The sequence below is a fragment of the Sarcophilus harrisii genome, chromosome 4 (assembly GCF_902635505.1).
Source record: "Sarcophilus harrisii chromosome 4, mSarHar1.11, whole genome shotgun sequence".
NCBI lineage: Eukaryota > Metazoa > Chordata > Mammalia > Dasyuromorphia > Dasyuridae > Sarcophilus > Sarcophilus harrisii.
This window is the reverse complement of record NC_045429.1, coordinates 363,284,862-363,535,875: the sequence shown is the minus strand read 5'-3', so window position 1 is coordinate 363,535,875 and position 251,014 is coordinate 363,284,862. Positions and strand designations below refer to the sequence as shown.

The 251,014-nt window shown below is 39.4% G+C and overlaps 7 protein-coding genes across 15 annotated transcripts; 3 read left to right on the top strand and 4 right to left on the bottom strand.

The window, feature by feature from the left end:
- Positions 1 to 30,994: 30,994 nt before the first annotated feature.
- Positions 30,995 to 81,797, bottom strand: VANGL2 (VANGL planar cell polarity protein 2). 2 transcript variants are annotated; one of them, XM_031966877.1, is made up of 8 exons: positions 81,661 to 81,797; positions 46,337 to 46,597; positions 45,860 to 45,980; positions 40,768 to 41,375; positions 39,278 to 39,414; positions 38,662 to 38,797; positions 36,465 to 36,696; positions 30,995 to 32,018 (listed from the first exon to the last, which is right to left on the bottom strand). In XM_031966877.1, exons 1-8 carry the CDS (start codon positions 81,666 to 81,668, stop codon positions 31,758 to 31,760), a joined length of 1,764 nt encoding a protein of 587 aa, XP_031822737.1. In that variant the 5' UTR covers positions 81,669 to 81,797; the 3' UTR covers positions 30,995 to 31,757. The 2 variants fall into 2 exon arrangements, with proteins under 2 accessions (XP_031822737.1, XP_031822738.1); XM_031966878.1 differs by lacking the exon at positions 81,661 to 81,797 and adding an exon at positions 67,615 to 67,888.
- Positions 81,798 to 100,894: 19,097 nt separating this feature from the next.
- On the bottom strand, positions 100,895 to 105,799 carry NHLH1 (nescient helix-loop-helix 1). The gene is made up of 3 exons (XM_012548011.3): positions 105,449 to 105,799; positions 104,143 to 104,311; positions 100,895 to 101,769 (listed from the first exon to the last, which is right to left on the bottom strand). Exon 3 carries the CDS (start codon positions 101,618 to 101,620, stop codon positions 101,219 to 101,221), a length of 402 nt encoding a protein of 133 aa, XP_012403465.1. The 5' UTR covers positions 101,621 to 101,769; positions 104,143 to 104,311; positions 105,449 to 105,799; the 3' UTR covers positions 100,895 to 101,218.
- A 6,086-nt stretch (positions 105,800 to 111,885) lies between these two features.
- Positions 111,886 to 128,169, bottom strand: NCSTN (nicastrin). 2 transcript variants are annotated; one of them, XM_031966874.1, is made up of 17 exons: positions 127,967 to 128,114; positions 126,398 to 126,502; positions 122,884 to 123,007; positions 122,366 to 122,484; positions 121,837 to 121,982; positions 120,212 to 120,362; positions 119,763 to 119,869; positions 119,307 to 119,459; positions 118,399 to 118,503; positions 118,097 to 118,174; positions 116,714 to 116,886; positions 115,385 to 115,487; positions 115,019 to 115,111; positions 114,545 to 114,632; positions 114,141 to 114,295; positions 113,657 to 113,869; positions 111,886 to 112,648 (listed from the first exon to the last, which is right to left on the bottom strand). In XM_031966874.1, the coding sequence occupies exons 1-17, from the start codon at positions 128,049 to 128,051 to the stop codon at positions 112,526 to 112,528; spliced, it is 2,121 nt and encodes a 706-aa protein (XP_031822734.1). In that variant the 5' UTR covers positions 128,052 to 128,114; the 3' UTR covers positions 111,886 to 112,525. The 2 variants fall into 2 exon arrangements, with proteins under 2 accessions (XP_031822734.1, XP_031822735.1); XM_031966875.1 differs by having other exon boundaries at positions 111,893 to 112,648; positions 119,763 to 119,872; positions 127,967 to 128,169.
- Positions 128,160 to 172,100, top strand: COPA (COPI coat complex subunit alpha). 3 transcript variants are annotated; one of them, XM_031966872.1, is made up of 34 exons: positions 128,160 to 128,322; positions 131,360 to 131,473; positions 132,523 to 132,596; positions 135,095 to 135,175; positions 136,746 to 136,822; positions 137,468 to 137,577; positions 142,394 to 142,503; positions 143,386 to 143,485; positions 143,869 to 144,004; positions 144,682 to 144,764; positions 148,304 to 148,454; positions 149,424 to 149,490; positions 150,535 to 150,610; positions 152,773 to 152,855; positions 153,520 to 153,659; positions 153,767 to 153,852; positions 153,949 to 154,087; positions 154,669 to 154,831; positions 154,946 to 155,092; positions 156,536 to 156,725; positions 156,825 to 156,920; positions 157,663 to 157,751; positions 157,925 to 158,048; positions 159,292 to 159,381; positions 159,552 to 159,661; positions 160,013 to 160,090; positions 161,792 to 161,860; positions 162,177 to 162,313; positions 162,547 to 162,733; positions 162,817 to 162,927; positions 163,323 to 163,484; positions 164,348 to 164,542; positions 164,777 to 164,847; positions 171,616 to 172,100. In XM_031966872.1, exons 1-33 carry the CDS (start codon positions 128,283 to 128,285, stop codon positions 164,834 to 164,836), a joined length of 3,675 nt encoding a protein of 1,224 aa, XP_031822732.1. In that variant the 5' UTR covers positions 128,160 to 128,282; the 3' UTR covers positions 164,837 to 164,847; positions 171,616 to 172,100. The 3 variants fall into 3 exon arrangements, with proteins under 3 accessions (XP_031822732.1, XP_031822731.1, XP_031822733.1); XM_031966871.1 differs by lacking the exon at positions 171,616 to 172,100 and having other exon boundaries at positions 164,777 to 165,523; XM_031966873.1 differs by lacking the exons at positions 128,160 to 128,322; positions 171,616 to 172,100 and adding an exon at positions 128,629 to 128,924 and having other exon boundaries at positions 164,777 to 165,523.
- Positions 172,101 to 176,459: 4,359 nt separating this feature from the next.
- PEX19 (peroxisomal biogenesis factor 19) lies at positions 176,460 to 183,052 on the top strand. The gene is made up of 8 exons (XM_003767855.4): positions 176,460 to 176,571; positions 177,966 to 178,075; positions 178,476 to 178,638; positions 179,091 to 179,176; positions 179,411 to 179,572; positions 180,072 to 180,248; positions 180,615 to 180,659; positions 180,904 to 183,052. The coding sequence occupies exons 1-8, from the start codon at positions 176,508 to 176,510 to the stop codon at positions 180,985 to 180,987; spliced, it is 891 nt and encodes a 296-aa protein (XP_003767903.1). The 5' UTR covers positions 176,460 to 176,507; the 3' UTR covers positions 180,988 to 183,052.
- A 3,089-nt stretch (positions 183,053 to 186,141) lies between these two features.
- Positions 186,142 to 247,745, top strand: DCAF8 (DDB1 and CUL4 associated factor 8). Of its 5 annotated transcripts, none has more exons than XM_031966864.1 (14): positions 186,142 to 186,302; positions 187,162 to 187,233; positions 201,348 to 201,422; positions 203,643 to 204,325; positions 205,148 to 205,288; positions 208,496 to 208,590; positions 213,574 to 213,684; positions 221,981 to 222,053; positions 222,525 to 222,582; positions 223,029 to 223,136; positions 224,841 to 224,971; positions 231,772 to 231,891; positions 232,291 to 232,407; positions 246,430 to 247,745. In XM_031966864.1, exons 3-14 carry the CDS (start codon positions 201,374 to 201,376, stop codon positions 247,213 to 247,215), a joined length of 2,472 nt encoding a protein of 823 aa, XP_031822724.1. In that variant the 5' UTR covers positions 186,142 to 186,302; positions 187,162 to 187,233; positions 201,348 to 201,373; the 3' UTR covers positions 247,216 to 247,745. The 5 variants fall into 5 exon arrangements, with proteins under 5 accessions (XP_031822724.1, XP_031822726.1, XP_031822728.1 ...); XM_031966866.1 differs by having other exon boundaries at positions 201,343 to 201,422; XM_031966868.1 differs by lacking the exon at positions 246,430 to 247,745 and adding an exon at positions 234,267 to 236,891.
- PEA15 (proliferation and apoptosis adaptor protein 15) lies at positions 236,137 to 246,795 on the bottom strand. The gene is made up of 4 exons (XM_031966870.1): positions 246,670 to 246,795; positions 238,952 to 239,142; positions 237,940 to 238,095; positions 236,137 to 237,627 (listed from the first exon to the last, which is right to left on the bottom strand). The coding sequence occupies exons 2-4, from the start codon at positions 239,121 to 239,123 to the stop codon at positions 237,563 to 237,565; spliced, it is 393 nt and encodes a 130-aa protein (XP_031822730.1). The 5' UTR covers positions 239,124 to 239,142; positions 246,670 to 246,795; the 3' UTR covers positions 236,137 to 237,562.
- Positions 247,746 to 251,014: the final 3,269 nt, after the last annotated feature.

Here is a 251,014-nt window from a genome sequence, read left to right as displayed (position 1 = left end):
ATTACATATAAATTGAGTTTAAGTGAGGTAGAGTTGCATAAAGTCAACAGCTTCACTTTCCTTTTTATAGACATCAAAATCCAGTGGGAAGACTGTATAGTCAAGAAAATTGGCAATAGCCTGGGATTCAGTGGATGACATTGACATCATTGATGTCTGACCAAACTCTAAGTGCTCCACAGAACTTGCTTCAAATATCTTCATGGTCACTGGAACAGCTTGTTCTCATTTGCCCATTCTGCTGAAGAGGAAGTCTGCATATATTTGGGGTAGACAACTCCCTAAATCACTAATGAGTTTGAAGCCTGTCAATGAAACTATGTACTCCATGAAAATAAGGACTATGTCTTATCCAAATTTTGTATCTTTATAACTTAGTTATAGGAAGATGAATTTTAGGAAAATTCAGAGTCTGGAGTCCTCTAGGAAACCAATTAGTATTATTAATGCAAACATGATATGATGAAGATGGTCCACATTTAAATGAATAGGAAATTTTAAGAAAATCTGGGAGCTCAGTGACTTAGAACCAAGAACTAGGAAAATCATCAATTATTTAAAGTTTCAAGCTAAGATGATTAGGAAATTAATGGTGAAAATTAGGAAATGGTTAAGAGGAGACGGTGGATGGTGACAAAGATGATTAAGTTCTCTTTCAGACTTCCTAAAATCATAGCTGAAGTCAGATGGAAATGTTCATGAATGCAGGGAACCAAATTTAGAATGCAAGCTACTGCTTCTTTATCCAAAGTACAAAATAATAAAAAAATAACTGAAACTTACCCTTTCAGAGAGCTAAACATTTTCTTCTTCATTAAAAATAATTTATAAAATTTTAGAAATTAGAATTGGAAGAAATCTTAGAGATCATTTATATGTACCCATTCCTTCCTTCCAGGGATTTTTTAAAAATCATACTCCTCCCTACCTATCAGGCTATCACAGGTCACAATATCACTTTTGAGGCCTGCATCATTCTGATTTTCTTCTAATTGGTTTCTATTGATGTGTTATGATTTGATAAATCAAAAAACTAGGGTTGTCAAAATTACATGTAAATTAGAATTGTAAATGTTACATGTCAGCTGAAGAAGTAAATGTAAGAGTTTTAGTAAAAAGATTTTGTAACTATCCTTTCTTTAGCTCAACTATTTTTTTTTTACTTGTTTCCTCATTCTTTGCTGACTGAGGCTAATAATATATCTGACTTAAGGATGTCTGGGTGTGTACCAAGTTCCCCTCAATTTCTGGAAATTCCCCCAGAATGGACAGCTGAAAAGGCAAAGAAAAAATAGTCAGAGTAGAGAAGAGAAAGCTAGGAAAGAAGGTCTACTCCCTTCCCCGGTGTAGGATCATGGAAGGAAAAAAATAAGCTCTATTCACAAAAGGGAGACTATGACATATTAGAGAGAACTTGAAATGTAAAGGATGATCAGGGTGGAAAATAGCCCCTTAGAAAAGGAGGAAAGGGGAAGAAGCTCCTTGCTTCCTTTTGTGAGTCATTATTATCTCCCTCCCTCTGTTTTCCCCTCCATTCTCATAGTCATTCATTCCAGTTTTTAGTCTATGAGAAAGGAACATCTTGGCCAACCACCACCACTACTTCATGTCACAATCTCCACTGCACAGAAGCCTCGGTGGTTTTCACTGGGGACTCTCAAATGCTTTGAAGTGAAAAGCAATGGTGGAGGAAGGGGAGAAGTGGAAATACCTCCATATATGGTGCACATTTTCACTTCCCAGCAATGACCCATCTGCTCAAGCATTATTTATCTCTAACCTGTTGTTCAACACACAAACTAATCATGATCTCAATGCCAATTCTCACCCAGGATGCTCAAATTGGAAATTTCTTTTTTTCATTTGTTTACTCTCCTGTGAAGTTTAGGTATAACCAGTTTAAATTACCTTGCAGGAGGAAAAGGTAGGAAGAAAAGAAGAAAGAAAACTCTGGTCTTGAGTGATTGCCTGAAGATATCTATATCAAAGCTATGAGCATCAGCAGGCCCTCAGATTAAAAGGTAGAGAATCCTATGAGCTAGTATTTTCCGAGATCAACAAAACATACCATTCTCTTGAAAGGGAATTTTTAAAAAGCTAGTAACAATAACAAACATTTATTGTGCCAAGTGCCAGGGATTCAAAGTATAGTTTGGGTTTGTTTGTTTTTAATGTCACAGTTACAAGGTTTACAATCCATTGGACAAGAAAAAAAAGCCACCCAGAAAATTGTTTACCAAATTTCAGAAACTGAAACCAAATAACACTGTAAGTAAGACCTATTACAATAATAACACTTTACTTTTATGTGGTCTCTTTCTTTTGAAGAGCTCAAACTACCTTCTTCCTCCCTCTATTATCTCATAATCTTCACAGCTCTGTGAAGATGGTAGTAAAATGGAAATAGGACATTCTTAGTACTCCCCAGTTTGTAAAAGGGAAAAACTGAGGCACAGGAAATTTAACAAGATCACCCAGAACTACAAATGTGAGTCAGTCTTATCTCCATATCTGAAACAAGGCTCTCCTAATTCCCTATCATACATAAAAAATGATATTTATAATTTATAGAGTATTTCCCTTACAACAAGCTTGTGAGATAAGTAGTATAAGTTTTTGTAACCCCATCCTAAAAACTCAAGGAGGCCCAGAAAGGACCTCAGAATCATGGAATTTGAGAATTGAAAGTATCCTTCGCAGTCATCTAGTCCAAATCCACATACAAAAGACATTCTCCCACCTCCTCCATAGCATATGCTGCATGTGATCATGAGCTCTAAAGGCAGCCCATTCTATTGTTGGGCAGCCCTGATTATTAGAAAGGATTGTTTTCCCTGATAACACTTAATTGATCCCATCTGAAACTTCCACTCACACTTCCTCATTCTACCCTAAATAGCAACATGTCTAATCAGTCTTCAGCATGATACCCCTGAAAATACTTGAAAATAAATATCACTTCCCCACTCTGTACTCTTTTCTCCTCCTGGCTAAACCCTCCCTTTTCCTTCACCGGCTCCTCACATAGAACAGACTCAAGGCCAGTTTCATTCACCCTCCTAGTTATCCTCCTCTCCATGCTCTCCAGATTATCAGTATCCTTAAACTGTAACTCACAGAATTGAATAAAATATTCTAGATGGTGTCTGACAAGGGTAGAGTATGGTGGAACCATCACTTCCTACATCTTAGAAGTTGTGCCTCCGAATGTTTGTGGCAGCCCTCTTTGTAGTGGCTAGAAACTGGAAACTGAATGGATGCCCATCAGTTGGAGAATGGCTGAATAAATTGTGATATATGAATATTATGGAATATTATTGTTCTGTAAGAAATGACCAACAGGATGATTTCAGAAAGGCCTGGAGAGACTTACACGAACTGATGCTGAGTGAAATGAGCAGGACCAGGAGATCATTATATACTTCAACAACAATACTATATGATGACCAGTTCTGATGGACCTGGCCATCCTCAGCAATGAGATCCACCAAATCATTTCCAATGGAGCAGTAATGAACTGAACCAGCTACGCCCAGAGAAAGAACTCTGGGTGATGACTAAAAACCATTACATTGAATTCCCAATCCCTATATTTATGCCCACCTGCATTTTTGATTTCCTTCACAAGCTAAATGTACAATAACGGTTTGGTCATGTATACTTATTGTTATCTAATTTATATTCTAATATATTTAACATCTACTGGTCATCCTGCCATCTGGGGGAGGGAATGGGGGGTAAGAGGTGAAAAATTGGAACAAGAGGTTTGGCAATTGTTAATGCTGTAAAGTTACCCATACATATAACCTGTAAATAAAAGGCTATTAAATAAAAAAAGTTGTGCCTCTTTTAATGTCATGTAATATATCATATTCATTGTAATACAAGGTGGATTGAGAGTTAGGAGGGATAATGCTAAACACTTTCATTTTACAGAAGAAAAAATTGAGGCCCAGAGAGAGTAAGTCAATAGACATTTATTAAAAGCCTGCTGTGTGCCAGGTGCCATACTAAGCACTGGGGATACAATTGTAAATGGCCCTAGAGTCCTTTGTCTATCTTCCTCACTATTAACAAATAAGTAAACAAGACTAGAAAGACTAAGTGACTTGCCTAAGATCACATAATTAGTAAATAGCTTCATTGGTATTTAATTTGAATCTTTTTTTTTCAAAAGGAAATACTTCTTCATTTTACTAATATTATTCTAATTTTCATTGATTTGCAGTCTTTCTTTCCCCCACCCCCTGAACATTTCTAAACAATTATCCTGTATGACTTCAAGGAAATGCAGTAGTCAAGAATTTCTTCTTCACAGTTTTGGAGAAGACAAATAATCCATAAACTTTCTTTCATTTCTCTTGTCATCTAGATTCATCATTTCTATATTTAAAATATAGAATTTTTCTTCTTTAGTTTCCAAAGTTTATTTTTCTCCTTTTTCTGTTGTCCTTCTTCCATGTTGTCCTTCACTAAAATCACTCTTTCTATAACTCTTTTGATAGTTTCTATGGATCTTTCCAAATTATTGAGTTTCATCATCATGATGTCCTGAAATGTTTTAGTTGCACTCAACTCCCACTTTTCTTCATTTTGGGATGGTTTTGCTATTTTCAATTCTGTCTTTGATTTCTTCAATGTGTTTATTTTCCATTATATTGTGTCTTGGGGGATTTTGTTGTTGGCGTGGCCTAAATATATTTCTCTCATAGAATTTCTAGCTTCCCTTAATGCTCTGGGTCTTTCTTTTATTGTAGATGATGCCTCCTTTGTTCACTCATTTCTTTCAATGTTTCTATAAAATGATTTTATTTGAAATTTTTGCTTCTTTGAGGACATTTAAGTTGTTATTTGAGGTAATTGAGGATATCTCTCCTGAATTTTCTCACTCCTCCATCTCCCTGGAAGATATCTTTAACATCCAGGTCTTCTCACTCTAAAGTTAACATTATTCCCAGTACTTATTTTATCTCTCAGGGGAAAAAAGAGCCCCATATAGGTAAACTTTAGAATAAAGGTAAAGCAACAGTCATGGATCTCTGTGATGTCCCCTAATTACCAGGGGGCAACTTATAAAAGAATTTTCAAAACTGTTCCTAAGCATTATTATACAGGGATCAATTTCAATTAATCTAGTGAAAATGTGGGGTATCGAAAGATAGGAAATACAAGTCCTAATCCTTGTTCTGACACTGAAGTGTTATGTAACACCAGTTATGCACTTTACCTCTCTCATCTTTATTTAATAAATATTTACTAAGTACCTAATATTTGCAAGGGACTCTGATAGGCACAGGAATACAAGAATGAAAAAGGATACTAAATTAAAGGATAATGTGTCCCTACCCTCAAAGGTTTCAAAACTATTTAAGGAATAGAGTATATATAAATATCCATCTGATGTAAAGTGATGTAATGTATAGAGTGCACAACTTAGAATTACAAAGATCTGGCTTTAAATTCTATTTTAGACACTTACTAGCTATGCCACCCTAAGTGATTCATTGAAGCTGTCTGTCTTAATTTCTTCAACTGTAAAATAGAGATAATGATAGCACTTACCTCCTAGGGTTGTTGTAAGAATCCAATGAGATCATGTTTGTAAAGCACTTTGGATTTCTTGTTAGTGTTGTATTTTTCCCAAATTACATGCAAAAACAGTTGTCAACATTTGTTTTTAAAATTGAGTTCCAAATTTTCTCCCTCTCTCATCATCCCCCTCATTGAGAATGATATACATGTGTAGTCATGGAAAACATTTCCATATTAGTCATGTTGTAAAAGGAAACACAGACCAATATACAAACGCAAGAAAAATAAAGTTTTTTTTTAAGTTTCTAAGCTTTGTCTGCATTCAGATTCCATCAGTTATTCTACTGAGGATATATTTTCACCTTAAAATCCTTCAGAGTTGTCTTGGATCATTGTATGGATGAGAATAACTAAGTCATTTACAATTAATCATCTGTAAAGCACTTTGCAAATCTTAAAGTATTTTAGAAGTGTTCGTTGTTGTTGATATTATTATTGCTGTTATAATACTATGCTTTATGGTATAAGCTAGAAAATTCATAAGTACAACCTTTTGAACAGAAAATCTTGAAAGAACAGACTACTAAAAACTAGGTAGGGTCTCATGGGAAAAAATGGCATAACATCCAAGATGCCCAGGAGGTCATTAGAAATGCAGGTAAAGGTTAGGACTACAAAGATAAAGCTCAATATTAGTGGGTTCAAAATCTAGCTTACCATTTGTTCATTGGGTAATTTTAGACAAATTGTTAAATCTCTCTGACATAATGAGTATTTAAATCAGAAACCCAGGCAGAAAAAGTAAGTGAGGACAAACAACCAATCTATCCCTGAAAAGAGAAAATAAGAAGGTAGTGAAGAACTGGCATGAAGAACAGCACAAAGATACTGGGATAAGAGATGAAATTTTCTGTGTGAAGCAAGAAGATTAGTTTAATTAGACTGTAGAACTCCCACAGATTTTGGTGGGAAAAACTGAAAAAAAAAGATAAGTTGCACACACACTGAGAACTTTAAAAGTCAATGAGAATAGTGGCTAATTTATCCTAAAGGCAAGAGGGAGCCACTAGAGTTTATTGAGTAAGCAAATGAAATGGCTAAGCCATGCTTAAGAAAAACAACTTCAATAATCATGCAGAAGAATTAGAGTGAAGAGATTAGAAGCAAAGAGACCAATTAGAAATATAATGCAATAATCCATGTAAGAGATAATAAGGGACTGAAATAAATCAGTAGCATATGATAAGGGACTGAAATAAATCAGTAGCATGTGAATAAAGAGAAAGGAATAAATGCCAGAAATGTTGCACAAGCAAGATTTGGCACATAATTAAATATGTAAGATGAGAGAAAATGAAGAGACAAGGATAATATCAAGTTTGTGGATGTGGGAGACTGAAAGGATAGTTGTGCCCCTGGTAGAAATGGCGAATTTTTTAAAAAGAAATGGATTTAAGAGGAAAGAACATAAGTTCTGATTTGGATAAATTGTATGGTGAGATGAGAAACCTATTAAAAATGTCTATTTCCCCAATCCTTAAAAAAAAAAATCACAATTTCACTAGATTCTACTATCCTCTCAAGCTATCATCTAACACTTCTCTTCTTTTTCTCAGCAGAATTTTTTTTTTTAAAGAATTTTGCTAAATGTTTGTGGCAGCCCTTTTGGTAGTGGCAAGAAACTGGAAACTGAGTGGATGCCCATCAACTGAAGAATGGCTGAATAAATTGTGGTATATGAATGTTATGGAATATTATTGTTCTGTAAGAAACAGGTAGCAGGATGATTTCAGAGAGGCCTGGGGAGACTTATGTGAACTGATGCTAAGTGAAATGAGCAGAACCAGGAGATCATTATACACAGCAACAACAAGATTATATGATGATCAATTCTGACGGATGTGGTTCTCTTCAAAAATGAGATGATTCAGACCAGTTCCAATGATCTTGTGATGAAGAGAGCTATCTACATACAGATGGATGTAGAGGACTATGAGACCTGAGTGTGGTTGACAACATAGCATTTTCACTCTTTCTGTTGTTGTTTGCTTGCATTTTATTTTGTTTCTCTTTTTTGATACTGGTTTGATTTGATTTTTCTTGTGTGGCACAATAATTGTATGAATATGTATGCACATATTGATTTAACATATATTTCTACCATGTTAAATATATTTTGGACTACTTGAAATATAGGGGAAGGCATGATGGAAGGAGGGGGAATTGGAACACAAGGTTTTGCAAGGGCTAATTAAAGAATTGTCCATGTATATGTTTTGAAAGATAAAAACGCTTTAATAAAGGGGAAAAAATTGCTTACATTGCTTGGATTGCAAAAGAATTTTTGCTTACATTTGTTGCCTCACTTCTCTTCTCATCACTTCTTACCTCTTTGAATTTTTGTAGGCAGCAGCAAAGGAACTATTAGAACTAGAGGCTGAATATTAAAAGGGAAGAAAGACTGAATTTGAATGGGTCAACATGTTGTTGAAGACAAGAGACAATAAGAGCAAGGGTATATGAAGAGGGATTGCTTTGGCAAGAAGAAAAACCATCTCATTCAAAATGGAAATAAAAGAGGAGAGACTGTCAACAATAGCAAGAGGATTTGAAATGAAGAGAAGTTCATGGTAAATGATCTCTATTTTCTCAGTAAAACATGAGAAAAGATCCTCAGTTAGGGCGGTGGTGGGAGAAGATATGATAAACCTGAGGAGAAGTTCCCTCTATGCTTCCCAAGTATACAGTCACTGACACATTGAATTGTTATCATGCAGCTGAAATGTTGTTTTAAATATTTTACTGGGGACAGCTAGATTACACAGTGGATAGAGCACCAATTCTGGCCTCAGACACTTAACACTTCCTAACTGTGTGACCCTGTGCAAGTCACTTAACCCCAATTGCCTCAGCAAAAAAAGAAAGAAAAAGAAAAATATCACTGGCACTATGTCACTGTTTACATATTTTTTGTGCTTTCCTTCCCCCCCCCAAAGAGAAATGCATATTTTAAATGATTTACAAACTGCTATTGGGCACAGTTAGGTCATGTGATCATATCTGGCCAGTAGACATCAAATAGGTAACCTTTTTATTTTCAAGTTGATGGGAAAGCTTTGATTGACTGGAACAATTACTTTATTGGAATCCTCTAGAGGCAGAAATCTGAAGTTATGTATTATATATGAAGTTATATAAGAAGGTGTTATAACTATCATGAAAAAGGAAAAAGAAACACATGAATGATATAATATGAATTAATGATATGAACATTCTAATAAAGAATTATAGTAAAGCTTACTATAGTGTTTACTCAATAAATAAATAAAATCAAAAGTATATAGAATTTTAATTTTCATTGGAAATATTTGTATCATGTATATTATTTTTAAAACACTTTAAAAGTGCTGCATATTTGTCAAGTCATATAAAAATTTTCTGCTTAGAGCATTAGCAGATCTATGCAGTTGTAAGGGGAAAAAATAGAGGTAAAATTGTTGAGGAGTGGTTTGTAATGTGATTCAGAGAGTGGGAGAGAAAACCATTTATAAAGGAGTAAAAGGATTGTTTCAAAGTCCCAAGTGCCCAATTAAAATTAGATTACACTAACATATATAATGGACTCATTTGGTTCAGAAGAATGATTTTTCAACTCTTTTAGTTATTAAGAGAGAGCTGTGTGACTCTGAGCAAGTCATTTAACTTTGTTTGCCTCAGTTTCCTCATATGGAAAATGAGTTGGAGAAGGAAATGGTAAACAACCCAGTTTCTTTGCCAAGAAAAGCTCAAAAGGGGTCACAAAGAGTCAGACACAGCTGAAACAACAAAATAACTACAACAATAAAGGAATAATGGAACCATATGTTGGGAATAATCAGAGTTAGCTTAATAACTCAAATATACATGACTGTGAGTAGTATGAGGTTGAGAGGTTGAAGATATTCAAAAGTAGAGGACAATATACTCTTTTCCCCTTTTTTTAGCCTTCATCTTCCCCTCCCAGGTATATGGAGGATACCTGCTTCCACAAGTATGAGAACAACCTATGCAGAATGAAGAAATTTATAAGCAGGAATAAACAGCTATCTGTTTGCAAGGTGGAAGATGAAGATGATGCAGGAGATTCCTTGAACAAAGAAATCAGTGAAATTCAGACATTCATAGAACTGAGATTAAAACAATTCTACTCAGTGGAAAATGGAGGAAATGGTGTGCTCCTCATTAGAATGTTTGGCATGGCACCTAAAAAACTGATACATCTTTCCTTAAAGGATTCAGGCACACAACTAAGAAGAAAATTCAAGTTACTCTATTTGTGTTGTCACTGTTTGGCACCTGCAAAACTTCCTTAAAGGATATGAAAAAATATACTGAAACTTTGGTTTGAAGACTCAAATAAGGGGCATTCCAGATTATTTACAAAGCATGAAAAAAATAGTCTTATGAGTACAGTAGATATTAAAGAACTGGCAGTGGGCTGCCTCAATCCTGAAAATGCCATACTAATCCCCAGTAGATTATTGTAATAGAAATCATTAAAGCTATCTACTACCTAAGTGTTATGAATGAATACGCATTGTTCAGAAAATATAACTTTCAGGAAAATATTTAGGAGTAGTAAAAGATATCTCAGAAAAACTCTGCTCAGATATCATAAGTAAGAAATGGAAAGGGGACAAAACTGGAATTTAGAAATAGAGATAAGAAACTTACATTAATGTGACACAGAAGAAGAAAAATAATAATCCAAGGGAGGAAGTAGAGTGTAGTCAAGAGAAGGGGGTGAAAAGACCACTTTCTGAGATGCAAGTGGAAAATGAAAAAGAAAAAAATCCATCTGAAATTAGAACCCAATTTATGAAAGGATCTAAATCAAATGAAGAAGGTGACTTGGTGTTAGAGAAAAATTAATCAGTTGAGGCAGGAAGGGATTAAAGGAAAAGTATAAGACAGATACAAACTAACCTGTCCAATTTGAGAATGTTATTGAATAATGAAACTCACTTTGAAGATGAATTTAATCTGAAGTTTTTCAAAGTTATAGAAGCATTAGAAATATGCCATATCTTGCTAACACTATTTGCTGAATCGATAGCAAACAAATTATTGAGTTCATATTCCCACAGAAAGTGATTAATTGGTTAAATCAGATTCTCTAAAAGTATTTTTCATCATCTAAATGCAAAATAGTTTGAGAGCATTATCCTAAAATTCCTAAAATAGTATAGGGTTGGTAGCCAAGATAGCAGTGTAAGGGCTACCCAACCTCTCTCCCAAACTGTTCCAATTTTTTAAAAATAATGACTCTAAACAAATTTTAGAGTTTCAGAATACCCCAAAAAGACAGATTTTGTCTCAGACCATGGAAGAGCTCAAAGGAGATTTTGAAAATCAAGTAAGATAGGCAGAAAAAAATTTGGAATAGAATTGAAAGTGATTGAAATTGAAATTGAAATTGAAAGGAAATACAAAAAGCTAATGAGAAGAATGCCTTAAAAAGCAAAGTTGGCCAAATAGGAAAGGATGTACAAAAGGTCACTGAGGAAAATAATTCTTTAAAAGTTAGAATTGTGCAAACAGAAGCTAATGATTTTATGAGAAATCAAGATACAATAAAGCAAAATCCAAAAAATGGGAAGAGGGAAAGCAAAATATTTCATTGGAAAAGCAACTGTCTTGGGAAATGGTTTCAAGACACATAATTTTATAATTATCAATCTACCTGAAAGTCATGATCAAAAAAAGAACCTGAACATCATCTTTCAAGAAGTTATCAAGGAAAACTGCTTTGATATTCTAGAACCAGAGTGTAAAATAGAAATTGAACGAATCTACCAATCACCTCCTGAGATTCCAAAATGAAAACTCCCAGGAATATTATAGCCAAACTCCAGAACTTCCAAGTCAAAAAGGAAATATTGCAAGCATACAGAAAGACACAATTCAAGTACAGTGGAACCACAGTTGGGATAACACAAGATTTAGCAGCTTCTATATTAAAAGACTTAAAGGCTTAGAATATGGCATTCCAAAAAGTAGTAGAATTGGGATTTTGACCAAGAATCACCTACCCGGCAAAACTACACATAATTCTTCAGGGGGAAAAGTGGATATTCAATGAATAAAGGATTTTCAAGCATTTATGATAAAAAGGCCAGAGCTGAATAGGAATTTTTATTTTCAAATACAAAATTCAGGAGAAATCAGGAAAGTGATATCATAAGAGATTTAATAAGATTTATCTGTTTACATTCCCACATGGAATGATACTTATAGCTCATTGAAACTTTCTCATTATTATGGTAGCTAAAAGAAATATATCTAGATTGAGGGCACAGGTGTGAGTTGAATATGAAGGGCTAATATCTTTTTAAAAAATGAAATTGAGAGGAATGTACTGGGAGAAAGGAAAAGGAAAAAGTGAAATATTGTAAATTACCTGCCATAAAAAGAAGTAAGAAAAAGTTTTCATGGTAGAGGAGGAAAGAGAGAAGAGAGGCAGAGTTAATTAACCTTACTTACTCTCATTAGAATTGGCTCAAAGAGAAAATAATATACACATTTAATATGGGTATAGAAATCTGTCTTACCCTGAAGAAAAGTAAGAGGGCAATGAGATACAAGAAGGGGGGAGGGTGACAAATGAGAGGGCATACTCGGGGAGGGAGTGGTCAGTAGCAAAACACTTTTGACAGTGGACAAGGTGAAAGGAAAAAGAGAATAGAATAAACGGAGGGGATACAATTAGCAGTAGTAATTGTAAAAAGAATTTTGAAACAAGTTTCTCTGATAAAACCTCGTTTCTCAAATATAGAAGGAACTGAGTCAAATTTGTAAAATAATAATAAGAGCCATGATCCAGCTGATAAGTGATTACAAGATATGATCCATGCCCAAAGGGCTATAAATTCATGCATATCCTTTGATCTAACAATACCACTACCAGAAACGCATGAATCCCAAAAAAGATTTTTAAAAAGGAAAAAGGCCTATATGTACAAAAATATTTATAGTAGCCCTCTTCTCAGGGCAAAGAATTGGAAATTTAGGAGATGCCTATCAATTAGGAAATGGCTGAATAAATGGTAATCTGTGATTATGAAGGAATATTACTTTCTATAAGAAATGATGAGTAAGATGCTATCAGAAAAACCTGGAAAGTCCTCCATGACTCAAGCAAAGTAAAATGTAGCATGGCTCAAAACCACGCCACTTGGAAATACATATGAAAGAACTAGAGATATTTAGCCAGGAGGAAAGAAACTGAAAGGAGCATAATAGCTGTCTTCCTGCCTGACACTGGCAAGTCACTTGATGTCTTTCTTCTCAATTTGCCTTCTCCATAAAATGAAGGGCTTTGGCTAGATAACCTCTAAGGTCTCTTCCAGGTCTAAATCAAGGATCCTAAGAATTTACACTCTTATCACATGGAAAAAGAATTAAACTTGTTCTCTTTAGCCTGAGAGGCCCAGACTAGGAACAATGGTTAGAGGTTACAAGGGGAAAAATTAAGGTATAAGAAAAGTCTGTCCAAGAATAAGATAATATCAAAAAATAAATGAAGAAAATTTGGAAATGGAATTAACAAAGACACCCTAAAACTCTTTGAAAACTCCTTCAAGAAGAAATTCTCCTTGAACCCACCCCAAGGAACCAAGATAAAGTGGTTTATCTTGATGGGACTAGTTGAAGTATTCAACTCCAAGATTTTCTACCCTATTGTTGGCTCAAAACCACTCCCAGTAAGTGGTCACATCTAGGCCTGGAGGCAGTGACAGTAATGAGGGAATCTCATTAAATTGAAACTTCTGTCTCAGATTTCCTTGTAAAAATTGGGATTTTAAACTCACTCCTTGCAGAGGACCTGACATGCCATGCTATGCCAAGGAAACCTCTGCCCACTGGAATGATATTCTTTTTCAGCTTTACCCTCTCTTTATCCTCACCTATTTCCCTAATGAGATTTTATCTCTCTGTTGGGACCTTGCTACTAAGGAATTCAGCCTTTCTATTCATGCATAGCAAAGGCTGACTTCCCAATGCCTATAATAAACTTCTTTTTATCAGTCTAGCTTTTTGGGTTCATAAATTCCTTTACAAAGGACCCCTGCACCATCAGAAAAAGGATTCCAACAACTCCCTATCTTGCACCAATCCTAAAGGGGATTTAGGGGAGCCAAACATTTTCATTTGGTTCCCTGAACCCCAAACCTGCCACTAACCTTATCATTTAACTCCCTGACCACCAGAAACCCTAATTTCATTGTTTGCTTCCCTGAATCTAATCTCATATGTTCCACCTGACATTTGCAAAATGCTTTACCATTTTTGACACACTTTTTGTTTTCATTTTAGCCTCAAAACAATCCTATGAGTTGGACAAAGAACTTCTTCAGATAAGCCCAAGGTCACCTACCATACTAAAAACAGAACAAAGAACCCAGGCTTTGTCCCTTTTAGGATGCTTTCTCATAAACCATCCTTCTTTTTGGGTACTTTCCTCCAACACCAACTATTCTCTGCTCTCAGAGTTCTCTAAAATAGATACTGACAAGTTTGGGAAGGGACTTCCCTGCAGTGTGGAGACTAACAAAAGTGACAAAGGATTCTCTCACACTAAAGTAAGCAATAGCTAAGGAGTGAAAGGATGGGGCTTGCTGGTTCTTGGCCCTCTGACTGGAGCTGCCTTAAAGATAGACTGGATACAGTCTTGAGCAGTATCTGAGTCATAGAACAATGACTTAACTGCAATTATCACAATGTACATTCTTCCTTCCTCCTTCCTTTCTTATTCTTCAAGCCTCATGATCTATGCTAGTGGTATGCATGCATTCATTGATCTGAATAGCTGAAAAATATTGGCCTGGAGAATCTGTATAGGAGATATACCGGGTCTGCAGGCAGGAAGCCCCAAGTTCAAATCAAGCCTCAAATATTTTTGAGCTATGGGACCCTGGGCAACATGTTTCAGTTTCTTCCACCTCAATTATAAGAATAATAATAGGGTTGTTAATAGGAGTAAATGAAACAACATTTGTAAGACAGTATCTGGTACATAATAAATACTTAGTAAATGTGTCTCCTTCCTTGTAGTAGAAAGAATGTTTCAACTGCACTCAAATGAGCTGAGGACATTTTCTGCTTTTGCTACTTACTTTCAGTGTTGGACTAGTGAACTTAAGGGTCCTTTCCTACTCTACCTATGATCCTATGATGATCAGTCTGAACTAGTTCAGAAATACCCATTATCAGAAAATTAACCACCTTAATTACTTGACCAGAGCAATTTATGGAACAGTCTATTAAGGGGAAGTGGGATTTAAAATAAGTGGCTGAAATCAATGAAATAGGGAGGCAGTTCGGTCAGGATGAGTGTTTTTTAGTGGCTACGGGAAACAATGACTTATTCCTGGAAATTGAGAAGTTCATACCTGAGACCTTGCCTCAACAAACTACTTTGAAATCCCAGCATTATTTGGCTCTTTTCAATAATGAGATGATTCAAAACAATTCCAATAAACTTATGATGGAAAATGCTATCCATATCCAGGGGGAGAATTATGGAGACTGGATACGGATCAAAGCATAGTATTTTCATCTTTTTTTTTTTTGGTGGTGGTTATGTTTGCTTGTTTTTTTTTTCTTTTTCAAGTTATTTTTTCCTTTTTTGTCTGATTTTTCTTGCACAGAATGAAGAATATGGAAATGGTTTAGAAGAATTATACATATGTAATCTATATCAGATTGCTTGTTATTTTTGGGGGGGGGAGGAGGAAAGAAGAAAGAGGGAGAAAAATTGGAAATACAAGGTTTTACAAAGGTGAATGTTGATATACTTTAACATATTTAACATGTATTGGTCTACCTGCCATCTGGGGAAGGGGATGAGAGGAAAGAGGTGAAAAATTGGAACAAAAAGATGTGCAACTGTCAATGCTGAAAAATTACCCAGGCATATATCTTGTAAATGAAAAGCTATAATAATACTACTAATAAAAGGTGAATGTTGAAAACTATCTTTGCATGTATTTGGAAAAATAAAATACTATTTAAAAATCCTACCATTAAAAATTTAGTTGGGCCTTGAGGTTTCTAAAAGCATATCCACATTTCTAAACACACAAATCTATGACTCGGAACAAATCATTTTTTCTTCCCAGTTTCCTCATGTTGAAAACAAGAGGGTGGGCTTGGCCAGCAGCTAACTGTTAAATTCTCAGTATGAACATTTTCATTGTTATCATGTCCAACTCTGCATGACCCCATTTGAGGGTTTCTTTGCAAAGAAACAAGGGTGGTTTGCCATTTCTTTCGCCAGTTCATTTTATAGATGAGGAAACAGAAGTAAGCATAGTTAAGTCACTTAACCAGAATCACACAGCTAGGAAGTACGCAGGGTCATATTTTAACTCAGTTCTTCCTGACTCCAGACCCCATATTCTCTCTATTACATCACCTAGCTGCCCTTATGAGCATTTACTCCTAGGGAATTGACAAGCATTACAAATCAGGACTAGATTTATTGTTTTACTGATTATTTAGAGCTAAGAAAATGACTGAGGAAATGTTAATCATGCAGATCAGACTTAAAGTGTGTTAGACATAAGTTGTTTTTTTTTTTTTCAGAAAGTTTATTGTTAAAGATCTCCTAGCATATGTCTGAACAAAACTAAATTAGGAGTGTCAAACATACTAGCCTGCTACCCCAAAACACTCCTAGATATGGCAAAAACCAGATTAAAATTTAGTTGAGAAGGGATACAGCAGATAGAGAGCATCAGTTCTGGAATCAGGAGGACTTGAAGTCATTTAACCCCATTGCCTCCCAAAAAAATTTTCTTGGGAAATAATTAACAAAATAAAAATACAATAAAATATAGATAACATTTTATTTTTAAACTAAGCCAACACATGGTTTATGAGAATATATAGATTAGTGACCCCATTTCTATTTAAATCCTACACCAGTATTTTAGACATACCTGCACACTCTTAGATAGTCTTTTCCAAAATCCCCACCAGGTCCAACATTCTAGGACTTCCAAGTCTGCTACAGGAGCTAACGGTGACCCAGATGAACAATCTGAAAACCTGCTACTACTTCAGACTCACCATTACCCTCACTCCAAAAGGAAGGTTCTTTTTAGTTCCACAAATAAATCCAGCCAGAGATTCTTACCAAATTAAATAAATGTCTCTGTCTATGTCTGTGTCTCTCTGTGTGTTTCTAATTATGTGTCTTTATTGTCTCTTTTTCTCTTTTGTCTCTCTCTTTCTCTTCTGTGTCTGTCTCCTTCCCTCTCTCCTTCCTTCTCTTCCTCCTCCTCTTCCTTTCTCTTCCTCCCTCCTCTCCCCCCACCCCCATAACTGCTCTGCTTCAAGTCAGTCAGTGACCTTCATTGAGGTATAAGGCACTGGAATAGAAGCTTGGACTGTCAATGCAAAATACAGATGAAAAGGAAACATGGTCCCTTGCCCTGACAAATCTCGAGGGAAATTCATAATTGACAGAAAGAGTACAGCATGAATATAGTATTTATTTTTATTTCTTGATGTAAGATAGAATTCCCCAGAGAAATATAGGAAATAATTTTCTTTCTTTTTTTTTTGGGGGGGGTCTGGACCTGTGATATCACTGATATGTGAAACTCCTAGTGGAAAAAAAGCCTTCTACCAATACAGATGAACTCTTGCTCTACAAATTATAATTTTAAGAGAGTTTCCTAGGTCAGTGAGGAGTCTGATCATTTGCCCAGTGTCTGAGACTGTTCTTGAACCCAGATTATCCTGACTCCCAGGCAGATTTCCAATTTATTGTGCTACCCTGCCAGTCGATTACCCCTAATTATCTGTCAATGTTTTCATAAATCCATTCAACAGCCAGTCATGTGTATACACTAATGAATATATCCATTGTCTTAGGAGATTTGAATGAAACAACTAGTGATATACAGCTTGGAGAAGACAGAGAGGGGATTTAATCTATGTCCACAGGTAACTGAAGGGCTGTCATGTGAAAGATCTAAGATTGTCCTGCTTAGCCCTTGAGGGCAGAATTAAAAGAATTCGGTAAAAGATGAAGAGAGGCAGAATTCAACTTAGATCGAGGAAAAATTTTCCACCACTTAGCATTGTTTAAAAGTGAAATGAACACCTCTAAAGATGTTCAAGAGGAAGACAGGAGCAACCTTTGTCAGAGATGCCTCAGAGAGAATTCCTGATCAATTTTGAGGTAGACGAGATGGGAATCCAAATTTCCTTCCAATGCTGAGATTCTGTGTTTCCAGGAGAGGCAGAAGAAGGTTTTACAGAGACATTTAAAAGATATCAATTCTCAGATGTGGATACAGTATACAATAATAACAATAAGTAACAATTATACAGCATGGAGGTAACATACATTTTAAATCCAGTTAATAATAATAATACATAAAGATGAAAATGAAATAATAAAAAACATGATTTTAAATTTGACAAATAATCTGATTTCATCTTTAAAATAATCTCAAGATAGAGACTAAAGATATTCTTTTCCCCATTTTACAAACGAGGAAACTGAAGTTCAGAAAGGTGTGGCATAATTAATTACAGTGTCATGGGTGGAATTTGAAAAAGCAAAAGTAGGGAATCAGGAAATCAAGGTTTTGTACAGTAAATGTTTAACAATCAGCTCTTCAACTTTTAAAAAAATGACACATTTTTTTTAAGTTCAATATGAATTAACATTTTTTTATCACTTTCTTAAATGTAGATCAACAACATAACAATAAATCAGACTCTAAGTTGTAGCTTTTCCAGGTATAAATGCTTATCCTGAAAATTTAACAATCACTCTCATGAGCTAGTTGGAGTTGACCCTAGCATAACTCTAGACTATACAACTCTATAAATTGCTTCACTATTCTGTGCTATACTTGTCCTTTCAAACCTTATGGAATTTCAAGTTGAACAAATGAAATAATACCTATGAAAGCATGTTTTGATAAATCAAAAAATGCCATACAAATATAAGATGTTATTACTATTATTATCCTTTCAAGCTATCAACTAACAGTCTAACTCACAAAAAGAAATCTGACATTAGATATGACTTCAAGGTAGATTGCCCAAGTCATCCCCTTTGAATAAGAGTCCAATTGTGGTTGAAGCTTCTGAGGTTCACAAAGGATTTTGATGTCAAGATTTTTCCTCACTCATCTCTCCCAGGGAAGAACTGAGATTCTAGAGCTTCTGAGTACAAGAAAGGAACATGTAGCTATTGGACCTATTATCTAGATTTAGCTTTGCTAAAATTTATTTTAATTCAATACCTCTAGTATTTCTTGATTCTGTCAATCAAAGTAGACAATTACAGTTGCCTGTAGTAGCATCCAATATAAGCAGAACTCTGTACTAAGGGCTAGAGACACAAAGGCAAAAAAAAGAAACAATAATCCTGTTAAAAAAAAAAAAAAAAAGCTTACATTCCATTAGGAAAGAAATGAAATAAGCATTTATTAAGCACCTACCATGTGGTTTGCAAATATTATCTCATTTCTACCCTCAGAATGTTTCAATGTAGGTCTTTTATTATCTTCATTTTACAGTTGAAGGAACTGAGGCAAATACAGTTTAAGTGATTTGTATGGAGTCACACCGCTAAGAAGTATCTGAGAGTGGATTTAAACTCAAGTCTTGTCGACTCCAAGCCCAGCATTCTATTCACTTTGCCATTTAGTAACCTCAAAGTGGACTGCAATATTTACACAGATAAGTAAATACAAAATAATTTTCCAGAAGGAGAGTGGAGAAGGCAATTCAACTAACTGGATCTCAAAGAGGAGAATGATTTCATAAAGGAGTTGGTGCCTATATTGAATTTATACAAAAGAAAGGGATTTGGGGAGAGAAGGATGAGAAAGATGTCCATTCCAAGTCTTTACTGTGAGGTTTGGGGATTTGTATCTCTCTTGAGTCTTACTTTTGTTACCTTATTTTTGTAATGAAGGTGTTAGACTAAGCAACTTCCAAGGTCCGTCATCTGACTCTCATATTCTACAACTCTAGAACTACAGTTTAAAATGAGTCAGGTTTGTGATTAGTAAAAAACAATCCTCCAGAGATGGAGATCCAGGTAGCAGCTCTCACTAAGTGGAAGGACCAGAGCCTGACTGTATCCCTTCCTTCCTTAGTCTGCTCAGAAAAGGCAGATAGGTCCAGGATTATAGGATCTCAGTGTTGGAAGAGAACTGGATAGTCATGTAAATGGGCTCCTTTTCCAAAAGTAAATCTCCAATGTGGTCATACAGCTTCAACTTGAAAATAATTCGATGGTTTCTTGAGACAACCCATTCTTGGCTAGGAAGCTTTTTCTGGTCAAACCTAATTCTGCCTTTTTGCAGTTTCTACCCATTGTTCTTAATTCTGCCAAAATGACTTTGAAGTGTAAGCATTTTTTTTCTGTTTGAGGTTAACTCATTTAAAAATATATGTTCAATAAAATGAACAGGAAATAGGAGGGGTCAGATAGGGAGACTTGCCAGAAAACCCAATAGTAATTTGTGAGAGGCAGGGTGGAGAAACCCAAAGACATCAATGCACCAAATGTTCATTTTATGTCTGATTCTGGAGCTCTAGAGTTGAGAATGCACTAGTGGATAGCCTCATCAGCAGTGGCCTATGCTGTGTCAAAACAGCACCATCCCTACCTCCACTAACTCATTCTCTTGTTGGTAAGAAAGTGCTACCAGAGTCACAAAGTGATTAGATCTAGCAAGTTCAGAGAAGGCAGTAGGATTTCCAAAAATAATATAAGAAAAAGAAATCACACACTTGTTTGGTCCCTTCTAAAAAACAAACAAAACAACTCCAAGACTGGCAGTTTTCAAAAGAAGAAATCAAAGGTATTTATGAAAAAATACTCTAAATCATCATTTGGTCAAAAGAAATGAAAATGTAAGGTTACCATCTTACATCTATCAGAAATGATAAATCTTGAAGGAGATGAAGAAAAATAGTTACACTAATAAACTGCTTAGAGAGTAGGCCCTGGAGTCAGGGGGACCTGAATTCAAATCTAGCCTCAACTGTTGGTGGAGTTGTGAATTGGTTCTCCATTGTGGAGAATAAATTGGAATTCTACCCAATGAGATATAATCTGTACATATCCTTTGACCTACCAATACCACTACTAGGTCTGTATCCCCAAGAGATCAAAGGAAAAGGACCTATATATATATTCAAAAATATTTATAATGCTCTTTTGTGGTGGCAAAGAATTGGAAAATGAAATGATAGTCATCAATTGAGGAATGGCTGAACAACTTGTGGTATATAATTGTGATGGAATACTACTGTGCTATAAGAAATGATGAGCATGATGCTTTCAAAAAAACCTGGGAAGATTTATGTAAACTGAAGCAAGATTTTAGAATGTTAATATAACTGATTTTGGAGATTATTGGCAATGTTTACTTTGCAAAGTGCCTGTGAATCTAATTAATAGGATTTGAGCACAATAAGTGCCCTTATGTGTACACTCCTTTTCAGTTTTTTTTTTTTTTGCTTTGTTTTGCTTTTACATTTTAAACATTTAGAGATTACATTCTTTGTAAGAAAACTCTGTAAGTAAATAAAGCTAATGATACAGTGAACTCAAAAAAAAATAAATTGATGCAAAGTGAAGTAAACAGAAGCAGAGGAACATTGTATACAGTAATAGTAATACTATTCAGTGATCAGCAGTGAAAGATATAGCTGTTCTGAGCAATACAATGATACAGGATCTGACGATGAAAAATGTTCTCCATCTTGAGAGAAAGAACTGATGAAACCTGAATACAATTTAAAACATATTTTATTTTATTTTTCTTGAGGGGGGTTGGGGAGCAGGGAGGAAGAGTCTGTGTTTACTTTTGCAACACTGCTCAAGTAAACATATATTTTACATGACTTTTCATATATAATCTATAACCCATTGCTTACCTTCTTGTGGGAGGGGGGAAGGGAGAGAGGAGGGAGAAAGAGGGAGAGGGAGAGGGAGAGGGAAAGTGAAAGGGAGAGGGACAGAGAAAAAGAGAGAGAGAGAAAGAGAGAAAGGAAAGGAGGAAGGGAGTGAAGGAGAGAAGGAATAAGGGGAAAAGAGAGGGAGGGAAGAAAGCAGAGACAGAAAGAATTTGAAGCTCAAAACTTTTAAAACTTATTTTTAAACAAATTTACATGTAATTAAGAAAAATAAAGGAAAAAATAAATTTAATTTATTTTTTAAAAAAAGTTTTGAAATATTTGGCTACTCTGACCACTACAATGATCCAAGTCAATTCCAAAGGACCCATGATAAAACAAACAAACAAACAAACAACAAAAAAACCTCTACCCATCTTCAGAGAAATAACTGGTGGACTCTGAGTACTAATTGAAGTATAACTTTCTGACTTTTTTTTTTTGCTTTGTGATAGGATTGATTTATGAATGGATTTTGCATGGTATCACATATGTAATTAAATAGATATTGTTTTGCTTGCCTTCTCAGTGAGTGGGAGAAGGGCAAGGAAGGTAATCAATTTGGAACTCAAAATTTAAAAAGAAAATAATGTTTAAATGAATAAATTTTAACAATATTAAAAAGAAAATAAAAGAATCAATTTTTAAAAAAGTCTCTTGCTACCTATGTCCAATCTTCTTGGCTCATATTCTGAGTCAATCATAAAGCCCTGAGAGTAACACCCCCAATGGACCTGGGGAATGGAAACTTCAAGGTGTGTTGAAGGGGCAGCAAGATTCCTTCTCAGAATATAGAAATATCCAAACAGTCAGGGATGGAGTTAGAACCCTTCTCTTCTTGAGTGCTTTGAGCTGAATCAATTTTGCTGGTGCCAAAACAACCTGCACAGTGAGAATCTAATAGTTATTTATGGACAGAGACATCAAGCCAGTTAAAAAGACCTCCTGGAAAGTCCAAACACTTAATTACATTCCCAGTTGATAAAGGTAATAAGGGTGAATCAGTTGGGGGGAAGGAATAGGAGCTGGTAACAGGTATGTCTGCAAGCAACAGAGGGGAATGGGAGCACTAAAGGATGAACTCAGAATTCTTCCTCCCTTAGCCAAAATTTCCCTTCTTGTAAAAGAAAAGCAGAGACATACGACCTTTTTTGAATGAAATTCACACCAAAACCACAGAATCTCAAAATTAAAATGGATCTCATGGCCCTTTAGTTCAACCCACATAGAAACAATCATCCCCTTTTCCAGCATACAAGATCATAGACCATTGGTTTAAAAATCTAGCCTTGTATAATAAGTTTTTTTTTTCCTTATACATCTGCCTCTGCAATTTCTGCCCATTGCTTCTATTTCTACCCCATGGGGCTACATTAAATAAATCCGATACCTATTCCATTTAGCAGATATCCACATGCATCCACATCCACTTTCCCTAAGGCTTCTCCAGACTAAGCATCCCATTGCTGAACAGTGATAATCCTTATGGGGTATAATCTCAAGGTCTTTTCCATCAACCTGGTCACCCTCCTTTGGATGCACTATTTCCTAGAAATGTCCTTCATAATATAGTAGAGAGAGTTAGATTTGGAAAGAGATCTAGGTTTAAATATGACCAGACAAATCATCTAAGCTCTATAAACTTTATTGAGTCTCCTCATTTAAGGAAATATAGATAATAACTGACGTTATCTACCTTTCAGGATTCATGAAATATTATTAGGAGAAAATAGGCCTTTAATGAAATAGTGGGCTCCCACTTGCTGAAAAGTTGAGAAGTGCATTGAAATTTTGCCACAGAAACACAGGTGTACAAAACAAAAACAAAAACATAAAAAGGCAAACACAAGCAAACAAATGATGGACTAAGCAAGGATATATGGTTTACATTCTACTATGGAAAGATACATATTTCCCATAAAACTGTATCATCATACTTAATGTTTCTTGAAATGAAATTATGGCAGAGTTGGGACTAAAATCCTGGTATCCTGACTTCCAGACTATTTCTTCATCTACTGCATGACAAAGCACATCAGTTATCTCTGCCAAGAAAATTCCAAATGGGGTCATGAAGAGTCAGATACAACCACATCATGGAATCATGGAACACCACAATATACTGAGATTCAACATTGCTAGTGGCCCAAGGGACCCAAGAAACATATGGTGGATAATAAATAGGCTATAACGTATTATTAATGTCATACCTTGCATGCAAGAAATGGTATAAAAGATCATTACCCGGGGAATAAAGAGTTAGAAAAGGTGTCAGCCCATACATGTTAATTAGAGTTAAGATTTAGACAGTATTTATGCTCACAGAATATTGGAAGCCCTCCAGTATATTGAATTGTTTTATCAAACAATTTATCAAAAGGCATAGCAAATGCCATCTAGGGGGTGGAGAGTGGGAGGGAAAAATCGGAACATGAGTGAGTGCAAGGGATAATGTTGTAAAAAAAAATTACCCTGGCATGGGTTATGTCAATAAAAAGTTATTATAATTAAAAAAAAAAAGCATAGCAAAAATCACACAGAAAAAAAGTGTAGATGGAGAGGTTTCAATTTATCTGCACCACTGTTTGCGTGTCATTTTCTTCCCACCATAATACAAGCGCCTTAAAGGAAGAGATTTTTTTTTTCCATTTTGTTTTTGTATTCCCAGCAGTTAGATAGCAGCAAGACATTGAATATAATAGTCTCTCAAGAATTAAAAATGAGTTGTTATAATATGTAAGTGAGTAGGCTATAATCTGTAATCAATGAGGAACTTTGAGGAATAGGAATAAAAGATGTCACCAAGAAATCATTGATCAGAAAAGAAGATGTGTTGTTCACATGGCAAAGATAACGGGTGGACAGTTTGAGCAGTCTTGATCCATCAAGACAAATGTCCAAGGGAGAAATTATAGAAAAACATGGGTAGGCATACAGGGTAGGTAAACAATCTATATCACTAGAAGAAAATTCAAAATTGGTAAGATCACTGTTTTGTTAGACTAGGGGTTATTATCCTTTAAAAAAAAATAGACAGGTGGTACAGATGATAGAATGCTGGATCTGGAATCAGGAATTCAAATCTTATCTCAGACTCTTCCTAGTTATGTTAAGGAAAAGGAAATGAACATCCGAGATAGATGCTATTAATATTCCCACTTTACTTTTGAGGAAACTGAAGCAGAGATTAAGTAACTTACCCAAGATCATACAGCTAGTGCATTTGAACTGAGGTCTTTCTGACTCCAGGACCAGAGTTCTATTCTATAGAATCTTGAGTCATTTAAATCCTATCTACCTTAGTTTCATCTATAAAATGAGAGTAATAATAATAGCATCTACCTCTCAGGTTGTTGTGGTGATCAAGTGAGATAATATTTGTAATGCACTTTGCAAGCTTAAAAGTGCTTATATAAATGCTAACTATTTGTGTCACAGATCCTTTTTAGCAATCTGATAGAACCTATAGACCTCCACTCAAAATAACATTTGTTTGTTACAGTCATAACTGAAGAAAATATTAAATTTCAGTGAGAAGTTAAAAGGAAATAAAAATGTCATTTTCCCCATCCATGTTCATGGACCTGGAATCTATCCAAAGGCTAAACAAGGGCCCATCGATACTTGATTAAGAACCCCAGCACTTAAGTAGTTGAATATCCTTAATATTTAGCAGAGTATCTTGCATATAATTAAGTATTTAATAAATACTTGCTGGATTAGATTGCTAATTGATGTCATAATGGTACAAACTGAGCACAGCTATACCTAGGTGAATGTCAACTGCAACAATGGAGCTGAAAATGATCTTTGACATCTAGTCAAATCCCATCATTTTTATAGATGAAAAAAAACAAGGAGTAAAAAGGTTAAATGATTTGCCAATTCCACAAGTTAATTGCAGACCTGTGACTAAAATACATTTTTTTTGATTCCCCAGTGCTCTTTTGTTAAAAATTCCCAAGGTCACAAAATGGGTTAGTGGCTAAACTAAGCTGAGAACCCACATCTCCAAGCCTACCAGGTTCTTTTTTGGACCTCTTCTCTTTTCACTTTTTACCAAAGTTAAATGCCTTTTTGTATCATGGACACCCCTCCTCAAAACAATCGTTTGTTATCTACACTCAAAATTGTAAGTAATATTAAATTTCAATTAGATGTTAGGGAAAATAAAAACATATCTCCATGCAAGTTCAAGGATTTCCCAAAAATCTATCAGTGTACCACTAAGAAGGTCTAGTCTGCCCCTACCCTCAGGCTAGGAATCATATTTTCTAGTGGCTGGTATAGATGTGTTTATTTCCTGTAAATCATTGACAAATCACTTTTTTGTGAGCTTCCAAGTTTCCATTGGCAAACTGTCAGATTAGACTATTCCAGACATAATAGTATTAATGGGGGTTGATGATATATGAATAAAATTATTTTGGATGTTGTAATTAAGGGGGGAAGAGAATAAGTATTTTTATAACACCAGGCGCTGTGCTAAGCATTTTTAGACATATTTTCTTATTTGATGCTCACAATGACCTTAAGAGGAAAGTGTTATTACTTCTTCTATTTTATAGTTGAGGAAACAGATGAACAGAGATTAAATGACTGGCCGTGAATTACACACAGCTAGTACCTAAAGTTGGATTTGAACTCAGAATCTCCTGATTTCAAACCAGTAATTCATCTACAGCACCACCAGCTACCTCTGTAAAGTATGTTTACTAAATAAAAATAGAAAGGGACAAAAAGTCAATAGTTTCGATAACATGACTTTAAGGAATTAAAAAGTGGGTCCCTGACTCCCAGCTTCCTCTCTCTGAGCAGAGGTAGGAGACTATTAGGACAGAATATTGTTTACATTGTTAGTCTCAGAATCAAATCAGTATCAGATATTTTTGCTTAACACAAGAAAGGGTTGAATCGAGATGTTGGGAAATTAATACTGTAAAAATAAGAGGCATCAATGAAATTTTTTAAAGTACAGTTATGTCTTCCACATCACAGGGATTAGGTTGGACTAAGTAGCCTCTAAAGTGCATCCTTACCTTGAGAGACTAAGATTCTGAAATCACACGCTGAGAAACATCGACAAAGAGAAAGCATAGATATTTTTGTTTTGTTTTGCTTGTTTATAAAGCGTAGATGTTGAAAGACAAGCTGGGTCAAAGGGACAAAAGGAAAAGCCAGGGATGCTAAAATGGAGTAACAAAGGCAACACCAAGAATCAAGAAAACAAATCGGGTATACATAAAACTTGAGCAGCCATAAGGAAAGAAAGACAGGTTTCAGTGTAAGGACACATATCTCCATGCAGGTTTTTGATTGGTTGGGGATTTCCAAGCATGATCTTAAAAAACGTATGTTTCTGGGATTCAGGAAGCAAGAAAATATGAAGTTGAATAGCCACACAGATAAGAATTGGGAATGTTCTGTAGTGTCTATTTTCAATAAAAGACCTCCTTTTATGTACTTAGATAAATTTAGTGCAAATTGATAATAAAGGGATAAAGGAATAAATTTAAGGAAATTGGTTTTCTTGGATCTATTTGTAAATTATAGTTTTCATTATATTCGTAATTTAAGGTTTTTTCAGTAAGTCTGATGAATCCAGAATTTCAAGATTCTGAAATAAATAGGAAGGAAGGAAAGAAGGAAGGAAGGAAGCAAGGGAGAGAGGGAGGGAGGGAGGGAGGAAGGAAGGGAAGAAGGAAGGGAAGGAGGAAGGGAAGGAGGGAGGGAGGGAGAAAGGAAGGAAGGGAGGGAGGGAGAGAGGAAGGAAGGAAGGAAGGAAGGAAGGAAGGAAGGAAGGAAGGAAGGAAGGAAGGAAGGAAGGAAGGAAGGAAGGAAGGAAGAAAAGGAGGGAGGGAGAGAGAGAGAGAGAGAGAGAGAGAGAGAGAGAGAGAAAGAGAGAGAGAGAGAGAGAAAGAAAGAAAGAAAGAAAGGAGGGAAAAAAGAAAAGATCCCTTTGTCATTACCCAAAAGCAATGAATCAAAGGATTTGGGTTCCAATCCTACTGATCACCTTATTATCTATGTTATATTGGGCAAATAATTTAACCTCTCTGAGCCTCCATTTCTTCATCTGTAAAAATGAAGGGCTTGGATCAGTTGGTTTTTAAGGTCCCTTGCAGTCTACAACTACAGTGTGAGGACCCTCACAAGTAACATAGCCCATGACATATTTTCCTTATAAATCCTTCTGCCCAACACCAGATTTCCTTTCCATCTCACCCTCAGGGACTTGGAGCTTAAACAAGCTTACATTGCCCTCTGCTGATTATTTTTATAATCTGATCAACCGCTTAGGTCTCTGTGGCTGCAGAACTGTGAGAAATCCAGACCTTCCAGGGCTGACTTCCTGGAATCTTTTCTTACTGCAGTAATAAAGCAATCAGATACCACCCCAAAAAAGTCAAATGTGTTTATTTTATATAAAAAAAATTTGTACAGTTTTAGTTCCTATATTTTAAGAAAAAAAATCCCTAAATTTGCCATAATGCTTAGATCCACTGCAAACTGTAAAAACAAGCTTTTTATATATTAAAAAAACAATTTTACATTTTACAATTTTCTACATGCATGCACAAAGGTCTCAGCTCTGTAAAAAAAAATTCTAGAATTGAATGGAAAATTCTACATTTACAATCTCACTTGGAAGGGACCTAGTTAGTCCCCCTGCCTCCCCCCTCCTTTTGCGCATAGGAGAACACAATAGAACAGTCCTACACCAGGACTGAATCCATCAGCAGGTACTGCCCTAGGGGATGGGCACAGGAAAGAGAAGAAAGACAAACTGACAGACAAGACACCATACAGAGACAGGGGAGCCTATGTGGGTCCGACAAAGGAAAGCACAAGCCCACAAAAATGGCCCAGTTGAGGGTTTCTAAAGGTCCATTTGTTTCACCTCATCTCTTCTAACAAAAAAGGAACAGCCCAGGAGTTCCATGGGGGATGTCAGGAAAGAATTTAAGGGCAGGATGAAGGATGAACAAGGAGAAGATGATAGTTCAAGAAAAAAAATAGAGAAAAATGAAGGCAGAAGACACAGAAGTGAGCTTAGGGAAAAGCAATCAATGATGACAGATGCAGAATGGTGAGGTAGGTGAAGGATTGAGGCACAGTGACCCGAGGGTGGGAAGGGTGGGTTAGGTATGTCAAAAAAAACCTAAATGAATGGTCAATGGGAAGGATAAAGTCAAATGGAAACAATGGAAGAAGGGCATACCCTGTACCTCCCTCAAAAGGACTACAAGAAGCTTCTAAAAGAAGGAAGAGAAAAAGAATTACAGAAAGGGGAGGAGAGAGACAGAATGGGAGGGAGAGAGAGAACGCTCTTAGGAAGAGTGTTAATTTTACATCCCACTACTGGTCACAGCCTTAAGACTACTTCCCACAGAGGAGAGATAAAACACAAAACATACATACATACATACATACACATCACAATTCATCCTGATTTTTTTTTAAAGAAAATGAAAACAAAAAGATACCACAGTTGTGACACAGAGGGTCTAAAACATTGCTATTCTCAATCACAGCCCTTAGTGCTTAAGAAATAGGGGGGGAAATTAGGGTAGCTTTTTTTGTTAGTTTTTTTTTTTTTAAAGAAAAGGAATGAAAAAAAATCACAGTGATTAAAAACATGGCAGGTCCTTTAAAAGAATCATCCACTGCCCATAATCAAGGAAAGCAATAAGGTTCCCAAATACCTTCTCCTTTACAATCTCTAAGAATCCCATCCTGCTCTCAATACTCTTTCCACCAAGGCAGTGACTATGAATCCAAGACCCCTTTCTAGAAAAGTTATTTAGACACATGACCAGGAGAGACCCCTCCCACATTAAATTTTGCAGGCAGAAATAAGTCCAGAAGAAAGTCCAGAAAAGTGTCTGCACCCCAACCCTCTAGCAGTATCTCAAAACTACCTGGGCTTAATCCAGGGACTTGCAATTCTGGAAAAATCAGTCTTGTAATCACCAGGTACAACATCTGCCTAGATAGAGGGAGCCTTCCCATACGTCCCTGAGCATTTCCAAAGGGTAAGAGAAGGGTTCAAGGTACAAGTCCAAGGATGGCACTATTCAGAAAGACTCTGTTGGATCAGCGTGGCTAAGGCTCTGCCTCCTCTCTCACAAGGTTAGCAGCAGTCTTTGAAGCCCAGAATCACCTTCAGGGTTTCTACTTTAAAGGTAAAAGGTTTCCAAGAGAATGAAGCTGAGGGTGATGTATCTCTGAATTCCCCAGGCATTTGCACACAAAGGGGGAGCAATAAATGATGCAGGGAAGATGGACCAAAATGGGAGCAAAGCACAAGCACACCAAGCAGGGTATGGACCCATCCCAGCTACTGGAGCTATACTGATAACAATTAACTATGATGCTTCAAATTTCCATTCCCATTGCTAAAATTCCAGTTATTTGGAATAACCCAGACTCAAGCTGATAACCCAAATTCAGAAAATAGGATGAAGGACAATTTTGCCCACATTTGCTTTAAGTAATGAAGCCTGCTAGAAACATTTGGAAGCTGAGGTGGGGCAAGGGACTATGTGATCTCAAAATAGCAGGGACTCGGCTCCTGATTCCAGTGCAGAGATCAGCCAAACAAAATGGAATCCCTGGAGCATTGAAGTGATGAGATCTCTCAGGTAAAGGCTTTATTTAAAGGGAGAAGAGAAAAAGCAATGGGGGCCCTTCCCAATATAGAAAAGTAGCATTTCTGCCCAGAGAAGAAAAGCTTAAGGGGGATATCATAGAGGGAGAAAGGAGATGCTTAGCAGCTCACTCCTTTCAGGTACATCACCTTCTTGACAATGGAAAAAACCTATCCAGGATAAAAAGAAAAGAAGTACCGAGTTCACTGACTTCCATAGGGGTCTCATCCAAATTCCATGTATTACAGGATCATAGAGAGTTACAAGACACGTTCTGGTCCAACTCTTGTCATTTTATAGAAGAAAAAACTGAGACCTAGAGAGGTGAAAGTCACTTATCCAAGGCCACACAGATAGTAAGTGACAAAGCTAGGATTTAAACTCAGGTCCTCTGGCTCCAAATTCACCTCTCTTCCCATGGGTCCATAGTGCATCTTGTGGGTCTTCCTGTCCCCTCCAGGCCAACTAGTAACTAAGACTGAGTTGGGAAAAAAAAAATCCATCCCATAGCAAAGAGTTAGGGTAGGGAATTAGGAAAGGAAAGGCAAAGGAGAGATAAAGAGTAGAAGAGTGTTTCCCATGTCCTAGGGAAGAGTCCAAAGGGACCACATTCCTCTGGGTTCTTGCAATCCCATATGAGTGAAGACATCAGAATAAGAGAAAGAAAAAGAAGAATTCTCCCTGACAAGGCTAAGAGAAGATGAGTTTCCCTTCTGAGGGAGAAAGAGAAAGAGAGAGAGAGAGAGAGAGAGAGAGAGAGAGAGAGAGAGATTTTGTGTGTGTGTGTGTGTGTGTGTGTGTATGTTTGGGACCAGGAGATCAAGAAGAGAAGGAATATAAAAGGAAAATAACCAGGAGACAGAAAAGAGGCTATAGTTGCAGCAAGAAAAAAAAAATTTCTGATGGAGACTCCTGACCCTCATGACTTGTGCAGGAATTAAAAAGGCCACAGATCCAGGAGTCCTGTTTTCCCCAAAACTCAGAGTTCCTGAGATAATCCTAATGAGACAGGCAGGAAAAACAGCCTCATCTCACTTTGGATGCCAGAGGACTAGCCCTGACCTGGAATAATTTGGCACCATGGTTTGCTGTGATCTTGATTTCACCCCTTGGGAGAAGCACTTCCAAGGAGGCTGCTGAAGAGAACTGCTACAATAACCTAGATGGAAAAAGAGGAAGAAGAGTGGAGAAGAAAGAGAAGGGGACAGAAGGGTCATGTCTCTGGTTAGCAGAGACTATCTTGGAGAGGAGAGAACAGGAGAGAAGAAGAAAAAAGGAGAGGAGAGGAATCTATTCCCACAGGGCTTGAAGTGGAAAGGAATGGGAAAACCAGGATGGGTATCACTCTACTTGCTGCCCCCACCTCAGGGTGGTCTTTCCCCATTCCCATGGGACAGGGAAGGGAAGAGAGGGAGAGGATAGAGTGGGAGTGGAGAGTAAGTTAGGAATTCAAGTAAAAAACAGAGTTGGAGGCAGAAGGGACGGAAGCAGAACTGGCTGAGGCTACGCTTCAAGCCCCCTCCCATTGCCCCCAGGAGTCTCCCGCAGCCCTCCACCCCACCCCACCCCACCTCGCCCCATTCTGTTGCACAGTTACACAGAGGTCTCAGACTGCAACCTCATGACAAACTTGTGCGATTTTGGGTCCACAAACTCCTCGGACAGCTTGAAGAACGGGACCTTCTTGGTGCTGACCACCAGGCTGAAGTCCTGGCGTTTGAGGAGAAAGACAATGCCATCTTTGAGCCCATTGGTCACTGGCTCTTCGCTCACCAGTGTCCACTGTTTAGCCAGCCAGCGCTCCTTGTGGTACTGGATAGTGGGGCCAGCTGCCAGGTACCGCTCCAGAAAGGCCTAGGAAGAGAGAATGGCACAATATAGCACTTGGTTACCCCGATCTCACTGCAGACCCTCCTTCACTCTCTGCAGAAAGGGCTCCCCAAAAGGATCTCCATCCCACAATGTTACTCCTCTCTTTTTTTTTTCACTCCTCCTCCTTTCTAATTGCAGTAGTCAAGACCAGACCCAGGTCTGAGGAGAGACTCAGCAAAGGAGACAAAAAAACTAAACTGGGAATCAAAGGACCCATATGTGAATCTCAGTCCTGACATTTACTAGTAATATATTCTTGGTCAAGTTACCCTCTTTGAGCCTCAATTTCTCACAATGTTATAGTGAGGAAAATATTTTATAAACCTTATGGCATATCTACATATCAATGCAAATATACATATATGTGTGTATATATATATGCAAATATGTGTGTGTATGTATATGTGCATACGTGTATAGGGAGAAGGAGAAAAGTATTTATGAAGCACTTATTATATCCCAGGCACTCTGCTAAGCCCTTTACAAAGATTTCATTTGAAAGTCACCCTAACCCTGTGGGTGGACACTATTATGAGCCCCATTATATATGCACAATATGTATGCTACAGCTTCACACCAGATGTTCTAGTCTCCCAAAAAGGAAGGTCCTTGCCTGGATCAGTCATTTCATCAGTCGCCCTTTTAGGTTGATTACAGCCCCACATTTGTTGCCTGGCCCTTTGTGGGCAATGATGATCTGCCTGAGTTTTCTCTTCAGTGATTAGCATATACGCACCTGATCATACCCTCCCTCTTCTAGTGATTTTGAATCCCCAGTTGTCATTGTATAACCCCCATTCCCTGCTACCCACTACCCATTGTCTTGTTCCCATTCCCCTTAAAAACCTTGCCCCAGTGCCACTCAAGACCTACTCAATCCTTTGTGTTCTAATGATACCTTTTCCACATGTAATAAATTTCCCTTCTTAAAACATTTCCTCTCTCATTCCTTCCATCTAATTGTACTCACTGACTCTGTCCTGATGACAAAGCTTCCCTGGCCACCCTTTCCAACACAGGTTGCTCTTTCATTCATAACCCAGATTCATTGGGTCATTTTGGGTAAGTCATAATTCCCTTTGATTCCCACTGCCACTTCCACCAGGACCATCACTCAGAAACTTCTACTCTACAATTCACTCAATCTGTATTAACCACCTAATCAAAATTTCGAGAGCTATTGCTTAACCTCTCCTTCTTTCCTAAGAGTTCCACAATGCCTAGCTCACAGTCTTTCTCTCTTCCTTAACTTCTGCCCTCATACCTACATATTGATATTCCTTCAAACACCTTAACTTCTAGTTCCTTGACTTAGTTCATTTCCTGTCTCCCACTCCACCACCATAACTCAGCTACACACGAGATGGTCATACCTCTAATGCCATCATGGACAAGTATTCTATTTCCATGTTCATAAACTTTGAAATTACTTTATCTCATCATCAATTTTTTTCATTCCTTACCTACATCTATCATACAATCCCTGTTCTTCATCCTTATCACAACCTCAGATTCTTCCACTGTTCAGTTCTTTCTCAGGCTATCACCTCTTTGCTGACTATACTCTCTTCCCTTCCCCATCTTGACACCCTTAATAATCCAATTCAATTTAACACCATCCTCTTTTCTTCAATCATTTGTCCTGTTTATACCAGAGTTGATCTTGCCTTGCTGAGACCTAGCTTTAGATTTTTTCTGCCATCTGATGCCTTCGATCTTATTCATCAAAGGCCAAAAAAAAATAAAAATAAAAATAAAAAACCCTGAAAAAAATCACATTAGTATGATGACTGGATACACTGCAAATTTATGTTAAATAATCTCAACTGGATCTTCACTGTAGCAAAGAATCCTTTTATATCTCCCTAGTCAATCACTATCTTATTCAATACAACAGCTTTTCCAAACCTTTCCATCCCTTCTCAAACATCTCATGACTATACCCAAGCTAAGACTGCTGCTCTTATTTCACTGAAAAAAAAAAAATGGAACCGATTTCACTATAAACTTCCTCTTTTTACCTATCTTTACTTACTACCATCAGAATCCTTCTTCCATATTCTCTTCCTTCACCCATATGCCATGCCTTTCTTCTTAGAAAGACAAATCCCTCTACATACCACCTTATTCTACTCCATCTTTACCAGCATATAGCCCCTTCTATTAGCTTCACTCTCTTGCTAATCTTCAATTATTATTTCTATGCAAGCAATTTTCAGGTTTATTTCATAACAAGTAGTCTTGCATGTCCAACAGCCTTTAGGATATCTCAAAGTGAATGTCTCATAGACATCTCAAGTTCAACTCATTACTTTTCCCAAAAACCCAGCCTTCTCCCTAACTTCCCTATCGCTGTTGAGAGTACCAATCATCTTCCCAGTTACCCAAACTCACAATCTAGGAGGCAGATCAACTCCTCATTTTCTTTCACTCCTCTTCTCCCCCATCTATGTCCAATCCCTTGCCAAGTCCTGTTGATTCTACCTTTGTAACCCCCCTTTCTCTGATATTGCTACCACCTTGTTGCAAGCCCTCATCTCACAACTGAACTAATGCAAGTCTGCTGGTCAGTCACCGTAGCTCAAATCTGCCCTCTTCAGTTCATACTCAAAATCACAGCTTTTAAACTGGTCTTAAAGCACAAGTCTGATCACATCACACACATCCTCCCCATTCAATAAACTTCAGTGGCTCCCTAATATCTCCAGAATCAAATATAAAATTCTCTGTTTGGCTTTTAAAGCACTTAATAACCTTTACCTTTCCAGTTTTTTTATTCCTTAAATATTTCTTATTATATATTTTTTATTCCCTTCCATGTACTCTATAATTCAGTGACACTGGCCTCCTTGCTATTCCTCCCCCATGACACTCACCAACTGTGACCTTTCACTGACCATTTTCCATGCCTGGAATGCTAAGCCTCCTGGTCTTTGCCTCCTGGCTCCCTTTGAGTCTCAGCTGAAACCCCACCTTCTTCAAGAAGCCTTTCCTAATCCCCTTAATGCCTTCCCTCTTAGGTTAGCTCCAATTTATCTGGCACAGATATAGATAGATGTATAGATAGATAAGTATAGATACAAACACACACACGTGTGACATATATGTATATGCCATATATATAAATATGCTATTATTATGAAAGTTCAAATAGAATATTGGTGATATATAGTATAATAATGTAATATAACCTGAGACTCTGGACAAGTCACTTCTCTTTGGACCTCAGTTACCATATATGTTATAGTGAGGGTGTTGAGCTAGAGGACATCTAATAGACCTTCCAATTCTAAATCTATAATGCAATAATATTGTCATCCAGAATAGCTGTACTACTCTCCTAAGTATTTGGAGTTGGAAAGAAGAGCAATTCCCACAACTAGCAGCAGAGGGCAAAAACAGATCACATTCCCGCAAACACTAACGGGTCAAAGTGAAAAATTGCCCTTGGTTGGAAGACCAAAGATCTACAGCTGAAGCAGCTGCTGAGGTCATACCCATGCTCTCTGTCTCTCTGTCTTTCTGTCTCTCTCTGTCTCTGTCTCTGTCTCTTTCTGTCTCTCTCTGTCTCTCTTTGTCTGTCTGTCTGTCTGTCTGTCTCTCTCTCTCTCTCTCTCTCTCTCTCTCACACACACACACACACACACACACACACACACACACACACACACTTTGACAGTGCTTGTAGTCCAAAGAACTTAAATAACTTTCTTTAGAACACACAGGTAATAAATATTAGGGGTGAGGAAGGAAAAGGGTAAAATAGGAAATGAGGGCTAGATGGAGAAAAGAAAAAAAGAGAAAGGGATAGGAAGAGGAAATTAAGATAGAAAAGAGAAAGGAAGAGAATGGAGTGGAGAGGGATAGGGAGGGAAAAGGGTAGAGATATAGAGAAGAGTAGCCGAAGGAAAAAAGAAAGGAGGAAGAGAGGAAGAGAGAATGTGAGGGGAGGAAGGAGGGACAAAGAAGGGAAAGGAGAAAGAGAGAGAGAGAGTGAGAGAGGGAAAGAATTAGACCAAACTTCCCCAAATCCTGTGCCCAAAGAAGTGCCTAGAAACTCTATTTCACTCAGGAGAAAGGTAAAGGAATATGAACCACAGGGAGTGACAGAAAAAAGCAGAGAGAAAGACGAGGGATGAAAGGTTAGAAAATAAAAGAATAACCAGGAAAAGGAAGAAGTCAAGGGAGAGAGGGAGAAAGGGCATATGACTACAGTATCCTAGATCAAGAACTAGAAGAGATCTTAAAGGCCATTGAGTATGACCTGCTTATTTTAAATGAGGACAATGAAACCCCCAGAGTGATCATTTCAAATGGCTTGTCCAGAGTCATATAGCTATTAAGTGCCTAAGGCAAGATTTGAAAGCAGAACTTCCTAACTCCAAGGCTAGCACTCTCTACTAAGATGGGAGGCAAAACAGAGCCTACCTTGGGTGTCATGTCATGAGTGATACAGAACTCTAGATGCTGCAGGATGCTCTCCATGGTGTGGTAGGGCTGCTGCTTGGTAGTGCGTAGATACTTCTGCATGGCTCGTGCCATGGAGGCAAAAATGGCTTGGGCAGCCTCTCTTGGATCCATCACCTCCCTTGGGTTCTTTTGTTCCTCTTCCTGTAGCCTCTTGATGTGTGTGAAGGCCTCTTCCACTGCTACCACCAGTCTGTTTGAGAGCAAGACACAGTTCACACTCACCTCTTAAAACCTCTTCAACCTTCTCTCATCTGAGAAGCCTAAGCCTTGTCTAACTTCTGCAACAAGAGGCGATTGTTGTCTCACAGCCTCCTAACAGAAAGAGGTAGTATCCTTTTCAGGGAGAACTCTCTAAATAAGGGGACCTCGAACTTCCTTTTAGAACTCAGAAAATTCTTTCTGACATTTCCTGTAAAATCTTACCATTACAACCAGTAGTAGCTTCCACCCATATATACTTGGCTCTTTCTGGTTCACAAAGAATTTTGATCACAAAACCTAAGTGTGACAGCACAAGAATTTTTAATTTCTATTTTACAGTAGAGGAAGTTGAGGTTGAGGTTAAGTGACTTACATATGGTAATAAAACTAAGTGGCAGAGCCAGGACTAAGCCTCCAGATCTTCAAGTCTTCTAGTCTTATATCTACACCACTCTGTCTACACATAAACTTCTTAAAACTCCCAATAAGCACCAGTTCTTTAAGTGAGCTCTTACTCCACTTTCTTCAGGATAAAATTACTCCTGAAACTGATTTTGCATTATTCTTATCCTCCATCATCTTCCAAATTATTCTCCTAGTCATTTTCCTTTCAAATCTCAAATTTTGTTTTATTTTGGTTTTTTAGTTAAGATGAAGTAAAAAAAATTTTGAGACTATGAGATCATGACCAGAAAGACAAAAAACATATTGGATGCATATAAAACAAGAAATTGATATGGACTCCACAACAAGGGGACAGCTACTCTTTCATTTACCCAAAGCATTGGATATAGAAGAGATTGAAAATTAAGTCTCTGAGAAAAAACATGGTATACTCTGTTTTGCCTCCCATCCTAATGAATAGAACGTGCTGGTCTTGGAGTCAGGTAAATCTGTTCAACTCAATTTCTTCAGCTTCAGTAATTGAATTACATGATCTCTAAGGTCTCATTCAATGTCACCATTTTATGACCCTACAAGCAAAGAATGGGATACTGATGAAGGCTGTGTTCTTTTCTAATGGAAATGCTAGAAAACCCAGGAGAGTGAGGGTATAGTGGAGAAATGTCCATAGCAGAGGCAACTGGAATCAGCTCAAAGCTCTACTAGGCAGCTAGGTGGTTCAGTGGATAGAGTCAAGGCCAGAAGATCTCAACTCAAGTCCAGCCTCAGATACTTACTAGCTGTATGATTCTAGGCAAGTCATTCAATCTCTGTCTGCTTTAATTTCATCAACTATAAAATAGGGGATAATAACAGTATCTACTTCCCAGGTTTTTATGAGGTCAAAATGAGATATTTATAAAGTTTTTAGCACACTGCCTAGCAAGGAAGAGTAGTTAAAACTTTGAGGACAACCATTAGTACCAAAACATGATTCTGGACCCTGATACTTGTCCCTAGATCAAATCTAGCTTCTACTCCTAAAGCCACAGATTTTTACCTATTTCTTCTTCCTGGGAATCAACTCTATTTTTCTTCCCCATAAATATGAGCAACTTGTTCCACAAATCTATTCTTTTCAGAGACCATGAAGACTCATTCACAACCTTTATCCCCCAGATGGACACAAAATACCTCCTAGTTGAATTCAAAGAATCATCAAAACATTGAGAGAAAATCACCTAATTCAACCTATACATTTTACAAATAAAAAAATAGGCCAAAAGCAGCTAGGTGACACAGTGAGTAGAGCACCATCCCTGAAGTCAGGAGGACCTGAGTTCAAATCTGACCTGACACTTAATACTTCCTGGCTGTGTGCCCTGGGCAAGTCACTTAACCTCAATTGCCTCAGCCAAAAATAAATAAATAAATAAAAAGAAAAAAAGAAAACTGAGACCAAACAAGAATTTCTCTCAAGTCATAAAGGTAGTCTCCATGCAATCTTAGTCCAAACTATTTCATTCACCTTTTTTTCACACATCCCCCTCTTCTTTCCCAGAGCACATACCTGGCTCTACGTTTGCGCACCCTCCGTTCATGCTCTGCCTCTTCATAATAATACTCATTGTGGCTGTTGTCCCGCCTCCGAGCTGCTGCTGCAATCACTGCCCGAGACTGCCCAGTGGAATTGTTGGTGCTGTTCTCTGCAAGAGGGCAGGGAGGCAAAGGAGGGGATCAGAAGGGGGAACTGGCTTCCAGAAAGACCTGGAGCTGAAGGCAGCAGCCAGACTATGCAGTCTTCAGAGGCACTGTCCCCAACCACCTTTAGAAAAGGGCACCCGGGGAAAAGCAGTGAAGAAGGGCCAGGACTTTCAAGGAGATCCACAGGATTCAGGACTTAAATGGCTGAAGGGCTGAGAGTGCCAGGGCTGAAGAGGAGCAGCCAAAGGAGATGAAATCTGAGAGGGCAGAACTGAGGAAAGTAGAGGGAAAGAGAAGACAATAGGGGAAAGGATCCAAAAGCTGAGACCCTCCACCTGGAGCCAAGGGGAAGGACAGTACAAAAGGGACTAAAGAAAGGAGTGAGAAGTGGAGGGAAAAGGTAAAATAGAGAGAAAAAAAAAAGAGGAGCAAAGAAGCCCTGATAGGGAAGAGCAGAAAAGTGGAAGATCCTGGCAGCTCACCCTCTCCGAGGGAGTACACCTTGAAGCCGGACACTTTCTTGGCCAGGACGGACTTGGGCAGGTTGAGGAGAGCAGGGTTGTAGACGGGGAAATCATGGTAATACTTCTCCAGGATCCACACTGCCACACGCTGGATGCTGTGGGGGAGATGGGAAGGGAAGGGAAGGAAAGGAGGGAAGAGAAGGAAGGGAAGGGAGGGAGGGGAAGGAAGAGGAAAGGGGGGAAGGGAGAGCATAGGGGAGAGGGAGGGGGAAGGAGGTAAGGGAACATTCATGGTCACCTCCACTGCCAGACATAAACAAAGGTGTCCAGAGGGAGGGACACATCAGGGCAGGATGTTAAAACAAGAAGAACAAAGGATGGGGAGAAGTTGCTTCTGACAAGCCCAGCTTGAGGAAGCCACCCTGAGGTCTCTCCCCCTTGGTCTCCTTCCAGCCTCCAGATCAGAGCCTTTCTCCTGGCCAGGCTAACAGTCATCTAGTTCCACACTTAAAGTCTATATAAGTGGGACCTTCTATGAGCTGCCACCAATAGCCTCTACTCATCAATACTTTTGGAATCTTGCTGGGCTGAGAAAATTTCCCAAATGAGGGTTGAAAACCAACCAGACTTTCATATTTGATCCTAAGGGACAATAAAATGGGAACTCCCAAGAGCATTAGGGTCCAGGACCAGACTCAAGACTCAAATTGCCAAGTTGCCTGATCTTTCCGGCAATGAAGTATCTTTCTCATACATCCTGTCAAAAATGCACACATACAGACAAGGACACATACACACACACAAGTGGACCCAAACAAATATACACACCCTTTCCCAAGTTAACTCATAAGCAGTGCATGACCACTGAACCACAGCCCTCTATTTTGGCGTCTCCTAATATAACCTTTTCAAAGTAACTTCCCTCTGCCTTACCCAGCTTCATTCATTTCACACTCACTGAGTCACCAGAAAGAATATATTCTTGTGGCAGTCACAACCAAGGGAAATGTAAAAAGAATCCAAAGAAGCCATTGGCCCATATCCTTCTCCTACACAGAACTCCTCCCATCCCTTCTTCAGTACTCCATCTCCTCTATAAATTCTGCACTAATTCTCTTACCAAAGTGCCTCAGTCTCACCATACACATGCCCCCCTCAGTTCCAACACATTGTCCCTCAGCACTTCCAGCTATCCCCTGTGGAATATCACTATCAACTGCTACCGGATGTAGCATTACGCCCCAGGTCCCCCAGATAAATCTCATGCCCTTAGTCCCCCAGCATTCTTCCTACTCCTTTACCCACCCTGCCCAAACCCCAACCACATATCTGTCGTATGCTCTAAAATTCTTTCCTATGCTAGTATTCTCTCCCTGTCTTTTTATAATCCTGGTTCTAACCTAGTATATCTCCTATTCTCTCTCCCAGCCCATCTCAAAGCCCTTAACCACCCTCATGCTCACACACACACACACACACACACACACGTGCACGCGTGCCTGCTGTACCTGAGGTGGCCAACATTGTAGAAGCGACTGGCCCCGTCGGTGGAGCGCACAACTTTCAGAGTGAACTGGGGCTGCAGCTGGCGCAACTCCAACAGGACCACGGCGAGGTAGTGCACAAAAAGCAGGGCATCCACTAGGGAAACGGCAAACTGCACCACACCCTGATAGCTGCGCTCCCTCGCCTCCAAGATTCTAACCCCGTAGAAGAGCCAGTAGGAGACCACGAGCAGAAAGACAAGCACCATGAGTAAGGCGCGCAGCACAAAGACACGGGGCAGCGAAGCCTTGGGCCGGCGGAAAAACAAGGCCCAGCTGCCCAGCAGCAGGATGAGCAGCTTGAAGGCCACTGAGATGAAGAGTCCCTCGCACGCCGCCCCACATGGCTCCAGCTCTTCCCGCCACAGGAGCGGGGGCAGCAGGAGGAAGGCCAGCGGGGTGAGGAAGGAGAGCAGCGCAAGGGTAGCCCCAGCCACAACCCCCAGGTGACGGGAGCAGTCCAGGGGGACGCTGTCCTCCATGTCCTTGGCAATGCGTGTGAGGTCATCGTGGGAGATGCTGTGTTCCGAGGTGCCTGTCACTACCGTAGTTGTCTCACCCCAGTTATCATCCTTTGAGAGAAAGAGGAGAGGAACAAAGGGGGAAATGTTGGGGAGGGTATGGACAACAGGAAAGGAGAAGAGAGGGAAAAGGGGGAGGAAGGATAAGGGAAAATGAGAAAGCAGAAAGAGGGGAGGAAGTTAATCAGCAAACATTCTGTTACTAAGTATTTATCAAGCATCTACTGGTATTCAACTGTATCAAGCTCCATAGTCAGAGAAATACAAAATAGCTTCTGTCCTTAAAGAACTTACAACGAAGAGAAAACAAAAATCACAAGCTCATGCATTGAGGAAATGGCTAAAAAACATAATGAAATATAATTGAGCCATACAAAATAATAAATATGATGCACTTAGTATTGCCACATAGAAGGTATTTAATAAATGCTGATTTACTGACTGACTGGATTCAAAGAACTTGGATAGATGTACATTAAGTCATTAAAGTCTAACCTGAAAAACCTACATAATGGCGATGATAATATAAAGAAAAGCAACTCCAAAAGACTACAGATGACTGATGATGAAACATGCTTCTTGCTCTTTAAGAAAGAGGTACAGAATGAGACATGCATTTTTTAGGCATGACCCAAGGTACTGAATTATTTTCCATGATTGTGCTAATTTGTTATAAGTGAGCAATTTTATTGTGGGAAGGGATAACAGGCTGTTTTTTTTTTTTTTTAAATCAATGAAATGTTTTAAAAGTACATAGAGGAAGATTTTTTTTAATTTAAAAGAAGACACAAATGGAATAATTTTGTTTTACTGTGTTAAATTTAATACATATTATTAAAAAACGATATATTACAGAAGCTTAAGGTTTCAATTCCAACCTCTTTTGGTCCTTTTCCCCTGAATTATTGAATTGTTCATTAAACTAATAATAATATTGTTTTTAATATAGCAACATATTTGGGAGCAGCTAGTGGCACAGTGGATAAAGCACCAACCCTGAAGTCAGGAGGACCCAAGTTCAAATCTAGCCTCAGACACTTAACACTTTCTCGCTGTGTGACCCTAGGCAAGTCATTTAATCCCAACTGCTTCAGCAAAAAAGATAGTAACATATTTCAAAAGATCTATTGAGCCCTTTCCCTGCCACAATCCTGCATGGTCAGCAACATAAATATCATAATCCCTATTTTGCAGATGAGGAAACTAAACCTCAGAGAAGCAAAGTTACTTTCTCATGATCACAGAACTAGCAGGTGGCAGTAGATACCAAATACCAGATATCAAATGATACCTATTTTAGGTCAAAGTTGCTTTGTGATCTTTCCAACTCTGAAATCTTATGATTCTATCAAAAAGGAAAAAAAATATAATTCCCCTCCTGCAAAGCATCAGGGCGTTAATATGTACTGGGGGAGTGAGGGATTTGGTATAGAGTAGTATTGTGGGAAGATCCCTGGATATGGAGCATGAAGACCTGGATTCAAATCTCATTCTTGACATTTCCTATCTCTGTGACCTCAGAAAAAATCCTTTAACCTCCCTGAACATCATTTGGAAACATAAGATCCCCTGTAGGAATATAAGGGACAGATGTAGCACTTTCCTAACTACCTTCTCGATTCTCAGAATGCAGATCCTTAGCTATATGCAAGTCCTCACACACTCTACTCCATGAGGCCAGCAGGCCAAAAGGCTATACAGTCATTATTAAGCAAGTTCCCAAGAAAATAAGTCTTGACCTTCCAGCCTCATCCACTGAGTTTCTGACCTTCCCCTCTTCTTATTTTCTTCATCTATTCTTAGTATCATACAATTCGAGAACCCCCTGTCAAAATGTCATTTGATAAAATGCCACCAGAGGGCTACCCTTCTACTCACAGGATCTTCTTAGCCTCAGAATTTCAACTCTGCCATAAACATGACTATTAGCAGTATGGAAAGGGGGGGAGGGAGGGGAGGCAGGTCCCCACTGCAATGCCTATCCAGAACCCACTTTTTTGAAGCCCCCAATGACAAAAGGACATAGTACAGGGTAGAGGTAAACCTCAAAAGCTCTAGTTGGAAATCTGGGTTTGAATCCTTGCTCTCCTACTGATTATCTGTTTAACAATGAGTAAAACTCAAGACTTGCGAGTCTCAGGTTCCTCATCTATAAAATAAATAGACTGAATCAGATTACTCTTAAGGACCCTTACAGTTCTAAATACTAAATTGGTAACTTTTATTGCTCCAGAAATTTCTTCTACTTGGCATGGAACTCTGAAAGAGAACACTGATATTGCCACCTTAAGACTTCCAGAGCATTTTCTTTATAACATTTCCATAAGGTAGAGTTAACCCCAAATGCAAGTATCACCATTTTACAAATAAGGATTAGAGTCAGAGAGATTGTGGCTTACCCCAAGGCCATCCAGAAAGAAACAGTAGATTCCAGTAGGGTCTCTCTCCTTAGGCTACCTACCTACTGAATCTAAACTACCTGAACCTCAAGAGACTTAGATCCCAGTTCTTACTCTACTACCAATTATGAATGCCTTGGGACAAATCTATCCACTGAGATGGATGGACAAGGACTCTTCAGGTCATGGAGAAATAATAAAGACAAAATGACAAAATGAAATAAGATGAGAGGATAAAAGTCTCAAAAAAGATATTGAAGGCAGAATCTTAGGGACAGAAATCCAGATGAAATATAGTAATGAGGGGAAACACTGAGAGGAAGAAAACTGGAAACAATCAAGAGTCAAAAGAGTCAGAGAGGAGAGTAAAAGAAGTAGGGAAGACACAGAGAGATAGGGAGACAGACAGAGATGGGGAGAGAGATGACTACCCCACATTACTTAAGGAGCATATGTATAACTGAATTTAATTTGAAAATGTATGCCTGGAAGTTTATATATGTATCACAGGAATTTTTTGTTGACAAACTGGAGTATCCAGAAGGTCATGAGTGGTGTTTGTGCCCGAGTAGATTATGTCACTATGTCTATGAGTAGAGACTAAAGTGCCACCTCCTACATAAGACCTATCACAATCCCCCCAATTACTAGTGTCCTACCCATCAAAATTACTTTATAATTATTATGTATGACTTCATAGAGCTATAGACTTATAGCTAGAAGGCCATCCTCCCCCTCATTTTATAAATGTAGAAACCGAGGCTCAGAGAGTGCCCACGTTCACATGGCTACAGGCACCTGAGGCAAGATTTAAATGCAAGGTGTCCTGATTCCCAGGCCAGGATTCTATCCACTCTATGAGAGCCATCAACTCCCAAGAGTGGGCTAGAACCAGATGGAAATATAATTGGAAAATATGTAAAAATAATAATAAAAATATAATAGAACACAGATAATGTTAATGTGTGGTTTTCTAAATCAATATTAAGCTGGTATACATCTTTATGTGCATATTAGTGGCTCCCATTTTGTGGTTGTGATTCAGTTCATGTCCGATGCTTTGTGACCCTATTTGGAGTTTTCTTGGCAAAGGTACTGTAATGGCTTGCATTTCCTTCTCCAATTCATTTTACAAATAAGGAAACTGAGCAAATAGGGTTAAGTAATGTCCAGCTACTAAGTGTCTGAAGTCATATCTGAACTCAGACTTTCCAGACTCCAGGCCCAAAACCCTATTCACTGAGCTATCTAGCTGACCTTTTTTTGCGATTAGGAGAAGTTTCAGAAGTATTTTTCCCCCTGTAATCTTGCATACACAAAGGTATATCTGACATTGTTGGTATTTATATAGAATTTTAAAGTTTATAGAGCACTTTTTAAAAATTATCTCATATTTTATCCTCATATTGGGAAGTATGTATGTATTATTATATTTCATTTTATAGAAGAAGAGACTGAGCAGTTAAGTAACTTGCCCACATAGCTAGTAAGTATCTGAAACTGGATCTTCCTGACTCCAAGTACTTTACTGCAGCGTCTATTTAATAAATGCTTAGTGAATGAACAAAGTTCCATGAAGGCAGGGTCATTGTCATCCCTATACTCCAGCACAGAGAATCATGCCTTGAACATAGTACATTCACTTAATAAATGTTTGTTAAGTTTGTTAGATCAAGAAGGAAAAAGTGGGAGATGGAGACAAAATGGAGAAACAAGAGGATTGTCACTGGCTGACAGTCAAGAGACCTATTTAAGTCTTGCCTCAGACACTTCCTATGCAATAACAGGCTAACCATTTTTAAGATCTCTAGGCCAGAGTTACATAGGATCATAGATTTAGAGAAAGATGGGATCTTAGAGATTAAGTAATCCAAGCCCCTCATTCCTACAGATAAGGTAAAACAAGGCTTGTCTCAAGCCTGAGGCTTGAGATAAGCCAACAACCATCCTGAGAGAAAGAGACTGGAGTTAGTCTCAGAAAAGAGCAATAAGTGATAAGAGATGGGATTCTAAAACAGTTGCACCAACTGCACTTTCCTCACTTTTAAAATGAGGAGGCTGAATCAGATGATGTCTAAGGATAATTCTAACTACAAAATTCTGCAATTAGAGAATCTCCTTCTCATGGCTTCTTACCCGTTCATCCCCTCTGGTTGATTCATTGTCCAGCAGGGGCTCCCCTGGTGCTTGTATTGTAACTGATTTGTCTCCTCGGCTTCCATCCCTGCTCTTGGAACGGTGTCTGTCCCGCCGGTCTCTGTGGTAAGAAGGGAAGGGAGCAGGCATGAAAAGTCAAAGAGGACAAAATCACTGTCACATTTGGGCCCACCCACACTTTACCTGCCCTCTCATTCTGACCAGCTGCCTTATCTGACTCCTCTCCCCACTCCCACTTCTACTTCAGAAAGATGCTTCCCCCTCCCTCCCTCCTTCTTCTTTTTCTTCTCCTTCTCTCTCTTTCCCTTTTTCCTTCCTTCCCTTTCCCCCTCCTTCCTCCCTGTCAGTCTGTCTCTCTCTATGTCTCTGTCTCTCTGTTTCTCTCTCTGTGTCTCTCTCTGTGTCTGTCTATCTTTTCAGGTTCCCTACTTCCCCCTCAGTGTCCATTACACTCACCTATGCTTCCGGGAGCTTCGGGAGTGGCCAGACTTGTAGGAGTAGCCGGAGTACTGGGACTCGGTGTCCATGGCCTCAGAGCGCCTAGCCTTGTAGCGCTCCAGGGCCGTGGGCTGGGGCCTCCTTGGGGGCCCCAAGGCCACTTCCTTCAGCTCTGGCTTCTTCAGGCCAAGAGGCACCTTCAAGAAGTCAACTGTCACCCTGAGGGACTCTATTTTGCTGGGAGGGTGGGCTCGTCTCAGAGAAAACCAAGCGGCAGTCCTGACAGAAAGAAAGTAAAGTTAGACATGGCAGGGAGACACTATCCAGGAGCTCAGGGTAAAGGATGGAGAATGGGAAACAGGCAACCAGGTCTCAAAGCTTCTGTCCTAACTCCTCAGCTTGTGTTCTTTTCCTCAGAGAACTAAGAGAAGTTAGACACCACTCAAATATGTAGACAGGTATAAAAATACCCAGAGAGATATAGGGAAATAAGAATGATCCTAGATAGGATAGACCTGGTATCCTATCTGGTATTCAAAGCTTCAAGAAGGCTTTCTGAGTCCTTCCCACTGTTAGCATCTTTTTTCTCAGATTGCTTCCTATTTATTCTTATTAACAGACTCACTGATTCTCCCACTGAAATAGAGCAGCACAACAAATTATGTGCAGAATGGAGCCCCTCCACTTTCAATGTCCCATCAAAGGATTAAGGTTCTCCCTTGAATCTGGAGAACCTCCAGACCTAGGTGTGGACAAAATCCAGCTCCAAAATCACACCATCAAATGCCCACTGGTTATTACCACTAGATGTCCCACAAGCATCTCAAACTCAACAAGTCCAAAACAAAAGTTGTACTCTTTCTGACTAAACCCTTCTTCCTAACTTCCTCCCCCATTCTTGTTGAGGCACCACCATGCTTTCAGTCTCTTGCGTTCATTATGCCAGTGTTCTCTCCTACTCTTCACTCTTCTTCACTCTGTCCCCCCCAATACATCCAATTCAGTGGTCTAGTCAATTCTACTTTACATCTCTTTCAGAAAGCTCTGAAGAACCATTTTGGCATGATATTGAGCAAATCACAACTCAGCCTCCAGTTTTCTTCCCCAATATAAAATGAAGGGGTTATACTAAATCATTGTAAAGGTCCCTTCCAACTCTAAATCTGTGATACTATGATTTCTTCTATCAGTGACTCCACTCCTCTTTTACACTCTCACTCACCATACCCCTCAAGGAAAAAGCTATAATAACTTTCTGACAAGGTTATTAAACTTTAGGTATGCTAGATAGGAAAAGTTCTTAAGGCACTAAGATTTGGATGAAGCAGAAGTGCCAGGATATTCTTCCCTGGGGAATCAAGCCTTATCTGGAAGATCCCAGAAATGGGTGTCAAGTCAGTGTTGTCCATTTACAGATAATCCAGAAAACAATGGGTTCCAAAGATAAAATGGCTCATGCTAATGATCGTACTATTCCTGTGAAGATCTGAGAAGATTGTAGAATTAATAGAAACTCAGCAATCATCTAGTTCAATCCATACAAGAAATCAAGAATACCCTCAATAACATCTCTATCGACTATTCAGCCAGCCATCATTTCAAAAACTGATGAAACCACCAACTCCCCATTTCACTTTCTGAACATTTATTAGGAGGCCTTTTCTTATAACTAGCCAAAATCTGCCTTAGCAGCTTCTACTCTTTGTTCATAATACTCTGAAGAAAGGAAGGAGAAGGCGGAGAAAAAGGCAAAGAGGAAGAGGAAGAGGATGAGAAAGAGGAAGAAGAGAAGGAAGAAAAAAGGAAGAAGTAGAGGAGGAGGAAAAGGAAGAGGAAGAAAAAGAGAAAAAGGAGGAAGAGGAGGAGGAGGAGGAGAAGGAAGAAGAGCAGGAAGAGAAGAAATCTAATCTTGTTTCCATGTGGAAGTATTTCAAACAAATAAAAATAGTCACTGTAACCCACCTCAGCCTTCCCCAAGTCTTCTCGCCAAACTAACCATCCCTAAGTTCTTTCTACCACAGATTCTCATGCTGCATGAACTCAAGGGCCTTACCAATTCTTAGACATACTCTCCTTTGTCAAATGTGTTGACTAAAATGCTATGTAAATACAGACTTACAAAAATGATCTGATCATGGTAGAGTATAGTATAATGACCACTCCCTTCATTTGTTCTGAATGAAAATGAACCAGATACTGTGCTAACTGGAGACAGAAAGTAAAAATTGAATAGTACTTGCCTCCCAGAAGCTTACATTTCACATGAAAGATATAACATGGACAGAAAAGTAAACACAAAATCAGTTCAAGTTGGATAGTGAGCAATATGTTGGTAAATATTTAACAACCAGCTTTCCATTAAAAAAAAGTAGGGTAGACATACTTTTAAGATTAACTGCATTAAGTCTTTCCCCATGACTTTAAATTTTTAAAGTCTAGGAAATCAACAAAAGAATTAATGAAGAATTGATTGGAAGTTTTTTCAAGGTGTAAATGCTCACATTGAAAGTTTAATAATCTGTTTCCCAGGTAGGAACTGGCTCTAGCACACTTCTGTTGAATACTCTTTAGTCATCAGATAGTATCTGTCCTCTAGCTGTCTTCATTCTCTCCCTTCTTCCGATATACTTACTTATCCCCTATACAAAGGATTATATCCAAAGTCATTTCCCTAGATCTCATTTCTTCAATGTCTCTACTTAGCACACCTAAAAACCAGTGTCCTGGAAAGGGTTTGATTTTTGGTTTGTTGGAGGGAGTAGGGAGAGAGGAAAAGAGGAATAGAGTCACTGCTGAAGGGAATTATAGGTGCAAAGCTAAAAGAGACCTTTAGAGACAGATATTTTGATCTAACCTCTTCTCTTTAAACCAAGGAGCAAAACTGAGAAGGTTCATAGAGATAAAGTGATTTATGAAAGGCCACCCTGATATAGTGACAGAGACTGGATTTGGATCCACATTCTTTGATTCCAAATCCATTATTTCTTCCACTGCAAAACACTGCCTCCTGTAGGTGGATCAGGAAGAGGCTGAAGGATTTAAAGCCCTGAGATGGTCAAGACCAAACTTTTCCCATTGTGAGATAAGTTAAGTAGTACAGTAAATAGATAGCTGGTCTTGTGGAGTCCAAAGACTTTAGTTCAAGCCTTGCCTGTGATAAATGTCATTTAACTTCTCTGTGTCCCCAGGCAACTCTTTAAGACATTAAGTGGAAGAGAAGCATTGGTTGGATAAGTGATTTCATCACTGGAAATTTCTTACACCCATGAAATTATAGGTCTGATCAAAAAAAAAAAAAAAAAAAGAAAAAGAGACCCAGTGAAGGACCAGTGTAATGGTAGACCAGAAAATATCTGGATTTGGGGTTTTTTTCTGTTTGTTTTTTTATGGCAGCTCTTTGAAAATTGTGTAAGATTCATATACACAGCCTGCTCCTACTCTGGACATACTCCCTTCCCCCTGGCAGGGTGCCCAACACATCCTCATTCCAGTCCTTTTTTTTAGGGAAAGGGAGGGATTTGGGGGTGTGTGTTTTTTATGGCAGCCCTTTGGAAATTACATAAGATTCATATACACAGCCTGCTCCTACTCTAGACATACTTTGCCTCCCCGTGCTAAGGTACCCAAGACATCTCCATTTCAATCCTTTTTCAGGATCCCTCTCCTCCCCTACATCCCCAATCCTTCCTTTCCCTCTCACTCTTCCACTCTCAAAATCATGAATCCTCTGCTGAAAACTTTGTTAATTAGCCAATCCCTCGTGGCTCCCCATCCTTTGATATCAGAGCCTGGGGAAACAATCAAATCACGTTGCCCCCCATTAAAAACAAAAACCTTTGTGTTTGCCTGGGCTAACTTGTGTAAGAGATTTAGGAGGGGAATATTCACATATGGAATAAGGAATAAATAAAGCTGGTCCTGAACCTATATATGTCAAGTCCAAAGAATGGCCTCCTACAGAATTGCAATCTCCCTGTCAATATATCCTTAAATGATCCTGCCCAAACACAGGTATCTCATTTTGGGCCTACTGACCTTCCTTATTTTAGTCAAAACACATCAAGAAATAAGGACCAACAGATCTAGCATCAATGACTACTTATCTCTTCTGGGAAGGTCTGAGCAACTGCCATAGACTAGGACTGTGGCCAGCCCTGTAGCCTTAACCTGGTCTGTTTCCCTTCTCACACAATAATTGGCCTATTTCTTGAAATCCCTTTGCTCCCTCCTCTCAACTGATCCCTATCATATCCATTCTTTAAGGCTGTGCTCAAGCATCACCTATTCTAGAAAGCCTTTTCTTACCATCCTAGCCTGCACTGAGTTCTCCACTTGCTGAATTCATATCGAGTCCTACCCTTTTTCCTTACCTGCAAACTCACATCTCCAACTACCTTCAAATGACATTTCAAACTGAATACCCCAGAAATCTTAAACTCAACATATCTAAAACTGGAAATAACACAGGGAAGGCACTAGAATTAAGAGGGACAGAGAAAGGCTTCCTGTAGCAAGGTGGGATTTTAGAGGAGACTTGAAGACAGGAAGTAATATGTAGAAAGACCAGAAAGGGAATAAGGAACCAGGTTGTGAAGAGATTGAAATGCCAAACAAAGGAGTTTAAATTTGATCCTAAAGGTAATAAAGAGCCACTGGAATTTATTCAGTAGGGAGATGATATGATCATACTGCACTTTAGGAAAATCACTTTGGTAGCTATGAGAGGATGTAGTGAAGAGGGGAGTGATTTTGAATCAGGGAGACCAAGCAGGCTTTTGCAATTGAGAAGTATTAAGAGCTAGATTGAAATGGTTCATGTGTAAGTGAAAGGAGGGGGTGGATGAATGCAAGAGATGCTGTGGAGATGAATGATTTGGGAACCCTGTTGGCTTAAAAATAGAACAATATCAAGAATTTTGTTTGATGGCCTGATTTTGTTATCAGGTGAGTCATAAAAGAGATAGTGTTTGCAACTGTCATGGAGAATGTCCAGCATAGAGGCCAAATGGGGGATAGATTCCCTAGAAATATTTTCCAAGGGCTCCTATTTTGGGATGAGACATCTTATAAGGAACTGATTGCTTTCCTACTAGGACATTAGGTTATCTTGTCCATTCTCCTTTTAACCAAATCAGAGACAAGGAGAGAAAGAGATTGTGTTTTCAAAAATCTCTGAAGGAAAAGGCAGTGTGGTGTGATGGTATGAATAATGTCTCTGAATCAGAGAAAATGGATTCGAATTATACAAATGACAGTTATGACCTGAGTAGCTTTAGGAAAATCACTTAACTTTGCTGAGACTCAGTTTCCTCGTTTACAAAATGAGGGGGCTGGACAAGAATATCGTATGGCTTCTTCCAGTTTTTTATCCTATGATCCTCCTCTCAGAAACCCATTCTAGAGTGTTACACACTTGCCTAACCCCCATGTCAGGAAACTCATCTACTAAGGTAAGTAAGGTTAATCTGTTCTTTTGATCTTACTTCCTCACTTTGAAAGACTAAAACTCCATTTCACAAAAATGGGGATCTATTGAGGGTGAGCAATTCACAAAGGAAAATAGCATACGATAGAAAAAAAAAAGGTTCAAAAGATGACGGATGGATGGATTAAATCTAAGAAAGCTCTCTGTCTCTTACTTCAGTTCAAGTAAGGTTATCAGTCTGCCCATTAACCAAAAACATATTGTATTTTCCATATGGGCTCAAAGTAATTTTCTAGATAGAACCCAGGATTTCTGGATTATGTTAAAAATTTTCAGAATTATGATTCAGTACTCTCTACTCCAGGCCCTATAGACATGGGTTTCCAGGAAAAATTCATTATCTCCCAATCAATAACTTGTCCTAAATTCCTTGAGGGCAAGGACTTTTATTCACTAAGTCACTGATTCATCATTCACCAAATATATACTAAACATCAAATGTTTTCAGAACATTCTTTTAGTCCTCAAAAATTCTCAGTATTAGCATCTACACTCTCTTCAGGTCATAGAATCAGTAGTATTCCTAACTAAGCCTCACTAATACTTACCCCTTACTCATCTTTTCTATCTTCTCTAGAACCTAGCTCTAGAAGATATCCTTTCTCTACTGAACCTTCACTCTTTCCCTCTCCCTTGTCTCTTTCTTATCTGCTTCCAAATATGCTCAGATTCCCACACTCAGGGAAAAAAAATCCTCACATAATATTATCCCATCTCTCTTCTCCCTTTCCATACTAAACTTTTGGAGAAATTGTCTACATCTGAATCATCTGTCCCCTCACTCCATATTTTCTCCTCATCCCTTATTACCTAGCTTACATGCTAAAACTGCTCTTGCAAAGGTTAACATGGGCAGGGGTCCTCAAACTACGAGATCACGGGCCAGATGCAGCAGCTGAGGACATTTATCCTCCTCACTCAGGGCTATGAAGTTTCTTTATTTAAAGGCACACAAAACAAAGTTTTTGTTTTTACTATAGTCCGGCCCTCCAACAGTCTGAGGGACAGTGAACTGGCCCTCTATTTAAAAAGTTTGAGGACCCCTGGTAGAGCCCCTACTCTCCAGAACAAAAGGTCTTTTTTTTGTGCTAATTCTTTTGACTGTTCTGTAGTTCTGGAGAGTTTTATTCCTTCTACTGGGAACTCTCTCGTCTCATGGCTTGAAATATGTCACATACTCGACAGTTCTCCTAAATATAATTAGTCCTTTTCTGTGCCCTTTATTCATCCTCTTCCTTATCTCCTTAATGTGAGTATTCCCACAGATCTGCCATGTCCCAACCTTTCCTCCCATGACAATCTTACTCACTCCCAGCATATTACTTTCCACCTCTAAATGGATCACACTCTTCATATGCCTTGTGCTGAATTTGTTCCTGAATGAGAGAATTCAAGGAGCTATAAGCAAAAGTTTCAGAAAAAAAGTCAGAATCTAAACTAAACTAAAGGTATATCTTAATGTTCCACAGAATAAATCCCAAAGAGGCCAAGAATATGCTTGTTTCTATGGCCGTAGGTGCCAGCAAGTGGCCTCCAAGGAAGCCTAGTAATTCAGATGATGAACTTTATCAAAAAGACATCTGACTGGTCTCAGGAAGGGGGAGGGAAGGGAAGAAAAAAAACATTAAAAAAAAAAAAACAAAAACCTTTTTTTTAGCATGTATTGGGGGAAAGTTAAAATATTATTTAAAAAGAAAAAAAGACCTCTGGTTGAACATTTTCAGGGCACAACTCTCCTTCTAGTCCCTTAGATGAACTCAATTCATATGAGCATATCACAGTTGGGTCCATAATGTGAGGCATCCCTAGTATCGAGATAAATTTTAAACATGCCCCATGCCTTAGCCTTCATTCTGATCACAGCCCCCACCCATCAAAGAGAGAACCTAACAAGGGGTTGAACTTTATCTCTTCATGTTATTCTCCTAATACAGAAAAAAATCTTCAGTGGCTCCCTATCATCACCAAGTAAAGTTCAATGCCTTTGTCTAGCACTCAAGGACTCCAATATCTGGAACTTTTTATATTTAAGTATTATCTCATTTTATTCACCTCCATAGGAGGAAACCATGTTTCCTGAAATACTGCCCACCTGCACTATCCCCTCTGTTTCTCTATCTTGGCTCACATGGTACTCAGTGCCTAGAAAATTCACCCTCCCACCCTTTTTGGCTTTACCCATTCTTTAAAGCTCAAATGGTTCCTCCTCATCACAACTTTCTAATATGGAAGAAAACCTATAGGTTTCAAGATAGAGAACTTGAGATAAGGAGAAATGTAAGGAATCTGGGATCTATAGGACTTGGTAACTGACAGGGTATGAAATGCAGACATGAGTCACTAAAGGTTTTCCAATAGACAAATATTCTATACAAAGCTCCATACATAAAAAAATGGTTTGATTCAATTCATTCCAACAAGTATTTATTATTCCTCTCCTGAACAAGGGAAGATACAAAGCTTAAAAAAGCCACTGTCTTCCCTCTCATAGAATTTGCTATGAACACAAATAAAACTAACACAAAATATTACAAGATAAATACCACTTTGTTAGGAGTAAGAAACAAAGTAATGAAGGGATGTTACTTATGGAGGGGAAGACTCCAGGTTTCTAGATGGTATTAAAGAAAGAAAAGTTAAAATAAAGAAAATTTTAAAATTTCAAAAATGTAAAGGCAATATTTGATTTGAGACTAAAAATAAATAGGAATTCAACAGACAAGGAAGGGACTACTTCAAACATAGGCAAAGATTGTAAACAAAGGCACGAAGCTGCGAAATTGCAACACATTTAGGGGGCCGAGAATAAACCAGTTTGACTAGAGCAAATAGCCTGAAGCACCTCCCCATCCCTTCTAACCCACTACCACCCCCCAGCCAATGCCAGTGCATTGCACATAACAAACACTTAATAAATTTGTGTTATCGATCAATCCAGATCTTCTAAAAAGTGAGACGAGATGAGCCACAGCTCCAGGAGCAGACACGTTCCAGTTCCTCAGAGACTACAGATCCCCAAGATTTGGTGGAACTTACTCAAATACACAGAAGTACACCCTAGCCCAGATGCCTAACTACTCTGACAGATACACACTCACTGGCTAGAAAAGTCACTTCAAACACATGCAGAAGAGAGGACAATGGGGTGGTGTTATCCCCACGGATAAATTTTAAAAACAGACATAGGGCCAGCCACCAGTACCCCCCTCCTCCTAGTCCTTTGTTCTTGCCTGTTCAGCCCACAGGCCCCTTCCCAGCCACCCACCTCTACCCCCTGCCTGGGGAACAGGCTCAGGCATCCACCTCCTTCCCCAAGTTACTCTTAAAGAGACAGCAAGATCCATTTTCTTCTACCATCCCCACCACCCTCTGTACTAACTAACCTCCCTCCCTAAAATAAGACAGGGTACCTTGAAAAACCCAAATACCACCCACCAAAGGTCACTGAGAGATCTAGGATAGAATCCAAAAGTCTGGGGCACAGGTTTGCTGCTCCCCCCAACACCCAACTAACTACCAACCCAGCCACAACAGAAAGGAAAAGGGAGGAGTCCTTCCCTGTTTTAGTTAGTCCCAGGGATTGGGCATTGGTGTCTCCAGGGTAGGCAGGATTCTCAGGAAAGGGGGTGGGGACAGGAGAGAGCAACAAGTGGGAATGTTGAAAGGGAGACGGGGAGGGAATTTTGGGCTTGGGGCGGAGCAGGGAGCTCAGAGGGATAAGAGGGGGCCTCTAAATTGGGAGTCCAATCCCTCCCCCAACCTATTTTCCTCTCCAAAAAAACCTAATTCTCTTCAACAGTCCATATGGGGTTAAAAGAAGGCCAGAAGGAGGGAAAAGATCCTTCACAAAAAGAGGGGTGCCCCCTCCCCCAAAGGTCTTTCACAAATAAAATTAATGGAATGTCTTAGCCTCATCCCGAGGGAGTTGGGGAGGGGGGAGGGTCTTTTGTCCCTGCTGCCCAGCTTCTCCCACATTGATCACCATAGCAACCAAAGCCCCCTGTTGCCTAGGTGATGGCAGCCAGGTCCTGGAACCCATACCCATCATCCAAAGCGAGAGGCTATAAGGATGAGATAGGGGAGAGGTTAGGGACAAGGGGAAAGAATGGGGTTTCTCCTTCTTCAACCCCAGCTTTTGTCTAGGCTCTGGGATCCGATTTCTCCAGGAAACAATCGGAGTAAAAGGCCCCAGAAAAAAATAAGCCCGGTGCTGTAGCTTCCCCCCACCCCGGACACATACACTTGGAAAGGAGTGCAGCCTTTGAAGCTGGAGGTATACAGGCAGAATTGGCCAAAACCCAAACCAACAACAGCTCCTGCCCCATTCATCAGGTCATTCAGACCGGATGGGGCTTGGCCACCTGATTTCCAAGACAACACATACAGGGCACATGTGCAAGTACCCTCACTGCCCACACAAGAGTATAAACAACACCACAGGGGGCCGGCAAACAGAAGTGTAATGAATCAGGATTAGGACCATGATACCTCTTCTCTCAATGATATCCAATCCTGTTCCAATTTATAGCCCAGCTGAAGAGTACACAACAACAGAAGATCATGGATGGAAGAATCCAGGACTAAGATACATTGCTCAAGGGGCCAAGATTATTCCATAAGAGATGGCTGAACCTGGAAACTAGAACTTGGGACACTAAGTTCCAGCTCACTATCCATGTGCTATGTTACAAGCCAATTCGTCTTAATGATCTCGTTTTCTTATAAATAAAATAAGAGGGTTAAAACTAAACGATCTCAAAAATCCATACTAGCTCTCCTATGTCCTATGGCATCCTTCATAAATTATCACAAAAAAAGGGGACCCCATGACTTCTAATCTCCACTAAGGATAGGAATAGAAGAACTGAGATAATATTGCAACAGGAAGAAGGCAGGACTTTCTGGAAACAAAAGCTATGATGCATAAGGGTCTGAAGCAGAATCTTCTGGGACACGAAATAGAGGTGTGAGGTAGTTTTTAAATAGAAATTAATTCAAACATTGGAGATTAGGAGAGTTTAGTTCCTCCTGTAGGAAGCTCTGACATGGGCAAAATAATTTCATCAGGCTCCCTCCTACAGAACTATCTAGGAAGCACATTCCAACAAGCAGTCAGAGCTTGGACCTGACTCCCTACTCTGCCCACCACAAACATGTGTATACATGTAAACACTTATTTGTGTAAGCGTGTGTATGTGTATGTGTGTGTGTGTTGTGCACAGTATGTGCCCAAAACCTTCCCTAATAACTAGTTTTTTACCTGGCTCTAGTCTAACCCACCTGCCCACCACAGGACCCAGGATTACTCCCCTCTTCTATTATTCCTCTTCATATACTTTACATTCCAGTCAAACTGATTCCCTTGCCTTCCCTCATCCTACATCTCACAATGTTCAAACCCTTTGGGGCCCACCCCACCCCCATTCCATTCCAAAACACTCCCTATTCTCCCTTCTACCTCTTCTTTAAATCTCTGGCTCAACTACTGCCACCTATTTACAAAGCCTTTCTCTCTAGTTTGTGCTTCTCTAATATCATTAAAATTCCACTTTGTATTTACTTATCTTTGTACATATTGTTTCCCCTCAGCAGTATAAAAGCCACTTGGGGACAGGAATTATTTTCATTTTCATAGTGCCTGGCACAGAATAGGCATTTAATAAATGCTTGCTGAATTTGATCATTGATAATAAGTCACTCACTTATTAAATGATAAAGTCAAGGTTTGGATCTTTGTGTTCTAACTCCAAATTCATCATTCTTTCAACTACATTCTGCTATCTAATAGTCCAAAATCCTCATTTTTATAAATGACGGATCTGCACTCTGCTTTGACTCCCCAGTAAGACTTGAGAAGGAGTAGAATGTAGAATGTAGAAGCTCCATCTCTGCTTTCACTAGACCAAAACTTCTAGACTTTAACCTCTAGAGCTCATAATTAACTCTTAAAAATCATAGAGCCTAGGACAACCAGTCAGAGAATTATTAATCTGCATGTCCTAAATATGCAAAATGACCTGGCTCTGCTCTGGCTATTTTTTGGTGAAGTATGGTGGTCATTGGTGGTTGTCTTTATATCAGTGGAGAAGTGACATACTCCTTGACTATGGACATGTCACAATTCCTCTGAGCTTTTCTCTCAAAGTCAAGCTAACAATGAGGAGAGTTCTAGATCTGCGACATTATGAGAAGAAAGTAGGGGTTTCATTTTTTGCCTAAGATTCTAGTCTAACTATAATTAGTTCTCAGTAGGTTCATAGATATTATGAGCCAAGAGAAACTAGTAGAATGGGGCAATTGAGTTAAACTCACACTTCCACATCATTAATCAGGGCTATAGTAATCCAAGGGTAATTTGAATTAATCTAGGAAAATTCATATGATATAATTAAAAATAATAATAGCCAGAATTTACATAACACCTACTATTTTACAGGCATTGTGCTAAATGTTTACCTCATTTGATGCCCATAACAGTACTGGGAAATACCTGTTATCTCTCTCTGTCTCTCTCTCTCTCTCTCTCTGTCTCTGTCTCTCTTCTTTCTCTCTCTCTCTCTCTCTCTCTCTCTCTCTCTCTCTCTCTCTCACACACACACACACACACACACACACACACACACACACACACACACACACACATTTTACAGTTAAGGTAACAGAAGCAAGCAGAAGTTAAATGACTTTAGAAGGTCACTCTGCTGGTAAGTTCTGAGACCACATCAGTCTTCCTAATTCAAAGCTCAGCTCTTTATTGCACCAGGCATATAGTTGCCTCTGAACAACTTTTGAATACTATGGATAATAATTTTTAATAACTCGAAAAAAATTTCTTTAACTTTGTCCCAGATAAATGGATCTGGGGTCCAAATATGGCCTTGGGAATAGAGAAAACACTTTCAGGATTTTGGCAGGGAAGAAGACCCCAGGGAGTTCCTTGAGACTGCTTTTGAGCTCCTAGCTGTTGTTACCTGCTTTTACATTCCTGGATTGCTTTTACCCTAAGGGTTGTTAGATATGTTTTTATCAAAGGAATTATGAGGTTTAAATTCTCAGGCTCTGAGTGATCCATTGAATCAAATATGTAAACATAAGAAAGGTAACAGAATAGAATGTTAAGAGTTAAAAAGGACTTAAGAAATTATTCAGACCAATATTTTTACTATACAAAGAAAGAAAAATAGTGGTCCAAGGTCACAAAGTTGTAGGATATTGCAAAAAGAGCCTTGAATTGGAATAAGACAACTTAGGTTCCAGCCCTAGCAATGCCAGAGATCAATAGTTAAGAGTGAGTCTTAAAGACCTTGAGACTTCACAGGAAGGGATTTTGGAAAAGATAAGCCTGGTCAGGGAAGGATTAGACCAAGGATCCCTTCCAGCTCTGAGATTCTCTGATCTGGGACCAGAAACTTCATTCCGTTTTCTTATCCCTCGAATGGGGAATATAAAACATGCACTATCCACCTCCAAGGTTGTCATGAGGAAAACATTTTGTATAGTACAAATGTGAGCTATTATTATTGGCAGACCTTTACTGAAGTTATTTTCTAAATAGCCCATCTTAACATGGAGGCTGAAGCTTAGATTCGTGAAGGTCCTTCTCATCAGAAAAAACTTGGAGCATCAATCAAGAGGAGATTCTGTCATCTGAAAGCCAGCTTAGCCAAATGTAGATTGGCTTCCCACCAGAAACTTGGCCACATGTTGGTCAGTTCAATTCAAAAGATTTATTGTGATTTTTTTTTTTTTTTTTTTTTTTTTGGTCCACAATAAACCAAAAAGCCACCTTCTAAGGCATGGAAGGGTTCCAATCAGTAGGGAGCACATATACAATGAGGAATTCTTTAGAAGCTAAATTTTGATGTATTGGTGAGAGAGAACAGGGAACTCACTCTCTAGACTCCTATTCCCATTTCTTTCACTGTACACAATGATTCCCCTTCCAAATAGTGCCATTTGAAAGTAAAATACACAAAGAAATCCCTCAGAAAAAGGGTCAGTATAGATTACACACACACACACACACACACACACACACACACACACAGGAGTCCTACAACCTGTACTTGGGGGAATGGGATCCCAGAACTCTGCATTTTGAAGGGCCCAAGGGGATCCACATGGCCAAGGTAGAGAATGAGCCAACTGACCTAATGTTCAGCCCTATCTTTTCCCTCAAGCCACAAACTTACATAGTTACCAGGTCTAAACCACAGATAGGAAAACATTTCCAACATACCCAAAGCCTGAAACAAACAAGAAGGACTCCATGGACCTCATCTAATTCCCTACTGACTCAAGCATTTCCCCAACCATTATTCCAGAATGAAGGATCTTAAAGCCTTTAGGTGATGGATCTTATTGTCTTCTCCCCCTGACAAGAACATGACATGGAATCTTTAGACAATGGTACAAATCTATTCCTCTAGAGAGACATCTCCCATTCAGACTATGCACTATAACTCTGTACTATAACTCTCTACCCAAGGAAAACTAAGGAACAGAGAAAGGACAACAGTCCTAGGAGTTGCAACTTTTCATCCCTATTCCCTGAGAAAATAAGCATTGCCCCTTGGGTGGTACATCTGACTGGGAGGTCAGGGAAAAAAAAAAAAAAAGGTGGAGCTACTGTGAGATGAAGAAATTCCAGAGAGGGGGTGGACGGGGGCTGGGCTCAGAGAACCACAGGTTGTCCATTAGAGGTTGGCATTGGGTATCCTTGCCCCCACCCTGTTTACCTGACACTCTCCCAGGGCAGCTCCCAGCAGCTTCAGACGTGAGCTCACCATTCTCACTGGCCTGAGGGGATGAAGGGATGACAGGCAGAGATCAAGGATCCCTCTCCATTGGATTTCATAGAAGGGGAAGGGCTATTCAGAGGTTAAAGGGTTTGTGCTTGGGCTCATGAAAGGAGCTAGGCTATCAGTGCATGGAAGGAAGAAGGGCAGAGAAGCAGAAGGGTCCTTTGGACCTATATATACTATCCCTCCTTGAAAACCTGGAAAGGCTCCTGCTGGCTCCACCCAACTCCACTCTACCCCACCCAGCCCAGCGGGCTCTGCAGAGACCTGCTTTGCTCTCTCTTCACCCTCACCCCCACCCCCACCTTAGCTCTCAGGATCACATACACATGCCCCCACACACACTCCCCAGCCTCTCCCAGGCCCATTCCTACTGTTCCCACAACCAGTCACAGACCCAGCAGACTTGGGGAGGTGGGGGGGGGGGGAGCAGAAAAGGGAAGGATAGGGTGAGTAATCTCATTGGCATCTGTCCCAGGCAGGAACTAGGAGGAGGGGGCAAGAGTCAGCAGGGCTGGTAGGGAGAATCTGGATGCCTGGGTTCCCCTCCAAAGGCAAGATTTAGTATCCCCAACAAATCACAAGCTTTAGCTAGCTTCCTGAAAACTCCAGAATGGCAAAGGATTCCCCACACACACCTGAGAGGAGGAGCAAGAATAGACATGTGGATAACAGGAAGTGTGTGCCCTGGATTCCAATCGACAATCTTCCCTTGTGCTCTCCCCCTCTTAAAAAAAATCTGTCCTTTTCTAAATAGCCCCATCTCTCTCCCCTTACCTCCACAATCCAACCCCATGGATGTCCTCAACCAGATTCAGGTCTGGCTCCTCAAGCCCCAAGTCCAGAAATCCATCCCCTACCTGGCCCTACCAGCTAGGAGGCCAAAGGATAGAGCTTTATGTGTATATGGGGGCTGTGGGGAAGAAAACACAAAGGAGAATGAGTGTGGAATAGATTTAGAATGGGAGGGTCTTAAATGAAGGACAGAAAGGAATAGGATGGAGCTGATATGTCTAAGAAGTGAGAGTTATTAACCTGGGATGGACCTATATGGAAAAGGCAGCGAGATAAGCTAGGAGCACATGTGTATATGAGGCAACTGGGTGGTGCAGTGGATAGAGTTCTGGGACTGAAATCAGGAAAAGTTCAAATCCGGGCATAAAGTCAGAGTCCCTGTGCAAAGACTTTTGGAGGGGAGGAGAGAAACAACAGAATATGTCTATTTGTGCTTTAGGAGGGTATAATTGGAAGGGAGAAATAGAAGCCAGTCTAGAGTGAATTCAGTTTTATGTAGAATAATACAAAGAAAAGGAAGGAGAAGTGTACAGGCAGTGTGTGCATAAGGACAGAGAGGGAGTAATGGAATAGCTCTAGATGGATGAGGTGCATACAGATACAATGACATAGGAGAGTCTAATACATATATATTAGGGAGCCAGAAGCATCCCTGGATTTCTTTTGAGCTTTTTCTCCACAATTCAGACTCTTCCTCCTTCTAAGCAGACCAGCATACATAACTAGGTATAACACCCCCTCCAACTGAAAAAGGACCCCAGAGTGAAGCAACCCCCCCCCATTCTCTCAATTATCTCCCCCCATCCAAGCTTTTAACTCTAATAAAAGATTTTTAGCATCACTCCTCTTCCCTCAGAGCCATTCTTGGAGTTAAGCAGGTGAGAAAATGAGTGTCTCCATTCACACTCAGTTGTTTTTAAAGTTCACACCTTAGTCTCTGCACTTGTCCCTCTCCACCCCAACTTCCCCTTTTAAGACAAATAAATAATAAATAAATAACAGAGAGGAGAGAGTCTAGGATAAGCACAAACAAAATGCAAGTTCTTTTGGTGGGGGAGGATCTAACTAGAGGAGGGAGAAGATATCAAAGTGATTTTTTTTCATATCCCCACTAATAGAATACCACCATTCCAGTCAAACATTTCCACACATCCTTATAATATACAATGGCCCATTGGAGAGAGAAATCAGACAAAATTCCAGTATTATAGTGGCAGAACTGTTCTGGTGACAATAATAATAAAAATATTTATCTTGCACAAAGAAGTTCTATGTATACCACAGAAAGCAACAATGCTAGATAAAAGATGATTTCCCCACTCACACCTACACTAATATCCCACAGAGAAATCTGTCTCAAATAACTCTTCCATCAGACTGGAAATTGGGAAGAACTGTATGCAGTGCCTTCTTCTAGATGTCCCAACACGAGCAATCAGAATAGAGGAGTGAAAGTTATTCTGTTGGAGAATTGAAAATAATTAACATAATGGCGGGGAGAGTATAGGGGTTAATATTCCCATGCTACACTCTTCACTGTTAGAACCAGTCACCTTATTCTTGCTCCCCTATAGTAGGAACTTTTGGAAGCCAATACAATTTATTCAAAACTATGGTTCTTTCTCCTGTGTTCCCATGGGTCCAAGATTCCACTATCTCCCTAACATGTCCATGTCCAACATGCTCTTCAAAAAGAAAAAACTCTACTGAAATCTTCCTACTCACTGCTCCTTCCTCTAGGGTTCCCAGGGACCTCACCACTCTTTACCCTCCTTGAGAAAATTAAGGCAAAGGTTAGACAGCTAAATTGAGTACTATTCCCAGAGTCTATAAAATTTCATACTGATAATTTCAGAAAGGATACTGTTCAAAAAGCACACTGAACCTGTAATCACAGAATCTGAATTTGAATTCTAACTCTGACTCATATGACCTGTGTAATTTATCTGGACAAATCACTTCATCTCTCTGGGCCTCAGTTTTCTCATCTGCAAAATGAGGCTACATTAAATGACTTCCAAGATTCCTTATAGCCACAGATCTATGAATCTGTAGTTCCATGATTCTCTCTGTCTTCAGTTCTAGGAAGAGTAGATACATACATACATAGGGCCACTGAATACCACAGAGATTTACCCTAGTGCTCCTCTCCAGAAGCTAAGGCAAGAGGGCCTGAATCACTTACATATCCCTCACCCTGAGTTGCAGAGGCCCCATAGGACAAAGGGGGCCCCAAGATGCCTGCCCCACCCCTGCTCCCAGCTCCTTCCCACTCTCCCTCTCCTCACCCCACCCTGATAACTAAGAGATTCTGAGCCTAGCCACTTCTTCCAAACCTTTTCCCAGGTGTTCAGTCTGTAATTAAGAGCCTTGCCAGGGGCATTGGGTAGTATTGACTTCATTTTCATGGGGCCCAAAAGAAAGGGTGTCTATGTCCCAGATTAGCACAGAGCTGGGCAGAGGATATAGCAACTCAGGCAAACCCCAGTTAGAAATTTACCCTGAGCTTTCCCAGTTCCAGACAGAAAAAAAAAAAAAAAAAAAAAAAAAAAGGAAAACAAGTGTTTCATAAGAGCAAGACAAAACTGCTAGTCGGGAATAGAAGCACTCTCTTCAGCCCTGACCCTAATCTGGTAAGGAGACCTCATCTTAAAAGGGGTAACTTGACCAATAGTCAGGCAACTAGTAAGACCATTCTTACAAAATCATCACTGGTGGACAAAAATGGGGTTAGGAGAGGGGAATTAAAAAGAAAGCAGGAAGGAATCTGATCAGGAAAAGTCAAGAGATGAAGCAAGACAAAATATGTTCCCAACCTTAGTCTCTGGAAGTGGAGAAAATGTTTCCAAACAATATGAAAGTAATCAGGAATCCAGATCATAAAAAAGAAATCAGGTACTAGGTTTAACAGATACCAAGCAATAAGGAGAGATTAAATGGACTTCCTTGAAAATACAGAGAGATTAAGCATCTCTCTTTCTTTTTTCACCATGATCCCCTTCCTACTCCCAGGAATAAGGAGAGACAGGTACCATTAGTCCCATTTTATGGAAAAGGAAATAAAGACCCAGAGAGGTAAAGAAATTTGGCTAGTATCACATGATACATCAAAGACTAAGCCAAAACAAGAACCAGGTACCTCACTTCCTTACACAGAGCTTTCTCCATGCAATCTTACAACTGGGGGACAAGTTAAGGGTGGAATGACAAAAGAAACAAAAGCAAGGGAAGTTGTTAGGGTTGTCTGAGTTACAGAAACCCATTGGGGGAGGAAGGGAACAAGAGAATCCTAAATCTTTCCTACTTGCTGATTAGCTGCTCTTCTAAACAGTTAGTTAAGTTTCCTATCCATGAGAGTCAAGATAGAATACATAATACTGGTGTGGGGATGGGAACAAAACCAGAGATGGCAGAAGGTACTCTTCAACCAAACTCTTCTATCTCTGAAAGTGATTACGGATGTCTATTTGACTAAGATCCCTTTGACTACCAAGCAAATCCTAATGGGATTGGGGCACAGCCCATGGGCAGTAATATCTTGGAGTAGGATCTGGGAAGGTCAGAGCTCAGTAAGTTAAGTAAGACTGTCTCTATTTCTAGAAGAGTCTCACTTATTAATTTAGACCAAAGTCCTAACATCTTGACCTAAAGGTGGTTAGGTTATTAATCTGTGAATTGAAAAGTGAAGTCCTATCCTAAATCTGAGCCCTTCCCTTTCCAGACTTGCTATTAAAGTGTACCTCTTAGAGTCCTAGCCCAGTCACTTCCTCCCTAGTCCCAAATAAGGGAAAAGCCAGTTCTGCTCTCTAAAGAGAAATATTTCCATTTGGATGTAGGGCAACTGAGTCCCCACATCTCATTTATTATCACAGTAATAGATGAGAGCAAATTTGTAAACAGTATGCTTCCTTTTTCCTTCCTCTCCAAACTACTCATAATAAAGCCCCAGACCACATCCTTCAGCCCTTAGCCTAACCCTTGGTTCCCATGCTATCCTTTAGCTCACACATTCATTTCATACACTTAACCCTAATTCCACGTTCTTATCTTCTATACTCTCAGAGTAACCTCAACTCTCAGCCCAAATCCATATACTCAGCTTTTATCCCTATCCCATATGCTCACTCCTATCTTAAATCCTCAACCTCATCTCACACCCTTAACCCTCAGGCTTCAGTATCCATCACAGATCTTTAACCTTATCCCATACTCTATCCTCATTTCAAATCTTTACTCCACACCCTCATTTCCTATTCTCTTTCTTCAGTACTAACCCATATCCTCAGCTCACATCCCATACTTTCAGATGGATCCATCTCACATATTCTCAGCTTCCATATTATACCTATATACCCAGCTTTCACTCTCCTTCCACAGGCTTGCCTTCAGCCTACACAGGCTCTTCTCAGAGCAGAAGAGTGGCCCTGAATTGTACTTCACAAACTAATAGTGAGTCCATTCCTCAAAAACATCCTGTTCTCTTTTCCCAAATCTCTCATCTTAATCTCAAAAGCTTGGCTTCCTAGTGGATTAAGATCATAACTACCCTATTTTCTTAACTTTCTTCTCTCTCTTTTCTTCTTCCTGTATCAGAATCCCAAAACTCCACAAAGGCCTTAGAGTTCCAAGAGCAGAACTGGATGGTGAAATACTATTCCTGGAGAAAGGTAGTATGGGCAAAGCAGAGGGGAAAAAAGGTTAAGTGCTTGGAGGAAAGCCAAAAGCTATAGCAGACAAGACATGAAACTTGGGAGAAGAACCCAAGAATCTGGTCTCCCCTAACCCTCCTTGCAAGAATTGAAAAAATACTCAACCAAACCCAGACTTTACACATGACCCCTTCTTCTTCCTTTCCCCCCACCCCAGTCCTATAAAGGTCTACACTTTCCACCAACTTCGCCTTGGGCGTGGATGTAGAAAAGTTTTGATGTCAACATGTCACAACATACACACACCAGCCACAAGCATGTCCTGCCTGACCCACAAGAGGCTGCCCACCCATTCTCACCCCATCCTAATTTCCAACAATAAACCTACTGTTACTGTTCTCAAACCCTCCAACCACGCTATGGAACAGAGAGACCCTTCCTCCAAAGGTTTCAAATCCACCTCATCTACCTGGCTGAGGAGGACCAGTACCCACCATCACCAGGGACAGCCACTCACTTAAAGGCATACCCATCTGATATACATACGAAATATCTCAAAACACAGTAGAACACACAGAAACAACTATTTCAATACACACCTCTAGTCTCATCATATACACCCTTCCCTAAGACTAGCACGCCCCCATCCAGCTCAATATTTGGGCCTGCATACACACCCCTTACAAAGATATATATACACCTTTACCAATATACATACACCCATGTAGACAAACATTCTCATTTCCCCACTATACACATCTTCCATCCTCATTATACAAGGACACATACAGATCCCCTAATACTAGAGACACTCCAGACACTCCTTGCCCCCAAATAGACGCTGGTAGCTAGAGAGAAACCCCCTACACACCCCAAAACCCCAAACAAGAAGGCACACACCTGCAGGGACAGGCGTGCACGAATACAAAGACAGGCTAGGACACACATGCCGCCGCCCCCCCCCCCCCAAACAGTTCTCACAGTGGCAGGTCCCTTTGCCCTCCAAAAAGAGGGTATACAAGAAAAGGGAAGAGCGGTGGTTGCTAGGGTTTGACCTCTGGGATCCCAAGAAAGCCCAGCCAGTCCCTTCTTCAGGGTCCACACCCGCTCCCCTCCAGTCCTCCAGCGCCCTCCTGGGACTCCATACAACCCCCCACCCCCCAGACGCGACACGCCCGAAAACCGATTCCCTCCTCAAGCTTCAAAGATTCCCTTCTACCCCCAACCGCTCTGGACTCCAGGTCCCCGGTTGAAACCCGCTCCCTCAGGGACCTCTCAGGCCCCCGCCCCGGCCCCAGGCCCAGGAAAGTCCCCGGCTTGCCAGGCCCGAGCCCCGCCCCCCCCCCCATGCGCCCCTTCCCCTCCCCGACCAGGGGGGCCCTGCAGGGTGGAGAGGCGGGCCAGAGGCGGGGAAGCCCAAGGCCCCCCCCGAAACCCAAGCCCCCCTTCCCCAACTCGGGATACCCCTCCCTCGGTCCGGCGCGGCGCCTTGTTCTTTTTCTTTTCTTTCTTTCTTTCTTTTTTTTTGCAAACTTTGCCCGCGCCCCCCGCGGCCTCAGCACTCACCCGCCGCTCCCGAGCTGCCCCGGTCCGTTCAGTTCCGCCCCGGCCCAGCCGGAGCCTTTGTATGGCAGCGCAGCGCTCCAGGTCGCTCGGAGCGAACTCCGCGCTCCCGGGCAGCGCTGGCGAGGGGGCGGGCGAGGGAGGGGGGTCGCGGGGGGCTCTTGGTCCTGGTCACCCCCGTGCTCTATCCCAGACCGCAACCTCTTCCCCCTCTGGGCCCCGGGGGACGGGGGTCGAGGGGGAAGGAGGGGTTCTTCAGGCTCCCATGGCGGGATCAGGGATCAAGGAATCAGGGATCAAGAATCAGATCAGGAGCCGGCTGAACACAGGGGGGAGGGGGGAAGGAGAGGAGGGAGGGGAGAGGGGAGGGGAGCGGGGGGAGAGCTCACTCGCCAGCACCTCCTCCCGGGCTGTTCCGGCTGCCACCGCCCCTCCCGCCGCCTCGTCCATTGTCTGCGGAGCCGCAGTTCCCAGACCAACCGAGCTACTCACCCCTCCCCTCCCCCTGCCCCTTTTCCTCCTAGCTCTCCCAGGCCCCTCGGGTTCTTGGAAACTAGTCGTAAAGGGTGCGCGACCCCAGTCCTGGAACTGTGAGAGGAAGACCGAGAATTCCCGGGCCCCCGCCCAGCCTAGCCGGCAGCCTCTCCAGGGGCTGGGGATGGAGATGTCTTCCCGCCTTGTCCGAGGCGCAGCTCCCAAACCTTGATGATGCTAAGGACTCTTTCCTCTCTTTGCCTTGGAGCTCTTTTAAAAAGCTAAGGTTTAAGGCTCTAGGAGTCCTCTCACACCAGCACAACACCTCCCAGTGGCTTGGGGAAGAGAGGGCAGTCTATGGCTGGGATCAGTAGAGAGAGCTTCCACACACACACACCACTTTCCTGTACGTTCCGGGATTTCCCTCTCCCCTAAAAAATTAATTACTCGGCATTCATGCTGAGCCCGCCCGGGGAATAAGGGGATGCTCCCTCATTAGCACTTTTTTCTCTCCTTAGGTTTGAGCTTCGGGATTAATTACAAAGGGAAACCCGCCCTGGGGAAGCAGGGGAGGGGAAGGAATTGGGACATATCTGGTGGAGTTTAGGTGGGGGAGGGGAAGGATGACTGGGGTAGAGGAAAGGAGTTTTCATTTTCTTAGTTTATTTTTGTTATCTCCCCTGAAGCCTGATGTAGTGGATAGAGATCTTTCTGGTTTCTAGCCTGGCCTTTGACCGTATGACCCTGGACAAGTCATTTAATCTCCTAATTCTCAAGGCAGCTCTCAGAGAAGATTGTAAATCGAGCTATTAGAAGAAATTCTATAGCTAAGAAACCACAGATTCTCCCTCCTCCATGACAGGATACGCTGCCCTCCACTCAGTAACTTCTCACAAATGATCTATTGAATGAATTAATTCAACAAACATACTGTGGAGCTGCTATGCATTAGACACTTCTCTAGACGTAGATATACAAAGACAAATGAAAACAACGTCTCCCCTCAAGGAGCTTATTGAGGGAAAACTGATGGGTACATAGAAAATTAAATACAAAACATATACAAAGAAATTTCTGGGAAGAGGATGCTACCAACTCTTAAGATTCCTGTAGGAAATAGCAGGAGAGCTGAGATTTAAAGGAAGCTGGAGATTCTGTCAGGTTAGGTATGGGAGATAATGAATTAAAAAGCATTTATGAAACTCCTACTGTGTGCCAGGCGAACAAATTAAAAATGGAAAACAGTTCTTGAATTCAAGGAGCTTATAGTCTAGTCAGAGGAAATAACATTATTTTATCCGAGTGTGTGTATACCCAGTATACATATAAATGCATATATACACATATATTTCTATATGTGTGTATTATGCACAAGATAGGTTCTAAAAGTGATGAAAGAGACTATTGGTTTTGGGAAATCAGGTAGGGTTCAAAAAGTTGGACACGAACTGAGTCTTGGAGGCCATTAGGAAAACTAAGATGGGAAGTGAGTCTAAAGAGTATTTTAAGCATGAGGATCAGCCAGTACAATAGAAAAGAAGTAGAGGACTAAACATCTTACGATACAGGAAGAAAACAATTTTGACTAGGAAATAAAAAGCAATAAGTAGATTAAAACCAATTACCCAACAATCAACAAGTGTACGCAATCCCACACATATATGCATATATATACACACACAAAATTACATATGTATGTATATATGCACATGTGTTTACACAGAAACATGTACATACCTATATATAACAAAATTAAGTATATAGAATGAAGTGCAAATAAATATTTATTTATAATATTATATTAAGAAATAAATATTAAGAAAATAAATCCAAGGGAATTAACTAAATACAAGAACTACAAGGCAGTTCTAAAAGGAGGATTCCAACAGAATCCTGAGAAATCAGAAAATTTTTCAGGTAGAAGAAGATGCTTGCACTGTAGCTTGAAGAACCATGAGGTGGAAGTGTGGAGAAAGGACTTTCCTTGCATGGGGGGAGACAAGTACAAAGGTATTCTTTAGGAAATGGAATTCTCTGGGTTAGAAATCATGAGGGTTACTGGTGCTTCACAAAAGTCCAGAGAAGGAGATGAAATAAAAGAAATCAATGGCCTATCTATTCCAAACTCCTGGAAGGGAGAATTGGAGAGGTCCACAATACACAGCTAGAAAGGTCACCAAAATTAAGGGTCATTACCATACCCAGGCAATTCCTGAAGAGTTTGGAAAATCTTTAGCATCAGAGATCCAAGGAATGGCCTTAGTTCTATTTTCCAGTAGGTCATTAGCTATAATAGGAGTCAAATCTCTGGTCTTTATACCTATAAAATTATTTCTTACTGACTCTCCCCTTTCTAGAAGTCTTTTGACAGAAAGCAACTGATAATTGTGGGGCAAGAAAACTAGATAGATAGACAGACAGACAAAGCATCTATTAAGAACTCACTGTGGGCTAGGCATTGTGCTAGGTACTAGGGAACAGATAAAAGCAAGATAATTATTGCTATTTAGGAATTAGCATTCTGAGGAAATATAATATATAAAAGAGTGCTGAAAGGGGAGGGAAATGAAGGAAGAAGAATAACTATGATTACTTTGTTATCCCACAAAAACTAAGTAAAGATAAGATGTAAAATTTGAACTCGGGTCCTCTAAATCCAAGACTAATGCTCTTCCTTCTATAAAAAATATAATCTCTTTCCTACCTTTAACACACAGTAGGGCTGTCATATCATCAAGCTTATAGCACTAAAATGCAAATGACTGTTTTCCCTAAAAGGTTTGCTTGTTGTCACTTCTAATTGCTACTCCTAACACCTACAGCTTTTCCCCTTTCTTCTTAGGCTAATAGGATGAGAACTGAGAAAAAGCTGTCATTTCTATCATCCTCTTCTTGATATTCTTCTATCTTGAAGTTTCAATAGCATTGCTGGATCTCTACCTAATCATGATTGGTGCTCCCCTCCTCCCCAGAGATTCACTTCTGGTCACTCTTTTTTTTTTGTCCTTCTGTACTATCTTACATAATGATCTTTTATCAACTTCCATGGATTCAGTTATCATCTGCACATATAAAAACAATCAGATCTTATTTATCCAGTCCTAACCTCTCTCCTGGCCTCCAGTATTTGATCACCAACTGTCTCTTATACATTTGGATATCATTTATATATCTCTATATATGTATGTACACATAATGTATAAACATATAAGTATACATATTAAGTATATATGCATTGTGCACATATATGTATATATATATATATATATATATATATATATATATGGATGAATGGATGGATACATGTATACATATATTCATTCTCGTTTGCACTGGCTCTTCCCCAGCTATGAAATGGCCTCCCTTCTCATTTTTATTTCCTGGCTTCCTTCAGGTCTCACCTAAAAATCACACTTTCTACAAGAAGCTGTTTCCCAACCCCCACTTCCTCCCATGGCCTCCTTAATATTTGTTTTTACATTATAAACATTTACTGTTTAATCCTATTTCATGGGATCTCTCTTGTAATAAAGCAAAACAACTGAGTAAAACTAATAATATATAGTTACTCTGACAACATATGCAACATTTCACATTATTAGCATGTTCCTCCTCTCTGTTAATAGAAATTTATTTTCTATCCATCCCACTTCCATCTTATTTTTTAAAGAAAAAAATTTTCTTGTAGCAAATATATATAGTTAAGCAAAACAAATTTTATCATTGGCTATGTATGTGTGAGCACACACACAAATAATTTTTTTTTATTTTTTATGTATTTTATGCTTGTTATATATTTTATACATGTTATATATTATGTACATGCTTATTAACTTAATATTAAACAAAAAATTAAATATATTTTTTATATTTGTATATGAATTTCATTCTGCTCCCTAACTCTATCATTTCTATCTCATTTTTCATTATTAGCCCTTTGGAATCATGAATAGTTATTTCATTGATCATAATTCTTAGGATTTTCAAAGTTCTTTGTTTTTACAATGTTATTGTACAAATTGTCATACTGGTTCTGCTCATTTCATTCTTTATCAGTTTATAAAAGTTCTCAAAATATTATATTACAAAAAAGAAAATTTTTGAAGATTGTAATATGTCTGGTTTGTACATAGCTATTTTTATGTTGCTCCCCCTCTCTACTCCCCTGTTAAACTGCAAATTCCTTGAGAGCAGGACTGGGTTTTATCTTTCTTTGTATTCCCAGTGCAAAACAAAATGCTTGAAATATAATAAGCACTTAATAAATGTTTGTTAGTTGATTGACTGGCTATCAGATAATACTACAGATGTGAACACGGAAGCGCAAGTGAATGGTGGAGTTATAAATAAAAATATTTAAATCAGACAAAAGAATAATTTCCAGGGGGGGGGGGGGAACAATGGCTAAGAATAAGAAAAGGTCTTCTGTTTTGTTTTTAGCTATACTGGATGAAAAGGAATATCAAAGGAAAAAATAGAACTACTGCTGCTTGGGATAGTTAGGATAATGAGAAAAGGTAACAGAAGGAAGGGTGACTCAACTTTTATATTGTCTTTGTTTTCTCTTTCAAGAAGGCAATCAAGATTGCCTGATCTTTGGATTGGGGGAAAAAAGAGAACAAAAACAAATAATATGTTATCGATACCTAATATTAGTAGAGAGATAGTGGGAAGTGCCTACTGGCCCTTCCTCACCCAAAACATACTATCTTCTTCAGTGGGTTCAGGGCTTTCTTTCCTCTACAACTCCTTCTCCCAGACTTCAATTTGCATATCGATGCTCCCTCACACACTCTAACTCATTTCCTTAATCTAATCAGTCCTCATTACCTACTCCTCCACTCTACCTCAATCACACAAGGAGATTACCATATCTTTAATTTTGCCTTCACACACATGTTCCATTTCCAGGTCCAAAAGTCCTTTATCTGATAATAAGCTTTTATCATTCCATCTTTCCCTATCCTTTACAAATCCCTAACATCACTCTGTATCTTCACTGTGATCTCCAATCCCTTCACTTCTTAGTTCTTTCCCAAGCTATCATCTTTGCACTACCTATACTTTCTTCCTTTGCCTATCTTTGTGAATCTGCTCAACTCTACATTATTCCTCTGCTCTTGAATTCCTTGCCTATTACCAATTGCCAAACCCAAACCCTAAATTATTCCCACCATTTACCTCCTTTCTTCCTGCTGAATGGAAATGAAATTATGAAAACATATTGACTAAATCCACTATAAATTTATGTTATCTAATATCAAATGAGCCCTTACTGTAGCAAGATTCTACTCCTTCCTAATTCCGGTCTCCATACAAGCTGACCTAGTTCTCCTCAAACTTCTCTCAGCACACTCCTTCCACTTTCTAATCTGAGATTGCTTCAACTCTCTGTCTCTCTCTGTCTCTCTGTCTCTGTCTCTCTCTGTGTCTGTCTGTCTCTTTGTCTTTCTGTGTGTGTGTGTGTGTGCCTATCTCTGTCTCTGTCTCACACACACACACACACACACACACACATCATACACACCCACATACATCCACATATCCATTCATCTCAAAAGGTTAATGATGAAGCAGAATGATAGCTGGATAAGATTAAAAAGTCAAAATAAAACTTTTTTTAAAAATAAATTAAAGTTGAGTGTGTAGGGACCTAAGATATAGCCATATAGCATTTATCTGAGATCTAAGGCGAAAAGTGATTATGGAACAAATAGAAGTAGAAGGGCTTCATGAAAAAGATAACATTTCAGCTAACCTTTAAAAAAAAAGGATAGAAATTCAAATATAGAGAAGTTAAGGTTTAGGTATAGCAAACAATGTGGGCAAAGAATTATAGAATCATAATTTGGAGGCTAGAAAGGATCTTACCAGGCATCTTCTCCAACCCTTTCATTTTATAAGGGACTGGCCTAAAGACATAGAAGTAGGAAAGCTGAGGTTCAAACTCAGATCCTTTAAATCCATATCCAGCACTTTTCCATAATACAACACAAAGTCAGAGTGCTTACAGCATTATGGTGTATTAGGGAATAGACAATACTCTGGTTTGAAATGAAGCTGAAAAGGTAGAATAGTATCATAATGTAGAAGAACTTGCATGCCAGATTAGTGAAACTGAATTTTACTGGAACCACGATAGGAGGACACTGTTTTAGGCAGAGTAGTTTTATGTGGAAAAAGTAATTCTAGCACTGTTTGGAAATAGGGATTGTAGTAGAGAGAGCAAAACAGGAAAATGTATCCTGCTAAGTAATAACAAAGAACTCTATCAAAGCAGTAACAGGGAGAAGAAAGAGTACAAAAGGATTCCAGAGATATGATATGGGGAAAAAGAGATACCATGGAGGCAAAATCAACAAGATTTGGTAACTTGATTGAATATGAGAAGTAAAGAAAAGGAATGAGAAGAGTCAAAGAGTAGTAGGTACACAGTTTGCAAAGCCCTGTGCCAAGTACTAAGCGTATAAAAACAAAAATAAAAAAGGAAGATCCCTTCGTTCAAGGAACTTACATTCTGGTAGAAAGATAATTTCAAGGTAGAGTTGTTACAGAAGTGGAGTCATGCATGCTTTGCCTCCTGGTACTAAAATTTAGAGGGCATTCAGAACACTTATAGGATCATTTCCCCAAATTCTCCCAATAGTAGAGATGAAAAAGTGAAGCCCAAAAAGTTGAGTGGTTTACTCACTGTCACATAGGTAATGTGTAGAGTTCATTCAATCAGTTAATAAGCATTTATTAAGCATCTACTATATGCCTGACTCCAAATAAAGCATTCTTTCCACTATAATACTGCCTCCCTGTGATAGGATCCAAATACTGTATTTTTTTTTTTTAATTGTGAAACTACCTCTGCTATAAGGGCCACTCTGTTTTTTGAGATTGGTAAATTCCTTAGCCTCTAAAGTTATGCTTGTTTACCTCCAAGCTAGTTTTGGCAGCCTCAAAACTGTGAAGCAGAAAATTAATAGAAAAGGAAAAAAATTCCTTAATCTTAACACGGGAATACTTTACAAATGACATTGAATAAAGTTATTAGAAGGCCACTCATTGAGGACTCTTGGAAGCAGCATAGTTGTGACAGGATCGAGGAAAAATGCAAATGAATGTGTAGATTATTTCAACCGCAAAGAAAACAAGCTACAGAAATGGCCCCAAAAGTAATGTGGGATCCTACTCTTCCTACAGAGAAATTAAGGCCCAGGTTCTTGCTTTGGTCTAGCTATACCCTCCTCAGGCTCCATGACACCTAAGGCAGGCCCTTATTCAATATTTATCTAGTTTAACCATCCCTGTTTCAATAATTACTTTCTACCTTTTAAAATGACACGTTTCCACCAGATGCATCTATCAGTATCCTTTCCTCTCCTTAAAGGGTGATGCTAGATATAGCTAACATTTTTATGATGTTTTAAAACTTGCAAAGCACTTTACCAGTATTATCTCATTTGGTGCTTACATCAGTCTTGGAATGTAAGTGCTCTTTTTATCTCCATTTTATAGATGAGGAAACTGAGGCAGAGAAAGTTTAATCACACCACTAATAAGTGTATTGAGGCATAATTTTAGCTCAGATCTTACTGACTCCATGTCCACTAGCTGTCATAATATTGTTAAAATTGCCACATGGTAACATTATGTTTAAGTGATATAATTATTTGAAATACCACTTGACTAATGGCATTACTAAAAAAAAAATTGAGTGGGAGTAAAGGAAAAAGTTTAAAAACAGTTTGCTCATGGCAGGGAAGAGGGGATTCTATTTCATCTTACAAGAGAGACAAAATTTATTCATCCAACCATATGTGTGTATCCATATATAAATATAATATAAAAAGTTTAAAATTAATTGCACTGCATCTAATTAAAGAACATTAAGGCATAGATGTTTTTCTCTTGTAAAGATAAATACAAAAAATTAATGGCATTCAAGTTACATTATTATAATTGTATCAAATTGTATCATGATATAACATGTTATACCATGTTATATTCTTAAAGGCACTAGGTGCAATGAATTATAAATTGGATCAGGAAAACAGAAGTCAAGGAGATGAATTCAAATCCAATGTAAGATACTTTTTGCACACGAGTCACCTAATTTCTGTCCATTTCAGCTTCTTCATATGTAAAATGAAAATAATAATAGCAACTACCTCCCAGGTCTACTATGAAGCTAAAATGAAATAATATATGTAAAGTTCTTTGCAAACCTTAAAGTGTTACATAATTGCTAGCTATCCATTCTTATTTTTTAATATTTATTTTATTATTATTTTTTTTTTGCTACATTGAGTTCTGAGTTGTCTCCTCCCTTCCTCCCAAATCCACATAAGAGAAGGTCAAAATTTGATATAGATATATGTTTGGAATCATGTAATACATACTTCTATATGTCAGTTTTGTTTTGTTTTTTTACTGAAGGTAGATAGCATTTTCCTTTATAAATCCTTTGTAGTTGATTTGAATATTTATACTACTCAGAAAAACATAGTAATTCTTTGAACAATATTGCTATTATTACATACAATCATTCTCCTGGTCCTGCTTGTTTCACTCTGAATTATTTCATACAAGTCTTTGTGTGGTGGTAGTTTTTTTTTTTCTTTCCTAAAATAGCCCAGTAGTATTCTATCACAATCACATACCACAATTTATTCAGCCATCCCCCAGTTGAGGGGCATCCCTCTAATTTCCAGTTTTTTGCTACCACAAAGAAAGTTGCTATAAATAATTTGGAAAATAGAGAGTTTATTTTCTCTTTTTTCCCTGACCACCTTGGGAAACAGACCTAAAAAATGGTATTTCTAGGTCAAAGGGTATACATAGTTTTATAACTCTTTGGGCATGATTCCAGATGCTCTCCAAAATGGATAAATCAGTTCAGTTCCACTAACAGTGCATTGTTTCCCAGTTTTTCTACATTCCCTGCAACAAATTCTTTTTTTCCTTCTGTCATTTTAAGCAATCTAAGGCATGTGAGATAGTACATCAAAGTTATTTTAATTTGCATTTCTCTAATCAATAATAATTTTTTCATATGACTACATATAGCTTTGATTTCTTCTTCCAAAAACTACTTGTTTATGTCCTTTGACTATTTACCATTCAGGGAATAACTCTTATTCTTATATATTTGACTCCATTCTCTATAAAATTGAAATGTGAGACTATTATTCAAAAAAGTATCTATAAATTTTTTTCCAATTTTCTGCTTTCCTTCTAATTTTGGTTAAATTGGTTTTATATATACAAAATCCTTTTTTTAATTTAATGTAATCAAAATTACCCATTTTATATCCCACAATGCTTTCTATCATTTTTATTCATAAACTCTTCTCCCTTCCATAAGTCTTATAATATGTGCCATACTCTTCTAATTAACTTAAAATAATCTCCCTTAAACCACAAATCCTTTATGTTAAGTTTATGTATTCATTTTAACCTTATCTTGGTAAATGATATTACTCTATTATACTATTACACTATAATATACTATTATACTCTATACTTAGTTTCTGTCAGACAGCTTTCCAATTTTCCCAGAAATTTTTATCAAATAGAGAGTTCTTATCCCAAAAGCTGAAATCCTTATATTTATCAGACTCAAGGTTATAATAGTCATTTATATTATATGTTGTATACCTGCTCTATTCCACTTATCCACTATTCTATTTCTTAGCTAGTACCAGATAGTTTTAATATTACCACCTAAAAATATAATTCAAGAGCACTTTTATATGACTAAAGATGTCTTTAATTTCTTCTTCTGAAAACTCTCTGTAAATATCTTTTGACCATTTGTAAATTGGGGAATTCTTTTTATCATTTCTTACAGCACAATATACCATTATATGCACACATCATAATTTGTCTAAATAGTTTTCAACTGATGAACACCCTTGCCATTAAATCTTTGCCACTACAAAAGAATTACTGTAAATATGTTTGTACATAATAGATCCTTTCCTTCTTTCTTTTTTCTCTTTGGAGTTTAAACCATACAGTAGTATCACTAAGTCAAAGAATATACACAATTTAGTGACTTTAGGGGTATAGTTCCAAACTGTCATTCAGAATAGTTTGACCTAGCTTTTCTTCTTCACTTGCATTAATGGACCTATTTTCCCACAGCCCCTCCAACATTTGTAATTTTTTTTTTCATTTTAACCAAACTGATTACTATTAGGGAGAACCTAAGAATTGTTTCAATTTACATTTCTCTCATTATTAGAGATTTGGAGAATTGTTACATATAGCTTTGATGACTTACCTTCCTTCCTTTAAAATTCTGCCTGTTCATGTACCTGTTCATGTATGTTCATAATTATTTTTGTTCTTATAAATTTGAATCAATTCCTGATATTTTGTAAATGAGAGCACATGAATTTCCCAGTGTCATCCCAAACTCAGCATGTCAAAAGAGCTCATTATCTTTTTCCCTAATTGTTTTTCTTTTCAAATTTCCCTGTTATTCTTGAAAGCACCACCATCCTTCACTGCCTCAGCTTCTGAACTTTGGACTAATCCTTTAATCTTCCTTCACCCTCATCTCAAATCTCATTAATTTCTAAATTCAAATCTCATTAATTTCTAAATTTTATCTAGTCTACCATCACTACATTTCTCATTTTTGCTTCCTTTTACATTGAGAAAGATCAATTATTTCTCACTTCTCATCTACAGTACTGCAATAGCCTCCTTGCTTACAGCCTTTCCCTTTTCTGATCTATCATTCACACAGCTGCCAAATTAATATTCCTAAAGAACAAGTCTGACTATGTGATTCCCCTGCTCAAAAATTTTTCATTGGTTCTGTAATGCTTCTAGGGCAAAACATGTACTCCTAGCGTTTAAACCTCTCCACCATCTAGCTAGACATTTCAATTTATATTTCTTCATATATTTTACTTCCAAACATATTAGCTTATTATGTGGAAACAACATTCTCTCTTCTCTCTCCATATCTTTCTTCACACTATCTGTCACATGCCTGGAATACATGCCAACCATACCACAATTATTATCATCCTTAGCTTCTTTCAAGTCTCAGTTCAGAAGCAACTACCTACTCAATGTTTTTCTTGATCCCTCCAGCTATTGGAGTTTTCTCTATTATGAAATTACTTTGCATTTATGAATCTATGTGCATATTGTATCCATAAATAGAATATAAGTTTTTAAAAGCAAAAACTTTGTATTCCCAGTGCTTAGCACAGTGTCTGGTATTTAAATTGATTTCAGTTTTTATTGTCTGGCTCAAACCTATTTAAATAGACAATACCGGTTTAAATAAATTAAATTGAATTTCATTTTGTGGGTAGTTGGAGATGTAAGTCTAGAATAAGATGACAGAAGGCTCCTAGTAGCAATCCCTATTATAATGAATCCTCATATGGAGTCTAGGATTCCTTTCTCTATCTTCAGAAATAGGGGTACACGTTGGCTTCTACAATTCATAGTTCACACTGTTTGCTGAGATAAAGAAGAAACTGAAGCCTAGAAATATGACTTAGATTTCCCTAGAAAGGAGGAAGAAAAAAAGCACCTACTGTGTGTCAATAAAAATTTACAGTGCCCAGGGGTAAAAGTTCCTCTTTCCTACTATGTGGCAGGCACTGTGCTGCTTACTTTATAAAGCTTTTCTCATTCGATCTTCACAGCAGTCTGGGACAGAGATGCTATTATTTATCCCCATTTTACAGTTGAGGAAGCTGAACCAGAAAGAAGTTAAATGACTTGGCCTGAAGTGAAATGAGGGATCTCAAAGATTATCTAATCCAATCTTTCATTAAACCAGAATCCATTCCATAAAAATAAAAATAAAAAAATAAAAAAAAGGCAAGTGATTAAATAACTTTCTCTTAAAGACCTCTAGTAAGGGGGAAATCAATATCTTCCAGAGAGCATGTCTAACTCTAACTTGGTTAACTCTAATTGTTAAGAAGTTTTGCTTTATATGAACTAAAACCAGCTTCTCTGCAATGCCTAATCTTTTCTCCTATTTCTGTGTACTGGATCCAGGCAGAAAAAAATCTAATGCCTCTTCCACATGACAGCTCTTCAGATATTTGAAGGCAGAATTTATACCCCATTTCTACCCTATTTCCCAAATATTTCTCTTCTCTAAGCTAAATATCCCTAATTCCTTTGATGATCATCATATGTTATAATCTCAAGGGACTTCACTCTCTTGGTTGCCCACTTGTGGTCAATGTCATCAGTAAAAATTATTAGTATTCTTTCAGATACAATCCCTTACAAGCTGCAAGTGCCCAGTGTTTTTCTTTTTACCTTCCATTAAGTGCCAAAGAAAGCCAGAAAAGAGGCTGAGGAAAATGTTTAAATATCAAAACAACAACAACAACAACAACAACAAAACTGTTAGGCTTACACTAGATCACAATCTTAATAGGAAATTAAAATGGAAAAGGAAAACAGGGTTTGCATCTCTCTATGTCTACTCATGAAATCTCTGACTTCCAGGCATTCATGGGTTGGAACTGTCAATGCATAAGCTTCCAGTATGACCTCTTTGGAAGCCCAGATAAAATACAAGCCACATGATACAGAATCATACTGTAAACCTTTGAGCTGATAGTCCTAGACAGTACCTAACTGAGGGTTACTCTGTGAGGCTTTCCTAGGTCTCAGATACCTGTTCTGAAAAATGAGAAGGCTGTATTAGATTGCCTCTGAGATCAACAACCTCTCGATCTGTGATCTTGTGCCTTTATATTATGTGTAAGGTAAAAGGCCGCTAGGTGGTGCCATAGTGCACAGACCACTGGAGCTGGAATCTGGAAGATTAATTTTCCTGAGTTCAAATCCTACCGCAGACACTTACTAGCTGTGTGACCCTGGGCAAGTTACTTAACCCTGTTTGCTTTAATTCCTTATCTATAAAATAAGCAGGAGAAGGAAATGCCAAGCATTTTTCTCAAGAAAATTTCAAATGCGGTCAAGAAGAGTAAGACACAACTGAATAGCAATAATAAATATAAAATAAATACCAGTTATAGATGTTGGTAGACAAGAGTCATCAGTAGCCTATAATTATCTTATCCCATTGATACTGAGGAAAGGGATGCAAGTGAAAGAGGAAGAATCAAGAAAAATATCTCTAAAGGATTGTTCTTGGGAGTAAGTTTCCCTGTTTTCTCTCTATACCCTCTTTAAGCTATTAATCATTTTCCCCGTTTTTTTTTTTTTTTTTTATTTTTATGGCTTATCACCTCAGACTGGTTAAGGAAAACCCAGGCTTGTATTGTTTCAGAGAAAAAGTCATTACTCAAACCTCCCCAATCTCCTCCCTGCTAGAAGAAAATAAATGTGTCTATGTCTTTATCCAGGCTACTTTTTCCTCAAATTTATATCATCACAAACATGATTAAACATAAAACAAGCATTAGTAAGTTGCTAATTTCTATTATTTAGAGACAAATAGGCAACACAATAACAAGAGCAGAGGGTATAAAAGGGGGACTATACCTGGTATAGTCACTGTAATTAACAGCAGCCAATGTAAAATTTTCTAAGAACAGGCTCTGCTTCCCCTGTCTTAGCTCTTACCTCTTCATAGGGAGAAGGGCAAGGAATCTCAGAAAGATTCTTCAGAGTTGTTCAGTTACTGGAGTTCTGTTCTTCCCAACTCAGAGGCAGAAAGAGAGTTATAGCAAGGAGTCTTACTAACCATAGCTCAGTCAGCTACAGATTGCCAGTATGACCCCAAGTGTGCCACTATTCCAACAAATAACTCAAACAAAAAAAGAAAGCTTTGTAGAAAGGAAAAGGAATTTAAAGATGAAATAACCCTGCTTCTTACCTTCTCGACTTGCTTCCTCTTTCTTCTTCTTTCCCAAATCTCCTGTGAACAAACACTCCCAGAAAACCCTTCAGTTCAATGACCTCATTGGCTGGTGAATCCTGGGAAGCATCTCTATTTCCATAATCATTTTGATACAATGTAGCAATCTTATGTACAAGGCCATTGTCTGATTACCCACTAGGACATGGGAGAATTCATGAAAAAAAAAATGAAAGGATTTTTAAAGCAGGTCCAGTTAAGCAATTGGAGGCAAATGTAGTATACACATATAAATATAGTATCTTTACCTTTGAGATAATATACATCTGTACTCATCAATAAAAGTTTTGAGCAGTCCTTTCTAGGAGCAAGATACCAAGTAGGAGAAGTAAAAATTTCAGATGTCACTCTTGAGCACTATTCAAGTACTTGAGGAGGTTTGAAGCTATTGTTACTACTTAATTTTCCTATAGTAAAGGGTCTGTTTAATCTATATGTGAGTACTGGTTTATGAGAAGAGCACAATCTCATTGGGTTGGGAGAAAACATAAGCCACTCAGTCAATAAACATTTACTAAATGCCTACTAAGTACCAGGCATTATGCTAAGGAATGTAGTTACCAAAAAAAGACCAAAATATAGTCCCTAACCCCAAAGAAACTTACAATCTAATAGGGAAGACAATAAGTAAACAAATATGCATAAACAAGCTACATTTAGGATAAAAAGGAAATAATCACCAGGGGGAAAACGCTAAAATTAAGAGGGATCAGGAAAGGCTTCCTGTCCAGAAATGGGTTTTTAACTAGGACTTAAAGGAATCTAGGGAAGTCAATAGGCAGAGATGATGAGAAGGAAAATTCCAGGCATGAGAAATAGCCAGAAAAAATATCCAGAAATTTAATGTCTTGATCATCATGGAAACCATTGTCACTAGATTGAAGAGTATTTAGTAGGGAATACAAAAAGACTGGACAACTAAAAGGAGGCTGGTTTATAAAGGTATTTGAATAACAAACAGAAGAGTTTGGATTTGATCCTGCAGGCAAAAGGGTTTACCATACAAGTTTATTGAGTAGAGGGTGGAATGACTTATCTTATGTCTTCATGTCTTCATGCTGTCTGTCCCTAATGGCTAGAATACTTTCCCTCCTACTGACTCTTAGAACTACTAACTTAAGAATCTCTGGCTTCATTTAAGACTCGGTTCTATATTTTGAAAGATTTTATTCCATGTAGTTTGGAGATTGTGAGTCTTCAGTTTAATACAGCTATTTAGAGTCTTTTTCTTAAATTTAAATAAAGCTGGGGCAGCTAGGTGGTACAGTGGATAGAGCACCAGCCCTGAAGTCAGGAGGACCTGAGTTCAAATGTGATTTCAGACACTTAACACTTCCTAGCTGTGTGATCCTGGGCAATTCACTTAATCCCAATTGCCTCAGCCAAAAAAAAAAAAAAAAAAAGAAAGAAAGAAAGAAAGAAAAAGAAAAAAGAAAAGAAAGAAAAAAAGAAAAGAAAATTTTAAAAAATAAAAATTAAATAAAGCTAACCAGATAAGTTAGGGTAAGATTGTAAAGGACTTTAAAGACCAAACAAAGGAGTTTAATTCCTTGTGGAATCAGGAGCCACTGTAGTTTATTTTATCTGGACTAAGATGATGGTCTTATGAGGACAGAGAAAGTGATAGATATGAGTGATGCTATGGAGAAACAACAGATTCAAGCAATAAATGCTTGGATAATCAGGGCAAGTGAGTGAGAATATGAAGATGACTTATGAGTTGGAGAATCTGGGTACTGGAAGGATAATGGTGATAGTAATAGGATAGATTTGGGGAGAAAGATAATAAAAGGAGATATTATATAGATGGCAAACCATCCATTCCTACCTGTCCTGTGTAATTAACTCTATCCCACAAAAATAAAAGGGAGCAGAGAGAATTGTGTCTTGCTTACTGGTCGCCACTCAAGTGCAGAGCCCATTCTCAAGAGACATCTGTTAAACCCACAAGACAATCTGGGAGGGAGAAAGTGACATTGGTGATAGGGATGGATATTTTCTTTAATGTTACCTGCACAGATATAAAGCTAAGTGGACAGTCAAAATTAGGTTATAATCACCCTTAGGAGTTAAATGTCTAGTGCATAATAAATTGAAAAATTGGGGTTTTTTTCCTTTTCTTTTCTTTTTTGGTGGAGGGGGAAGAAATAGATTGAGAAGTTCAGGAGAAATGGGTGAAAGTGGGTGAAGGATGGGTGAGATTGTATTAGAAGCAAGCACCATGATTGACTATCATGAAGAAGGTGGAATCTGTCTTTCCATTCTCTAGTTAATGGATCACATATCTCATGAAGTCATTTCCTTACCTCTCAGGGGGAAGGAGTCTCCACCTTGGAAACCACTGCTCTAGTATTCTTATCTTTGTATTTAATTTATCAATTTGTATTTTATGACTATGATGTAAATGTAAAAGCGAGTCAAAGGCTTTGCAATAATCAGTATCAGTGATTTAAATCTTATGATTATTTTAAATGGCTTGTTTAATAATCACTGAATCAGTAATGAGTTGTTCTTTGTATCTCCTGGAACTTTTTAGCACATCTTTTTTGCGTCTCTTCAAATATATGGGTGGAAGAATGTACATTGGTCAGTATTTATAGATGTTTTTAACCATACAAGTTGTGAAGTCTTTATATAAAATTAGTAAATGTTTAATTCTCCATATTTGGATGTTCACATTATTCTTTTTATTATCCATGTAGCTATATATACATGTAACATAATATATTCTTTCTATTTAGCTTATATATATTGCTTCTCATTCCATGTAACCTATGTATGTTAGGCCTGCCATGTGTTTTCTTGCTGTATTATGTCTCTTTACTAATATGCAAATATACTTATTTATACACACACACACACATATATATATATATATATATATATATATATATATATATACTTATATACTTATTCTTTGGGGCAGTTAGGTGGGGTAGTGGATATAGTGCTGGACCCAGAATGAGGAAAATTCATGAACATGAGTTCAAATCTAGTCTCAGATATTTACTAGCTGTAGGACTTTGGTCATATAGCTGTTTCCCTCAGTTCTTCATCTGTTGTTGTTTGTTTTTCATTTTCAAAGAGGACCAATGACATAATGGGATAATATTGATGTTGACCGGATTTAAGTGAGGATGAGTTGTACAAAGTTGTCAGCTCATTCTCCCTTCAAGTCAATGAAATCCAGTGATGACAAGTCAGGACAACTGGCAATGGCCTGGGATCCAGAGGATGACTGTGACATCTTCCAAGCCTGACCAAACTCTAAGCACTTCACAGGGCCTGCTTCAGCCATCTTCATGGCCACTGAAATAAATTATTCACATCTTGCCCATTCCTCCATGCCTAAAATAGACATTCTCCTAACTCACTGACAGATTTGAGGCTTGTAGGTTACCTCAACCTATTTTAGCCTATCTGTCAAAACAGTTTATTGGCATGTGGCCACTGAGCATGCTACAGTTTTCTTGCAGCCACAGGTGAGAGTTGAGTGCCAGGTAGACACCAAAATGGATGAGCAGCCCTGAAAAAGCTAATATATCTCACTAAATGTGTTCTCCTTGTTCTCCTAAGTAGTTCTCCTTGAACACCCCATATTCCCCACAAAGTAATATTTATTAGTTATATCGAATAGTAGCTTGAAGGACAATTGCCTAATGTATAGACTGATTTTTTTCAACTAAATATTCTGGCATGTAATAGGAAACCTGGAATTTAATGAACATGCCAAGGGACTGCTAGAAAATTCTTAACAATTATTCCTAACTACAAAGCTTGCACTAAAGTTGCAAAATAAGAACAAAGTGTTTCTCTAATAGAAAGAAAAAGCAAGACAAAGTCCATTTTGTAATGGTTACAACCTCATCACATATAATTTCAAGGACTCCAACTTGAAACAAAAGTATTACAAATTGCGAAGAATCATGCAAGAGAAAATTGTGAAAATAAGTCCTATTGTATCTGGTCACAAAATAAAAATTGTCAGCATTTTCTGTGTATACATTAGACTATTTAGTTTCAATCTGCAATGAGTAGTGTTTGTTTAAAAAAAAAATTAAGCCTTAGTAAGCTAAATAAAACATTAGACCTTTCTTAAATTTTGATTTGCCTATAAACTGGGACCCCAACTCTACAATGTTTTCCAGAAGTCTTAGCTTTAATAGCTTAAAAATAAAGTAAGACTTTGGGAATATTCTGTATTTCTATCATGCTGTCCCACCAGAGTGCCTTGTAACTAAAAGAACTCAAATCCAATATGTAAAGGGTGTCTAAGTACTACAAAAATGTTCTGAAGGATAAGACCACCAGAGGATCCTTTTCCTCAGACTTTGGTTTTCCAGTGTTTGAACTGAGAGTCACTGCTGCCAAGATTTTGGTACCTTCTCCTTTCTTTCTTTCCTTTTTTTTTTTTTTTTTTTTTTGAGGGCATGGGAGGAGGTGGATATATATTGCAGACAAAATGCAAATAAATGAGAAAGTCAGTATTACAAGGATTAGTGTCACTTGGAAAGTTGGAAGCAGTTCAGCAATCTGAAGTGAGATATATGGAATTGTAGACGATATCAGAACTAAAAGGAAATTCAGAGAGAGTGGAAAGAGAGCTGGATTTATAATCAATGGACCTAGGTTTGAATCTTAACTCTTTAATTACCTGCTATTTGATACTGGAGAAGTAATTTTGTATTTCTAAGCTTCAATTTCCTTGTGTATAAAATGACAAGGATAGACCAGACGAACTCTAAAGTCATTTCTAGCTCAAAGATGTCAGTGAGAAGAAAAAGTGGAATTTGTCTGAAAAGACCAATGTGATGGGTGGGAAGATAAGGCAGCCATAGTGCTTGTTACCTCTTTCTTCGCTCAGTGGCGTTTAGCAGTTCTTGCCTTATTCTCTACCAGAAAAGAGAGTTCTATTTTATTTGTTCAAACCCCTTGTATGCTCACTCAGGTCCAGCACAGTGATCAAATAAAAGGATTTTTATCACCATTCAGTAAACATACAAGAAAGTCAGAGAATATATGCATGTGCTCTGAAGCTGGGAGAAAAGTCTCCTTGTGCTATTCCTCTAAAATTTACTTCTGGGAGCAAGCTTACCAATTATCCATATGGATTTGAAACAAGCAAATATTTCCTATCCTGTGAGATTTGGGCTCCTATTAACTAGTTCCCAACTCCCACACCTATTACATCTAGAAAGGAACATGGTGATTAGAAAGGGTCAGCATGGCTTCATCAAGAACAGGTCAAGCCAGACTAACCTGATTTCCTTTTTTGATAGGATGACTAAACTATCAGTTAAATGAGAAAAAAGAAAAGCCTCATAACAAATATGCATGATCCAGTAACACTAATTCTCACATTGGTCATATTCAAAAATATATGTCTCATTCTACATTTTAACTCCTTCACCTCTCTAGCAAAAGGTGGGTATAATATTTTAATCTTCTGTATTCATATTTTATCATTGTATTTAGCAGATTTGTAAAGTTTTTCTAAGTTGTTTTTCTCTATAATGTCATATAAATTGTTCTGCTAATATTCCATTACAATCAAATATCAGATTTTATTTAATTATTCTCCATTAGTTAGATACACATCAGTTTACAATTTTAAGCTACTATGAAGAGAGTTGCTATAAATATTTTACATATGGGGTCTTTTTTTCCCCTTTGGATTATAGACCTAGAAATGGAATCCCTGAATCAAAGTGGTAGTATCTTTCTAATGCTACACAGCTCACAAGTCTCCATCAGTATACTCTCCATCTCCACTGATTATTAGTTGTTATTAGTTAACTAGAAAATTAACTTTTACAAGTAGATATTAACTAAGAACAGTTGGTACAAAACATCCTTCTTCAAAGCAGAAGCACACTCAAGAACATATAGAATCCAGGCAAAATTAAGTTCAGACTTAACAAGCACATTTGGCCAAAAGGGAAGTCCTTTTACTTTTTTTAGGTTTTTCTTATTTTTTCTTTTTCTCATTCTTTAAATTAAAGCTTTTTGTTTTCAAAACATATGCATAGACAATTTTCAACATTCACCTTTGCAAAACCTTGTATTCCAATTTTTTCCCTCCCTTCCCCCATCCCATCCCCTAGACAGCAAGCAATCCAATATATGTTAACCATGTGCAATTTTTCTATACATATTTCAAAAAAGGAAAAAAATGAGAAAGAAAGCAAAATGCAAGCAAATGACAACAAAAAGAATGAGAATACTATCTGTGATCCACACTCCACAGTCCTCTCTGGATGCAGATGGCTCTCTTCAAGACCATTGGAACTGACCTGAATCATCTCATTGTTGAAAAGAGCCACATCCATCAGAATTGATCATTGTAAAATCTTGCTGTTGCCATGTACAATGATCTCCTGGTTCTACTCACTTCACCAGCTCATATAAGTCTCTCCAGGCCTCTTTGAAATCATCCTGCTGATTGCTTCTTATAGAACAATAAGTATTCCATAACATACATATACCATAACTTATACAGCCATTCTCCAACTCATGGGCATATGATAGTTTTTAAAATGACTTTTTCCACTTAATAATATTTTATTTTTTCCAATTATATGTAAAGATAGTTTTCACCATTTGCTTTTGTAAGGTTTTTAATCCAAATTTTTCTTTCTCCCTTCTTTCTCTCCCCCCTCTTTCCTAAGACATAATCTGATGTAGGCTATCTGATGTAAGATACACATCATAAAATTGTGTTAAATATATTTCCATATTAGTCATGTTGTGAACAAACAATCAGAACAATAGGGGAAAAATCACAAGAAGGGAAGAAAGTGAAAATAGTATGCTTGTTTTTACATTCAATCTCCATGGTTCTTTCTCTGGATGTAGATGGCATTGTCCATATGATAGAGCTTCTGACAGGGCTCCTTGTAGACATCTTAAACTACCTTTCTTTAATATGCCTAGTTTGTCCTGAACTCCCAAAGCAGATATTATTACTAGTAGTTGTTCTTCCTGGAAAATTGTTAGGATACCACTTTGAAGTCCAAATCCTCCAACCCTCTGAAGTTCACAAGATCCTCCTCTGGTTAAGTTTTAGGGAGGCAGGAAGAGACTCTACTTTTCTCTTCTCAAATGATTTTCTTTGATGAACACGGTTAGAACTGCTATTTCTTCTATTCTAGCAGATGCTTAAATATTGAGCTCCAAACTGGGTTACTATCTAATAGAAGACTCACAGGATATATATATGCATTAATTCCTTTGATTGATATATGGAATCAATAAAGATATCTAAGCCTTGTTCATTTCTACTTCCTACCTCTAATTGATTAATTTACTATCGGTAAATTTCCACCTGATAAAAATCTTAGCAATTTGTTACTTTAAGTGGAACAGGGATTGATTGACTTAATTGACTCTCACCTGTACACTATTATTGTACAATTCTCTGATTCCCAGAAAGGTAAAGTAACTTGCCAAACATTCAATAGCTAGTAATTAACAGAACAACAAAAAAGCAAACAACAAAGGAGTAAGTGATATTGCTGTGTCTCCTTACTTCTCAACACAGGAAAGGTCTTGCTCTGTTGTCAGTGCTTAAACAAGAGAATGTGAAGACCTATAGAGTAGAGATGGGAAAGTACAGAGAAGAAAAGATAGGAGACTAAGCCAGTAGGGATAGAAGAAATGGTGTTGTTCTTCAATTGCTTCAGTCATGTCTGACTTTTCATGACTCAATATGGGATTTTCTTGACAGATATTGGAGTGATTTGTAATTTTTTTCCTTCATGTCATTTTACAAATGAGAAGCTGATACAAACAGGGTTTAGTAAGTTTCTGAAGTCAGATTTAAACTCAGGAAGACGAATCTTCCTAATTTTAGGCCTAACACTCTATTCATTTCCACTTAGCTATCTCAAGAAGAGACGACTAATCAATAAATTATATTTGCAATCCAGTGATTGATAAATTAGAAAAAAAATATATATATATATATAAATTACTTAGGAAAGAACCCTCTATTTGATTTTTTCAAACTGCTAGGAAAACTGAAGAGCAGTCTGGCAGAAATTAGGCTGACAGCAACACCTAACACATATTCTATAACATATTCTAAATCAACATGTGACTTTACTATTAATTTAGAAAAATACCATAAAAATTAGAACTATACAATAAAAAATTATAAGAGTTAAATATCATATGCCTCACACAGTTTGGATAAGAGGTAAATAACAAAGAGAAAGAAGAAATTACAAAAGATAAAACAGATAACTTTGAGTACATTAAACTAAAAAACTTCTACACAAAGTAAAGTAATACACCTAGGATAAGAAGAGAAATGTTCAAAAAATCTTTGTTTCCTTTTTCTCCGATAAGTGAAATAATTAACATGCATATACAATTAACAGATAATCTTGTTGGAATTATGCAAATAAAGTGAGTAAAATGTTAATCTAGATATTTCATTATTAGGCTTATACCCTAAAGAAGACATTGATAAGAAGAAAATTGTCATATACAACAAAATATTGGTAGCAGCAATTTTTATGAGAGTAGAGAATTGGAAAAAAGTAGATATCCATTGAGTTAAACAAACTGTAACGTGAATGAATATAATATTATTACTATGCTATAAGAAATTGTGAATGAAGAATAAAGAGAAAAATGGAAAAATCTACTTGAATTGATACAGAATAAAAGAGCCCCCCCCTCCAAAAAAGTATACACAATGACAATTACATAAATAGGAAAGACACACACATACAAATCAAAAGTGAATATTGCAAAATTATAAAGAACAAGGATGACACAAAAAAGAACTATGAGAAGATGCTCCTGTACCAGACCTTTCTATAGATGGAAAGTCCACAAGTGTTTCACATTGCATATATTTTCAAACTTTTTTTTAATGTATTGATAGTTATTACTGATTTTTTTTCCTTTTTTTTGCCTTAAAAATACTATTTGTTATAAGAGATGGTAAGGGGGAGGAAGAGATAATAGGAGAAACTAGGGTGATGTTAAAAAAAAAAGACATTTTAAAAACTTATTTTTATATAACATATATATATAATATAACTTATAAAACATTATATTTACATATATATTAGAATGTTGGGCTACTATAAACTCAACATTTATCAGCAATGAGACATGAAAATCATAAAAACTAGAAATCTTAGGCTGCATTTTTTAAAGTTACAAAACTCAGAAGAAAGGAGACAATAGTTACATCTGGGTATGTATTCAATTGTTATTGCCACATTTTAATCTAGCACTCCCACATAGATGCTTTCAGTCAGGCTAACTCCAGTTGAGATAGAGGAAAAGAGAAACAGAGACAGAGATACAGAGAGTTTATTATGTGCCAAGCTGTGATAAGTACTAAAGAGAGAAATACAAGCAATCAAAATAATGTTGGCCTTTAAAGACCTAACATCCTATTGAATGAAGGCAACACATTAAAAAAGGAGTTAAAATGAAAGATAGTATATTCAGGTGGAGACAAGACAGTTGGCAAAAAAGTATAGAGGTCTGGAGAATGTGTGAAGCTAGGAAAAAATTGATCACAGTGAAAGTACCACCTGAAATGATGGTTCTGATAAGGAGTTAACCAATGAGAAAAATGAGGTGTCACAGTAAAGTTTTCACCTAGCTAAGCAGATGACTGGTGAGGTAGAGAACTATAGAGAATGAATTAACCCAAAAATAAAATGATACTCTGTTGGTTCATATATACTCCAAAATCCATAACTTACCAGTTCTCTATAAATGATTTTATTTTTATTAGTCAACCAAAGCCCACAAAAAATATTTAATGAAATAATATAGCATAAAGAATATCAATAGCCCATTTACCCTATAAACCTGAAGCATGCTTTTTCACAAATACACATTCATTAAGAATATACCTTGGAGATATATGTAGAAAAGCCCACACAGGAATCATGTGTTGCCATAGTGCTTGGGTACAAGGGCAACTCATGTCTATGGGACTGAAGAACAGATGATATCATTGTATTGTCCCCATTAGATTTGCCTAACTAACTTGCCTAAGGTCACACAGTTAGTAAGTATCTAAGGCCAGATTTTAATTCAGGTTTTCTTGACTCTAGGTCCCGCATTCTATCCATTGTGCCATATAGCTGTCCCTAGATCATAGTCTTTTTTTTTTTTTTTAAATTGGGCCACATTCCAACCTTTATTATTTATATATGGCTAGTATGGAACCTAAGTTATAGACATCCTAGTTTTGAATAATCCTATATTATCTCCCTCCAAAAAGTTTAAAAAAATTTGCAGTCTTTGAAAAATATATGTGTGAACATGCAACACAATGAACTGAAATTCATATATAACCTAGTTAAAATCAAGAAGTAGGATGACAAAAGTAGTTATAAACCTTGGAATCAGGAAGACCTGAATTGAAATTCTGTCTCTAATACTTATTGCCTTTTGTGACCCTGAAGAAGTCATGGACTTTTTAGTACCACAAGAATTCTCTAAGACTATAAGTTACAGATCTAGTATTAATCTGCATTAGAAGAGGGAATTTCTTTACTATATTGAAATCATAGATTGAAATAATATCTTCCCCTCAAAAAAATAGTTAAGATGGCTATCTGTAACCAGAGTAAAATGTACATAAATTATCTAGTACATAATTTCACAACGGAATTACATACAGCTAATCAGGACAGATGCAACAAACTTAAAATTACACATATCAGAGTATATATGACAAAACTGCATCTATATGACCAAGTGTATATCTCTTGAAATACAAGCTAAATAACACATATTTAGCTACCAGTGGCCCTAATGGCCCTCATCCTGAGCTTGCTTAGCAAAAAGGACTATATTCGTGCTAGCTATTATTATTATTCCTGACCTATTTCCATTTCCTTCTTGAAGTTTTAGGGTAGATGGAGTATATAGGTAGAGTAAGAAAGGAGAGAGAGAGACAGAGTATATATGAATGCAGTAACCCAAAATATAATTCACATGCAGGACCATAGCACATGTACTTTACAGCAATAGTATATGTAGGACATATTAATAGCACAAACACATATACATATATATGAAGCATATACTTTTGTGTCATATATAATGAAACAAAACAGGAATAGCATATTGAAAAGAGAAATACATCTAACTCTTAACAAATATTACAACTACATATAAAATATTCCATGTACTCCAATAATAGACTTCAACTCCCTTTTTCCTAAAGTATCAGAAATAAGTTTGGTCACTGGAATCTTAAATGGCTCTCCCTGAGCTTGTGGATGATCCAAGCAGGCTATTATAGTCCCTAGGATATATAATGATAATATAAGTATATAATAATAAGTATTCAATATAATTACATTGATAATAATATATAACAGTAAGAACATTAATCTAAAAGGGTGCTGACTCTTCTGTTTCAACTGAGGTTTTCCTGGAGCTGAGATAGATTCATTCAAATTTCCTAACACTCGACTGGATATCAACCCCAAGTTTCTTCCTCCTATGAATCATTATCTTTTGAAGTATAATTGAACTATAATAGCCTCTCTGCAAGTAAGTTCTTCAGATCTATTAAGTGACTGTACGTGCTCATTTTCTTTGATTAACTCTCCGGCAGGTAAGAGGTGATTGCTAACCATAGTCTTTATAGAACCCTGAACACTCTCTGGGATCATATTACATACTTGGAAATTGTCCACCCTTTCAATTACTTTGTTTGAGATAGCTCATTATCTGTCCAGTACTTTGTGTGCTCCCTGAAAACCAAGGTTTCTTAGGACAATTGTATTCTTTTGCTGAAGGTCTGGACAACAAATTCAAATGTAATAGTTTCTAATGTCTATCAGTGCTTTTCTGAATTAAGGTCATATCTTAATCTTAAGTCTCCTTCAACTGATTTCTTAGTCGACAAACATAGTCTATATTGTCTCCATCTTCTGAAGCTTTGAAGCATATCAATAGAGAAGTATGACATGAAACCCATCCTTAAATAATTAACAACAAATGACATTTTTAATGTATGCTTTTTATTCAGGCCTTCAGATCCCTAGGATGTTTAGCAGTGTGCAGTTGAAACACTAAGGATGTGTAAAGATCTCTCTAAAGATCATATGGTGTTATTCTAGACCTTGATTCCTACCAAAGCCAATACTTTCTTAAGCAGTTTATTCTCAAAGTCTTCATGAATTGAGAGGAGTGGGCAATGAGTATGTAATACTTAGATAATCCTTAGATTTGCTCTTCCTGGTAGGCTATACAGAACATGAAAAATATCCTGTCCTTTGTCTCAACCCAATATGTAAAGGCTTGGTGAGCCTATTTGCAGCCAGGAATGACTGAGTACTATGTAGTTATGAGCAGTTTTCTCATTAGCTGAAAACTCAGGAAAATGAATGGTGATTCAAAAGACACACAACTAAGACTTAATTCAAATACAAAAGGATATTAAAAAGGTAATAGGTGCAAGATTTGGTAACTGATTGCTATGTGAAGTAAGAGACAGTGAAAAATCAAGGATAATCCCAAAGTTGTGGACCTGGGATACTGGAAAGATGGTTATGTCTTTGATAGAAACAGGAGAGTTTGAAAGAAGAAAGGACTTGGAGAAAAAAGATAATGAATTTAGTTTTGAAATGTCAAGTTTAAGATGTCTCTGGGACATTGTTTGAAATGTTCAGTAGGAAATTGGTGATGAGGAACCAAAACTCAGGGGAGATATACAATGTGTTCCAAAGATTTTAGGACAGTTTTAAATTACTAAAAACCAGTGTTTCTGTAACATTATGTATAGATTGGAAAGTCATTTACACATAAGTGATAGTTAAACCCAGAAGAGCCATTGAAGTTACTGAGGATATGTGGAAAATAGCCTAAGAGAAAAACTTGGGGAAATACTGAAGTTTGGTATTGGGTTTGGTATGAATGATGATCCAGGAGAGGAGAATAAGAAAGAACAGTGAGAAGAAGGAGAACCAGGAGCAGTGAATATTACAAAGAAAAGTATTACAAAGATAATATTACAAAAACTCAGAGAAGCAAGGATCAACAGTATCAGATGTAGCACTTAGGTTGAGAAGAATGGGGACTGAGAAAAGTTTATCAGATTTGGCAACTAAGAGATTCTTGATAATTTTGAAGAGAGAACTCAGTTATGTGATAACATCAGAAAGAAGCTTGAAAAATATTGAGGAATAAAAGAAGACTAAATGATGAAGTGGATGTAGTCGGTTTATTTTTTGTGGGTTTTTTTTCTTTTCTTTTTTCTTTCTTTTTTTTTTAAAGTAGAACTTCAGCCATCTCTTCCTCAGACAGCCCTTCCTTCCTGCTTTCCAGCTTCTGACTAGAACCTAAGAAAGACAATCTGCTCAGAATTGATTGGAATGAAAACTGCCAGTGGACACCAGGGGGCAGCAGCCAACCATCAATTATAAGGATTTAGCTGTGAGTTGAAGGGAGGTGAAGGTATAAGGGGGAGACAGGAAGTCTTTGGATCAAACTCCTTCACCTTTCCAGGCTCCACCCAAAGAAGCCTAGACTTTAGATTGATTAATTCCTTCCCCAATGAGGAAGCATCAAAGGTTCTGGCTGCTCTAGAGAAACCAAAAAAATCTTACTTCTAGTGGCCCTGATCCTCCTAACCCCATTTAATGCTTTGAAGAAGAACTTCGAAGTCTATTTTCCTTCCTTCAGAAAGTGGGTGACCTTCACCTCCCTCCCTCAGTTATCCAGATTCTCAGTCTATTTTTCCTTTTCTCCATCTCCATTCCCCATCATCCAAAACCATCCCTACTTCACTATCTCTCACTGACATTGCCTAAACCCAGAAGTCTTTATCTGTATCCAGCACAAGAATAGCAAACCAAGTTCAACCTAGGAGAAAGAGCAAAGTGAGAGAAAGACAAGCGAGATGGAGAAAAAGAGTTCATGTAAAAGGCCAACAAAGAAGTCACAGAGGAAAGAAAAAGTAAAGGAGGAGTTGGAACAGGGATGGGGGAGCAAGGAGAGATGGGTGGAATGAGGGAGGGGAGCCCCATGTGCCCAAACTGGAGAAGGGGGGAGAGTAGGCAGGGCCTCCATTGTACAGGCACAAAGGAGCCATATGCTGGGCAGCATAAGACAATGTGTGTGTGGTGAGGGGGGGGGGGAGAAGCTAAGTGGTTGAGAGCAGCCCCCTCCACACTCTACCCTGAAACCCCTGGGGCCCTGCCGTCTGCTTTGCCACTGGAAAAAGGAGGGGGCAAGAAAGGAAAGTACCTAATGGCTGGCATTAGGAGCCTGTGTATGATTTAGGGAGGGAGAAAGGCCTGAGATATGAAGTGGAAGTGGTCTGTGTAAAGACTTGAGACTGCGGAAGAACGAGGAAGGACAAGGCTTGAAAGTTTTTCTCTTTTGCTGCTCCTGCTTACCTCTTGCCTACCTACCAACTAAAAACCTAGATTAGGAGGTAAAGTGCAGGCAAGGAACCTGTATCCTGCTTCTCCTATTTACAGGCCCTCTTCTCACCACAGGCTCCTAACGCTGACCCCCTCATCTCCTCCCTCCCCACAATTTTTCCTACTGCTACATCACTCAGTACTTCTTTCCTAACTCTTGTATCTTCCTTCTTTCCCCACTTCCTCCATCTCCATAATCTCTAAATCCTGGCTTCCTCTTTCTCTAGCCTTGGGGTTTCCCATTTTCGTAATCCCTGATCTCCTTCTACCCACCACACTTTGTTCCTTGTTTCTTCCCCTGTTCCTGCTCCTGTTCCTGCTCCTGCCCCTGCTAGTGCTCCTCCTCCTCCTCCTCTCATCCTGCTGAGCAGAGCGGCAGCCGAAGCCAATTGATTATCCAAAGAAATTTGGAGCGAAAGGGAGAACAGCTGCAGCTCAGCCCCCCTTCCCACTGCCCCTGGTCCTGGGGGAGCCCCAAGGGGAGGAGCCCAGTAACCCCTTCAACACCCCAGCCTGGGGTGGAAAGAGGTAAGAGAGTGGAGAAACATCATTGAATAAATAGCTGCATGATTTAGTGGAAAGACCATTGGACTTACCAGCACTAAGACCTGGGTTTGTGTTAAAGCTTCACTTTTTATTAGCAGTATTACTTTAAACAATTCCTATACCTCAGTTTCCTCATCTATGAACTGGAATGACAGTGTCTCTATTTGAGGAAAAACACTACTGTATTTTAAATGGGAGCAGTTATTACTCCTAAACTGCCAGAGCATAGAGTAGTGAAAAGAACATTGTACTTGAGTCAGAAAAATTGGGTTGTAGTCCTTGTGTGACCTCAATGATCTCTTCATTTCTCTTAACCTATTTACTTATCTGTTCAATAGGGAGCTGGGTTAGATTAGTAAGGGGTAAGTATTTAACTACCAACTTTTGGGGATGGGAGGTAGGGGCAGGAGGAGGGGGCAATGTACAAATGATATGCTTTTAATTTTAATCTATATTATTTACACTTTCTTAAACCTAGACAATCAACAAAATAATAAATTAGGCCCTGATTTGTATGGTTTGCTAACTTCGGAAGTATAAATGTTCACACTGAAAATTTAATAATTGGATAGACTCTGGATTGGAGATAGCTCCAGCATATTCCCAGTTAAGATGATCAGTAAGGTTTCTTCTAGCATTAACATTCAATGACCTTCTGTTTCAGTTCATCCTTAACTCTGTGATACCCAGTCCAAACTAGTCAAATGTTATCTTTTTAAGAGGTGACTCTTCATCTATTTCATTTTCTTCTGTCCCAGTATTTCAAATTCTTCCCCATCTAGAAGTTCTTTCTTACATCCAATCCAAGTATCTCCTGTCAAAGTTTTCTGAGCTTTGTGAGATAGAGAGCAGAACCTTCCTGGGGCCTAACGATAGCATGTTCTGTATAACCTATATCAGATTGCCTGCTTTCTTGGAGAATGAGAAGGTAAAAGAGGGAGGGAGAAAAAGTTTGGAACACAAAATCTTACAAAAAATGAATGTTGAAAATGATCTTTACATGTATTTGGAAAAATCAAATAATATTAAAAAGAAAAAAAAGATTTTTATGTCCACCCACCACCTCTCAGCAATCACCACCATCACCAATTCTCTCCAACTTGACTTCAGCTTTGTCTTGGACTACTAAAACAAATAAACAAAAAAACTTAGTTTCCAACCAACCACCCAATGTAGGAACCCTGCTCTATGGATGTTCATTAAAACTTCTTCCACTTTTCAAGTGTAAAAGGCTTCCAAGGCAGCCTACTCCATTATTAGGCAATTCTAATGATCAGAAAGTTATTTCTTCAATTGAATGTATAAGCTCATAGAGGCAGAACTAGAGGGAACTCTAGCAATCATCTAGTTCAACCTCTAGTTTTATAGATAAGGAAACTGAAGCACAGAGAATGACATTTTTATGTCATTAATACAGTATTATTTATACAATAATTTTAAAATGCAAATTATTATAATTTCTACTTGTTTGTCGTAACTCTGTCCATGGAGCACCACAGAATAAGGGTAATTTCTATTCCATGTATTAGCCTTTAAAAAAAAATAAAGACAGTGATTTTCTAGCTCCTAAGCTTTCTCTTCTTCAAACTAAAAATTCTTAGATCCATCAACTGTTCTTTATGTCATTTGGTTTCCAATTTCCTCACTATTGCTTGGACTTTCATGTCCTTTTTCAAAGAGAGGTACCCAGAAATGAATAATAATGATGCTATTAGATAAATTGTTCCAAATTTCTCAGATTTTTGTCCCACCCCTATTCCTATCTTATCCTCAGTCCTTTGCCATGATCCTTCTAGTTGGACTTGGGGAATCTAAGGATAAGCCTAGGACTTTGAGGATCTAACTCAAGCTGGGAACAATGTAAGTGGCTCTATTATCCCTTTTCCAGAGAAATGGCTGCCCAGAGTATTGACTAACCACTGAGTCATATTCAGTTAGGGCTCCTTTTCTATCCCATAGCAGGACAGGCAACAAAACTCCAAATGTTAAAAAGTAAACCAAAAAGCCCCCCTCTATTCTGTGAGTACCATATTTAGGGACCAGAAATTTGTGAGGAGATTGAACTTTTGTTAAAAGAGCAGACACATCAAATTTCTGTGGACTTCTTTAATCTTTGTCTAACCTTTTTTTTACTTTTTCCAGATTCCCATACTCCTTGTATGCTCCTTTCACCCTAAAAGAGATCCCATCCTATGGGGCATACTCTCTTCACCCACACCAGGAACAAACTGGCATCCTAACCTCTCAGATCCACATAGAAATGAAGCACAAACATTATGGAAACTGGAAAGAGGTCACTTTAATTTTCCTTTGTGTGTGAAAATCATAACTGCAATTAAGGGAATCAAATAGGATACAAGGCAATGGGACAGGGACTGTTTGGGATTATGGGAGTTTTTAAATAGAAGACCCAAGCTTGCAGGTTGATTCTGGATGGGGTTTGGGAGGGAGAAATATGAAAAAGAGTCCAAAATCCTTGGGAGGACAGTAGAGAGAGTTTTGAGAAGTTCTTTTTTGGAGAGAGGGAAAAGCAAGAAAATTTTACAGAGGGTAGTGGAAGGAGTGATATGTTGAGAGGAAAAACAAGGGCTGGAGAAAGGAAGAAGAGAGGGATGGGAGGAGGGAAGGAGAGAGCGATGTCCAGCAAGAGTTGCTTCAGACCCTCACTCTAAACCAAAGTGCACAACACGGCAATAAATAGTAACATTTATAAATAAATTAAATAAATAACATAAATAAATAAATATCCTTGCAGCAGTGAAAGTTTGAGGGAAGGAAAATAAGAAAGACGCAGTGATAGGGGAAGAGAAGAGAGGAGGCAGCATTGTCACAATACCAGCCTATGGTCCCTTCAGTTCATGTCCCTCTTACACATTGTATTTATGCATATTTACATGCCTCAAACACACACATACACACACACTTTTGATGAACAGGGCAGGATTCAGCCCTCACCCTTCTACAGAAGAGAAATAGGAGACCCTCTTCCTTAGTGGCACTTCTGGGCCCAGAAGCTCTGCCAGGAAGGAAAGTTACAAGGGGGATAAAGAGAAAAAATGCTACATCTGAAGTCATAGAACCTGCAAATACCCAAGAGGAATGAGATTCACACACACACACACACACACATACATACACACACATACATACACACACACACACACCCCATGGGGGTGATGGGACATTTGCAGGTAGTTATCTAAAGTTTGCCCATTGACTTGTTCTCCTCTGGATGTATTAGATATGCTTTGGACCTTTTACTCTGCCCTTTGGACCCAGATAATACTTTCCCTGGGCCACAAAAAATTGGAGAGGAAGGAGGCAGCAGGGTAGCAATAATCAAATAATCCAGAAAAGCAAAGCATACTAGAAAAAGATAAGTATCAAGGGCCAGCTAGATAACAAAAATGATACAATTTCTTATCTGAGGGAATCTCCAGAGAATATACCCCTTACTCTGCTTCTAGCCATCTTTACTTTCCTGATCTAATTTATTCCCTCCAGCTCTAGGCAGGATTTGCTGAAAAGGAATGGTAGATGTGGAGTAGTAGATGTGTAGGTGAGACAGTGGTCAAAATTGAAGTCAGAGATCTCTAATAATCTAGATGTGAATTAAAAACTATAGCAGCTTGACCAAAAACTAGACAGAAACAAAAAAACAAGCTTGAGCAGCCTAAAAAATAGGGTACAGGTCACACATTGGCTGACCCAGAAAACATTTCTGATCAACTCAACTTTTTCTCTATCTCTCTTTGTATGTGTCTCTCTCTTTCTCTGTTTCTATTTCTCTCTCTGTTTTTCTCTCTGTCTCTCTTTCTCTTTCTTTGTCTCTGTCTCTTTCTCCCCTTTTCCCCTCTCTGTGTGTGTGTGTCTCTGTCTCTCTTTCTCTTTCTCTCTCTGTGTTTCTCTCTGTTTCTCTCTGTGTTTCTCTCCTCTCTCTCTCTCTCTCTCTCTCTCTCTCTCTCTCTCTCTCTCTCACACACACACACACACACACACACACACACACACATCCATACACAATCTACTGCCACCAGTTAACCTGTAAAAATAGCCTCTCTGCCCCTGGTCTCGGCTAAGTCATTTTTTTCTCTGGATAAGTGACCATTTATGAGTCCAGGGGTGTAAGGGGAAGGGAAAACACAGGGGTGGTACAGAAACTGAGCAATCCATAGTTCGGGGAGGATGTAACATTGAGAGAGAGAAAAAGAGAAAGGGAGCTGGGCAGCAAAGTGTACTCAGCTGGGAGAGAAAGGAATCCCAAGGGTAAGATTCCCCCAGACAAAGGACCAAAAGTTCAGACATCCAGGACATGGTTCAGGTAGGAAATATAGCAGATGGCCAGGCGTAAGATCTCAATCTTGGAGAGCTTCTTGTCCGGAGGTAAGGTAGGCAGCAGCTTGCGAAGCTCAGCAAAAGCTAGGTTGAAGGCCTCCACTCGGATCCGTTCCCTCGTGGCATGGGCAGTACGATATTTGGCTGTGGCCCGCCGCCTCCGACGCCGTTCCTCACGGCTGAGATGCTGTAGGTCCTTCCGACCAGACTCCCCCATCTCAGGACCCCTGGCCTGGCCTCCCCCAGGACCTCCAGGTCCTGTTCTGTCCGAACCCACGCCTCCCCCACAGTCACTAAAACCTGACTCTGTCTCTGAATGGGTGGGGGGTAGGTCCAGCTCCATGGGGTCTGAGTTAAGCATCATGATGCAGGGGGCCCCCACCCCAGAGGAGTTTTCCAGCTGGATGGTGGTTGGAGGGAGAGGAGCTCAAGGAGGGGCCTGGAAGGTTAGCTCCTTGGAGCTCTGTTAAGCACAGATACCTCAGAGTTGCATGGCCCAGCACAGCCAAGATCCTGGAAGGAAAAAAAGAAAAAGTACTGAATGGGGCAAGTGGGAAGAGAGAAAATAAGTCCTAAAAGCATTCAGATAATAAATAAAAGTGAACATTTATAGTGCTTTTAGGTTCGCAGAATGTTATCTCATATTATTTCATTTGATGTCTTAATCCTGTGAAGTAGATAATGATGAATAACTACTACTAATAATAAATAACTAGCATTTATATAACACTTACTGTATACCAGACACTGTGTTGTGCTTTACAATTTTATTATTATTTTACAGAATTACTACCACCATTTTATAGATGAAGAAACTGAGGCTGAGAAGTTGAGTAATTTTTCCAAGGGCATACAGTTAGTGTCTGAGGCAGAATTTGAATTCAATTTTTTTTAATCCTCAGTCTATCCTACCCTGCATAGCTATTTCAGTGGGATGGGGAAGAAGGAAAAGGAAAGCATGATGTGTGTGTGTGTGTGTGTGTGTGTGTGTGTGTGTGTGTGTGTGTGTGTGGAGAGAGACAGAGACAGACAGAGAGATGAGAAACAGAGACAAGCAAATAGATCGAGAAAGAAGAATTTTTAGAAAGACCTAAAAAAAAAAAAAAAGAAATAAGAAATTGAAAAATTGATTTATCATCAAGAAATCTAAAAATAAGAAAGCAAAACAACTCCAGGGACCAAGAAGAGAAAGCAGAGGAGAGGAGGTAAAACAGCAAGACAGAGAAAAATAGCACTGAAAGTAGGAAAAGGATGTAGGGGATTGGAGGAGAAATACAGATGATTCTGCTCTCCCCCGCCAAAGGGGAATTAGGGGATTAGGGAAAAATTTACTACAAGGGTGCTACTTCCCCAGACCCCATATATTAACTTTGTGACTTGTAAAGGTGAGGACAGATGAGGTTGGGAAAAAGTGAATGGACATATAAGTTTTTTGTTGTGGAATATATGAAGTAGATTTATTCAGATGCTCTGAACCTGAGCATCCCTACAAGGAACCTCTACAAAGTCCCTTCCAGAGCATTGGGAGCTGCCTACCTCAACAGTCACATCCACCCAAATACATACCTCCCTTCCTTCTCTCTTCCCCCCCACCCCCACTTCCATCCAATCTCATTGCTTCACAGCTATTTCAGAAGTCCCTATTTCTTTCTAGGAAAATCACCCTCACCCTTCTCCAGAACCAATCTTTCCCCAAACTCCTCCCCTCTCCTTTTTTTCCTAATTTACCTGTTACTGAGGGTGACTCCCCAAGGTCAAGTGGCCAAGAGGCTGATGGAAAGCTCCATATTTAGCCCTAGGTGAGTTCAGACTTGGGCTAGGGAAGGGAGATACTTGATAAATACTTAGAACTTCCTTAAGTTATTCCAATTGTTAAAGTCCTTCTAAGAGACAGTCTTCTTTCCATCCCTTCCTTCTCTATCCCTACTTCTCTTTATTCCTAAGGGTAGGAGTCCTAAAGGCAAGAAACCCAATGCAATTTGGATGGGTGGAGCAGGTGGGAATTCACACTCCAAAACCAAAACAATTTATTGTAGTAGGCAAGAAGGAACAGAGCCAAGGGGAAGATACATAGACATTCTCTATCATCAGCACCAACCATCAGGCACTCACCATCAGCTCCCAACCCTGACACCCATAAGTTGATAATCAGCCTCACAGGGGCCAGGGTCTCCTATTCCATCTCTGTCACCTCTTCTTGAAGCGGGAAAGGTTGGGGAAGCACCTAGACTTAACCTTTCTTTTTCTCTCTCTTCCAGACCCGATGGAAATTTCCTATTAGTCCTTCACTTGCTCCTTTCTAACTGAAGAGATGAAGAGGTGTGGGTGTGCTGTCTCTAGGCAGAAGGAATCACAGACCATGATCTCCGAACTGACCTGTTAACAAAGCTCTTTCCCAATCCACTCCACCCCAACCTATTTCCCCTCTCCGTCATGTCCCTATCTTGCACCCCTGCCATTCTCAAATGCTTTCTTCTCCTTTCTTTCCATTTCCATGTGCTCCATCCCTCTCCTCATCTCATCCCTGTTCCATGCAAGTAGTCTCTCCTCAGAGCCAGTCCCTGGTCTCAGTTCCAGCTTGGGTCTTGGCAGCAGTAGTTCCCAAGCAAGTGCTCACCCTTAGCTCAGCTCCTGCTTCTTTAGCTCCAAGCTCTGAACATTGAAGAGGAAGAGGAATGGTGAATGGAGGGAATGCAGCCCCTACTCCACTGATCTCAACTCCCAAGCTTCCCAAGGGAACAAGGACAAAGACAGAGGGATGGAGAAACACATAAAGATGAAAAACAAGAGTTGTGTCTTCTTAAGGAAGAGATAGAGACGCATCAAAAGGAGTGAGACAAAGTGGGAGTCATGGTCCCTCCACCCCCAACACCTTATCCCCTTTACCTAAAGAGGCCCCAGCGAAAGGGGATGTGCTGGTCAGTCAGGCAGGGGGCCCCTGAGGGGCAGCGCCGACCTGGCCCCGGGCTCCTCTGGCAGATCCGTGCTCATCCGTCTGCGCCCAGTAAAGTTTGCATCCAGCTCCTAGGGAGTTTGGGGAGGGTGTGGGAATGCCCTGTGGGGACCAAGGCAGGCAAGAGTGGCAGACATATCGGGGTGGGAGGGGAGGGGGGCAAAAGTCAGGGGAGAGGAGAGGAGAGGAACTCAGTGCAGTCTGGGAACCACACACCGGCTCACACACCCACTCCTACACAAACGGACCCATGCACATACACACACTCACATACATACACACCTGGGCTGCCCGATCTGTGTATATATATGGAGATGCTCAGAACACCCCTTCCCTTCCATTGGCCAGTCCGGGACCCGGATTATCAATATTAACTAGCGAGACTAGGCTGCCATTGGTGCAGAGTCCACCGAGCAGCCCCCTCTCTTCCCGCCCACCCCCCCGGGAACTGAAGGAGGGGGCTGGCCCTGAGGGGGGTGGGGCGGGAGTAGGGAGCGGGGGACATCTGTTCTCCATGCATATTTCATAAGGAAGAAATGGAGAGATAGGAAAAGGGTGATGGGGGGGGGGGGGGGGGGGGGGGGAAGCGGAGGAGTCAGTGAGGGCTAAAAGAAGGGCTAGGTACGGGATGGCAGAGGGCAGAACCCCAGGAACCAGGGCGCGGGCACGCAATCAGGGTCCCGTTCCGAGTTAGGATGTTGACTTGGGCATTTTTCAGACTTAGGGCATTCTTTGGGCACTGCTCCTGCTCTTTCTCTCTGAAGGAGGAGGTACCTCAATGGTACAGTTGCGGGAACAGATCCTTGAGCATGGGAGATTTGATCCATAACAAACCTTGGAAGGGGACCCAGGAGTTCCCACTCTCCATTCTCCTCTTCCCATGCCCAGAATCCTGATCCCTTGCCAATCCGTGACCAGTATTCAGCCCACCCTTCTCCCTCTCCCCGTGAGTGGTTGTTGCTTCCTGTATACTGCAACACCCTGAGGAAAGGGCAGGAGCGGGAGCCCCCTCCCTGCCCAGATCCTAGTCAGGGTGTCTAAGCTGGAAAGTCCAACACCCATGAAGGGTAGAAGGCCATTCTAAGAGAAAGGTACGAGGGCAGGAAGGACAAAGATTGGGGGACACATTTAGAAGAGGGCCAGGTCCTGGGGGGACCCGAGACTGGCAGAGCTGGGGCAGGGAGGAGGGGCTAATGTTTTGGGACTTTCAAGTAATATGAAAACAAGATGCAAAATTACATGCAAATACATGATGTCCATGTGAATGAGATGCTTCATTCCCATGCTTAGTCCTTGGGTAGAGAGTCATGGGATATCCCAGTAGAGCATCAAAGCTGGCAAGGGGGTCTGGGTTTTCCCCCTCAGCTCGGTTTTCAAATGTCTTTCTCCATGAACATTTCTTGAACATTCCTAGCAAACTAAGGGAAGGGAAAACAGAGACCTTCACCCTGGCAACCTTACTTCTTTTTCACTCTTTACTCACTAAGCAACCATAATTGCCTGCTCACACTGTGGCTGGTCTTTGAACAGTGGCCCCCAAATAACATTCAATAGGTTTCTGGGAGTTGGGGAGAGAAGGGATTGGGGAGCAGGCAGTGGTATATGTGGGAGCAGTACAGTTCAGCCAATCTAGGAGCTAAGATTCTTAGCCAGTTTTGTATGTTGGGATGGGAAGTTAGGTGGTCTCTAGTTGGGAGAAGAAGATAAGCTCAGAAAAACTGAGCCTCAATTTCTTCACTGGCTTATTTAGGGAAAGTGTGGAAGGACACAACGAGGGTGGGGGGCAACATCCAGCCCCTGATACCCTTCTTCCTAAACTAAACTCGAGGATCGGCTTCAAACTCCCTAGTCAGTCTTTCTGGATTCCCTCCAGGTTGAGGGTAGAGACAGACTGTATATGAGTTCAGTTTACTAGAGGTGTTCCCTGGTTTTTCTAGCACAGAGTTCCTCCCTCTCCACCCCTGTTGGGCAGTGCCAGCTCCCACCTGGGCAGGCCCAGACAGGTGCCCAGGCCCCAGCAGATGGGCTGAGCTGGAGGGGAGAAGAGGCTCAGAGAAGGGAGAGAAGGGGGGGGGGCAGGGGATCAGGTGGCAGCTCAGTTCTTGCATCATCATTGCCATGGCGCTGATTAAAAACCAATCTCCACCTAATGAGCCCCCAGCAATAACAGCACTCCCCCCCAACCCAACATGTTCCCAAGATACAAGGAGACACAGAGACTTGAGAGACATACAGAGAAAAATGGGGAGACAGATGCAGGAGAAACAAGGGAAGTGGGACTCAGTGACGTGGGAGAGTCACCAAGAAATGAGGCACACAGTTTTAAGGAAGGTGTGCATTTGAGTGAGGCACGGAAAGGGTGGTAAGACACTGCAACACACAGGGATGGGGAGATCAAGAATTAGGACCAGACCTGGTTCTGGAACAGAGGAGACATATTGAAGAGACAGAATCACACACATACAAAATCTGAGGAGTCATAAGGACTATCAACAAAATAGAGAAATGAAGAGCTATAAGAGGGTGAGAAAACAGGGAGTTCAAATTACAATTGGAAAAGGACCTTGGAGATCATTTATTACAATCCCTTTAAAAAAAAAAAAAAGAAGAAATCCTGGTTCAGAGATGCCAGTGACCTGCCCAACACCACACAGATAATAAGTATCAGAACTAGAATTCAAAGCCAGACCCTTCTGATTCCATGTCCTGTGTTCTTTTGACAATCAGGAGGATCAATGACTAAACCTTAGTCTTTTTTCTTGGGAATATTTACTTCTTTGGACTTCAGTTTCTTCAATGGCAAAGTCATATGATCTTATAAAGGAAATGGGATGTGATGCATTGGATAGTTAGAGAGTTTAAATACTGACTCTACCTTATGGACTGACCCTTGACAAGCCTCTTCTCTAGGCCTTAGTTTATTCATCTTTAAAATGAAGGACCTGGATTACCTGACCTCCAAAGCTCCTTCCTTTCAATTCTATCAGTCTATGACTCCAGATCAAATTGTGTCTAAATAAGCCTGAAGGAAAATGGCAGCTGAAGGGATACATGTGAGACCTGGAGTTTCTTTTGCCTTTCAGCTATTTCCCCATTTCTGGACAAGGACCCCGAGATCTGGCCCCACCCAACAGTGAATGATTCAATTCCCATCACTCGAATTTTTAATATACTTCAACTGCCTCCCTCCCTCCCCACCCAGTGACATCTCAGGGCCACCAGGCAGTAGCCACCATCACCCTGGACAGCTCAGACTCCGGTGGCTCCTAGGAGTTGAGTCCAATCCTGGGTTCCTAATCCTATCTGGGGAGAAGAGGGGAGAGGAGGAGGAGGATAGAGTTCAGAGCCCTGGCGAAATCTGAGGTCAATATTCAATCTCCACCTCCCTCCACCCCCATTGCGTATAGGAGAGAACTCTTAGAGGTAATTGGTAGGACACTCCCAGGAGCTAAAAGGGTGGGCATAGTGGGTGTGAGCTGTAGGAGTAGGGGCTGAGGCCAGGCGGGGAAATGGTTACTGATATTACAGTGATAGATTACTGTTATTTTTCTTTTGCATTTATATATTTCTTTAATTTTCCAATGCATTTTTATACTCATTACCTCATTTTAATCTCACACCCACCCTGAAAGTTACTGGGTGCAGAAGTGGGGGAAAAGGGTAAGGGTGGGGAAGGGAGGGGAGGGTGGAATAGGAGCCCAGGCCTCTGGGCTGGGTGGGGGAGGGGGTGGCCTGAAGGAGCTGGGAAGCATTGGGTTTGGCAGGAGAGGGTGTGACATATGTGGGGAGCCCTGGGGACCCAGCCGGGCCTGCGGCTGGCAGGGAGAGCAGACGGAGTTAACCCTTGATATTCCACACTGCTTGACCCTGCCCGGGAGCTGTCTGGCTAGACTGTTGTAAGACCGGGAAGGAGGGAGAAGGGGCCTGGGCATTGGGGTAGAAGGCAAGAGGAGCCATGGGCAGTTGTGTCTCTGGAAGGTGACAGTACACCTCTCTCTGTTTCTCTCTGTTCTGGCCCATCTTGCTGTCTCTCTCCCCGTTTCTCTCTCTGCATGTCTCTCTATCTCCATGTCTCTGAGAGGTGACAGCGGGTCTCCACTCACACTAACCACACAATCTGTCACTCCCTCTGCCGCCAGCCGGGCCTGGAGATTCCCCCCCCCACCCCAGCCCTTTTCATTGCTCAGCCCCCAAGCCCTCCCTAACCCATGGCCCTGCCTCCCCACCACCACCACCTTGCTGCCTTTGTCTCTCCAGGCAACCCTCCACTCACCTCCCTCCCCCTAATTCGGAGCCCAGCTCCAATCTCATTATGGACTCCAACCTTCCCCCCACCCCACCCCCATCTTCTTCCCTCCCCCATCCATCTGTCTTCCCTACAGTCCTCGTCTTTGTGTCCATCCATCTGTCACCAGCAGCTCTGTGCCTGCTCCCCTCATGGCCACGCCTGCCCCCCTCTCCCCTCCAGGCCCTTCTCTCCTAGCACTTATGGACTCTCTTCTCCCGTCTAACCCCACTCTTCAATTTCTTATTTTCATTTTCTCCTTTCTCTTTGAATCTGACTCCTTTTAGTTCCTTCCTCAGTTTCCCCTATCCAATTCTCCTCTCCTCTTCCTCAGTTTCTCCCTTAGTGCTTTCCCTTCTGGTAGCTTCCTCTTATCCCTACAACCACTTAATTACATACCATAAATAAAACCACTTGCAGAATCCAGAACCTAAAATATGTTCTGGGATCCAATGGATTTCATGGGAGAGTGGGCAGGGGGGCATAGATTGGCAGAGCTGGCCAAATGAGAGAACAAGACAGGGCAAAGTGGGGTGAGGGGGTGGACTGAAGAACCCTTGAGTCTACAGCCCCTAATCCCTGAGCTCTTGTTTACCTCCCAGTCTGAGCCAGGGGGTAGGGTAACACTCACTTACAGTTGCATCATCCCAATGAAACGGCTTCTCTCAGAGCCTCTTGGGGGTCTTCCTCAAACCATTGTCCTCTAGCTCCTGGTCCTGACTGGTTAGAACACACATGATGGGTAGGGGAGTCCTATCACTACTAAACTTGGGAATTAAGGAAGTTCCGATCCTGGAACCAAGCAAGGCATCATTTGAGCAGGGATCGTAGGACCCAAGTACAAGATGTAGGTACTATTATGGTTGGTCCTACTTTTAACCCTGGCTGGAAAGCTGGGGCAATGGACAGCTTCTCAAGAACCCCACCTCCCTGATCTCACCTGCCATGGCTAATTACAACAAAATTCTTTACCAGAGATTCGTATATCCCTTCTGCTTTCCTTCTCTTCCCTCTCCCCATTTGATGCTGGGTCAGAGAACAATGGTAGTCCTAGCAGAAATCTAAGCCCCAATTAACCTTTGCCATGAGACACTCTCCTTCTTGTCCAGAAAAAATTGAGTTAAAAGGATAAAAGGCGTAAACTACACATACAACTGCACATTTACTAAACCTAGTTCAATGAACTTTCCCTTTTGTATCCTCTGAAGCAGGCAGAGTGCTGAAACTGAAGTTAGGAGATCTGAATTCTAATCCCGCAGTAGATACTTGGCCAGCTGAGCAACAATGAGGAATTCACAATTTTTCAGGGCCCTAATTTCCTTATGTGTAAAATGCCAATAGTAATGCTACAATTACCCATCTCCCTGGGCTGCTGTAAGTACTCTGCAAAGTTTAAAGTGCTGCAGAATTGTGAGTTATGATTGGGAAACCTTTCCTGACCAGATTTGCAGGGACAGAATAGTGATCTGACACTTAGCATAAGCTAACTAGGAGATGCAACTCAGACACTGTGGAAAGAACATTTAATCTGAATCCCCAGTCATAGGTTTTAAATGTGACTTTTACAAATCACTTCATTTCTCAAGTCCTGTTCCCTCATTTGTAAATAATAAAACTGGATTAAAATCTAAGATTTATCTTCCATTCCAATTAGTCTAAAACACCAGATCAATGGAGAAATGGAATAGGATAGAAGCAATTTGGGAGCTAACAAAATAAAGCTTCTCCAACTGAAAATACCTTCCCTTAAGAGTTTGGGGAACTAAGAGAATGAAGATAAATCAATACATGCTTTGTTCACTTTTTTGGTTTTTTTAATCTCTCCCACAGTTTTCCCCTTTTGCTCAGATTTTTCTCTCCCAACAGAATTCATAAAACAATATGTATTAAAAATTAAACTAAAAAGAAAAAGTTTTGAGGACAGCATAGTTATGTTTCTTTAGGTTCAAAAATGCATATTAGCCACATGTGAGAGAGATGTGAAAAATTAGAAACTAGATGGGTAAACTGGAGTGAGAGAAAGAGGAATGGATGGAAGCAAATTTGTATGGGGGTTCAGATTCCTAATGCAATTATCCAACCCATTTCTCTGGTGATGAAAGGAGCTGTCTTCGGATCAGGAAAGGTAAAGGCTAGAAAGGAAATGGTAACAGAAGGGAGAGAGATTAGACATTAAAAGGCTGTTTAGCAAGCTCTGAAATAGAGAGCTGAAGGAAGCTGAATGATCTCCCTTCCTGGGAAGTCTATCTACCCATCTCTTTCCTAATCTGTCCCATATTTTACTCATCCAAGGAGCTGGACAAGATGACAGTTGTATTCCCACATATCAATGGTTTTTTTTAAATTTTTTTTGAGAGGAGAGAATGGTTTGAAGGATGAAAAACATTCACTTTTCTCTTTTAATCTGAGGTAGGATTGGGAAGGCTGAAGGGGAGGGGGAGATTAGGGGATCATTTTAGTGTCTGTGCCCCCTCCCACCAAGGTGTGAATGAAACTCATCCTCCTCTCCATCAAGGACCCAACCCCCTTTGCTGGCACCCAACCACTCCCCTGTTCCCTGAGGCTGCCAGCAGGATGAGGGAGCTTATTGCTCCATCCACTGGGAGACCTGTTGGCCAAGGGAGGCGCAGAACTGGCCCAGATGATGGAGGCAGCTGTGTGCATCTCCCGCCAGCACACAGCTTTCTCAGCACAAAGCTGGGGAGGGGGTGGGGGAGAATCAGCAAGATAGCCGATGTCTTCCATCCCCCGGAATGTGCTCCCCCACTCTCTCACCTCCAAGGCACAAGAGGTGGTGGTGATGAGTTTTCTCATTGGAGTTAAATAGTTTTGGGCACAGCCATTGAGTAGCTCCTAGGTTTGTGGTGAGCACATAATCTCTCTCTCTCACTGCACCTTTAGCTTCAGGGCAGGGATGTTATTCGCTTGTGTCCAGCTCTGTGATCCTGCGAACCACAGCAGGCCAGCGCTGCCCAGGGGTTTTCTTAGCAAAGCTATTATAGAGGTTCACCACGGGCTTCTCCGGTGGACTGGGGCACCCAGACTCTGGGCTGGGCGCTCTGTGCACAATGGCGCCACCTAGCTTCCTCCCTGAGCCAGCCCCAGCTCTAAGAAGTTTGCCCTCCCATCAGGCCAATCGACCATATGACTAGAAATGAGGTAACCAAGGAAAAAGGATTTCACAAGCCTCCAAGGCAACAGGGCTTAGGTTCCTCCCTCTTCCCAAACCTCCATCCTTTTCATCTGTCCTTTGCTCAAAAGCATTTTCCTGGGGACTCTTCAGAAACCCAAAGAACAATAAGCAGTGGAGTCACCAATAGTCAGGAAAAGTCTCAGGTTCCTTAAATCATTACCTCAACCTCACTGAAGAAGGAGGCCTGAAAGGATAAGGTACAGGCTACATGGGATAATCTGTTTTAATGAAATCGACTATTTATATATGTACAAAACCAACAACAAAAGATATTACAATTTAAGAAAAAAAATACAATTGACCATCACTGGTCAAAGAGGGAACCCCCACCCTGTGGTGGTCCAACCCCGGATTTTCCATCTAGGGGCTAGAAAGAAGCACACTGGGAAAGAGGCATCAAGCTCGGCCCACAAAGGCTTCCTTCCATCCCAGCTTAGGAGAACCACATAATTCAGGGGCCAAAACCCCCTGCCTTCACCTCCTCCCCGCCCTCCTCTTTATTCCTTGTAGAGGGGTGGTGGGTAAGGGAGAAGGCTGAGGACAGGAGAGGAAAGAAGGCAGGGAGCAGAGAGGAAAGTTACAGGAGGTGATAATCTCCTTTTGTAATTCCAGAATGGGGGAGTAAGGAAGGAGGAAAGGAAGAGGAAGAAAAGGGAGGTAATATTTGTCTGCTTGTCTGTCTCTCATGTAGGACAGTTCCGCTCCTGCCCATTAGACTCAGTCTGACCTGGGCCAGGGAAGTTTCCAGTGTCGACCTAGTGGTTTGTATCCTGGAAGGAGACTAGCCATCCAGGAAAGGATCTGGAGAACCGGCCGGGAGGGACACGGTCTCCCCTCCTCAGTAAGACACAGCTCCGGGCTCTCGAGGGGTGGTGAACAGGATATCAGCTTTGGCATTGATGAAGTAGGTGACGATGAGCGAGACGAAGAGGATGCTGAGACCCACAATCAGGGTGACAAACTACATGGGGGAAGGTCAAGAAGACAGAAGAGAGCGTCAGGATTGAGTGCAGCATGAGGAGGTGTGCTCTGGGATGGGAGCTAGGACCCTGAGGCCTGATCTTGGATAACAGCTCGGTACTCTGTCACCAATCATCTGTGACCTCCTCAGTCCAGAACTTATGAAACGGGTGGATTCATTCTTGTATTGTATTCATTCTTGTGGATTCATTCATTTTACCCTAATCTCAACTAGATTATTAACTGCTGGAGCAGAGACAAACTTTATACCACTTTAGAAATAAGGACCAGAGATGAGACATCACAGGACCACAGACTTAGAGCTAGAAAGAAGCTCAGTTTAGAGCAAGGGTTCTTAACCTGGGATCTATGAATTGCTTTCTAAAAATATTGTAATAACTATATTTCAACAAAATTGGTTTCCTTTGTTATCCTATGTATTTTATACATTTAAAAACATTATTCTGAGGTAGGATCTCTGGGCTTCACCAAACTGTCAAAGTGGATTACAATGCCAAAAAAAAAAAAAAAAAAAAAAAGTTAAGAACTCCTGCCTTAGAAACTTCCTAGTCCAATTCCCTCACTTTTCCAGAGGAGAAAACCGAGGCCCAGAGCTATACCACAGGGCCCACACAGATCACACTGATAAGGGACAAATCAGAGACGTAAGCCCAAGCCCTCTAGGGACAAAGACTCCAAGGTTCACCAGCATTTTCTCTAAAGAGTCTCACTATGGAGGCAAACTGGGGTATATATGAAAATTAAATTTCATCTGGGACTAGCCACAAAAATGCTTTCACAATTGGTTAATATGGCCATGGAGAGAAACACAAAAGGAGCTGTTAGGAAGAAGAAACAGTGTTCCTAACTACGGTTAAAGGGGGAGGTGATACATTTTCCTCCACACTGACACTCTGTCTCCCAAAAGAAGAGGACTCATCTCTCTCCTCTTGCCTGCCCTGACCCTTTTGCATTCCTCCACCTGCAGCCCAAGTCTTCAGGTTCTCACCTCAAGTTCCTTGCTGGCTACAAGAAAAATTCGGGCACGGATGTCTTTCCAGCGGCTTTCTGTCCAGGTGGAATATTCAGAGGAACCCCACTGCTGCAGCTCAAAGGCAGGAGACACAGCCTTGGCCAGTCGAACTGTGGAGCGCACACACTGGGAAAGCCTACTTGTCCCACTGGGGTCCTCGGGACCTTGGACCCATGCATACTCATACAGCTATACAAGGAACAAGATTCCACCTGAATCTGCCATGCCCTTTGACCTTTGCACCAGACATTCCCCTCTGAGCAGTCAGTACCCTAGATATCCCCACTCTTCCCCACATCCCATCACTCCAAGCCCATCTGTGAGTTGTTCAATAGCAACGTCTATATCATTCCTTCTGACAATCCAATTCAACTTCCTTAGTCCCATACTGGAAGTAGAGGCCCATCTCTGACAACAAAAAGGACTTCACAGCATCCCTCTTCCCCCATTTTCCACTCACATCCTTGTTTGCATCTTGGGCCTTCTTTGGGTCTTGGCACTGCTCCCGGGTAAGGTTGACCACAGTGCCAGTCAAGTTTGCCAGAACATACTGCACCACATAGGTGGTGTTGATGGGGCTGGAGACAGCAATGTAATGCTGGAGGGGCCCATCTCCTGATTGGGAGGGTAAGAACCAGGGAAAAGAAAGTTTGGTGGGATATAAGAAAATAATAAGAATGGAGATAGGCCAGAAAAAATTCAAATGAACATACAGGAGAAAGGAAGGATTGGGGAGGAGCAAGAAGGAAAACAGTAGTAGAAAGGGAGAAAAACTGAATCAAGACTAAAGTAATAATAATAACCCCACCTCCCTCACCTCTGATTTCTTTGCTCAAAAATCTCATCCTTGCTTCCATTGCTTACCCAGGAAGACCTTCAGGTCCTGCCTGATAACTGATTGGAACCATGAGTTGTTGGCTTTCACCAGGAACCCATAGAGCAAGCGAGAGACCTGGGAATTAAGGAAGAGAGAGGATTTTGTCAGCTAAATTCCAGGCATGACTATGGGCAAGGAAGAGGGAAATGAAAAAATCTATCATTGAATCCATAGAAATGAGGACAGGGAGAAGCCTAGTCAGATGGATTCTAGAACTAAGAAGGCTGTATCTGGCTGGCACATAAGAAATGGGAGTGAGGTCTTTATGGATGCTCCCTAAGGAAATGTGTCATGAGTCCTCACTGGCAGAAGCCAGACCATCTGAATCCTGAGACTCTGGGGGAACATGCAGGGGGTGGTGAGGGACAGGGGGCAGCCTGCTGTGTAAACATACAGAGAAAGAAGGGAGGGGTGGGGAAGCCCTGGGACCTTGCCAGGACTAGAGTCCCATCTGCTCTTACCGTTATTGGATCAGCCTCAATAGTGGTGTAGTTGGTTCCCCCTGCTAGCTGGTATAGTGCACGTCCCAGCACTGTAGCCACAGCTGCCAAGGACTGGACAAAGTTGAGAGGAGAAATGAGGTGATCCATCTCAGGCAAAACTTATCTTTCCTCTCCTCCCTTCCCTTACTCATACAATAAGCTTGAAATCTTAACCTACCTTTAACCCAAATCTGTGTTCTCTCCCTTCTATGACCAACAGCCTTATTCCAACAGTGGTACCCTCCCCTTCCCTTATCTACAAACATACCAGTTTATTAAGGTTCACCAAAACATTACTTCACATACCCATTTGCTGTCCATACCCCATTCCCAGAGTTGAGTTACCTTGGCTGTATCAGTCACAAAGTCCATAGCCTCATCAGGCGTCAGGGTTGCAGGATACTTCAGACCAATGTTTTCTGGAGTATCATAGATACTCTGGTAATACCTGTCAGGAGAGGGCAGTGTGAGAATGTGGGTGGCCTTTGGACAAAATTAAGCCTTTATCCCTAAACTTTCTCTTGACTCCATAGCTATGTATTTCACTTTTCATTCCCCTGGAAGGAGATATATTGGCAAACAAGGACAGCCTGCTGAAGATATAGGGAGGAGAGATAATCACCTAATAATACAGAAAAAGGAATTTTTGTGAAACAGAGAGAATTTCCAGTCACAGTGAAAGATTTGGGAATGGGCAAACAGGGGCAGTTTGAAAAATGGACAAAACCCCTGCCATTCTGAGGAATCTAGAATTATTGCAATACATAGATATAATCAAGTTAATTTCTGGTTTCTGAGGGGCCTCTAGCCCTCACCTTTAGCAAAAGTCCACAGAACTAAATGTGCCTAATAAACACTCTCAAAATATGTGCCAATCCACAGATGAGCTTCCAATCTATAGAGTGAATGGGGGAGGGGGGGGGGTCATACAAATGATGAAGAAATTTCATTCTTCACCAGCCCTGATCCTGAGTAAGTGAACAGAAGACTCCTGACTAGGCTGGTCTTCCCATTTGACAGCATTCTGGGCCCAACTTGCTTCTTGAAACTCAATCTGACCCCATTATAGGAAGGGAGTTTGAGGAGAGATTCAAAGTTTAGAAAAAAAAGCCAATCTCTACAGACTTTATACCCAGCAAGTGGTAACCCCATTTGCAGCTAGGTGTTGTAGATAGCAGGTTGTTGTTTTTATTAATGGGGAGCAGGGAGTGGAGTGTGGCAAGCCAAATAAAACTCTTGGTCATGGCCATATAACTCACTGATTTCCACCTGGCTGTGAGGGATTCTTTCCCAACTGCAGACAGCCCCTATTACTATCCCTCATCCCCCAAATCCCTCCACCGTGCTCCTGCTTGGGCTACTGCCCTCTCCTGGTAAGCCTAGGAAACAGACATTTAGAGAACCTGAAATACTGCTTTAAGGAGCAGGAATGTACAGCTAAAGATGGCAAGGAGGGGATTACTAGAGGAAAGTGCCTCTAAAGGCACTGAAAGGAGAGTTTGCTCATCTATTAAGCTAGAGGTCTTGAGTTAAACTAAGCAGGGGGTTTAGCGGACCATGTGAAAGACCACCAAGGGATTTCTTCCAAGCATGAAGAGGGCCAAATCCTCTGCCTGCTTTCTTGGTCCCTTGAGCACAGTATTACTTCTCTGAGGCAAGTGGAGAAAAGGTTACCTGTTATAAAAGGAGCCAGGGTGATCAGTGAGCACAACCCCAGAAATGTTTTGGCTACGGAGAAACCTCTGAAGGGAAGACGGTGGAAGAGAGTTTTGTGGGTTCACCTCCCGCATCGTCACATTAGGGACACTAGTGCTGCTATTCTTCAGTATAGTCAGGAGATTGTGGACCTGGAGAGCGGGAAGTGAGAGGCAGGAAAGAAACACAGGCAAGTAGGAATCATGGAGTCTGAGCAATGGAAAAGACCCTATCTAGTCTACAGGAAGAGAGAGAAAGGAAAAGCAGGACCTCCTGAAAATGTCCTTCCCTATCCACATGGCATAGGCTTGGACAACTCCAACCTTGCTGCAATGTGCAATCTTCCAGACCTGATGGCAGCTGCAAGAAGGGACATTCTAGGGCTGACCTTCTCTGGCCTCCTGAGCACTCTGAGTATCTTTCCCTTTCATAGGGAAGGAAACCGAGGCACACAAAGAACAGAACTGGGCTAGAGACAGAGAGCCAAGAATGCAACCCATTTGCTTCTAATCTAGAGGTTCTGATGGTGATGATGATGATGATGACTATCATCATCATCACCACCACCACCATCATCATCATCAAACATATGTGTTAAGTATTATACTAATTCCTAGGGACCAAAGATTCTGTTCTTACACTTGAAAGGATAATTATTAGTCTGGAAAGTAGAATACAAACATAAAAATATAAACAAAAGGGAGTTATATTTGGCTAAATGCCAAGTGAGAGGCAAGAACAATAAGTAGGAATTCAAAGGAAAGTCTGACCCACAACTGGGCCAGTCATGAAAAGCCCCAAGGCAATAGGGATTTGAAGGAAAGCTAAGACTTGTGTAACCTGAGAGGAATAGGAGGCAATTATAAGCAGCATAAATAGCCCACACCCAATCTTCCTAGCAGTTTAAGAAAAAAGGAGTTTTCAGGGTTAGACACTTGGGGAAACAATAAGAGAGGGAAATAAAGAACTCATCAGAAAGGAAATTGGGGAGATCTATCCTCCTCTCCTAGCACCCTATTCTCCCTAATGATTGACATGAGCAGGCAATCAATCAAGAAATGTTTAGTAAGCCCTGACTATGTGCCTGACAGAAATACAATGAATGAAATAAACTCTAGTAACTCTAATAAGGAGGTTAAATGGTAATGGAAAGATAATCATAAATCACAAATCATAAATCACAAAAAAAAAAAAAATGCAAATGTATACAAAGTAATTAAAGTCAAGTTGGAAGAGAAGGGACCTGAACAAGGCTTCAAGCAGAAAATGGCATTTAATCTTTATCCTCTCAACCTACAGCTCTGGGGGTAGGTGATCATCATATCTTAAGCTGTGTTAGCATGGAACGGAAGATGAGGTTACCTCGATAGAGATGGATTCATCTCTCTGAGACATGGGGTCTGTATGCATCCACAAGTCTGAAGAATTCCTTAAGGCAACCTATGAGCAAAGAATAGGAGTCAGAAGCACAACCATGTCCTCCTAGCCCAGGACCCCTATCCAGGGGAGAAGAAATGGGGACCAGGTTAGGAGAACTGAAGAATTCAAGAGACAAAGGCTCACAAGGAAGAGACAATAACTGAGGGAGACAGCAACTGGGAAGGGGCAAGGGAAAGCATGTCAAGCAAAGAGAAGAATCGGAATGAATGAGAAAAACAACATACCTGTCCAAGTTCCAAAAATGAGTGTATGTTCTCCAGCTGGACAGGAAACTTGCCCCTTTCCATGTCATACACCATCCGTGAGCTACCAATGTAATCAAAGGTCTCCTGTGGACAGAGGTGGAAGGGGATGCACTGAGACAGGACAGCCACAGGCAGTACAAATGGTCACAGCCCCATCTTGTTTCTCGAGCTGTGGGACTGGTATCAGCCCAAACCAGGATCAGCTCACATAGCAATGAGGCTGTGCAGCTGCCCCCACATCAGCTCTGTGGGGGAAGCATGACCCTTACTAGAATGGGTCCCAGGACAAGACCTACAGCCAGAGGAAGCCCAGTCAAGAAGCGGCCACAAAACTGACACAGGGGAGCCCTTAGGGGAACATCAGCTGCAAAGTGCCTGCTTCTTCTTCCCACTCTTTCTCACTGTCTCTGCCCCAGCTGCCACCACCACCACGATCTAGAGTCAGGTTAAAGTACCAGCATCGAGAGCAACCTCAGGGCCACTGAGGAAGAGGAGCCAGCAAAGAAACAGGGTCCAGAAAGATTAAGAAAAATACCCAATCTCAGACTTTTCGAAATTCAACAACTCCCAATGAAAAGAGGAAATCACTTAATACTAGGGCTTGAAGGATTGAGGAGAGGGGCCAGGAAAAAAAAGCAGAGGCAGGGGAAGGAAGAGATGAAGCTATTCAAACACAGGAAGAACACACCAAGTTCCCCAGGGGCTCCCAAACTGACCTGCCCCCTGGGTGGGCACACAGCCACTCTAGGAAGAACTGACACAGAGTCACAGAACTGCTTGAGGCCCCGAGGCTGATTGTCAACTGACATCAAACACAGGGCCAGGGTCAGCCCAGCCTAAGCCCAAGTGCCTGAGACACCAACCACTCTCCCAAGCAGGGTCCTCACCCCTTGGAAGAAGACAAACATCACGTTGCGGGGCAGAGCCGCCACATCCGGTGCCTTCTGCAGAGCTTCAGCCACAGCCAGCTGGGTAATGAAAGATCCAACAGCACTCTCGGCCCCAGGAGCCACATTCCAGAAGAATGAGCGACTATCCAACTGGGTATAGCAAAAAGAGAGGGAGAAGCTGCAGGCAGCATGCCTTCCCCAACTCTGAAAATGCCCCCATTCGGGGCCCAGGAACCCTGTCCCCCACTCAAGAGGACCCGCATCCTTTGTGCTAAGAGTAAAGCCAGCAGGTCTCAGCAGTGGCTCCATCCCGCCTCCCTGGATGGAAGGTCCTGTCTCACCTAAATCCAACCATCCTGTGGTAGGAAGCCTGCACTATGCCAACTAACTCCTTCCTACACTCTGACACAGCTGCCCTTCCCCACCCTCCATGACATCCAGCCCAGCACCTACCCTGGTAGCAGCAATGATCACTTTGTCCCCAGGCTCTAACTTCCCAGATGCATTCAAAGGATTCAATGTGTTCCACACGTTGAAGTCAGCCAGGGGGTCACAGACAACTTCTGGAGGGGACAGAGATTATCTGGGATGGGGAGGTGGGACACAAAGGAAACAGGGAAGGCTCCTTTGACCAAATCCTCCATCTCTTCCAAGTCTTTTTCTCTGCTACACTCCACCCCCTACTTTCTTAACACCATCATAAGTATAAACATGTAAAATGGTTTTAGAATTATTGATGTTGAAACATTATCTGACGTTGATACCTTTATTGGCTAAAGCTGCTGGGCTGTCTCATTTTGCTACCTGAATAAAGTCTTCTTTACCAGCTAGGAACCACTCCTGTATCCCCAGCGCCATCTGCTCTGAAGAGCCCCTGCCCTGCCCTTGGGCCCCAGACCCACCTGGGTTGATGCTGAATGTGCTCTGGATAGCGCTACGTCGCATGCAAGTGACTGTGCTGGTAACAGCGTGCATGTGTGAGAAAAGCTGCATTGCGCATAGTGGGTAGGCTGGGGCAGATCCATTCACCCCCCGGTTGTGGTCCCAATAGCACTAGAGGAAAGAAAACCATTGAAATAATGGATCAGAACTTGACAAGTCACTTAATCCTCATTGCTTCATTTAAAAATGAGAAGATAAAAGAAAGAAAATAAAGAACAAACAGTGCAGGAAAGAGTACTTTTCATGACTTACCCAGGGTCACATAGCTAGTATAAAGTGTCTGAGGCTAGATATGAACTCAGGTTCTCCTTACTCTAGGGACAATGCTCTAACATTTAGTCTGTCCCTGTCCTTCATTTTCAAAAAAGACCAATGAATCACAGGGAAATGTTTTGACTTGCACATAAACTATATGTAAGTGAGGTAGATTTGCATCAAGTCATCAGTCTCCTTCTCCCTTCCAGAGTCATAAAAGTCTAGTGGCAGGACAAAAGTCCAGATGATTGGTGATGGCCCAAGATACAGCAGATGACCTTGGTGCAATCTGACCAAACTCTAATCACCCCAAAGCTTTACTTGACTTCAAGGCCACTGGAACAAACTGTTCTCATCTGTCCATTCAGCCAGGGAACATTTTCATATACTTGGGATAGCTATCCCCTAACTCACTGACAGGCCACTGGATTTGAGGATATTGGTTATCTTCAACCTGGTTTAGCCATCTATCAGAGCAACATCATCTGCCCAGGGTCATCCAGGTCCTAAGGGTCTTCCTAACTCTGGGCCTGCTGTCTCCTTCAGCCATCAGCTTGATTTCATACTACATACTACAAAGTAGTCATTATTAACATAATTTGGTACTGGTGAGAAAATAAGCTGGTCAGTGAAACAGACTAGATTTGGGGTCTGTTTTGGAGTCTGTTTCTGAAACAAAAATATTCAAAAGCAAAGAACAATATCCCAATGTCTACTAAATCCAAAGATCTAAACAAAAAAATTGCCTCTTAGATCTATGGATAGAGTTAACAACCAGAGGAGATAGAGAAGCTCACACAAGCTGTAGCATGCACAATGGCCATGCTCTAAGAGGCTAACCTAAACCAGGAAGCCTTGTCATTACCACTGCCAGGTGCCAGAGGCTATTGGTTCAATTTGGCTGGACTCACATGACAGAAATTTTCTCACTTCAATTTTCCTAGCTTAGCTCAGAGACTCCTGCTTTACTATCTCCCACTGAACTTTTTATACACAGGAATATGCCCTTAACTTTAATCAATGTTAAAAAAGCAAGACAGAAGAATCATCTAAAGTGGAAGATGTCAGAAATTATAAGCACATACTTTGAGGGCCTTTCTTGGGGCATTTAATAACACCGAAGATTTAAAATTTAACACACATTTACTAAGCATCCACAATATGCAAAAAAATATGGTAGGCACTATGGGAAATACCAAGTTTATATAAGACACAGTCCCTCACAAATTGAAGAACATTTTTGTTCTCTGTATACTCTATTCTTAAATAAACCCGAAATGCAAGAAAGAAAGGAGGAAGACAGAAGAAAAGAAATAGGACACACTGTTACCTGCTTGATAACCTGTGTTTCATTCTCATCTTCTAATAGAAAGATGGGAAAGTCAAAATCCTCATAGGCTAACCCATTGCCTAGTGGGTTCCATTTTAGTTGTTTGCAGTGGGCATATTCTGATCCATAGGAGTTAGAGTAGATACCTGGAAGAAAGAAGAACCCATTACTGGGGGTGTATGACATAGGATAAAACATGAATGGACCTTGAAAGCCTAGTGTTCATGGAAATAGGCACAATTCCCAGAGAGGAACCGTGGTACCAGGAGAACCCAAACTATCCAGTTGAGTGTCTTGGGAATGGGATGGATAGTAAACATGAAGTAACATTAAACTGGGTCATTCAGGTAAATACACACACACAGATCTAGCACACCACATTTTAATCTAGCACACATAATAAGCCACAATCAAATCTAATACGTGTGTGTGTGTGTGTGTGTGTGTGTGATATGCTACAAATGTCCCAGTCAATAGCATTCAAACAATCAGCCATGAGTAATGATTTCTGGCATGTTAGGGCTCTTACCGAACCCATCATTAGGGCATTCAACACTGGGAGAGAAACCATCCAGGGGGCTGGGCTTGGCAAGAGCCACAGCAAGACCAGAGATTCGTTGGGTTCCCTTTAGCTTCTCCATCAATTTCCTAAAACAAGAAGAGATATTGGTTTAAGGGAGGAGGGAAGAAGAAAGTGACAGGCAATCCAGCACCCTTGCTTTTCTTCTTATGGGGAGGTGAAAATATGTGACTTGAGACTAAAATAATTTCTTTCCTCACTTAGCCTTATTGTAGGATTCCAGACTCTAACCCTAATCCCAGCATCTACAGTCTCTAGATAATGCTGGTTGCTATCCCTCTACCCAAATAGAATCTAGCCAGATGATAGATCTAGTTTCAGGATCGTTGAAAATGTTCTCTTTAAATCTACATCATTTTCCAAAAGCAGCCAATACCAAGGAAGTCCATCTTTTGAAGCTGGAAGGAGGAGGCTCCTATTTTCCTCTAGTTGCTTAACTTTTCCAGGTATGCATACCCAGACCTCACCTGGTAAAAAGGTTGCCTTCCAGCAGTACCATGTAGGGTGGGTTAGGGCCATCAGTTAGGACCCACTTCAGGTCTTCCTCCTCTTCCACTACATGAATCACTCCTGTATCTCCACTAATGGAAGCTGCAGGAACCAAATAGAACAAAGTAAAGATCCTAGGATTTATTCTACTGATCCTATTTCACTGCCAGCATATTTTGAAACTCCCACAACAATTATAAGGAAACCGAATCATACAGGAAAAAACAGCTTTATACACTACTAGCTTCTCTTTCCTAGAACCTAGGTTGGGGAGCCTCAAAGAAGAGCTAATAATCACAGATGACATGCACTTGGAAAAAGCTCTGAGTTTGATACAACTTTAATAAAGATTCAAAGAACATTGTAGACAAGAGGAGTTAAAGTCAGGCCCTATTTGATCTGCAAAACCAGGTAGTGCTGTGGAACAGGTTTAAATATAATTGGAACATGTTTAACAAAACAAATAAAAATATAACAGAGACAATGTGAACTTGTGATTTTCTATATTAATATATAAGCTATGGTCCATTTCTAGTAGAGTTTCACCTCTAGACCACTCTAGTTGTATTGGATGTAATCTGGGGAAAGAGAAAGGGGTGTTGGCTATGGAAAATTAATAACTCCTGTTTTAATGAGGGCTAGGGGAAAGAAAAACAATGAGAAACCTCAATTCTAGTCTGAGCAGCCTTCTGGATTCATTGTGTGTCTATAAAACAAGTTGCTTAACCTCTCTGGGCAATCAATGACAATCGGATGAACTGTTCCCTAATTATTTCCCCATGTAGAAACAGAATATATGAAAAAAAAAACCTGTACAACAATTCTTGGAACTCCCTAGGGAAAGGAGTCTAATAAACACAGGATATTGTTATCAGTAAACCAATACCAGGCTTCATTCTGTCCCCAGAGGATTATCATGTTAGCAACCCCAATTAAAGAGGGCGTAGCTCCATTCAGAGGTGGATGAACTTGAAGAGGGAGACTTAGACCTAGCCAGATTGAAAAGGAAACAAGTTTCTAATGAGGAACTAGCCTTAAATCTTGGTCCTCCCCTTTCCAATATTGATATTTAGCTTTGCTTATTAAACTATGCTCTCTATAGAGTTGTGATAAGCATAAGCAGCTTGAAGGATGAGTCACTGCTAAAATGGGTTTAACAGGCAAGCACTATCAGAGCCTGGCTTCAGGGCAGTGTAGTTCAAGATCCTATACTTAGGGCTGGAACTAAAACTTGTGGTTAGAGACCATACCAGATCCACCATTCCTCACTCCATGCTGGATATATTTCCAGCAATGATTTTATAATTTAAGGATCTGTCTGGGACTAACCAACCTGTCCAGGAACTAGATACTGTCAGACAAGAAAACATCAACAAATTGACCAAAGACAGGACAGTCTGATAACAGTAAGACAACATACCAGCAATTTAAGGCTTATAGAATAGTTCTGCCCATTTGAACAGATCTCTTCCTGGTATCCTAACTGTCCTAGGTGCTTTAATCCACGGCAGAAAACTATGGAGACCAAATCATTCACTATAATATATAATCTATTCACTATAATCTACAAACATCAAATCTATCTTTATGATTTGAAATGATGTTCCTACTTAATGTCAAATTCTTCATTGAAAGAAAAAGAAGAGGGATAATTTTAATGGAAAAAATAGAACCCAAGTCTGAGAGAAGTAAAAAAATTTATTCAAAGTTACATATCAAGAGTTTCACAGTGGACAATCTCTGCTGGAACCCATCATTAAAAGTCTAGTTTCTTATTTCAAGAGGAAATGTAACATGCAGAAGTGAGTACTGTTGATGGAATGAAAATCAAATCATGGGCCCACAGGAGTCAATTACCCCATCCTCTGTGATGTTTTGGAGTTGTTTGTTTGTTTTATGTGGTGCTTCTTAACACCACTTCATAGTTCATCTCTTTTTCTGAAAAGAAGAGTTCCATGATTCACAGATTCCCATGAATGTCAACTAATTAGCATTCTCAAATTTCTTCTTTAACAAACAATTCTCTGCTTCTCAGAAGTCCACCACAGAATTAAAGAATATCACTGTACAATAGACAAGCAATCAAAAGAACCCAGATCTAAACCTGAAGAAAATTCAGAGACTATCTAGATAGAGAGCATTTATTAAGTGTTAACTATGTGTCAGAAACCTCACAAACACTTGAATTATAAACACAAGTAAGCAAAATTGTTAATGTCATGAAGAAGATTCCATTCTAGTCTAAACTCAGTTTACAGATGAGGAAACTGAGGCTCAGGCAGATTAAGTGACTTATTCAAAATCAAAAATGGAACAAGCATCAGAGATGGAATTTGAGTTCAGGTCTTTAATTTCCAAGTCAGTACTCTTTCTTAGGGATAGTACTTGTACACAACAGACAAGAACTGTTTTCAAAAAGAAGAACTATAAGATACTCATAACCACTTAGAAATGTACAAGGTTATTAGTAATCAGGGGGAGGAAGGGGAAATTAAGATAATTCTTAAGTACTACCTCAAAACCACCAAAGATGTTAAAAATGGAGAAAACCTACTCTTAGAAGGATTATAAGAAGATAGGCATGATAATTCACTGACAGTAGAGTTAGGGACTGCTTCAACCATTCTAGAAAAGTATGGAATTACATTAGTAGTTACTAAGTTGTTTACTCCCTTTGATTCAGAGATTTAGTTGGGCCTATATCCCAAGGAGTTTACTGACAGCAAGACCTATATATTTATTTTAAGTTTACAACAAAATTATTTGTGATAACAAAGAGCTAGGAAAAAAATATGCCCAATAATCACAAAATAGGTGAATAAATTATAGATGAATTTAATATTACTGAGTCTTAAAGAATGATAAATGTGAAAAATCCAGAGAAATGTGAACATATATGAAATAAGTCAGAAGTTAAAAAAATGGTAGGTATCAATATATAGCTACAGAAGGATAAAAAAGATAGATATCAACATATATAGATTACATACAATGACAGTAACATCATTAATATCACTATGAATAGGTTACTAAGGGATGGTTTAAAAAAAAAAGATCATTAATGCTACATAAAGTGAAGATAGCTCTCTCCCTTTAAAAAAAATAATAATTTTTTTTTTTTTGGAGGGGGATGTACTTTGTAAAGGGATCTTTTAGCTATCTGCTGGGAATGATTTGCTCTGTCAAAACAAAATTTATGGAATCAGGAGGACCTGAATTCAAATCCAAGGCTCAGATATTTATTAGCTGCGTAACCCCCATCTGATCCCATTTAAGTCATTTAATCTTATAAACTCCCCAAAAGCAAATCCCCCCCTAAAATTGTGTCAACAAATTTACTTTTTACAAACATCGATATGTAGTCAGAGTTCTAATGATTTACTAATGATTTCCCTTCTTGCCTGTTCTTAATGCTTCCTGCCCGTCTAATTAACATGCACTGAACCTAATACAGGCACTGGAATACTAGGAAGGTTAAAAACACTAACTTACACTGGCAGCCAATCTGGTGAGTGGCATTAAGCAGGCGGACACAGGGAGCTGTTCTGTTCAAAGGGATGTAGATCTTCCTCTCTACCGAATTTGCTTGGCATAGACCTGAAGGGAAAGCAACAGGTAAAACAGACGTTTTTAAAAAAGAGGCCCAGTTCCTTCAATCGTTTCAGCAAGGAGATGGCAAGAGATTTAGGGGAGGGGGTGGGGGGGTAAGAGGTGAAAAATTGGAACAAGAGGTTTGGCAATTGTTAATGCTGTAAAGTTACCCATGTATATATCCTGTAAATAAAAGGCTATTAAATAAAAAAAAAAAAAAAAAAAAAAAAAAAAAAAAAAAAAAAAAAAAGGAGGTGGCAAGAGACCAGGGGAGAACATGCCCGGCCGGGAAACCGGTGCTAGTTTTAGCGGTGTCCCTAATTCAGCTACCTTGTTACACTGAGCAAATCGCTTAGGCTCTCTGCCCTCGGTTTTACCCTCCGTAAAATGAGCATGATGTATGTCACACTCGCTTCCGCGGAGGCACAGGGAGGGACAGGCTCTGTCCCTCCCTCTTCTCTCCCCTTCCCCAAACCATTAGAGAAATTCCAAAGGGTTATACAAACCATCGTAGGGCAGTCATAAGGTCAATGTGGTCTAAGGAAGCCCTGGATGTGGCTTTCACAGAAAGCACGAGTTTTAAGAGAACTGCCCGGATTCAAACTCCTCCTTTGCACTGCCGGGCGGGGGTGGGTTTGCAAGAAAGCCGGTTTGCGCACAAGATGCAACTCTCACAACTGCAGCTACACCACCAGTCAGTCACGGCTGGGGAGGGAGGGGGGGTGAGGGGTTTCTCCTCCCCTGGAGGTCCAGAAGGGGTCCTCAAACTACGGCCCGCGGGCCATTATCCCCCAGGGCTGTGAAGCGTCTTTATTTAAAGGCCCACAGAACACAGTTTTTGTTTTTGCTACGTCCGGCCCCCCCACAGTCTGAGGGAGAGCGGACTGGCCCCCTATTTAAAAAGCGTGAGGACCCCTGGGCTAGAGCCTCCAACATGTGACCGATGAAGGAAGGTGGTGGCTAAAGAGAGCGGGGAGCGGGCCAGCGGCCCCGCACGGAAAGCAAACACCTGCTGCGCTCCCCCCCCCCCACACGCCCACACTCCCCAAATCTTCTGGCCCCCGAGCCCGCGGTTACCCCGTAGTCAGAACAGCCCCCGGGGGCCCAAGTCTCTATTATTCCGCTTGGTAGAAAGGAGAAACTGAGGCACCGGGATGGGAGTGAGCTCTCTCCCGGAATCAATGCCGGCCAGACTCCAGCAGCCCCCGAGAAGCCCCTGGAGAGGTGGCGGCTCTCCTTCGCAGCCCCTCCAGCCCGGGGCGGGACACTGGGAGGTCTCCTTCGGGGCGGCCTGGGGGCTTTAAATCCTCGAGAAGGGCGGAACTTGTGTTCGGGGAACACAGAGTAGGGGGGTTTAGGAGTCGGCGGGACCGAGGACCCAAGAGCAGACGCGGGCGCCTGGGCGGCTTCGGAGCGAAGGAAGTTCTCGCAAAGAGGGCCTCGGGGCTCCGGGGAACGGGAAGGGCTCACCTGCCAGCAGAGGAACGAAGCAGAAGAGGAGGCAGGTTCTGCGGCCCCCGGAGGCGGCTCCGCCGCCACCCCCAGCAGCGGCCATCTTGCCTCTCCGGGCCGCTTCCGCCTCCTGCCCCCTCCAGCCTGACAGAGGCCTCTCTAGGCCGCTTCGCCGCCAGTCTCTGCGGCCTTCGGGCGGAAGTACGTTAGGCGTAGGGCGCTTCCGGCCGCGGTGGTGGGGCGGTGCTGACGTGGAGGGGACCGGGCTGAGACGGGCTGCGCTTTGGGCCGCCGCCGGAGCCGAAGCCGGAGGCCTGGACTAGAGCGTACAAAGATGCTGACCAAATTCGAGACCAAGAGCGCGCGAGTCAAAGGTGGGGGAGATAAAGGTCTCGGGACCGGGGTGGGGGTGGGGGTGGGGGGCGGAGGGGGAAAGGGCTGAAGAGCGAGTGAGATCTGGGGCCCGAGGAGAGCGGGTCGGGTCCGCCCGAAAGGAGACGGATCTTGGCGATTCCTGGGTTTTCCCCCACCCCCTCTTTCAGCTCTGACCCCTTTTATTACGTTTCCCTCTCTCCCCTCCCCCATCCCCGAATACCTCCGCTTTCCCGAGCGCCGCCTCCCAGGAGAGTTTGTTGGGGGGGGGGGGGGGAGGGGGATTCATAGTCCTTGCTTACTTATCTGTGGTCCCATCTCACTCTATCAGAATGTAAGCCCTGCGAGAGCACTGCCTGCCTTATGGCTCGCTTCTTTGTACACCCCAGCACCTACCATTAAGTCACCTGGTAGTGCTTAGTGCGACCTAAGCAGGCTGGCTAGTTACTGGAACTCTCCCCCGGACTCACTCCGCCCCCTTCCCGTCGCGAGCTGTGAATGAGGATTCTCGGCCTCCGTGATAGCTGCGAGAAGGGGAAATGATGGAGAGGGTGATATTGCTAGCGAGCTCCCACCTATTCCTCCGTGTCTTGAAGAGATAACGGTATCTTTCTGTCAGTCCTTTTTTTTTATGCATCCAAAGTAAGTAGCGTGGGTATAGTTCTTGGGCTCTGATGCTGAGCCTGTTCCCACCTACTCCCCTTTTAGATGGCTAGGATTTAGGTGACTTTTGGAGGCCGTCTTTCCATCCCGTTTTCTTCATCATGATCTCCCCTGTCCCCAAGCCATTTTGTGGGTCTGCCTTTTAGAGGCGGCTGGTGATGAAATGGACAGAACCCCGAGACTGACACCTGGAAAGACCCGAGTTCAAATGTGACCTCAGACACTAGCTAGCTGTGTTACTCTGAGCAAGTCATTCAGCCTCTGATTGGCTTAGGTTTTATTATCCCCATTAGGCAGATGAGAAAACTATCTCAAAGTGTTGTTGTAAGAATCAAATGAGATAATATTTGTAAAAAAAAAAAAAAAAGAAAAAAGTGGCAGACACATAGGTGGCACTACATAAATGCTTATTCCCTTTCCTCACCTCCTTAATCCTGAAACCTGAAGACTTTTTGTTAAGTGTGGAGACAGGAAGAAAAAGGTTTGCTTCTTGGAACTCTGTTGAGGATTCCACAACAAAACTTGAAGAGAAAGGAAAAGGTAGAGGAGTAAATTCTACAAGGACCTTGAAAATCACATCCTATCTTTGAAGTTATCTAAGGGGGAGCTGGAATTGTAAAGGATCACTCCTAGTTTCTTGACTTCTTTGGAAGATCTTGATTGTCATAAAGTACATTTAAGGTTTTTCTGTGACCTTGGGTAGCAAGGAGTTAAGTGGGATAGAGTGGAAAACATTTTAAGCAAATAGCTGTTTAAAAAAAATGTGGGTGGTATTGGAAAGTATATACACCCTTAGTGTATAGTCACAACTTCTAGAAAAGAAATTGTAGGTAGACATCCCCTATCCAGTGTTCAGTTCTTATATATATGACTATAAGCAAATTATCTGTTCCCCAAAGGTCTTAAGTTTCTAAATAAATTAGAATTAAAATATAACTTCTTACTTCTCTGTAAAAGATGGAATGAAGACAGGTAGATTGCTACTAGCTTATCTCTCCATCTATTATAGCACATTCTGGGCCCTATCTAAACTTGCTGTTCTTAGTATATAGTGTATCTCTTACCTCTGTGCCTTTATATTGGCTCCCCCCTGACTAGAATGTTCCATTAATGAAACCCCTGATTCTCATCAAGACTTAGCTCAAATAATACTTCTTTCAATAGATCTTTCCTGATTCCTCTGTTTTAAGCACCTGTTCTGTCCCCTCCATCACATTGTATATATGCTTTCTTTTCTGTCAATATATTGCTTCCCCCATTAAAATGAAAGTTTCTCAAGGATGAGAGTTATCTTCTTTTATATTTATATCAACAGCATGTAGGATAGTACAAACATTTGATGAATGCTTATTGGTGTATTGATTACAGGATGTGTCACACAAGAAACATTGGTCTATTGGTAACTTTAAAATCTATTTATAATGCAGCTACATTATAAAAGATATACCCTATATTTTCTTATAAGCTTATCATAAATATGTCAAATGAGTTCAAATTGAAATCAGAATTCCCTCCCCCCCCAATCAATAATATAAGGTCCATTACTTAAACTTTAAAAATTATCCTTATAAGTTGAAGATAGAAGAAAGTTATTTGACAGTTTTTCTTAATCAAGATCTTGGGTCTTTAATGAATTGCAAACTCATTGTGAGTTAATGATGTGTATTTTAAGAACTATTGGGATTTGAGATTATATTGAGTGGTATAATATAAAGAATGAAAATGATGAGCCTGCTATATTGTGACATGCTCAGATCACATTTACCACATTATAAGAAGACCATTTATAAGCTGTAAGGCATCCAGAAGAGTTGAAGGTTTATGTGATGACCAATTGAAGGAACTGAGGATATTTAGTCTGGAGAAGAGAAAATTTAGGGAAGACAAAATAGTTACTCCAAATATTTAAGGTTTGGCCTCACTGGGCAAAACTAGGAGCAACAGGTGAATGTTTTAGAGAGCAAAATTGACTTGACATAAGGAAATGTTTCAAAACATTAAAAACTGACAAAAAGTAAAATGAGTTGCCTTAGGATCTCCCTCTAGAGGTATTCAAGCTTGAATGATTACTTGAGGCTATTGTAAACATGATTCTGGGTGAGGTATTTGTTGGCTTAAATTGACCTCTGAGGTACATTCCAAATTTGAAATTCTGGGATTCTGAGATGCATTGAGTTATACTGGGATAGTTTCAAATTCCATAAGGAATTTAAAGGTTTTATTTTCTGGGAGTGAGAAGCGATACTCTTTATCTGATTAGTAATAGTAAGTTGACATAAAATTTGAGAACCAAATGTTCTTCTTTCATGCCTGAATTGTTAGGAGCTGGAGGCATTAAATCTGTTTCATCGTAGTTCACTATGTCATTCTTCCCAGGACTCAGCTTTCACCCCAAACGACCCTGGATCTTGACTAGTCTTCACAATGGAGTCATCCAGCTCTGGGATTACCGGATGTGTACCCTCATTGACAAATTTGATGAGCACGATGGTAAGAGAATGTGTTCCAGACGAGGAGTTTCTAACTTGGGGTCTTAGACACTTTTTAAAGAAAATATTTCGATGGTACAGTGGGATAAAGCCCTGGCCCTGGAGTCAGGAGGACTTAGTTCAAATCCCACCTGAGATATTTACCACTTCCTAGTGACCCTGGGCAAGTCATTTAACCCCAATTGCATCGCCAAAAAGAAAAGAATAGAAAAGACAAAAAAGAAAATATTTCAATGTGTGTATTTTAACACAATTGGTTTCCTTTGTAATCATGTGCATTTTATTTCACTACTTTAAAAATGATACTCTGAGAAGGATTGATAGACTCCTTCTGCAAAAGGAGTCTAGAACCCAAAAAAAGATCAAGTCTAAGGATGATTGTAGCTCCAACTTCAAAGTTTCATTGGATCTATGATTTATTACTATGGGTAATTTTAGAGGCAAAATTGTAGAATGAAAAGAAGGATGGACTTGGAGTTAGGTGAGACCTGTCTTCAGATACTGCCTCTGTCTCTATTTGCGTGTTGGTAGGCAAGTCATTTATACTATCTGAACCTTAATTTTCCCATCTATAAAATGGGAATAAAATATCCATATAATCTGCCTTACAAAAGTGTTGTGATCAAATAAGATAATATAAGATGCTTTAAAGTCTTGAAAGTATTATTTAAATGTTAGTTCTCATTATTATTACTCTTGCCAACATAGAGCTAACCCCTCTTAACCTTTACAATTTTTGATCATATTTTTTGGTAAAGTCTATAGAGGATTTTTCCAATGCACTAGAAACCGTCTTATGCTTTTTTTTTTTTTTTTTTTTTTTTTTTTTTTTTTTTTTTTTTTTGTAGTATTTGTGACTGTTCATCTGTTGTCACTTATTCCTAATCAGAAAGTCACTTGAATTTAAATTTTTTGGAATTAAATATTATTGAAAAAAGGTAATGGTTTGGAGGAGTCTATGTACAGGGATTTCCCTGGACAGCATACATTTATAACTCTAACATATTTTCTCTGGTTTCTTCATGTTCCACTACCACCTCATTTTATTAGGTCCTGTACGAGGGATTGACTTCCACAAACAGCAGCCACTGTTCGTCTCTGGAGGAGATGATTATAAGATCAAGGTAGAGAGAGCATGTTCTGGGGAAATCAGCAGGATGTGGGAAGGTTGGAAATAATGGGAGAGATAGGGTTACCTCACTTAACTGAACATTTTACTTCTGCATCCTATACTAGCAGGGAGGCAGCTATAAACCCTGAAATAAATGGAAAAGATACAAGCTGTAAATAATCGACCCAAAGATGTTGCTCAAACACCAAAACTTTATGACCAATCATAAATATAACAGCATGAGGCAGAAGAACTGTAGAACTTGGTACAGTGCCTGGCAAATACTAAGTGCTTAATAAAAGCTTGTTGATTGATTAGACAAAAGATTGGTTTTCTGCTTATTCTTTCTCTCCTCCCTCCCTCCCCCCAACACTATAGACCTGGTCTATTTCATGTAGGACCAATAACCTTGTGCATTTTAGTAGCTCACATTGTAATAATTTATGTTCATAATAATAGTCTTGTCTCTTCAAGAACATATTTATGTTTAATACTTTCAGTTTAGAAAAAAAAATAAAGGATTTGACATTTTAGAAGAAGTTTCATTAAAAAAAATTAAAAACAACAAAAGTTAGCATTTTTAAAAAATAAGCTTCATATATGTATGGAGTTCTTCATTCCCTGTTATTTTTTTCCAGAGATGAGGTAGAGGAGGAAATTAAGCAAATAGTTAAAAACACATGTACTTATGAGATTGATAGTTTGGGGAATCTGAAGGAACACTTCAGACAGGAAATACTGAAGCTTATAAACATAAGTATTCTTTTAATCCATAACTTCCTTGAAGGCAGTTGTTAATGCATTTTCATTTTTCAAATTGATTCATATTTACATGATGTAAAGGATAGAAGGCTATCAGGCATTGTAACTTTGTGATCTTCAGTTTCCTGATCTATGAAGCTGGGTTGGTAGTATTTGTAATGTCTAAATTCATAAATTTATTGTGAGGCTCCAATAAGATAATGTCTATAAAGTGTTTGTAAAATTTAAAAGTTAAATAGAGGCTTTTACACTATCTATATACATATATTCTATACCAGTAAAATCTAAGCTTGTTGTGGGAAGGTATTATTTCATTTTATAAAGTAAAAATAGGAAAGTATGGATAGCTATACCATCTTTCATCAAATTAAAGGTTTTAAAAATCAGTATGTCAATATGAGTATTCTTATTTTCTTTGAATTATTTGCTATATGCTATATTCTTAACTAAATTATACTTATAAATTATACTATTTTCCCAAATGAGTTGAATTTTAAGAGCTCTCATAGATTGGGATAAAAGAGCTCTATCCTACTGAAAGGAAGGAGTATCATGTTGGGGCTTTGATCAATATCTCATCCAAGAGTTTTAGTTTTTAATTTTTTGATGTTTTACTAGTGATCTTTTTAAAAACTGCTGTTGTTTACCAATGACTCTACTTACTTCCCTTATTCTTCTTCTGGGAACCATTCCCGTCCCTCCATCTCTGTCTTAAACAAATTGAATAGTATTGTCAAGCAAAACCATTCAACTTGTGTGAATTGCCTAAGATTATATGTCCTTTTCTATACCATTCATTTCTCTGAAATCATGTTTGGTCACTTGCATTGATCAAATTTCTAATATTTTCAATGATGTTTTTCTTTATATTATTGTGGTTATTATCTAAGTTGTCTTTTAGACTCTGGTGATTTTACTTTGTATCACTTCAAACTAGTTTGAAATTCTTCATATTTGCCATTTTTCATCAAATAATAATCTTTTAAATAAATTGATAAGAATGAAGTAAGCAAGATCATGAAAGCAGTAAACATCATGTAATTGAAGAGCACACACAAAAAAGACACTCAATGCTGCATGATTGTAATGAATAATCTTGGCTTCAAAGAAAAGATGAAAATGTGAACTTGTCTTCATGCAGGCATGAGTAAATTATGTGTGTGGAACATTGCATTTACTGTCAGACTCGGTTGATGTGTTAGTTTTGTTACACTTTTTTCTTTTTTACTCTTTGTTAAAAGGAATGGCTTTTGAGTAGAGAAGAGGGATGAATATGGTCATTAGTGAAGAAAATATAAAAATAAAATATTGCCAACATTTTAAAAAAGATTTATATGTAATTATATAATATATTTACATATTCTTACATATATTGTAATTTGTTCAAATACTTCTCTAGTTAATGAACACCTACTTTTTTAGTTCTTAGCTACTACAAAAAGTGCTGCTATAAACATTTTCATTATACACTATTCAAAGAATAAGTTCTCCAGATAGAGGAAATACTTTTCTGTCTCTGAAGTCTTTTTTTATTGTTCCCCCCCTCTGTTTTCCCTGGGATGACCTAATATACCCTCTGAGGATGTCAGTCTATTTCTTCCACTTCTTCCTCAATCATGGTTTTTAGACTGATTCAAAAATATAAGGAGATAAAGCCAAATAAGTATGTTGGAAAACTTGGAACGCCAGTAGTAGATCTCTGGACAGCATATTCTATAGACATTCTTTGCTGACTTTTCTCTTATCTAGGTCTGGAATTACAAACTTCGGCGCTGCCTGTTCACTTTGCTTGGACACCTGGATTATATTCGTACCACATTTTTTCATCATGTGAGTATCTACAGTACCCTTGTTTTTGGAACATTTCTTTCTTACTTTTCACACAGAAGTCTCCCACCTAAATACTTAAGAAATCATGAGTTGTTAACAAAATGAGCAATATTTGACTATATTTTATTCTTCACATTTTCTGGAGTCATTCTAATGTAGTTGATTCTTTTGCTCCTCAATTTTTTCTGCAGAAGTGTTTGCTTGTGGCAAGTAATTAAAAATTATGAATATTATTGGTTTTTACCACTGTCTCCTGAGACAAAGGCAGTCTGAGAGAGATATAACTCTTGTCTAAATGATTTCATTGTTAATAACTGAAGTCTTACCTATGAGATAGTTTAGATAATTTTCTTAAAGTTCTTTCCAGCCCTGTGATTAAATTGAAAAATATTTTTTAAAAGTAGGTAGGATAAGGTAAAAGGCAACTGAAACGTTCGATATTAATAATAATGCTCATTAAAATAATCTCAGCAGCCATTTGACATTTTCACATTTTAGTAAATGAATGCATATATGTGTGTTTCTATGTATGTATGTGGAGAGAAAAAGAAAGAGAGTGTATATATGTCCTTAATTTAGAACAAAAGCATGTTTGGCTCCTATCTACCTTTCTTGAACTATTTCACATTATTCTCTGTCATGTATGCTATTTTGTAACAAAACCAATATACTAGCTCCTCTCCTAACTTATTATTCTGTTTCCTATCTCAGTGCCTATCTGAGTCTTACAACCTTACTACTCACAACCTGTAACTTCCTTCAAGACAATTATTAATTCATTTTTCACTCTTCAGTTTGCCTTGTATTTACATAATGTAGTGCATAGACCTCTAGACTTGAAGTTAGAAGGACCTGGTTTTGAATTCACCCTCTGACATTAGGCTCTTTGATCCTCAGTTTCCTGATCTGTGAAGTAGAGATGATAACATTTTGGTACCTTATCTCATAAATTTGTTGTGAGTCTTTAGTAAGATGCTACAAATTACTGTGCATATCTTAAAAGCACTATTTAACTGTAAATTTTTGTTATTTGTATATATATTATGTCCCTCAGTAGAATCTTGCCCTTTAGGGCATGTATTACATTGCCTTTAGCAACTAGAACAACATCTTATACATAGTAGTTGCTTAATCAAACAGTAAAAATTTATTAAGTGCTTACTTACGTAATTAAATTGTAAATGTCAGGCAAGAAATAACAATACTTGTATCTTCTAGAAATGTTTTATGGGTTGACCGCTTTTTACTAATGATTTCTAAAATTGTTCTTGCTAATAATGTTAATCGCTGTCTATAGGAATTCATTCTAAACCAGTTTCTAACTTTCTTTTGCAGCTGCATTCCAATTTCTTATAGTCTAAAAGTGCTAAATTTAAGTTCTTTTCAAGCACACAGGAGAGGAGTTTCTAAACTGGGTTTGGTCCCTTAGAGTACCAGCATGTTTGCCTAAAGCCTCAGTGGTGCCTAGTAAATATAGTTAAAATCCTAGTCATTGAAGTGAACCCAGAATTATAATAAGAAAAATAATAGGGATTATGTGATAAATCCCTGTTTCTGAAATATGTTTCAGGAATATCCTTGGATTCTGAGTGCCTCGGATGATCAGACCATTCGTGTATGGAACTGGCAGTCTAGGACCTGTGTCTGGTAATATAGGAGGCAGAGGATTCATTGGAACCTTCAACCTTCTCAATACTTTAATCTGCTACATTAGAGTACATTAATATCATTCTGACCTTTTCCCCAAAGGGATGATATAATAGTAGTTATTTAGCTATTTATGGAAGCTCAATAGTGAATGTTTGGCCTTCTTTCTCTCCCCTCCCCCCCCCCCTTAACCCCCAAGTTGGTAAGGGGGCTAAAAGAATGTATTCTAAAATGAAAACAGTGGGCCAAATTAGGAAGATTAAAGCCCAGAACTTAATCGTGATTCAGTTATTATCTTTGGAGATAGTTGGAGCATCATGTGAAGTTTGAACATTGAACTTGAGCTATTCTGTTTTCTAATTGTCAAGTCCTTGTACTAAGGTCTAGGTATATAATGGTTTACCATATTTTTGGCTAGAATGCTATGTGGAATTCTTTATGAGATGTGCTTGGAAAAGATATTCATTTGAAAGTAATACAATTACATTTTTCTGGAATAGTAACATTTAGATAGTAAAGACCTATCAGTAAAGGCCCAAAACATAAGATAAGCATCTGTCATGCTTATATGTGGGGGGATTGGTGTTGGATTTGGGAGTCCCTAAATATCTTTTTGATTTGATTTATTTCCTCATCTTTTTACAGTGTGCTAACAGGACACAACCACTATGTAATGTGTGCCCAGTTCCACCCTTCAGAAGACCTGGTAGTATCAGCTAGCCTGGACCAGACTGTTCGTGTTTGGGATATTTCTGGTGAGCTATCCAAGTTCAGGGGACAGTATGATCAAACTTGATGGAAAACTGCAATTGCACAAAGCCGTGAGAATGATTTCCTTGGAAAAGCAACAGTGAGGACTGGTTTGAGAGATGCTGTTGGATAATAATCTCTGAGAGAAACAGTTATTTGAATATATACATAGTCTTGAATGTGAAGAAAACTTCAGATAAATCCACTTTTAGAAGGAATTGAATTTCCTTTGGAATAGCTAACCAAGGATCATTACTCACACTAGAGAAACAACAGCAAATTTCATATCAGTTGAGAAAACAATTTACTGTATTGGTCATTTTAAAGAAGCAAGACTCCTAGATCTTATCTTATGCCAAAAAGGGAAATCCCTTAATGTGAGATTATTTTTATAGTATATATTTATTTATTATTATGTTATTATTATAGAGATGAACTTAGCCTTTTTAATATCTTTGTTTCAAGCAATTTACAGGGAGAGGAAAGTCCTCCAAAGTGAGGAAATCTGTAGTTTAGAGGAACATATTTTTGTTTTGATATTAATTTAATTTAAATGGCTTTTCAATTTGAATATAACCTATGCCCTTAGAATTTGCTTTCCAAATATGAAAATACATATGGGGAAAGGGCACAACTTAGAAGTGAAACACAATGTTTAATGCATGAAAAGATCTTTGTTTCATGGCTAGAATCAGAAGCTACAGTTCCAGATACCAAGGCTTCTGTCCAGTCAACCCACTGGGATATTTTCTTTGTATCACTTTATCTCCAGAGCAATAGGACTCCTGAAAAGGGTCAGTGTCTATAGAACAGTGTCCTCTGTTCTGTAATTAAAAGGAGAAACTTTCTAAGTCCTTGCCCCAAGACCTTTAGACTAAGTAAACAACCTTAATATGAGGACTGGCTCACCACCTTCTACCTGCTCTGCAGACCGATGCAAAGCTTCCTGAAGCAAGAGAGTACTTACTGTTATTGCAGCTGTTAGTAAATAGCAATAACTGGAGCAAGTTGAGAAAAAGCTGGTACTTCCAGTGTGTAATTTGGAATTTTGACCATCTCAGTTCCTTAAAGACTAGTTGTAGCATGTAGCGCAAGGCAGGGAAGCAGGATTTCAGGATTCTGCATCCTCTATTGAAATTTCTATAAGAATTGGAGGTAGCACTGGTAAAAAAGACTCATATTAGGTAGAGGTGATGTGAGGTTGGAGCAACATTTGCCATTGCAGTTTTCCACCAGACTGATTGTGCCATTTGAAGTACATTACCCAGACACAGGACCAGCCATGCCAACAGGAGGAGCTAGGCATAGGCACTATGAAGCTGTCAGAGCCTATGCCTTCTCCTCACTGCCAACATGAGGGAATTTAATATCCATTCTCCCAGTAACCTAGCTGCAGCTTTCTACCACACACACTCCCTGCCCTTGCCTCTCTCTTTCTCTCTGAGGATACAGGAGCCAAATACGATTGGAGTCTTGCCCACCTTGTTCTAGTGGTTTCTGGGATGGTCATTTAAAGCTTAGCTCTGTTCACCCCACAAGGGCATTGCATGTACTGCCTTGGTGCCAGCATAGTCTGTTCCCTGGGACCAAGTGAAAACAAGTTGGAGCAATTAGAATAGAAAATGACCACTTGGCTTTTGGGCATGAAAGCCTAGATTATTGCTACTCGTTTTTTCTTTAGTTTTAGCAGGAAGAGACCATTTTTTTCTACCAAAATTAGGGGCCCTGAGTCTGAAAAAAGAGAGAGAGGTGGCTTAACCCTGGTGATTGTGTGTGCTGCCTCCGAGCAACATATAGTGCATGGACAACTGGCTCATAACCTAAAAGATATCCGTGGCAATCAATCTCTTGCTAGCTTTGGTACTAATGTTAATGTTCCCCCTAACTTCCTCTACTTTATTTCTAAAATTTGCTTCTGTTCTTTTCTAAATTCCCAATAATCTATTAATCCAAGAATCATAAGCTTTATAATTGGACTCTTGCTCATGTTCCTCCCCTTTTCCAGAGCCTTTTGGACTCTTCTCAGTACTGCTTTTTGTTTTTATTCAAGGCGCACCAAGCATAGGTGAACAAGTTAGTTTCATACTATTAGGAGCTAGGACTTTTCTAGAGCCAGTGCCAATTTAGGAACAGCTTGTGATTTATGATTCTGCGTATGATCATGATTGAAAACAAAATGGCAAAGCAGCAAAGATAGTGTGAATTCCCCTACTCATTTTTCTGAGTTTCTGTGTTGAAAAAGAGGGGATAGCCCCTTGAGTGAAAACATGGAATGGCTTTGACAGCAAGACTTTATTTACCTTGTTTTAACCTCATGAGGAGACAACTTCTGCTTCTATTGCAATCTAACTTCTTTCTGAGAATTTGAATCTTTCAAGGCCTCAGCAAAAGCTTCTGATTAATAAAAATAAACCTTTTCAGTACCTTATCAGAGAATTTTGGCTTTTTCTGCATTTTGAGCTTTGAGTGGACTAATATTTTAATTCTTTTATATGTATAACCTTTTTCACGCCAAGCTCATGTAACTGATCTGTCTTTGAAATGCCTCTGTACTAAATATCTTTTAATTAGATGCCAGAATTTATCCTCATCCTTTCCTTCATTCCTCTGTCTCCACCCCCACCCTCACCCCCATTTGGAGAGTGCACCAAACTGGTCCGTTCTGAGTGTGTCTACTCCTCCCTCTGGATTTGTGTAGCTGCTGCAGAAATTTTCCATCTGTCGTTCAGTCTTAGTGAGTGGCTTGTCAAAGGCTCAAGTATTTATTTTCTGAGTTTCTTTTCACTGCCTGTCACTATTCATCTGTCCATTTTCTCCCTCCCTCTTTCCTGGGTCATTACATGCAAGTGCAACAAAGGCTTCCACTCTTGTCATAGAGCTTTCCCTTTTAATGTATTTGTTGATGCTTATTGGAGGTGAAAGTTCCTCCCAGCTGTCTATCTTTGTGCTTTCCTTTGATTCTGTTTCATGCATCAGGATCATTAAAGAAAGCTGACAGATCCTGGTAAAGGGACAAGATGAATAAGCCAAAGGAAGGTTCCTTTTGATAATCTTGTTTATTAAGCCTTGAAAGATTTTTTGAAAGCATTAGCTTTGTTTCATTCAACCTGTTGGCTCTTGAGTTTTTCACATTGCCTAGCTAGGTACAAGGGACAAGATAAATCTGTGTCTTGTCTTTTTCACTTCCTGGCTCCCATCTGATCTTCTATATGGCAGAAGTATTAATACTTCTTTAAAAATGTATAATTGTATGGCCATTCAAGTAACTTGAATTTTTCTGCAACTCCTAAATTTTAGACTGCTAGCAATTTAGCTATTTTATCTTAGGAAGGACAGTATAACAAGGATTTCAAAGATACTTTGTTTTTGCGAAGGCTGAATGTTCTGCAAAGCTGTTTTTCCAAAAACAAAACAAAACAGGACTAGAAGACCAGAGTCATAGTCCCACTGCCTTTTTCAGTTTTAACAAATATGAACTTGGCTATGTCATTTAACCCTAATGATCCTGTTTGCTCATATAAAGTGACAGTGCATAGCTTCTACTCTTCCTAACTCAATGTTCTCATGAGGCTCAAATGCAATATAAATACAAAGACTCTTTGAAAATCATAAGGACTATCTAAGTAATATATCATATCTTGATCTTGTGTCTGAAATCATACATAGAATCATATGATCTGTGAATGGTTTTTAAAGATAAGTGTTTTGCAGTTGGTAAGCTACATATGTGGGCCTTAAACAAATACAGCTTTTGATTTGGAATAATGTTACTTTAGTTTTTCTTTCAGTGCTGTAAATTGATATGATAGCCTCTTTTAGACAAGCTATCTTTTAAAAGTCTGAATAATCTACTTAATACATTTGGTGATGCTATATGCTTCTAGGGTTTACTAGAAGGCCTCCTTTATCCTGTTTACCTAGGTCACAGATAATTATTTCAGATTTCATAGCAATAATTTTTAAGACCCTTTTAAAAAGTTCTTTGAGTTGAAAAATCTCTTATTTCAAGAAGTTCCAGGGTAGCTAGGTGGCACAATAGATAGAACCCTAGAGTCAGGAAGACCTGAGTTCAAATTTGATCTCAGAAATTTACCAGCTTTGTAACCCTGAGCAAGTTATTTAATCTTAATTGCCTCCAAAAAACAAATAAACAAAGATTAAAGAAGTTCCAAGTAATGGCCTTCCCACAAAGTTCCTCTTTGGAATTTTTGAGATATAAAATAGGGAGAAAATTTTATACTTAATGTGAAATAGAAAGGAATGTATTAATTTAAAGTGCTGCTCAGCTTAACATAGAAAAAATATATTTTAGAAACTATTTAAAAAAATTTTTTAAAGTGTTTGTTGTTTCTAGACTTGACAAATTTCTTAAAGATGCAACATGCAATGCAATGTGGAGTTAACACTTTGTTTGGGGTAAGAGGACTTGGATTTAAGTCCCAGTTCTGTCACTTAGTAGTTTTATAACCACGAATGAGTAATTTCACCCAAATGATCCTTAGCTTCCTCATTTGTAGAATGAAGTGTTAGGCTAGGTCCATTTCAAGCTCTGATTGTCCTTTTATAATTATGCATGACATAGCCAGTATCGAACAAAGCTCTGACATATGATTTTTACTTTTTTTATATTCTCTTGCTTGTATTGAACATTTAAAAGAAAGAATTGGATCATTATTCTTGTAGTTTCCCATTTTCTTCTGTCTCTATTTCCCTCCTTTTCTTAATTGTTTGTCTATCACTGTGCCCTCCTTACTTTTGATGTTTTACTATATTGGTAACATTATGTTTGCTTCTCCCATGCCTATACTTTATGCTTCCAAGGTCTGAGAAAGAAGAATCTTTCCCCTGGAGCTGTGGAGTCAGATGTGAGGGGAATAACAGGGGTTGATCTCTTTGGGACAACGGATGCAGTCGTAAAACACGTTTTGGAGGTACATTCTGGAGCCAATGCTTAGGCATACATTCCCCAGAAAGGGATTAAATGACCATATTAATCTCAGAGACTTCATTGTGTAAATATAAGGAGAACGAAGAGAGAAACTGGATCATAGTCTCCACTGTCATAGAATTAAATCTTTTCCCAAACCTTTGGAAGAAATTCAGTCAATTTTTCAATAAATATTTATTGAATATCACTTTGGGACTATGAATGCATACAGTTCATAATTGAATTGAGGAATATGAAGAGGAATAGATGTGGTCCCTATCTTTAGTTATGGCAACAGATCATGTAAAAAAAAATTAAAACTAGATTATTTAATTAAATGATATGGCAATTTAAAAAACCAATGACCTCTACCCTTTAGGAATTTACTGGGGAGATACAATGTGAACACTGAGAGATAGGAGATAACTGAGAAATAAGAGTGTCAGAGAAAGCTTCACAGAACAGATGTCACATGAGCTGAGTCTTGAAAGGGAGATGAGAATCATGGGAAGTAAAGATAAGGAGCACATTCCAGATATGGGAGAGTAGATGATTTGCAAAATTCAATTTCCAGTTTGGCCAAAATGTAGAATATGTAAAGAGGAAAAGTAATTTATGGTAAAGGCAAAAAAAGTAGAAGGGAGGGTATGTGGATTTAGGAACCTTGATATGTAGTTGTTAACAGTGAACAACTTGAAACCTCGTAATTTTCATTTCAGAATTTTAGAGAAGCATGATTTCAGTATTTTATCTACAAGAGTAAAATCTGTGATACTAGCATCCTTTTCTGTCATCTAGTATAGATACATTATCACAGCATGATGAGGCAAACTATCATGAAGCAAAACTGTGTTAAAAGATTCACTCCTGCATGACTTCTACACAGGGTCATGATCGTGGAGTTAATTGGGCTGCCTTCCATCCCACTATGCCTCTCATTGTGTCTGGGGCAGATGACCGTCAAGTGAAGATTTGGCGGATGAATGGTGAGTAGGTGACTCATTCTTGGGAATTAGAGACTCTAACTTTGTGATATGCTTTCCTATCATCTGCAGGTAAGAAGATATAAGCTTCTTGTGTGTGATTCTCTTCTTCATGTTAAACCTGAAATTATAGAAGCAGTTTTCTTCCCTTTATTTTTAGAATAGCAGTTTGGCATTGTAGAGTTTAAATAAAAGAAATTTTTAAAATGGAAGTATAAGGAAATTTGAAACTATTAAGGAAGAAATAACACTGATCAATTAAAGCTTTATGCTGGTGCTGAGCATTTGGTTAAGAGCAGTTCACTGTCACATAGACAATTTCAGTGATAGTAAAAGAGTAGGGAAAGGATACTTCTGGTGACTAGTTCTCCCTTTCTCCTTACCAGAATCTAAGGCTTGGGAGGTAGATACCTGTCGAGGTCACTACAATAATGTCTCCTGTGCTGTCTTCCACCCTCGTCAAGAACTCATCCTCAGCAATTCTGAAGATAAAAGTATCCGAGTGTGGGATATGTCAAAACGGTAAGATGTGGTAAATGTAATTCTAGCAGTGGAGATAGGTAGAAGCCATAGGGAAGTAGAGGAAATAGTAAAGTTCATTCTTTTCTTTTTAACTATATCAAAAGATTTTAATTTGTCCATCTGTTATTTTTAGCATTTAGAAAAATCAGATCAAGGACTGTATAATCTTGAAGGCACATTGTTAGGTCATTCATTCTTTAACAGCCAAATGGGGATCTCCCAGGGTCTAATCTTTATTCCTCTAATTTGAAACAAGGATTTTTTTCCCCTTCCAATCAATGGTAAATTCATGAAGTGAGGAAATCCAAGCATGTTTGAGATGGGAAAAATGGCCTCTTGATTAGGTCAGTATTAGTCATCGTAGGATCATAGCCTTAAGGTTGAAAAGTCACCACTTCATTTTACAAGAGAGAAAACAAACTCATGGAAATTAAGTTACTTGCCTAGGGTCACACAGCTAGTAAGTGCTTGAAGCAGGATTTGAACTGAGGTCTTCCTGATTCCCAGTCCAGGATTCTATCCACTGTACTATCCTGCCTCAGTAATCTTAGTCATCTTTTCTTTAACATGTTCAATATGTTGTTCTCGTTTGATTCCCTTAATTTTGTTATCTTTCAGATAGAAAATTTCTGAGAAACTAATGATTGTTTTTCTCTTTCTTCTCTAATCCACAATAGGACTGGAGTTCAGACCTTCCGAAGAGACCATGACCGTTTTTGGGTTCTAGCTGCCCATCCCAATCTCAATCTCTTTGCTGCAGGTAAGAGAGCTTTTTTCTCCTTTTTCTCCCTTCTCCACCCCTCACCCCCGTATTATACTTCAGAGTTTACAATAGAGCAGTTATTGTCCATCACTTTTTAAGGAGATACATTAGCTTAATATGGGAGAGAGCAAGTTTATCAGAGTCAGTCAACTGGTTGGATTTTTAGTTTCTTTTTTCTCCAGTCTTCTTGGAGAAAAGATGTACCCTTTTCTCAGAAATCTACTTACTTTGAATTGCATTGGAAAATCACTTGTTTTTTCTGAACAGATTCTGTTCAATGCTGATTTTTGGCCTTGAGAATCTTTTTTTTTTTTTTTCCCCAATTATATAAACACCTTTTGAGTTCAAAATTCTCTCCCCTTATACTAACATAAGATCAAAATGGAGTCATAATTTAGATATAAAGGGTGATACTTAAAAATATATAATTAGAAGAGCAAGGGATAGGTTAATTGTCAAATCTTTGGGAAATGGGAGAATTTATGACTAAACAAGAAATAGAGAACATTACAAATAGATAATTTTGATTATATTAAATTAAAAAGGGTTTACATAAACAAAACTATTACAGCCAAGATTAGAAAGGAACAGAAAGCTGGAAAACAATTTTTATAGTCATTGTGTCTGATAAAGGTTTTGTCTCTAAAATGTATAGAGAACTGAGGAAAATTTATAAAAATACATGTCACTCCCTAGTTGATAAATGGTCAAAGGATATGAACAGGCAATTTTTACATAAAAGAAATCATAGCTATCTATAGTCATCTGAAAAAAAAAATGCTCTAAGTTACCTATGAGATTGGCTAAGATGACTGGAAAAGATAATGATAAATGTTGGAGGAATGTGGGAAAATTGGGACACTATTGTAGTGGAATTGTGAATTGAACAAGCCATTCTGGAGAGCAATTTGGATCTATGACCAAAGGGCTATAAAATTGTGCGTACCCTTTGATCTATATCCCAAAGAGATTATAAAAGAGGGAGGAGGACCTACAGGTGTAAAAAATGTAGCTGCTCTTTTTGTGATGGCAGGGAATTGGAAATTGAGGGGATGCCTATCAATTGGGGAATGATTGGCTAAGTTATGGTATATCAATTTAACAGTATACTATTCTATGAAAAATGATGAACAGGCTGATTTTAGAAAGGCCTAGAAAAACTTACCTGAACTGATGCTAAGTAAAGTGACCAGAACCAGAAGAACTTGGTATACAGTAGCAGCAAGACTGTGATGATCAACTAAGATATACTTTTATCTCTTCTTAGCAATACAGTGATCCAAGACAATTCCAATAGACTTTGGATAGAAAATGCTGCCTGAATCTAGAGAAAAAACTATGGAAATGAATGTGAATTGAAGCATACTATGTTGACCCTTGTTATTCTTTTGATGTTTTCTCATGGTTTTTCCTTTTTGTTCTGATTTTTCTTTCCCAAAGTGACTCATATAGAAATAAGTTTAAAATTTACCATACATGTATAACCTATAACCAGTTTACATATTGTTTTGGGAACGGAGAGAGGAAGAAAAAAATTAGTATTCAGAAGCTTGCAAAAATGAATATTGAAAACTATCTTTAATAGTAATTGGAAAAATAGTGTACCATTAAAATAAAAAAATTATATTCTCTCCATTTCTCTGTTCTTCACCTTTCCCTCATTGAGGAGGCAAGCAATTTGATATAGATTTTACACATTTCCATATTTGTCATGTGGGAGGGGGAAATCCCAGACCAAAACTCAAGAAAAATAAAAAAATTTTAAATATCCTTCAATCTGCATTCAGATTCCATCAGTTTATTTTCTGGAGGGAGATAGCAGTTTTACACACCACACACACACACACACACACACACACACACACACACACACACACACATACACACACAGTGACTATCTATGACTATCAGACTACACAATGCTCAATTCTGATGGACGTGGCTCTCTTCAACAATGAGATGATTCAAATCAGTTCCAGTTGTTCAGTGATGAAGAGAACCATCTACACCCAGAGAGGACTGTGGGAACTGAATGTGGATCACAACATAGTATTTTCACTCTTCCTGTTGTTTGTTTGCAATTTATTTTCTCAAATTTGTTTTCTTCTTGATCCGATTTTTCTTGTGCAGCAAGATAACTGTATAACCGTGTGTATATATATGTATATTGGATTTAACATATAGTTTAACATTTAACATGTATTAGACTATCTGCCATCTAGGGTAGTAGGAAGGAGGAGAAAATTTGGAACAGAAGGTTTTGCAAGGGTCATTGTTGAAAAATTACCCAAATATATGTTTTGTAAATAAAAAGCTTTAACTAAAAAAAAAAAAAAATAAGTTCTTCAGAATTGTCTTAGGTCATTACAAATAGCTAAATCATTCACAGTTAATGCTTATAGAGTGTAGGTATATGTGTATACTGTTCTGGTTCTGTTCACTTCACTTTTCATCAGTTCCTGTAAATCTTTGCAGGTTTTTCTGAAAGTGTCCTGCTTATTATTTCTTTTAGAATTCTAATAGTGTATCATCACAGTCATATACCACATCTTACTCAGTCATTCCCAATTGATGATCCTTAATGTCCAGTTCTTTGCCACCACAAAAATTTACTATTGTAAATATTTTGTACTCATAGGTCCTTTGTTTTTTAGTCTCTTTGATATATAGACCTAGCAGTAATATGGCTGGATCAAAGAATATGCATGGCTTTGTAAGCCTTTAGTCATGGTTCCAAATTGCCCTCCCAAAAAATTGGATCAGGTCACTAATACATTAGCAGTGCATCAATGTCGCAATTTTTCCATACCCCCTCCAACATTTGTCATTTTATTTTTCCTCTCATATTAGCCAGTCTAATAGTGTGAGCCAATGTAATAGATGGTTCTTCAGAGTTGTCTTAATTGGCATTTTTCTAACTAGTAGAGATATAGAGCATTTTTTCCCCATAAGATTATAGATTGATTTGATTTCTTCTTCTGAAAACTGCCTGATGTCATTCTTTGACCATTTATCAATTGGCGAATTACTTCAAATTTTATAAATTTGACTCAATTCTCTTATCTATTTGAGAAGTGACTGGTCTTAAGAATCTTAAACCACATACATATAGTTCTCCTTTCAGATAAAAAGGGAAAAAACAATGGGAGGCTAGATCTCCTTATGGTAGTGGAAGAAGCTAGTTGAAAATGACCAAGTTTTTAAATCTTTTTCTTAGTCTCCTGGAGCTTAGAGATCATATTATGTCAAGTTTAGTTGAAAGAACTTAGAACTATTTAATCTGCAGAATAAAACCCTTGCTGGGAGGAGAGAGAGGTGAAGGGGACACGATAATTTTCTCCAAATTTTTGAAGAATTGACATTTGGGAGATTATCCTTGCTCTTTCTAGTTTCCAAGAGTAGAAAAAAAGACATGTGATTGGAAATTGCAAAGAGTAAACCCTGAACCCTACCTCATCTCAATACTTTTCTCTACCTTGTCTGTTCCTGAGCTTGTCTCTGATCAAAGTCAACCATTCCCTCTTCCTTCCATCCAGGTCATGATGGTGGTATGATTGTCTTTAAATTGGAACGGGAGCGACCAGCTTATGCTGTCCATGGCAACATGCTGCACTATGTCAAGGATCGATTCTTGCGCCAGTTAGATTTTAACAGCTCTAAAGATGTTGCTGTCATGCAGTTGAGGAGGTAAGTCTGGCTTCAAGTTAGCTAGTTAATTCTTTATCCTCTTAACACAAGTCCATAACACAGATCTTTCATAGGTTTCATCTGGTGTTTCTTTAAATAGCATTCAGGATTTTTTTCATTTATATCACAGTTTTGATCTTGGTGCTGCCTAATTTTTATACCTCATTATGATGGAAAGGAGTGCCTGTGTTCAAACCCTTAGCTCTAGAACTATTGATTTGAAGTAGTGACTCCTGGATAAAGATCATGTTTTTGTGTACAGCAAGGGAAATTCTCTTTACAAGTACCCCAACTTGATGACATCACATTCACCTTAGAATGGACCAGCCCGGGTTAGACTGAGAGATAGAGTAAAGTAGAATGTGTTCTGAGGACAAGGTTCATATTGTATTTGTTTGATACAGTCTTCTTCATTTTCCAATACACACACACACACACACACACACATACAACCCCAAACCAGAGTGCACAGATGATGTGATAACCCCTGGGACTCTTAGCAAAAGACACTGTCCTCTCAGAGAGCCAGCTGCGCCAGCATGCTGAAACATTCATGGTGACAAACCTTGGCATGGGGGGTGGGGTTTGTTGTCCTCAGCCAGGATTGCTGCAATAAAAGTTGGGTTGATATAAATGTTCCAAGGAACTAGAGAAAACTGCCAGAGACAAATCAAGTCATGTTGCTCTGTGATGTCAATTGTAATTGTGTGTAGGAATTTGGATTTCAACTAGGCTGGTTCCACTCCCTTGCAGTCTGTCCTTAGTTTTTTGCCACCATCTTCTGTTCGTTGACTCAGTGTATATTGGGTTTGTTTTTTAAAAGCTTTTTAATTAGAAAAAAGGACTCAAGTTAGAAGATTAGGTGGAATGAAAGTGAATGCAACTTTTGAGAGAAATTTAAAAATCTAAAAGATGAATTTTCTCAATTCTATTCTGATGCTTCTTCCCAATTTCCTTTTTGTAACCTAGTGGTTCCAAGTTTCCAGTGTTCAACATGTCGTATAATCCAGCAGAGAATGCAGTCCTTCTATGCACAGTGAGTAATCACAGTGAGATGGGCTCCCAAATCTCAATGTATACAGGATTTAAGTACCGTCTCTTTTCCATGGCAAAAACAGCATTTTAAGTAGCTTGATTAGATGTTTAGAGTTAATGATTTTGGGGGATTAGCATAGTGAGCATCCATAAGTTCAAACTAAGTATAGTACTATTATCATAGGTGAAGGGTTATTAAATTGTATATACCCTAGGAATGATGAATTCATTCTTATTTTCCTGTGAAGTATAGGATGTCCTGGATTTTCAAAAGGACAATTTTCTTTTGAACTGATGGTGTTTAGTGGTGTTTGCTCTTGTCCCAAAATAACTTTGATTTCACTGTTTATGTTTAGATCCTAATAGATATGATGATTAATGGGGTTTTTTAAGAGGAGATACTTAACACAGTCCCAATGTAACCATCTCTACTTCTTATAACCCAATTGCTGCGAAGTTAAAAAAATATGTCCAACATCAGTACTCCTGCTGCCAAATTAAGAAAATGAGACCAGTGTGTTCCTACTATACTTTTGATTTATAGTCTCTTGCTAATTTTTATTTTTGCTCCAATCCCTATTTTTAAAAACACCAACTCTTCAATGGCACCTTTTTAGTAAACATCTTCCCCCCCCCAATTTAATGAATGTTAGATGTAGGGAGTAATAACGTTCTAAAGGAGCAGAACAGATTACATTCAGTCCATTTGCTCTAATGAGACATGGAAAGATTCTTTTTACCTTTAAGTCCTTTAATGTGATGATTTGTAAAATCGAAAAAGAGAAATGTCTATGATTATTCAAAATTTTCAGGGTTTGAGGAAGGTAGGTGGCATTGTGTATATGTGAAAAATTTTGAAGAAGTTCCCTGCAATTCCTGCCTATGTATATTCCTCACACATCTCAGGGAAGGGAGGGATAAGCTATATTAAAATCAGATATTCCAAGTATTACATATTTGCAAAAGAAAACTTTTTTTTTCTTTGTTAGATTAAAGAGCTTTGCTATATTCTTTTCATTGCTAATCTCACTACCCTCTTTTACAGAGAGCCAGTAACCTAGAAAACAGCACCTATGATCTATATACCATTCCCAAGGATGCCGACTCTCAGAATCCTGATGGTAAGCTTTCAGCTGCTCCACTCATTCCATCCCCACCCCTCACTCACATTATTGTCTCTCTTTAAGTCCTCCACCTTCCCTTCCCAGACTATATCCACATTGCTCATATCTGTTGGCAGGTGCCGTTGACAACTGCATCATAGGCGACTACATTGTGAAAAATTCATGTTCCTCCCACATTTTATTACCCCAGCTAGATATATATATTTTATAATTTGGTTATTAGAAACTCTCCATTTTCCCTTTCAGCACAGCATGCTTTTCTGGTTTATTGTCAGCTGAGATGACTTTCACCCTGGTAGTTTCATTTATTTAAAAATGTGGTTCCAATCTGGGAATGTGTCACCCTGGGGCTGGGGATTTATGTTCTCCCCTTTACTTCCAGCTTCAATTTGCCTCCCCTCACATGTCAAAAAGATATGGCTGTTAACAGCCCCAAACCCCACCTGGGATCTCAGGATCCAGCTGAGACCCTACTGCCTCCTCCATCACTCCTACCCCACTGTGAAGGCCTCCCTGTCAGAACTTGCTGACATTGCTGATTATTGGACTGGCTTTTATTCCTGTTCATGTTCCTCTTCCTGTTGTCCCTCCTGTTTATCCTGGAGGAGCCAGCAGGCAGCAGATACTCAGATCTTCATTTCTTCATAGATACCTTGAACCCTGCTGGCAGGTTCCAGAGGAGCCTTCTTTTAATTGCCCATTGATAGTTTAGATTGTTGAGATATGTCCCTTTTGTTGGGGCAGCTACTCTATTCTGTGGCCTTATTGCTGCTATTATAGCCAGCTCTATGATGAATAGTCATAGAAACTGTAAGAGCCTAAGTCTTGAGGGGAAGAGAACTTAAATGGGGGAAAAAAAATTACATCTTTATTTTAATTTTATTTTTACTTTATTGTTTCCTTCCATTAGGAAGTGTTTTTTGGTTTGTTTGGGTTTTTTTGTAATTCTGACAAGGGGTCCATATGTTTCACCAGACTACCAAATGGCTAAGAACTTTGAATACCTTAGTGATGGGTATTTAGGAATCCTTCTAGAGTTTCCATTGAGCCAAAATAGTTTCTTCTCCAGCTTAATTTATTTTTCCCTTCTGAACTGCTCAACTGCTTTTAAAAATTTGAGGACTTTTATCTCTTCCTTTTCCTTGCCTTTCCTGGAGAGGGAAGATAGGACTGCTAATTAGCAAAGAAACAGCCCAAAGATGGCAGCAGAAGGCAAGAGGAGGAGAAGCAAAAGACTTGAATAATCCGTACATTGGATCACAAGGTCCTAGTAATGGAGTGTTGGCTATGATAATAATTAGCTTTGCAAATAGCCAGACATCCCAGGTGTCTGAGAAATTTAGTCCAGGCCAGTCAGTATGTTGGTCAGTGCATTCTGCCATATTATTTCCTATTACTGATAGATAAAGGAGTATTACAATGCATCCTTCTGTTCGTCCTCATCCTGAGTGCCCAGATAGTAGGGCCTAGGCATTAAGATCTGTCTCAGATTTATAATCGGCATCAGTATTCAGCTGATAAAAGTAAAGTGATATTGTACGGTTTTTATAAATCTTCTAAGAGTGGATGGCAATGATTGAACTTTTTTGTGCACCAACTATGTACTAGATGCTACTCATAGAGTTTCCTGACCCTCAGTCAGAGTGGTCTCCAAGTCCTGCACCCAGTCCCACAAGGCTCCTTGAGGAGGCCTGCATTTACATGTTAAAAGCAGCAGAACAGCTGCGAGCTTGGGAAGGGGCTCTGCCTTTCCTCCAGCTTGTTTAGCCGCTTATCAGTGGGGGGTCCTGGGCCACCGACAGGCCCCTCGCTGTGCCACAGCTTGGCCAGGAAGGCCCTGCTCGTTAGCTTGACAGAGTGTTCTGTCTCCTAGGATAGGCGGCCCCTTTGCCAGCACATGGCATTGGCTGACAGCAGCCACTTGGCCTAAGGAAAGAGGATTGAGGGACTGGTACTGGCATTTGGAGAAGAATGGTGGGGAAAAGTCACTCATCAATAGCCTCAGGTTACGACTGAATTAGTTAGGAAGCAGCTGAGCTGGCATAGCCAAGATGGCAGCCAGCAGGACTGGCAGTTCCACAGCACCTGACTCTGTCACCTGCCAGTAGCTCACCACATGTCCCTCCTTACTGACCCCCACCCCTTCTTGTTCTCCCCAGCCCCTGAAGGAAAACGTTCCTCTGGCCTGACAGCCGTATGGGTTGCCCGAAATCGTTTTGCTGTCCTGGATCGTATGCATTCAGTGAGTAATGACCAAAATGTTTTTGCAGGGTTTAACTGCTATGTTTTGAGTGGTGTGAAGTAAATAGAATTGATTTATTACTACCTTTCCTGTCAAGATTAATAATTGAAATCATAGATCACCTCGAGGCTCAAGTGATAAAATAGGGTGCTCTTTACAATAGGCAAAGCCAAAAGATTTGGAAAAAATGGGACAATAATCTGTGCCTCTCCCTTGATTTGGGATAAGAAAAGTGTCTTACTAGGAGGTTTGTAATAGAGTTTGAACTTACCATACTTCATAAACTATTGTCTTACTACCATGCTCTGTCAGGAATGAAGGAAGCTGTCAGAAAGCAGTGTTGTCTTTCTGCCCTTAGATATTGAGATCAGTTACATGTTTTATGTGGCTGTCCCTGCAAATTTCTTTTCAGCTTCTTTGATGAATACAGTTATTTCCAAGCTTCTCTGAATGTTTCCATTGAGGAAAGGGCTACAAAAAGAGTGGAGCTGAAGTGCTATGAGAGGGGAAAAGCCTAACTAATAACAGATCTTACGCTGTTGTTCAGCATAAGATTATGGAATAAAAAGAGCACAATTGAAGCCAAGGAAATAGCTGCTCAGAAAGGAACCTTACTGCATTTTACCTATTCACTGAATGTCCCATCCTTTCATTTTTAATTCAGCTTCTGATCAAGAACTTGAAGAATGAAATCACCAAGAAAGTGCAGGTACCTAATTGTGATGAGATCTTTTATGCAGGCACAGGGAATCTGCTGCTTCGTGATGCTGATTCCATCACACTTTTTGATGTACAGCAGAAACGGTAATTACCCCAACTCCTTTGATCCCTTGGAGACCAAAAGTATCTAGATTGTGATCTGGGATAAAGGGATGATGTCTCCCTTATTTCATCTCTCTTCTTCCTGCTAGGACTCTAGCATCCGTGAAGATTTCCAAAGTGAAGTATGTCATTTGGTCAGCAGATATGTCCCATGTAGCCCTGCTGGCCAAGCATGGTAAGAACTAACTCAGAGCAGACTCTCTCATCTACCTGTTGGCACCCTGCCTGTCCCAACAAGGTACTCATATCCCTTACTCCCTGATTCTTATAGCCATCATGATCTGCAATCGTAAACTGGAATCACTTTGTAACATCCATGAGAATATTCGTGTCAAGAGCGGGGCCTGGGATGAGAGTGGTGTGTTTATCTATACCACCAGCAACCACATCAAATATGCTGTCACTACTGGGTAAGTATTTTATGTAGGAAAAAGTCTCTTTCTGAAGCAGCTGACCTATCTTAAAGAGATGTGTTTAAGATCATTGTCTCATTTCTTCAGGAAACGTGGAAAAGTCTTGTTGTCAAATCCAGTGGCCAAATTAATTCTCTGAAGGGCAGTTTATATATCCTTCATTTTCAAATATACCTCCCTTTCTCTCCCCAGAGAACCTGACTTTGTGATAATAAGTATAAAGCAGTTCAGAAAAACTGATCCACATATCAATAGTTTTATAGTCCTTACATCTCTCCCAATATTTTTTTTAAAGGAAAACAAGAGTTCCTTAATCTACCTTTGCTCTACATGAGAAATTAAAATTAATAATGTTAGCATGTAGTATCATTTGTCTGTCATGAATTCTTTCCTCAAAAATTCCAGTAGCATTTGGCAGATCAAGATTACAGACTGGATAGGATTTAGCAATGTAATAAGGAAGAGGAGCCAGAACTCCTTGTTTTTCCTGTCTATCACAGGGCATACTTTAAACCTGAAACTATTTCTTCACAGATTCTTACAGATGTGTTTTCTAATCCCTCTTTTCTCACCCTCAGGGACCATGGGATCATCCGTACCCTTGATTTGCCAATCTATGTCACAAGGGTAAAGGGAAATAATGTGTACTGTCTAGACCGAGAGTGTCGTCCACGAGTGCTTACCATTGATCCCACTGAGTTCAAATTCAAGCTAGCCTTGATCAATAGGAAATATGATGAGGTATAGTTTAAAAAAAAAAAAAAAAAAAATCCAGTCCCAGGGAGAGGGAACATCTTGAAATAAAATCAAATGCAAGAATTGCTACTCCTAAGAGGTCTTTAACACCATCCCTAGGTACTGCACATGGTGCGGAATGCCAAGTTGGTGGGCCAGTCCATCATTGCCTATCTCCAGAAGAAAGGCTATCCTGAAGTGGCACTACATTTTGTTAAGGATGAGAAGACTCGATTTAGTTTGGCTCTGGAATGTGGAAACATTGAGGTAAGCTTCCAGTCTCTTGGAATATCAGGGCATGGGTTGGTAGTTGAAGAACTAGGTAATTGGATTTGTAAATGAAGATCCTCAAAAACAACTCAGGAATTTTAAGTGGTAAACTGTATCAGTTTTATATTTGTGTTCTCTTTGTTTTCTGCTTTATTTTTTGTCTCTTGTATCTCATTACCTGTGGTATTTCTGTTTTTGCTCTCTTTTATTATTCCCAAGATAGGAACAGGATAATCAAATCTGGAGAACAAATCCTAGTTTTCATTGTTCTGATACTTCTTTGAAAGTAGTCCATTAAATGACATAATGATATGAGATGTTTATCACATCTATTCAGTTTTGACTATTTGTCTTTTTATTTATAAGATCCCAGGGGCAGCTAGATGGCACACTACATAGAGCACTGAGCATGGAATCAACAAAACCTAAGTTCAAATTCAACCTCAAGATACTTACTGATTGTGTGAACCCTGGGCAAGTCACCTAACCCTGTTTATCTTAGTTTGTCTCATCTGTAAAATAAGCTAGAGAAGAAAATGACAAACCAGTCTAGTAACTTTGCTAAGAAAACTCCAAATGGGGTCACAGTCAGATACGACTAAAAAATGACTAAAACAGCAAGACCCCAGCTGACTCACTTTTGACAACCTAATAATATGGCATTCAGGAAACAGGGTAGCTAAGCTGGAATTGATACTGTGGAGTTCTAGAACTTCTCTTAGATCATTTCAGTGAATAATTTGTTAAAAAGCTATGCAAGTTAAAGCATTTAGTGCTTTTCTAGCATTGTGAGTATATACAGGAAGATGTTCAGTTATCTGTCATAGAATAAAGCCAAAATATTATACCACAGCACCCCTCCCCCAACTTATAAAAATAATAAGTCTTAACTTGCTGGATCTTTTATGTTTAAAAGTAAATGTGCATTGATACAATGTATATAATATGTATTTAGATGCATTGCTACAGTGTATAATAAATATTTGGATTTTTAAAATTATATGTAATATATAAAAAATTTCTATCCTTTTTTTTTAAACTGGGGGGGGGGAGAGCTATGCAAATTAATCACAGAATTATTTGATTTGACAATTGGGAGGGACCTTAGCAACTATCTAATCCAAACCATTTACAGAAGGAATTCTCATTATAATAGCCAAGTGGTCATCTAGCCTCTGGTTAAATGCCTCTAAGTAATAATCTATTTGCTCTGGAGTTAGCGCCTTCTATTTTCCCTAGCCCACTCCAAGTTGGGAAGCTAGACAGTGGCAAAGTTGGTGTGGTTCCCCAATTGAATCACAGATTCCTTAGGAATATACAAAATAAAAGTAAGATTTAATGGAGTTGAAAGTAATTTTATTTGAGTCTAAGCCTTTGGAGTGAGAATGCCAGTAATAACTCTTCTTAATCTCTCATTTATGTATCTTGGGATATCCTTAGATTGCTCTAGAAGCAGCCAAGGCTCTAGATGACAAGAATTGCTGGGAAAAGCTAGGAGAAGTAGCTCTACTCCAGGGAAATCATCAGATTGTGGAGATGTGCTACCAGCGTACCAAGAATTTTGATAAGCTTTCCTTCCTATACCTCATCACTGGCAACCTTGAGAAACTTCGAAAGATGATGAAAATTGGTGAGGTCCCTAAAACCAGGAATGGAAAAAGAAGGATCTGTGGAGGAGGGAGGAAAGAAGGAGAGGGCAACATGACCTGAGGCTTCTTTTCTTGTGCAGCTGAGATTCGAAAAGACATGAGTGGCCATTACCAGAATGCCCTGTACCTGGGTGATGTTTCAGAACGTGTGCGCATCTTGAAGAATTGTGGGCAGAGTGAGTTTAAAATTCCTCTCAGGTCCTTTAGGCTCCTAAAAAGCTAGTGCTTTCCATTCCATAATACAAAATACATTATGGTCAGGAATCTGGGTTTGTATGCTTACCTTTTTATTCCTCAGGAGGCCTATCATCTTGAGGCAGTACATATTCAGATCAAAAAGATGACTTTAAGGCCAGGCATTCTTGCACAGTAGAAGGAGTGTAAATATTAGTATAATACAGGAGTTGGAGAGGCATGGAAGCAGAATTACAAAAAATAGATGAATGATTTCCATGTGAAAGCACATCCTTCTCAAAATGGTAGACTAACTCAGTTTAAAACCAGTTTCCTATGAGTCTTCCAGATCAAGAATAATCTATACTTCATTCATACTGTAATAACCTGGTCACCTGACAGCCCTCACCCCCTCCACCCCCCCTCCACTCCTATTGGTAGGTGAGTTGGATTCTGGTGTCTTGGCAAGTCAGGAAAAAGAGGATGAGGTTAGTACACTAGAACAGCCAGAGGCTAAAATAGTAATTTAGCAGTCAACTGGTAGAAAAGATAATTATTCTGCTTTTCTCTTGGAACTGTGAACTTTTCCACTTTGAATCTACCATACTTTATAATTCCTCTAAAAGGAGCAGTTATTTCTCAAGAAACCAGAAAAAGAAAAAGTTCTTACAGGTAGTACATAAATGTCCAGGCTAAAGAATAGAGAGAATAGATGTCTAGAATTGAGGTCTCTTTCCTCCACAGAATCCCTGGCCTACCTTACAGCTGCCACCCATGGTCTGGATGAAGAAGCAGAGAGCCTCAAGGAAACATTTGACCCAGAAAAGGAGACAGTAAGTCCCAGATTAGGCTCCCTTGAGCTGAATTGGGGGAAAGTCTGAGCTCCTTAAAGAGACTTTGGTCTATAAATCTCTGAAAGTTGAGGGTAACATTGATGATCAGAGTACATCTCAGACATTTTCCCCTTGTTTTTGTAACACTGTGGATATTCTTGATCACCCTTCAGATTCCAGACATTGACCCTAATGCCAGGCTGCTTCAGCCACCTGCACCCATCATGCCATTGGACACTAACTGGCCCCTACTAACTGTTTCCAAAGGCTTCTTTGAGGGTTCCATTGCCAGCAAGGGTAAGTATATACCATATCCACCAGTTGTCAGCTCTCTATTATCACTTTGTTTTTGCTTAATGTTTGCTGATTGATTTGGTAGTACTTAGTGGATATTGTTAGCAATCTAACCTTTACTTTGGCTCCATCTGCCTTTTTTTTCCTGCATGTATCCTTATTGGCCACAAGCCTCTGAAGCTATCTGTACTGTGACCCTGCTTTAAAATACACCTTTATCTGCTTCACACTCTATTGTATGAATCTTTGAAACATCAGTCATTATTTTTCCATCTTCTTTATTTGGTTGTTTAATCTATCAATCTTTCTATTTTTTTTAAGAACTCAAAACCATGTATCCTTTAAAATTATAACTTCTACTCACTTCATCTTTATCTACATTTTAATAAGAGGAATCTATAGGTAAATGTAGGCAAGGTATATCTTTTCCTTGATTTTGTCTTCTAGCTAGGAACAATAAGATCTGCTCCCAGGACATTGATTATAAAATACTTTGAGATCCTCCAGTAAAGAGTCTGAGAAAGAATGTCTTTTTTATCCCTTCAAGCCAAGTATACACCAAAAAAAAATAAACTCAACCTTCCTTGAGAGACTTTGCCACACTTTGGAAGGTTTTGGCTATATTATGCTCACGATATAGAAGTAGGAAAGAAAAAGGAGGACTTGAGAAGAAAGCTTGATTTTCCATATATGTAGGAACCTGACAGAAACTTAGGAAAGAAATGGAAATAGTGGAAGGGCTACATATGAGGTATAAAGGGGAAACTTAAAGAAATTAAGATTGAATTACTTGCAAGGAAAACTGAATAAAAGTAAAAGTTTGTGAAGAATGGGTAACTAATCTAATGGATCTGAATTGTATTAAGATAGATTTTTAGAGAGAAATGAAAGAATTAAGAAAGGGTCATCATCCTGAGGATTTATCTGACACAAAGGTCAATTTTCAGGAGCACATAGACTCTGTCACAGCTTCTTCTCTGTTTATTATGAAAGTTGACCATAATTGCAACATTCAGCATATAACAGCTCCCAACTTTCAAAAGTTATCATACTATTTCTTTCTTCCCCAAATATCAAAAGAGAAAAAAATGAACCTGGAGTGTTCCTTCTAAAGAGTTGCTGACATTTAACTGTTTAAGTCAAGCCTTGGATTGAAAAGAATAAACAGGGTTAAGGAAGATCTGCTGAGGGATCAGCACCTTGTGGTTGTGTCACCTATGTGACCTCTCTCTTCTCTTTCTTACAGGAAAAGGAGGTGCACTGGCTGCTGACATAGACATTGATACTGTTGGCACTGAAGGTTGGGGAGAGGATGCAGAGCTGCAGCTGGATGAAGGTGAGAGATTTGTGAAGGAAAAGAGTGGGGCTATTGGATGGGAACCTACAGGGGCAATCTGAAGGTTTCCAGATTAATGGGGGCCAACTAAGTCTGTAGAGTTTAGTTTTCTAAAGACTGTAGCTATACATCTATCCAAGGCTAACAAAAACTTGGGTTTTTCCTTACAGATGGATTCGTGGAAGCAGCAGATGGTTTTGGTGATGAAGCTCTTGCTAAGGGACAGGAAGAAGGAGGTGGCTGGGATGTTGAGGAAGACTTAGAGCTCCCACCTGAGCTAGTATGGAGAGTTCATTGCTGTTTTTTTCTATTGGAGTTTGATAGAAACTGTGGCATAAGACTGAGTGAGAGCTCCCAAAGGATGGAGATCTGAGCTTTCTATATCCCCTGGGAGCTTCTATTTAATTTTCTGCTGCTCTTTCTTTGGAAGGAAAAAATGGTGGAATCAAGAGCCCATATTTAGAAAATGCTGTCCTCTTTTTTTCCTGTGATTATTCTCCTTATTCTGTGACTATAGACAAATCTATTATTTTACTGTGTATGGGTGCTTGAAACAACAGTTCCCATACTTTGAATTTCTCAGAGCAAATGAATAAGAAATTCAAGAGAGTGAATTTCTCTTCCTCTCCAGGATGTTTCTCCTGGAGCAATTGGAGGCACTGAAGATGGATTCTTTGTGCCTCCCACTAAGGGAACAAGTCCTACTCAGGTAAGTAGAAGAAAAGAACAGGCATTTATTAATAATACCTGATATGTACCAGGTACTGTACTAAAAGAGAGGTGCTATTGTTATCTCCATTTTACAATTGAAGAAATTGAAACAGAGGTTAAGAAACTAAACTAGAGGCTAGGTCACAGCTAGAGGCCAAATTTGAACTCATTTCTTAATGACTGCAGACCCAGTACTATATTTGTTGTACCATCTTGCTGTTTGTAGGGAGATGTAACCTGCACAATGCCTGGTACATAATAAGTGCTTAATGTTTATTGAATTGAATTGGTAATATAACTAATAAGGTATTAATATCCAGGGTTAAAAAGGAGACAGTAATAGAATCCTTAGCTACTTCTGGTAGGTTCAAGTCACCGAGCTCAAATAAACTATACCCTCAGAACCTCAGAGTATTGGAGATGTGATTGGTGAGTCATTGTCAGTACTATCTGAAAGGGTATGAACTGGAGAGGTGCCGTAAGGATGGGGGAAAAATTGTTCTGGTTTTCAAATAAGAGGAGAACAGTGCTTAACTTTTAGTCTGAGATGGGAGGATAATTAACATTTTACAGAAAGAACAAATGGTCACAAAGACCAATATAACTTAACCAAAAAAAACTTAACCAAAAATTCTGTCATAACAGAATTAATGAAGTTAGTAAACTGATAGATTAGGAGAATGCTATAGCAACAAATTACCTAGATCTTAGCAAAACGTTTGATAAAAGTAATTCATGCTTGTGACATGGAAAAATATGGGCTAAGCAATAGTAAAATTAAGTGGCTCAAATTCTGTAATGGACACTCAGCTGGTTCAAGAAAGATAGGAGTTTTAGTGGACTACAAAATTTAACAAGAATTAGCACTGTGTTATGTCAGGAATGTTGATACAGTCTAGGCTTGCAATGAGGACTTAGTAATTAGGATAAGTTGTACTCATACTTAGGCCACCCCTGGAATATTGTTTTCAATTTTAAGCATCACATTTTTAAATGGACATTTAAAAACCAGATAGTGTCCACAAGAGGGCAACCAAAAAAGTGAATGCATGACACATGAAAATTAGTTGAAGGAACTCGGAATGTTTAGTCTGGAGGAGAGAAGTTCTCCTCCCAGGAAATAGGGCATGATAATATTTTTCAAGTATTAGGGTTTTGTTATTTGGAGAAGGAATTGGATTTGTTCTACTTGGCTTTAGAAAGCAGAATTTAAACACTGTTGAAATTGCAAAGAAGCAAATTGGGGGTTATAGTAATGAAACTTTTTAATGGAATTATTCACAAATAAAAGGGGCTTCACTGGAAATTTTCAAGTAAAGACTGGATAACCACTTGTAGGGGGATGTAGAAGGTATTCTATTCTTTTCCAGATAGTCACTGAAGTCCCTTCTATCTCGTATACATCTATAATTCTGACTTTAACCTTTAAGGTTAAAGGTTTAAGGTCTTCTTCCTGACCTAGCTAATAGGTAATTGGTGACAAACAAGTCTAGTAAAACTTGAAGGGGTATGAGATGGGAGAAGGACATTTTTTTTTTTGCACCCACAGAATCATAGAATTTTGAATTTAGAGCCACAGGGGATCTGAGTTTCACAGCTACTAAGCATTTGTGGCATTATTTAAATTCAGAGTTCCTGACATGAAAGGCCAGTACTCTACTTACTATCTAGTTGCTAAAACATATCTTTACCCCATCAGATCTGGTGCAATAATTCCCAACTGCCAGTTGACCACATCCTAGCAGGCTCTTTTGAGACAGCTATGCGGGTAAGTCTTCTCACTGCAGCCTCCAGCTTATCTCATCCAGAACCTCCAAGGGAGTTCAGGTTATCCATCTTAGTCCTGTTTTTCCCTTAAGTACACATACCTCTGCCCGTCCCATCCCTTCCCTCTTCTTTCCCATCATCTCTCTAGCTTGACCTTCAGCTTAATAATTTCTTTTAGTTCACCTTCCTTCTTCCTACCCTTTTGCTGCTTCCAAGTTCCATGTCAGTGAAATAAGTAGACTTTCAAGCACACTATAAACTGTATAGATGTAGCCCAGTTTACAGGATTTTCACATGTTTTTTCCTTCTCCCTACAGCTCCTTCACGACCAGGTTGGGGTAACCCAATTTGGCCCCTATAAGCAACTGTTTCTCCAGACATATGCCCGAGGCCGAACCACATACCAGGCTCTGCCCTGCCTACCTACCATGTATGGTTACCCAAACCGCAATTGGTAAGGGCATAAAATAGTAGATTGTTTAAATAACAGGATTTCAGCTTCAAGCCGCACAAGTTGGCTAGTGACAAAGCCAGGTTTGACCTAGAATCAATGTTTGAAAGTAAAAGGCTGGTATTTAGACTATTCACTCCCCTTGACACTGTTCTTCCCAGCTGCCAGGCCACCTACCAGGTGGATGTTGATTTTTAACTTCTACTATCTCCTTTCTTCATCATTCCCTTTTCCAGGAAGGATGCAGGGCTAAAGAATGGTGTTCCAGCTGTGGGACTGAAGCTTAATGATCTAATCCAACGACTGCAACTGTGCTATCAGCTCACTACAGCGGGCAAGTTTGAGGAGGCAGTGGAGAAATTCCGTTCTATCCTGCTTAGCGTGCCACTTCTTGTAGTAGACAATAAGCAAGAAATTGCTGAGGTAAGAAGTTGTGTGACTTCTTGGCCCTCTTAATATCTTCTCTACCGGGTCCTGAACCTGCCATTTCTGACCCCTTTGCCCAGGCCCAGCAGCTCATTGCCATCTGTCGTGAGTACATTGTGGGCTTGTCAATGGAAATCGAGAGGAAGAAGTTGCCTAAGGAGAGCCTAGAACAGCAGAAGCGCACCTGCGAGGTGAGCAGTATAGGCCTGTTCTCCAGTCCTGGGGTCTTTCTGTGATCTACTCTCACCAAAGCTTAAAAATGGGTCTCCATCTTCACATCATCTTTAATCCAGGGTCAGTAGGAAATGAACTGGGATAGAGCCTAGACGTAAACTCAAAGTCTGTGCTTTTAAGTACTGTCTCCTACTCCTATGGCTCCCCGTATCATGGAGCTGGAGATCCTTCTATTTTGTAATCAGGTTACAAGATCTTTATTTCTGGAATTCCTTCTGTTTAGTCCTGCTTCTGTTGACAAACCTAGATCACAGACTCACACTAAGCTAATTTTTACTGCACCAACTTGACATGGGGATATTTAACTTCCCAAGTCTTGAGCACTAATTGTATTCTCCTTTCTCTCCACCAGATGGCAGCTTACTTCACCCATTCCAATCTGCAGCCTGTCCACATGATCCTGGTGCTTCGCACAGCCCTTAATCTCTTCTTTAAACTCAAGAACTTCAAGACTGCTGCTACCTTTGCACGGCGCCTGTTAGAGCTGGGGCCCAAGCCTGAGGTGTCCCAGCAGGTATCCAGCACTTTCTTAAAAAATAATGGGGGAAAGCAGGGTTAGTCAGGTATGTTCAGAGGGAGATATCATAGGATCTCTACCCCCACAATAGGTACCATGGAGGCAGATAAGTCTTCCCTGGGTGGCATTTTGGTTTTGGAGATTGAGGATGGAATAGGTTTAACCATTCAGATATTATAGGAAAGAGACAGCTGTTAAACAATTGGACATTGGGCCAAAAGGAAGCATAATTATGTGCTCCCAGAAATGACACGTTTAGTTTTTAATCTCCAAAATTCCAAAACAATCCTTTCTCCTAAATTAAGAAAAAGAAAATACCACAACCATGTATGTGTTTATTTACATACATGTATGTAAATATATTCCATCCCCCATCCAAAATAGCAGTGTTCCCATTAGTTTAGTGGAACAATCATGGTCTCCTATGGCTGAGATGAAATATGCCAAGCTTGTGAAAAACTATGGGTCAAAAAGTTCCATTATCTGAATTGAGTAAAAGGCACAATTCAGGAAGAACAAGTGTTCTTTCTTACACTATGGAATTGTCCCTTGATAAACTTGGGGATATAAATTCTTTAGAATGGCAACATCTTATAGTATATAAAGAGCTAACCTCAGAGTCAGAATAACCTGGATTCAGATCTTTTTTATGATGCAGACTGGCTCTGTGACCGTGGGAAAATGATTTAACTTCTCAGTGCCCACCATACCAGTCACAATTCTGGGCCATTTATAATAAGAATATTTAAATGGATAGGGGCTTTATTCACAGCAACTGCAATAAGAGGCAAAAAACAGCTTAGGAGGTAATAGAAGGATCATCTGTGAACCATCAACTACCCTCTCAAACATCCCTTTAGACTCGAAAGATCCTGTCAGCCTGTGAGAAGAACCCCACTGATGCCTACCAGCTCAATTATGACATGCACAACCCTTTTGATATCTGTGCTGCATCCTACCGACCTATTTACCGTGGCAAGCCAGTGGAAAAGTGTCCCCTCAGTGGGGCTTGCTATTGCCCTGAGTTTCAAGGCCAGATCTGCCGTGTCACCACAGTAAGTATTGTTTAAGGGGATTCCTCAGAGACAGAGATTTTTCTGTACTTTCTTTTTTGCTCCATGCTGATTAGTAAAGGATTTTAAATCCATCATCCTTGCTAAGTAAAGTGGAAAAATATGTTCTTGGGCTCCTCAGTCCCACATAAATACCTTTGATCTCTTTCATTTTCAGATGCTTCAGATTTCTCTCTTGCTCACAAGCTTTTTTTCTCCTTCTATTCTCTTCCATAGGTAACAGAAATTGGCAAAGATGTGATTGGTCTAAGAATCAGTCCTCTGCAGTTCCGCTGAGACTGTGCTGGGTAGGAATGAAGTAAAGAACCATTTTGATATTGGTAGTTCTTCCCAGAGAAAATCCTACATGCTTTTATCTGTCTTATATCCTCATTTCTAATTTTTTCTACTGTAAGTTTCTTACTCTCATTTCCTGGTTTCCTTTCCTTCCTTGCTATGGCCAATTGAGATGTTTATGGCTTAATATCTATTACTTTATAACCCTTGGTTTTTTTCATGGTTACTTAAATTTGAGTCAGAGTTGGCCTTTTCAAATAAAGCCTCTTCACTCCCCTCCCTAAGTCTCTCAGGAATAGAATGAAAATTGCATGGAGCAAAGAACCAACCATTCGCCCAACAGCCTTGTCCCTCCCTTCCCTGTCCTCCCACAAGAAAAATATTCTGGAATGTGCTCTTGTCAGTCGTCATCTGCATCTGATCCTCAGCTACCACATAGGACTGAATAGATTTATTAGGATTTACTTGGGCTATGGAACTGAATCCCATGTCTTTGTTCCATAGAAAGATAGATGTCTTTTCTTCACCCAGTAGACCGACTTCTGTTCTGAAAGACATTTATCTCATTCTCAAAATAGAAACACATTTTTATATTGATTTATCCTTTGTCAGTCATTGCTCCCTGTTCTTGAGTTTTGTTTCTTACATTTAATAAATTGGATTTACTACTTGAGTAGATTGATTTGTTACCATGTTTCTCCTGACCATCCTTGTATTCCTTAATTCTCCCTAATTAATATTCCATTAATATTTGTTAATCTCTACTGTGTTGTCTTAGAAAGTTGCCTGGAGTAACTTCCCCTGATTGTACCCAGCCGTGCCTCTTAAAAAATATTTATGGAGAAAAAGCAGTTAAGTAAAACCATCAAATGAGTCCCACAAAAGTTGTCCTATTTTTTTAAAAAAAATATTCTTATTTATTGTTCCTTAGAGCTCAGTAATATTCTATTCTGTTCCTGTTCTACAATGTGTTTAGCCATTTCCCAAATTGATAAGTGTCTATTTTGTTTCCCACAGTTTTCTTGATTTCAAGTCTAGCACTTTATCCATTATAGTCCAGAGCTTCTTAAACTTTTTCCACTTGCTACCCTTTTTCACCCTAGAAATTTTTATGTGACTCCAGATATATATCTCTGCTGCATCCTACTGGCCTATTTACTGTGGCAAGCCAGTGGAAATCTATGGAACCCTTCTCAGAATGTTAATTCAGAATTCTCAAAATTTAAATTCAGGGAAGATGGCAAGAATAGGTCAGAAAATTTCAGATTCTCCAAATTTCTCCAACATAAAAGACAAAACATCACCTCAGAGTGAAAATAGAGCAGCAGAAATAAATAAAAAGGGTAAAGCAATTGTCCTAAAATAACTGGAAAGGATCTCAGGAAAAACCCTATTTTCAGGAATGGAGCCCAGGTTGACTCCCTCACCAAATAAACTCACCTGAATCAACAAATAACAAACCCTGGGGATAGCTGTTTCCGGAAAAAGTCTTGGTCTTGGATTGTGACTGGGAGTTAGACTGTTGAGTAAGAGGCATTGAAGGAAGACCCACTCCTGTCCCAGACCCAACTATGTTGAACAGACAGGTTCCTAAAGGTACTGAAAATGGATTGGGGACCCCACTGGCTGTAGGCACTTGCTGGAGAGCAGATATTTGTGACCATCTAAGAGAGAGATCACAGAGACTTAGAGCATTTTCCTGACTGCATGGGAGAAAAAGGTAGGATGGGAGTAAAGGGGCTAGCCAGGGTGAAGTGCTTGAGGTTGGGCTGTCTACAAAACCCAGAAAATAACAACAACAAGAAAGACTGGAGCCTGGGACATCATTCCCCATACCTCTGTAGAAGAGCTGCTTACAATAATAAAGTGCTAAAAATAAAACAAAAATAAAAATGAGTAAGCAAAGGAGAAAGAACCTAACCATAGGTTATAGGGATAGATCTGGGCTCATATTCAGAGGAAAACAGGTTAAAAAACAAAACACTTCTAACTCAAAGAGAAACAGAAAATGGTCACATACCCAAAGAACACAAAAACATCAAAAATAAAGTAAGACCGATTGAAGAAAAGTGGGGGGGGAGGGGATAAGCAATTCAAGAAAATTATGGAAAAAAAGTTATCCAACTGAAGAAAAATTCAAAAACTTAAGAAACTTAACTCCTTGAAAGCTAAAATTTGGCAAGGAAAAGCTAATGAATAAGATACCAAGAAATAATACAACAAATGATAAAAATCAAAAGAAAGAAAAAAGTAAATAATGTAAATCTTATTAGAAAAACAACTAATCTGGGGACAGCTAGATGACAGAATGAATGCAACATGGGCCCTGAGTTCAAATATTAGACCTCAAATGCTTAATACTTATTAGTTGTGTTACCCTGGGGAAGTCATTAAACTCCAATTGCCTCACGGAACAGATCTAAAGAACAGATCAAAGAGAGACAATATAAAAATTGTTGGGCTACCTAAGAGTTATGACCAAAAAAAGTGGATACAATGTTACAAGACATTATTAAGGAAAATTGCCCTTAAATTTTAAAATGAGGGTAAAGTCAAAATAGAAAAAAATCTGATTTCCCATCTAAAAGAGATCACCAAAAGAAAACTTATTGAAATATAGCCAAGTTTCAAAGCTTCCAGATTAAAAAGAAAATATTACAAGCAACAAGAAAAAATATATTGGAACTATAATTAGGATCATTCAAGAGTTAGCAGTTTCAATGTTAAAAGACCATAGGTCTTGGAACACAATATTTTCAAAAGCAAAAGATGAGTTTCAAACAAAAATAATATACCCTGTAAAGCTGAATATAATCCTGAACAAAAACAAGGGATATTCAATGAACTAAATGGAAAATTAAACATATAAAATTTAGGAGAAATATGAGGTAAACATAAAAAATGTTTACTACTTAAATGTGAAATATTACCAGTTCTCCTTAAGACCCATCATCTAAAAGAAAGGTTTAAGCTAAACTGAGTATGATGGGTTGATTGTCAAAAGTACAACAATAAAGAGAGCAAAAAGGAGCAATTATATAAATGAAGTGGGAAAGGAAGAATTGATATAGGGTAGGAAGAAAGGCTGGTAGGGCTAGTATCTTATTTTCATCTGAACTGGGTAAAGAGACTATACCTCTAGAAGAATTTGAAAATTTTTAAATTTATAAAGAAATAAGAGGGTAAGGAAGTATGGGAGGAACTTTTAGAACTTTATGAATTAAGAATTGGGAGGGTGAAGAGAGAGCATAAAGGAAGAACTCAGGGTAATAGATTTAGGGAATAGGAGGGCTAGAGAGTGGTTAGAAATAAATAGGTGAATGAGGAGGGAATAGAAGGATAAATAGAAAAATAGGACGGAGGGAAACAACTAATAATTATAACTGAACATGAATAGAGTGAATTTATCCATAAAATAGAAATGGATAGCAGAATAGATTATAAAATCAGAATCCAGCAATATGTTGTTTACAAGAAACACAATCAAATGAGATACACACTTAAAATAAAGGACTGGAATAGAATTTATACTTTAGCTGATGTTTAAAAAAAAAAAGGCAGGGCTAAGCAATTGTGATCTCAGACACTAAAGCTAAAATAGATTAAAGAGGGGAGACTACATTATCAGTAATATTCAACATTGTTTTAGAAATGCTAGCAATAGCAAAATAGAAAAAGAAATTGAAGGAATTAGAATGAGAAATGAGTAATAAAATTTCTTACACATGATATGTGATGATATATTTGGAAAATCCTAAAAATTAATTGAACCAATAATTTTAGCAAAGTAGTAGGAGGTAAAATAAATTCACATAAATCATCAGAATTATATATCACCAACAAAAACCTGCAAGAGGAGAGAGCAAGATATAGACTACTTCAAATAACTGAAAGCAATATAAAATGCCTAAGAAGATACCCCCCCCCCAAAGAAACAGATCCAAGAGTTATATGAACATAATTATAGAATATTTTATACAAATAAAGTCAAATTCAGATAATTATAGAAATATTGTTTAAGGATAGGCAAAGCCAATCTAATAAATATGACTTTAACCTACTTACTTGATGCCACTCCATTTACATTAAAAAAAAAAAAACAAAAAACTTTTTTTATTGAATTAAAAAAATAATTCATTTGGAGAACAAAAGATAAAAATTTCAAAAGAACTAGTGGGGGAAAAATATTAAGGAAGGAGAGTCAGTCATATCAGATCTCAAACTATATTAAAAGGCAATAAATATCAAAGTTATCTAATAGAAATAGAAAGGTAGGTCAGTGGAACAAAGTAGGCATGCAATACATAGTAGCAAAGATTTATAGTAGACTTGTGTTTAATAATGTAAAGATTTAAGTTTTAGGGATAAGAATTCATTATTTGGTAAAAATTGTTGGGAAAACTGGAAAGTAGTTGGGCAGAAATTGAATTTAAACTGTGTACTAAGATAAGGTCAAAATGAATACATGACCTAGATATGAAAGGAGATATAAAAATTAGAAGAAATGTGACCTATCAGACTCGTGGAGAAGAGAACAATTTTTGAATAAATGTGATACTGAGCATTGTGAGGTATAAAATGATTAATTTTCAGCTATATTAAAAAGGGTTTGTACAAATAAAACTATATGTAGCCAAAAGTAAAAGGAAAGCAGAAAATTGGGGAAAAAAATGTTTATAAAGAGTAATTTCCATAGACATACCAGAGCTATAATCAGGAACATACAAGACCTGGCAGCTCAAAGAAAAGTTCATCTCAGATATAGAAAGAATTTTGTCAGATTTATACAAGTTATTCCACAATTGATAAATGGTCAAAGCCTATAAACAGGCAGTTTTTCATTGAAGAAATCAAACTCCTACATAGTCATATGAAAACATGCTCTAAATTATTATTGATTAGAAAAACAAATCAAAATAACATTTAGATATCATTTTATAACTATCCGATTGGCTAATATGACGGATGTTTTTCAATTGGGGAATGACTAAATCAGTTGTATGTATGATTGTGATAGAATACTACTGTGCTATAAGAAATGATAAGCTGGTTGATTTTAGAAAAACATGGAAAGATTTACATGAAAAAAATAAAAAGTTAAATGAGCAGTGAAGTGGTATAATATTAAGAAAATACCAAGTTATTTTGTGGGAAAGCATAATGGTTTGAGAAATGGAAAGATCATGTCAGGTTTATCATGGGTCACAAAGATTTGCCATTTATTACATGAAACAGTTCAAGGGCTCAATCAAATATGACTAAGCAAAATAGAGTCATAGATAATTAAGCAATATTCTTCCAGTTTGTGGGACTTTTAGTCTCAGGAAAGAGGAAGAGCAAGGGCAAGATCTGGGGAGTATAGGGAGGAATCAGGAAGGAATTGGAGAGGATCTAGGGAGAGGTCAGGGAGGGATGAAGGAGGAGCCAGATAGCATCTATGGGACTCACCAGGCTCCAGATTTGTCTAAAAGTATAATCAAGACAGTCTCAGAGTTTGACCTATCTCTATGTAACAATAAAAACAGGATAGATGGATTAGCATTACTGACAATGGAGACAGGATGAGCTGATTAGAATTCCAGCCTCCATATCAAGCAGTAAATATATTTCATCTCGAGTTCAGATGTCACATGTAGTATTGTAGTCCCTGGAAACAATTTCTCTTGTACATTCTAGAATGAGCCTATTCTCAAGGCAGCTCTAAAGGGAACTCTTCCTAACAGATTTACATCTCTGGATCCAAGTCACTTGAAGAAATTCCTAGGTAATTTTGCTAAAATGTGCCAGTAACAAGATTCAACACAATTTAGTACAACCTCCTACATTTGCTTTTCCAATAACTAGTTCATGTGGTAAAAACTAACAAATCTTAACAACAGAACTATAAAAAGAACAACTAATTAGGAATCCATAATCCACCTGATACTGAACAACGTATATAGTAACATAATTATTGTCTTAAGAACAACTTTGAATGAATGATTCATCTTGAATATCACCCAAATCAGTTACAAAAAAGACCCATGAAGGAAGATGCTATCTGCCTCCTGAAAAAAGAACTAATAGAAGTATATATATAGAATGGTTTTTAAATACACATATATACATGCACATAAATATATGTATATATGTATACATTTATTTTTAATTATAGCTTTTTGTAGGGAAAGGAAGGAGTACACAGTAGAAAAAAGAAAACTTAGAAGGAAACAGAAGAATTGGGTGGCTTTGAAAACAATATGTACTATTTTTACATAGTTTTTAAAAAGTAAACAGTCTAAAATGGAAAGTCATGGTTTTATATTAAATATGCCATATTCTGCTGTATAGAAGAATGAGATTGGTGACTTTCCACAGTCCTACCTTAAGTTAAATTCACTTGGAAGTCAAAACATTACCTTCCTTATGTCATTGGTCCTCTTTGAGAACAAAGGACAAACAACAATTTGTGAGCATTAGTAACTGTCCCACTGGGGATCCAACTGGACAGTTCCAATTAGGCAATACCCTCCTCCTCCCTCCCTCCCACTCTCTCCTCCCCTCTCCTCTCCCTTCCTTCCCTCACTCCCTCCCCCCCTCTTTTTCTTCCTTCCTTCCTTGTAATATAGGCAATTATGTGTCATTCTTGAATGTACCTTATAAGACTGATGCCCAGATATAGTATTTTATTATTTTAAATTAGACATATTTCTATTACTTCCTCCTGAATTTTGTTATTAGCATATAGAAATTCTGTTGATATTTGTGGATTTATTTTGTATTCTGTTATTCTTCTACAGGCATTATCTCAACAAGTTTTGTTGCTGATTTTCTGGAATTTCCTAAGTAAAGCCCTCTGTCATCAGAAAATAAGGATAATTTTGTCCTCCCTATCTTTGTTTCCTTATTAATATTGAAAAAAAGATAGAGAAAATTAGCAGCATTTACATACATGCAAATCTCTCTCTATATATGTCATCTCTAAAAAATCTTTATGAGACTTAGCTGTACAAGAATTGAAGATGTCTTCATTGAGAGTTTTTTACATATGGCATTCAATGATTAGCTACATCTTTGCTACTCTGTAATTGACTGAAGTGTGTAGACAATATAAAACTGTCTTGTGTTTAGTTGATTCTATTGAGCAAAATGTTATCTTTTCTTACTAATAAGGTGTCTTCCTACTCTTGCATCAGAATCATTCAAGATTCCTTGAGGGTAGTAACAACAAAAATAATTCAGTTGCGGGCAGCTAGATGGCGCAGTGGATAAAGCACCAGCCCTGAAGTCAGGAGGATCTGAGTTCAAATTTGACCTCAGACATTTAACACTTCCTAGCTGTGTAACCTGGGCAATTCACTTAAAAACCCAAATGCCTCAGCAAAAAAAATAAATAAAAATTTGGGAGTCTATCTGCCAAGAAAAAGTCAGGAACTATATGAACACAATTACAAAATACAAAATCTAAACAATTGGAAGAATATCAAATGGTTCATGAGTAGGCTGACCTAAAATAAAAAAAATAAATAAATAACAATTCTACCTAAGTTAATCTACTTATTCAGTGCCAAATCAATCAAACTGCTAAGAAATTACAAAGCTAATAATAACAAAGTTCATCTGGAAGAATAAAAGGTCAAGAATTTCAAGGGAATTAATTAAATAATCATCAGGATGATTTCAGATAGGCCTGGAAAGACTTACATGAATTGTTGCTGAGTGAAGTGAATAGAAACAGGAGAACATTGTACACAGCAACAAGATTGATGGTCAATTCTGATGTCCGTGGCATTTTTCAACAAAGAGGTGATTCAGGCCAATTTCAGTAGACATGATGCCACCTTTACCTGGAAAGAGGACTGTGGGGATTGAATGTGGATCACAATATAGTATTTTCACCTTTTTTTGTTTGCTTGCTTTTTGTTTTCTCATTTTTTTTCCTTTTTAATCTGATTTTTCTTGTATGGTATGATAAGTGTGGAAATATGTATAGAAGAATTGCACATATTTAACGTATATTGGATTACTTGCTATCTAGGGGAGGAGGTGAAGAGAGAGAGAAAAATTTGGTACACCAGGTTTTGCAAGAGTGAATGTTGAAAACTATCTTTGCATATATTTTGAAAATAAAAAGTTGCTATTTAAAAAATTATCATACAATCTAGATTCTAAGGGTATTTATCAACTAATAGTAATCACTGGCATTTACATGGAGTTTACTAATATCTGGAATATGCCAAAGAGATAACATCTTTTTGCCTAAACCTTCACCCTTTTCTGAACTTTCCTATTAATTTTTTTTTTTTTAGTCAGTAAAAATTTTCCCTCTCTTCCTCCCAACCTACATCTAGAGAATCAAAGGAAAACAAAATCTCTATTACAAACGTATGGTCAAGTAAGACAAATTTCAGCATTGGCTAGGTCTTAAAGAGAAATGTATAAATATATGACTCTATATAATGTATATATATATATATATATATATATATATAAATGTGTGTATATATAACATATATGCATACATGTATATCTGTCCTATTCTGTAACTATCATCTCTTATCAAGAATTGTATGTTTTACCATCAGTCCTCACATTGTTCAAAGTTCCTAAGTCTTTCAAACTGTTTATTTCTACAATATTATCACTGTACAAATTGTTCTCCTGGTTTTAATAATTTCTGCATCAATTCTGGTGGCACAGTAAATAAATATTGCAATAGCCTGCCAGAGGTTCTGTGTGAGATTGGTTTCCACTCCAATTCATTGTCTATTTATCTACTCAAGTAATTTTCCCTAACTAAAGGAACTACCATGTCGCTCTCCACTCAGGAAACTCCAGTGGCTCCTTATTGCCTCCAGGATCAAATAAATGCTCTGTTTGGCATTCAAAGGCTTCAGAACCTAGCTATTTACTACCTTTCACCTGGTAGGTAGTCATCAATTCAGAATCCAGTGAGATTGCTTTCTATGCTATTTTATCCTCCTGCTCCAAGCATCTTCTGGCTGTCTCCAAGCCTGGAAAACACTCCCTCAATTTTCTTCCCTGGCTTCTTTTAAGTTTCAATTAGAATCCTATCTTTTATAGGAAGCTTCTCTTAATTTTCTATTTGTCCTATGTATAGTTTGTATTTATTTGTTTGAATATTGTCTTCCCTCATTAAATTGCAAATTCCTTTAGGGCAGGAAACTTTTTTGCTTCTTTTTGTCTCCTCCTTTGTCACTTAACACAATACCCAGCATGCAAATAGGTACTTATATTGACTAATTGACTGAGCTGCTGATCCTGCAGATTGTTCTCCAGGTTTTAGCTACTGACAAATTTTGATATAGACTATAGTTCCAAGATCTTTTTGAGATCTCACAAAGTTGCAATTTTGTCCATTCTAATTACAATGTTCAAACACCTAAGATTAGGAAGGAAAAAATATAGAGGCAAAGAACCAGTTGCATCATGTTCACAGCACACAATGACCCAGAGTATATGTGTGGTGGGGTGAGAGTTAGGCAGTAGACATCAGGAGGTTGCAAGGTCCCTACTATCACATCCTTCCACAAACAAAGGCTCATAAAGAAGACTGATGTCTATTTGATCATTTGGTGCTTTTAATATGTTCATTCAGAAGTTCAACAGTCAACCAAAAGGCATTTTCTTCACTAGTGATAAATGAATGGGAAATGATTATAGAATACCTGTGTATTCTCTGATTTGTAGAGCAGGGCCTGTCAGTTCCATATCTTTACAAAATTTGTGACTAGATCCTCAGTGGCCAATGACCTGTCACTTCAAATAAATTTTGTACTTATTTGTATGCACAATTGCTTCCATATACAGGCTATAAACTAGAGCCTACAGGCTCTTATTTCAGTTTTATTTTTATCACCCTTAGTATCTAGCTTAGCGTCTGATATTTTTAAGTGAAATTTAACAAACGTTATTTGTTGATTAATAGTGAATAGGCCTGCCTTAAAATCAAGATCTGGCACATACTGTGTGATCTGGTCAAGTTACTCAATTCTTACTGTTCTACATAATTATAAGTTACAGAGGTATCGAGGAAGTACATCAATGAAGAGTTTTAGTAAAGAGATGAAATACAAGTGCAAGCAAAAAACAAAGCATTTAATTAACAACTACCGAGTTCAAGGTTCTGTGGAAGGTATTTGGGGTATTGGGGAAGGTAGTTGGGGCAAACCAACAACAACAAAAAAAACATCCAAATCCAATTAGTCCGTTCAGTCACAAAGCTTAAATTGTGCTAAAGGGAAAGGCTATCAAGTACAGATGAGGGTTAAGGAAGAGGGGAAGAGAACTTGAATTGTATGGGCGGATTAGGGGATGCATATCAGAGTCCAATGAACCAATTTCTTAAAATGTTTTTTGACAAATACAGAATATTTATAATGAAACATGTTGATGGGCTAAGGAATTCAGTTGGTTAGCTGGTTGTTAATTTAAACTAAAGAGAGGATGGGCCCTAATGTCAAAATTGAAAGTACTTAAATAGGAAGTAAAGAAAGGTAGAAGAAAGATTTGGCTTAGAAGAATATATGTAATTTTCAAGTACTTTTCTTTGTAGGGTTGTAAATTAATTTGTAGGCCCAATTCAACAAACATTAAAAATACAAGCCATTGTATATACAACGATGAAATTACACACTTGTATATAGCTTTTTAAGAATCATAAGATGCTTTTCTTGCAACAACATAGTAGGGTAGGTAATTCATGCAGCATTGTAATGCCTGAGAAACTGAGCAAGACAGAGATTAGAGACCAATTTAATAGCTTATTAAATGGAGAGATATACTGGGACCAAATGGATCCACGTTGGTCCCAGGGCTGGACGAGGACTATCATCTCAAAGAATCCAGCACTGATTTTTATAGGAGAACAAGAACAATGACATAATGGGGGAGGTACCTGGATGGGGATAACCTAATGGAGTTAGAAGAGGTTACTGATATTCTAATGATGTCTGAAATGGATAGACCTTTATCCAGTCAAACATTAAGAAGGAGGATTGTGGCCTAAAGATATAAAACCTTTATCTCATCAAAGGTTAAGAGGGAAAGGTTATAACCTGAAGCGGAGTAAATAGGACAATGGGGAAACTAGGTCAGGACATTAAAAGGGAACTGTGGCACATCATTACCAACCATATTTTATGATTGAGGTTAAATGACCTTCATGATCTCACACAGGTGTCAGCTATTTTAAGTTTATTCCAAATCCAATACTCTTTCCGCTGTAAAAAACACAAAAGTATTTCCTGTCAAGGAGTTTGCAATCTGAAGGAACAAAGTTCATACAAAATAGCCAATACGAGACATAACGCAATGTGTCCGAGGGAAGACACAAAGCCGTGAATAATGTGGGAAAAGATCACTTTCAGCTGGGGCTTTGGGAAACCTTCCAGGAGGAAATAATCTGAATTGGGCTCTGAAGGGATTACCACAGGTGGACACTTGCAGTACGAGATGCACGAGGGCGGGGGTGGGTTTGAGGAGCAGCCCCGTTTGGCAGAAGCCAACAGGAAGAGAAAAATGAGGTCATCTGTCTCTTTAAAAATGGCGGTACCTGGCGTCCCTCTCCTCCTATTGGTTGCGCGAGGCCGAAGGGCAGCGGGTAGGAAGGGGGGAGCACGTGGTAGGAAGACAGCAGTCCAGCCTCCTACGGCAAGTCGAAGGTAGCAAGATGGCCGCAGCGGAGGAAGAGAGCGCGTCGGGCACGGACCCGGAGATGGACGAGCTTCTGGAAAGTAAGGGCTGCACTGGGGGCAGCATAGGGCCGCAGGGCTCGGGCGCCGGACGTGGGCGTGGCGGGAAGTGCCGGTGCTGGCGCTGCGGAGAGGTCGCCTTTTTCCTCAGGGTCTGCCCCACTGGGGTTCGGGGGCAGAGCTGCTGCGAGCTGGGACCGCCCACCCCCTTGGGGATGACGAAGTTTTTCGGCAAGGGAGCTTCTCCCCAGGGTCGGAGAGGTGCGCGGGGCAGCTGCGGAGACCCCGGGAAGTGGCTTCCATCACGCCCCTTCGCCCAATCCTGCCCCTCGTCCCAACGGGCTGGGTGACGCCGCTCGTCCCTCGCTCCTCAGGCCGCCTTCCTGCCCTTTGGTTCTGCTTTCCCGGACTCTTGGCGAGTGGGTTGGGAAAGCAAGGCCTCGGGGAACTCGGGCTCTCTTCTCCCTCCGTCCTCTTCCTTCTAGTCGGGACTCGCCCTTAGCGCCGATAAGGTCGTAGGTTTTTAAAGTGCAGGAGACTGAAAAGGTCTAACCACAGCTTATTTTACAGGTGAGCAAACCGGGGCTGAGACACATGACAGTCTTGGTTACGCTAGAACCCTAATAGAACCTTGACTCCCAAGCCATGCCCTTTTCCCTCCACTGAGAAGCGCTGGGCCAGGCCGTCTCGGGTCATCCGCCCTCCCACCACTTGGCAAGCATAAAGTAGTGTAATAGGCATTCTAGGGCAGAAGTAAACTGCAAGGGCTGCTGGGGACGGAGATGTGGGTAAAACGAACTCCAATCTGAGTCCTAAACTAATGAAACTGGTTGCATCTGACTTCGGAGATAAAGGACCCCTAATGTTATTAAACTGGTATTTGGTAGAAGTTAATTTGGCAAATTAGGGATGAATGGCCCTTCCGCCTGTAATCCAACAGGGCAGAGTGTGCATGAGGATTTGGATATGTGGGTAGGTAAGTGGAGGGGGGGCGACTTCCCTTTTCCCTCTGGTTTCTAGATTTTAGCCAAACATTTATTTAGAAAATAGAGGCTGAAAATGAGAGCATACTATGAGAGATATCTGTGTGGAGTTGAGAAAAGCATGGCTTTAACCCTGGGAGAAGAGGTGCTAAATATACTTTGTGTGGTGTATTACTCTCTATTAGTGATATTCCATTGTCCCTCTTAAGCTCTGTTGTAGGCTACCCCTGAATGTGGAATTCCAAAGATCCCCTCATTTCCATTAAGCTGGGTCTTAAGAGGGAAGAGGGAGGAGAAAATTAAGGAAAAATCTGGTAGGTAATGTTAATGACCTTGTCTTTGTGCCGTTTTTGAATAATTTACCCAATAGACTCCACCCCGCCCAAGTTTTAGCCTTCTCTCCTACCCCTCCCCCATACGTACACATATATATATATGTTCTTGTTTCTAAAGGTGCCCTTGATGATTTCGATAAAGCCAAACCCTCCCCAGCATCCCCTCCTAGCACCACCGCCCCAGATGCTTCAGGTTCCCAGAAGAGATCGCCTGCAGACACAGCGAAAGTACAAAATCTACCCTCTAGGGGAGGGTTTGGGGATGGTTGACTAGCTCTTAACAAAAGTTGGGCCAAAGGGAAGGGGAGGAGGAATTTGGCATTTGGCTTTAATACTTTTGGATAGCCTCTGCAGGCCCAAAGCCATTTTGAAATGGATTAGGGGAGGGAGAAGGGAAAAGGAAAGAAAGTTAGGGTACAGGGAAGTTAATAGGTTTGAGAACATTTTAAAGTGGACCACTTGAGACCACTGGCCCCATTAAGTAGCCAGGTGGCTTTTTTTTGTTTCCCTCTAGAGAAATAGGAACTTGTGACTGAGGAACCTGAGTTCAGCTGCCTCTCAATTCTGAGATCAGACGTTTAGAAGCCTAAGATGCTAACTTGAGTTTCTATATATTGTTTATTTGCAGGATGCCCTCTTTGCCTCCCAAGAGTTCTTCCAAGAACTGTTTGACAGTGAGCTAGCATGCCAAGCCACTGCAGAGTTTGAGAAGGCTATGAAGGAGTTGGCTGAAGAGGAACCCCACCTGGTAGAGCAGTTCCAGAAACTCTCTGAGGCAGCAGGGAGAGTGGGTGAGCAATGGAGCATCCTTCCTGAAAAATTCTCCTTGTCTAGTTTCTCAAGTGGTGGCTTCTATCAAAATGTTCAGCAGTATCAACATAAGTGCTTTCTCCCTACACAATTGTGGTCGTAAGGAATAAGATTTTTATTCACTGAAGTGAGAGAAAAGGATAAACAATGTGGGGGGGGGAAGGGGAGAGGGAGGAGAAGAGGGGAGAAGGAAGGGAAGGGTGCAGGGAGACCTATTTTTAATAATAATAAAATTATCTTCAATTTAGATGTGGAATATGGTTTGGTGTATATCTTTTGTATATTTATGACATCTGGCAGAATTCTCAAGGTTGGAAGAACTGGGAAATTCACTAGTGTCTTCTAGGATAGAGTTTATGCATGTATCTACATAGCACCAGTAGCTTGAAACAGATTATATTTCCTAGTGACTCTTGCCTCTTCATTTTCCCAGGCAGTGATACAACATCCCAACAAGAGTTCGCTTCTTGTCTGAAGGAAACACTCAGTGGACTAGCAAAGAATGCCACTGACCTCCAGGTGAGGCCATGTGGGAAGGATATGAAGGCATTTCATTTAAGAGACCTAGACCAAGAGCATTCTTTCACTAATGTTTCTAACTTCAGAGAAAAATAAGTACTTATGGTTTTTATCTTAAATATGTACACTCTGTGACAAGTAGCAAACTGCATTCCCTTTAAACCTTAGCCTCCTATGAAATGGTGAGTTGTCTCATAATACTATTTATCTACATTCACCTTTTGTTCTTTCCAGAACTCTGGCATGTCTGAAGAGGAGCTGACCAAGGCGATGGAGGGGCTGGGCATAGAAGAAGGGGAAGGAGAAGGCAATATACTTCCCATTATGCAGAGCATTATGCAGAACCTATTATCTAAGGATGTATTATATCCATCACTAAAAGAAATCACAGAGAAAGTTAGTGAGCTTCTGATGCCCACCCTTCCCCTTGTTAGATTCATCTCTGTTTCTTTAGTATCATGACTTAAATGTGACCTGATCAGACCCAAAATGTATTCATTCTGGTATTCATTCTTCCTCTGACTCTTCTATTTTATCTTGTTCTACTGCCCTGAAGAAATAGCTGTAGGAGTTATTGGGCCAAGGGTGCATGTGGTTGGAGATATTGGATTGCTATAAGAATGGTTATACTGTAAGCAGCCCTGGCTCTTTTCATCTAACGTTAAATGTCTGTGGCCTCAAGCATTTTGTGTTGAGCAATACAAAAATAAAATTTCCAACCAAGATGACAATACAGTGTATAGTTAGATGCTTAGAAATGATATAAACAAGTGCTGGTAATTTAATGAGTGATTGCTATTCTTCACTGTCCACTCAACCACCTGCCACCTGTCTTTTGACATTATTCCTGAAGTTTTTGCCAGACTACCTTCCCACTTCTTTTCCTTTTCTTCAGTACCCCGAGTGGTTGCAGAGCCACCGTGAAGCACTGCCCCCAGAACAATTTGAGAAATATCAGGAACAGCACAATGTCATGGGCAAGATTTGTGAGCAGTTTGAGAAAGAGACAGCTGCAGACAGTGAGGCCACACAGAAGGCCCGATTTGAGATGGTGCTAGATCTCATGCAACAGGTGAGAATTCATTTTGCATCTCCTATCATTTCCCTTACTTTGAAGAACTCCAGTTATGAAGGACAGAAGGGATTGGGCACTCTTCCCAGTGCCTGAGTATTTATGAAGGAAACCAAAACCTTTCTCCACTAGTAACAGTTCAGTGGTATATACAAATGACAAATTTAGTGAATAAAATGAGACCTTTTCTAAAAAGGCATGAGAAATATAAATAGGAAATGGCTCTGGTCTGCTCTAGGGACTGAGGTATTTGGATTTTCTCATTTTCATTATTCATTCTACAACTGCTGATTAAATGTCTATCAAGTGTGCCAGGCATTGGGATACTTTGTATAACATAATTTTTACCAAGTCCTTATCTTTCAGCTTCAGGATTTGGGCCATCCCCCAAAGGAACTTGCAGGGGAAACAGTAAGTATCTTTTTTTTTCTCTTCTAGGTAGCCATTAAAACCTCAAAATTCCAGAATTGTGCTTTAGTAAACTCAAAACAATGAAGGGGGGACTCAAAAATTATCAAAATGATGGCAAAAGGTTGTGGGCTAACCTTGGGGAGGGGAATGGCAGTGGCAGGGGGCAGGAGGAGAAAAGGGGAGACACTCCTGACTTGGAATATGGAAAACTTCTGAAGTTTATTTCCTCATTCTTTCTCTCTAGCCTCCTGGCTTCAATTTTGACCTTGACAGCTTGAATCTGTCGGGCCCTGCAAGTGCCAGCGGTGAGCAGTGCCTCATCATGTGAAATTCTTCATCCTTCCATTCCCATCTCCAGCCACAAGTGAACACCTGAAGTCAGCAGAGCTGTGGGGGGCCCGGGAGGGTGGTGATACTTCACAGGAACTGCCTATAACACTTTTCTTCTGCCCCTTCCCCACCTCTTACCCCAGGACTACTCCACACCAGCACAGGTCCTTCTGTAGCCATTGAGGCTGTTTCTGGGAATGGGACCTATCCATGTTGTTCTCATTAAGTCTTTTGCCATTTCCATCCCCTCTAATGCTCTGCTGCTAATGAAGTACCTATCTCTGCCTGCTTATGGTTTTTCTGAACCATGTTTTTTGATCCCATCCCTAACCTTCAAAAAATAGTGTGCACCTGCCGTACCTGCACTGTTGTCTCTCTCTCTGACTGCCAGGGTATATGTGCCTTGTTTCCTATTCCCTCTGGAGTCTGGGTACTGTACCAGCTCTGGACATGGGACTTAAGGGGGAGATCCTTGGCTCTGAACACCAATTCTTGGGCATCTGATCCCTCAGGGCAGAATTCTTGAAACAGAGTCAGAATTGGGGAAGGGATACTTGGCATATTCTGGTGAAAATAGGGTCTTTCTGGTCTTTGCCAGTCATGCATACTTTCCCCTGGTACACATTCTTTATTGTACCCTCTGAGGAAAGGAGTTGGGAGCTCTGAATTCAGCTTTCCTAAATTAATAGATGCCTCTATTCTTGGTCTAATCTGAGAAGCCAAATGTTATCCTGGTTGTTCAACAGTGCTGCCTGTTTCTTGTACTCACCTTCAGCTTTCTTGTTTTCAACCTCCCTTTTTCCTTGATCTGTGACTTAAGGGGATTCCCCACTGTTTTCATTCAGTTGTATACCTGATGCCCGGGCAAATACATAAAAGTTGGGGAGGGGCAAGGGTTTCTCTTAACTTATTTTTTGGCAGTTTTGAGGCTTCTGATTCTTTCTATTTTGAACTTTGATTTCACGGCAGTGACTTGGGAGAGAGAGGGCTGGCAGTTTGTCCTCCCCCAATCCATCTTAATCCTCTATCCTTGGCTGATGTCTAATAAACATCCTGAGCTAGGTTGTTGGGAATGTGGCCTATTTTTTTTGTGGCATAAGCTCCTACAGGGTAAGGGTAGAGCGGGTGAATCCTTATAAAAGCTTGGTTCTGAAACCACCTGCACAGAGTTATCTGACTGTATTCTTCCTCCCCATCAGACTCGGGCTAAGATTTATCTGCCTGTTTCTTAAAGATTTCAGCAAAAAGTTTAGAGATTTAAGTTTTCACTGACATCATTTTGCTTTAATTTTTCAAATTTATTATTGAATGCTAAATCATTTCTTAGCTGCCTTTTCCCAGCCCTAGATCTGAGAGCCATTGATACTGTGGTGTCTCTTGTTTACCTTATGAGTATTACCCTCAGATCAACCCTCCTGGATCAAAACATTATGAAGACAGCAGACATGAAGATAAATTCAGTCTTGGTTAAGTCAAATACAGTTCATTAAAATGTGGGAATTTTGGGGATACCTTTGAGCTCACCATAATAGGGTGACTTGGTGGCTAAAAACACCAAACATTTGTTGTGCTAGAAAAGTCCAGAATAAAAGAAGTAGGAAGTGCTAATTACATTGACTTAAGTGCCTATTATGTATTAAGCCAATATAAAGAGTATTTCTGCCTTGGGAGGGGGCGGGGAGGAATGGAAAATGAAATCCTGCTGCACAATTTCAATGTTGTATTTAGTTCTAAGCCCCTCTAAGTTGGCTTAGGTTTGTAGGAAGATGACCAGGATGCTGGGTGAGTGAGTGGCTTAAAACATCAAAGCTTAGGGTAAGGGTGGTTGTGGAAGGAATTAGCTTTACAAGCTAAAAACTAAACTCCCTCAGTTTTCCTAGGACTACCTGCCATTACAAAGAAACTGGAATAGGCAGCTCTGCCCATCTTTATTCTGAAATCCCCTTCCTCAAGGATTGTTGGTCTGTATTGGGAGAAGTGGGACTTCTGTAACCCACTATTCAGAACTATGGCAAACTTGTTGTCTCTATGGAACCTTTTTCCCTAATAAAATATTGCCTGCAGTGCATCTCTGCTATGGAGGGCAGTGTGGTGCCCTAGAAATACTACTGGGGTTGACTCAAAAGACTTGGGTTTGAATCCTACCTCTCCCAGTAACTGACCTGGGACAGGTCACTTAATTTCTGGGACTCAAGGTTCTTGATCTGTAAAGCAGGAAGTGGCGAGGGAAGCGCATTAGTGTCTTAAGTTTTCTAACCATTAATGATTAAGCATATAGCATAGGCATTCAATAAATGCTTGTTGAATTCACTCTAGTTTCAATATTCTGCTACAAAAGTTATTGTATTTAGTGACATGTTTATTACCTACTATGTAAAGGATGTTTTGTCCTAAATTTACCCCCTAAAGTTTAAGGTTAATGTTTTATAGATACAGACTGTCTCTTCTTTTAGTCTGTTTAAAAAAAAAGAAAACACACACAATGTTACAAAAGGAATTACTTTTCACATATGAACTGAATTAAATGGAAACGGGTCCTTTTCTTCTCTGAAAGTTTTTATAATTTTGTGGGATTGGGAGATTTTATTTGAGTTTCATTTTTACCTTTTCCACTATGTCCAAATTCTGCTATGCCTTCTCTTTCAGGGTTTGTTACTTGCTTTGTAAAATGAGAAAAGGGGGGGGGGGGGGGGAAAGAAGAGCTCCGACATTATTTTTATCCCTTGAGACAAAGGGATTGTGAAGACAATAGGGTTCTACAAACTCTTATGGGGGGGAAAAAAGATAAAAGCCCAAGACAAAGGAAACATTAAAGTTGGGAAATGGGCTTTCCTGAACCTGCTGCAAAATAATCAAGAATATTTTGCTTTGTTTAGAGTTGTAAAGCAGGACGCCAGGTTTCATATTACCTCCATTCTTTAAGTATATGATCATTATTCCAAAGTTATAGAATTCGGGAACTGTTGCTGGAACCAGTCTGTCAGAATACCTCCAGCCTTTCTGTCAAAGTATGCCAAGTCTCTATGAGAAAATACTATCAAGTATAGCTTAAGGTGTTAAGGGAGAAACTGCTTACATAGGTTTCACCTCCACAGTATGTCTGAATCTTGGATGTCCAGAGTGTGGTCCTCAGGTCTGTTGGCTTAGAAACCAAATTTTAGCAAGTTCTGGGAACTAACTTGTTCTAACCCAACTCGTGGACACTCATAAATGAGAATATAATTTGCTAATTTATAATGGGAGGGAAACAAACTCAACAACAACAAAACGCCACCCATTATCGTTTACTTACACAGTGGACCCTTTCTAAAGGGTAAATCCACCTTGGAGGTCAAACGATAGGAAGCGCATAACGGGGGAAAGGGGGGGAAACTTGTTTAAAGGATACTTCCATCAACTTAGATTTTGATATCGGCTTAATGAGCCTCCATTCCCATTCGTGGCATATTTATATCTAGATACATTATCACCATCATATTGCCTGCTTCGTGCTAAAGGTAAAATGGCACATTCCTTTTAACATAATTTCATAGTTGGAAGGTAGGGGGGGAGCACTATGTAGGCTAGTCCTGTACCTGAATAAAAATTTACACTGCAGCATCCCTACTGCGTGGTTATTCAGCCTTTGCTAGAAGAAGCAGCAGCTTGGTACAGTGAAAAGCGCACTGCCTCTGAAATAAAAGAAACTTGGATTCAAATCTCATTCCAAGGTTTTCTATCTCTAACTGGGCAGGCCATTTAAATTACCCTAAACTTCAGTTTTCTTATTTGTAAAATGGAGAGGGAGTTGGGCTAGATGGCTCAAGTCCTTTACAGTTCTTAGAGCTAGATCTACGATCTGTAGAGAGGGGTAACGCACTACTTCCTTGGGCCAATTCATCCACTTTGCACAGCTCTCCTGGTTAAGCAAGTTTTCTTCCCATAATCTACTGCAATATACATGTGCTACACACAAAATTCTTCTGCTATTATTACTTGATCGAACTAATTCCATCATGGTTTATCTCAGTTACATGTTAATTTTACTTCTCCAGATAACCAGTATCTAGATCTTAAAAAGCCATACATTTACAAACCTGAAACAGTAACCCGGTAGTCTTTATATTTATATTTATATATTTTATCTACTTTATATTTTATCTACTTATATCCTTTTATTAGATTCTATACCTGCATTTCTGACAGTGTTCGGTGGGATGTAAATCTTGTGTGGCAGCCCAAATACACGACGCCTGCAGTTCCATTCCGACCCCCGGGTCTTCTCTTCGCTAGGACGAGGAATTCTCCTAAGTGCCTCCTAGAAAAGCCGCATCACCGGGCTCAGCCTCCTCAGTGGCATTCGGCCCGTTACCCCAGGGGCCTGGAAGCAGGAGTGGCCTTCCCGAGGCCACATCTTAGAGAGGGATGGAGCCCCGGCAGTCCCGCCACACACACGCCTCAGTCTACTTCCTAAGCTTTCCTTTACCGCTCCCTCCCTCATCGCCCGCCCTTGCTCAAATAAACCATCGGACAAACGTGGACACGGCCGGTCTCGGAGGAAGGCTGCAGTCGCCGTTCGGAAGAGCTCAGGTCGCTCGGCGAAAGAGCAGCTCAAGCGGAAGGAGACACATCTTCCCCGCGGTTGGCTCTGCTGGCGGGGGACGGGGCAGCCGCGTGCCTCGCGAGGAAGAGGCTGCACGTCGGAGCCAAAGCTTTCCCGCTTCGAGTCCCGCACGGGCAGACGCCGCCTGGGTGCTGCACAAAGCTCAGTCAGGGCCCTAGGATGCGGAGACAGTTTTTGTCCGAGCCGGTGACGGCCCGGCAGAAGTTTCGTTCTCCGCCACTGGAAGGAGCGCCTCAGCCACTGCCGCGGGGCTTTATGCAGCCCCAACACGCACGCGCTTGACCTCAGGTCTTCCGTTAGCCGCCAGCCTCACCCCGCCCAGCGCAACTGCAGAGAAGGGTTGGGGGACGGGAGCTCGCGCCCTACCCACTCTCCAGGTCTCCTCGGGCGCCTCGTCGCAAACGGGGCCGGAAAGCGCGGCGGCGCAGGCGCAAGCGCAGAGTGGCGGCGACGGCGGCGGCGGCGGCGGCGGCGGCAGCGGCGGCGGCGGCAGCGGCAGCGGCGGCGGCGGCGGCGTCGGCGGCGTCGGTGGCGGCGGCTGGCCAGTGTAAGATGGCGGCGGCAGCGGTGGCAGCGGACCAGGCGGCCCGGCCCGGAGCAGCCAGAGCAGCCGCTGGCAGGAGGATGCCCCGAAGCGGGGAGCAGGGCGCCGAGCCTCGCCGGCTCCCGGGCTTGTAACCGCCCCAGCCGGACACCCCCTGACCTGCTCGGTCCGTGTCCCGCTGCGGCCCAGCCTGCCCCCTCTCCCCGGGCCTGTCCCCCATTCCCCCTGCGGCCGGCCCTCCTAGTCCCGAGAGTGTACTCGTTTCCCCTGCGGGGTCCGATCCCCCTTCCTTGGCCTGCCCTCGCTTCGGCCCTCCCCGGCCAGCTGCCTTCTCGCCCTGTCGGACACCTCATTCGGGTGACCTTATTTCCTTCTCCCGGGGAACTTGGTTCCGCACTAGCCGGTGCCCGGGTCCCTTCGCGCGGTCCTGAAACGTGCGGGCCCCGGTGCTCCCTCTCGCAGCAGGGCAGAAGTCAGGGCAGCCCCTCGGAAGCAGCTTAGGGGCTCTGGGCGGCGTTCCTCCCCCACTTCTCTAGTCTCAGGGCCCCCTTCCACCCTCCCCGCAGAGCAGTCTGGTTTGGACCCCGTTAGTCGGAAAGCATCCGGTGGCTTGGGTTTCTGACTCGCTTATGATATGTTGTTGGAGTCTCGGTGTAAACAGACTGGCTCTGGCGTTTGTCAGCATTCTCTAGGTGACTTCCTCCCTTTCGCCGAGGCTTCTCGTTATTTGCAGCTTTCTTGGGGTTCCGTGTTTATTGTTGAGAGGATTCTAATTTTCTTTTTTTAGTGAATTTCGTGTTCCATTATGGAATTGGTTTTAGACCTGTGGTTGATCTGGTTCCTTTTTTTTTCTACACTCCTGTGTGTTTTTTAAATGTTCAGTAGCCACATAAGATAAATATTTCACTTTTGACTTTAAATAGTTCAGTGTGAGCCAGAACAGTATGCTACAAAAAAGAGTGTTTGTGTGCTCCAGTGTTCCTTAGGTATGACATTTTTGCCATTTAAATTGTAACTTTTCTCAGTCCTTCAGTGAATCTACAGAGCTATTTTCTCAGGAGTCCAGCCAGGCCTTACTTCAGCCATAAAGTGGGAAGGTGAGTAGGAGTTGAAATCAATTTTTAAATTCCTGGGCTCTCAGGACATAAATGATTCTATCAGGCCCTGCCTTTGTGCTCAGTTGCTGACCATTGTACTCATAAATATCATACTGGGCTTTCCTTAAAACACTGGGTGTGTTCCTTTTTTTCTTTTCTTTTTTTTTTTTTAAATATCCAACTTTAGTCATTATATGTTTGACTGACTAGAATTTCTTTTACAGGTTTAATTGGCTATGGGAGTCTTTATTTTCTGTCCTAAACTGTTGCTATATTGCTTTTGAACAGCTCCTGTTGTGCCAAAAGTGAATGTACCTTCCTTGTGCTGATATATGACTTCCTTGGTTTGTTTGATGTTAGTCCTGCATTTTACTTTGTTAATAGACTGGGAATCGGTCTCCCTTTGAACTGGTTATGCCACTGAGTCAAGTTAAATCTTTTCCCATCCAATGGTTTTGAGCTTATCTCCTCTAAAGTCAGAATGGAAGAAGCCTGCTCCTCTCAAAGCTAGAGAAAGATAAGAGGAGGTCTGATGTTTAAATTCATTGTAAGCTGTTAGTCTTATATTATTTTGAGCCACTATGATTATTATTCTTTCATTAAAGCCCTATTCCATTTTTTTATCCTGGCATGGATGTGACTGGGTTTTGAAAGTTAGAGAATTCATACTCTTGACAGATCCTCCCAATCAAGAAAAACTTTGAGTAAAGGCCTGATGATGGCATGTATGATGATGACTTGAGAACTAGGCTAACCAAGTTTGAGAAGCTTATTACCCAAAGTTTGTTTCCCTTAATTTTTTTTTTTTTTTTAATCACAGCAACTCATGACACAATCCTCTATCAGTAAACTCAGGCTGATGAAACCTCAGGTCTTTGAGGATAATTACTTAGAACGCTAGCATTTGGGGGAGGAACCAGAGTATTCCTACTTAATTGTCATTGATTAAAAACAAAAGGTAGCTGCTTCATGGTTAGTTTGGGGAGTTTTAAATGATTATAGGGATCATGGTGTGCATTCATCAGAACAGTTCATGCTAGTGACTGATAGATGAAAGGAAGGGGTAGTAAAATTAGAATCTTTCAATTCCTTTGGTGTTCTTCAGGGTATTTTGTATTTAAATGTTAAATAATGTCAGTGAAGTTTCTTTTTACTTTCCTGGAAGTAGAGGGTGATGTAACTTGTCCAGACTGTGAAGTTTTATGGTGGTGAATTTGGACAGCACAACTAGTAGATCCCAAAACATATACCTGTTTTTGGAGGAGAGTGACTTGAGAATTTTATGTCTCCTAAAGCAGGAAGTTCTTAGAGCTTTTTTGCATTATGGATCTTTTGTCGTAAAGCTCTTATTAAATTCATAAAATAAAACTCAGGATTACAAAAGAAACCAATTATATTGAAATAGCTAAACACTCAAAAAGCAAATTCATGGACCTTGGGTTAAAAACCCTTGTCCCAAAGTGTTAGATTGGGAAATACCTAGGATTGCTTGCCTCTGAACACAACGATAATAGCTACTGAGCCCTTTAATCTGCCCTTTTATATTATATATATATATATATATATATATATATATATATGTATTCATTCCAGGAGATAGAAGTAGATTATTCATCAGATAATTCTTTTGCTTTCAGTTAAAGATAAGAGGTTTTCCTCTGAAGTAATGAGGGCTTTTTTTTTTTTTTTAAGTTAGTTTAGAGTAATTCATGACCATCCCCTATGTGATTTGAGAGGGTCCTCTATTACCTTGAGCAAGTCACTTAACCTCTCCGAGCCTCAGTATTCTCATCTGTAAAATGAAGGTATTGGACTAGATGGCTTGTAAGGATACTTTTGACTCCTAAAAAAGAAAGATGCTAAGTCTGTAATCCAACTACTAAGCTATAAGGGTCAGGCTGAGATTAAACATTGAGTATATGGACGCTTGTAGACGTCGCTGTCTGCATATCAGAGCTAAACATAGATGATATTTGAACTGTTGTTTTGGTCTTCTCTCCTACATTAGTATATGTGATCAGAAGTTTACTGAATTGTAATTTCTTCTCTTCTTTTTTCCTAATGCTAAATAGTATTTTCTTCTGTTTCCTAATGGAGAAAGCTTATTTTAAAAGTACAGTCCCGATAACAGGTTACATCTCCTAGAACTAGGTCATGAAATGATCTCATTTCTTTTAGAAGTAAACAGGGGACAGGAAGCCAGGAGTACTGAGTTTATGGCTTCATCTTCAGAGAACTAGACCTGGGCTATCAAGTGGGAGACTACCACAAGGAAAAGGAGGCTTTCCTGTCTCTTTTCTTCCTCACCATAGCTCGGGAGAGTAGACAGATATTGGAGAAAACTGGGAAAGTTGATAGGATCTGGGATAAAAGCTGTTTGTTTCACTCAAGCCACTGTGCAGGATAATAGTTTTCAGTAGCCCAGGTCTGATCTCCTGCCAAGAGGTGAAGACATTCATACCAGATAAAGATGAACTTTTTTTTTTTTCCCCTGATAGACATTTCTTCTGCCACTAGTGTAAACAGGAAAGTAGTTCTGGATTTTGCAACATCAAAAACACTTTGAAAGGAAACATGATCTAAAAATCCAACTTGTAGAAGTATTCTATTCTTCAGAGCTTGACTTACCAAATCCAAGGTTTGCTTTTGTCTTCCTGAAGTATCTCTGTACTTCTGTTTCTCTGGACAGTGTGAATACATGTCACTAGCTGTTTTTGCTGTCCAAATTAATGATTTTAATTAGGGTATATAAGAAATAATTCAAATTACTATCATCCAGAAAGTTTGATTCAATTTACTATTGGAGAATGTGGTGGTATACAAGGGTTAGCAGTTGGCTCCACTGTTAAGTGAATCTTAAAAGTAGATAGGTGCATCTCTATACATCAAGTGTGTACTGTGTACTTTGTTTCATTAACTTGTAAATATTACTGAATCCATAAGATTGAAAGTGAGAAAAACACAGTGCTTGTGCTCTCATCCTTCCTTCATGCTCATGTAAAGTTTGTACTTTACATAGGACTTTTCTCCATCATTGTCCTAATAATTAATTCTCTCTTTTTACATTCTTGATATCTGACTTTAGTCCTTTTGCCCTATATTTCATCTCTTTATCAGACTTTCAAGATATTCTAACTTTGTACCTGGAATAATGTGCTAGTAAGATAAAGCTATAGAAATTTCTTGAGGCTTTTTGAAGACTAACATTTCTATTGATTTATTTTGTTGGTGTTAATGTGTTCTTTACTGTAATCCCTCTATAAATTTAGTAAATGATCTTTGATAATTATTACAGCCAAAAATTTCATCACACTAGCCAACTTAGTGATGAATGTCTTTGACTTTAACTGCACTGGTCCTTGAAACATTCATTGGTCAGTCAAATAATAAACATTTATTAAATGCCTACCTTGTGCCAGGCACCAAACTCAGCTCTGGGGCTTATACAGAAAGATCTCAAAGACAATCCTTGCCCTCAAGGAGTTCACAATATAATGGAGTTTATCACAAGCAAACAAATATTCACAACAGCTATATAGAAAATAAAAAGTAAGAAACTGAGTGTGACCCTGGACAAGTCACTTAACCCCAATTGCCTCAGCCTCCCTCTCTCCCCCGCAAAGGTAAGAAATTGAAAGAAGGAAAGTCTTAGAATTAAATGGGGTTGAGAAAAGCTTCCTGTAAAATAGGATTAGATTTACAGTTTTTTATTCAAGTCTTTACAGCTTGGAAGGACCTGCTAGAGTGAAACACCCTTGTAACAAATTTTGGGAATCCATTTTTACCTTCGTTTCATGAGAACCATCAGTCTTAATAGATTAATTCATATAATTTAAAAATATATATATACATATATATCAGTATAGATCAAGTTAGTATAAAGTTCCAGTGATGAGCTTTAAAAAAATCACTTATAGATTGAATCAGCATCACAGATCTTAGAGCTGGAAGAAACTTTGGAGATGACCTAATGAAATCCCCTTATTTTTCAGTTGAAGAAACTTAGGCCCAGAGAAGTGGCCAGAAGTCAAACCCATTTCTTAAGATTCCAAATACATTTTTCTTCCACTGTGCTGACAGTTCTTCCAAAAGAATATTAAGAGCTTTCCCACTTTTGGTGTAGTGTAAAGAGCCCTGGACTAAAGAAGACTTTGTTCCTAAGCCTGTTACTTAATTGTGTGACCTTGGTTGAATTACTCAACTTCTTTGAATCTGCTTCCTCAACTATGATATATGCATAATAAGGCCTTCAGGGTTGTAAGAATATCAACTAGGAAGATGTTATATCTGTAAAATGCCATGGAACTATACATTTTTTTTTAGGAAAGGAATAGAGAATTTTGACTTCATTTCCAAAACTATTTGGTATTTTATTTGTGTTACATGTTCCACAAATAAGGTCCTTGATATATTGGCTGGTATTAGACAACTCTCAATAATTTATTTGCAGTGATTTTACAGATTATCCTTATTAAGCTGAGGCCTCATCCCTACTCATCCCTATCACCTTCACCCAGCTAGGCTCTAGGCAACAAGAGACCCAGGCTTGGAGAGGAAAAGCTTTGTGTCTGTATACAATCACATATCATTGGGCTTTTTTATATAGATCAGTGGATTGTTGTTTTTTGTTTTAGATAGATCTTTTAGTGTTATTTTAAATCTGCCCTTCCTAAGCTTGGTAATGTAGTTGATTCTTTAGTATTAATCTACCTTAGGATACTTTGCTTTCCTATCACCTTGAAATCTAATCACCTTGAAAAAGTCCTCTTCTGGTAACTGATTCAGGTTTTCTCTTAAGAGGGAATAAGCTTATACTACCTAGATTTTTAGCAAGTGTTACCTCTTAGGACAATGTTAAAGAAATTGAAGAATGAATCAGTATAGAGGGGTTTTTTGTTGTTGTTTTGTTTTTGCTCCATTTGCCAATAGAGGCTATTGGGATTAACTTGCTCAGGATCACACAGCTAGGAAGTGTTAAGTGAGACCATATTTGAACTCGGGTCCTCCAGACTTCAGGGCTGGGTGCTCTACTCACTGCGCCACCTAGCAGCCCCATTAGTATAGAGTTTTAGTATTCTTTGTAGAAGAGAGAATTATATGTATAGCATATTTCATATTCTTAACTTAAAATTTTGAGGTGGAAAGTAATACCATGGGAGCTGATGAGGAAACTCCTATTTATGTAGTTCAGCACCTTAACTTCAACTTTAGAGTTGCTTGGGTCATTGAAAGTGACTTTTTCTAGGGACATACGTACATAAATTTTCCTGTTTTTTGAAGCCTGTTTTCTATCCACATTGCTTTTTAATGTTATTACAGTGAAGGAGTATAGCATTATTTGTGTGTGTGTGTGTGTGTGTGTGTGTGTGTATGTATCTCTATGATATGTGAGAAATATCCCATTAGGTAGCTCTAAGATCATCATGGAATTTTTAAAATTTTAGAGTCAAAGAGTAACTAAACTTTTAGGTGGTGTTAGTTTTTAGATAGCTCTGGTTTTATTTCAAGCAGAATCATCAGTGCCCTTCCTCTCCTGTTATTTCTCTATTTCCTTATTTCTCTTTACATAGCCAGAAAGTTGCAGTGGGCCCTACCTTCACTAATAGGAGTTTTTCTTATCTTGGTTTAGCTCCCAATCTCCTTCTTGCCATGTTTACAACTGTATTTTTCAGGTGTGTGTTTTGTGACCCTTATTCAAGCATTTGACCTTGTCCTTTAACATGACAAACATGACTTTTCTAGGTGTCCTTGGCTTTTATCTCCTCCTTGGTTGTTTTCCTTTGAGTTCTACCTTTGGGTAGAGGCGGGGCTTTTGCTCTTCATTGCCTTGGGCTACTGTTTCTTTGTCTGAGAGATACTTGGAAAATTTTTGAAAAAAAGTTGCAACCAAATCAATTCCTGAACTTCTTAGAATTCCTTTATGGAAACAAAATGGAAAACTTAAAAGTTATTCAGTCTCAATAGTATCTTTTATGTTGAAGTGAGGGAACTTGAGCATTATTATTTTAAAAAGAATTTATAGTCCTTCTCACAGGGGCTCCCTCTGCACCTAAGATTACAGTACAGCTTGGCATTCCCTCTGGGACACTGCAGTTAGTGTAAGGAACAATAAGCTGTAATCACTTAGGGAGAAGGTTCTGAAAGAAGAGCTGGTGATTTGAACAGAGGAGGTCCTATTCAGAGAAAGAAAGAAATGGCCACCTCCACTTGTGGCTTGACTGCATGCAGTGTTTGGGGGTGGGTGGGGAGGAAGCTACAAACACCTAGTTTAATTTGGCTATATTATTGTCACTGAATGTGTTTCCTCCAACCAACATAATAAGGAAGTCCATTTCTTATTTCATTCTTTAACTCATTTAAAATTAGATAATTCCCCATAGAGATTCTTATTGAAACAGTATCTTTGGTTTATTATATATCTTCAAGAGTAAAAAAGAAATTGGAGAGAATGGAAAAATGATGTTTATATAATGGATCCCCTGGAGAAAATTTCTTTACCTCCAATTTAAGAAAGTTAAAATTTCTTGTGATCACAACAAAGCTTTCTAGAGAGTTGAAGGACAGTTTTGAATCTAATGCCAAGATTTTCTTAGGTTTTGCCTATATTTAATGTTCAGTGTAATGTTTGGTAATTGAAGTAGTACAGCCTACTGTAGGCAATCTAGTTTGATACTTGTAGATAGCTATCTAGAGATAAGCTCATACAGTAAAATAGATAAATTGAAAGATCTGCCTTTTTTTCTCCTTTAGAACATATATAATTTATGTGAAGTCTGGAAGAACACATTCAAGACCCCAAACAGCCTGGGAATAAGGTAGAGGGGGGATGAAAATGGAGGAGGAAACTCACTATTAAATTTTTTAAAGTCTCAATGCAGTTTGTTTTCTTTTTTCCTTTGGGAAAAAAAAAATGATTTTCAAAGAATTGTTAAATAGCTGATCTAAAAAGAACAATGTATTTAATAGTTAGAATCAAATTTTGGTTTCTTCTCCTTTAAAGGAAAAAGGTCCCCATCCAGACCTAATGCCTGGGATATATAGTTTCTTGGGGAAATAACTTGTGAGTATCCAGTTGGGCCACTGGGGGGTGGTAAAAGCCTATAATTCAAATTGAATCTGAAGTTACATAGTTGATGTACTATTGTGGTAGAACAGATTATTTAGTTTCCTTAATTCTTTAACAAAGATTTTTTTTTCTGACCTTCCACTCCAGCAGTTGATATGTATAGATTTTCTTCTCTCTCTAGAACTCTTAACATGAAAATTGACATTTAAGACTACTGTTCTCAATTGGGGAATCCACTCTTTCAATTGAATATTTTAAAATAACTTTTGGGTGGCTTCATTAGTGTTGTTGTACAAAACTTTTTATCTTAATTAGTAGCTATTTATTTTATTGTTTAGTCTTAGTAGCATTCCTTCCCAGTTATGGTTTTGATTGTGATAGAGAAAACAAAAGAATGTAGATTTCAAATGAATCAGTTCTATATTACATAGCAAAAGTTAGGGCTGCAGGTAAGGTTACTTGCAGATGAAATGTAGGGCCTATGACAAAAAAAAAGTGGATTTGGACTATAGATGCAGATCAGCCATGCACAACTTCAGCCTTCAACAGTCTAAGATACCATTTCTTCTTAGGAGGATCCAGACACTGGATGGCTTTCAGATTTTTGTCTGATTAATAACTAAAATCTCCCCTTCTCTCTTCCTTTGATTTTTAGAGAAAGTTACAAAGCCTTCTATCATTCAGATTTTTTTCTTAAACCATCAGGTAATCTAGAATGAGGAATGTTGGGCAAGTCTGAATTAGGGAATACAGAGACTATTGTAGATCATAGAAATTGGATTGATTTACTGAGTACATGTGTCAGGGGTAGGGGAATTATCTTAATGATGAGATCAAGGGCAGTATTTGTTCCTTGATTTTTTTTTTTTTTTTTCTGTTGAAACTAAGAGAAAGACTATCAAGCCAATTAGTGTGGATCCTAGAGCTGAAATTCAATTTAACAAATATTTAGTGTTTTTTGCATTTTTTTTAACTTTTGAGAAAGTCATCTTATCTCATCCAGGGTGGAAGTCACTTATGAGCCTGATCCCAATAATTATCTACTTGGACATTTTGACTAATTCTCTTTCTAACCTGGCGCCTTTCAAGCAACAACCTCAGTTACCCTGTAGGCCTGGGGGCTTACCACATTGGTGCTGGACTTAATCCTTTAGTTTAGGATTTCTGAGTTCAAGTAATCCACCATCCTCAGTCTTCCTGGCAGCAAGAATTATAATTTTGTACTCCCACTACTGGTAGTTGGACAAATATTTGAAAGAAATTAGTGAACAGATAAGAATGAAAATTGAAAATTTATGACATTCTTTCTATGCTACTTAACTCAAGTAAGTATTTTGGGTATCATTCATTGCCACCGACTATAAGGAATGAAGAGCTAAGGAATTTTGAACCTTACAGTGTCTTCTGATTGGACTGAGTAGAATCTTCCACTAGAATAGAAATCCTCCCAGTTTCCTCATGCCAGATGTGGAGACCTAGCTTCTGACTTTTTTGATATTGTAACAGACAGATTACCATTGCCAACTCCCATTTAATCTCTGGTTTTGTTAGTTGTAATTTTCAGTTTTTGAATTTTACCTGATCCTACCTTACCATCATTTCTTGTACAGATCTCACTTGTTGCTATCGGGACAAGAAAGTAGTCCTTGTTCTTTAGAATGAGAGATGGCTCAATGGCTCTCTCACATGAATCTTCTTATCCTGTACTTCATTTCTGCCTATGTTTGTATTTAGTCAATGTTTTATCACGTGTTGGTTAATGTTTAAAAAGACATGTGATGTCAGGGTCACAGGCAATCCTAAAATAGATATTAAAATGGCCTCCAATTTTCTTTCTCCCCTAACAGTTTACTAGTTAAATTTCAATTTGACGGAGGTTATTTTAGAACATAGTTAAACTTCGAAGTTATCTGGAGCATTGAGATCAGAAGTTCTTTCTAAACCAGTGTGATTGGCATTGGTTCATATTCACTTGGAAGATGTTCAAGATGAATCTGGATATTGCTGGGAGTGGGATAAAAGTTTTTGGAGGAAGCAAACAATGGATTTGAGCAAGTGTGCTTTTTAGCTGGAAATTAGAACCTAGGATTGTGTTGTGTAGTAGTTCCTCTGAAGAATTCTACAAATACAGCATATTGGCCTCTTTCCAATTCAAGCAATTAGTCTGCCTCTGAATCCTACTGCCTTAGTTGTTAGTTGGTTTTAGGTTTCTTCTTTGTTTTGAAAGGTACTGAGGCCTAGTAGAAAGAACCCTAGAATTGAAAGCCCTGAATTTCATGTCTACTTTCACTAACTGCTAGCATATGTGGGTCAGTTTTGTCATCTCTCTAGTGGGAATGTAATCTTCCATAAAATGGATTTGTAATACTTTATACATTCTGCAATATGTTGTTACAAATATCAAAGGAGATAATGGATACAAAGTACTTTGTAAACGCTGATGCACTATGTAAATAAACATAGTGTCATTTCATGCCTGAAATTTGTGTTTCTTTGTGCCTGAGTTATAACAATCTACTCCAAAAAAAGTTTTGCATTTTTATTGTCTTTTCTGTTGTACTCCTCTTTACTCTTAGGCTTTTATCCCTAAAGGAAATTGAGCTCCTACTGAAAGGCTCAAGTTTACACATTCCCTGATGAAACTTGTACTTGAAATTGGGGCTTTTTAAAAAATTTGTTACTAATTCTTCCAAAATGCCTGCCCAAAAAGCAACTACCAGAGACTACATAATCAATTCTCCCCACTTTCTTGGGTGGTTTTGACCATTGGATATTCCCAGACAGTAAGATTTTGTCTTATGCAACTATCTAGATAGCAGATGTTGATCATTCAATGGATTCTTTCTTTGCTTCCTTTTTTCTCTCCAACTTTTCTTTCAAAAGTTAATTCTGTCAGTATTTTTTATCCAGAATATTTACCTTCTTATAAAGGACCTGAACTTACTTAAAACAAACCTAGCTTTAACAATATTTGTCATTGGGTATGAAATTGGACTTTTAGGTACTTCCTTATAATTTAAGCTAGATTGATCTAGAGAAGTAGTAATGAGAAATGGGAAAATAACTGAATCTAAAGAAATTCAGAGTTTGCTATCTTGTCTAATCCATACCTTAGAAAAAATCCTTTCTTCTAATTTATCTAATTCATGCCTTTGCATAAAAACCTCCATTGAGGGAATCCTACTACTAAAGCAGGCCAATACTTTAGGAAGATGTAGGGATCAGAAAGTTTTTCATTATGCTAAATCTAAACTTGCCTCATTTTAACTACTATACATTGCTTCTAAGTCCTTATATGACAGTCCTAATGAAGCAGATTGTGGTCCCTTTTAGAAACTGTATTTCCTATTGATTTGTGATCCCTTTCAGATTCTCAGCTCCTCCTGGGGAAGACATATCCCCTAGATAAGTTATCTTTCCAGGATGCCATGGCCTTTGATTCAGTTAGAAATCCTGATCAAAAAGCACCCCTTTGAAGTGTTGTTAATTCCAGTAGGACATCCGGGCTGTCCCAGCCCCCACTAAGACCCAATATAACAGCTTTCTTCATCGAAGATCTTTTGAAGGTGGGTCTAGATAGCTCACTCAGCTATCAGGATCCTTTTGTCCACTGAGAACTGAATTCTCAGTGCAAAACTCCATTTTCCGATAGATCTGCTACTATAGAAGTCAGTCTCTTGGTAAACTTTCTAGCTAACAATAAACCTTCATTTTGCAACTAATAATTTGGCAATGAGTGAATTCTTTCACTCCTAGAACCTGCAACCGATTTAAAGGTGATTCTTAACAACTCTCTTATTGCCACTAACCTCTAGACTACCAGGAATCTAGACTACTTGAACCGCATCACTTATACTTAAAGACAACTATGGATCGAGTTGAGGTACTAGCAGAGATTTTAGACTACCATTTATCTTTTCTTATCCCAGGCTATTCTTCACACAACTACCAAAGTATTTTTCTTCAATGAAAATTTTACTCTGTCATTTTCCTGCTTGTTAAACTCCAGTAGTTCTCTATTGCCTCTAGAAAAAACAGAACTATTTCTGTTTGGTCATTTTTACCCCTTCATAACCCAGCACCAACTTATCTTTCTAGCCTCATATATTATATTACTTTTCACATTCTACAATGCAGCTAAACAGTCTCCAATCTATGACATTGTATCTTCTTTATGTCTTTGCAATGGTTTTCTCTTGTGCCTGAAATGTGTTCTCACCTCTTGGAATCCTTATTTCTGTTAAAGCTTTGTCATATACCACTTCCTACATAAAACTTTTCCCGATTTCTTCCAACATCTAGTGTCCTCCTTCCTCAAACTATCTTATATTTATTTTGCATATATTTATATGTTAAGATAATAGAGATAGAGTAGTATAGATAGAGTAGTAGTATAGATAGTCTGGCCTCAATATCAAGAGGACCTGATTCAAAGCCTACCTCTGATTCTTCCTGGCTGTGTGACTGAGCAAGTCCCTGAACCTTTCAGTGTTCTAGGTAACTTCTTTAAGACAATAATTGGACAGTTTGCATTAGTAGAAGAATTTTGTTAGGAGCATCCTGTACCAATGAAATCACTGATCTTGTTCCTGTCCTTATCTCCCTTGATAAATTGTATGCTTGAGGACAGAGACTGGCTCATTTTTACCTTTGTATCTCTAGTGTCTTAAGAGCCTAGTACATAGTTGATGCTCCTAGAATGTTTATGAAGTGGTTGAAATGTCCTAGAAGCAGATGGAGATATATGTTAGGGTATAGGTAATCATCTATGTAGAGGTATGGTTAAAATATTGGGACTTAATGAGATTTCCTAGGATCAGAGTACAGGAAAGAGAAGATTAAGAATCGTGGGGAATGCCAATATTAAGGGATTAAGAAGACAATGAGAAGCTAATAGTGGAGAAAGAGTAGGGAGTTAAGTTAAAGTGCCAGAAAAGTGTGACGTCCTGGGAGCCTAGAGAGAGACAAGAATATTTAGGAGAGGGTGGTAAATAGTATTAAATGTTTCATGAGGGGAGACTTAGGACAAAGAATTAGAAAAAGCCATTGGAGTTTACCAGTTGATATAAGAATGCACATCCATTACATCATTCTTTAGTTTTAATTGATCTGCCAATTTTGAATGGACATAATTTTTTACATGTGAGCAAAAAGGATCTGAAGTTCAGTCATTTTAGAGATGCTAAGTGGAATCTGACGTTAGTATTTCATTTGTTTCTTCTCAGAGATGATAGTGAGTTGGTGTGATATGGAAATACAGGAGCTTAAGCATAATTTTGGCTTAATAGGTTGGAGATAATAAAGAAAATTCTGTTTAACTATGAACTAGATGTAAATGACCTTTTAGATCACTTCCAACTTCAAGTTATTTGATTTTAGATAAAGAATCTGATAAAGATTATAGGAATTTGCCAGCTTTGTTTTCATTCACTATTTCAGCTTAGGCAAACATCTTTTTGTTTCATAGTTCAATTTTGCTTCTTTCAAAATGGGGTAGTCATTCTCTCCCTACTCTTTTTGGATTAATTTATCTGATGAAAGTAACAGCAGAACTCTTAGAAAGGAGGAAAGATGCTATATAATATTGAATAGAACTCTTGGGAGGGAAAAAAAAAGCATGTCCTATGTCAAGTGTACAAAAATTCAGGCATGAAAAGGAGGGGAAGAAATCAGACCCAGTGGATAGCATTCTGTGTATATTTTCTTCTGTGCTTCTAAGGATCAGCTTTCTTTTTTGCATTGCTTCAATAGACAGGCTGCAGATATCCTTCCTTTAAACTCAACATCAGTCTTGTCATTGCATATCTTTTCTCTTCCCAACTATAAGGAATCTTGGGCAGCTGTTTCTTGGAGGACATGTTGGGAAACTACTTAGAAGAATGGGGGTGGGGATAATGGTTAAAAAATGGGGCTGCTTCTAGGATGATTGTGATGGGAATGAAAGGGCTGTTGAAAGATCACAGGCCACTGTGCCTGGGGACAGGGATCAGGGTCATAATCACACTTTGTTTTTGTCCAGTGCCTTTTGTCTAAGGCACTGAAAGGGCTTTTTTACAATTCTGTTCTGAACATGTAGTATTCTCTGCTTTTTATGGATTTTTTGGGAGGTGGGAGTGAGGCCCTGAAAAAAGAAGATTATGCCTAGAGTTGCAGTGGTATAAAAGAAAAAAAAAAAATCCAGGTATCTTTGAACCCTAGGTAGACCAAAATTGGGCATTGTAGTGTTGATAAAAAAAATTATAATTGCTGTCATACAAAATGGACTAAGAAAAAAGGAATAGAGAAATTTATAGAAATGTTCGTCATTGTTATTTAAAAAAAAAACAAACCTTTTTTTTCTTTATACTTCATTGCTTTATTAAATCCCCAGAGACATGGTTATCCTTTCAGACTTTGATCTGGAAGTCAGGAGCTCTGAAGTTCTAATTCCAGCTCTGATCCTCCTTTTACCTAGTCTCCATTACTTATCATCTAATAGCTTATGCTTGTAATGGGCTAGGAATCAGCCATTTGTAGAATATAAAAACTCAGGCTTCTACTGAAGAACCCGAATTAACTTCATGTATAAAATGAGTTTCTGAATCTAACTTGACTCTCATGTAATGTGAATATGAGCATTTTACCCAGTCTTGTGATTATGTTTGATGAGTATTTATAAAAAATGATTCTTAGAGTCTAGAGGGAAATGCACAAGCCAGCATTTTTCATTAACTAGGGACTCCCTGTTGACACTACCTGTCATTTGCTATTTGTCCATCATTCCAGATTCTATTTCAGTTTTCTTTTCCCTCATTTCAAAGACATGAGCAGTTACTCAGTGAGCAAGGTAAAGAAATGGTGGTTAGCCCCACCAAAGCTCTGTCCCTTTTCTGAGTTTAGACCAAAAAAGTCTAGGCTGTATATTTTGTCTGAGAAGCCTTGTTAAGTACACAAATACACACACAAAATCTTTTTCTAAATATGACAAAGATTGTTTTATCTCCTTGATTCTCTTTTGTCCTCCCTAGGATTGTTTCCTAATTGTTGCATTTTCTTCTCCTAAGTCCAGGCTGGCTACAACAAATACAATTCAAGATGTCTGGTAAAGGGAGCAGCACAGATGGCAAAACAGACCTTGCGAATGGTAAGGTACCAAAGAGGAAGAAAAGTATTCCTTGCTATCACCAGGGCTTTGTGGACAATTATTGGAAAAATTTAAATTCTCTCTAGACATGTCTTACTTTGCTTGAGAGCAGAGTATAGATCATTTTTTCCTTAGAGTTGACCTCAAGTTGTTTTGAATACAGGAAATATCTTTCAAGAACTTTACTTTCTATTTACTCTTCAATTCTTAGTATCTCACTAAGAAGCCAAAGAACTTATTTCTAAACTGAAAAGTTAAGGAAAGTATAACTTAGATGATGAAGTTAAATGATAGAACATTGGTTCAATGGTGGGAACTAGGGGATCTTTGTTAGGAGATTGGGGATTACTTGAGACACTGAGAAATTCTTTTTCATCCCAGAACACATACCACACAGTGATATTAAATGGAGATAAAGTTACAAATATAGGCAATGGAAACAAAATTTATTTTTTCAAGGTCAGTGCCACCAGTTTGTAAAGCACTGAGTACCAGGCAAAGTTGAAAGCAGAACACCATGGAGTTCTAAAACCTGTGGCACTCTTAAGTCTGTACCCTGTAGATGAGTTGGCCTAATAAACTTTAGAGAAAGCTTTAAATAGAGGAAAGAGAGATTCCCACTTTTTTTAAGCTGGGGCTAATTTTGGTGCTACTTTTCCTTTCAGTCATTTTTCTGCTTCCATTTGGCTTTTGTAAGAGAAGATAGGTGAGATTTTCCAACTAGACTTAAATATTGTAGGATTAGGTTGCAGAGAAGTTTAAAGGTGTGTAGTACATTGTGACAGTGGATTAATGTTGAGTTGTTAGCTTGTTGAGAACTTCAGTGAGGAGATGCTGGATCTGAATTTTTGTTAATCATTAGTTATAGGATGCAAAAAGTTAAGGGTTTTTTGTTTGTTTTGTTTTTTACCTTCTGTGTTCATAAACCTGTTAGGGGATATTCTTGTCCACTTCCACCACTGGCCCCATTTACCGTAGAAGGGAACCAAATTGTTAACTACAGAGCATATTGAACCCTTTTTTGTTCTATATTCTGGTCCAAATCCCTTAAGACAATATTAGTAAAGTAGGATCTCACACCAGATTCAAGTTCTTATTCCAGATTGGGAGGTTGTTCTGAAGAACATTGCCATTCTTGGCAACTTTTGATTATGGTTATGTGATTCTTGGGGCAAGACCCAGAACTAAGTGAACAGGCTATGAACTTCTACATGGAACTTTCTTCCTGCCTTCAGGGATGAATTTAAGCCCATTCGTGTCTTTTTCTGTCTTTCTTCCTCTCTATTTTCTTCCCATCTGTATCTTAGATTAGAAATTGTAGCAATATTGTTATTTTGTATACTATTCAATTGGAATAAGATGGGAATCATGCAGTATCTATTTCCAAGAAATTTGTTCTACTAATGTGACCCAAGTATTTCACCATATTCCACATGGCAATCTTAGTTAAGCTATAGTGATCTAAGAGAAATACAAGTACTAACAGAATGAGAGAGCACCTATTTTTCCCTACTCCTCTTTATTGCTTGCTCCTAGATTATACCTATGTAAGTCAAATTACTTACTGAGTTTTCTTTCAGTGCTAAATAGGGGTGATGGTGGAAGTGGACAAGAAATAAATAGGGAAATTCAGGAAATAGAAGGTGATGGTGGTTTCCTTAATTAGGAGCTAACACAACTCCCTATTCAGCAGTCAGGAGACTTCAATTGAGATCTTTTCTTCCCTTGCTTAAAAGGAATGACTAAACTAGGTCTTGTCAAAGAGACTGTATAGGAGGCAAATATTGTCTTTTTTAATTAGTGAAGTGCCAGGTAGAACTAATCAATACCTTGTGTAGTAGGGCCTTGAGGAAAGGTGCGAAATACTTCCTAGGATTTTTGGCCAGCCTGCTATGCTTCCTTCTCTGTTCCAGTGCTTATGGACTGGGCTCAGCTGTGAGGTACATAGGATTGGGTTCAGACTTGGCATATCTGAGCTCAGGTGCAGTTTCTATCACTTATTCTTTCTTGAGCTCTCCATTTAATCTCTTCAGACCAAGTAGTCCTGATGAAATTCACACCAGCCTCACAGATTTGAACTTTCTTTAGGAAATTGCTGTTCTTAAGCTCATGGGCTGAGAGTGGCAGCTAGGTTCCTGAGCTCATTGTTATTAGCATTTCTTGAAGGGAAGCTGTGGCCCATTCCATGATACCTTTTCTGCTCCTCCCTCTCTCACCTAGGAAGCTTATCCAGCAGTCCAGAGGAAATGTCTGGGACAGAAGAGGGGAGAGAAACATCTTCAGGCATCGAGGTCGAAGCTTCAGACCTAAGCCTGAGCCTAACTGGGGATGACGGGGGTGGCCCCAACCGTACCAGCACAGAAAGCCGAGGCACAGATACAGAGAGCTCAGGGGAGGACAAGGACTCTGATAGCATGGAAGACACTGGCCACTACTCCATTAATGATGAAAACCGGGTCCATGACCGCTCAGAGGAAGAGGAAGAGGAGGAAGAAGAAGAGGAGGAGGAAGAGGAGCAGCCCCGGCGCCGGGTTCAGCGCAAACGGGCCAATCGTGAACAGGACTCATCAGATGATGAACGAGCGCTTGAGGACTGGGTGGCCTCAGAGACATCAGCTCTTCCCCGGCCCCGCTGGCAAGCCCTCCCAGCCCTGAGAGAGAGGGAGCTGGGCTCAAGTGCTCGTTTTGTGTATGAAGCTTGTGGAGCAAGAGTTTTTGTGCAGCGATTCCGTCTGCAGCATGGGCTTGAGGGCCATACTGGTTGCGTCAACACTCTGCACTTTAATCAGCGTGGCACCTGGCTGGCCAGCGGCAGTGATGACCTCAAAGTGGTGGTGTGGGATTGGGTTCGGAGGCGACCTGTATTGGACTTTGAGAGTGGTCACAAAAGCAATGTCTTCCAGGTGAGTTGGGAACATTATGAAACAAGCATTAGAGAAACAAATAGTATGTAATTGTCCAGGTCAGTTGGAAATGAAAGCCACAGTTTTCACTTATCTTCCTGTTTGTAATGGGGTTTAGAATTAGGATTTCCTAGGTTCTGCATCAGTCTCTATGGTAAGATGAAGATAATTCTAATCCAGCAGCAGTTTTGAAATTCCCTTGTTCTAGCTAGAGTGACTTTGTGAGGAAACGCTCCTCTCTTTGTTCTTTAAAGAATGGGAGACCTCATATATAGAGTGCTTGGAATTCATAAGGAACATATTAGATATATATAGATCGCCAGGATAATTTACTCCCAAATACATGAATGGTGTTTACTGTCTCCCAAGCATTATCTTCCTTGCCTAACTACGCTTTTTCCTTGGAAACTTATTTCATTTATTTCTAAAATCAAGAAAAGGATTTAGGTTTTCCCTCTTTTTCTATTGTATTTCTTAACTCTCTCACACTGCATTTTCTCCTTTATTCATCCATAGTACGTGTTCCTCAGTTTACTTATTATTATTATATAATAATCTAGCCTCCTGAAATAGATGATTTATTCACTTCTTATCTTTAAATGAAGACCCCTTCCCATTTTCCCATGCTTTTATCCTTCTAAATTATAAAAAGAAGTAATTTTGCAAAAGCTAGCAGTATGAGGATGAAAGTTTAGCTTTCACTCTGTAGGTAGGTGCAATTCATTTATGTACAATAAAAAAGCCGCCTAGGCTTTTGTCATGACCCCACCCTAATAAATTTTAATTTCCTTTTTGTTTCTTTTTCTGTCCTACATAATCTAGGCCAAGTTCCTTCCCAACAGTGGTGACTCAACTCTTGCCATGTGTGCCCGTGATGGGCAGGTGCGGGTAGCAGAGCTGTCCGCCACACAATGCTGCAAGAACACCAAGCGTGTTGCCCAACACAAGGGAGCCTCTCATAAGGTAATCTTTTTTTTTTAATAGCTTTTTATCTACAAGTTATATGCATGGTAATTTTACAGCATTGACAGTTGCCAAACCTTTTGTTCCAATTTTTCCCCTCTTTCCCCCAGATGGTAGGTTGACCAATACATGTTAAATATGTTGAAGTATAAATTAAATACAATGTAAGTATATGTCCAAACAGTTATTTTGCTGTAGAAAAAGAATCAGACTTTGAAATGGTGTATTATTAGCCTGTGAAGGAAATAAAAAATGCAGGTGGACAAAAATAGAAGGATTGGGAATTCTATGTAATGGTTCATAGTCATCTCCCAGAGTTCTTTCGCTGGGTGTAGCTGGTTCAATTTATTACTGCTCTGTTGGAACTGATTTGGTTCATCTCATTGCTGAAGAGGGCCATGTCCATCAGAATTGATCATCATATAGCATTGTTGTTGAAGTATATAATGATCTCCTGGTCCTGCTCATTTCACTCAGCATCAGTTCATGTAAGTCTCCAGGCCTTTCTGAAATCATCTTGCTGGTCATTTCTTACCGAACAATAATATTCCATAATATTCATATATAAGATAATCTTTTAATCCTTCACAGTCTTTACTTTTCTTAATAATAATTTTATCCTTCAGAAGTTGGAGGAAATTTTGAGAAATTCTGTTTTAAAGCTGATCCTTCTCAACAAGGAAGAACTAGTTGCTAGGGGGTAGAAATGATGGTAACTTTTTGTGAAGTGATTTTTTGTATTTGAATTTGTGATAGGTGAATAAAGCTAAGAATATCCTTATGTTCATTTTATATTTTTGGTGAGCAAGTTTCAAAGGGTTCAAAGGAAAGATGCAATTCCATGAACTAAAATTCTACAGTTATCCTAAGAAGATGGGAAATGTTAAAGAATAAAATTCTAGTGATACTTAGCAGGAGAAAAATGAGTGTTGTTTAAAGATACTGCAATGGATGCAAAAGGAATTCATCAACCAATTTATAATTTTGGAAGCCATTTACCAAGGATGGGAAACAAGAACAGAAGAAAAATTGCATGTTGAATACAAAAACATGGTGTGGTCATGTGAAAATTAAGTCAAAAGAGTTAAAACTCAAAGAGTGAATGCTTTCCTGATGAGGAAAAGAAAAGGCCAACAAAAGGGCTAAAAACTATATTGGGGGAAAAGGAGAATTAAAGAAATGAATTGAAACAAGGGCAGATTTTCCTGATTTTTCAAAAATGTTTAAACTATACCTTAGTGATTCCTGGCAGAATTGTACTATGTGTTTTTACACTTTAATAACAAAAAAAGATAGTGAGCACTTAGGAAAAAAAAAAAAAAAGATGATCACAGAGAGCCAACATGGCATCAACATGAATAGGTCATCCCAAAATAGCAGCTCATTTCCTAACACAAGGTTGTTAGCCTGGTACATTAGGGCAATACTATAAATATAATTTACCTAGATTTTAGTAAAACATTTGACAAAGTCATACAATTCTTTTAGAAAAGATGAACAGAGTGGGTTTGATGGTAGTATAATTAGGTTGATTCAAGATTAGTTGAATGTCTGATACCCAAGGGAAGTTATTAATGGTCTGTGTCACTTTAGAAAGAAGTATGCCGTAAAAACAAAAAACCTTGTCTCTATGCTGTGCAAAATTTTTAACAAAGACTTGGCTAAAGGCATAGATGGTATATTTTTCAGGACACAAAGCTGGGAGAGATAGCTGACACAAGGCTTAAAGATTTTGAAGGGCTAAAATATTGGACTTATTCAAATAAGATTAAATAGTATTGGGATAAATTGCAGTCTTATCAAAGTTAAAACATTTAACTTTGCAAGAATAAGATTGGGGAGTAATGGCTACATAACAGTTCATCTGAAAAAGACTGATCCTTGAGTGAAAGCTCTATATGAGTAAGCAGCATGATATAGCAACTGAAAAAACCCCAACCACTCTACTGTAAGAGAGGCATAGCTTCTAGGGATTAAGGAAGTTAAGAGTCTCTCCCTTTCTTCCTTGATTAGACACCAAATTGCAGAGGCAAATTTAGGCTTGTTGCAAAGGAAAATTTCTAACAGAAATATCCCAAAATGGATGGATTGCTGTGAGAAGTAAGCAGGTGGGATCTTGCTAAAGGTCTCCCAACCAAGACTGGAAGATCACTTTTCAGGAATGATGGTCAGGATTTCTGCTTAAATCTAATTAGGACTACATGACTGCCAAAAGATCCCTGTCAACTCTAAAATTTGGTGACCCTTCCTTAACTCTTGGTAACTCAGTTAAGTCCCTTTTCCAAACTGTTTATTTTCCTTTTGCCTTACAAAGCAAAACTAAGTATCAGTCCCAAGTTTTGTAAGGTAAGAGGAGAAAATCAGGGAATTATTTATTTTTATGGAAAGAAAAGATCTTCCAAAAGCAGAAGGTTTTGTCTGTGTATCATATGAATGATTATGCTTGGCCCCCATGCTGAACTATATATCTATGGGGTTTCCCACACTTTCCATTTCTTTCAGTTCTGAACATCTTAATAGCACTGTGATGTAAGCTGACTTATCACATGTGAGAGTTCTACTTCTGCTCACAGATTACAAATAAGCACTGTGTTTTTAGGAGCCATATTTAAAGCAGGGAATGTAAGCCAGGCAGTCATGGCAAGATCATGGTAATGACCGTTGCTGCCCCATCCTAGGTCAAGGACAATGATCATCTCAGTCACTCCTAACTTTCTACCAAAACTCTTGAGTACTTGGCTGTAGATCAAAAGTCTCTTTAGGTATTATTCCTCTAACAAGTGGTATGATAGATTAGGAAATTAGAAATGCCTACTCTATCCTCATTCCTGACTGCCTGAACTTTGCAAAAATTGAAGAGAATAAATCTCATCCTTGTCTTTTTTTCTGCATTCCCACCATTACTCCTTTTGAATTTATTTTATTTGAGAAAGGGTCATGGAAGCCAATGTTGATTTTCTTAATTCTCACACTATTCATGTTCTACTCTTCTCTCTCTCTATTTAAAAAAAAAAAAAAACAAAAACAAAAAACAAACCCAGCCATTTGACACAAAGCAAGGAAGAATGGGCTTAAATTATCTCTTTAGCCAGTAGATATTTCTTGTTTTATGACATTTTGTGCTGTTCATTCCAGCCTAGAAATGTATTACATGAGTCTCTGACTGTGATCTTTATATAGACATCACCTTTCTTTTGCCTTCCATAGTTGGCCCTGGAGCCAGACTCTCCTTGTACTTTCCTATCTGCTGGTGAAGATGCGGTTGTCTTCACCATTGACCTTAGGCAAGACCGACCAGCATCGTAAGTATCCCTGACCATTCTCATTGCCTAAGAATTGTGTAGTCAAGAGTTCTCTGTTCAGCTTGAATTTGCATTCAATACTAGATGTCAACAATTGGTGGGATTTTCCTCTGTTGATTATACAGCCTATGGGTTATTTATATATGTAGTTTCTCCTTTTAATTATTATGTTTTCTTTAACTCCTACTTGTTTTTGTTGTTTTTCTTCTTAGCAAGAAACAAGGACTTTTGAAATATCTTTTAGTGTAGAAAAGAAAAAGAGAAGGCCCTATAGTGATTTCCTGCTGTCTATGAATCAGAACCTTACACTGTTTTAAAACTTTCCATCAGGACTTAATGAAGTTCACACTGTTTTCTATATTCCCACGCTTCCCCAATGGCAAACTTGTTAAAGCCCCTTCATACATTTGTTCCTTAGAAAGAGAGAAGGAGCAGGTGATGACTCCTTATCTTATCTATGAGTTTAAATTTCTAGGTGCTCTTCAAGTTTTCATTCACTTGAACCTACTGTGTTGGGTATAACCTACCTCCTGGAAGTTTATAGAAAGGTAAAGAAAGGATAAACCAATAGTATAAAATGATATAATAATATAAAATAGCACAGCTTATTTTTAAATGTAAATTTGAATTTGAATCAACTCTCATCCTATCATGTTTGTCTTTAATAAAGAACTGATATACATTTATTTTTTATAATAATATTATAACTTTTTATTACAAGATATATGCATTGACAGCATTGACAATTGCAAAACCTTTTGTTCCAATTTTTCCCCTCCTTCCACCCACCCTCTCTCCCAGATGGCAGGATAGACCAATACATGTTAACTATGTTAAAGTATACATTTATTTTTTAAAAGAAGTATTAGTTTTGTTTGAGTAAGAATATTATCGCAGAATTCTGGGATCACAAGATAGGAGAATGTTTCTAGAGTTTAGATATAATAATGCTACCTGTCAATTTGAGAATTGAAGCATATGGGATTTCAAGAGTTGCTTAAATGATAAAAAGGAAGCAAATATATTGGGCTCTTAATAAGGGAAGTTCATTTTAGAGATGTGGTATAGCTTGATAGAAGGCTGCAGGTTGAAGGGCTTTAACAAATTAGCCACAGGGGAAAAGAAGGGTGAGAATATTAAAAAAAAAACAAAAAACAGTGTGAACTTCATTAAGTCCTAATGGAAAGCTTTAAAGTTGGTTAGATTTTGATTCATAGAACAGGGGGGAAACCAATGTAGGACCACAAGAAATGGGAGAGACTGTGAGAGAAATCTTTAGAGAAAATGGTTTTGGCAGTATTGAAGAATATAAAATGAGGTGCTTAGGACAGAAAACTTAGTTAAAAACTCACCCAGGATATATATTAAATCCTGTGATAGAAAGGATAGATATTAAAGAGTGACTAATTATTGGAAATACAAAAAACCCCAGCAAGATTTAGAAGTATACCTGTGATATGAGCTATGCAGTGTAATGATGTGTAGGAATTTGGATTTAGGGAAACTTAGGGTTGGATTCATTTTATAAATGAGAAAACTGTAGCACTGAAAATCAGTCAGCAAGCATTTATTAAGTGCTTATTACTATGTTTCAGATACTCTGCTAAGCAATGAGGATAAAAAGAAAGGTTAAAAAACAGTCCCCCTGAAGAAACTTTCTATCATAGAGGAGATAATATACAAACAACTATGTGCAAATAAGATATATACAAGATAAATTAGAGATAATCAATAGAAAAATTGCAAAAGGTAGGATTTTAGATGGTACTTGAAGGAAGCTAGGAATGCTAGGAGATGGAAATGAGAAAAGAGAGAATTCCAGATATGGTGGGGAAAAAAGGCAAAAATGCTCAGTCAAGAGATGGTGTGCCTTGTTCAAGGAATAGCCAAAAGGCCACAGTAATTCCGTATTGACTTGCTTGTTGTCACCTAGCAAGAATAAGAACTGAAATCTTCTAATTCCTATTTTGAGGGATTTTTTTTTCCTTCTACACTATCCTTTGATCTCAATAATGCTTTTACTATTCTGTGGGATAATTGAATGTCATCAAATGTATTCATAGGTGGGGGAATACTCATTGTTATACTTAAGAGTATAATGATTCTGAGATTCCTTGTTGGTTTGAGGGGTTTAAGAAATAGTGTTAGTAACTAACTAATGGAAAAACTGGATATAAAGAAGAGTTAGGGAGGGATGATGAACCACTCTTATTTTGACCTTGTGCAGTTAGGTTGGTAACATAGTATCCTTTTAGGTTAAAGACAATATTATGTGGTTTTGACACAAGGGGAAAAGTTCGAGGAATTTATTGCATATAGGAGATGCCTGAATCTCTGGTAGTGAGATTATCAAGAATTCTCTAATAAAGAGATAAAAAGGCTAGGTTGTTATCTATGAGAAGAGGGATTCCTATTGCTAAGGAAATTTAGTTTGGTATGGATTGTCCATAAAAGTACTTTATATGTTTTTGTCCTCTCTTTCTGCTGGACCATATTCTTGGCATTCTAAAACAGGCTGAATTTATTTTTGTTCATGCTTATGGATCATTCCATAAGTTTACAAAATGTTGCAGACATACTTAGGTATTTAAATGTATTCTTCATTTGAGCCTCACAATACCACAATAAAGTATTAAATATTATCCATAGTTTACACATAAGGAAACAAAGTCTTGGAAAGACTATTAAGTTGGATTCCAATTCAATTCTTCTTGACTCCCAGTTGTACTTTGTTTCTCTCTGATACCCAAATTAATAATTTTTAAAGTAGCTTCAGAGGGCTCAAAGCACTTAGTACATATGGTTAGTGTACTTAAATCTTGCATTGACTTTCAAGAGGAGAAAAAATTATTCTGTCTGAATGGTGAAAAAATAGGTATAGAGAGCGTTAACTTGTTAATAATCAAGCGATCATTCAGTAATATAGCACAGACTCTAACCTAATTATCCATATTCTTCATTTTACCATCAGTAAGTAGCATGGATTAGTAGGCAACTTTTTTGTACATTTTAGTTTCCCAGGTAGCTTGATTTCATATGAACAAAGACCTCTGACACTGAAAAAATAGCAGCATTTTCCCCAAAAAGTTGTTTTCTGTGAATCCCAAACTCTAATCAGGACCAGCATTCTCTACAATGGTTTCTTTTTCTAACTCACTTTATAAGATATAAAGACTTTGAATAAAACAAAGTCTCCTAAATTGTCTTAGAAAAGATCCAGACTAGGTGGCTCTGACCATCCAGAGGAGATACCAAAATAGCATCCTGGCAAAGAAACCAGTTGTCAAGGTTGTGTTATATCTTTTGGTTTCCATGACACCAGAAATGAGTAAAGTTTAGGATTAAAAACAAAAAAACATCCTCCTCCTCTTCAGTTTGATTTTTTTCTGCCTTGGTTTTTTAACTTGTTTTTTATCAGAGAATACTTTGATATTCTCCTGCAGGTTAGCAATAATACCTTTAAGTGGTTGTAGAGCTGTAAAATCTGGAATATCAATACCAAAAATGTAGATACTCCCCAGACCGCTCAAGTCTTTGCTTAAATTAGAACAAATCATGGAGGGGCAGCTAGATGGCACAGTGGATAGAGTATCGGCCCTGAAATCAGGAGGGCCTAAGTTCAAATCCGGCCTCAGACACTTAATACTTCCTAGCTGTCTAACCCTGGGCAAGTCACTTAATCCCAAATGCCCCAGGCCAGAGCCCCTCCAAAAAAAAAAAAATTATGAGTTTTGAGTCTATTAGCTAACATTATATAGAGGCATATATATTTTTTGAATCCTAAGTTTTGAACCTACTCACAGTTTTAGAATGAGAATGAGAATGTTTTAGCAATGCAGGAGACTGTGTTAGATAAAACCTTAGGTGCTGTCATCTGTTGGTGACCATAGGTAGCCCACTTAATCCTTTTTGAGCCTCCATTTTAGCTTTCATTGTTTACTCACTATCTGAACACTGATTCAGCTTAATAACCTGAGTGGGTAAGAATTAAATCTGACAGTGGTAAAAAAAGGATCAATATATTCAGTATACATGCAGTCTCGCTAAGCTGCTAAAGCCATTGAACCTGTAACTTACCCACATAGTCCTCAGGCTTGATGTTATCTGCTTATGACTAATTTTCCTCTGTCCTTTTTGTTCATTTTATTCTGATTATATACCTCTATAAAATGTTGCAGGAAGAGGGACATGATTTAGCCAGCACTGAGATTTCAGGGCTAGGATGGCAGGGAGGTTGGCCCCAAGCCTTCATACTCCCTCAGAGACAGCCTCTCCTGTGATATAGTCAGAACAATGTCTAGGACTGATTTGTCAGCCTTGCAAATCACAAACAAATCACAGTTTTGATTGATTCTACAGGTTGGTTAAGGATGCTGTTTTCCCTTCAATTATATTCCTTTTGCTAGAAAACAATATTAGGACTTGTTATTTTTTGACGATCACTAATAAATCTGGTCAAAGTGACACTTGCCTGAAAACTATAATTGAAGTGATTAGGGTTTCAGTCTTCTGTCTATAATTTTTACCCTCTAAGGAATTGCAGAGAACTATTTGTAAGTAAAAGCCTGGGAGATCTTGAATGAGAGTGCTATTATCTGTGTAATCACAAATCAATGTTTTGAAATGATGTTTTGTTGATTGAGTTCTTTGGTTCCTGTGCAAAGAGGTCATGAAGTGACCAAGGTGGCAGGTGTCTTCAGAATGTGCTAGCTCAAAAAACATTCCAGAAAATGATTTAATTGTACATTACTTAAAGAACTTATTAGAGATTTTTTAAATTTCTGAAGTAATACATGATAAATGTATGTGTTTTTTTTTTTTTTTTTAAACTTTGGAACAAGAAAAGCTGTTTTCTCTCTTTCCAAATGAGAATCTGTTTGGTTTCTTGTCAGCCCTGTCTGCGCCTCTCTCCCTGCTCTCACTTGCCGTGACCATCTGGACCCTTTGGGGAATGTAACTGTGTATGCTCTTCTACTCTTAAAGGAAACTGGTGGTGACGAAGGAGAAGGAGAAGAAAGTTGGGCTATACACAATCTACGTGAACCCCGCCAACACTCACCAATTTGCAGTGGGTGGGCGAGATCAATTTGTGAGGTGAGTCTCTATTTCTGGGAGGCCCTAGGGAGGGTAGTAGCATAGCTAAAGAGGCCAAGAGGCAAATGCTTGGTATTACTTTTAATTCCTGAAAGGTTTTGTCCTTTTAAGAATTTAGTGTTTTCATAATGTATTTCTGTAAGAAAAGGACTGACTGTAGACAATATCTTAGATTATAATGTGGAAATAATAAAAACTTAAGAGTTTCAAGGTTGCACAACTTATGATTTAAGGTTCTAGACAAAGGCTTTATCAGAATTCAGAATATTCTTCCAGCTGTAAATAAAGACTATGAAATGGGAACTAAAATTTTAATCCCGGATTAAGAAATAAACTTGATTGATGTCACTCAAGTAAACTCGGGATTCTTGTCTCCTACAGTGCTAAATAAATATTTTTTTCCTTTCTATGTCTTTGCTAGTCACATTTTTATTACTATAGCCATCTGTGACTAGTCAGCTGAGTTGGAACACCTACTAAGAAGCCACATGCATATGAAACGAAGGGAATGGATTCAGTTTCCTCTGTATCTACTTAGCTTCCTCTTGATCCACAATGAAAAGCTACACCTTAATTTTTAACATGCTTTCCTGTAGATTTTTATATTTACACATACCCACACACTCACATCTTTATGGAGATCAAGAACAAAGGTGTTGGGATTGTTAAAAATCCAGCCCCACTACTATCAAAACTCATTTCCCTAATTCTGACGATAGGTTTAATAGCATTTTCTCTTTTTGACTTAATTTTTTTCACTTATCAAGCATGAAATTTTCTCCTTGATCCCTGTCCTTCCCAACTGGGGAAAAAAAAGAAAGGAAAAATGCAACAAATCTGCTTAATGAAGCAAAACAAATTTCCATATTGACTGTTGGCAAAAATATGTATTTCATTCTGCATTCTCATCACCTTGCTGCTAGAAGGAATGTTATCTCTAGACAAAAGACAACAAGATAATCATATCCTAAAGTTAATTTTATTGACAAAAGTCAATGAGTTTTGCATTAGGCATGTAGACATCTGTGTTCTAATTCTAACAGTGTCACTTAACTTTACAATCTTAAGCAAATTACTGTTTTTGAGCTTCAGTTTCATTAAGTTCATATATTTAGAGTGAAAAAGGACCTTGAGATTATCTGATAATATTATTTCCTTATATAAGTGAGGAAATTGATGCCCAGAGAAGTATGTGTGTTGCTTCATACAGGCAATGATAGTGGAAGATTTCAAACATAACCTTAGTCCTTTAAAGCCAGTGGGTTTTTTTTTCCCACTATATCTTGTACAAGAGTGATAGTGTAGAGACATATAAGTGATATAGTTTAGAGGACCTATTTCGTAAGATTGTTAAGAGAATCAAAGTATTAAATGGAGTATTAATTAATATAAAGTAATATTAGAGTTATGTAAAGTACTATATGGAGGAGTTATTCTAGAGTTCTGATCTTAACAGCATATCAACTTTCTGCCTCGGGGAGCTTAGATGTATCTACTCAGAGTTTATTTCTCCTTTCCTTTGTCCCACAAAAAATCCTTCCTACTTCCTCACTTTTTCTGTCCTCAAGCACACAACAGAAAGCCGAGATTTTCTCTCTGAACAGAATGTAAAAATTTCTGAGTTTTCATTTTTGAGTCCAGCTTTCTTCAACCAGGCCATTGGTCCCATTCAGTCATCTTTCTGGAAATTCAGATTGCAATTGTAATCACATTAGTAATTTCCTCTTTGATAATCTTCATCTCTGAAAATTTTACCTGCTAGAGGAGACTCTTTGGAAAGGAGTAGCAGTCAGTTACATTGGAAACCACAGTTAGAATTTCCTTGTTCTGAAGCTGACTTTTTTCTCTGAGATAAAATGAATCTTCAAATTGACCCTGTGATTTAAACACAGAAGAATCCGCACTTAGGCTTACTACTTGTTATAGATTTCAACACCTGCCATTCCTTTGTAGGTTATAGTGCTCAGTAAATAATGGGTTGTTTGCTAAGCAGGAAGATCTGGAGATGTTTAGGTACTCTAAACCTTCTGGGAGGAGACAATCCTTCAGTATACCAGTTTTCCTCTGGTGTTTGGTTACTGACTGCTCTGGACTGTTCTGAACTTCTCTGGCATTTTATTGATTCAGTCAACTGAATAGTTAAGGATTTCCTTCTCATAATTGAAGAAAAGAAGTTGGAAGTCTAATTTCAGACACAAAAATGAAACATTAAGTGAATAAATTTCATATAACAAAACTTTTTGGGGGGAGGGGAGTGGGGTGACCAGAGAGTTTCCTTTCAGAGAACATGGTGGAAATAGCTGACTACTTAGATAGGTGTCTAGTTCTTAAAACCTAAGATCTAATTTGGGACTTGGGAAGAGGATATAGAGGGAGAAGTGTGTCCTTAGATCACCCGAAGAGCTGTTGGTGCTGGTAGCCAATATTTATTTGGATACTTAGATGAATCTGTTATCAATGTTGGTAAATTTCTGTAACCATAAAAAATCTCAGTCCATTTATAATACAATTCTTTGTCTAAATTCACCTGTAAATTCTGCACAGTGGATCTCTCTAGCATAATGGGAGCTCTTCTCTAAATTGCTTGACGTTGAGTGGATATCAGAGAGCATAAGAGCTGTCCTTGGGTAGTTTTGTTCTCCTTGTAAGACTGGTCCTTTTTCTTTTCTGGCTATACATCTCTCTGAAGAGATCTTGGGTGCTGCTTTTCCTTTACATTTCTCCATTGGGCATATGTTGTAACCTTGTCTACTTTCTCTGCCTTTTAGCAGTCATATAACATCAGTGGAAAAATGGTAAGGGTCTGTTTTCCAATTCTGGGTCCTCTTCATGAAGCCCTTTCTGTCCAAGATAGATGTACTGATTGACCAGTTTTATGTATTATCTTTAGAATATCAGATCACATCCATATCATAATTCAGACAGACAGTTCTTTTTGGTTTTTCATATGTGAAATAAGTAGGCCAAAGGCTTAAGATTTTTGAGTTTCATTTAGGAGGCTTATAGTATTCTAGGACCTGATTTAGTCAAAACAGTGTCATCCACAATCAGAAACCTGAGTTATTTGCCCACATGAAAAGGAATACTTTAATTAGTTTAAACTCTGTTACATCTCTTCCATGATAATGGTAAGCACTTTTAGTGGGAATAAGACATCTGTCATATTTAGCTTGATTTTTTTCCACTTTAAAAAAAACACATTTTTATTCATCTTTTTTTATGTTTCCCATATTCCCTTCTCCTTTATTTCTCCCTCCCTTCCCAAAGCTATCTCTTATAATAAAGATATTTATATAAGAAAAAGGAAGGGAAAAATTAACAAAACCAGCTAGATGGGAGGAAAATCTAATTTGCTAGTAACATTAAATAAAATTCTCTTAGATCTTTTAAGCAATATTTTGTGAGGTTTTTTTTTTTACATATACTTGAGAAAAACCTTGTTGGAGGGGAGCTTTATGGCAGCATCATAGTCTTTGAAATAAAATGCTTTTTAAATAAATAGTAATAAATAGCTTTAAATGAGATATTATTTGCATTTTTGAATGAACATTATATAAATTTGACTTAATTTGAAGGCTCTTACCAAATATTTTGTCAGATTTCTCTATTTCACTCCCTTTTAACAGATACTGGTGGATAAGTCACAACTATTTTCATGGTGGGGTTTTTTCCCCCAAAAAAACTTAGAGCACTGTATAAATGCTGCCTCTCCTACTCCTCATTGTTTTTAATTGCCTTTGGACATGTGACAAAACTCCTTTATTTGCCTCTCTTAAGAGAAATCTAAATACTATTTTTTCATTTATCTTTTTTTTTTCTCCCCTTCTGGAACAATATACTTTATTCAGGAAACATTGTAATATCTAAAAATCAAGTTAGTGGTGGAAGTTGTGTTTTTTAAAAGTAAATTTCTTTTTAATCAGCAAATTCTCAATTGAGAAAGAAACAAAACTCCTATTACAAAATCTCTGTCTCTGGGGCATCTAGGTGGGGCAATTGGTAGAAAATCAGCCATGGAGTCAGGAGGACCTGAATTCAAATTTGGACTCGGATACTTGACACTTACTACCTGTAGTAACCTGGGCAAATCATTTAATACCAATTACCTCGTCTCCCCTCTAAGAAAAATCTCTCCTCCCTCTTCAAATTCTCAGGATATCCTGAGTAGTTTTCCTTTTTATCAGGAAGTAAGGAACATGTTTTATCACGAGACCTCTGAAATCATGGTCTGCCATTAACAAAGATAGGTGTTTTTAATTTCAAAGTTGTTTACCATATTATTGTCATTCAAATTGTTCTCTTGGTTCTATTCACTTCACTGTGTATTTTTTCCTGTAAATCCTTCTAGATTTCCCTGATACTACTTTCATCCTTTCTTATAGCATAATAGTATTGTATCACATTTCTATGATATTATTTACCATTCCCCAGTTGATGGACAACCTCTGTATCCAATTTTTTGCTAACATAAGAACTATAAATGTTTTTGTGCATCCTTAACTAGAATTTATTTTGTTTAGGACTAATCCTTCCCTTAATCTGCCCTTCCTTTTTTTCTCTTTTGAGTGAAATAAATTTTTCTACCCATTTGTGAGTTTTCTCTCCTTTGACCAGTTTAGATGAGAATGAGGTTTAAGGAGCAGTAACTTTCCCCTACCTCTTCCTCCTTGATTATATAGACGTCTACTTGATTATCCCAATAATTTTCCTCATACCTACCCCTCCCTATCATTATATTCTTTTTTTCATCCCTTTACAGAGGCAGTTATGTAGCTCAGTGGATTTGATGAGGACTATACAGCCTCGCCCAGAAGAGCATCTACATTCCCTGGGAAAGACTCTTCCCACACATTATGCACCTTTTGGATGCAAAACCTACATTCCCTGGGAAAGACTCTCTTCCCACACATTATCTCAAGTATGCACCTTTTGGATGCAAAACCTACATTTCCTGGGGAAAACTCTCTTCCCACACCCTATCTCAAGTATGTTCCTTTCGGATGCAAAACTTAAATTGTTTTGTTTCTGTATAAAAGTAAGCCCTGAGAAAATGTCTCTTTGCAGTTCTTTGACATTGCCCACCAAGTGAACTTCTTGGTATCTCTTATCTTATCACAGCCTTTTGTATAGCAAATTTCTCGCTGTGAACCCGCCCTAACTTGATGTTCTGGAGGACTAGGACACCAACCCATATTCCTGCCAAGATTCATACCTCATCAGATTCACTTCCAACCTCAGTTACTTCCTAAATGTATGAATTTGAGCAAGTCACTTAATCTTTGTCTTACTCAGTTTCTCATTTGTAAAATGGGGATAATAGCACCTACTTCCCTAGGTTGTTGTAGGAATCAATTAAATAATATTTGTAGAGCACTTAGCACAGTACCTGTACATAATAGGTACTATAAATCCTTCCCTTCCTTCTTTCCACTATTACCAAGAAATTAACCACTTCCAGGCTTTCTAATTAGATTCCTTCAATGACCTCTGGTATTGATAGGATTTAGAGAAAATATCTCATCACCCCATATTAGAATGTAAGCAGTTTATCCTTGGTTTAGTCCCTTATGATTTATTATTCATGTTTTCCTTTTTATGTTTTTCTTTACTCCTGTGTTTATACTTTAGCGTTTCTAAATATGTTTGTTCTGCAACAATGTTTGGAAGTTCTTTGTTTTATTAAAGGTTCATTTTTTTTCTGTAGGATTATACTTAGTTTTGTTGAGCAAGTTATTCTTGGCTATAAGTTTATATCCTTTATCTTCTAGAATATTGTATTTCAAACTCTTCATTCCTACTCCTCATTCATTGCTAATTGCTAAATCTTGTGTGATCTTGACCATGAGTCTTTAATTCTTTCTGGCTATTTGCAATTTTATTTTCATTGACCAAGAAGATTAGGTTTTTTACTCTATTATTCCTGGAAGTTTCCATTTTGGAAGTTCTTTCAAGATGTATCTGGTAAATTCTTTTTCCCCTTGGCTTTTTGGTACTAAATGGTTTTCTTGGCAGAAATCTAGGCCTTTTTTTTTTTTTTTTTTTTTTTTTTTTTTTTTTTTTTTTTTTTTTTTTTATGATTTCTTGAAGGTAAGATGTGTTGGCTCTTTTTTGATCGTTGTTTTTTAAATTCCTTTTCTCAATTTAGTTTCCAGGCCAGTTGCTTTTGCATTTCCCATTTTCTTCTTTTTATTCCTCAGTCTTTTGACTTTGTTTTAATATTTCCGTTGTCTCATAGAGTTAGCTTTTGTTGGTTCATTCTCATTTTCAAGAAGTTTGTTGCTTGCACAAATTGCCATGTTGTTAATTTCCTTTCCAGTTCTTCTATAGTTATCAATATCTTTAAAAAATTTTTTTCTTACTAGTGCTCTCATGTCACTTATTAAAAACAGTTTGAATTTTTTTTTTAATCTGTACTTCATCTCTTGTAGGAATTCTAGTTGAATTTGTGCTCACTATGTTTTACTTTGAACCTTTGATTGTCAGTATTTTGTAGTAAGTCTTTTCTTCTAGATTTCTACCTTGAAAGGCCCTATTTCTATAATAGTTTCTACAACTTGCTATTGTTTTTTAGTCTCACTTATAGCAAAAATGTCAAGATAAACATGAATCATTTTTGCCAGTAGAATATTGCCTTGATCACGAGATAAGGATCTCATATTTAGAGTACCTTTAGATCAATTAATAATTATAGGCTAAAAGCTGAGTAATTCTTAGCATTTTTTGCCACTTTATCAACATCTTTAATGAAACCAAAGGGGGCCACACAAGATTGAGAGTTAATTTCTTTGTTTCATGAGTTTCCATGACATCACCTTTTGCTTATCAGGCTGGTAATAAACCTCTGTGAACTTAGGCTGAATCAAGGAAAGCAGATACTTATTGTCTGTTAGTGGGACCATACCTGAAGACTTCCCATCATGGTAGAAGTTACACTTAGCCTATATTGGTTATAATCTTCTTGTCGCAGGATGATATCTAGGCCAAAATGAAACACTGGAGTAGGACTTTGTGGAGACTGTGGCAACTAAAAGGAAAATAAAAAAATTCTTAGGCAAGTGGGAGAGGTAACGATCAGTGAGTCTTTGTGTTAATATATTCCTTAGGCTGGTTTAGAAATGTTTGAAAGTTAGAGAATAAGGATATGTCTAGGTGGCAAACACTACAGAGAGATATATGAAGTAAATGTGTATCTAGCTGTACCTTTGAAAAAATGCTACAAATAATTACTGAATATCTACTGTGCTTGTGTGTCACAGTGTTAAGCATTGTAGTGGGATTAAAAGATGAACAAGACATATATTCTGCCTTCAAGGACTTTTATTCTAGTTATGGAAAGAATGACAATGCTAGGTACTATATACATCAAGTAAAAAGCATAGAACTATAAGATTTCATAGAAAAATGAGCTAACTGTGTACTAATATAGTTGAGAATGACATCCTAGAAAAGGTAGGATGTGAGCTGGATCTTTGAGAATAACTACAATTTGGATAAATGGAAAACAAAGAGGAGGCTATATGAAAGAACTGTATACACTGCAAAGCTTTATATGGGGATATGCTATCTTTGCTTGAGAAAAAAGTGTTATTGCTGCATTTTTAAAAAAATATCATTGTTGCTGCTTCACATTAGCTCTTTCCCATCTCCTGTAGATTTTTCTGTTATACCAAATAAGTTAATTCCAACAAAATAACACATTGGTCAGGTCTAAAAATGTATACCTCATTCAAAAACACCTTCAATCCACTATTTTTCTATCAAAAAATAGTAGAAATACTTTACCATTTGTCTTTTGCATTTTGAACAGAGGGCTGAAGTCAGTGTTATATTCCTTGTTACATTGTTGTATTCATCATTTAAATTGTTTTCATGATTCTTATTTCACAGCATCAGTTCTTATACGTCTCCCATAGTTTCTCTGAATTTTTTGTGTACTTCATGTCCTGTGGTGTATTAGTCTTCTATTATGTAATTCTATTATGTAATTTATTCAGTCCCGCCTCCCCTCCCAGTTCTTTGCTAATATAAAAGATGCAACTATAAATATTTTTCTGTCTTTAACCTTGGTTTGCCATGCAGGTAGTAGTATCATTGGATCAAAAGATGTATACTAAAGTTTAGTGGTTTCTTGTCTCACTTAATTTTTTGTAAATAATGGCTTAGCTAGCGGTTATTCCTTTTGCCTCTCTGTGCCTGTTAATTTTGCAATTTGCCTTTACTATTCCCATTTCCAGGAAATGTACAATGCTGTGGCAGCCATGCATACAAATTGACTCTTTGCTTTTTCCTTCCACAGGATTTATGACCAGCGTAAAATTGATGAGAATGAAAATAATGGTGTGCTGAAGAAATTTTGTCCTCATCACCTGGTAAATTCCTGATGGATTGTTGGCATTAAGCTTACATGACTCATTTTGAGTGTCCAAAGAGTGAATGAGTTCCCTTAGGAGGTGGTGGATTCCCTTCAATAGAGTTCTTCAAGCAGAGATTGAATGACTACTTCTTGGGTATAATATAGAGGAGATGTTGTTAAAGTTCAGGTTATACTAGAGGTCCTTTTCAATTTCAAAAATCTATGTCTTTCTCAAGTTTGGCCATAAATAGTTACCTAGATTCTTAGATTAGATTTCATTATTCCTCTAAATCAGCAGTTTCTTTATTGTGAGCCCCAGAACCCTTTTCACTAAGAGATGGGAGGCCATATTTCAGTGATTTTTACATCTCTTTGAGGTGTAAATAGTTTAGGGGAAATTGAAAAAAAAAAAAAAAACACCTATTTTGCTGAAAAGATGAAGAAGTTTAGCAAATGGTTGTATGTCAGTGTCTGTTCTTTGTTGCAGGTAAACAGTGAGTCCAAAGCAAACATCACCTGTCTTGTGTACAGCCATGATGGCACAGGTATGTAGGCAGCCACCAGCTCCTAATTTAGCATGACTCCTACAGGGAACAGTTAAAAATGCGAAGCATATTTTTTTCAGAGCATGATACTTTGTCATAACTCTGGGTAGAGCTGATGGGGATTCTAACAATACATCTATAAAATGTGAACAGCATTTCCTTGCTCTGAGATGCCAGGAAGCCTTGCCAAGTATGCAGGTCATGATTCTACTTAGCCAAGCCTAAGACTTAACTAACTTCACCTAGCAGATTTTTAACTCATATAATTTATTCCTAAATTAGTAGTTGTTAACTCTCTTGAGAACCCTGCCTTCTGTGGATAGTATGCCCTAGACATATGGTCAGGGAATCATCTCTAGTGTGATGCATATAATAAGAAGCTATCTTCCAATTCATGATTCTGATTTCTTCCTATGCCTTCACTACTATATCCTTGTTTCCGGCAGAGCTCCTTGCCAGTTACAATGATGAGGACATTTATCTCTTCAACTCTTCTCACAGCGATGGTGCCCAGTACATCAAGAGATATAAGGGACATCGAAATAATGCTACAGGTAAAGACTCTTGACACATGTGTCATGCTACTCTTTTTATGGGGAGTTGATATCTACAGTACCTGGAGTAGATAGCCATTAGAATTCTCTCCCTGTCATTGTAGGTAGTGAAGGGCTTTTCCACTTGGAACAGAGATCTCTCTGGGCAACATTAGTTAAGATTCCTGAGACTCAAAGGGGTATCTAGGGGAGAGGCTGATATAGTTTGTAAAGGAACCTGGGAAAATCCTTTTAATGATTGATACAGAACAAAACTTGCAACTTGTCCAAATTTTTGTGCCAAGATTTTGATTGCTTTCATTTTGGCACATGGGGATTATAAGAAACCAACATGTACATCCTAGTCAGTGATACATAAGGTAAAGGGAAATGGGAGACAATGTTGAACCTCTAATAATTCATGTGAAAGGGAGTGACTGGTGGTGGGGAGAGGGTTATGATCATAGTTGGCATTTTTGTAATATATATTATCTCATTTGACGCTCCCAATAACCATCTGTGAGATACTACAGGTCATATCTTCATTTTACAGATGAAAAAATTAATGTTTGAACAGTAAGTTGCCCATGGCCATACAGCTAATAAAATGCCAGATTTAGGATTTGAATCCAGGTGTTCCTGATTCCTAAGTCCAGCACTTTTTTCCATCATGAGTATTAGCAGTACCTTGAGTGCCAATGAAAACTGACATCTATTCTTTTGATTACTATTATACCTGACCTAAAAATTATATCTGTTCTGGATGTTGTGGAGTTGGGTGTGATGTTCTTAGGTCATTCAGCTTTGTTATTTTTCTTAGCACTGACAGGACTTGGCATAGATATCAGCAATCAGAGAGAGAACAGCAAGGATACCAGCCCAAAATATTGAGTTATGGAACTTGATTATAACAGTTCAGATTCCTCACCTATCTTGTTAAAATACAAAGAATAGAGTTGTTTTTTTCTTCTGAGTTTCAGTATTGACTGATATTAAATGCTCCAGATATTTGTTAAACAAATGTTCATGAAGTTGGAGAAGCTAATGATTTTGGAAATATGATAAACATTTTTTGTAATAAGGTTGTGTTCCCCCCCAGTAGGTAAATTCCTAGGGTATAGAATAGTAATACCTGTATAGTTATTAATAAATCTAGGTAGACTCATGACTGGATAGCCAAATAGGCTAATAATGAATATCCCACATGAATCATCAAACTAGACAGATTAAAGTTGGTACTGAGGGACTGTAGTGTAGTGAAGCACATAATGTACTTAGAATCCAGGAAACCACAATTCATATCCCAGCTCTGTCATTTAGAAGCTGTGTGACCTTGGGCAAACCACACTCCCTTTCTGAGATAATTTCTTCCTTGTTAAGATGAGGGATTTGGATAGTTTGTACAGTTCTTCCCAACTACAACATTTTTTGATTATGGATTACCAAGTACCTGCTGTAAGAGTAGCTATTTGGAAGAATACAAATAAGCTCTGGGGTCTGTGGTGGTTCCCTCTCTTGTGGCCATTTGCTATATGCATGTGCTTGCTTGAGTTCTTTATAAATGAAAAAGATCCATTGGCTCAGACCTGAGCTAGAACTAGTGCTGGTGCTGAATGGGGAACATGAGCTGGAATATCTGGGCATTTTGCTCTGAGCAAGGCAGATGGATACAGGCCTGGTGCCAACCCTCATATGGGAATCTTTTCCCCTCACTTCCCATTTCAGTGAAAGGCGTCAATTTCTATGGCCCTAAGAGCGAATTTGTGGTGAGCGGCAGCGACTGTGGGCACATCTTCCTTTGGGAGAAATCGTCCTGCCAGATCATCCAGTTCATGGAAGGGGACAAGGGAGGCGTGGTGAGTGTGGTGTGGTGGGTCTGGCTGGTTCCCCAGCCCCCCAACCACTAAGGTGGGTATAGGCAGTACATAACATCCTCTTTGTGACAGGGTTGTATCCCAGGGGTCCATTCAGCTAAATTAGAAGACAGTAAGTAACCTAAGAGGTTCTGAGATATTTAAGGAATATGTGCCAACTTTGCTCTGTTTCCATAGATTTCTTCTTTCCTCCTATAATTTTTCTTAGATCTCTGTCCCCTTTAAGGCAGGATCATCTAGAAGAAAATAGGAACCATGTATAGCAAATATCTTCTTTCTTATGTGCAGCAACTTTTCTTAGCACTAGCATTTCCTAGGAAAAAAATGATTTGGAGGTATGTATAGTCTTCTCACTATAGCCTAAGGCTAAGTCCATATATTTTCTAGTAAGGGAGCTATTGTCAAGGAACCTAATATACATCCTTGTCTCCAGTATAGTTTGTTTGGATCTATACTCTACCTCTTTCTTACCTTACATAAATACATTTAAGTACAAGAAAATACATGTAGAGTTGGGGTAGAAAAAAGTGTGATACCAGAAACACTGGTGGAAGAACCAGTTACCTCATTGGTTATATCCTTTTTTCTTCCTTCACTGTCTCTTCTTGTCTTTCTTTTTGTGTTTGTGACCTCAGAGGGAAAAACTAAATACATCATTATATTTAAGTGTGTGAGGACCTGAATTTGAATCCCATTCCTACTCGCAATTCTCAGAGCATGAGTTTCCTAGCAATAAAATGAGGGTTTTGGACCAAATGAACTTCTAAAGTCACTTTCAGTTTTAGATTACATTATCTATTATAGATTGAGGACATAAGAAGGATGTATAGTATTGGAAAGAAAGCCATCTATTAATATCACCCTTGACTATCTAGTACTTTTTAGACGCTAAGGAGACCCAACTCCAGCTATAAGACATTACAGCAATCTCAGTATTTCGAAATGTGGGACTGGAGAGAATTACATATCCTATTTTATTTCTATGGCCCTTTAGCATGTTTCATTATTGCTTCTATCTTCATAGACTTCAAATATCCCCAGATTTATTTGGAGTGATAAAATTAGAATCCGCTTTTGTGTTCTGCAATTTGTTCTTGTTTAGTTTACTCCAATGATGCTGCCTTCTTTGGAGGTGATCGTGGGTTCTTAAAGGCAGTGCCAGTAAAACATAAGCCCTGGCAGGTTCCAGAAAGGTTTCTATATAGGCTCAGAAGCAAGGCTTTTTTGTGGACTCGGTCTAGTTAAGAACAAAGCAGCTTGTCATTAGTATGATGGCCAGTAGATCTTGTATTCTTTGGGCATGAAAACTCAAGGGAACTTTCTCCACCAAAAAAAAAAAAAGATAAGAAAAAATAGTGTCCCTCAAACCTATGCAACACTCTTCAGCTTCGTTATTGATGGTAATGAAGTTGCAGGAAGGGAGGAAGAACATGGTAAAAAAAAAATCACAGTTTTTAGACCATCTATATAAACATTTATCTATTGACTAAAGGATTTGGAACTTATCAATATTTACATTCTCATTGTAAAGGGGAAAAAAGGTTATAAGAAATCAATCTTTAAATGGAAAATGGCTCATGGCATTCCTTGAAGGTACAAATAGATTGTTGGAGTTGGTTTTGTCATAGGTAACAAGAAATATTTAATGAACTATTTTTTCATCTCTGTATTATCTCATACTTTTCCTGTTTATGATGAACATAAGCAAAAAGGAGATAATTTATGCATAGGCATCTGTTGCAGAGATTTCAGAGTTAGTGAAATTATGAAAAAAAATATTTTAGTATACCTAGTGCCTATAATAAAAAGGTAAAGCTGGAAGAGGCAGAGTATGTGACCAAAAAAATAAATGTGTTGGAAATATGACTCAAGATCAAAAAAACAAAAGTTTCAAAAGCTTTTAGATTGCTCTGATAACTTTTATTTTGTTGTATTAGAAATAAACCTTTTTCCCTAGAAGAAAGACAAGAATTACTGGACATTGGTGAGAATTGAACAATCTCACAGAATTGAAATTAATTATCTAGCTAAAGAATGACTGCGTGCTGATATAGAAATTGTAATACTCCAAATTAGAAGAAAAAACAAATATGAAATGAATTGATATTATTAAAGGAAGTCCAGCCTGGTTTATTTTAAAATATTATTGAGATGAATAAATGGGAAATGAGTAAAGGAACAACCATTAACACAGATGATCACTGTTCTCTCTAGAAATTTAACCTATGTAGCAGTAGACCAAAAGAGTCTAGGAACCACCTTAGCAAATGTCAAGAGAAGCACAGCATTCAAATTCAACATGGGATTAGGATAGAAATTGATTCATAAAATCTTACTCCAAAGGATAGTAGAAGGTTATGAGCAATTTCAACTCATGAAAGAGTAAGGAATAGTGGAGGGGAAAATGTTAAGCTTCTGAAACCCAATTAAGTCATATCACAAGCACATTTAGAAATGAAACTTGGACAGCAAACATAGAAAAGATCTGTTCAGGTTTCTACAACATGATATTTTTCTTCATCAGTGACAATAGGGTCACCAAATTTGTACTCAGTTATCACAGTCCCTGATGTGCTTGCTTGAGGAAATAGAAACGGCCCCAAAGAAAACAAAAATAAGAATTGTCACTAAACCAGACCAACAACATGAGGAGGTCTCTGTAGGAAACAATAGTTTTGAGAGTGCTGAGGGATTGATTTTCAAGATAACTTGAAATAGGGGAAGATATCAAATAATCAGGAAAAAAATATTATTACCAAAATCAAGAAGTTAATAGTTATGATATGATCTAAGCATAAGATGGCTGCCTCATCTCTAAAATATTTAAGAACTGCCTAAGCATGTAAGAAAGGTATTCTTGATGAAAAATATGAGATAGGTATAAATGAATAAGTCATTTTCAAAAATTTTAGCATAGATTAGCTTTAGTCACATTGTAGGTTGAAAGGTACAGTGAATATAAGAACTTATAATTGCTTGTTGTTTGTTGATTTAATTTGAAAAATCATTTGATTTGATAGAGCAAACTATTAGAAAGTTCTCTGATGATATATACTTTGGGGAAGATCATAAAATGTTCCTTGATGTGTACAACATAGTTTATTTCATTCAACGATCTGATTGTTGTTGTTTGTGATATAAAAATGTGGACACATACTCCCCACAGATGTTTGCCACTGTCATGGAAAATGACCTGTTCAGAGTACAGATTAACAAAGGCATTCCCTTTTTGTTTGTGAATAACATGTCAATTGAATCATACCCTAGACCACTATAGTTTCCTAAATGAGATTTATAGTCACTCTGGAGAGTTCAGCCTAACTATTCACACATGAAAAACCATGTAGATGGGGAATGCCAGTTGTCAAGATCATTTGATAGTTGGTGAGACAGTTCCTAGAACTGATCCATCAGCATATATTTTGAATAAATGCTGCAGGTAGATAGTAAGCTCTGTCCATAATTAAATAGAAGAGAATGATCAGATTGCATTTGGGATATTGTACAGTGATCTCAATAACCCTTAGTTTCTCCCTAGTAGAAAAGCCTGTTTTGAACACCAGCCTTCTTCCAGTGATGCTTTATGAGGACAGTCATGCAATTCCACAGTCGTGAAGGAATCAAAATGTTAGATTAGGGCAACAGTGAATGTAAATAGGCTGCAGTCTGCTAAAGACAATATACCTTTAAAAAAAAAAAACGTAAATATTATCTTTGAAGAAATATATGAAAGAAAAAGGAGATGGGCCAATTATATGAGAATGAATGATAAATACTGGATAAGCCTTTTTGCTACTCTGGTATCCACAGTCCTGTGAGGCCTAGAGGAAGACGCCTACATCCCCCCTTAAGGATATGGATGTATCTCTTGTGGAAGATTTATGGGAAAGTATGGACGAATCACATAGGAGGAAAAAGGGTAGATGGATTTGTAATTGGATTGTTGCAAAGAATATCTTTTTTTTATTATTATTATAGCTTTTTATTTTCAAGATATATGCATGGGTAATTTTTTAGCATTGACAATTGCAAAACCTTTTGTTCGAATTTTTCCCCTCCACCCCACCCGCTCCCCCAGATGGCAGGTTGACCAATACATGCTAAATATGTTAAAGTATAAGTTAAATACAATATATGTATACATGTCCATACAGTTATTTGCAAAGAATATCTTAATGAAAACACATTTACACAGCTTTAATGTTTTATAATATAGTCTTTCTCACAACTCTGAAACAAGTTTAGTATAAGTATATTTATTCCTGAGGTTAGAGAAGGAAAGTCAGTTCTAGGACAGAGCCAGTATTTTTACATAGGTCTTATGGTTCTAGATCTATTATTTATGTGACACAATTATTGCTTTGAAAGGAATGCTTAGAATTTTTATTCTTGCCCCAGCTGAACTGGGACTACTTTGCAATCTCAGTACCTGTATGACCTGAGTATAACCAGAGTCATTTCATTAGTTTTTCCTTTCCCCTAGCTTCCTGAAAGAGATGGAGAGTAGGGAACTCAGTATTTGTCCTTTTAGAATGAGCTCAGGTCTGAGGCAAAATTGGTTACCACCTACAGTAAGTAAAAGCAAACCACTAGCAAAAAAAATCTCAAAGAAGGATGTATAGTTAGAAGTTAACAAAAGAACTTGGTGCCTTTATTTGGAGTGGGGTGGGAAAATTGTTATTCTTCCTTAATCCAAAAGTCTCTTCTAGAGAGATGAAATAAGCTGACATTTTCCATGCTTAGAGCTTTCATCATTTCTGTTAACAGATGGCTTTGAGCCTCTTTACCCCCTTAAAGGTAGGTCCCATAATGTCCCTAGACATGGGGCTTAACTCTGTATCTGAACTATTAGACTTCATAGCAGTGCTATCATGAAATATAACTGGAGAAGGGGCTTGAGAGGTTATCTAGTCCAGACTTCATTTTACAGGTGAGGGAAACTGATGCCTGGAGAGGTTCCCAAGTCGTATTGATGCCTAAGTCAGGACTAGAAGCAGGTCTGCTGACTAGGCATGGTCTCTGACCATAGTCTTTAAGTACATATTTTTGTTACCATTCAACTCCATAAAGGTAAGGAGGAATCCCTGGATTCTTGGTATCATTGTCTGAACTCAGACTTTCCACTCAGCCCAGTAATTTTACATTTGCACAGAGAATGTTGGTTGGATAAAGTGTGTTATTTAAATCATTTAGTAAAGAGATTTTAGACACACTTCACTTCTAATGAAGGGCAGAAATGCAGACCATGACAGATATTTTCTATTGACCCCAGAGCTAATCCTCCCTTCCCTTTTCCTCCTGTCATGTGGTGAGATAACTATGACTCAAGTCATTCTGATCTCAGTAGCTTTGAGATCCTTACTCCCAAGCTTAAGAAGGAAATCTCTTGTTGTCTCGCTTTAAGCAAAGTTCACAGTGTTGAAATTGGGAAGAGCTTGTCTGAAGGGAAAGGGGCACTTGGGCATGACACCAAACCAGTTCCATTTTGCTTTGGTCATATTTCCAGTTGTTCCCCTCCCCTCCATGAGACTTGGACTTGCCTCTTTTTAACTAAAGGAGATATGAGCCAGTGTCCTAAGGGAGTTTGCATCTGTAGGATAGGTTTCTGCTTCATTGCTTAGCCTAGTGTTGCTTGATCCTTCTTTGAGCCTTTTTTGTTGTAAAATATAGGTTGAAGAGTGAAGATTTAAAAAGAAACTAGTAGACTTGTGATTTCCTTGGTTATCCCTTTCTTCTGGAGACTTCTCTGGGCAACAGTGTGTGTGGTAGGGTTATTTTTGACATAACCTAAGACTGAACCAACGGCTGTAAGCACAAGTGTGGGGGTGGAGGGATAAATAGAATCCATAAAGTGGTCTTATGGCCACACTTTACTTCCAAGTACTTTTCTTGACTCACATCTCACTCCCAAGTTTGGAAATACTTCCAAGAGACCAGCTCTTTTGGGGAAGGATAGCATCATTCCTCTCCTGCCCAATCCTAGGGAAGAGTAATCCTGGTTAATAGGGCCTGATATTTTCAATTTTAGACAGCAGGGGGCAGAGTAGTCTTAAAAGAAAATTTTCATGCTTTGTAACTACACAGAGAAGTGACCATGACAGGGTTTATAGTAACCTCATGGATTTGCTCTGTCAGAATAAGGTCAAGGGGATTATGTTCTGTTTAGGTTAGCAGACAGGAGGATCTTTGGGCCCATATATATAGGTCATAGAAAAGGACAATTTGGGATGCCAAAAGGATAATCTTTTCCCCATAGCCCAATCTCTGTTCTTTGTATCTTTCTTCTTCATCAAGTAAACAACTCTTAATTGAATGTTCTTCATGTCCATTTCTGTTTTTTTTTTGTTTTGTTTTGCGGTGTAGGAACCACTTGGTGAAAACTGCTAAAACAGTTTTCCTAGTCTTTGATGACTGAGACTGGACCATACTTTTGCTGTAGTAATGCCAGTGGGGAAGAGTAGGTCAAGTGATTAACTATAGGCTTGTATTAGGATGGAGTTAAAGGATTGAAACATGTTAGGGAAAACTGGATAACTGGTCATCGCTGTTACTACTTCAGACCATCTTGTGTTTTTTTTTTCATCCACATGTAGAGTGCAGTTAGTCTTAGGTTAGTGGGGTACTTTTCACCTTGCTTCTTCTGTCTACCCAATTCCCTGATACTGTAAGCCTTCCTGCCAACCTTGTGAGAAAGAGGAGCCTTTGGAGAGCAGTCAGGTATGATGCCTACTTTTCCTCTCCTTCAAACCCTGAACCAGTGCTTGTTCTTTCTTTCTTCCCAGGTGAACTGTCTAGAGCCCCACCCCCACCTACCTGTGCTGGCCACTAGTGGTCTAGACCATGATGTCAAGATCTGGGCACCTACAGCCGAGGCTTCCACGGAGCTAGCTGGCTTAAAAGATGTGAGTGACTGCTAACACAAGTTAACCCTTTTCTTCCTGTCCTCCATTGTCTTCTTCACTGGCTCCTATTTGTAAAATAGGGCATCTCTCTCCTTCTTCACATTATTGCCCTTGTCCTTCATAGACCTACACCCATATCAGTTTTAAGGGCTTTTTTTCCCCATAATTGCCAAGAGAAGGAAGACTCTTTTGGAAGAAACCTTCAGAACCAAACCCCTTGCTGTTTAGTTTCTGAACCCAGTGGCTCTCTCCCCAGTAATAACCCCTTTCTATACAAGTAGTTAGGGGGTTTTCCCCAATGCAGAGATCCCACTTTGGAGGATGATACCTTCAGTCTTCCAGGTCAGGCCATAGGACTCTAGATAGCTCCTACTTAGGCTTTATTCTCTTGGATTTCAGGTGATTAAGAAGAACAAACGGGAGCGGGATGAGGACAGCCTGCACCACACTGACCTATTTGACAGCCACATGCTCTGGTTCCTCATGCACCACCTGAGGCAAAGACGACATCACCGGGTAAGTTGGGACAGGTTAGGGAAGATCTCTTCTATCCCATTGTCCCCAAGAACATTATTCTTATTGAATTGAATTTCCCTCATTAGGAGGCTTAGACAGTACTACTGAGTATTTCCTTCCCAACCCATACTTCTATTCTGAAGAGAAAAATGGAAGGTCTCTATTGGATTTCTCTTGCCTACCCCAACACCCTCTTACCTGGCCCAACCCCAAGAGAGCCATGTGATTGCATTTTCCTTCAAAAGCCCTAATGTTCTCAAACAAGAGCCGCCATCAAGAGAACTGGCACCAATGTTCTTCCCCTGCCCTAGAGGAGACATGCTAGGAAGAGTTTCTAGGTTTCAGTAACCTATTCAGATCTGAGAGCTTCTAGCTTCCTCTCTGATAGGAATGTTGTTGGGAAGGGGGAAGGTGTTTGGAATCCTAGGATCCTTATCTTTTGATGACTCCTGTGGGCCCCAGTGTTCCCTTTCCTGGTTTGAAGGGCCTGCCCTGGGGGTAGTCACTAACACAACCCCTCACCCCACCAACAGCGCTGGCGGGAGCCCGGGGTCGGGGCCACAGATGGAGACTCAGATGAGTCCCCCAGCTCCTCAGACACATCGGACGAGGAGGAGGGCCCAGACCGGGTGCAGTGCATGCCATCCTGAGAGCCCTGAACTCCCTCGGGAGGGATGAGTGGTAGGGAAGGGGAGGCAGCTGGGGCCAGCCTGCCAACCTGCTCTGCTTCTCAGGGGGCATGAGGCTGCCCCTCTCCTGACCTACCCAAGGCCCTCACATTCAGCAGCATTGCACTTTGGACTTTTTGCTTTAGAAAAAGAAAGGCATCCAAGGGGGAAGGACAGACCGGAGGAGGGACACAAAGCATTAAGATGCACAAGGGGTGGGTGGGGGGGGTTGAGCCCAGAAATATGGTTCGTGGAGAGGTGCACGGGACTCTGCAAAAATGGCCTCTCCCCAAATATTTGCTTTTTCCTTAATTTTTCTTTCTTTCTTTCTTTCTTTTTCTTTTTTTCTTTTTTTTTTTTTTTTTGAGCCTGTTGTGTTTTGTGTGGTTTTTTTTTGGGGGGGGGCAGTATTACTTTTTCTCTTCCTTGTTTTTTGGGGGAAGGAGCCAAGGAATCTTTGGCTGCTTAGTACCAATGAAGCCAGAGTGGGAATGGAGGGATCACTCCTTCTCTGGTTTAGGTTTTTTGATTTTTTTTCTTTTTTTTCCCTTTCCTTTCCTTTTCTTTTTTTTTTTTTTAATTTTATTTTTTTTTAAAAGCCTGGGAAAGTTGCATTTTCTCCTCCTCTTCCCTTCACCTCCCACCCCCTCCAATCCCTGCTTGTTCAGGGTATTTCCACTCCTGCTAGGACTCCTGCCTCTGAGCCCCAACTATCCCACTCACCTCTTCCCTTTTTGTCCTCCTTTACATATCACAGTGTTTTGCACTTGATTTTGCCCCCTTCCTTCTCCTTTCATCTTTCACCTCACCACCTAAAACAGGATGGCAAAGAGGTGGGGAAAACGGATGAGGATGGGGGGGGAGGGGGTGTGGATAGGAAGGATGTTAACTTTTCTGTTATTTTTAAGGAAATGTATGTTTGGCGGCGGTAATGTCCCTTTCCCTATCACTGTTAGAGGCCTAATTTTATATCTATAAATATATTAAAAAGCAAATCAAACTTGGATGTCATCAAGTTAAAATTATTGTCAAGGTTTAAATATATGTTCTCTATGAATGCAATAAAGGGACTGGGTGGGAGGGTTTTAAGGAAGGGAGTGGGATTAGTGATGGGGATGACAAGTGGAGTTAGTTTCCCCTTTTTGTCCCCAACATACATACCTATTTGGAGTTTTCTTTTTTGGATCCTAGGAGTCTGGAGGAGGGGAATCTCCCCAACTTTAGAGCACAGCTGCCATGAGAAATAGGCAGGGCCTCTCATTACAACTTGGATGCTATCCTTCCCTTAGACCCTGAAACCTTGCCTCTGCTCATTTTTGGTGTTTTTTGTTTTTTGTTTTTGTTTATTTAATTTTTTTTTTTTTTTTTTTGTTGGGGTGGTGGGGTGGTTCAGGGAATTTGTTCTCTAAGGCCCAAATGCTAGATACCCATTAGAAGCATGACTTGACTGGACCGTAGAAAGGCTATCACTCTTTAAAAGCTTGTTTCTTTTTCCTTTACTCACTTAGAGTGACATAGACCTCCACATCCCCCCCCACATCATCCAGCCCCTCCTCTCACCCCTTCCAGCAGGAGCCAGTGCTCCAAAAGAAAGGTGAGACTTTGAGACTTCACAGATTCCCCTTTCCCTTGAGGACACCAAGCAGGAGGGTTCAGCCCTATGGAAGATGACCAGTAGCAGAGAAGAGTGGGTTGGGGATGGGTCTCTTTGCCTAGGCATTTTGGTCAGGAAATAAAGAATAATCACAATGGGATTATGACCCTGAAATCCCTGGCCCTGGGTGTTCTTGCTGATCTTGCTGTGCTTCCTTCAATCCTAACTCTTCATTGAGCCCAGCCAGGGAACACTTTCCTTTGGCCTAGAGTAGTAAAACTCCTCCTAGACCTACCCAGTTGGGAAAGATGAATTGGATCAAAGATAAGTTGGACTCTTCTCTCCCTAACACTTTACCCAGCAGCTCTCAGGCCAGATATTAATTATTCTACCCCCCTCCATGGAGGATGTGAGAGAAAATTGAATGGTCTGAGTCCCTTATTGCTTCTAGGGTAAAGTGGGTTGGTTGGGGAATAAAGCGCTCTGGAGTTTGTTGTATTTTCTCTCAGTAAAAACATTTTTTTCTGACTTTCTTTGCTGCCGTGTGTGGTATATGGGACCTTCATTGAGGGCTCTTGCATCCCTGCTTTGTGCCTGGCTCTCTGACCCCTTTTTCTACCTTCAGGGATTCTCACAAGTGGCCTCAAAAGAGGCGTTTTAGACTCACAAAGCCCAAACCTGAGCCTGGCACTTTGTAGCTTAATGAAGCTTATTGGAGGGGAGCTGCTCCAACTTTACTTAGTTACCCAGACCCCTGTCATTAATAAAACCACAACCACAAAAGAGAGGCAGCATTTAGTGCTGTGGGACTTGCATGAATCTCCAAATTTTGACTTCTCACAGATACTCCAGAACCATAGTTTTTTCAATACAATCACCTTTATTCCAGGGTTAGAACAAGGTCGGGCACACTGCAGACAAAAGGGGCACAAGGAAGTGGGGTAACTCTCACTGCAGTGCAGGAGAGTGGGAGGGTTAGTTTTTTTTTTTTTTTTAATCTGAGAGAAATCAAGGGACAGGGAATTTTAAATGAAAGTGACCCTGCCTTCGTTCCCTCCCCCCCACTCTCAGCAAAGGATGGGGTGGCACCCCTCCAACCCCAACATTATGTACCCCCTAACATAGGAAGTAAGAGCTCATTTCTCTTCCCAATCCCACCAATCTCTTGTTGCTTTGGGGAAAAGGAGCCAGAGCCCCCTTAACTCCTAGGGAAAAGCCAGGTAGGACTAAGGGGTCTCAGGAAGGTCCTTAAGGCAAAACCGCGGAGTGTGTAGAGGTGTTTGTTAAGGCAGGTATCTGCAGCAGTGGCAGGATGGAGAAGCTGGGTATAGAAATTGGGGTATTTGGGGTAATGGGTAACCTCCAGCCCTCTGGCTTCTTCCTTCTTCCAATAGCTGGCTTATCCCTCTCACTTTCTTCCTACTCTTACTTCCTCCCTAAAAGCATCACATACAAAAACCTACTCTAAATCCACTCTAGGCTTGAATGTTTTTTTTTTTTTTTTAATTGTCTTCTCTTCTATTTTGGCAACCCTTCTATGCCACCCCACCTCCCCCCACCCCCAAGCTCTCTGGTCTGACCTAGACAATAAGTTAACGCTAGAAACCACAAAAGGGCAAACATGGCAGTGCGGGTTTAATATACATATATGTAGAATATATATGTACACACAGTTAGCACGGTCAGGGTAGGGAGGGGCATCTTGGGGTCCATAGGCTAGGGTCAGTACCCCCTAGTGGTTTGGCTAGGAAGTGGCCATAAACACAAGGGGGCCAGGAAATGGGGCCAAGTGGAGGAGTGATCCGTGTTCCCCCTACCAAAATGAGCCGGGTCTCTTGCCTGGGGTGCAGAATTAGTGCAAAAGAAAATACTGTCGTTTTCCCCCTCCCCTTAACTATTGTCTGGGGATATCCCAAGGGTAACTTGGTGATAGGGGTAACTCCACGTTAGCCAATGGTGGGGGCATGGGCCCTGAAAGTAGAGGATAGATTGGGATTGGAACCCGTAGGCCCAAAAAAGCCCCAAGTTGGAGTGTTTTTTGGAGGGAGGACTGGTTGAGGATAGTCTTCCTCAGGTTCACTGTGAAAGTCACCAAAGAGGAATGGAGGAACAAAGAAGGGGCTCTTTGCTATTCCCCTTCATTCTTGGCTTCCTACCAACTCTGGCTTTCAAGAGTGGAAAGCAAACAGGGGCTTCAACTTTAAGAACTTTTATACCCATCTCAGGTGGGTGAAAAAAAGTGAAAAGGGGTTTACTCATGCCCTTCCAATCATTCTCTAACGAGAATGAAGGGAGGGCATCATGGGGATCTGCCCTATAACTCAGCTGCAGTGCATGAATCTTGACCTTATTGAGCCTTCCCCAAGTGGGGAATTCAGGTCCACTCTTGGGCCACATTGGCCTAGAACTACTAACTTTACTCTTTCCTTATGTCCTCTCAGCCCATTCAGGACCCTTCCCAACCCATCAACATTTTAGTTTTCCTCATCCCCATCTTTCCTCATTGCATTGGAAAAAATCACCCCCACTCTGCTCCTAGACTTTTTTGTGGGGGGCATAAAGAGATAAGGGAGTGGGACCAGGAGATGCAGGGGGAATGTGCTGATTTCTATTTGCATAGAAATAGCCCCCACCTTCCCCTGGAGTGGGGGGACTAAGACCCCATATCCTGCCCCCCCCAGGGAGGGGGAACTAGGCGAGCTAGACGGACAGACAGACAGCCAGAGTGTGCGCACACACATGCGCGCGCACATACACAATTGGGAGTGGTTAAGACCAGGTTAGTGAATAGGTAGGGTAGGGGGTAATGGTGCAGTGCTTGCCCCTTCCCCCTCCCCAGGAGGATAGGGGTGGTCCACTGAAGGTCCAACCTTCCTCCTCTTCTCCTCCTCCTTCAAGCCTTCTTGGGTGGGGGAGCCAGCTTAATGATTTCTTCCTCTGAGGGCTGCCGAATGATATCTGGGGAAAAGAAGCAATGAAACCAGGGAGGGCTATGGCTATAGGGCATGAGGAATGGTGGTTCTTAATGAGGAGATATAAGACCCTGTATGGCTTTCCCCCCCCCCCCCCCCCTTTTATTCTTTCAAGCTAAGGACCATAACCCAAGCATATGGAGGCCCAGCCCCTCCCCTGGTACCCAAGGAATCCTGTGATGGGAGGGAATTAAGGATAGAGGAAACCGCACTGAGTAGGAAGGTAAAAGAATGTGATGGCAAAGAATATAGGAGAAGGTTAGCTACTTATGGGGTTACCTCAGGTAGTATCTTATACCTTTGTACTTCTTGGCACTAGGAATTCGGGTCAGTTTAGTGTCCAGCTCATCCTCCTCAGAGATCTTTAGCACACGGGTCCTGTAGTCAACCACCATGGTGAGCAGATCTGGTCGCCTTGAAATCTCAAAGATGTGCTCTATGTAGGAGAGGTTATCTAGAAAGATGAGGGCAAGCAACTCAGAGCTGGTTATTAAAATACACATTTCCCCCATCTTCTGCTATGTCCCTGACTTCTCTGGGTGTTGAGTCCAGACTGAGCATAGATAGCAAAGGTGGAGAAGTTTGAAGGTAGCTCTGAGGATAAATGAAGCTTAAGAATGCTAAGGGGAGCCTGGACCTCTAAAAATCATAGTAATTACATTGCAATAATAATGATAGTTCACCGTGATTTAAAGTTATTACAGAAGCACTTTCCTCACAAACATCCTTGTGAAATTATGAGAGTGACTATTTTCCCTGTCACACAAATAAGAGAGTTGAGGCTCAAAGGGATTGACTTGTCCATAGTTATACAGCTAGTAAAGACTGGAGCCACCATTCTAATAAAGTACAGGGTCTTTTGCATTGCATCACCTCGCTGCTAGGGAGCATACAGTCACTGCCACTTACTTGCAATGTTAGGGATTTAAGGTAGAGTGGGTTGGGGTTTTCAGCTGGTCAAGAGGAGGAATTCCTGCTCCCCATACCTACACACAGTACTGTACCAGTAGGCAAATTCTCCACAGAAATTCCAGTGTGAAACTGCTATATATTTGAAGAAAACTTCTCAAGTAGGACCAGATAAAAGTCTGGGGGTTAGGAACAAGGGTACATAGACAAAACTGTCCCTAAATGAATACTACTTGGGTAGATCTGGCAAGCACGAGGAGACTTTCTGATCCTCCAAGTCTCAGAAATTGATCTAAGCATGAAGGTCTTTTGGTCATACTGAAGTTTCTAGTCTTCACCAAGGGCCTGCATGTACACGGGCGTGCATGCACACACGCGCACACACACACACACACACACACCTTTGTCCAATTTGTTGTGGGTCTCGAGGAACTGAAACCAGGCACTGCCAGTAGTGATCTCCTCACTTTTCTCACTTGGGATGTCTTCTTTGCAAGCAGACTTCAGCTGTTCCAGATCCTCATGGGTGATATTATCAGTCAGGTCCTGTAGGAGGGTTCCGTATTCTGCCATGGTTGAAGGTTCCAGGGAACTGAACCAGAAAAAAGGATTTAGACCATGCTAATACCATTGCTCTTGCTAGTCACTCAAGGCACTGATGTATTTAGGCTTTCTACTTCTGGGTGAGGCCATAGCTCTTGATTGCCTTTTGGGAATCCAGGGAAGATGGCCTTTGGCTTCTTGAGGCCTTGTCTACACCCAGGATCTTCCAGGTACATGGGGGTACAGAGAGGGAAGAATCAGGAAGTGCTTGGAAAAGAAGGCACAAGCCTGGCAGTTTGAGGAAAGAAGCTTCTGCCCTGGAGAAGGAGATGAGTGGGGGGAAGGGATCACAAAGACAGACACACCCCTTTCCCTATTCTCCATTTTTCCTTCCCCCCTCCCTCTTATCAGTAACCCTGGCAACTGCTACCCGGAGGTGGTTACCATGACAACCTAGCTTCTGACTTTCTCACCCACTGTCTACTCTATCTCTCCCCCCCCCCAAAAAAAAAAAAGCCTAACTAGTGAGAGTGGCTAAAAGGAAGGCTTATGAGGGGAATATTCAGCATAAAAAAATCCAAGAATCACAGTTCCTATCCTCTTCTAAAGGAGCTTGGGCCCCCTTCCTCTGTCAGAGTAGCATTCCCTCAAAACAGGGTAAGAAAGTCCTTTCCCACTGAGATCTGCCCTAGAAGCTCCTGTTGCAGCCCCCTCTCCTCACTGAGTCACTTTTGGATAGAAGCCTGTTACCCTTTCTTCCCCCCTCCCATTATGGCCCCTCTATATTCAGTACTGCATTCAGCCCCAAAGGGGGAAGGCAGAGAGCAGTGGTCCCTTCATCTCCTCACTCACCCCCTGCAGGGTCCTTTCTCTGCTCAGACTGGCCCATAGCTTCCACTCACCCTTTTTTCTCCCAGGCTTTGTGGTCCTTTGTACATCCCCCTCACCCAGGAATACCAAGCGGCTATTGCTGGCCCCCTGCCCAGTTCCCAGGCTGGCTGGGTGGCATTGGGGGTGGGGCAGAGAGAAGGATTCTAGGGTGGTATTAGAATAGAGGTGGGACAGACTAGACCCACACCATCCTTTTTGGGTCAGCCTCCCTTATGTCTAGTTTGTCTTGTCTCCTCCTCCTACACATCAGGAGCTCTACCAATTCTGATCTCTTCCTCTAAGCTTTTGTCCAGCTCCGATCCCGTCATGATTTACAGGATTTGGGGTCAGAAGATCCAGGTTTGAATTTGAACTCATTGCCACTTGTTATCTGTGACCATGGGCAAGTTCAGTGTTAGTTTCTTTTGTAAGCTGAAGGAATTGAATTCAATGACCTCCAAGGTTCCTTCCACCACTAAATCTATGACCCTATACTCTCCTGCCTGGGTCTTCATGTTGTCCTTATCTCCAATCTTTATCCACTGAAATGCATTGTCCCACTCTCTCGGAACTCTAGTTTCAGAAGATGGAGAGAACAAGGACCATATCTGGTTTAAGCTTCCCCTAGATTCTCATGTCTCTCTTATTGAGAAATACAAATAAGGGAGGAAGAAGGTAATGACCTTAACACTGACCTTGAGAGGGACTGGGTCTGTAGTAGGATGGAATAAAGTTAAAATATTTGGGATAAGTCTTTTGCAGGTGTGAATCCCTCTTGAGATTAGCCTAGAAATAACAATGATTGGTGGGAGGGTGATATACCAGATGACCACAATTTTTTCTCCTCCTAACAGCCTTCTCCAAATCGAAGCTATCCACAAAATGACATTTTCTTAACATGCCCCTAGCACTCTTATATCCTACCAAACCTTCCTCTTCTATCCTATTCTGTCAATCATAAAACACATATTTCCTGGGTCGTAAGGAAATTGAGGGCAGACCCTGGACATCTTAACAGTAAGCCAGGACATTGAAATTCCCGTTCTCAGTCTCCTCCTCAGACTAGGAAAAACAAGGTTCCCTCTCTAGGGCAGGCACTGTGACACAGACACAAAAGCAGTCAAGTGCGTCCCATATTGAGCCTCAACAACACAGACACACAAACCCATACTTTTCATACCTAGGTGCAGTCAGAGGTGCCCAGTAGTGGCTAGCTACAGGCCCTAGCTGAGTTTAGAACAATGCTCTCTGCCTGTCAGCACCAGGAACTGTCTCCACCCAGAAATCTAGGTCAGAGCCAGCTAGCTCCTGTGCTGCCCAACCCCCTTCCCCAGGGACAGACAAAATGGGTGGGATGGAAGATGATGAACAGAACAAGATGTGGGGAATGGGGGGCCAAGAATGGGGTGTGGGAACTGAGATGAGAAAAAAGGAAAGGAACAGGTCACCCAACATGCCAAAAGTATCTTTGCTTTCTCCCCAGACCAGAAGGCAATAGCACCCTTGAAAGGTTATATATGGGCCAAAGTGAAGGAGGGATGGGGGGGAAGAGTCTGTGACACAGGGAGGAAAAATGGGAGTGTGCTACATACATCTGGGTAACTAAGCTCATTTTCATGAGTATGTCATTGATCATCTTGACAGTCATACTCTGTGTGGGTATGTGTCTGTCTGAAGAGAAGTTATGAAGTCACAGGTGTTAAGTGTGAGAAAGATGTACAAGGGATTAGTGTATGTAAGATCCAAACCCACAAGAAGGATAACTCAGAAAGCTGAGAATGGTAGTGCCAAAGTGTGCAAGCACTCGAACATCTGTATTTGGCACTGAGGTCAGGGAGAGGAAAAGCCTACTGGAATGAAAGTTGAGTGGATACAGGAAAGAGGGGAGGGTGCCTACAGAAGCAGAGAAAAACTCAATTCTTACTATGGCAACTGTTGCTACTCCCATTTTCCACACAATTATCATAGCAGGGATTCCACAGTCTGCCTCGAGGTGCTTGAGCAAGGGAGGACTGCAACAGGAAGGATGGAGGTAAGACTTCTGGAGAACCCAGAAAGCAACAGCCAAGGTGTCTTCCCTTCCTGAAGTGAGGTTGGGGGGCAGAGAGCACAAACAGAATCCTAGAATTGGTAAGAATGGAGTGGAAATGGAGTAACTTCAGAGGTAACAATCCAGTCTTCTCATCTGGGACTTCCCAAACCCATCCCTGTGGAGCAGGGTTATTCTCCATCTTCTCTTAACATGCCCCCAATCTCACTGCTTCTTGTACTACAGTCCAAGTATACTAATAAATTAGGAGGAGCTTCAAAATTCTGGGCAAGATTGCCCTTTATAAAGCTAAATTCTAGGACTCTTAGCACATCCAGACACAGGGTTTAATCTGGATTCTGACCCTCCGTAGTTCTGTTCTGCATGCTCCTGGCTGTTACCCACTCTCAGTTCACATTACCTTTCCCACACTTAAGCCAGGGTCTCATGAGATTTGAGGGTTACTTTGTCTCTACTATGAGGAATCATTCTTCCAATGTTGACTTAGCATAGTGCTCTAACAGCACCACACTGGACCCATCTGGCTCTGGGTGGAGGACAGGATACCAAGGCAGGAACCCGGAACCAGAGCAGGAAGTCCCCTTCCCTCTGTGCTCATTCTCCCGGCTCCTTACTGTTTCCTTGATCCTTCCTTAGTTCTTTCCTCTCCCCCTTTTCTCTCCTGCTTCTAGGGTTCCCAGGGGTAGATCCCAAACACAAGTTGCTTAGTCTAGGCCACCCCAAGTTAAGGTTTAAGAGGAAGGGGGATGAATGCTTTTTTAGTTTAGTAAATGCTTATCGTTACTGATAAATTGGGATGGGAGTTGCTCGGCTACTAGGATGGGAGGAGTAAGTCTGGTACTGAAAGCAAAGGCTGAGGCAGGGGTTTCCTAGAAGATAGGAGAAAAAGATAGGACTAAGAGATGAGTAAAGGGGACACTTTGAGAAGGCACTGAATATTCTTGGGAAGAATGCAAAGATTAGGATGGGGGCAAGAACCAATAATGGTCACTAATGGAATGTCTACACACTTTAAAAGAAGTTTGAACAAATCACTATCTTTCGATTTTCCTCATTTGTGAAAAAGAAAAAGTTGACCTATGTGATCCATCACAATCATTGCCAGGTCTAATTCTGTGATCCTATGATTTTCTCCAAAGCAGGAGTGCTTGAATCTGCTTTTTTATCTCCTGCCTGTGGGTTCGGGGTGATGATCACATTCACTACTGGAAATGGAGACGTGTCTGAGTATATGAGGAGTTTTGGCAAAAACCGGGAAAAGATTCCAAATTATTACTGATTTTCATCACACCTAGCACTGGGGCAGACCTACATTTTAGGTGTCATATAAAAAGGAAAGACTGTAGGTCTTAAATATCCCCAGGATTTCATCTCTTGAAAGCTCAAGAGTGTCTCTTAGCCTAAATAACTCAACATACCCAAACTCTGTTATCCATTCCCCTTCTTTCTAACCACTTCTTCCCTCTTCCTCCCCCCAATGAATAACTGGTGCCAAATTCCCCAATAAGCTCAGGATAATGCAGTGGGAATCAGAGGATTAGGAGGCCCAACCTTTGCCCTCACATCTGCTTTAACTGCCTCAGCACCAGGCACTGGTGCCAAGGGAGAAGCTCTTCTGCACAGACACAGCAGTGAAAAAATGGAAGACGGAACCATGGTTGGAGGAATGGCATATCGGTGATTTGCAAGGAGGCTAAATCTTAACAGTGTTGGTATTCCCACTTGTTCAGGGAGGTACAAGAATAAGGGAATGGCTACCCAAAATGGAACAACAAATATACTTGTAAGAAATGGTGAATATAGGGAATTTAGAGAAGCATAGGAAGATATGAACTGTGAAATAAAGTTGGGGAAACAAAACAATAATGCAATGCAACAGTGGAAAGTGGGAGAGGAAAAAAAAAAAAACAGAAACTGAAACAGAACAACGGGAACTGTCAAGATTGACCTAAAGTTTGGCTCCAAGAAAAGATAATTTGCCTCTCTTCTCTGTGTGTGGAAACTTGCATATAATGTGGCACTTAGCTTCTCAATTTTTTTTTTTTTGTTTGTTTTTAGGGATGATTTTTAGTTTGATTCCCAGGGAAGGGAGAAGGAAAGTGGATATTTTGGGAAATGCAGGTGATATCAAATTTAAAAATTTAAGTGTGAGATGGCAAAGAAAAGACTGATGAGATAGGGTAAAGATCAAAAGCCATTTCTTTGTCGTGCTCTGAAGGAAAAAGTTTTAATGAACAGAGTGCTTTACATCAATATTAAACTATTAGTAGAATGTAAGCTCCTTGAGGGCAGATATTTTTTTCTCCATTGCCTAGTATAGGAGCTGGCTCATAGCAGGCACTTAATAAATCCTTGTTGAATTATCAGTATTTGAACTTCTGGGCTTGGAAGTCTATCTTTTCATTGCTTCTACCTACTCCTCGAAGATGGAAGAACTGAGTCCTGGAGAGGGACCAGATGAAAGAATACCCAAGATAATTCACATTCACTTTTCCCCCTAACTTCCTTATTTCAGCTTCTCGATATCTCTCTATTCCCTTTTTTCCCCTTCATTTCTATCCTCCATTCATGTCTCTCCCTCTCCTTCCCTGTGTCTTACTGTCCTGTCTCCTTCCTTTTTCCTTATCTTAATGCATCTCTTTCTCTTGTGCCACATTCCCTCCTCCTCCTAGGCATGTATCTGGGTTGAGATTTGGACGATCCCTGTCCCTCCTTCCATGACGCTACCCTTCCTGGTAGGGGCAACAGGTACTCAGAATTCCTAGAATTTCCACTTCAAATCTTGCCCTTGCCTGTTCCATAACTCAGTGCCCACTGTGGTCTAATCTTCCTTGCCCCAAGGTAAGAAGGGAGTTAACCTATTCATGATGCAGTGTGGGGGGTGTGTATGCGTGTGTGTAATCAGTGATCTTGTCCAAAGGAGAAGTGTTTCTTAGGGTTACTGTGTGTATGTGTGATAGTCTGTTTGAAAACCTACCTTTTTGAGTTTATATGTGAATGTGTGAAGTTGACTAGTACCATCCCTTATATATTTGAGAGTGACTTTTATAAATGTATGTCTAAAATGCTCTATACCTCCCCAATAGAAGGTTGGGGTGAAGAGGCTTCCCTCACTGGCCTTCACCATGTTGGGTCCAGAGCAGCAGGCAGTGGAGGGCACAGCTGGCAATTTCCCCAAGTGTGTTTAACCACAAAGGGAACTGGCAATTAAAGTGATTATGGCTCTGACAACCCTGGGGGTTTGAGACACACAAAATGCACAGATAGTTTTTCCTCAACTCTCTTGCTTTCAGACATTTGGAGGGAGAGAGATATAAGGTGATGTCAGTCTCTCTACCTTTATCATTCTCCTACTTGATCTCTCATTTTGTCTCAATGTTTTCTGTCTATTCTCACATTCCCCTCATTCTTTCTGACTCCCTCTCCATCTCTGACTGACTCATACTCATTCTCTTCCTCCTCACCCCCCCCCCCCCGTACTCTGACCGCTGCACTCACTGTAGGGCGCTTCTACCACTCCAGGTTCTTTAAGCTGCAGATGGGGCAGACTGGAGACCACCAGTTGTCCACACCTTTACTTCATAACCAACAGAGATCTCCAGCCAACTCACTCATAGGATTTTGCCCCACCCAGTCCCTGGGTGGATAGGAACCAAGATTTTTCTCCCATCCTCTGCTTAAAGCTTTAAACAAGGGGAACAGAGGTACAGGGTTGAATGAAGCTGCTCAGCAAGTCAGGCCAGGGCGAGGACCAGTGGCCCTTCCACACCCAGGCAGCTGTCCTGTTATAGATCCAGCCTCCTCTAAATCTCCAATCCAGTAGTTCTACTCCTGTGGGGGTGGGAGTGAGTAAGAGAAAACGCAGAGCATCCAGCCGGGCTCCTATGTGTGACTGTTTATGTGTGAGAATCACATCCGTATGTCACCATTACACCGTATCATTTCTGTGTTATCTGATTCCCAAATAGCCCCCTCCCCATTTATACAGGGTGTCCCCCTGTAAGTCAGGTACAGATTGCAGGAAGTTGAAGATATCATCAGAAGCCTCTGTTCCTTAAAAAGAACCCTCTCCCCTGTTCCACCTGACCCCCATCCCCAAATAACAGACCCTCGGGAGCAATACAAGGACCTCCAAGCAAGAATCCACTTGGATCTCTCTCCAAGGACAAGGGTTTGGGGTGTACTGTCCCCGAACCTCAAAGGAGGGAGAATCAATCAGCACTTGGAAAAGGAGTCTGGAAGGAGAGGGGAGAGAAGGGGAGGAGAAGGGAGGGTGAGAGAGCTGGGGGGGAGGGGTGCGGCCGAGGCCGTGTCCAGAGTGGAGAGGAAGGAGGGGCGGGGAGCCGGAGCTGGCCGGGGCCGAGGGCTGGGCGGGAAGCGAGCTCCATCCTAATCCCGGCCCCGTTCTGCCTCCAGATGCTGAGCCCGGGGTGGGGGGGAAACGTGCCGCCCCTCCCCTCCAGCTCCGGGATGCGCCCAGGGACGCGCGCGCTGGTTGCAGCATCCGCCGGACCCGAGCCCACAGCATGGCCCGCGAGTGCCAGACCTCCGCGCCCCACACCAGTCTGGCCGCCGCGCCCCCCGCCCGCCCGGCAGCCAGCAGACGTGCCTGCGCCCCTTCCCCCGGGACCCGCGTCTTTGCCTGAAGCCTCGTACCTCTCCGAAGCTGGGCGCGCAGGGGCCGGGCCGGGCCGGGCACTCGGGATTGCCCTGATTCCTGACCAGCCTCGGGAACCACCACCGCCGCCGCCGCCGCCGCCGCCGCCTCTTCCGCTGCTGCCGGAGCCCGAGCCCCAAGCCCAGCGCCGCCTCGCCCCACCCGGCCGGCCCGTGATGTCAGAGCCGGGGAGGGGCGGGGGGCGGGAGCGGCCGCCGCGGGGGCGGGGGCGGGGGCCGGGGCTTTGGCCGGCCGCGCGGAGCGGGGGGAGGGGGGCGTCCGGCGTCTGGGAGCTCACCCGCCCCTCTCCCGGAGAGTTCGCATCCGAGCCCCGTTCGGCTGCCCCGCCCCCTTCCTCTCCTCGGCACTCAGTGCTCTGCCTGCTGCTGAGAATGGAAGGAGTGGAGAGTAAAAACAGTCCTAAAAGCCCCCTTAGCCCTCACTCTCCGCAAGCCACAGCGGGAGACGTAGGGTTCTTCCCCCTTCGCGGACATCCTAGTACCTTGGGCTCCCCCCTCTCCCCTTCCTCCTTCGGCAGTCGGTAAAATCCCTGCCTCCCTGGCGGCCTCAGTTTCCCCGAAGTGTAGGCGGAAAAGGAGTGGGGGGTAGGGCGGGCGGCGGGCCGGCTGTTTTCGGACGTGACCTATGTTGCTTTGTCTCATAGCTTGGGGGGCAAGGAGGGGAAGGGAGAATCCTGGTGAAGCCCATCCCTTAATCTTCCAGTTTACCTCCCTCTGCTTCCTGATTCTGCGTTTGATCCCAGGAGCACTTTTCTGCCCCATCATTCCCCCTAGACATCCTTTCGTTTTCCTAAAATGAAGGGTTGAGGCTGCCAAAAATGAGGAAGGGGTAGTAGTTTCAGAAAGATCTGGAAAAACATATAAACCGATGCAAAATGAAGTGAGCAGAACCAAGAGAATCATTTACCCAGAGACAGCAACATTGTAAAACTAATCAACTGTGAAACACTTAGTAACTCTTATCTACACAGTGACCCCCCACAGCTCCAAAGGACTCGTGATGAAAAATGCTATCCACCTCCAGATGGAGAACTGCTGAACTCAGAATGCAGATTGAAGCATATTCTTTTTCTTTTTTTCTGCACATGGCTAATGCGGAAATTTGTTTTGCATGACTTCATATTTGTAAGGGGTTTTGTATTTCTTGCCTTTCAATGGGCGGGGGAGGGGTGCAGGAGAGGGAAAAAAAATCTAGAACTGAAAATAAAACTGAATGGGAAAAAAAAAAAAAAAAAAAAACCAGGGTCTGGGGTCTGAGCCAGCAGTAAGCCAACATAGGCCAATAGCTTGCAAAACAACAATTAGTTTAGGAACTACTGTTATGCTGCTGAAAGAACGAAGTCGTAGGGATGGGTTTGGTCCTGCCAAAGTCCTGGGCTAGTGATTCTCACTTCCCCCCAAAACCCTCGGGGGTTTCCTGGCTACCCTAAACCAAATAGATTGAAATGAAAAAGGAATAAGGAAGTGGCTGTCCTCGCATTGACACCGACTACCACCACCCCTCTTCTTCGGGTTTCCTCTTCTCATCTCCCTACAATATTTGTTTTCCTCAAGGAAGAGAGAGACACTTTAGAAGGATGTCTCCAGACTCCCTATATGCCCGCCTTCTCTACGTCAATCTGGCTTCAGGTAAAAGAGACCAGTTAGCCCTGCTCTGGAAGGAATTCCTTCCCCGGGGTTCAGGCTGAGACCCAGACCTGGGCTTAAAGGTAGGCAATATAGATCCTTACCAAGAATATATAACACACGACCATTTTTTTTTTTTTTTAAGGAATACATACTTTAGGCAGCTAGGTGGCGCAGTGGATAGAGCACTGGGCTTGGATTTCTGAACACTTCCTGAGTTCAAATTTAAATTCAGATACTTAATAGCAGTGTGGCCCTGGGCAAGCCATTTAACCACATTTGCCTCAGTTTCCTTATCTGTAAAAAGAGCTGGAGAAGTAAATGGCAAACCACTCCAGTATTTTTGCCAAGAAAAACTCAAATGAGTCATAAGAATAAACAATTCAACGACACAGATTTTAATGCCAGACAATCCCATCTCTACTCCATACTAGTATTTTTTTTTATGGCATTATCACGTGTTTCAGGGGACAATAACAAAACCAGACCACAAAAAGAGGTGTCCTTTTTAGGCCTCTCCGAAATCTATACTTAGGATTTTGCTCTACATGTATCTTCCTTTATCAATTTGATTTCCTCATTTGTCACTCCTGTGTCTATTAGCTCTTATCATTACCCCCTTTAACTGGATCGACTTAGTAACTTGATCGTGCTGGACAGCTTGGTCCAGCTGGAAAAAAAGCTGGAATTGGAAAATTGGAAAAAAAAAAAAAAAAAAAAAGCAATGAATTTGGAGATCCTGAAGTACCTAAGTTTGAATATTGGCTCTGCTACTTAACTCTGTCATCTTGGGCCAGTCATTCTGGGGCTTCATCACCTGTGAAATAAGGGGGTTAGTTTCTAAAGTCCCTTCCACTTCTTATAATTCTTTCTTCTTTCTTTGAATCATGAAACTTTAGCACTATAAATGACTGTAGAAGTCATCTAGTTCAATTCCCTTCTCTTACATAAAAAGGAGGAAACAAAATCACTGAGGCAAGTTGGTAGCAGAGAAGGAATGTGAATCCACGGATTCTTGTCCAGTGTTCTTGACTTGCAAGAAGAGTCTTCTTCAAACGTGATTAAGACTCACGACTTTTGAGGCCCCTTTTGGATCTGAGGGTCTCGGACATGATCTATGGTTAGATTGTGAATCCTAGAAACCTCACTTCTTCTAAACTGACCAATAGAATGTAGAAAGCTCCTCAGAGTCCTAGACTCAATCTGACACAAGAATTTTTCATTCTTGTCTCTCCCACACAGTCACCACTCCAGTTAGAGATGGCTAGGAGTTCATTAAATAGGAGTGTTGCTGGATTTCTTTGCCCTGTGCTTTCTTCTTATGTTTGTCTCCCTTACTGTACATCCCCCCCCCCCCCTCCTTTGGATCTGACTCAGACTGTGCCCATTTTCACTTCCCCTTCCCACTTGTTATAGAATCCATAGACGATGTTTTTCACTCCACACCAACCTAGTCCTGACCTCTCTTGCTTTCTTTTAGTAGAATGTAAGCTCTTTGAAGGCTGAGACCATTTCCATTTCTATCTTTGTAATCCCAGCATCTTTGAGATGAATCATACATGAATGAATTTGACATAATTCAAGTAGTGTTTTAGGAGGGACTAAGTTGGTGATTTTTGTAAAGGATTAGAGCCAGAAATCATGCCTCTGCATGCCTTGGAGAGACAGTGTATTGTAGTGTAAATCACATCAGCCTGGGAATTAGGAAGTATAGGTTCCTCTGTCCCTTTTATAAGAACAGACTGTGTGATGTTAGGTAAGTGACTTCCTGAATCTGGACCTCAGTTTATTCATCTGTACAATTAGAAGCTTAGAATAAAAGGACTCTAAAGTTTCTTCTATGGCAGCTAGGTGGTTCAGTAGATAGAACCCTGAACTTAAGAGTCAGAAAGATCTAAGTTCAATTTTGGCTTCAGATACTAGCTGTGTTGCCTCAGTATCCTCATCTGTAAAATGAGCAGAAGAAATAGCAAACCATTTCAATATCTTTGCCAAAAAAAAATCCAAATGGGATCCTGATGAGTCGGACATGACTAAACAATAATAAAAGCTCCCTTTCGAGTCTAACATTATTATCCCATAATTATTTCAACAACCTGGCTGATCTCCCTGCTTCTAGATTCTCTTTCTGCTGCCAACTTAACTTCCCCTAAAACATCACTTTTATCCTGTCAGTTCATTCATTTATTCAGCAAGTAACTATTAAGTAACTATGGGGTGCTTGGAAATGTCTTAGATTGGTACTGCACAAAAGAAGTTTCAGCCCCTCAGGAAGCTTACAATCTATAGGGAAGAATATGAGAGTAGTTGTAGTAGTACTACATTGTACTATGAATACTATGAGAGAGTAGTACAATGGAAAGAGCCCCAGATTTGGAGTTCTAAAATCAGAGTTAAAATCTTGATTCTGCTGTGTGACCCTGGGCAAGTCACAGTCACTTAACCCCAATTGCCTCAGAAAAAAAAAAAAAAAAAAACTATCTTGATTCTGTCATTCATTAACTCTGTGAATTTGGAAAAGTCATTCCTCACTCTTGGGATCTTATTTTCCTTATGAGTAAAATGATAGAATTGGGCTGTTGTTATTTAATTGTGTCTGACTAGGTTTTCTTGGCAAAGATACTAGAATGGGTCACCATTTCCTTCTCTAGTGTGTCCCTATTTTACAAATGGGGAACTCAGGCAAATTAAGTGACTT

Excerpts from the sequence above, each read along its gene's own strand:
- VANGL2 (XM_031966877.1), bottom strand. Across the intron at positions 39,415-40,767 it reads TACAATGTTGGCCACCTCAG|CATCCAGCGTGTGGCAGTGT; the intron begins GTACAGCAGGCA and ends TCTCCCCCACAG. Across the intron at positions 36,697-38,661 it reads GTGCGCAAACGTAGAGCCAG|ACTGGTGGTAGCAGTGGAAG; the intron begins GTATGTGCTCTG and ends GCTCTCAAACAG.
- NHLH1 (XM_012548011.3), bottom strand. The coding sequence starts at position 101,620 with ATGATGCTTAACTCAGACCCCATGGAGCTGGACCTACCCCCCACCCAT.
- NCSTN (XM_031966875.1), bottom strand. The coding sequence starts at position 128,051 with ATGGCCGCTGCTGGGGGTGGCGGCGGAGCCGCCTCCGGGGGCCGCAGA. Across the intron at positions 120,363-121,836 it reads AAACACAGGTTATCAAGCAG|TGCTATTGGGACCACAACCG; the intron begins GTAACAGTGTGT and ends TCTTTCCTCTAG. Across the intron at positions 118,175-118,398 it reads CATTTTTGGAACTTGGACAG|GTTGCCTTAAGGAATTCTTC; the intron begins GTATGTTGTTTT and ends CTTTGCTCATAG.
- COPA (XM_031966872.1), top strand. The coding sequence starts at position 128,283 with ATGCTGACCAAATTCGAGACCAAGAGCGCGCGAGTCAAAG. Across the intron at positions 131,474-132,522 it reads CAAATTTGATGAGCACGATG|GTCCTGTACGAGGGATTGAC; the intron begins GTAAGAGAATGT and ends TCATTTTATTAG. Across the intron at positions 132,597-135,094 it reads GAGATGATTATAAGATCAAG|GTCTGGAATTACAAACTTCG; the intron begins GTAGAGAGAGCA and ends TCTCTTATCTAG.
- PEX19 (XM_003767855.4), top strand. The coding sequence starts at position 176,508 with ATGGCCGCAGCGGAGGAAGAGAGCGCGTCGGGCACGGACCCGGAGATG. Across the intron at positions 178,076-178,475 it reads CGCCTGCAGACACAGCGAAA|GATGCCCTCTTTGCCTCCCA; the intron begins GTACAAAATCTA and ends GTTTATTTGCAG. Across the intron at positions 180,660-180,903 it reads AGGAACTTGCAGGGGAAACA|CCTCCTGGCTTCAATTTTGA; the intron begins GTAAGTATCTTT and ends CTTTCTCTCTAG.
- DCAF8 (XM_031966864.1), top strand. The coding sequence starts at position 201,374 with ATGTCTGGTAAAGGGAGCAGCACAGATGGCAAAACAGACCTTGCGAAT. Across the intron at positions 204,326-205,147 it reads ACAAAAGCAATGTCTTCCAG|GCCAAGTTCCTTCCCAACAG; the intron begins GTGAGTTGGGAA and ends TACATAATCTAG. Across the intron at positions 213,685-221,980 it reads GGGCGAGATCAATTTGTGAG|GATTTATGACCAGCGTAAAA; the intron begins GTGAGTCTCTAT and ends TTCCTTCCACAG.
- PEA15 (XM_031966870.1), bottom strand. The coding sequence starts at position 239,123 with ATGGCAGAATACGGAACCCTCCTACAGGACCTGACTGATAATATCACC. Across the intron at positions 238,096-238,951 it reads CCACAACAAATTGGACAAAG|ATAACCTCTCCTACATAGAG; the intron begins GTGTGTGTGTGT and ends TCATCTTTCTAG. Across the intron at positions 237,628-237,939 it reads TAGTGCCAAGAAGTACAAAG|ATATCATTCGGCAGCCCTCA; the intron begins GTATAAGATACT and ends TCTTTTCCCCAG.